Source organism: Aotus nancymaae, unplaced genomic scaffold (assembly GCF_030222135.1).
Source record: "Aotus nancymaae isolate 86718 unplaced genomic scaffold, 86718_ANA_hifiasm-v0.15.2.pri h1tg000057l, whole genome shotgun sequence".
NCBI classification, from domain to species: domain Eukaryota; kingdom Metazoa; phylum Chordata; class Mammalia; order Primates; family Aotidae; genus Aotus; species Aotus nancymaae.
This window is the reverse complement of record NW_026988471.1, coordinates 40,918,626-41,171,954: the sequence shown is the minus strand read 5'-3', so window position 1 is coordinate 41,171,954 and position 253,329 is coordinate 40,918,626. Positions and strand designations below refer to the sequence as shown.

The window sequence follows — 253,329 nt, the reverse complement described above, 5'->3', positions numbered from 1 at the left end:
CTGACCTGTATACCTAAAAATGGCTGAAATGGTTATATGTGTTTTCATATGCGCACGCGCGCGCGCGCGCGCGCGCGCACACACACACACACACACACACACTTTGTGAAGAAGTCAAGGGTGGATAAGCCAAGCATGGTGGCTCACGCCTGTAATCCCAGCACTTTGGTAGGCTAAGGCAGGTGTATTTCTTGAGGTCAGAAGTTCAAGACCATCTCTACTAAAAAAAATACAAAAATTAGCTGGACACGGTGGCATGCACCTGTAATCCCAGCTACTCAGGAGGCTGAGGCATGAGAATCACTTGAACACGGGAGGCGGAGGTTGTGGTGAGCTGAGATTGTGCCATGGCATTCCAGCCTGGGTGACAGAGCAAGACTCTGCCTCAAAACAAAACAAAACAAAAACAAACAAAAAACAGAAAAAGAAATCAAGGGTGGTGTTCTGTTCCACAAAGAAGTGCAACTCTTCTAGTAATAAAGTCTGTCATTTTTGAGTCTTCAATATGTGCCAGGTAAGCAATTTCTTATTTTATTTTATTTTTTCTCAATAACCCTGAGGTAGGTACTATCATCTGCATTGTATGCAGAAGGCAACTGAGACCCAAAAAGGTTAAATTCCTTGCTCAAAATCTCCAGCTGATAAGGTGCGGTCAGGAATGGAATCTCGCTGGATGGCTTCAGAGTCTAACCTTTAGCCTTCTTGCTGCATCTTGTTTCTAGTAAAAGACAGACACATTAGCTGAGTAGGCAGCAACTGTTGGTAAGGAGCTAAATGCAGGTTCTGGGAAATGTGAGCACCAGCAGTTGTGCATTTATGAGACTTGGATAAGTCAAAAGCATTTTGTTAAATTCTGGGTTTCTGCACCCTCCACAGGGATTTTTTAAAGCAGGGACGGTGGTTCCCTGCACTTTCCACAGCACACTATAACACACTGTCACTTCTCCCCTGTGGCCCCCCTCCCTCTTCTTAGAACCCACTGCCTTTTTGACATGAAAAATGTACTACAACGAGCCTACTGGCTAATTAATTAAAAGGGAAAAAAAATCCCAATCTTCAAATATGAAATGATTAATTACATAAGCATTAACGCCTCTGCACACTCAGAATGGCACGGCTTTAAACTTTTCCAGCACGTTATTTTCTGCTGATGTGTGTGTTTTATGCCCATACAAGGCCAATTTCTTATACATCTCAGTCCATTTCACAGCAAATGGCCCCAAATGGTGTTTATCCTGCTCATTAGGAGCCTATATCAAATCAGGCCTGGCTGAGCTGCCTGTCCAGGCCTGTAGAGCCTGGTCTGGTGCATCTGCTCTCTGCATCCTCCAGCTGCCTGGGACATACCAGCCCCCACCCCACTACTTAGGGGCTGGCTGCTGCAGGGTGAGTCCTTGCTGCTTTTCACAAGGCCAGGGCAGAACTCTGACATCAGAGAGTGCTGTTATGCAGTGCTTGCACTTTATGGATTTGTAAAAGCTGATTGGCCCAGACATGTGGCTCTCAGCTGCCTGCTTACTGGATCTTTCCCTTGTTTGTTCTTAACCTGGAAAGTCTCATCTCCCTCTTCCTCCCCTGCTTCCCAGAGCTTGATCTGCTGCTGCCCACCTGTACCCTACTTAAGAATCCTTTGCTTCCCCTTACCTGTGACCCCTCCTCGGCTTGACCTTTGCCCCTTGCAAGGAGTGAGGCTAGGGCTTCAGGGCCTGCTCCGAGGGGCTTGCTGGGAGTCTGGGCTGCGGGTGGGCAGCCAGAGAGACTTGTGTACTGCTCCTTCCCTGTTGCCCACTGTCTCAGGACAGAGGCCACTTTATCCTCAGGGGATTCACCCAGGCCCAGAGGCGGCGCTCAGATCTGCTGATGTGAACTGGTTGCTGAACAAGCAGCAGCAGCACAGGAAACAGTTCTCAGAGGAATAAGTCGCCACTGCACAAATCAGAAATGTTGAAATGCAGTGAACTCTTGGACAGAGTAGTTGCCTAAATTAGGGTTAGAAACCTGACCTGTCATTAGCAATAGAAGAACTTGCCCATGCCTCTGGCTGTAAAAACCGTAATACAATGTTAGAAGCCTACAGAGGCAAAAACCCTATGTGGCTAAAAGATGAAGCTATTAATGGTGCGCACATGCTGAGGATGGCACTTCCATTCTCCAAAAGCATATAATGGTATTTTCCCCACTGAAATTATAAAAAAGAGAAGCTATTATAGTTCAACATCTAGACAGAAAATAAAGCACTTTTCAAAACAAATTGAAATTATTATTTTACTCCTATGGTCTGAACTCATTAGCAAATGAGGTAGACTTCCTTCTTCTTCTTCCTCTCCCCCGCTTCTTCTTCTTCCTCTTCTTCTTTCTTCATCTTCCTTCTTCTTTCTTTCTTCTTCTTCTTCCTTTTTGGCTTTTGCTTTTTTTTTGAGACAGGGTCTTGCTGTGTCCCCAGGCTGGAGTGCAGTGGTGTGATCTTGGCTCACTGCAACCAAGTAATCCTCTCACCTCAGCCTCCCAAGTAGCTAAGACTATAGGCATGTGCCACCACACTCAACTAATTTTTTAAGGTTTTTGCAGAGACGGGGTCTCGCTATGTTGCCCAGGCTGGTCTCAAACTCTTGGGCTCAAGCAGTCCTCCTGCCTCAGCCTCCCAAAGTGCTGGGATTACAGGCATGAGCCACTGTGCCCAGCCTGGATCTCCTTCTTTCGGGACTTGGACAAACAGGGAGGTTGCCCTTAAGTTGACTTTCTCCTTCAACCCTTAATCCCCTTACACCTATCTTATCCAGTGTAGCCACTTGCTGTATGTGGCTATGTTAAAATTAAATTAAAAATTCAGTTCTTCAATTGCACTAGCCATATTCCAAAGGCTCAGTAGCCACATGTGGACAGTGGCCACCATACCAGCCAGCAGAGACACAGAACATGGCCATCATCAGAGAACATTCTCTTGGATACACTGCTCATCCACTTTTATTGTTGAATTTAACTGCATTTTTGGTAAAATTTATTGCACAGCACTTTGCATCCTGTAAGGAATTTAAATAACACCAGTGCTCCTTCTACAGGGTTAAATGATGTTTCTTTCTTGTGTGGCCTTTCTTAGAAAGGAAAAGTTCCCCATGATTTTCTAAATCAGAGGTCTGCAAGGCCAGGAGACAGTATAAATGTCCAATGGCAGCGGACCAGCCTCTGGCCTCCTTCCGTCAACTGCTTCACTGTTCCAGGGCCACTGCTGCCATCCCCTCCTAACTGCCTCAGTTCCATCGATACCCCAGAACCTTTTCAGCTGACTCTACCCATTTTCCCTGGGGGCCATCCCCTTATGGGCAAGACAGTGTCAAACAGAGCAGCCTGCAGAGGCCCAGCCCCATAAGTGCCCATGATGGGTGCTGAACAACTGCAGGCCTCCAATGCCTGTCAACTCAGGTGACATGTAATGTCATCAAGGGAATTTAATGGAAATAGATTGGAAAGAAATTCCTTCCTACATTATTTGCAATCAATAGAAAAATAGGTTTGACTTTTTTTGCTTTGTTTTTATTTCTGAGGCACAAAATCCTCACCAAGAGTTATTCTTCTTGCATCATTTAACTTAGAATCCTACTGGGCTACTCATCCCGAAGCTTGCAGGATGCATGGCACTTTCACAACCCACTGGAAATTAAGCGTTAGTTGACTGCAGCATTACAGCACCCCTCCCCCAACTCTCTAATTTGATCAATTCCTGGAATGTGCTTAGCTGGAGATGGACAGCCCCTGGCAATCCCAGAGCCTGAAGAAAGTAGGCCTGGTAACCTAGTTTGCATTGCTGTGGTTAAGGTCTTGTCCTGAACACTAAGTGTTGGCTGGGCAGGCTTTCAGAACAAAAGGCAAAGTGCCTCTTGTGAGGACTTGTAAGACCCTCTTGGGGAAAGCATGATTTGAAGGCCCATGGCACCCACCGGATCTCCTAGGTCTTCTCCAGCACCAGCCCTAGTTTGCTGGGGAAGTTTCCTTGGGTGCCTGTTTGTGCTGTGGGTAAAGCCTGAAAAGCACTATGTACAGGCAGTCTCGTTAGCCTATTGAAAAGCAATAATATTCCACTATTTGTGGAAGAATCCTTTGCAATTATAGCAAGCAGAAAAATTATTAGGGAACTAAGTTATTAGATTCATTCCATGGAACATTTTTTTAAAAACCAAGTTCATTTTCCTGAGAAAATTTAATGCAATCTACCCCTCTTTTAAAGCTGCCTGATGCCACCATGCTCTGCCTGTAGCAGCAAGCTGATGCCCAAAACTGGAGGACATCATGGTGATACACCACAGAGAACATGGCTGGGGCATGTGCCAGGCAGGACAATGCAGGGAAGCCAAAAACAATGGGAGAAAACACAATAAAGTGAGACCCACCCGAATGGTAAACACAGCAGCAGAGCCACACACGTACTTCCTTTCTGGGAGCGGTGGGGAAAGCAGCCTGGCAGGTCAGGAGATGGATGGAAACTGCTGGGGATGCGGGAAGCCTGGGGCACTGACTGGAGTTGTTATGGCCTTGGTAAGTCTAAGAGCTACCATTTACTGGGTGCTTGCTATACGCCAAGGTTGGGGTCTACTGGAGAAGAGTATCGATAGGATTTGGCAAAATCCTACTCCATCCAGTCCGCCCAGTTACTACAACTATTAGTAATAACAGTAACTGCTGCCGTTTAACGAGTGCTTACAATGTCCTAGGCATTCACATGAATAAACTTAATCCTCACAAAGTAGATATTATTCCCATTTTATAGATAAAGAAACTAAGGCTCAGTGAAGAATCTTGTGGCAGGTACATAAGCCACTAATTGAATTCTGCTGATAATTAGCATCACAAGAACTTTCAAATCACTGGGTTAACAAGGTCCTCACTGCACAATGATGGAAAAAGGAAAGTGATTTTTATGATTAAGGAGCAGTCGTTAGGAGCTTTTTAAACAACACACATTGTTTATACTCAATTGTTATCTATGTTATTCATATTACTAAATCATTTATTTTGACTGAATAAATGGAATTGCTTTAGAGAGATACTTAATGTAACCCATTCTTTAAATTTACAGAGATTTTTGTAATGCTCTCAATGTTTCTTTTTAGTGGGTGTGGGAGAGCTGGGGACAGGAAGGAAGGTGGGGTGTTAAAAGGCAAACATAGAAAAGATTCTTCATAAAAAAGAAAACACATCTAGAAATGATTGCTCCATAAACAAAACATGAGTGCACACAGCAATTTCATGTTCTTGTTCCACCCACTCGGTTGTTCTTAATGATTCAAGAACAGAACTGCCTGGGCAGATTTACAGGCTGTGCGTTCCTGACATCTGTGCCGAAACCAGGCTCTGTGTGTTACAGAGTGCTTGCTTCTTCCCAGAGGGAGAAAACACAAACACCTTGATTTTTTACCTTTGCCATGTTTTAAATAAAAATAGATATGGTTATTCTCCAATATGCATCTGTGGGGTGTTAGGGCATAGGAGTGGTGCCAAGGAAGAGGACAGGGTAGCTTTGCAGTTTGGGCGTGGAAGAGATGTGAGGATCACACATTGAAACACCAGCAATCCTGTCTGCATTGGGCTCTTTCCGCTGTCAGAAAGCTGAGCTTCAGCATAAGCCTTTTGCTGGAAACCTTTGGGTTTGTATGGAATGTCTTTTCAGCAAAATTCCCTCTGGCTCAGAGTGCCAATGGGTGGTCAATGGAAGGCACAGCCATGCTAAGGGCAGGTGTGTGGCTGGAAGTTCCAGGCCCAGGGGCAGTGCCCCTTGACATAGGCTTTTCAAGTTTCTCAGCTGTGCTTTTGGGAATGTCATACCCTCTCCAGTTCCCTTTCTTTTAAGGAGGAGATTTGCCTTCCACTGGACACTTTCCACTGATTGATAACTTCCTCCTAGCTTTTTTTCTTTTTCTTTACAGGTTTTGTTTCCTAGACTACAGAACTGTTCATTTCTCAGAAGAAGACCCAGGCTGACTTCCCCAGCCCTCCTCCCCAAGTTAGCCATTTTGAAATCACTTGGCAGGCTGTGCCCTGCACTAGTGGACACATGCTGGTACCTTTGCTACCTGGTAATATGTGGATAATCTTCTGATTTAGAACATCATTTCACCTCTGAGACTCAGAGTGGGGAAGTAATTTGTTCAAGGTAACTGAGCTTGTCAGTAGGAAGATTTGAGATCCAGACCCAGGTTAGTCAGGTACAGCCTATGTACTTGTCGCCCTCTTCAGAAGGTCATGACTTTCACTTTCTATGGAGCAGAAAACTAAAGAAATGCCAAATCTCCACCATTTAAGAATCTGAGGAGGAAGAGGAGACAGGTAAAATTACAGATTTAGCATTTGGAAGTGATCTGATTTTTAAGTTTAATGCCAATGCTAAAAGGTTGGCTGGTATTTTAGTGGGATACCCAACTCCTCTCTTTGGTCTTCAAGCCTTACACAGATTTCTTATCTTTGGTGGCTGTTTTCATACCAGAATCCACCTGACAGCTCTAGTCTGGCTGTCCCACAGCCTTAACTAATACTTACTATTTCTGGGGAAAGAAGATTGAAGAGGGAAGAGCAAGAGAGAGAGAAAAGGAAGGGAGCTGGGAAAATGGAAAGATTTGTAGGTTACAATTTTTATTATAACCAGCTAACTTCATATAAACATAAACTAGACTCAAAACTCTAATGCTTTATATCATGCTAAATTAATTTTTGGGCTATATCAGTGACTGTAGATCCAGTTTTACTACTTTTACAACATGTATTTCCTAAATAGACTTCCAGGTATTTACATATTTTCTTTAAGCTTTTTCAGTACATAGCATCTTATTTAATCCTTGCAATCACCCTGTTAAACTGAAAATTTTAACTTGTGGCCAAGAGAGGTTAAAGAACTAGCGAAAGGTCACAATTCTAGTGCAGGGTGAAATCTGGACATCCTGACCTTCAGTGGCTAGTAGAGCACCCTATTTTTTTTTTAGACAGGGTCTCATTCTGTCACCCAGGTTGCAGTGCAATGGCACGATCTTGGCTCACTGCAGCCTCAACTTCCTGGGTTCAGGTGATACTCCCACCTCAGCCTCCCAAGTTGATGGGACTACAGGTGTATGACCAAGCCTGACTAATTTTTGATTTTTTTCTTAGAGATGGGGTTTCACCATGTTGCCCAGACTGGTATCAAACTGCTGGGCTCAAGTGATCCACTGGTCTCGGCCTCCCAAAGTGCTGGGATTATAGGTATGAGCCACCACACCCGGCCCACCCCATGTTTTGATGCTGAATAGATTCAGGTAGCTTTTTCTTTTCTTTTCTTTGAGGCGGAGTTTCACTCTTATCACCCAGGCTGGAGTGCGGTGGCGCCATCTTTGCTCACTGCAACCTCCACCTCCCAGGTTCAAGCAATTCTCTTGCCTCAGCCTCCCGAGTAGCTGGAGTTACAGGCGCCCACTGCCATGCCCGGCTAATTTTTTTTTTTTTTTTGTATTCTTAGTAGAGACAGGATTTCACCATGTTGGACAGGCTGGTCTCGAACTCATAACCTTAGGTGATCTGCCTGTCTCGGCCTCCCAAAGTGCTGGGATTATAGGCGTGAGCCACTGCACCTGGCCTCAGGTAGCTTTTTCTACAGACAAAAAATTCTGCTACCTCAAAAGAAAATGATCTATTGACATTAGCCTCCTTAAGACCCAGGTGTATGGTTCTTCATCTTCTTTTCCACTTGATCACCAATTTCCACAGCTGTCTGGGCACTGATGTCATTAACTACCCAGAGTGGTCGCTCATTTCTCACAGCAATGTGTGGAGGTGATGTGTGTTTGTTCGTATTCATTTGTTCATTCATTCATTCTTTTCTCCAAAAGCCCTAGGAAGAAGAACCACTGTAGTGTTAACTGTGATGGGCAGAATGGCCCTTGAGTCACCCTGCCTGTGGCCTAACACTTGGACACTGTCACGTAAGAGGCTCCTCACATTTACTCCGGGGATGTAAAGAACATTCTAAATTACTTGGTAGTTTGGGGGTGTGAGTACATGGAAGCATTTTAAAAATTCTAATTTGTATGTTTTTGGGGGACTTTGTGTTCTTTTCTTGTTTCTTATTTTTTTGAGATGGAGTTTCATTCTTGTTGCCCAGGCTGGAGTGCAGTGGCACGATCTGAGCTCACTGCAACCTCTGCCTCCTGGGTTCAAGCAGTTCTCCTGCCTCAGCCTCCCCAGTAGCTGGGATTACAGACACATGCCACGATGCCCGGCTAATTTTTGTATTTGTAGTAGAGACAGGGTTTCACCATGTTTATCAGGCTGGTCTTGAACTCCTGATATGAGGTGATCCACCCACCTTGGCCTCCCAAAGTGCTGGGATTACAGCTGTGAACTGCTGCGCCCAGCCGACTTTGTATTATTTCTTTGCGTGTATGTGGGCTTACAGAACTCATGGATGCTCATTGTGAAATATTTCAACACTGCAGATGTATGTGAGGTAGAGAGTGGGAATCCTCAGTGATGAGAAACCACCACCCATCCTCAAAACTGGAGGCCACTGTGAATCCTTTCATTCTATGTAGAAGACAACACTGTGTGTACTGTAATTTTATAGATGATGTCAATGTAAAATAGCATGAATCTTGTTCTGGATCTCAACTTTTTCTATGCATAATTAAGTGTATTTAAAATGATTTAAAATAAATTGTGAGTCATACCTCAGCCTTTCTTAACCAGTGAGATGAAATGTGATGTGTCAAAATTGAGTTAAATCCATATTCTTTGTGGATGTGCTTTTGACTTGCACATAAGGAAAAGCAGGCAGGCAAAAGTGAGGCAGTTTCACACACTGTATTGACATTCAACAACGAGAAGGTCAGAGTAGGGAGTTGATGTCAATATGTTCATCCCATACTGCAATAAAGCTGTCCCGGCAACTGCAATCCCAGCTGCCGTTTCCCCTCCTTTGGGTGAGAAATGAGCCATTCAGACCCTCAGCTCTTTAGCTACAAAAACACCCTGCTTTAAGAAAGGTTTGGTTTTCAATATCAATATGATCTAGGTTTCAGGTTTGGAAGTTAAAATTTCCACACCAGATAGGGCTTTATTTGACAAAAACAGTAAGAGATGACAGCTGAAATTTCTGCCACATGAAAATTGCCGAATAATTGCATGGCAGGTGTCGTCATTCTGAATATCATAAAGTGAGTTTAGCTCTCCATTTTGCTTTCCAGTATTTTACTGGGGATGCTTTTCTTGGGGTTATTACTAGCAGTTTTAAATGTTGGGAAAATGTAAAAAGAGAGAGTAGACATAAACGACAATAGAAAAGGTAACACTCACTATAGCACTGCACTATGTATGTTTCATTTTCCCTCAGGAAACTACCCTAGAATAGGCAAAATCCTTCAGAAACAGGAGCCCACAATGACCTCAACTCCTATAGACCTACATGTTTTAACTCTGCCAGACCCACTAAGTGCCAATTTTTAAAAAGTCAGTTTGGAAAAAAAAATGAGAGAATTTAAAAAAATTAACGATTTCACAGGTGGTTTCTATCTCTACTCAGTATTACCCAATTTAAATTTTATATTGGTTTCAGATCCATCCCCCAAGCACTTTCACAGAGTGGCCTGCCAGAGGCCATTAGCACACACCCCTCACAAATGGAGAAGCAGCGGCATTCAGATTCACCAGGAGCCGGAGTGGCATCTGCACTCACTCAATTCACTTGGTGGTTGGCAAGCTTCTCTGCACTCTGAGTCGTGGTCACTTCCCTTCAGAATAGAATCTGGGGAACAACCTGAAGGGATCGTGATAAAAAAAGACTGTCTTTGATGTTGGGTGGGATATGCAAATACGAATGAGAATAGGGTGCCTTAGTACTGTCAGAGTGTGCTGTGTTTTACTTGGGAAATGAGACAAAATCTTTCCATGATCAGCCATTCCATGTGACATCCCAACCCACACTCTGCTACTGACATTTTATCTCCCACTGAACAGCCCGGCTGTTGTAACATTTTCAGGATTCTTAATTTATGTCTTGCAGGATCTAAAATCAGATGGCAGGAACTTTAAGAAAATAACCAGTGTTGACAGGCACCTTATACAAGAAGCGGGTACACCTTAGTGCTGCTAAAAGTTAGAGAATATTCTTTACTTTCTTCTTCCAAAATATGTCCAGAAGTCAGTGGGATGGAGACAGTAGCTGTCCTAAATAATTTAATTTATCTTTTCAATCTAAACTCTACAAAAGGCTTTTTATTTCACTCAGTATTTGCTAGCACCTGGGACTCAAGAAGGTTTATGTCAATGAATCATTTCTTTTGAGGCAGTCAAACTTTTGTCTGTAGAAAAATCTTCCTGAATCTATTCAGTATAAAAACATGGGGTGGGCCTGACACAGTGGCTCACGCCTGTAGTCCCAGCACTTTGGGAGTCTGAATTTGGCAGATCACTTGATTCCAGGAGTTTGAGACCAACCTGGGCAACATGGTGAAATCCCGTCTCTACTAAAAATACAAAAAATTAGCCAGGCCTCGTGATGTGCATCTGTGGTTCCAGCTACCTGAGAGACTGAGGTAGGAGAATCACCTGAGCCTGGGAAGTCAAGGATGCAGTGAGCTGAGATCGTACAACTGCATTCCAGCCTGGGTGACAGAATGAGACCCTGTTTCAAAAGTTTAAAAAAAAAAAAAAAAAGGAAATCACTAGTCTCAAACCACTTATCCTTGGAGAAATATGGACATAAACCCAAATCACATGTTCTTTCCATTATATCACAATGCTGCTTTGTAAAGTGGCAACTTTGGGCTGGCTTCTATGAATCTGCTGAAACCTTTGCATCATACTGGCAGTGCTGAATACTTGGGGCTCTTGAACTTAGGCCTGCAACCAGGATGCTGGTGTACAGCCTTGCCCTGGAGTGCTCGGCCTTGATCCTCCTCATTTTCGAATGTCTTCATATCTATTTATCTATAACATAGTGCTTAACAGTAGGAAATCTTGAGCCAGATGCCTAGCTCTGCCACTTATCCCTGACCTGAGCAAGTTACTTAGCTTCTCCGGGCATCATCTTCCTGCATTATAAAATGGAGATTACCTATAGGATTGTTGTGAAGATTAAATGAGTTTAGGAAAGCGCTATATAAAGGTTAGTTATCCATCAATTTGCAACATGTTTTCATAAATGCGTCTAGAATATGTTTGTGTAAACCTATGGTTAGATGATGAAGCTAAGAAAAGCCTTGGTCCATCCCTGGAGAGTAAGAAACTAGTATACTCCTTTTACTACAGGGTACCTTGCACACGGCACAGGCTTAACAGACATCTTTAAATTGAACTGAAGCGAATACTAGCAGAACTGAAAGTGGTAGTTCCAGATCTTTCAGGCTCAAGGTCCAGATTTTACAAGTGTTTCTGATCACTCTCCCCCTACCTCACTCTCCCCCTACCTCATTTTATCGCAAAGAGCAGTGGCCAGGAAAAGGATAAACAACCAATGACCTTAAAACTCAGGTCAGAGTAAAAACCAGTTCTGAGAAACTGTATGACATTTACAACCTGGTACCTAAAGGTCACTCTGCATGTGTATTTCCTCTGCACAAAGCCCAGGAGGCTATTTTTATATTACTGGGGCAAAACTCCTAACAGCCCTTGGTACTAAACAGCCCTCAGCTGGTGAGTCCCAATTTTTGTATTTGCTTCAACTCCCAGGTTGCCAGGGGAAGCGTGGCCAACAGGTCTATACTCCTGGGCAGACTGAGTAATAGCAGGATACTTCAAGAGGTGCTCTGGGTCAGAAGGAAGTAAGTGAGACTACGACCAAGTAAAGTTTGGTAAAGGAAGAGACGCCTTCACCCCAATGACCAGGCGGTGGCTCCGCAGCACACACTCTCTCCGCAGGTGGAGGTCCCACCCGGCCTTGACGTAGCCCCGCCTCCACCCAGGCCACACCCACAAATCCCGCCCTCTCCCTCCCAGGCCCCGCCTAGAGCCGCCCCTCTTAGAGTCGGCCCCTCCTAGAGCCGGCCCCTCCTAGAGCCGGCCCCTTCCAGAGCCTGCCTCACCTGACTCCGACGCGGCGGAGCTTAGTCCGCCGGGTTTAGTCCGCGAAGCGCTTGCGCATTTCTTGAGTTGTCGTGGCACTGCCCAAATCTAATTGGGGAGAAAGAAGGAACTTCATATTTCCTACAGACTCTGCCACAGCGCCTTTTCGTGCTCTCTTAGAGCTGGTTTTGCCTTTCGTGGTCTTGAGAACGCTGGCTTTTGGTTCCCCAATGTTGGTTAAGTGGGCAGGTTTTAAGTTAGGCGATTTTCGGGCAGCCCTAGTCCCGGCGCTGGGTCTTTGCGCTGAGTCTTAGGACCACAGCCGGGGAGGTGGGGTCCTTCTCTGGGGCGGTCGCGCAGGCAGCGGATGCGGGAAGCCGGGTCCTGGGCGTCATGTACTACAAATTTAGTGGCTTTACGCAGAAGTTGGCGGGAGCATGGGCTTCGGAGGCCTATAGCCCACAGGTACGAGTGGCTCCGCGGCAGCTCGGACAGGAGAAATGGCGGTGCAAGCCTCGGCGACAGGCAGTCGCGGCGTTGGAGCCGGGGGAGGTTTTTGCCCACGGTTGAGTTTGTCTCATTTCTCCTTGCACCTCCCGGGGTCTCTCCACACCAGCGTACGGTGGTCACTGAAGCTCCTCTTTGTGTACCTGCTCACCTGGCGGGGCTGGCCTGGCGTGGAAGTTCGGTCTGGCCCACGGCAGGGGTCAAGGTGACCCCCGGGGTCTTGCCGCTTCTAAAAGGGATGGGTTGGTGGAGTCCCCAGTGTGTGACCCGAGGTTAGGTCTTCTCCCTCTCTTTGAAGACATCTGGCCTTCGGCCTCCCAGTGGCCCCTTTGTCAGCCTGGGGCAACATAGTGAGACTCCGTTTCTAAAAACACTAACAATAATTCTAGGATAAGAAGGACAATTTTTTTTTCGGGGGGCGGGGTGAGAACTGGAAGGAAGAGTTGAGGGTTTATAAATGTTGAGCTTGTGATATGTCATAGTAGCAGATGGAGTTTAACAAACTTGGGTGCTTTTATCCCATAGGCAGTAGTAGAATCCGTTGGGTAGACTACCCAGGAAGTTTATAGGGAAGAAAAGCTGGATCATAGTTACAGTATAGAAACATGAAGGGAGAGTGGAGAAGGAAAATGTGTTTGAAGAATATACAAGTGAGAAGGGAAACCAGTGTGTGTCACTGAAACCAAATTGGTAATGACTTGTAAGGAAGGAATAGTCAGCAGTGTTACACTTATTTCTTTTACAGATTATGTGGGAAAATGGCCACTTCTATCATCTGCTTCTATGAAGTGTATTCTTCAGTGTATGGATCTTAAATATTACCGTTTGATGCGTTTCGACAAACCTATGCACTGTATAACCACACCTCCCTCAATATACAGAATGTTATATCATCCTAGGAAGTTGCCTTGTACACGCTTGTCAATCCCAGCCCCCTTCCTATTCTGACTTTTATCATCATAAATAGTTTTGCCCCTTTTTGAACTTCATATAAATGGAACCAGCTCTCGCCCAGGCTGTAGTGCAATGGCAGAATCATAGAGTTTACTGTAGTCTTCCACTCCTGGGCTCAAGCAATTGTTCCGCTTTGACCTCTGAAAATGATGGGATTACAGATGTGAGCCACTGTGTCTGGCTGCTAGCCTATTAAGAACGTATTTTTGAGGTTCATCCGTGTTGTACGTCGCAGTAGTTAATTCCTTTTGTCCTCTTATTCTTCTGTAGGATTTCATTTTATAAATATATCACAGTTTATTTTGTTGGTGCTAGTAGATGTTATTTTTTTAAGTATTTTTTGAGACAGGCTCTTGCTGTGTTGCACAGTCTGGTCTCGAACTCCTGGGCTCAAGCAGTCCTCCCACCTCAGCCTCCTGAGTGGCTGGGATTACAGATGTGTACCATCACACCTGGTTTATGTTCTTTTAATATATCTTTAGCATAATCTAGGTTTTGTTACTTAGAAAAAAGTAAATTTTTCTACCAAAAATGCATATTGGAATAAAACTGGCACTCAGAGCAGAGATTGCCTTGAGGTGAGTTTTATATAGATAGGGCTTTCAGATTTCTGGTACCGCTCCTTTTGAATTGCGTTTCTCTTGAGAATTTGAACTTCTTAGTTACTTAAAGATTTCTTAAACTATGTTGAAAAGAAGTAATATTGTGTAGGCTTTATGTGAATTGTAAATTTCAGAGTGATTGTGACAGGTGCCCTCCCAGCTAGGTGCTCTGTCTTTGGTAATTAAGAGTACTTCAGCTTTTTCCTTTCCTGGAAATATAATGAAGATGTTTGTAACTTTTAGTACTAAGTAAAGTGAATAACATGCATTAAATAACATAATATGGAAAAGGTAGTTCTATAACAATAGCACAGGTAGAGATTTATGAGTCACCTTGACAGCAAGTAGTTGCTGGGATGGTATTTTCCAGTGGTTGATTGAAAAGCGTCTTATTTATAATTCTCTGAACTTCGTCAAAAATAGAAGCCAGTAAGCACACAAACATGTTTAACATCTTTAGTTACTAGGGAAAAGCAAATCACAACCACAATGAGATACCATTTAATATCCACCAGAATGCCTAGAATAAAAAAGAGAGACGATAAGAGTATTGGTGAGGATGTAGAGAAACAAAACTTATCGTCTGTCAGAAAGACTCAACTACTAAACATGGTTAAGGTTGAATGGCTGTTAATAAATCTTGGAGGTGGGGCTTATTAAGCAGCTAAGAGATTCAGTATTAAAAAGTAAAGTATATGATTTTTCTTGATCTGTGATCCACTTATTTTTTATTTTATTTTGAGACAGGGTCTCTGTCGCTCAGGCTGGAGTGCAGTGGCATGATCACAGCCCCGTCGACCACCTGGGCTCAAGTCATCCTCCCACCTCAGCTTCCTAAGTAGCTGGGACCACAGGTGTGCACCACTGCACCTGGCTAATTTTTTGATATTTTGTAGAAACAAGGTCTCACTCTATTGCTCAGGCTGATCTCGAACTCCTAAGTCAAGTGATCCTCCCACTTCAGCATCTCAAAGTGTTAGAACCACAGGTGGGAGCCATCATGCCCCGCCTCTCCACTTAAGTTAAGGACAGCTTTCAGTTGTTTTCTTAGTGCTTTGGGAATTGTGGAGGTTCTGCTGTCAAGGGCCAATTTATCAGACTTTGTTTCTGAGATTTTCAAACCTACATTGTGGTAAAGCTGTAGCCTTCTTTAGTTTATGTGAACGTTCTGCGTTTATTTATTGAATGCGCTTTCTCTGCCAGTTGCTTTTCTAAGTCTTGGAATATAGGAGCAGTGAACAAGACATGCCAAAATCCTATGCTCATGAAACTTCCATTGTAGTAGTGGGAGACACAATAAACAAAGTAAAACGTAGTATGTTAGGTGGTGATAAGTACTGCGGAGAAAAATTAAGAGGGTAAGTTGTTAGTAGGGTAAGGGGGAGGACATGCAGTTTTTAAAAGTGTGGTCAGAAAGATCTCACTGAGAAGGTGACTTATGGAGATGGGTAAAGATCTGAAGAAGGTGAGGGTATAAGCCATGTGGATGCCTGAAGAAGAGCATTCTAGGCAGAAGGAACATGGCTGTTCCTGGGAGGTTTTAGGAGCTAGTTCAGTGAGCTGAGGAGGAGGAGGAGGAGGGGAATGAGAAGTGGAGCTAGGCTGGGGCACAGTGGCTCATGCCTATAATCACAGCTCTTTGGGAAACTAAGGCTGGAGGATCTGTTTGAGCTAAGGAGTTTGAGACCAACCAATGCACGCCATCTCTACGAAAAGTTTTTTAAAACAATTAGCTGGATGTGGTGCACACCTCTCAGCTACTCAGGAGGCTGAGGTGGGAGAATTCCTTGAGCCCGGGAAGTCAAGGCTACAGTGAACAGTGATTGTACCACTGAACTCCAGCCTGGGTGACAGAGCAAGACTCTGTCTCAAAAAATAAAATGAAAAAATAAGAGGGGCTAGGAAGGGGATGCATTTTGTAGAACTCTGAAAGTCATTGTAAGATCTTCGGGTGTCGCTCAATGAGATAGGCCTTTCAGAGGGTTTGAGCTGTCTAGTGACATCCTGTGTTTTAATGAGATCATTGGTTGCTGTATTAAGAGTAGATTTCATGGCAACCAATGAGACCAGTTAGAAGGCTGTTGTAGAAATCCAGGGGCTTAGACTTGAGTGTGAATTGGTGGAGGTAGGTGAGAAGTAGTCAGATTCTGAATATATTTTGAAGGTAGAGCCAAAAGGATTTGCAGTGTATGAGGGAGAGGTGTCAAGAATATTTTCAAGGTTTTGGCTGGGTGTGGTGGTTCATGCCTATAATCCCAGCACTTTGGGAGGCCAAGGTAGGTGGATCACCGGAGGTCAGGAGTTCAAGACCAGCCTGGCCAACATGGTGAAACCCTGTCTCTACTAAAAATATAAAAATTAGCACTTCCCTCTAAATTAGTGACTCGGGAGGCTGAGGCAGGAGAATCGTAGGAGAATCGCTTGAACCTGGTAGGTGAAGGTTTCAGTGAGCCGAGATTGCGCCACTGCACTCCAGCCTGGGTAATAGAGTGAGACTCAGTCTCAAAAGAAAAAAAAAATATTTTCAAGGTTTTGGCCTGAGTGCCTGAAAAGATGGCACTGTTGTGATGAGGAGGGACATGTTTGAGGCTCACAGTCCTTGCAGTCTTGGAGTAGGCAGAGGTGGAAGAGATTTACACAGCATCCTCTCCTGTAGATAAAGCTTCCTGGTCATTTCCACACTTGAGAAGCCTACTGCTAGTGATCCAGCTGCCTTGAAATGTTAGGAATGTTGATTACCTTTTCCTATGGGACCAAAACTGCAGAGTTGTTGATAGTATGGTGTAATAAAAATGTTAAGGTTGAATCCCATCTTTCTTAAGGGATCTCTGAGCATTGTTTTAATCACCTGTAACATGGACTGATAATACCTCGTTTACAGGGTTGTTCCGAAGATTAAATTCAACAGAGTGAGACCCTGCCTCAAAAAAAAGAAGAGTAAATTTGATAGTTACAAAGACTGTGGAAGCCTGAAAAACTTATAAACAAAAACAGGATGAGGTTGGGCCTGGTGGCTCACATCTGTAATCCCAGCACTTTGAAGGCTGAGGTGGGAGGATTGCTGGAGCCCAAGAGTTCAAGACCAGCCTGGGCCACATATCCAGACCTGCTACAAAAAATTAAAAATTTAGCCAGGTGTGGTGACATTTTCCTATAGTCCCAGTTACTCAAGGGGCTGAGGTGGGAGGTGGAGATACTCGGGGGGCTTGAGCCTGGGAGGTGGAGGCTGCAGTAAACCAGGATCACCCTACTGCACTCCACCTTGGGCGACAAAGCAAGAGCCTGGCTCAAGGGAAAAAAAAAAAAAGCATAATGGGCCAGGTGTGGTGGCTCACATCTGTTATTCCAGCACTTTGGGAGGCCAAGGTGGGTGGATCACCTTAGGGTAGGAGTTCGAGACCACGCTGGCCAGTATGGCAAATTCCCGTCTCTATGAAAAATTCAAAAATTAGCTGGATGTGGTGGTGCGCACCTATAGTCCCAGCTACTCAGGAGACTGAGACAGGAGAATGACTTGAACCCGGGAGGCAGAGGTTGCAGTGAGCTGAGAGTGTGCCGCTCTACTCCAGCCAGGGCAACAGAGCAAGACTCTGTCTCCAAAAAAAAAAAGTAGGATTTTACACTGTGACTATAAAGTTATTAAACCTGAATAAACATTGGAGGAAAATGTACAATTTATAACAATTGATGGTATAAGATAATGATATTATAGGTAACTTCAATTCTATAAACTTTTGCAATATAAAGGGAAATATGGAATTAATTTAAAAGTTAAGATGGTTCATTTGCCTGTTTTCAGATGATATTGTTCAAAAACTTTGCTGTAGTTTTGAATCACTGAATGGTTGGACAAAACAAATAGAATCCCTTCAAAAAATGCTCTCGTATTAGTCCTGTCAAAACATAAGATTACTTTCAAACCATTTTTGGAGATCCTTGGTAGAAAGGATTTTACATTTTTGCATTCAAGAAGAAATGATCATTTCAAGGAGAAAATGTGGTGTGCTCACAGAATGATATAAAGGAGTATCTGACATTCTTCATCCAGTTCAAACCACGATCCTTGTTAGCCTTTTTTATCTAGGTAGAACCTCTGTTTCCCTCGCTGACGCCTCTGAGTCTCTGTTTTGAGTGTGTTATATTTCTTTTTTTTTTTTTTTTTTTTTTTTTTTTTTGAGACAGAGTTTCGCTCTTGTTACCCAGGCTGGAGTGCAATGGCGCGATCTCGGCTCACCGCAACCTCCGCCTCCTGGGTTCAGGCAATTCTCCTGCCTCAGCCTCCTGAGTAGCTGGGATTACAGGCACGCGCCACCGTGCCCAGCTAATTTTTTGTATTTTTAGTAGAGACGGGGTTTCACCGTGTTGACCAGGATGGTCTCAATCTCTTGACCTCGTGATCCACCCGCCTCGGCCTCCCAAAGTGCTGGGATTACAGGCTTGAGCCACCGCGCCCGGCCGAGTGTGTTATATTTCTAAATATAGGCCAACATCTTACTCACCAAACTTTCTCTTTAAATGGGTTGTTGTTTTCAAGCAATAGTTGATGGGAGGGTGGGGCGTTAATTGTGGAATACTTAAAAGCCAGGGCTTTGGACTTGAGAGAGGCTTGAGTTTGAAAACTTGACTTGCTTTTTGCTATTTGATCTAAGTCAAGTTATTCTCTCTCCAGGGGTTTACTCTGCAAAATGGGAATAGTAATATCTTCATAGGGTTGCTGTCAGAATTAAGTGAGGTAATGCATGTGAAATGTTTTACATGATACTGACACTTTACAAGGGTTAAATAGATAATAGCTGCTGCTGATTCATAACATTAATATTCATGGTGGCCAAAATTGTGGCTATCTTATTCATTGTGTATTTCTAGTATAAAGTAAGTGATCAGTAATATTGAATGAATGAATACATGACAGAAAACAGACCATGGTTCATTCCCATTTACTGTACTGTGTCAGAAGAAATAGAAGCCAAGTTTACTTTAATGCTTTTTGTATTGACGTGTTCATCTAATGCTTGCCTGGTGGGAGTAGCATTGAGGTTTTCAATATCTAATCTTTATAATAGGCCCTGTCAATTACAGGTAAATTTAGATTTCTTGGAGACAGGAATCAGCGGACTGATGACTATATTTGGGCAAGAGGTTTCCTTCTTTGTCTGTAAAAGGAAAAGGCTGGTCTTGAATTCTGCTTTCTGACTTTAAATTTTTATTTTTCTTAGTTAAAATGTAATATAAAAGGATGATTTTTATTGGTTTATGACTATTAGCTCCTTATTTTAATTTGCAGGTTATTTTGGATAACTCAGTATATTTGTCACTGTAGGTTTACTCCTTTCAGATAAAAAAACCAGAGCTCCCCGCCACCTGATTTTTAAGCAACTGTATTGAGATATAATTTGCATAGCATGCAATTTGCCCATTTAAAGGGTACAATTCAGGGGTTTTTAGTGTATTCACAGATATATGCAACTCCCACCACAGTTAATTTTAGAGCGTTTTAATCACCTCAAAAAGAAACCTGTGTACCTTTTAACTATTACCTCCCTAGCCTCCAGGCCTCACCAGAAGCAACCATTAATCTATGCCCTGTATCTTCTGTCTCTATGGTTCCCACTTCTAGACTTTCCTATGAATGTAGTCATACAATATGGTCTTTGTGGCTGGTTTCTTTGACTCAGCATAATGTTTTAAAGGCTTATCCATGTTGTAGCATGTATCAGTACTCCCTCCTGCTCCACCTTGTTTAAATTTTTACTATATGTGTTCTCAATTTATGGTTTCTTTATGCTGAAAAGTTCATTTCAAAAAAATTTTTTGTTTTGATTTTGTTTCTGGTCCTGGAAGGCAAGTTTTGTTTGTTTTAAACCCCTAAGGCTGTTCTACATTGAATTTTTCTTTATTGTGTGTCTGGAAAAGGTTCTGAGGCCTGCTCTAGGGGCAGACAGATCCTTCATGAAAGCTAATGAAAGGTTCATAACAGATTATGAATGTTTTACTGGTTTGCTAAGAAGACAGACACACTAGGTATTTCTGGAAGCTCAGACTGGACCTTTGTTGTTGTGCCCCCGATCCCCACCCACCCCCTGTAATCATAATGATAGGGGATTCTTTACTGGGTTTGCTCTGGGAAAGTTGGAGAGAGACTGACTGTCTGTCTCGTGGTTTAGTGGCTGCCTTCACTATTTCACAGAGCCTGCTCAGACGTGCTTTCAACTTGCCATTTTCCTTTTTTTCCCTACAGGGATTGAAGTCTGTGGTTCCCACAGAAGCACCACCTATCATATTTGCCACACCAACTAAACTGACTTCCGATTCCACAGTGTATGATTATGCTGGGAAAAACAGAGTTCCAGAGCTGCAGAAGTTTTTCCAGGTGAGGGAAGATACTCTGGATAACAGAGAAGCCTGTGAAATAAATAGGCTTAAAAAATCCCTTATGAAACTAAATCTTAATCTAGTTTACTACCCACCCTCCTCCTTTTTCTTTAAGTAGTATTCTCTTGATTTTAGTTTGAGCCATAACTGAATAGAACTTTATATAGATAAATATTTTATATAGATAGATACTGATAAAAGAGGGGAGGGTGGTTACTTTCCTCATTAGTATTTAAGGGTATGAGGGTTTTGAAATGGCATGAATAGCACTTGATCATTTATTGCATAGAAGCAATAGCCTGTATAACTGAATAGCTCAATATATACATATTTGGCTTTGTGACACATGCAGTGACTTGGCAGTGAGTTTTTTCCTAATTGTTTTTTGTTTGCTTGATATTAACATTCACTAAGCTGTTGCTGAAAGTAGAGGAGGAGCTTATGGGTTTGCAGATCAACAGAGAAGCCAGAATCAGAATTTAAAATGTTATTAATCTACCTGCAAATTCTTAAGAAGTTAGTGACCTGACCCAATCTTAGGTGCCATGGGAGTGACAGTGCTTGCTACTGCTATTGCTGTAAGGTAGCTTCCCCCTCCTCAAAAGTATGTCCAGATTCAGACCCATCTTGAGGATAGAGCACTTTTGTTTTGATCAGTTTAATTTCTTTTTATCTGATAAGTAAGGTATCAATAAGTAATTGAGAGAACATTTGGGATCTCAGGGTGCAGTGGAGAGGGATTTTGGACACTGCAAAATTTGAGTTAAACAGGCCAGGTACAGTGGCTCACTTCTGCAGTTGCAACACTTTGGGAGGCCAGGGTAAGAGGATTGCTTGATCAGCCTGGGCAGCATAACGAGACCCTGTGTCTACAAAAAAATTAGCTAAGTGTGTTGTTACGTGTCTGTAATCCCAGCTACTCCAGAGGCAGAGGCAGGAGGATCACTTTAGCCCAGGATTTTGAGGCTGTAGTGAGCTATAATTGAGCCACTGCATTGCAGCCTGGGTAACAGAGTGAAACCCAGTCTCTAAAATGATGATGATGATGATTTAAGTATCTGGTGGAATTTGATTATTAAATGGGTTTAACCGTGTGATGGAAAGAAGGCAGTTCAAATACAAAATGGACTTAAATCTGTTAACTGACCTGATATACTCTGACCTTAACCACTCATGATCAGAAGCCAAACTAAATGGAGAATGTGTTTTATGCCTGCACCTCTTTTTTTCATTTTAAAGACAGAATGGAGACCATTTCTTGTGCCTGCACCTCTTTTTTTTTTTTTTTTTTAAGACAGAGTCTTACTCTGTCACCCAGGCTGGAGTCCATTGGCACACTCACGGCTCACTGAAGCCTTGAACTCTTGGGCTCAAGTGATCCTCCCACCTCAGCTTCCCTAATAGCTGGGACTACAGGCGCGTACTACTACAGCCGGCTAATTTTAGTTATTTTGTAGAGACAGAGTTTCACCATGTTGCCCAGGCTGACATTAAACTCCTGGGCTCAAGCCATCTGCCTGCCTCTGCCTCCCAAAGTGCTGGGATTATAGGTGTGAGCCACTGTGCCCAGCCTCTCCTGCACTTCTTTGTTAGCTGCTGATTACCTTTGCCTTTTAAAAAATTCACCCCCAGTCCTCCAGTTAAACAATATATGATAAATATCAGACATTTGGAATTTTTTGCATGCATTTCCCTGTGGCAGCATTTTGGAGAATTACTTTGGATTTACAAGCTTTAGCTACATTTATAGAAACATCTACTAGTGTTTCAGTTAGCATTCCATGTATTAGGGCTTTTCCCACTGTCACGTGTTGATGAATTAGTTACAGAGAAGACAAATTTGTTTTTTAAGAATAAAATTGTAAAATGCTTTTCTTCTCAACCATGCCCTTGTTAATTCTTTCTTTCAAGAAAGCTGATGGTGTGCCCATCTACCTGAAACGAGGCCTGCCTGACCAAATGCTTTACCGGACCACCATGGCGCTGACTGTGGGAGGGACCATCTACTGCCTGATTGCCCTCTACATGGCTGCGCAGCCCAAAAAATGAGTTAGGCTGCAGAGGACTGATTTGTTTTTTTTGGCATAAACCCTTTGAATTTCCTTTTTCATAGTTAATTTTTTTTTACTTGGATGGCTTAACATTTTTTAGAATGCAAGAAAAATAGGAAGATACGAAGACGATATTTTGGTTTGTTTATGAAATGCATATGGCTTGTCAGAGCTCATTCCACAGTTAAAGCCATTGTTTAAAGAAATGGTGCTGTGCTCTGTGTTTGTGATCCTGATTTCCCTGGAGGTTCTGGATGAGAGTTGCACACAGACTCATTAATGTCAGTCTGTGCCTCAGGGACTTGAGGTTGCATTTTTGAGCATGGGGTGCAGAAGCCTTTCTGGATTTGGTTGTGGCTGTGGAAAGAATACAGAAGCCAAGGCTGTATGCGTAAAATGAGGGGTTTGAGTTAGTAGTCACCTCGGGGATTTTTTCCATTTTGCAGTAAGATGTTAAAAGAAATTATTTGTAACCTGCCTCTATTCATTGGACAGTTCATTTCAAAGGGTTATTTGCCTCATCTCCTATCTTCAGTAAAATCTTATGTGTAATTGTGTGTGTTTATTCCACCATGGGAACAGAGAACACCTGCTTAGTGTTGCACTTTAGACTGGTGTCTGTTTTATTAATACAGCTTTGCCACAAATTCTCCTTTATCTTTTAAAAATGTTATAGCTTTAAATTATGACTTATTTTGACTGTGGAATAAATACATGAATGAAAAATTTTAAGTTTGAAGTTCTTTAAATGACCTTTCAGAGTAATTTCACAACACCAGCAGCATCTTAAACCTGAGTCTAATTTCTTTCTTGTTAATTAGGCACCAGATAATCTTTACAAAATGGTTCCTAGAAGTCTAGTAATAGGAGTTTAATGGCATATTGATGATTACCATATGGTTGCTTATAAAAACCTGCCTGCTGCTTAAATGTGCCTGTAACTCAGTTCATTTAGACACGAATTTCCTTTGCTGTCATGATTAGTAGACTTTACTTACCCTATATTAATTTTGAAAAAATGGTGGAATTTTATTTTATATAAAGAGAGGATCTGTATCTTACTATAGCACAGAACAGTGACCTCTTGCTCAAGATAAAATGTGGTGATTGAAAATACTCAGTAGTAGCCTTGCAAGAATATATATATATTTCTGTGCAAGTCTAAATTTTATTATTCTCTGGTATTTTCCCCAAGGTTTTATTTTGAAAAATTTCAGACTACAGGAAGACTAAGCATAGCACAATATACACCTGTATGTCCTTCACTTAGATCAGTAGTTATCAATATATTGGCACCTTTGCTTTTTCTTGTTCTCTCACAGAGGCACACACAATGTATATATGCACACACATTTGGTTTTTGTTGAGTCATTTAAGATTGTTATGGAATTATGATAAATCAGCCATAAATACTTTAGCAAGTATCTCCTGAGTAAGGACATGTGTTCCTTTATAACCGTAATCCAGTTGTCAGACTCAATAAAGTTAACAATACTACCATCTAATATATAGTTTATTTTCAAATTTCCCCAGGTGTTCCAATAATGAGTTCTTTATAGTTGTGTTTTTTAAAATAACATCTTTATTGTGATATAATTTACATACTGTACAGTTCACCTAAAGTATACAATTCATTGGTTTTTACTGTATTTGGAGTAGTACTGCCATAACTAGCATCAATTTTAGAACACTTACATCACCCTCATAAGAAACCTTGTGCCCATTAGCAATCACTTGCCTTCCCTCCCACCACCCCAACTCTCACCTCTGAGCCCAAAGCAAGCACTCATCTACTTTCAGTCTTAATTTGTCTTTCCTGGACATTTCATATAAATAGAATCATAATGTGTGATGTGTGTGACTGGCTTCTCTCAGTGTAATGTTTTCAAGGCTCATTCATGTTGTGGCATGGATTGATACTTTATTCTTTTTTATGGCTGAATAGTATTCAGTTGAATGGATATACCACATTTTGTTTTATCTACTCTTCTATGGATTGACATTTGGGTTCTTTCCACTTTGGGGCTGTTATGAATAATGCTGCTATGAGCAATAGTGAACAAGTTTTTACATGGACATATGTTTTCATTTCTCTTGGGTGTATACCTAGGAGTGGAGTTGCTGGGTCATATGATAACTCTTGTGTTTAACGTTTTGAGGAATTGCCAGAGTGTTTCCAACTCACTTGTACCATTTAGCCTTTTCACCAGCAGATGCAGTTCATTTTTGGTTTTGTTTTGGGTCCAGGATCCAGCCAAGGATCATACATTGCATTTAGTTGTTGTGACTCTTTTTATTCAGAGTAGTCAGTTCCCCGTGCCCTTCCTCATAGTGACCTATTTGAAGAGTCCAGGCAAGTTGTTTTGTAGGATATTCCTCAACTTCGATTTGTCTGATTGTCTCATTGGTGGTTTCAGGTTAAACATTTTTGTCAGGAATTCTTTATAGGTGATACAATGTCCTCATGATGTCACATGGCACTTGTTACCAGTTTGTTCCATTACTGGTGATTTGAAGTTGTGTCTGCCAGATTTCTCCCTTGTCAAGTTGATACCCTTTCCCCTTTGCAATTAACAAGTAGCCTGAGGGGTGATATTTGAGACTAGGAATATCCTGTCCTTAGCAGGTTTGCACTCTGTGTTCATTGGTCATTCCTGACTGAATTATTACTAAGGTAGTTGTAAAGTGATTTTCTGTTGTCATTCCTCCTACATTTTTGACATTTCTGTGAAGATGAGCCTTTAAAGAAATTTGTAATTTCCTCATTTGATGTGTAATAATCATCTCTGCCGTTACTCATTTCAGTGCTCAAATGTGGCTTCTGTGTTCTGTGAGCATCTCCTATCAGTCTTCAGCACTTCCCTACTTTGTGACAGACAAGATAGCTTCCATGCTGAACTTGTGTTTTCCCTACCTCAGTTTCCTCTGTTGTCAGATATATTCTATGAATATATACATAGATGCATTTTCTTTGCCTGTTTTATTTTTGCATAAATGGTAGGTGGTATACTTTCCAAATCTCACTTGAGCTTGTTCTGTCTCTTTTTTCTGCACTGGGTTTTATTTTATGAATGTACCATAGTTTAGTCTCTTTTTGAAGGGTATTAAGTTTAAACTTTTTTGCTTTTATAAATATGACTTTAATGCATAGTCTTTAGATGTCATTTAACATAATGTTGAATATATTTATAGGATCATTTCTAGCTGTGAGATTTAGCAGGTGAAGGGGATATGCATTTCCAATTTCAGTAGTGCTATTACTAAAAAAAATGATGCTGGTTTACATTCCTATCTAGCAGTTTTGAAAGTGCCCAGTTCTTTTCACCTTTGTCTACATAAAATATTACCCCTTTCTGGCGGTGACGACTTACCCACAAGAACATGCCTCTCGCAAAGGATCTCCTTCATCCGTCTCCAGAAGAGGAGAAAAGGGAACACAAGAAGAAACGCCTGGTGCAGAGCCCCAATCCCTACCTCATGGATGTGAAGTGCCCAGGATGCTTAAAATCACCATGGTCTTTAGCCATACACTAATGGTAGTTTTGCATGTTGGCTGCCCCACTGTCCTCTGCCAGCCTACAGGAGGAAAAGCAAGGCTTACAGAAGGATGTTCCTTCAGGAGGAAGCAGCACTAAAAGTACTCTGAATCAAGGTGAGTGGGAAAACATCTCTAAACACATTTTGGATAAAGGGAAAAAAAATTACCAGACTTTTTGATCTTTGCCAGTCCTCTAAGTGGTAACATTTCTTTGTGGTTTAAATTGCCTTAGTAGGCCCAGCGCCATGGCTCACACCTATATCCAGTACATTGGTAGGCTGAGGCGGGCAGAACACTTCAGCTCAGGAGTTCAAGACCAGCCTGGGCAACATGGTGAAACCCTGTCCCTATAAAAATACCAAAAGGGTTGAGGCAAGAGAATTGCTTGAGCCCGGGAGGTCAAGGCTGCAGTGAGCTGAGATTGCGCCACTGCATTTCAGCCTGGGCGACAGAGCAAGAGCCAGTCTCTAAAGAATTAAAAAAAAAAAAATACTCTGGAGATAAATAGGCAAAGTACATGAGTAGATAGCTCATTAAAAAAGGAAATAAAATTTACCTTTAAAACCAGTTTTTTAAAAAAAGATATTCAACATCAGTAATTATTATGAAAAGGTAATTTCATTTTTTTTTTTTTAGACGGTCTCATTCTGTCGCCCAGACTGGAGTGCAGTGACTCCATATTGGCTCACTGTAGTCTTGACCTCCTGGGCTCAAGTGATTCACCTCAGCCTCCTTAAGTAGTGGTACTATTGGTGCTGCTGCAACAGGCTTTTTTTTTTTTTTTTTTTTTTTTTTTTTAAAGTAGATACAAGGTCTTGCTGTGTTGCCCAGGCTGGTCTTGAACTCCTGGCCTCAAGCAATCCTCCTGCCCTAGCTTCCCAAAGTGTTGGGATCACAGATGTGAGCCACTTTCCTGGCCCAGAGTACTTGTTGATAATGCTAAATATATTGGTCTGTTAGGCTGACTTCCTCAGGAATAGTCTCTAGTGACTCCTGTCTGAGCCAGACCTCTTCTGTTTACAAGTTCCAGAAATCCATTAAAACTAGTTGATACAGAAAGGGGGATTTTTCAGAACCTAAGCAAAGCTGGGCCTCACAAGGACTGCCTTTGGGTCCAAGGCAGCTGTCCTTTCTGTCACTCTCTTGATTATGCAGCTGTTTAATTCTGTTTCTGCAGACCAGCTTTCTCTGCTTCTCCTTGCATTTTGAAGGAAATCGTTGTCCAGCTACTGGCAACCTGCTCTAAATTCCAGGAGAGAGAACGTTATTGGCCCATTTGGGTGAGGTATCCCCCACTGGGCCAGTCAGCTGTTTGGTGCCAGGCTGTCGGGGCAGATGCAGGGAAGAAGCCCAGGCTGTCCTATTCTTGGATCTTAACTGACCGTGCAGAACCTTTCACTTTATTTCAGAGTTAGGATTATGCCTTCTGAGCACATTACTTTGAACCCTTGCCAGGTTGGTTGGTTTACTCAGAGGAAGACCCACCTCCCTCTCACTGGTTCGCCTTTTCTTAGTGCTCTCTGGATGAGATGCTGTTAATACAAGAACATTCCCTCTACTCACCTCCTCCAGGTCATGCAGTTAGGCCAGGATGCTAAGTGCAGTCCTCCTCTTTACCACAGTGCTCCAGATTGACATGATCCCAGGGCTGTGAAGACTTTATGGGGTACCCAGACGAGGATAGTTTAAGGGACTTGTTTTAAGGCAGCCTCCATTACACCTCCTAAAATTAAGCTGCTGCAGAGTACACCTGGCTTAAGGGGGTTCTGCATGATGTTCTTTCACTCTGAAAGGAAGGCAGACCCTCAGCCATTCTTGTCCCACCAAGGGATGTTGCCCTGGAGAGTGAAAACCATCCCTGGGGCAATGTGGGAATAAGCGCAAATATTGGTAACATTGAGGAAGTTGTGACTCAAACTGACAATTTTTTTTGCAATTTAGAATTTTTTTTTTTTTTTTTTTTGAGACAGAGTCTCACTCTGTCGCCAGGCTGGAGTGCAGTGGTGCGATCTCGGCTCACTGCCATCTCTGACTCCCCGGTTCAAGCAATTCTCCTACCTCAGCCTCCTGAGTAGCTGAGACAGCAGATGCATGCCACCATGCCCAGCTAATTTTTGTATTTATAGTAGAGACTTCATTATCTGCCCGCCTTGGCCTCCCGGAGTGCTGGGATTATAGGCGTGAGCCACCGCTCTGGCCAATTTAGAGATTTTTAACAAAATTGAAGGAGGAACCAATTAAGTTGTCACTTGATCATTAAAGATAATTTGTTTTGTTTGTTTGTTTTTTGAGACAGAGTTTTGCTCTTGTCACCCAGGCTGGAGTGCAGTGGTGCGTTCTCTGCTCACTGCAACCTCTGCCTCCCGGGTTCAAGCGATTCTCCTGCCTCAGCCTTCCGAGTAGCTGGGATTACCAGTGTGAGCCACCGTGCCTGGCCTAAAAATAATTTTGATAATAGATCACCACACAACTTTTAGTTATAACTCAGGAGTTCAAAGAATTGTGATTTTGCTATCACAAAACTTCATTCTCTTCTATTTATCAAAACAAAGTTTTTCAGCGCTTATATCTGTAAAAATAAAAATGGGAATGGAATTGGTGCTGAAATGATCTTATTTTAACAGTAAGCAAGATTTGTCTATGAAAACCTGAACCATTCTAAGACAGATTTTCTCACTTTGTTTTGGTCAATTATGTACTAATAGTAATTATAATAATTCAGAATAAAAATATTTCTAACACTTAGAGTTTATGGTCACAGGAAGTTTAACCAAATTTCAATATTAGAGTGTTACAGAGAATTATGTATGAGCAATAGGAGACTTTCATTCCTAAAGTTGTATTACATTAGGGTAAATTTTGGGGGATAAAGTCCTATGTATGGGAGTAGAATGGAAATACACATATAAGCAGAAGTTTCTGACTGTTTTACAAATGTGTATTTTTAACCAGATGAAAGTGGGTGTCAAGCTGCAGTGGAATTGACATTCCATTGGATACATTTATAAGTGATTTGGCAGGGCAAGGTGGCTCATGCCTGTAATCCCAGTACTTTGGGAGGCCAAGCGGGGCGGATCACGAGGTCAGGAGATCAAGACCATCCTGGCTAACAAGGTGAAACCTCGTCTCTACTAAAAATATAAAAAATTATCCGGACATGGTGGCAGGCGCCTGTAGTCCCAACTACTCAGGAGGGTGAGGCAAGAGAATCGCTTGAACTTGAGAGACAGAGGTTGCAGTAAGCTGAGATCGCGCCACTACACTCCAACCCGGGCAACACAGCGAGACTCCATCTCAAAAAAAAAAAAAAGTGATTTAATAATTTAGCCAATATTTATAACAAACAGAAACTGTACTTTTTGCAACTATTTAAATTTAAAATGAAAAATTCTAGATATTAAGCTTAGATATGCATAGATGTAAATTTTTGTTTTAGAGTACACAAGAGTAAGAACAGTTGAAAATGGCTGCTTTACACTTGTCCTTGTAAAGCAGTGCCACTTATCCCTGACTTTGCTCTTTTTGTCAGCCAGATTCCCTTTCAGGGTCTGACTAGCTTCCCTCTCTTTCCTGCCCCCTTCATCCAGTGTGACTTTGCTGTGAAGCTGTCAGGTAAGGTGAAGGAAGGTTGGCGTGGCTTTGATAACACTGGTAGCTTTTGTTTATTTATCTGCTTTTTACTTCCCTTCATGTGCGTGGCCCTGGGCAGGCTCCCCTGGTTTGTCTGATGTTGAGGTCTGTTCACCCCCACGTCTTTTTTGTGATTTTCCTCCTGGTCGAAAGCTTTGCAAACCTCTCACTTTCTGTCCCATTAATCTTTAATAGCTAGAGGTTATACCTGGGGCTATAAACATTGGTTGCTGAGAAATTCTGATACTGCCTGGTCCCAGAGATTTAATACATACATTTGACATTTTAACTCCATACCTCCTAGGTTTGGTCACTATTTAGTGCCACAGAGTGCCCATGTCAGGTTGGCTGAGAGGAGCCCTGTCCCTAGTGCTCCTCTTGTTGGGTTCGTTGACCATCATCTTTGGCTCTCCAGGGACTCCCTAATCCACAGTCTTCAAGGAGTTCCATTAATTCTTTTATTCTAGACATTTAATTAGTATGCAAAACCACACACTATTAGGTGCTAGTGCCTCAGAGGTGAATCATGCTTAAGGTCATTTTCAGGGTGTCTCAGTCTCTTAGGGTTGATAGACCATATGGCTAGCAAATGGCCTCGTTTTTGAGGAATCCTGCAGTTATCCTTCACTTGTTCTGATCTAGGAGCTCCATGTGACTGGTGGGTTAGGTGGCTTTAGAGCAGGCTGCCCTGGGTGGGGGTGGGGGTGGAGGGAAGCCTGGCTGTAGCTGCTGTTCTGGGAACCCATATCACGCCTTGGTAGCAAGTCAGGTCCTGCAGCGTGGAGGGCAGCAGCAGTTGACTCTGGCTCTCATGATGTGAACAAGAGCCGTGGGGGTGACTCAGCACCTCCTCAGGTAGAAGGGGAGTGGGATGATCACTTGCAGTCCCCTCTGTCACCAGCTACTGTCACTTGCATAAGCTGGAATCAGGCCTCCTGACCTCTGTGTGGCTCCACGGTGCCCAGGTGTGGCACTGCTGCAGGATGTGTTGGGATGGGCAGGTGGAGCCCAGGTGCTGCTTGCTCAGGGTCCTGAGGCCGCTGGAGCTGACTTCCCCTGGGGCTGCTGCAAAACGTGAATCGGGCAGGGCCTGACGAGTAGCCAGAAAGAACATTCTTTAGGTCAGATTTTTTTCCTTGAGTTCCGACACAGCCCTCCTGGGACATCCTGCCTTCTCTTGTTCTGACCTTGACCATGACATAGATTTGTCATGGTCACATGGCTGTACCTCAGGGCCAAAGCACAGGTCTCCACACTGCCTAACGTGTACTAGCCAGATTGGAATCTTTGCTGACTCCAAATACCACATTCCAAGCTAACCCAGGCTGTGGGAAATGGTGTTGCCTCCCAGTCAGCAGAGAAGGTTGTAGGAAGAAGCAGAAGCCCATGGCCTACTGTAGGGCCTTGGAAGGGCTGTAAAGTAAAACAGACAGAATTAGGGACCTGGGTTTTTCAAGGCAGAGGAGGAGAGGCTGAGGCTGTGTGGATGTACCTGGTGCCTGTGTGAAGGGCCAAGGAAGTAATGGGTACGGAAATTGGGGTGGTTTCTGAGGGCATCTTGCCAGGTAGAGAGCTCAAGTCCCTCGTCTCAGCTCTCCTAGGAAGATGGAGAGAGCAGGGAAAGGGCAGCTAGGCTAGGGTGGAAGAGGCAGGCTCTGCTGGTCCAGGGCCCCTTTTAGGGTTCCAGCTATACCAGGCTTATGCTTCAGTTGTGAGAGCGGAGCCCTGAGCTCAAGTATGGAGGCAGTGTGGTTGCTCAGCTCAGCCTGGGTCCCTCTCCTTAAGAAGGCCTGGCACCGGTTCCGGAAGTGCCTCGCCTGGGGAAGGTCAGACACTCCAGAATCAGTTCATACCTGGCAGGCTCTAAGCCCATCTTCCCCTCCCACCTGCCCCCTGCTTAGGCCACAAACCCTCCAGGTTATACAGCAGATTAATTTGAAAATTGAGTTGCAGCTGAATGAGTTGATGTCAACTTCAAAGTTCAGTGGTGTTTGATTAGAGCTGTCTAGAGACTAGACTTGCTCCCAGGAAATGATTCTGACCGAATAATTAAAGTGCATAAAGGTTAGATTTGTGTTTCTGGCCAAATCTGTGTTGCATTCAGCATCTCCAAAACATGAATTCCATTAACCTTTCATGAACCAGCATTAAATTACTTTCAATTAGTTGTCATTCTAATTAAAGTTGAGTTACACAGAGAAGCCTTTGTTTATACTTGGTCGCTGTTCCCTTTCCTCCTCTGGAACTAAGTCCTCTTGAGCAAATGGTCATTTGGAAAGCTGTTTTATAACTTTGTGTCCTCCCACCCATCACTCTTGAGTCAGGACATGTTCCTGGAGCTGAAGGGAGTAGGCACCACTGCAGCAGGAAGCTGGGGAGCACTGCTGGCTAGATTGAAGCACGTGACTTGCAAAAAGCAATCCCATGGCTGTGGGAGAGCAAGGTAAGGAGTGATCGAGGTGGCCTGCCTGGGCCAGGCAAGCCCAGGCAGGCCTGCGGTGCTGAGTGAGGCATGGTCTGCCTAGGTGGGACTTGTGCAGGTGGAGAAGTGTGGTGCCCTCTGGGACACCGTGACCTAGCCTATTCCAAGCCTTTATGCCTTGGGTGTGGGTGGCCTTGCTCCTGCCAAGGGGTAGATCCGAGTCCTCATCGGGGCCTGTTTGCAGCCTCAGTCTCCTAAGAGCCAGCATTCCGAGTTCCTGTCTAGTGGCCACAGCAGGAGGGCTTGAGGGAGGACAGAGATAAACCACTGTGTCCCCCTGCAGGACTCACCCATAACTTGTCATCCAGCGTATTTTTTCTGTTTGTTTTCTCCACTGATTATGGATGTGACATGTTATAACCAAGACAGAATCTCTAAGCCAGTGCGGGATTCCGCAGGATGGGGCACTTCAGGCCCCTCAAACCCAGGATGCCAGAGGTGAGCTCACTTTCTTTGGCTCCAGGTCTGAACAGAGGTCAGAGGCACCGACCACTTGCCTCACGTTTGCCATCAGTAGCCCTTAAAGCACAAATCATTTCTTCTGCAGTGTGCTGCACAGTAGAGACATTGAGAAAGATGGCCCTGCTCACAGCCTCCTGTGTTCCCAGACTGATGAGCACTGCCAGAGTGCAGCAGAGTGGCCCAATGACAGGGCCAGGCCCCGGGAAGGCCGAAGGAGGAGTGGCAGGGAAGCTCCTACAAGCTGTTTAACTCGCACCTCACATGAATAGGTGGTTTCCACCAGAGGACATGGGGAAGGCATGCACCAAGGTGTGAGGGCATCTTGGGTGTGCCTGGGGGGCAGGGGAGAAGAGAGGAAAGGCAGGATCCAGGATGAGCGCAAGAGGCTCAGGCCTCACAGAGCACCTTCCTGGAGCTGGGCCTGAGGTGGACTCTGGCTGGTGAGCAGGGTATGTGTGTGTCGGGGATAACCACCCGATCCAGTGGGGACTTTTTTGTTTTGTTTTGGTTCTTTTGAACCCACAGTGGCAGTGTGGAGGACAGAATGGAGAGGAAAAAACTCACAACAATTATAAGCGTTGTTATGAGAGCTGATGGGAGCCTGGGAGTGATGGCCGAGGGCACAAGAGGAAGGAATGGATCCCAGGGGCACGAGGAGGGCAGAGTGAACCCAGTCTGACAACCGTCCATCCCAGGAGAGGGTAGGAGGCCTCAGGGGTGCCCCCAGGATGGCGCAACCTGGCTTCTGGGTGAGCGGGGAGTGGAGTACAGAGCCTGGGCTTAAACAAGGCAGGGCATTTCTTTGGAGAATGTGGGTTGCCTATGGGTCCTCTAGGTGAGGAATCCCCATAGGCATTGGGTCTGGGGAGAAGGTAAAGGATCTGGACTGTAGTCAAAACTCGAGACCGAATATACAGGTGTCTGCGGAAACCAAGGGTGTCTGCGACATTGTGCAGAGGGTTACGTGAGATGAGGAAATAGAATGGGAAATAACCAAGACTTAACAAGGTAAGCAAAGAGGAATAGAGTGGTGGTGTATGAACAGAGGAATGGGGACACGACAGAGAACACACTTCGGGCTCCATTCATGTAAAAGCCAAAACCAAACCAAAGTAATTGGTGGTGATAGGAGGTCAGAATAGAGGCCACCCTGTGGGAGTCTGTGACAAGAGCGGGTCACAGGCCGACTTCCAAACACTGGCAGCGTTTTGGGTCTTCCTCCGGGGCTGGTCTTGTCAGTGTATACATGTGCACAATGCATTGAGATTTGTGTACTTGATTGTAAGAATAAATTTTAAAAATGTTAAAAATAAGAAAGGAGGAAAGCAAGGAAGGAGGGAGGGATAAGGGGAGGGAGGAAGGGCAGGAGGGAAGAAAGTGCAAGGCTCTATTATCGGTTCGAACCCTGAGAGTGCGTCAGCAAACAACATGAGGTGGTGTGGAGCAACACGCTGTTTTTAATGAGTGCGTGGGTGCAGATGGGCTGAGGCCTAAAGTAGCCCCAAGTGAGGATGGGCAGGGGTTTTAGTTTCCTATAAACAAGAAGTGTCCCAGTCTGATGTAACTGCTACGTGGTACCCAGACTGCCTCTCTCTCTATCTTCAGGGGGTACGTGTCTTCTGGCCAGCTCTTTCGGCTTCTGCTATCTTGCTGATGCACGCTGGTGGCGCAAGCGGCCTTGCATCTTGGGATCCAGCCTGAGAAGGGAGGAGTTATTCATCCGCCTAAGCTTTGAGGCTCCGGGGAGAATCTTTCATTCCCGCCTATTTGGTTATAGAAAAAGGGAAAAGGTACAACTTTCTCAATAACTACTTCAGGCATGACATAGGGGGTGGCGTGGGCACCTTGGAAAAAAGAAAAAGAAAAACAATTTTTAGGCTATTCTTGAAAGATGGGTTGGTACCCATCATGTGGTTGTAGCAGGAGCATTGTCTGGATTGTCTGGCAATTAACTGTAGTTTCAACAAGAGTTTTAATGGCTTTTATTATCAGTGGGATAACACAGGGGAGAAGCAGGAGGAGCCCTGTGATGAAGATTACTGTCCCTGCCAGCGTTTGAAATCTCCTAAATTAGGGAACCGCCCTCCTAGGTTTGTCGGGTTCCATCCCTTCCAGGTTTGGACTGGTACATGGGCTACTTTTCTGATGGTTGAAGTGATTTCTAGAACTGCTTTTCTGTTGTCTGTCTAGGTTAAGACAACAATTGAAGATATTAAACTTACCACAGACCCCACCTTCTTCTGCTAATAAGTAGTCTAGCGCTAGCCTGTTTGATAAATTGCCACGCGCATTTGGCTTTGTTGTTGTGTGAGCATTTCCGGGGCTGAGGCAGTTTGGTTAGTGATTATCTCTAAAACAGCCTGTAGTCTAATTATTCTATTACCATGAGCCAGTCTCAGCCCAAGTGGCAGGACCAGAATATTCGATGATCGGTTGTGGAGGCCACTCCTCTTGCCATCTTTGGCTTCTTCCTATTTTTAAGGATCATTTTTCTCTGTTTAGGTTATCATACACAGGGACTCTGAGGGTGTTGCCTGCCTGCCTGCTTTGGAAGTAAAAAGAATCCAGGTTTAATCGTGCCTGGGAAGCAGGTACCTTGCCAGTGATGAGGTAGCCATGAGTAAACCTGGGTTCCATATACCCAAAAGAATCCATCAGGGGCAATCCATTGTAGGCTGGTGTCCATAAGACTGTCCCATAGTGCACTTAGGCATGGGTACGTGGCATAAGGGTTGTGGTGTTTGTATAGTACCAGGCCTCTTGATGAGACACAATTGAGGTAGCTTAAGTTAGAAGGGGACCAGGCTCCATAGGGTAACTTTGGCCATTCTGCGGTGGAGGCCTTGAGTGTTAGGGTTTGGTGACAGGGGCTTTCACCTACAGGGCGATGGGTTGTATTAGTCCACTTGCAGGATATGCATACTGTCCCCCCTTACTGGATTTGCAAGCGTCCAGGACTGCAGTCATTCCTGAGGAGTGAAAGTGAGGCTGGAGTTTTGGGATGCTAGTAAGTAAGAGGGAATGTCTGTCCCATACCTTGGCCACTGTTCACCCATACGAGCTCCCTTGCATACCCAGCAATTGGAAATGCTCATGGTAAGCACAATGCGTTCTTCTAGGTCTACAAACAGATTTTTTCCTGGCTTGGAAGGGATACGTTTGCTTGTAGTTTTGTATAAAGGAATGGAAATACTATGGGTGATTTTGGGGGGGAGTTGTTGGTTTTGGCTTTTGCTTTGGCTATATTCTGTTCTCTCTTTATGTCTTCTAGCACTTGAGTGTTTACTTATTGTCCAATTTTGGTGAAGCAAAGCCAGTGCTTACCTTTGGGCCCCATTACGACTGCCAGATACTCCTAGATTTTTTACTTTATAATAACTTTTCCCTGATTCAAGACATTCCTCGACTAAGGTTCCATAACAGGATTTTTCTGTATGAGGATGGTAAGTAAAGGATTGTTGCATTTTTCCTCCATAGTGGAAAGACTGATTAATACGGCAGCTCAGAGGGGCGGCTGTGGCCAACAGGGCAGCTACTGACAGTATTAGGATTGTGGTGAGGGATGTTCCTGTATTAAGAATTTTGGTTGGAAGTGAGGCACAGCAAGTGGTTGCGTAGATAGCAGGCCATTTCTGGAAGCAGGTGATTAGTCTTCCTTGTGTTTAGGTCTTTCTAGGGGGTTTTGGTCCTTTAGAAAATTTTTGGTTAAGCCGGGTACGGTGGCTCATGCTTGAAATCCCAGCACTTTGGGAGGCCGAGGCGGGCAGATCACAAGGTTAGAGATCAAGACCATCCTGGCCAACATGGTGAAACCCCATCTCTACTAAAAAAATACAAAAATTAGCTGGGTGTGGTGGCGCTTGCCTGTAGTCCCAGCTACTTGGGAGACTGAGGCAGGAGAATCACTTGAGCCCGGGAGGTGGAGGTTGCTGTGAGCTGAGATCGCATTACTGCACTCCAGCCCAGTGACAGAGTGAGAATCTGTCAAAAACAAAAACAAAAACTAAAACATTTTTGGTTAATTTACGCTTGGTAGGAGAAATTGGCCTGGATGAGCACTTAGCTATTGATGTTCTAGAGGAAGAAGTAGCCTTTGGGGTGAGCTTGACCCTGGTGTCAAGCTTGATCCAGTGGGGGAGTCTTTGGACTCTCACCGCAGTTGGCGTGCTGAGTATCACAGTGTAGGGGCCCGTCCACTTCGGTTATAGCTTTTTATGAGGGTTGGGTTGGCAGATAAACACGTCTGTGCCTGCAAGACAGTTATGGTGAGAGGACAAGGAGGTGTTGACGGGGAGAGGCATGGCCTTATTTGTTGCTTCATGGATGAAAGACCTTGTCTGGATTAGGGAGGGGAGGTAATTCCTGAGTTGCTCAGAGTCTGGTAAGGGTGGAGGCCCTAAGACAAAAGTTTGGCCATACACGATTTCCAAGGGACGATAAAAAGAGGGTGCTTTTGGTGTGGTGCGGAGTCTCATGGGGGCGAAGGGGAGATTTCTTGTTCATGACTGGCAGTTTTCTAGAGCCAGCTTGGTGAGTTGGGCATTAAGGACAGAGTTGACTTTTTCAACTTTGTCTGAAGATTGAGGCCTATAGGGTGTGTGGAGAACTCATTTTATTCCTAAAGATGTAGAGACGCCTTGGGTAATTTGTCTGATAAAGGTGGGCCCATTGTTGGGAGTTCGAAATGGGGAACTATATGCATGTTGAGAGTTTGCTTGACAATATTTGCACCTTCTGAAGTTGTTGGGAATGCTTCTACCCACCCGGAGAAAGTGCAGTCAAAGACTAGAAGATAGAGGAGCCATTTATTGGGCGGCATGTGAGTGAAGTCTGTTTGCCAGTCCTGCCCAGGTACCTGGCCTTGGGCTTGGTGGGTAGGAAGAGGCGGTGGCTGGAGGGAGCCCTGGGGTGACACAGAGTGGCAGATAGAGCAGGACTGGGTAATCTCTCAAACACGCCTGGAAGGGTGAGGACGAGTGAGAATAGGGCAGAGAAGTTGCAAGAGAGGTTTGTAACCCACATGGAAAGAGCTGTGGAGGCTTTGGAGGATAGGGATTGTTTGAGAGCAGGGAAGAATGAAGCGCCCTTCCTTGACCTACCATGGTCCCCGCTTTTGATGGTTTTGGGCTTGGAAGTCCTCCTTTTCTTCTGAGGAAAGAGGAGAGAATGAGGACAGGGACAGAAGCTGGCCTTGCACAGGTTGTAGGGCTACTTGTTTGGCAGCCTGATCTGCTCTAGCATTTCCGGCCATTATAGGATTGTCTGGGGTTTGGTGACTCCCACAATGAATGATGGCAACTTTCTGCAGGAGTCTGGCAGCTTGAGGGAGTTTGCTGATGAGAGAGCCATTTATGACACGAGTGTTTTTTGCAGTTAGGAAAGCCTGTTCTTTCCAGATGGACGAGTGTGAGTGCACGATTTGGAATGCATAATGAGAATCTGAATATATGATAATTTGTTGTCCGGCTGCTAGAGTGAGAGTGATGAGCTCATATTTTTGGGAGGTGGTGCCTAGGGGGAGCGGATTGGCTTCAGTAGTGTGGGGTGGGGGTGGCACTGTAGCATAGCCAGCATGTCAGCGTCCTTGATGTAGGTAGGAGCTGCCATCTACAAACCAAGTAAAGGAGGCATCTGGATGGGGTTGGTCTGTTAAGATTTGGAAAGGGTATAAGAAACGTTTAAACGGTGTCTACACAGAAGTGTGCAGCGTCTTGGGAGGTAGTAGCTTCAGGTAAGAGTGTGGCCAGATTTAGATGGGAGCTGGTTAGCATTGAGGAGTTTCTATGAATAAAGCATACAGTTGGAGGAACCTTGGGGCAGAGATGAGACTTAGTACACTGCGGGCAGCTAGCATATCTTTGATGTTATGGGTTGAATAAACTGTTAGGTTGGCATGAAGAGATAGTTTTAGGCTTTCAAGAGTGAGGACAGCAGCTGTCACCAATGGTCAGAGGCAGGCAGGTCATCTGAGAACTGTGGCTTCAAGCTATTTAGAGAGGCAACGACCTGGAGGGTGGGTCCCTTAGACTGGGTTAGAACACCTAGTGCAACTCCACCTTCGTCAGTCTAGGAGGAGAAAGGTTTGGTGAGGTCTGGGAGAGTGAGGACAGGGGCTGAGGTGAGAGCCTTTTGGAGCAGATGGAAAGGTTAGGTAATATGCTGTATAGGGTTTAAAGGCTCATCGAGAGGGCCTTTAGCAGCTTGGTATAACGGTTTGGCAAGTAGAGTGAAGGAGGGAGCCCAGAGCCTAAAGTATCCCACTAGTCCTAGAAAAGAGAGAATTTCTTGCTTAGTTTGCAGAGGTGGGAGGGACTGGAGCAGGGATATGTGGTCGGCTGTGAGCCCCCGGGTGTGTGGAATAAGGGCAAGGCTGAGGTAGGTGACTGAAGAGGTGCATATTTGTTCCTTTTTAGGAGAGACCCAATACCCCCATTCTGCCAGGAAGTTTAAAAGAGTGATAGTATGGGCATTGCAGTGTTTTTGAGAAGGGCTACACAGGAGTAGATAATATATTGAAGGAGAGTGGACGGTTTTAGGGATACGGTACAGAGGTCACGAGCAAGGGCCTGTCCAAAAAGGTGGGGGCTGTCTCTGAAATCTTGAGGTAGTACACACCAGGTGAGCTGGTATGAAAGGTGTGTGTTGGGGTCTTCCCATGTGAAGGCCAAGAGGTTTTGAGAATCAGGGTGCAAAGTAATTGTGAAAAAAGCATCCTTTACATCAAGGGCAGAAAAATGGGTGTTATTAGAGGGAATTGTGGAAAGTAGAGTGTATGGATTAGGAACTACTGGACATACTGGGAGTACAGCTTGGTTAATGAGCCTGAGGTCCTGGACTGATAAGTTCCATCTGACTTTTTAACAGGTAGAATTTATGTGTTAAAAGAGGAGTTTGTTGGGTGGAGTAGGTGACTGGTGAGAAAGTGAGAAATGATAAGTTTTAGGTCTACAAGAGCTGCTTGGGGGTTGGATACTGCTTCTGTGATAGGAACTGGGTGGAGTTTTTAAGGGTAATGCAGACAGGGGTGTGGTATTTTGTGACTGAGGGTGTGAAAGTATCCCAAACAGCGGGGTTAACTACAGATGAGGTATAAGGAAAGTTGCATGTTTTAGGGTGGGAGGTTGGAGGAGTAGAAGAAAGTTAGAAGCACCAGAGGGGCCTGGGTGGACGCATTGGTTACTGTGGGGATTGTGGAAGTGGAGAGTAGTGTGGGTTTTGAAAGGATGTCTCTGCCTAGGAACTGAGTTGGGCATGAGGGCAGGACCAAGAAAGAGTGAGTGAAGGAACAGGTGTGCAGGGAGCAGAAGAGTGGACGGGTGTCTTGGGGTTTGGAGACTTGTCCATCAATTCTCAAAACAGACTTGGGTGGACTAGGTGGGTACTGAAAAATTAGGTAAAGCAGAGTAGGTCGCCCCAGTGTCAGTTAAAAAACATCCTGGCCTACCTGCCACCATCACGGTTACCCTTGGCTTGGATGAAGAGATGGTAGTTGCTGGGGTGTCCATTACAGGGCACTGTCAGTCTTCAGCGGCGAGGCTGATGAGATCCGAGCAGGGGGTTTTGGCTGGTTCAGGAAGGGATGGGGGCAGTCCTTGCAGGGACTACTCACAATCCAACTTCCAGTGTGGTCCTCTGCACAGGGGGCATGGCCTGGTAGGCTTACCTGGGTTTGGGCATTATCTGGCCCAGGGGCCTTCATTGCCACACTTGAAACAGGCACCAGATGGAGGTGGATTACTAGGAGGCCTCTGTGTGGAGCTGCGGCCCTGTGGGCCTGCAGGGCTCCTGATGGCAGTGGCAAGCATTTGAAACTCTGCCTGTTTTTGCCCTTTACTTTCCTCATCACGACTGTTAAAGACTTTGAAGGATAAATTAAGAAGGTCTCGTGGGGTTTGAAGGCTATCATCAAGCTTCTGAAGCTTGTGCTGGATATTGGGGGTGGATTGGGAGATGAACTGAAGGTTTAATATAGTGGTTCCTTCTGGGCTGGCTGGGTCTAGGTTGGTATAGTTTCTCATGGCTTCAGTTAAACAAGAGAGAAAAAGGGCTGGGTTTTTGTCAGGACCTCGGGTGATTTCTGAGTTTTTCATAATTGAATGCTTTATGGGCACCTTTTTTGAGTCCTGTGAGGAGACACACAATCATGTGGTCTTGATGGTGGTGTCCAGGGACTCTGTCTTGATAATCCCAGTTGGGGTCCTGGTTAGGGACTGCCTCTATGTCAGTAGGCTGTGCAGGAGCCTGGTGGTGAATTGTATCAGCATGTGCCTAAACTAGTGTCCAGATATGACAGTTCCAGTCTTCTGGGGTGAGGATGGAAGAGAGTATAACGTAGAGGTCATGCCAAGTTAGTTCATAAGACTAGGTAAGGTACTGAAACTCTAAGAGATAGGGTCTTCTGGAAATGAACCTAGTGTTTTGTTAATTTGAGAGAGATCAGAGAGGGGGAAGGGAACATGAACTCTTACAACACCTTCAGTTCCTGCTACTTCCCAAAGAGGGCATTCTAGCACAGGCACTGAATTAGGGGTGGGGCACAGGCCAAAGATGGCACCTGAGTGAATATGGGTGGGAGAGAAGAACCTGGAAGTGGTTCCTGCTGAGGGTTCGAAGGGGGAAGGGGGGTTGAGTTAATAGGCAGTAGAGGATAAATAGGGGCATACGGTGGCAGGATGGATTTACAGGCCTTAGGAGAGGGCAGTGGGGGAGGAGAATGGGTGCAGGCAGTGCTGGAATTGTCCTGAGAAGAGGATGGTGTAGGAAAAGAAGTGGATACTTTTGGAGGTGGTGCTGTCTGGGAAGATGGCGGCTGGGAAGGTGGTGGCAGAGAAGACAAAGAGTAGCCTTGGGGGTTAGAAAAGGAAGTTGAGAGGGAGAGGTGGGGGCTGGGAGGGTGGACAGCAGTCTGTTGGATCCAACGAGGAAAAAGAGGTAGGTCGGGAGGAGAAAGGCAATCTGGGAGGTGAGAATGGAGGAGGAGGATTTGAACAGGCGAGCAAGAATTGCAGCGGTCAGGTTGTGATCTTAGCGCCAGAAAGGCCTGGACATAAGGAATTTCTCCCCATTTTCCAGTCACCAGCAATAATTGCTTAAGTCAGTTAAAATTATGAAGTTGAATGTTCCATTTGCAGGCCATTTGGACCCATTATCCAGTTCGTCCTGTGGCCAGACGGAATTGCAAAAAAAAAGAGAAGGCTCTTAGGGCGGATATCTTGCCTGAGGCCTGAGGTTTCCAGGTTGTTTATGAGCAGGCTAGAGTGCTGTCTTTTGGAATGGTAGACTGGGAATTTCCCATAACAGAGGGTAGGCTCAGGAGAACAGGGAAAGGACACTTCCCTGGATGGCGGCAGGGAGACAATAAAAGGAGCCGTCGTTGTAAGGGTCCGTGGGTTCTTGCCGAGTTTGAAATGAAGAAAACTGAGGCCAGCACAAGAAGATCCAATGCGAATTTATTCAGCTCCTGGGTGAGGTTCTGCGGTCCGACAGGAGGGGCCAGAGAAGTTGCACGGACTCCTCTCAGATGTGGGGTTTTATAGGGAGCAGGCAAGCTTGGTATTGGCAAGTAGGCAGGGTTTGAATGCTATTGTGTAGACTTACAAGACTCAACTGCTATTGGGTAGCTAAGACTCGAATGCTATTGGGTAGATTTACAAGACTTCTTTTGCATTTTGGTGGGGTTCTTTAAGGGAGGGCTAGGCTGTGTGAGGGGGGGTGGGCGTGTCAGAGCTCCCGGCGAGGGAGTGGGGTGTGGGTGTGTCGGAGCTCCCGGCGAGGGACGGGGGTGTCCGAGCTCCCGGCGAGGTGATCGGCCTTACATTCCGACCTTTTGATGATATAGGATGCCGCTTTTTCTGGCTACTTCCTGCTGAATAGGGGCGGAGTGAGGGGGACAGGTCAGTTGGCTGGTGCCTCGACTGGGAATCTGACGTAGGGATGAAGCAGCATTTGGTTAACAGCCACTTGTCCAATTTCTCGCATACGAGCTTGTAGGAACCTGAGAAGGAAAGGGGCCATTAATAATAGTAAACAGATTATGATGATAGGAGTGATGATAGGGGTTAGCCAGGTAAGCATGGGAGAATGCCACCAGCTTAAAGGCGAGACTGCTGTATTTCACTTTTTACGGAGGTCTTCCTGGAGGCGGTGGAGAGTGTTAATGTTTTCCTCTACTAGGCCTGACTCATTGATGTAATAGCAGCACTGTTCCTGGAGAAATAGACAGGTACCCCCCTTTTTCTGCTGTTAATAGGTCAAGGGCCCAGTGGTTTTGGAGAGTTACCTGGGACAGTGACATGATTTGTCGCTGGAGGGAGGCCAGGGAGGCGGCTGACGCTTCAATGGCCACACAGAGCTTGTCTTCCAGTTGAGCGGCTGAAGCGATACTGTAGCCTATTGCTCCGCTTCCTATTCCAGCAGCTGCTAAAGAGGATGCTAAAGAGAGGCCGACTACTATTGGGAGGAAGACAGCTCGTTTGTTTCGGCGAACAGAGGGAGGCGTAAGGAGGGATAGGAGCTCGGCTTGCCCATATACCTTCAACTGTGGGACTAGAGTAACAGGCACACAGCGGGAGGGAAGGGAGGCATTTATAACCTTGGTTAGGGTCCCATTACACCAAAAGTATCCTCCCGGAGGTACATAGCTGGTGGATTTTACTTTTACAGTCGTGTTGCGGCTGGAGCTGTTGGCTGTTCCGTAGCAAAGAAAGAGATCTTGGGAGTGTACCTTGAACAGCGGGATACCCGTTAGGGTGGTGTCAGGCCCGGTAGGTGATCGTGACAGGTTGAACCCGGTCCGGAAGGGAACTGCGGCTAAGGGGGATTCGTTAAGGGAGGCACATAAAAAGCAACTAGTGAAGTTTATGGCTTTGGTTAAGCTTAACATGTTAACACCTTGCTGTACTAGCATTAACCAAGAGAAAGTTTGGGGGTTGTTGCTTGAGGGCCCGAGTTGGCTAGTTAAAGTGGCCTCATTCTGTAGGATGCTGTTGCCTCATGAGTTGAGTTAGTCTATTTCCACTGGCACAGTGCGGGTATAGGACTGAAATATTAGCCATGTACCACTGGGGCGGCTATCTGTAAAACTGGTTTATATTTTACCTGCAGTTCCCTTTTCCCATCGAGCGTCCCAGGGGTCGTGGATAATAAGGGACACTTTACCTTGATTGTCAATGGAGAGCATTTCACTTTTCGGGGTAGTGTCTGTTCTGAAGGTCTTGTGCATGACACAAGATGTGTACGGGCATCCACCATAGGTAGTGTTCCACAAATAACAAGCATCCTTAGTTTGGTCATATAGAAAGCAGAGGCCAAAGTTATTCCAGGAGTTCTTAATAGTATTGGCCTTGGATTTTGGGAATTCAAATTTTATGGCAGATTGGCAGCCTGCAGGCTGGCAATCTGCTTGAGCAATGTATTGGGTTTTAGTGGTGGGGCCTTCTTTCCAGGATTCCTGCAGGTAGAACCGCCAGACATAGTAGGGGTTGGCCTTAAGGGGAAACACTAGAAGGGTTGTTAGGAGGAGAATTTGAAGGGTTAGGAGTTGACAGGCAGGGGCCGCAGGTGAGGCGGAAGCGAGTGGGGCCCAGGGATTCAGATTTCCACTGATCATTTTGAGGTGCCACCTTGAGGCGGGACACATGATACCATGGAGTGTGACCCAGGAGCTTGGCAGCCACGGGGGTGGTTAGGATAATGACGTGGGGTCCCGACCACCTGGGCTGCAGAGATCCTGGTTGGAGCTCCCGGAGGAGAACACTGTCACCTGGCTGAAGAGGTGCTGCCAGGTGCAAGTCTCCAAGTCCTGGAACAACAGGGAGAGTGCGATCCGCGTGCTCCCTGAGTAAGTGGCGGAGGAGAGAGAGATAGGGGAGGTAGGAGGCTAGGGGAGGTGGTTGCACCGGGAAATTATGAGAGACCAGGAAGGGCTGGCCGTACAGCAATTCAAAGGGGCTGAGGCCCGTTGGCCCCTGTGGGGTGGCTCGGACCCGGGCTAGAGAAAGAGGCAGGAGTGTGGGCCAAGAGAGTTTTACCTCAATGGTAAGTTTGGCCAAATGGTCTTTGAGGATGCCATGGGCCCATTCGACTTTACCTGATGACTGAAGGTGGTAGGGGATGTGTAGTTTCCAGGAGATGTTGAGAGACTTGACCACCAGCTGGACCACTTGAGCTGTAAATGCTGGACTGTTGTCTGACTGGATGGTGGCAGGTAGGCCAAAGTGAGGGATGATTTCTTGAGTAAGAAGGGAGGCCACCGTATCTGCTGTTTCCTGGGAAGTAAGGAAGGCTTCAATCCAACCTGAAAAGGTATCTACAAAAGTTAGGAGGTAGCGAAGCTTTTTGTGAGTGGGCATGTGAGTAAAATCAGTTTGCCAATCCTGGGCCAGCAGGTTGCCACGCATTTGGTGGGTGGGAAACTGTGGCCTTAAGCTTCCCTGAGACGAGACCTTAGAGCAAGTAACACATGTTTTGTGTACCTGCTCAATTGTCTGTTGTAGACCTGGTGAATAAAAGAGGGGTTGCACAAAGCGGTGCAGCGCCTTGGGTCCTATATGTAAGGATTGGTGGATTTCAGCAATAATTTTAGGAGCCTGTTCCTATGGAAGGGTGATCCCTGATCAGACTCGGTTCCACCTCTTAATATGAGGTCCTGTTTATCTGACGGCGAGTAAACGAGTGGCGTGGCCATGGTAAGGAACAGGACAGGAGTGGGAGCCAACCTGGTACTGGTTAAGGATTTTGCTGCTGCATCTGCCCTTGCATTGCCCCAAGAAATGGTGTCCTGCTGGGCTCGGTGCCCCCGGCAGTGGATGACAGCAACTTCTTTGGGCAGTAATAGGGCCTACAGGAGGTTTGAGATTTGGGTAGCGTTGACTATGGGGGTCCCCTTTATGGTAAGGAATCCTCGCTCTTTCCAAAGGGCAGAGTGACAGTGGGTAATAAGAAAAGCATACTTTGAGGCAGTATAGATATTTGCTCACTTCCCCTTCGCTAGCGTGAGAGCTTGGGTCAAGGCAATGAGCTCTGCTTTTTGTGATGTGGTTCCATCAGGGAGGTGGTGTGCCTTGAGGGTGGCTGAACCTGTGACTACTGCATAGGCCGCTTTTCGTCGCCCCTCGGCCGTCACTACTGAACTCCCATCTACATAAAAGGTAAGGTCTGGGCTAGAGAGAGGAAGGCTAGACAGGCCCTCCCGAGGTTTAGCAAATGCATCTATTAGTTCAGGACAGGAATGAGTTGGGGAGGGGGAATGAGATGGAAGGGGAAGTAAAGTAGCCGGGTTGAGTGGAGAAGTGGGATGAAGGCTGACTGAAGAATTTTCAATAAAGAGTAGATGAAACTCCTGTAACTGAGAAGGTGCTAGGTGTGTGAGAGATTTGTGAGAGAGAAGGTCGGTGAGCCAATGGGGAGAAAACACCAAGATGGGCTGGCCCAAGGTAAGTTTTAGGGATTCCTTGGCGAGTTCTGTTACCGCTCCCAAGGCCCGCAGGCAAGGCTACCATCCCCTAACCGTGGGGTCAAGTTGTTTTGATAAGTAGGCTACTGGATGGTACACAGGGCCTTGGGGCTGGGTTAAGACCCCAACTGCAATTCCCTGTTTTTCATCAGTGAACAAGTGGTCCTGTGGGGCGATTGAGATCTGGTGGTTGGAGCGGGGGTGCCGTGGACAAGGCAGTTTGTAGGGTTTTAAAAGCCTGTTTTACTATCCCAGGGTGGGAGAGGGGTCCCGTGGGTGTGTCTTTAGCAGCTACATACGGAGGTTTAGCTAGAGAGGCAAAATTAGGTATCCAATGGCGGAAGAATCCTAGAAACCCTAAAAAGGAGAGAATTTGGTCTGCTGTCTCTGGAGGCTGTAACGAAAAGAGTGCCTTTTTGCGGTCTGTTGTCAGGCTTTTAGTTGTAGGGGTGAGGCGAATGCCCAAGTAAACTATTGAGGTGACTGACAACTGCGCCTTGGAAGGAGATACCCAGTACCCTTTAGATCCCAGAAAGTTAAGGAGAGTGGCAGTATGCTGTTGAGACAGGGAGAGGGAGGGGCTACAAAGTAAGAGGTCATCCACATACTGAAGGAGGAGACTGGGTTGGAGGGGGCAGGAGCTGAGGTCAGCTGCTAAGGCTTGTCCGAAAACATGAGGGCTGTCTCTGAATCCTTGGGGCAGGACCGTCCAGGTGAGATGTTGTGACAGATTGGTGTCCGGATCAGTCCAGGTGAAGGCAAAGACTCAGGGCGTAGAGGAATGGTAAAGAAGGCATCCTTGAGGTCAAGAACTGTAAAATGGGAGGTATTGGAGGGGATGTTGGATAGCAGGGTGTATGGGTTGGGGACTACAGGGTGGAGGGGTACTACTGCCTCATTGATAAGGCATAGGTCCTGAACTAAGCGGTAGTCACTGGACGGCTTTTGGACCAGCAAAATAGGAGTGTTACAAGGGGATCTGGTGGGGATAAGGAGTCCCTGGGCTAGGAGTTGGGTGATGATAGGCTTCAGGCCCTGATGGTAGGCTTTTGAAATAGGAAACTGAGGATGTGAGGGAAAGCGAGTAGGAATTTTGAGAACTATTTTAGCTGGCGTGTGATGTCTAGCCACTACAGGCTTAGAAGTATCCCATACCAAGGGATTAACTACATCAGGAGGGATGGGGGTTGAGGCGAAGGGTTAAGACAGGGCGTAGTATCGGTTAGGAGGGGCAGTAGGAGGTGAGCAGGTCATGGGTTTGAGTATGGGGGGCTAGTGAGTTGGAGAGTGGCCCCCACAGTCTGGAGAATATCTCGTCCTAACGGGAACTGGGCATGAGGGTATGATTAGAAAAGAGTGAGAAAAGGGGTGTCCCTCTAGGACACAAGCTAAAGGATGGGTTTGATTAGGACAGGAAGGCCTTCCATCGATTCCCATGACTGAGACCTGGGAAGGTATGCTAGGCCCCAAGTAGGAAGGCAATACAGAATAGGTAGCCCCATGTCCACTAAGAAGGAAATGGACTTACCCGCTACCTGCAGCATTACCCTGGGCTCGGCAAGGGTGATGGGGGTCCTTGAGTCTGGGCTGTGTCAGTCATCCAGAAGGCTGAGAAGTTCAAGCGAAGGGATTGCTTCCTGCGGACTGGCCTGCTCCTCACATAGAGGTGCGGGGAGTGGGCCTGTAGTCCGGGATGGGCAATCAACCTTCCAGTGTCCAGTCTGTTTGCAGTTTGGGCAGGGTCCGGGAGGTGGACTAGGACAGGGGCACTGCCGGGCCCAATGTCCCTCTTGACCACATCTGAAATGGCCTGGGCGGGGCCCTTAAAGCATTTCGGAAGGGTTTCGATGGACCTCCCCCACCAGATGTTCAGGGGGCTGCCGGCCTCAGGGCTGCTACAAGAGCTCGGGTTTGGAGACCTACCTTCTATCATAAGTGGGCCTATCGGGTGGCCTCAGCCTTGTCCTCTCGGCCAATAAAAACTTTAAATGCGATGTTTACCAGGTCCTGTATGGGAGTTTGGGGGCCCTCCTCAGCTTTTTTAAGTTTCCTCCTTATATCAGCCGCTGACTGGGAAATGAAGTGGGTGGCTAGGACTGGGAAATGAAGTGGGTAGCCCCTGCTAAAGAGGCTGGGTCCAGCCGTGTATGGAGGATTATAGCATTAGTCAATCGGTCAAGGAAGGCGACTGGGTTTTCATCAGGTTCCTGAGTTATTTCCCTCAACTTGTCATAATTGACTACCTTTTGGGCTGCGTTTTGCATGCCCACTAGGAGGCACTGTAGCATTTGGTCTTGGCGGCAGTGGCCATCTTGACTGGCCTGATAGTCCCAATTAGGGTTGGCCTCAGGGACCACTGCCGCGCCTACCGGCATCTGGTTGTTAGTTAGGTGTACCTGATCAGCATGTGCCTGGGCTGCTGTAAAGATCTGGTCCCGCTTGTCTGGGGTGAGAGTGGAGGATAGGATTACATACGTGTCATGCCAGGTTAGGTCATATGCCTGGGTAAGATAGTGGAACTCTTTGGTGTAAGCAGTAGGATTGGTGGAGAAAGACCCTAGGTGTTTTTCAATGGCTGATAGATTGGAGAGGGAGAAGGGAACGTGCACTCGGACAATGCCCTCTGCTCCAGCCACCTCGCGGAGGGGGCAAAGGTGGGAGGCTTTGTCGTTGGGAGCACAGCACGAGCGGGTGTGAGCACTAACAGGAGAGGCCTGGTTGGGATTAGGAGGTGGAGGAGCTGAGGGAGGTTGAGGTCTGTCATAGGGTAGAGGATTATTGGGTCGGGCAAGCGGAAAGGAGAGTTCCTCGGGTGCGTCGGGGTCGGAAAAGGAAGAGGAGGAGGGTGGAGGGGCTGAGGGCCAAGAGGAGGTTTCTTTGGCTAGGAGCACCTGGGCAGTGGTGCAAGAGGAGCAGAGGGTGGAGCGGGAACGAAGATACCAGAAAGCGTGCATGTAGGGAATTTCTGACCATTTACTGTTCTTTTTGCAAAAGTTATCTAAGTCTGTCAGGACATTAATGTCAAATGTGCCCTCCGGAGGCCACTTAGACTGATTGTCTAGAGGATACTGTGGCCAGGCTACAGTGGAAAGGAAGAGCAGCTTTTTCTTTTTTATGGAAAGACCTACTTTGGGTAGGTTTTGGACTAGACATCCTAATGGCGACTTGGGGTCTAAGCGGGACTTCTGATTTCCCATAGTTGGCTTTTGTGGGGCAGTCGGAGGCGAGGAAGGGATAGGAACAGATATTACCCCCAACACAGGCAGAAGTGTTCCTTTCCCGGAGGAGGTGTCTGAGAGAACTTACAGGCTGCAATGATTATAATAAGGAAGAAAATAAAAAGAGACAGGGCTAGGGCTATCTGCCACATAGGAGAGTTTGAGGAAGGGAGACCTCAGTGGCAGAAGAGGAGTAGGAGAACAAAGGAGAACAGTTATTTCTAGGGACGTGAATTCAGCAAAGGTTCCCTGCAACCAGTGGTCTGTTACCCACTGTAGAATATCTTCTACTTCAGGGGAAGCAGGCCTAAGCCACTGTATATCAGTCAGCAGGAGTCCAATAAAACTGGCGAATCTACAGTAAAGACAGAACCACATGTAAGACTGATGGACAAAGGGTGGGTGCCCTCCAAATGGGAGACCAGTCTGATGCCTTCCCGGCCACGTCCCCGAAGGGATATTTCAGGGGCGTCTTGGCTAAGGTGTACCCTTATAACCCCCGGGCCTGGTCACTCAGAACTTTCGGTCCAGAGGTGAATCACCATTATGCCTTATGACGTCCCCGTGGAACTGCGGGTTGAGGCTCACACAAGCCCCGTAGCTGTTAGGCCGTGGGACTACACATAAACTCACTCACACACTCGCATTGGGGTCAGGAAGAGAAACTGATGGTACAGCTACTCCATAAAGCGGGAAATGGCCATTATCTAGAGAGAGAGAGAGAGAGTTAAGAGCGGGAAGCGGCCGCCATTTTAGGAGCGGGGAACGGCTGCCATCTTAGGAGCAAGAGAGAGAGAGAGAGAGAAACTGAACATAAAGTTACTTAATTAACGGGAGCTTTTATGCCAGTGGGCTGGTTTGAAATAAAGGTTTTGGTGGCGTAAGCCAGGGGGTTTGCTCTGCCGTGAGGCAGGGCTTGGGTTTAACGGGGCTTCTGATTACCCACACCTCAGTCGCTGGTGCGGAGGTGGTTGGAAGAGTGGCTCAGTGTCCCAGGCCACACTACCGAGTACCGGAGAATACGAAAGGGTTCAGGAAAGTGGGGACGTCTCCCTCAAAATCCTGACCCTGAGAAACCCTTCACAGGGAGAAGACAAGAGTGTAGGGACGTCTCCTCTACACTCAGGTCCTCGAGAAGCCGGAGTCCCGGACTCACAGCAGTAAGCCGGGGTGCCGGACCCGCGACGAGAATCCCTGATGCTGCAGCGATTACAAGCAGGGACTCTACGAGGCAGACAGCGGGTGGGGTAGTGGGCAACAGAAGTCCTATCTTGTGGTGGAACGGTGGCTCCCCCGTCTGGCTTTGAGTGGAGGAGTCAGTTTCCCCCAGGAGGGGTCTTACAACTCCTCCTGGGTTTCAGCACCACTTATAAGGGTCCTTGGGTTCTTGCCGAGTTTAAAATAAAGAAACTGAGGCCAGCACAAGAAGATCCAATGTGAATTTATTCAGCTCCCGGGTGAGGTTCTGCGGTCTGACAGGAGGGGCCAGAGAAGTCGCACGGACTCCTCTCAGACATAGGGTTTTATAGGGAGCAGGCAAGCTTGCTCTTGGCAGGTAGGCAGGGTTTGAATGCTATTGTGTAGATTTACAAGACTCGACTGCTGTTGGGTAGCTAAGACTCGAATGCTGTTGGGTAGATTTACAAGACTTCTTTTGCATTTTGGTGGGGTTCTTTAAGGGAGGGCTAGGCTGTGTGAGGGGGTGGGCGTGTCTGAGCTCCCAGCGAGGTGACTGGCCTTACAGTCGTCACCACTGCCTTTTTTGTTTCTGGAACAGGATTAAATGGCTTAGAGGTGTCCCCCTAAGACCAGATGATCAGTAAGTGATCGGCACCCGCTGGAACCTTCTTGGACCAGTGTTGGATTTTTGGACCAGAGAAACCAAGAGAAGCCGTAGGTGAGATCAGTGGCTGATGTGCATGCACAGAGAGGCAACTGAGGCTGAGGAGCTTCCTTTGTCCAGCTGTGGCCTGCTTTCTGCAGTGGAGGGGTAGGTCTGTGGGGACTCAGACTGGAGTCCCTCCTGGGTTTTGGCACCAGATGCAAGGCTCTATTATCGGTTCGAACCCTGAGAGTGCGCCAACGACACAAGGCGGTGTGGAGCGACACCCTGTTTTAATGAGCGCCTGGGTGAGGTGGGCTGAGGCCTAAAATGGCATCAGCCCCAAGTGAGGACAGGCAGTGATCTAATAGTCTCCTGTAAACAGAAAGTGTCCTGATGTAACTGCTGCATGGTACCTGGATGGCCTCTCTCTCCATCTTGAGTGGGTACATGTCTTCCGGTGTCTGCTGTCTTGCTGATGCACACTGCTGGTGCAAGTGGCCTTGTGCCTTGGGACAGGGCCTGAGAAGGGAGGCGTTACTCATCCCCCCAGGCTTTGAGGCCCTGGAATCTTTCAGAAAGAAACCTGGAGGAGAGGTGACAGGAGAGGAGGGGGTTTTCAAGGAGGAGGATGACAGCCAGTGTCACTCACACACCTGGAGCTCAAGCCACTGTGTGGGCTCTATAGAGGCAGGAGTAATGCTTGCGGCCTTGGAGGCTGCTCTCCAGGGGGTTCACCACTAGTGTGTGTCCCTCACACTTCAAGTGAGTGGCATGGAACAGACCCTAGCATTGAATGAGGACATGGAGGCCCAAGAGCCCCTGGGGGGATCCTGTGCCTGAGAAACCCCCCAGCTCCTGGTGGTGCCAGCGGCCACGTCTGCAGTTTCCTGAGTGCCCTCCCTGGCACATCCTTGTGTTTAAACTTGATAATGTTTAATTAAAAAAATGTAATTAATGACTGTAATTTGATTAAAAAAAAAAACCTTCCATTTTAATGTGAGAGTTTCCCATAGAAACCACTTCAACTTTGGCGTGGTGAACGGCAGCTTTATTAACGGAGCCATCTGCAGCCTTTCCTCACAATCTGTCGTGTTGCCTGTGGCCTCCAGTACAAACACCGGTGATTGTGATATAGGATCCAGCCAGTGACAGAGGGGACAGCCTTCCTGGAACTCTGATGCAGGGACAGCTAATCTCTCTTTCTCTTAAGTGCTGAGCTTGCCGGGATGTCTCTCCCCTTTGGACTGGGTGCTGTTGGTGGGCAGGGCCTTTATCTTTTTTTCCTTTCTAGACCTGGGAGATGGTACCTCTGTTGCACAGATAGCACCTAAACTCACCTCCACTCCCTGGAAAATGCTTTCATGGGAATCAAGTAATTCTTCCCCGAGAGTGAAAATTGTTCTCTCGGGCCTTCTCTACCAGTGGTGAGAGCCCTGCTTTCAGATTGCTCACTGGCCCCAGGACAGGCTGACCGCTGGGTGGGGATGGAGTTAGATTACACCAGGCTCCAGGGTCTTGGTGAGGGCTGAGTCCTACCCAGGGGCTTCTTGGCTCCATTCAGATTAATCATCTCTGTGGAAATGTCAAAGCCTGGCAAACATTTCCACTAATGATTCCGGTGAGGAGCTGTTCATGGCAGCACACTGTAGGCCAGATGACCACCAATCTTGCCGACAAAGCTGGGGGCTGTCGCTCTTGGAGGAAGCCTGGTCACCTCATCTCAGTTTGGCAGCAGGCTCCGGGGGGCTCCGCTAAAGAACGTGAAATTCTACCCTTCCTTTACATTTGATTAATTCTGAATAAGGGAAGCTGATTTAGCCCAGACACCTGAGGAAAGGCAGAGGCTGGATGGCTTCAGGAGAGGGCATCCGAGGAGGAATGAGGATTGAAGACACATCAACCAGAAGCAAAATGAGGAGGGAGAAGGGGCGCCCTTGCCCCCTGCAGCCAGGGGAGAAACACTGAAAGGTTGTCTCCGCCTTGCATGTGTGCCAGGAGCATGGGGAGTGTTAGGGTTACAGATCAACTAACCTAACGCACGGGAGGGGCAGGCCAGAAGGTGAATTGTCAGTGCTTCCCAGTTGTCTCTTGTCTTTGGTCCCTGATGCTGAACTTTACAGTCAGACCCCAGACTGATACCCTCCCTCACCTGGGCATCCCTCATGGCCACGCCATGCTAGCTCTCCCACAGGGGCCCGTGATAGCAAAGTGGGAGCTTGAAAGGCAGCGGGCACCATGCGTCCCACGGTCGGTAGCGCCTCCTCTGACCTGTTGGTGGAGCACTGCAGGTGCACAGGAGCAGAGAGAGTTTGAAAAGGCTTCGTGGTAGTGATGCTCATTTTCTTCTCCATATTCCCTTCGAAAGCATAAAAAGAAGGTAACTTTCTCTGTCGTTACGTAAATTTTTTTTTTTTTTTGAGACAAAGTCTCGCTCTGTTGCCAGGCTGGAGTGCAGTGGCGCAATTTCGGCTCACTGCAGCCTCTGCCTCCTGGGTTCAAGTGATTCTTCTGCCTCAGCCTCTTGAGTAGCTGGAACCACAGGTGCATGCCACTACTATGCTCAGCTAATTTTTTTTTTTTTTTTTGAGACGGAGTTTCGCTCGTTACCCAGGCTGGAGTGCAATGGCGCAATCTCGGCTCACCGCAACCTCCGCCTCCTGGGTTCAGGCAATTCTCCTGCCTCAGCCTCCTGAGTAGCTGGGATTACAGGCACGTGCCACTATGCCCAGCTAATTTTTGTGTTTTTAGTAGAGGCGGGGTTTCACCATGTTGGCCGGGATTGTCTTGATTTCTTGACTTTGTGATTTACCCACCTCAGCCTCCCAAAGTGCTGGGATTACAGGTGTGAGCCACCACACCCAGCCTATTATGTAAACTTTTTATTTTGAGACTCACAGGAAGTAGCAAAAATAATAGAGTCCCATGAACCCTTCCCTCCACTTTCCCCGGTGGTGACATCTTACATAACTATAATAAGACTGGGAAGGTGACATTGGAACGACACAGTAATCCAGACCACAGGCTTCCTCGGTTTTCAGCAGTTCTGTGTGCACTCTATGGAATTCAACCCCACATGTAGATTCATGCAGCCGCCATGCTAATCAGCGCATAGACCGTCGTCACCACAGAGGAATCCTCTGGTGCCACCCCTTTGTAGTCGTATCCCCTCCCAGCCCTGTCCCCTGAAGTCACTTGTCTATTCTCTGTCTCTATGGTTTTGTCATTTGAAAAATGGTGTATCAGTGGGAGTGCGGTTTGTCAATGTTTGAGATAGGCTGTTTTTCACTATTGCTAATGCCCATGAGCACCATCACGTGTGCCTGTGTCCACAGCCCTTTTTATTGCTCAGTAGTATTCCACTGTGTGGCTTCCACATCACTTTTGTTTCTCTGCGAAGATTCCAGAAGCAGCAACATGACTTTTTAAATACTGAGATTGAGCCTTTTGGAGTGTTGATTCTAGAATTTAAGCAATGGGTGGATGGTTTCAGTAGATGACCAATCCAAGGTTCCTTAGGAATGGTTTACTTTGTACGTTTTCCATTATACATTATAGCAACTAGTTAGAATATTCTAATTTTGAGGGAACCTGACTTTGCTCTACACCAATTCTAGAATATACAAGGTTGGTTTTTACAACAGTTCTAGAGTGTATGGTCCATGAGGCCAGGGGATAATCTTTCGCATTTTGAGATTCCTTGCTGAGCCCCACACAATTCCTTGCACTAGGCAGGTTCTTAATATATATGTGATGGATGGGTGTTTCATTTGGATCCTCAGTCCCACACAAACTCGCCAGGATTCACACTGGCTGCTACTTTGAAGGTGGTGGCACGTTTCTTGCAGAGACACTGAAGTCTGGAGAGGAGGAGCTGCTGTGAGACACCTGACATTTGTCGATTGAAACAGAGCTCTACGGTGACAGCACCAGCTTCTGATTTCCCGGCTTGTAACCAGGTTATCAAGTCATTCCAACCCAGCGTCAGCCAAACGGGCATCACTGTTGACAGTGGCAGGCTCCGGAGTATCTTGTGACCTTTCCTAGGAGGCACAAGGGCTTGGTTACTGTGTTCAGTCATGCATGAAATGGGATGACCAAGCTGGGGGCTTTGCATATTAGAAAATTCTGTTTCCTCCCTGAGGCCCTTTCTTGGGCACTCACTCTCTTCTCAGTGCCTTCAGTGAGATCTGGTGAAATGACACCCTGTCAGGATTCGAAGTCGGCCTCTGGAATCGATTTTGTTGAATCCCACTGAGATACTTAGTCATCAGCTGTGGTCCGTATTCATCTGTCTATGGATGGCTCCCCAGGAAAATCTCTTTTCAGGACTACAGGATTATGTTGCTGAAAGGAAGAGACGGAAGATCAGAGTTCTATGGCTGAGCACGGAGTTGGCCCAACCGCCCCACACTTGCCACAGGAAGTAAGGGATGGGGAGTGAGGACGAAGTGGAAAAAGCACTTGGCCAATGATGGAGTGAAGCTGCACGCTAAGCTCAGTGAAATGGAAGTTGCCCAAAGCCTGGAAAATAAGGAAGCGGTGTCTTCATACTGGTAGGTTTAAACTGAACATTAGAGACTGAGGACTCTTGTGCCCATGGTCAGAGAAGGCAGGAAGAACAGGCATTTGCTGGCAGCAGGTGCCACAGTGAACCAGCCTGGCGGCTCCTCTGCCCCATGCTCTGGTTGTAGGGTTAGCAAGAGAGGATTTGTGCATAAGCTCCCCTTCAACTCTGTGACACAATTCAGAGTCCAAAGGCTCATCACCTTCTCTTCCGTCAGTCTTAAATTCTTCTACTGGAAGTTTAATCCTTTTCATTCTTATTAACAACAATTATTTTACAGTGCACATAACTGACAGCAGGCAAGCATGGCGGGCAGCTGGCTGCGCGGACTCCAGAGCCGGGAGCACCTGGCTTCACTCACAGCTCAGCCACTCGCTGAGCTGTAAAGTTACGTGGCTTTTCTGTATCTCAAGTTTGTTCATCTGTGAAATGGAGATAATGGAATTTAGTATTGTTGAAAAGATGGACTGAGTTAATACATGTTAAACATGTGAAGTGTTAACTATTTTCATTGAGTAGCATCTAGTCACGAGGCTGTGCTGTATTTTAATCATTGAGCACCTTGGTTTCATTTAAGCCTATTTCTTCATGTTTTTGTCCTTTGAGAAATAGAAGTCGTGCCCTTTCTGTTTTCTACCAGATTCCTGAATTAGTAAGTTATTTATTTTCAAGTTAAGGATGCTTTTTTAAAAATTGCCATTCTATGATCACACTTATTTTTTCACTTTTTTTTTTTTTTTGAGACAGTCTCCCTGTGTGGCCCAGGCTGAAGTGCAGTGGCACAATCTTGGCTCACTGCAACCTCCGCCTCCCAGGTTAAAGTGATTCTCGTACCTCAGCCTCTTGAGTAGCTGGGATTACAGGTGTGCACCACCACGCCCGGCTAATTTATTTATTTTTAGTAGAGACGAGGTTCTACCATGTTGGCCAGGCTGATGTTGAACTCCTGACATCAAGTGATCCACCTGCCTTGGCCTCCCAAAGTGCTAGGATTACAGGCTTGAGCCACCACACCTGGCTATTATCATGCTTTTAAAAATTAAAATAATTGCCTATCAAATATCCAGTGTTCACAATTCTCCAATTGTCTCAATTTTTTCCTACCATTTGAATCAGAATCCAAATGTGATATACAGGGGAGAGGATTTGGGAACAATTATTTGGCCTTTTAAGAGCATACATGGGGCTGGGTGCTGTGGCTAATGCCTGTAATCCTAGCACTTTGAGAGGCCGGGGCAGGCAGATCACCTGAGGTTGGGAGTTCAAGACCAGCCTGGCCAATAAAGTGAAATCCCATCTATACTAAAAATATACAGAAAATAGCTGGGCATGGTGGCACACGCCTGTAATCCAAGCTAACTACTTGGGAGGCTGAGGCAGGAGAATTGGTTGAACCCAGGAGGTGGAGGTTGCAGTGAGCTGAGATCATGCCACTGCACTCCAGCCTGGGCGACAGAGCGAGACTCAGTCTCAAATAAAAAAGAAAAGCATATTATCAGCATCTAGTAATGAATGTCCTGTTTGGATTGGCAGATTCTTTAAAAGTGGTCAGTTCAGTAAGCCGTGGTCTCCTGAGGCCATCATCCATCAACAGACAGTTGATAAATGAACAGGCTGACATTCCCAGGAGATAAACTTTTCTATTTGTTCTTCCTTTTCCTTTGTCTAGGAAATGGCTTATTTTTGATATAGGATCTCCTCTGCTGCCCAGGCTGGAGTGCAGTGGCACCATCTTGGCTCACTGCAACCTCATCTCCTGGGTTCAAATGATTCTCCCACCTCAGCCACCCTAGTAGCCGGGACTACAGATGCGCACCACTACACCTGATTTTTTTTTTTTTTTTTTTTTTGTATTTTTGGTAGAGACGGGGTTTCACCAGGTTGGCCAGGCTGGTCTCGAATTCCTGGGCTCCAGTGATCTGCCTGCCTCAGCCTCCCAAAGTGCTGAGATTACAGGTGTCAGCTCTTCCGCCCAGCTGGAAATGTTTTGTTTCTGTCAGAGCTTTTAAGGCTATTATCCGGATCTGTTAATGAAGGGAAAGTAGAGCTGAAATTCAAGTTTCTTTTGGAAAAGGTGAACCAATCAGCACAAAATGACTAACATTATGTGAGCCCCTGTGAGGAGCGGCCTCTTCTCAAAGAGATGGTCTGTTTTTTGGGAAACATACCTACAGACCGTTGTTTCTGTGGCTGCTGGAGTCTCCAGTTGTGGGCATCTTGGACAAAGGGACTTTTCCAGTGAGGCTGGGTTTCAGTGATGGTGATGCAGATGTGCAGCACTGCTGTGCGGTGGACTTAACCCATGCCCAGACTGAGGACTGAGGCTACCACAGACCCTCTTCTGTTTCCCAGATCTCCTTTCCAAAGTCTGTGAATCTCTACCCTGGTCCTTTCCTTCTTTCTCCCTATGTCTAACAAATGTCTTTTCCTAGTGTAGTGGCAGAAGTACAAATTCTAACATTCTAGAATATGAAGTCTCAGCATGGCCATGATCGAAATGAACATGGGCTGGTTACTACATCATCTCCCAGACTCATTTCCTCATTTGCAGCCACCTCCCTGTGTCTGAGCACCTGGGTGTTGGGGGCATGTTGGGCCCACAGTAGGCGCTCCTCTAGGGGCAGCTCTTGGTCCATATCCTGCACATCTGCTCTTCAGCCTTCTTGGTCCTAAAAACATGTTTTTGTTCTTTATTTATAGCTTTAAGCTGGAAAACTGGTTCCTTCTAGAAGTTACAATAACAACAACACATCAGTGTGCCCCAAATCTAATTCATCATTTCTCCATAGGTAAGTTTTGGACTTTTAAAGAAAAATCACATTGTTTAGTGGGTTTGTTTTGGTGCCCACTAGCCATTGTCTCAGAATCAGTGAAAATGGAACTCCTGCCTCAGGATAGTCTCTCATGGTTAGTATATGTAAGTGGCTGTGAATATTCAGTCACCAGGGACGAGTAAAGCAATAATGAAAACCTCATTTCTGAGGATTATAAAACTGGGGAATGTTTGGAATACTATCATCATCAACCTATTCTTCATAAAGAAAAATTTATAGTAGCCAATTTGTGACTGTGGTTTACAGAAGATCTGTGTTACTAAGCAACATGGGAGAGGTAGGAGAAAGAGAGTGACATGGCCTACTGAGTTCAAGTGCTTCAGCTAGCACTGCGAGGCAGCCCAGTCTGACAGGTAACCAAGATCATTGTGATTATCCAATAGTAAACAAACATTAGAGAAAGTGCTGACATGAAACAAATGAAAACGAAGCCATCCCCATATTCAGTGGGAATATAAATCAGAAGTAATTTCCTCTAACAAACATTATGAGATGGAGTTTGTTACTACTAGAATGATTTTATCCACAGCAGCAGTAGCTCACTGATAAATGATAAATGTCGTCTTCTGAATTGTCATGCCTTCTGGATAGTCATGGATACTAGCAGTATAAATGAACAAACAAACAGTTAAGAGGCACTTAGAGGAAACATTTTGATTTTATTTTTTAAATCTTCAAAATTTTCTGCCATGAGACAGGAATGCATGATAGCAATGGCTCAACATCTTCACATGAAACACTTGGATTCATTTTCATTCACAAGTTTTTCTAAAAACATCTACAATTTCATAACCCCGCCCACTTCCAACCATTATCACAGATTTAACTGACCATTAAACAGTAGTTGCCAGCATTAAATAGCTGGAACGCTTTCTGCGTATTATTAGTAGTGTCTTTTGAAACTACCACCCAAGAGTATCATAATTACAAATCTCATTGTACATGGCAACCCCAAAAGTGACTGATGTCCTCAAACTCCCTGCTGATCACTGAGAGCTGTATTCCCCAGGTACTTAAAGAAATGCTCTTTCTTCTCCAAGAATTGCTTGTTCATCTCAGTATATTATTTCTTGCAGGGAGTGGCAGATGGTGATTTGATAATTTAGTCATCACTGCTAATAGGCAGATATATATGCCTGATATTGGCGTGCTCTGATAACTATGTATGGAACATACTGAAAAAAGATGGGTTGCTTGGAATCTCTCTTCTTTTGAAGAGAACCATTTTGAGGTTTTTTAACAGTTGTAAACAAAAGGAAAGATATACACAGACACCTATACACATAGAGATCTACACTGAGTATTTTCAACGTGGTGCGTATCTTCTTATCTAGAGATACACACAGTGTCTCCACTCACCCCTTCACACACACCCACACCCTTCCATACAGCGTGTGAATATAAATGTTGTAAATGTCCTTGGGAGTTCACTGGAGTTTTAATATTACCAAATGATGATGAAATACCTGATCTGTATTACTCCTGAGAAGGTATTAGAAGGGAATGACAGTTCTGATGCACTTTGGAATGGCACAATCATGTAAACGCCTGCATACTTAAGACTTCTTAACTCATCCGAAGTTTCTAAACATGATTTGACCAAAAAAATAAAAAGTATCAAAACAATGCAGCAAGTTTAAAAATCAAAACAAAACATTTTTATAATCAAAGTATAAACAAATATATAGGAAATATGTATTTGTCAGTAATTACTCTCAAAGTAGGAAACAACATGTACTTAAAACCATAGCTAGCCAACAGAATTTTAAAAAAAACCTTTCCAATGCATAATACTACATGCATTGCCCAAAATAGCAGGATAGCCACATTAGACTTACAAGACTTACAGCAATTCCACCAGAAGAATAATTGCTACATAGCAAGTCTGTTAAGTATGCTGTTGATTTAAAAAAAAAAAAAAAAAAAAAATGCTGTGACTGTTATCCACACTTCAGTAAAAAAGAATTTGCAATTTGCTTAATCTTATCCCTCATATAATTTATATAAAAATTACAATAAACCAATAAATTTCAAGCACCAATTCAATCATCTAAACTTACTTACTATACTTATATTTCAACTATTATTGAGGGAATAAATTACGATGAAGGCTTAGGCTGAAATTAGCCAGGTGATTGTTACAGTTTAGTTTTAAAGGCATGTGTTTTTTTTCCTTCCATTCACTTCAATCTTTTAAACATTTGAGAATGTTTAGGCTAGTAAAGGACTCCTTGGAGGAATCCATTTCTGAGTATTGATGGTTTTAGTATACATTGACAGCTCTTTAACAAACCAATGCTCTCTTAGTTCTAGGATAAAACAGATTTGCGGCCGGGCGCGGTGGCTCAAGCCTGTAATCCCAGCACTTTGGGAGGCCGAGGCGGGTGGATCACGAGGTCAAGAGATCAAGACCATCCTGGTCAACATGGTGAAACCCCGTCTCTACTAAAAATACAAAAATTAGCTGGGCACGGTGGCGCGTGCCTGTAATCCCAGCTACTCAAGAGGCTGAGGCAGGAGAATTGCCTGAACCCAGGAGGCGGAGGTTGCGGTGAGCCGAGATCGCGCCATTGCACTCCAGCCTGGGTAACAAGAGCGAAACTCCGTCTAAAAAAAAAAAAAAAAAAGATTTGCACACAAGAAATTAAGGGACTGTTGCTCATCATGACTTAGAAAGGCAGCACCTCTATAGTAGACTAAGAGCACATCTGGGCATCCACTGGGAGTGTAAGAAGATGGCATCATTTTTAAAGAAGGCAACACCATTGCACTTGGCAAAACTGAAGTTTTTCTTAATTAAAAAGTGTCCATTACACATTTGGGGTGAGAGGATATCTCAATAGGAGTACTTTTTTTTTTTTTCTGGTTTCTTTTGCTGGGAAAAAAAAATAGTAGTACAGTCTGAGCCAGTAGATGATAACAGTGTTGTTTGTGATGCCTCTGGCTGTTCCCGAAGAAAACACATTCAGGTAACAAGGGGGTTGATTCTCCAGATCAATGCCACTGCTGTTTTCTTGTTTCCAGTACTTACATCACACCACTTACACATAGTAACTCGTGAGACATCATTAATGTTTCAGTCTTCTAATATTCAGTTTGGTTAATTTTCAATAAACACCAAACTAAACCTTTAAATTGGCTGTATTTGAGAGACTGAAGATAAGACTACTGAAGAAAACAAATCACATGGAAACCAAAATCTCAATCAACAGTGATTCTCCATCACTGCCCATCCTGTTATCTGAACTTTATCACAAAATCACGTGCAGCTGAAGAAAAAGAGTCGCACTGAAGCCAGGGAGTTAGGACAAAGGTGAAGCATCTTGCTGGTCCTCTGGAAGGGTGGCTTCGTCCTGCTCCTTGCTTATGTCGTTGGATGGCTCTTCATAAAGAGGCTCACCAAGGTCTCCGCTGCCCCCTTCACTCTCCTCCTCGCTGTGGTCTTCACTTGGCTCCACAGTTTGTTCCAGGCTGTTCTCCAGAAGTGTGGGAGAACTGCTTATTCTACTTTCCTCTTCAGCTGTCTCATTTAAGGGCTGAGAAGGAGGTGGTGTGGGAGTATTAGATTGGATGACACTTTCAGTGGAAGAGACGGGGGCTTTGGTTAGAGTAGTATCCGCTACAGTCTCATTCTGAGGCAAAGGTAACTTTTCCACAAGTTTCCACTGAATGATGCTCATGTCTTTTCCACCAGTTGATACCAGGTGACTGTCATTGTGAGTAAAACTGACATTGGTGACATGGCTGCTATGGGCACTGTACTTGTGACTGGGAGCCTATATGAAATAAATCAGACAGGAAAATTAAACTCGTTCTTTACATGCCTGCTTCAGAAGTGGAGGTGACGACATAAGGGGTAACTCAGCTTGTGAAATGGGAAATCCAATGTAAAGTTATCAAATCTCAGGAATAAGGCTAGCAGTATTTCCTTTTATTATCACTTTACATAGGAGAAACAAAACAATAACTGCACATCTCTGTATTTTCATACTATGTTTAAAAAAATAGGTAAAAGTCTGTCTCTTCTAGATGTTGGTAGTACACTTGCCAGAGCTTAGTAACTATTCTTCTGAAATGGTTAGGGGAACACTTACTATGTTGGCAGGATTACAGGAGATTCAGGAAACAGTTCCATTAGTTTTATAACATTGATTATGTGTCCAACATATAAAATATTTTAAAACAGAAGAGATTTTAAATTGCCAACACATCAAAATAAAAAGCAACTGGACAATAAATAAAAAGGAATAACACATCATCAGTTGCCATTTCCATAGCTCACTTCTCCTTAGCCTTAGGAAGCGGGAGAAGACAAGCACTGCCTGGCTGGCTGCTCAAGGATGGCCCTAATCTCCTCTGTACATTGGAATATCATGGGGAGGGATCAGTAACCTACAAATGTTTTCTTGCCACTAATGCAAAGTCATCCCTGGACAGAAGGCCCTACAACATTAGTTTCTATTAAAGTGAGTTTACCTTTGCTTTGGAGCAAGGATACTGAAACAGATGGACTTTACAAAAGTCATCGGCAACAGCTATCACTTTTCTATTGTGGGATCGCACCAGTGCATTGATATCTGTCCCATCAGATCCTTCTGGCCAGACACCTTTGATATGGAAACACAGGGATACAGAAAAATTAGCCTAAGAAGTATAACTGTGATGCTATGTTTATTTTATTTTAGAATCCGATTAGCTTTTATCTGTGTTCAGACTCTTAGCTGCTAACATTTCCTTTACAAATTTTTCAGTGGCTCACATTGTTCTTCAAATGAAGTCCTGTCCAAAATCTAATAAAAAACCAAGATAGCCCCAAAATGGAAAGCTTAAAGACTCAATGGTACTCAACAGTAACCAGCAGGTGGTGCTAATAATTTATTTTACATTCAGCTTCACTGACACCTCAGCAATAAGCCCTTCCTTTTTAAAGTTTCTGGATGGAGTGAATCAGTTACTTGTATAGACAAGGTTCAAAAACAAAGCCATAACACCAAGTCTTCAAGCTGGACTCTATGTTTCCTTTCAGGCAGGCACCTCCAGGAAAACGTCACAGAGATTCTTTCTTATAGAAAGCATAGGCCATCCACTAGTTCAGCATGCTATCCCATAGAATCTTCCTGGAAAGATTACATCCAAAGATAAGACAGGCCAAATTTAATTATTCTGAATCATTATGCGGCACAGAAGAGTTGCCACATATGATCATGCTCAACATAATTTTCACAAACCTCTATTAGGCTAGATTAAAACTATGGAACATTTAAGGGTTGAGATGTTGGCCACTTGTGGTTGAATGTTACTCTAGAGAACAAACATGTTTTTGGTAAATTTCCTAAAAACAGGTTAAAACACTTTAAAATTCGTATCTCTTAATAATTTAATAAATATTGTCTCATTAAAATAGCCACAGAAGCTACCAGCTATGGGTCACTGCTTCATTTTCACCTGGAAGAATGAAATTGTTTATGGGCAGAATTATTTTGTTTTTAATTTCTTCCTGGCCTATTAGGCTACTTGTGTTTAGAACAATCACCTATAATGGATTATTTTCTAATGCACATAGCAATAAAGAATGTTCAGATCTATAATCAGGCTGGGGAACAAAATTTTCAGAAGGCAGAGATGAAAATATTAATTTTTGTGTATTGCTTTAGGTATTGGTGCCACATCCATATCCAGTATTTTAATTACCTGAGCATAACACTTCTTTTTAATTCTTTGCAAATAACGCTTTGTTATTTTAACTCTTCTATCTTCTTAACTCTTCTATTTTCTAACCCTTTCAGAAGGATCCTCCAAATACTGAGGAAGGCTTAGAAAACAGTCATAGAGGTCAGGACATTTCTAGAAATGTCCAAAATGTCAGATTAGGAAGAAGCCCCACATTGTCATCTTGATATAATTCTACTAAAAATGCCTTTGTATTTCAACAAGTGGTGTAGGGACAACTAGATATCCACATGCAAAAGAAGAAGAAGAATACACACTGGCAAGGACATGGAGAAACCGGAACCTTTGTACACTGCTGGTGGGAATGTAAATGGAGTCACTGTGGAAAAGTCTGGCAGTTGCTCAAAAGAATAAACATACAGTTAGCATTTGACCCAGCAATTCTACTCCTAGGTAAATACCCAAGAGAAATGAAAATAAGTCTACACAAAAACCTGCACATGACTGTTCACGGCAGTATTCATAATAGCTGAAAAGTAGAAACAACTCAAGTGTCCATCAACTGACGAATGAATTAACAAAATGTGGTCTATCAATACAATGGGATATTACTCAGCCATACAAAGAGTGAGGTACTGATGCATACCACAACATGGATAAACCTGGAAAACGTTAGCTAAATCAAAAGCTACTCTCAATGGATCACATACTGTATGACTCCCCTTATACAAACTATACAGAACAGGCAAATCAATAAAATAGATTAGTGTCACTGGGGGGCAGGGTAGATAAGAGAGATGGGGTAACTGTTAATGGGTATGGGTTTCTTTGTGGGGTAATGAAAATGTTCTAAAATTAGACCTCAATGGTCACATGACTAAGCATACAAAAATCACTGGATTTTATACTTTATGAGATGGAGTCTTGCTCGGCTGGCCCGGATGGAGTGCAGCGGTGCAGTCTCAGCTCACTGCAACTTTCCCTTCCCAGGTTCAAGTGATTCTCCTGCCTCAGCTTCCCAACTAGCTGGGATTACAGGCGCCTGCCACCACACCCGGCTAATTTTTGTATTTTTAGTAGAGTCAGGATTTCACCATGTTGGCCAGGCTGGTCTCAAACTCCTGACCTCAGGTGATCTGCCCGTCCATTGTCCCAAAGTGCTGGGACTACAGGTGTAAGCGACAGCACCTGGCCTGAATTTTATACTTTAAATAGGTGAATTGTATGGTATGTATCTCAAACTATTTAAAAATGCCTTTACAAATTTAGTGACTTAATTTTCACTTAAAGAAAAATGGGAAGGTAATCTGTACTACTATGTATATTCCTCATCTTTCATATTGAGGACCAAAAGTGCTAGATTCTGCAGAATACAAATCCCATGTTGGTTCAATCCTAACACATTTAATTTCTCTGAGGCCGACAGTAATAATGATAAAACTAAAGAAGACACAGACTATTTTTCATTTATAAATTTAAGCAAGTAAATATTATATATGAAAACCCCCACAAACTACCTCTTTACATCAGGTGTCATGTCCTTACCAAAGACTTGAAATCCTAGCACACAGGTATATGTCGTCCAATCAATGTCCTTACAATCCGATCGATTCCTGATTAATTTGCAGCCATTTGGAATGTCCCCTTTAAATTTAGAAACAGCAAGTATAATCATAGTGCTTGTGTACAAATGTATTTGAAAGTGCATCTTGATTCAAACTAGCCACGTTTACTTGTATTTATAATCCATACACTGAAAAACATTAAGACACATTTAAAAAGGAAAAGAAAGTGTTTACTTTAACAGGGTTTATAAAACTACAAACCATGGAAGTTTTTTTTTCTCTAAAAAGCATAAATGCCCATTCATTATATTCCTCCCTGCCTCCAGTAGTAGTTAAATGAAAAACCAGAGAAGCATCAATCTGAGAGAGTAATTTCTTATTACTACATGTGCCTTCAGTTCTCCACTATTAAATTCATTCATTACTCTTGGAGAAGTGAACCACATTTGAGATTCTCATTACTTTACTTTAGCTCAGTGTAGCATATGCTTTGTCAGGTTAAATGGGTTGACAAGTATTCTCTGCACAATTCAAATTCCATGCAGCCTGTTCATTAGTGCCCTGACAGACACATCTCAGTCCATATACATATATGATCAATCATACTTACAGTACAGTATTTCATAGTCTCCCGAGTTAGACATTATATACTTGTTGTCTGGGGACCAGTCAAGGTGTGTGATGTAGCTGGAATGTCCCTAGAAAATAACAGATAAATTGTTAGAAAGCATTTAGAGTTCTGAATGATAAACAGTTTAACAGCTAGCCAATACTGTTTTCTGAATATACATTTGTTGGAATTCCTAAAGGAAAGGGAGCTGTGTTACACCCTCTAGAACTGAGCAGGCTCACAGCAAGTCCTTAGTTGTTTTTTTAACTCTGTCTTGTTTGGAGCCAAACATGGAGGTATGTGATGATACCAGTGATACATGAAGAATTCTGGCAGGAATTTGAAACTTGTGGGATCTCACCGCAATGGAGACATGAAGCACTTGAAACTTGGGAGAATATTCTGGCTTCTCTATCTAGATACCAGAAACTAGTAGCTACTACCTGTGTTAGACACTTGCAAGAAAGACAGTCTTTTAAACTTGAATCTTAGACACTGAGAAACATATCACACTCTCTGGCCTTATTTTATGTCACTGGTGTACCCATTAGAGTGATTCCATTTTTGAGAATGTAGTGTTGGTCACAAGTTCTGTATAAGGAATAAAGTATTCCTGGGCTACTTCTTAACTATCCATGGTACAACTCAGAAGCTGAGAAATACGGCACCCATATATGGTCTATGGAGGTATCCTAGAAAAACTATCTCCAAAGAATATTCTAGGGGGAAAGTCACCCAGTACTCCGTAAGAACAGTAGTACTCAATATAAGCCAGGCATGGCAACCCACACCTGTAGTCCCAGCTACTCAGGAGACTGAAGCAGAAGAATTGCTTGAACCTGGGAGGCGGAGGTTGCAGTGAGCCAAGTTCACGCCACTGCACTCCAGCCTGGGCAACAGAGCGAGACCCCGTCTCAAAAAAACAAAACAAAAACACGTTTGTTAAGCAGGAAACAATGATCTTTTTCTGCTTAGGTTTTAACAACACTGTGGAATTAAAACAAAAAAAACAACTAAACACTGATTTTTGTTGGCTTCATGTATAAGCATTTAATTATTTCCCATAAACTATTTCAGATAAATTACACAGATCTTAAGGGTCACCAAGGCTGATGAAGACTTGAATTCACTTTTACCTCCTACAGTCTGTGGTGAGACACATTTAATTTCTATTGTGCTTTTTCAATTACTTTTTTTTTTTTTCGGATACAGGGTCTCACTCAGTTGCCCAGGCTGGAGTGCAGTGGTGCTATCACAATTCACTGCAGCCTTGACCTCCCCGGGCTCAGGTCATCTTCCCACTTCTCAGCTTCCTGGATAACTGGGACTACAGGGACATGCCATCACTTCCAGCTAATTTTTGTATTTTCTGCAGAGGCAGGGTTTTACCACATTGCCCAGGCTGGTCTCCAACTCCTGGGCTCAAGTGATCCTCCAGCCTCAGCCTCCCAAAGTGCTGGGACTATGGCATGAGCCACTGTATCTAGCTAATTACTAGCTTTTTGGTCACACGGTTTCATTATTTTTGAGACAGAGTCTCTGTGTGTGGTGGCAAAATCTCAGCTCACTACAACCTCCGCCTCCTGGGTTCAAACAACTCTTACGCCTCAGCCTCCTGAGTAGCTGGGATTATAGGTGTGCACCACCATCCCAGCTATTTTTTTCTCTATTTTTAGTAGAGACAGGGTTTCACTGTGTTGGTCAGGCTGGTCTCGAACTCTTGGCCTCAAGTGATCTGCCCACCTTGGCCTCCCAAAGTGCTGGGATTACTGGTGTAAGCCACCACACCCGGCCTTATTTTATTACATATTCTTTTCTTCCTCTAAGATTTTATTTTATTTTCATTTTTGAGACAGGGTCTCACTCTGTCACCCAGGCTGGTGTGCAGTAGCATGATCTTGGCTCACTGCAACCTCCACCTCCTGGGTTCAAGTGATCCTCCCACGCAGCTGGGACTACTGGCATGTGCCACCGTGCCCCGATAATTTTTCTATTTTTTTTTTGGTAGAGACAGAGTTTCACCACATTAGCCAGGCTGGTCTCGAATTCCGACCTCAAGTGATCCACCAGCCACAGCCTCCCAAAGTGCTGGGATTACACTGTGCCCAGCCAAGATTTTATGTTAATGCAATTTAAGTCAAGAAATTCAAATTCATATGTACCTTAGGGATAGTTTTAAATGACTTACATAAGAACAACGGCTCTATTTTAGTACCCTTTTGAAGTCTACCAATGTGTCCCAAAACCTTTCTGGAGTCATAATCTCCACCATAATGCTGCATGGGAAATACATATCTATCTATCTATCTCTCTCTATATGTATTTTTTTGAGACGGAGTTTCGCTCTTGTTACCCAGGCTGGAGTGCAATGGCGCAATCTCGGCTCACCGCAACCTCCGCCTCCCAGGTTCAAGCAATTCTCCTGCCTCAGCCTCCTGAGTAGCTGGGATTACAGGCACGTGCCACCATGCCCAGCTAATTTTTGTATTTTTAGTAGAGAGTGGGTTTCACCATGTTGACCAGGATGGTCTCAATCTCTTGAGCTCGTGATCTGCCCACCTCAGCCTCTCAAAGTGCTGGGATTACAGGCGTGAGCCACCGCGCCTGGCTGGAAATACATATATTTAAACAAATTTAAATTATATGAATCTGTGAAGTGAAATCACTTTCTGAAATCACTGAAGATTAAGCAGTATATTGGAAAACAGGTTGGGAATCACTTGCTAGGCACACAGGAGACCTACTAACTTAAGAAATCAATTTTCAGAGGCAGTAAGATGCCTCTTGGATATTTTCTGAGTAAGGCAGACTTCATACATCCTTTTCATAGTGCACATAAGCCTGGTGCCTGGCTCTGGTGTCTGGGGAAGCCATGCTTCTGAAATAAAACTTGCTACGTGGATGCAGATTTAACCAGATTGGCCATGGCAAAGTACAGGCCTCTGAAAAATTCACCCTAATGTAATAGTACTTAAAAATAGTATCTGCATTTTTGCGCAAAGCTTTCAATAGCATTAGAAGAACATCAAAAGATGCTTTTCTGTTCTATTAGTCTATCTGCATATTACATATATATACATAATATTCATGTAAATCACATCTGTGTTGGACACAGAATGTTTTCAGAAGGTAAGTCAACATAAAGTATTCTCAAAAAGGACTCCTGAGTAGCGTTAAGTTTCCCAAATTTAGAAAAGATCTTAGGAAAGTTATTAACTCATATTTAGAAAAGAAAGTGAGTATTTTCCGCCTGGCATTGATTCCAATAAACAAGCAAAGGAAAGATGAAATGCAGCTGTTGGGGTCTACATTACCCTCCCTACACACCACCTGAGTGTCCTTGCTCTACCCAACTCACAGGCTAATGCAAAGTATATTCACAGCTTAGAAAAATAGCTTCAAACTTGACTCCATGGGCACAAACACAGAAGCAAATTCTAGTACGTCTCCTCGAAAACAAAGTATTCTAAGCTGGCCCTTTCATTATTGTCATTAAGTAGCCATATGGCGTTACCACAAAAATAATCCCAAGTGACAGAGTGGAAGAATATGGCTATGAAGAAAAAATTCAGAAATAGCTGAGTTAAATCTTTGTCAACTGCATGATGATTATCACCTGAATTAGTGGTTTGCAACTGATTTAAAATTACCTGGGGAGTCAAAAAAACCAAGGTCTTGATTTAGGATCTAACTTTTGTCCATCTAGAGCTATGCTGTTCAGTAGAACTTTCTGCAGTGATAAAAAATATTCTGTATCTGTGCAGTCCAAAGCAGTAGCAACTAGTCCCCTGTGGTTTCTAAGTACCTAAAATGTTGCTGCACTCTCAGGGAACTGAGTTGCATTTAATGTTATGAACAGAAAGTTGTGGTAGAGAAGTCTATTCTTTCTCTACTGATTTGAAATACCCCTTTTATTACTTAGTAAACTTCCACAAAAACATAAATCTGTTTCTGGATGCTTTTCTGTTCCATTAGTCTATCTGCACATTCCCAACCATGATAGTTCTGTGATATGTGGAAAATTTCAGATGAATTAGAACTATTTTATCAATCCCATAAATATGTTGAAAATCTAAATAAGATTGTATAGAATTTAGACACTAGTTTGTAGAAAACATATCTTTATTAGGTTTTTTTTTTTAAAATCTAGAAACATGCTGTGTTTCTAGATATAGGCACGTCTGTAATCCCAGTACTTTGGGAGGCCAAGGCAGGCGGATCACGAGGTCAGGAGATTGAGACCATCCTGGCCAATATGGTGAAACCCTGTCTCTACTAAAAATACAAAAATTAGCTGGGCGTGGTGGCACGTGCCTGTAATCCCAGCTACTCGGACAGCTGAGGCAGGAGAATCGCTTGAACCACAAAGTCGGAAGTTGCAGTGACCCGAGACCACACCACTGCACTCCAGCCTGATGACAGAGTGAGACTGTCTCAAAAAAAAAAAAAACATGCTATGTCTAAATCTTTCAGATTTTAGTTATGTCTTTCAGCAGTGTTTTGCACAGCTTCCTGTGCCTTTGTTGCTATTTTTATTCTCAAAGCATCCAGTTTTTGTTGCTGTTGTGAATGCATTTTTTCCCCATGACATTTTTGATATGCTTTTGTTGGTTTGAGGAGTGGTCTTTACCTAGTGACTAGCGTATAGTCTGCTAGTTGCCTCTCCAATGCACATTATCCCTTTTCTGTTCAGTGCCCAGCTAAAACACTGTATTTCCCAGCACTTTTGAAGCTAGGGGTAGAAGTCATTGTGTGGGTCTTCTAGGAAAACTCTGAGAACTGACTTAGTGGAAGGAGTGCCCTTTTGTCCCTTGCTCTATTGGAATTAGGATGTGATGGCTGGAGTTCCAGTAGCATGTTTTGATGTTGAGAATGGAAGAAACATATTAGTAAGATGGCTTAGAAAGAAAGGATCCCAAGTTCATGATGGCCTCTTTTAAATGAGACCATATTCCTAATGTGTTCAAGTGAATAGGTACTACACATAATTCTTAACTGTTACAGCAATACTGAATTCTATTACCTTACTGAAATTCTGCATTAATTTCAGGATTTCTTTTCTTGGTGATTTCTAGGTAGATAGTTATAACTAAGTGTTTATTCTTTTTTTTCTCTTTTTGATGTGTATTTCCAATTAACGAAATCCTGGCAAAAAGCAAATTATTTTTACCAGCACTTCTTGCCTACTCGAACAGATTTTGTCATGCTTTTCAGAGTGTCACTGCAACTTCAATATACTATGTCTCCTGGGCTAAGATCTTTGAGTAAACCAGTGTTAAAAGGTACACAGGAATTTGAGTCAAGCAAAAAGCCATTATGTTGACACTCAGGTACATAATAAAATAACCATAATTCCACTGAAAATTGAATAGAAACTTTTTTTTTTTTTTGAGGTGAGTCTCATTCTGTCACTCAGGCTGTAGTGCAATGGCACAATCTCGGCTCAATGCAACCTCCACCTCCTGGGTTCAAGCGATTCTTCTGCCTCAACCTCATGAGTAGCTGGGATTACAGCTACCATGTCTGGCTTTTTTTTTTTGTATTTTTAGTAGAGACAGAGTTTCATCATGTTGGTCAGGCTGGTCTCAAACTCCTGACCTTGAGATCTGCCTGCTTTGGGCTCCTAAAGTGCTGAGATTACAGGTGTGAGCCACTGAGCCCAGCTGAATAGATACTTTAGGTCAATTAGGACACTTAAAATCTTTCAAGGAAAATACACAACGCTTATAATTGTAAAATTATTTTTGAACTTTAATAGATTACTGTTAAATGCTGAAAAATAGCTGTAGGTACAACGCAGGCTCATTTGGTCATGGAAAATAATGCTGCCAATAATACCTAATATTTACAGAGTAACTTGCATATATCATCACAGCTAAATCTCATAGCAACCTTAATGAGGATGTCCACTTAGTAGGTGAGAAGGTTAGGATGCATAGACAAAGGAACTTTTCTGAAGCTACGTAACAAATAATTGTTGTAGCCAGGGTTCAAAACTAGGTCAGATGATTCTGGAGCAAATTAAGCACAGCATTTAAAAAAAAAAAAAAATGCAGACAGGGTCTTTGTTAGTTGCCCAGGCTGGTCTCGAACTCCTGGCATCTCAAAGTGCTGAGATTACATGTGTTGAGTCACCTCACCTGGCTTAAGCATAGCATTTAAGTCATGCTTGTTTTTTACTCATTAAGAGTTAGAATGTTTACTTGTACTGCACCTATTTTTGTGCTGTTTCTGGTGACAGAGACTATGCAACATTAAAAGTAAATGCAAGCATTAGAAATGGGAGAGAAAAAGGAAGTGACAGGGTATGTGAAAAAAGATGAAGCCAAAGTGCTCTTGTCTGGGCTCTTCTTGCACATGTTGAGGTTTTTCAGGTTTCTAAGGTTTGATCAGACATCAAATTTTCACCTCAGTCTTCATCATCCTTGGAGACTAGTTTACTCATATGTTTATACTGTGAGGTAACTGAATTCATCAAGATTAGCTTGATCACAGAGGTTAGAACACAAAACAAAGGATAAGTGACAAAGGAGCTTTTGGTACGGTTGCCTTACTTTCCTATTCATCAAATAAAGGTGGCAACTAGATACTGGTCTCTTCTATCCTTTATAAATAAGAAAAATGATTCTAAATATAAATTGTATAGTCCTTTTGTGATCAGACTTAATATTTTAAAAGAACACACAGAAGAGGGAATACAGGATAAATCTCCAAATTTTCAGTTTATCTGAAGTTTTTTGAAATGCCAAAATTTTAAGCACATCAACTTCAGAAAGATTGTAAAAGGTATTTGGTGACAGTAGAAAATGGAAATAAGTTTTAATGACTGCAAGAGTAAAGAGGCAGGAGAATTGCTTCAGCTCAGGAGGTCGAGGCACTGCACTCCAGCCTAGGTGACAGAGTAAGACCCTGTCTCAATAAATGAAAATGAAACAAACCAAAAAAAAAAAACAAAAGGAAAGAAAGAAAACAAAATTTAAAAAAAAAAGGAAAAATTTGGGGCCTGGTAGGGTAAACTTCAGTGATCTGAAAATTTCTTTGGTGGAATATCTAATTTAATCATGTATACTATTCCATATGACAAACATTAAGTTGACAAATTAAAAGACAGATTTAAATAAATAATAATGATTCATTATCGGCAAGGCAAACAAAAATATTTTGGACAAATCCTAACTCTAAGTTGCTTGTAGACTAGTTTACAAATGGACTGGTTTTAATATATGCTATAAAATATGCAAAAAGGCAAATAAGTCTGCTTCTTCAAATAATACATGGCCTAGTTGTTGCTTATATATGGTAAGCAAAATAAATTTCAGACCCATACTGAAGTTTATTTTGCTTATTATAATATGTATATGCTTCTAAAAATTCTTTTATTTCACTAAAATGAATTGATTTATGATAAAGACTGCTAAATAATCTGTGCCACTAATTCATCACGATTTGCTAATCCTAATTTCTAAACATATATACAAAGAAACGCATCTTCTATAAAAATAGTCGTTAACATTTACTGAATACTTATTATGTGCCAAGCACTAGCATAAGTACTTTATATACTTTATATACATTAACTTGTTTTAGTCCTATGAAGTAGAAACTACTTTTACAGGTATCTTCATTTTATAGATATGAAAACCAAAGAAGAGTTTACATAACTCACCCAAGGTCACATTAGCTTCTAAGTGGTGGAGCAAGAATTCGAATCAAAGGTAGTCTGGCCAAGAGTCTGTGCTCTTAGCTACCATACTACACTGCCTACCTTTCTCTTCTTGACCTCAGCTGGACTGTACTTCTTGAGGTCAAAGGAATACATGTTGTACATATTATTGGTGCCTGGGCCATTTCTTTCGCTACGGGGATAGCTGCCATACAGTCAGTATTTGGCATGCTTACAGAAATTTAATCCAATTTACATCCTATAATTATAACCCAATCAAGGCAGAAGTGGGCAACAGATTACAGGAAACACCCTTCTGTTAACTCTCTTAAACGCAGAAAAACATCCATATACATTATTTTATTTTTAGTGGCAGAGGTGATACAGGATGTTATAGGGTGTTGAGGTGGGTAGAATCATAAGATTAAACATGAGATTTTTTTTATTTCTGACTCGTTCAATTTTCAAAAAGTGTTATTCTAAGGGTTTCCTATGGAAACAGCTTTAAGAAACTTTCTTAAAACTAGTCAGAGAGTGACAAATATTAAACCTCCATCAAAAGGAGATGTCTTTTTAGAGCACACAGGGAATTCTAATGTTCTGCTGTCAGGTATTACCAGTTCCAGTTTTCAAAGACAAGCGGCTAATGACAGGAAACAACGCATACATTGATGTAAACATTTGTTTTTAACAGAAGTAAGGTTTCCCAATAATTTTACTTGTTTTACTTCATTACTTACAGTGCACCTTCCATATCTGCTATATTTTCTTCCATTTTCTGAGACCACATAGAGGTAAATAAAGTTGTCATGAGATCCTACAGCCAGGAAGGTACCATCTAGAATGAAACAGGTCAGTGTTGAGTAGAGAACTATTTTGATAAATTTATTTACTGTTAATTTTACTAGATCGACCCTAAATGACTTATTTTACAAATGCTGTTAAATCTCATCAATTTAACTGTTATTTGGCAATTGAAGAACGAATGCTATCCACTAAGTATACTTGAAAAATAAATGGTCATTCAGTCTAATGTTACACAGTCCCTTCTTGGAGATGCTTACAAGCCTTGGACTCTAGGCTCATTTTCTAGTTAACTAAAAACTGGCTCCAGAGAGGTTATCTTGCCTTCTTGGGTAGAAGGACACAGTGTTTACATGGTAGGCTGAGCGAACAGCTGCTTAGTTTAGCTAGCATATATATATGTCCAATCACAGAGCAGGTACTTTTGGGAAGAGACCACATTCCTTTCTTTTGTGGTGTCCTTGCCAGTACCCACCACAGTGCTAAGCATGTAACAAATGGTCAATAAAGTCCACGTGATCTCTGGAGTTTCACAGCTATATTTGCAGTGGTTAGTTGCTACTACAAGACTAAAAAACAATAAAATAAAACAAACCCCAGAAAAATGTTAAAATTTTTGTTCAAGAGGACTCTTTTCAGGCTTACAGCTTCAAGTACATACTTTACCTTCCTTTTTCAATTCAAAGAACACTACTCTGTATTTCCTTTGAAACAACTGAGAAGCAATCAGAAAGATGCTTCGGATCCTGTGCTAATCCAACATCTACTGGCATATATTTTCAAATAAAGAAAATGTCAGACTATAGGGAAGAATGGTGTGAATCAAAGCTACATTAATAACAAAAAAAGGTAACTGGGGTATTATATCAACTTAATATTGTGAATAAAGTACAAATAATTATTCTCAAGCAGGCTAAAGGAGTATAACGAATTCTTATAGAGAATTGCTAAGTATTTTATATTTTATCTAATTAACAAACCAATCATTACTATGTTATTACCAAAACAATGCACTAGATGCTAAGGGACTTGAAGGGCCTATAAAATTTGTGTATTTTGAATTTCTCTAATTTCTTTTATATTCTCTTATATATAAAGAAAAGGTTGCTAACTAGATGTGACATTTAGCCTAATACCTATTCAAAATTCTAAGTATGAGTAGTTCTGGAAAAAGGGGATTTGATTGCACTTTATTCTTCTTTCAAATGCAAATGCAGTTGTAGTAGTCCATTCTAAATTTGATGATTCAGAATGTTGTTTAGCAGATCTTTTGCAGTTTCTGGCAACAGCATTTAATCTGATGTTGGGGGAAACATATTTAATACTTAACAACTCTAAAGAAAGAGGAAAAAAAAGTCAGCCTTATCAGAAGTATAAGTATGCAATTATAGTGAAGTGCTGTGAATGCCAGTCTTGGGAAGTGGGAGTAAATTTGCCTACCTATTGAGTAGCGCATTACAGAGAGCTGTTCATTCCCGTCTGTGTGTATAGAAACTAGATCTCTGGTTTCTGCATCCAGAACAAACCACCTGTTAAGAAGTAAAAATCAAAATTTTCTTCTGATATTAGCATTTACAGAAGCAAAAGTTGTTTTCTTTTTTCTTTTTTTTGAGATGGAGTCTTGCTTTGTCATAAGGCTGGTTGTGCATGGCATGATCCTAGGTCACCATAGCCTTGAACTCCTGGGCTCACACCACCATTCCACACCTCAGCTTCCTGAGTAGCTGGGACTATAGCTGTATCTCCATGCCTGGCTAATTTTTAATTTCTTTCTTTCTTTCTTTTTTTTTTTTTAAGAGATGGGGTCTTACTATGTTACCAAGGCTGGTCTTGAACTCCTGGGCTCAAGCAGTCCTCCTACCTTGGCTTCCCAAAGTAATGAGATTACAGGCATGTGCCACTGTGCCCAGACAGATCTATTTTTTTTTAAGTTTAAGAATTTTTAATAGTCCTTAAGTATGACGTATTTTCTTCTAATGAAGGATAAATTCATTTAGCACAATGATGCTAGATACAATATACGTAAATATACATAGGTCTAGGCATATTCTCATTTCTATTTGTGTATTCACTGAATGCCATTCCTGTCTCTTTGCTAGGCACTATTTAAATAGAAATACAGGATTAGTGTTCTTCAACAGGATGGAATGGATGGGATGGAAAGAACAAGACACTAAGTTGGGAGAAAGGAAATGAGTCAACTGAAAGAAAGAATGAATAAATTCAACCTCAGTAATGGTGGCTCAATATAATATTGGAACTCATAGGAGGAAAATGAATGATAGCAAACAGAAAAACATCCTTAGGGAAGATGTAAGATGTGGGTTGAGCTGAACACTGAGGGAATGTTCAGACATTTTAGGCAGGAGGAAAGCAGCTGTATAGGTAGGGAGGTGGGAAGGACCACGGACAACCACAGCAAGCCATGCATTTGGTGTGATTTCAAAAGAACCAGCAGGGAGCACTCTCCACCCAAGACCTCCAACACTTACACAGGGAAGCTCTAAATTCTTTGAAAGATACATTTTTTTTCATTCACATTTCTAGGAAAAGTCAAAATGCAAATGCCTCTTGAGAGCTAAAACAACTTAAATCCAACTACATCCTAAATCACTATTATCAGACCTTTTTTCTAAAAGTATTTGAAGGAAAGGATGGGTACTTCAGAAGAGTGGTGAGACCCGGGATATGAAGCAGATGGGCACCATGGACAGACAAACTGAAGGCTGCATAAGTGAGAGGATGGCAGCATGCACAGCTGGTTGGAAGAATTCAGAGTTGACCACTGCCACATCAGAGTAGGCACTAAATATGTGCAGAATGAATAAATGAACCAATAAATTAAAAATAAGTCTTGAACATGGCAAAAGCCAAATTTTAGCAAGAGGTATTTAATAGTAGTACAGTATACAGGAAGAAAATGGATGGGATGGAAAGAACAGGAGAAGACTAGAAAAACAAAATCACTACTTATTGGCCTTTAAACTCAAGTATTCACATATAAATGCTATTTCTCTTACCTGAGTAGATGACAGAATTTACAAATTAGGCTAACTGCCTAAAAGTTTCAGCCCATAGCTTACAAGTTACTAAAAATTCATTCATAAACTGGACAGGGCAAAAAAAGCAGCAATTTTTTTTTTGAGATGGAGACTCGCTTTTGTCCCCCAGGCTTGAGTGCAGTGGCGTGATCTTGGCTCACTACAACCTCCGCCTTCTGGGTTCAAGCAATTCTAATGCCTCAGTCTCCCGAGTAGCTAGGATTACAGGTGCGCACCACCACACCCAGCTAATTTTTACACTTTTAGTAGAGACAGGGTTTCACCGTGTTGGCCTGGCTGGTCTTGAACTCCTGATGTCAGGTGATCCTCCCGCCTCAGCCCTCCAAAGTGCTGGGATTATAGGCATGAGCCATCGTGCATGGCAATTTTTTTTTTTAATCTTTATTTTTTACCTGCTCCTACCTTCTGAGTCAAGTTTCATTTTTAATTATTCAGATGGAAAAAATTCCACCACTAATAAAAACCAATAAAGAGAATCATAATGATTTGTTTTTGAGAGGGAGTGTCACTCTGTCACCCAGATTGGAGTGCAGTGGGGGCAGTGTTGGCTCACTGCCATCTCTGCCTCCCAGGTTCAAGCAATTCTTGTGTCTCAGCCTCCCAAGTAGCTGGGACTACAGGCACGCTACAGGCACCATGCCTGGCTAATTTTTTGTATTTTTAGTAGAGATGGGGTTTTGCCATGTTGACCAGGCTGGTCTCAAACTCCTGACCTCAACTGATCCAACCACCTTGGCCTCCCAAAGTGTTGGGATTATGGGCGTGAGCATTACAACTCATATCTGGAAAGGGACAATTTCCCCCTTAAAAGAAATATTTAGGAGAGAGAAAAGGGCTTGAAGGAATTTTTTTTTAAAGCTTAGTGATATGGTTTAATTAGTGTATTCAAGGTAGAACTGAAGACTTAAAGATCCCAATTTTTTACCTTGTCAACAAAGAGTTAAACTCTGTAAAATATTTGAAGAGATTTATTCCGAGCCAAATATGAGTGACCATGGCGCATGGTGAGACAGCCCTCAGAGAACATGTGCCCAAAGTGGTTGAGGCACAGCCTTTGTTTTATACATTTTAAGGTGACATAAGACATTAATCAGATACATGTTAAAATATACATTGGTTTGGTCAGGAAAGGCAGGACAACTTGAAGGTAGGTGGGGGCTTCCAGGTTATAGTCAGATTTAAAATTTTTCTGATTGGCAATTGGTTTAAAGAGTTATTATTAGTAGAAAATAACTGTCTGGGTTATGAGATGAGGTTGTGGAGACCAAAGTTTTATCATGGAGATGAAGTCTTCAGGTAGCAGGCTTCAGAGACAGTAGACTGTAAATGTTTTTTTATGAGACTTAAGGTCCATATTGATATTAAATGTTGGTTGCCTTTTCCTTAATTCTAAGAGATAACAAGGCACGACCTTCCTATCAAGGCCTGAACCAGTTTTTCAGGTTAATTTTGGAATGCCCTTGTCAGATGGTAAGGGGGCCTTAAAACCTATCAGAGAAATCTCTAACTAAACACATTGATAAATTTGAGTAATTTGTGAGCTATGGCTGAAACTTCTATGCAACTAACCGAATTCTGTCATCTAATCAGGTAAGATAAATAGCTTTCATATGTGAATACTTGAGTTTAAAGGCAAATAAGCAGGAAAACTGGCACTTTGAAGCCATATGCTGCATGTTTAGCAATTATTTTCGTTTTAAAAAGTGCAAGGGTACAAGCCATATATAATCAGCCAGATTTAAAAAAAAAAAAAAAAAGTGCACATGAAGGCCTGGCATGGTGCCTCATACCTGTAATCCTAGCACTTTGGGAGGCTAAGGCAGGAGGTTCGCTTGAACACAGGAGTTCAAAACCAGACTGAGCGACGTAGTGACACCTCATCTCTATTTTATTTTAAAATAATATTAAAAGTAAAATATAAAATAAAAAAAGCATAAGAAATATACTTTATTGCAACACAGATTATAAGTTTCTTCTGAGAATGTAATTCATTAACCAATTTTTATGACTATCCCTCTGAAATTCCTCTGGGCCTAGAAATGCCAAAGTTGATGCCAAGTTCCTTTTTAGAGTAAAAGAACAAAATAATATCCCAATTCAGACTGAACTGACACACCATAAGGACAAGATACAGAGCTGCTGTGTATCAGGTGAGTTTTTAATGAGTTATGGAAACTTTATGACACCCTCAAGCATTTAAAAGTTATTACTTTTTTTTTTTTTTTGAGACAGGGTCTAACTCTGTTGCCCAGGCTGGAGTGCAGTGGTGTGATCACAGTTTACTGCAGCCTCAACCTCTCAGGCTCTCAGGTGATCCTCCCACCTCAGCCTCCTGAGTAGCTGGGAACAAAAGTGTGTGCTACCACGCCTGGCTAATTTTTTGCACCAACAGGGTTTTGCCATGTTGCCCATGTTGCCAGTCTTGAACTCAGATGATTTCCTATGTGCTTAACAACAATTCTCTTTGGTTCAAGAAAATAATTTCCTCCAAATCCTACAGTGACCTGTCAAGTGTCTTTCTCAAAGAGAATGGACCAAACTTGGTCCAGATGGACAAATGTCCAAGTCTAAGGGCTTTTAAACCTCATAGCAATCTATTACTAACGTGTTTTGGGGAAAAGCTGAGCTAGCCTTCTGTATCTAAAAAGTATCACCAATTGCTCTCTCAAGCAGCTTAATTCTAAAAATCAGTTATTTCAGTCAGTAGAATCTCTATTGGATATTCATAATTCAATTACCTTTACAGACCTGTGTATCCATTATTCTGAAAGATTCTGCAGCATTATAAGAATAAATTGGAATGTTTTCACATTCCAGGTTAATTTGTATTTAACCACCAGAAGGAAAAATTGCTACAAAAAACCCTCTAAATGACTAAATTTAGTTAGAATTAAATGAATTAGTTGATTTAAAATATTTAAGTCTTATATAAACAAAAAATATTTATGGAAGTATGTTCACAATAGTCTTACCCCATTAAAAATCAGCATTCCACATTTTTTAATGAGTTTAATTTTGGGAAAAGTGACTTCATGTTTTTCTTTGCCTCCTTAAAAAAATTATTTGTGAGGAGGACTACCTACTAGCAGAGGCAATAAAGATGAGTCCATTAAAGATATATAAGTTATAAACATGTTAACCTTAGAAAGGTACTATGCAAGGTCTGCAAGTCAGGTCTTAATTTTAGAAAATATATCTTTTATTACATGTCTGGAGCATTTAATAAAAGACAGGATGGCAAAAGGTATAGCACAAACAATTTATAAATGCTCAATTGTGTTATATCAGCTTCAAATCCTACCCTTGCATAAAAAAATGAGGCGGTAAATTTTCTGACATTTGTAATTTCACAATGGCAAGTCAAATCTGCCAACTCCTCTTCAATGAAGCCTATAATGACCACTGTGATTTTGCAACTGAACTCCCTTTTAATCCCCCATCTTTTTCCCTGTTCTCCTTCTCCTCACATAGTTCTTAACATTTTGTAATAGAATTCATTATAATGGTTATTATTTTTATTTTTTGTAGAGATGGGGTCTCGCTATGTTGCCCAGGCTGGTCTCAAACTCCTGGCTTCAAGTGATCCTCCTGCCTCAGCCTCCCAAAGCACTGGAATTACTGTTGTGGGCTACTGCATCTGGCCTTATTTTTATTATTATTATTTTTTGAAATAAGGTCTTGCTCTGTTGCCCAGGCTGGAGTACAGTGGCACAATCTCGGCTCACTGCAACCTCTGTCTCTCAGGTTCAAGCGATTCTCCTGCCTCAGCCTCCCGAGTAGCTGGGATTACAGGCGTGCACCACCACACCTGACTAAGTTTTGTATTTTTACTAGAGACAGGGTTTCACCATGTTGGCCAGGCTGGTCTTGAACTCCTGACCTCAGGTGATCTGCCCACCTTGGCCTCCCAAAGTGCTGAGATTACAAGCATGAGCTACAGCACCTGGCTGCATCAGGCCTTATTTTTTATTCTGCCCCATACACACTAAAACGTGGGCTTCACAGGGCAGGTATTTTTGTTTTGCTTTCTGATGTATCCTGAATACACATAATAGCATGTAGCAAATGGCAGGTGCTCAATAGTTACTGAATAATTGTATGAATATACAGAACAACAAGCATATTAGTGTGCCACTTAAGAGATTAATTCTCCAAATCATATTGAGAACATTCCTAAATAAGCATTTAAACATCCCACCACTTCAGATTACTTAGCTCACTTAAAGACCCTACCTGCCTGAGTGTGTTCCTATGGCCACCACTGTGCCACTTGGATGAAAATCTGCACAGTGTCCTGGTTCCTAGAAAAGAGACAGACAGCTGTTAGGGAATACATGAGAAAGTCTCCCTAGATCTATGGGGATAGTGGCAAAAACATTTGAAAATAACTTGTTTCATATAAACATAAAACTTTGATCAACTTTATTGTAGCTAATGAGAAATACCACATGGACATGAGAGGGAAAAGAATTTCAGAGCATGAAGGGGATATGCTGGCAGAGTGGTGAGGTAAAGGGACAACCAGCTTGTGGCTATGGAGTGAAATAATAATAATAATAAAAACAAACATTGGTGCAGTTCTTTAGCGTCCACAAAGAACTTGGAGACATCTTTTGGGCTAGACAAGGTGGATATTGGGGCAGCGGCGGGGTGGGGTTGACAGAAAGTACAGTAAGAGACCACTCAAAAAGAAGACAGTAGAGCCTGTTAGTGAGCAGCACTTACTGAACACAATGACAACGCCACTCAAGGCCCAAATATTTCCATAATAATTAATGCTATATAGATACATGAAATCTTTATGATTTAACCACTGAAGCTGATAGACAAATTGAGCTTTTACACTACTAACTTGCTTCTTTAAAATGGGTTCATGTTCACACTTGGAGACTAAACACTTCCCTCTTACCTCCAACCCCCCTGGTTTAGTAAAGGGGGGTTGGAGGTAAGAGGGAAGTAAGACTAAGTGGTTTGAATCAACACTTAGTCCTTTTTACTTTGCTGCTCAATTGCCAGCATGAGAAGTTTCTGTAGGGGAACTAATAATCACATTTTGCTTCACTCACATCTACCAGCCTGGTCCATTCCAGCCTGTGTTCCACTGAGTTCCACAGGCAGACCTGCCTGTCCTGAGCACATGTCAAGAGCAAATCTTTGAAGGGATGTGTGGCAAGACCCCAAAGCTCATCTGTATGACCCTGAAAATGAAAGACACTCATTGTTATAAGAACCAAAGAATATCATAGAAAATATTCAGTTAATGGTTAATGTCATACAGCTTACTTGTACTTCTATTTGGAAGCCATCATTAAATGTTCCCCGTAAAATAAAGTTTCGTGATGTGCCTACTAAAAATTGATCTGCCTTTCCTTCTGCTACAGCTCTGATTGTGCCATACTGATCAGGAACCTAGAAAAAAAAAAGTGTAAAGTCACCATATACATACTAACATGCATTAATTACTACTTGAAGCCTGCATTTAGAGCTGTAAGCAATTATAGAGTAATTATGATGAAATCCCAAATTTGAATATGGTAATCTCATACTAATTTATTTGTCCAGACGATTACATTTTATTATACAGAAGTTATAATCATCAACATTCTTTGCTTCAGTTAATTTTAAATGTGTATTTTATATGATTTTAAGAGTTAAGGGTTAAGAATAGGGAAAAAAGAAGTAAGTTCTATTAGATCACATGAAGAATGTAGTTGGGTTTTGTTACTTATTAGTTATGTTACTGTGGGTAAGTTACTTAGCCTAAGAAACATATTCTGTAATATGAGATAATACATGCCCTACCTACTCTTAATTGTTTAAGGATCAAAATATAAAAATATTGTCACTACAAAAAAATGATAAATGCATTAGGTGACAGATATACTAACTATCCTGACTGGATTATTATACAGCATATCTGTATCAAAACATCAGATTGTATCCCATAAATATGTTCAATTACAATGTGTCAATTAAAATTAATGTGAAATTTCTTTGTAAATTAAAATAATATTTGTAAAGTATTATAACCAATAGGACTCCTTGGGAGAGCAATTTCATTTCATGCAATATATGGAACAATCTCAGTGAATGCTATGTTAATATATTTAATAATAATCTCAAAGAATGATTCTGAAATAATGAAATTATAAATCCGACTTTATAAAGTGGGATCTAAAATTACTACTGAATTCTATAAGAGTAATACAAATTTACGTTAGAAATGGCAAAGGAAGGAGTGAACTAGATTGTATAGCTTTTTTTTTTTTTTTTTTTTTTTTTTTTTTTGAGACAGTCTCACTCTGTCGCCCAGGCTGGAGTGCAGTGGTATGATCTCGGCTCATCACCATGGCTGGCTAATTTCTGTATTTTTAGTAGAGATGGGGTTTCACCATATTGGCCAGGCTGGTCTCAAACTCCTGACCTCGTGATCCACCCACCTAGGCCTTGCAGAGTGCTAGGATTACAGGTGTCCACACCCGGCCGATTGTGTAGCTTTTAATAACAAAGGATATGAGTTATCTGTGAAGAAAACAGTAATGGAAGCTGCATTTTCTGTATGAACTTAAGGTTGTGATTAAGCAACTCTTTATTATCTATCTTCCTGGAAATAAAATCCAAGAGCAATACTATCAGGATCTTCTTTTTCAGGGGATTTTCCAGAAGATTTTCTCTGGAAAGAATGTTCCATGTGGGAAAAAACCACTAAGCATAAATCCAAAATATAAATCACCAAAAAAGAGAAGAAAAATTAACTTTGTGACATTTGCTCTGAGTCTTTTTTTGAGATGGAATCTCGCTTAGTTGCATAGGCTGGAGTGCAGTGGTACAATCTCGGCTCATTGCAACCTCCACCTCCCAGGTTCAGGCAATTCTCCTACCTCAGCCTCCCAGTAGCTGGGATTACAGGCGCCCACCACCATGACCAGCTAATTTTTTTGAATTTTTAGTAGAGATGGGGTTTCACCATGTTGGCCAGGCTGGTCTGAACCCCTGACCTCAAATGATTTGCCCACCTTGGCCTCCCAAAGTGCTGGGATGCTCTGGTTTTAATGGGCAAACTGTTCTGCCTAATCTTTAAAACTACTCTTTTAAATTCTTTTGTTTAATGAATGGTCTTTTTGTTGAAAAAAGTTATCTTAAAGGCAATAACAAACTCCTTTCTTCAGGGGAGGAAATGAAAGTATAAGAATTTAGTAAGTCTGCCAGGAAAGTTTAAGTTACCTTAATGTAGGACAAAATACCTGAGTTTATTTAGTATTTTTATATTCCACTTTCATCCTTACCTCTATTTCTCTTTCAGGATTCAGATCATGATCCCACAGAATTATTTTTCTGTCTTTTCCTCCTCCAGTTAATAACATCCCGTTTCTCATCTGACAAAGTGTGAACACACTGCCATCGTGTGCTTTGATTTGTTTGCTGATTTGATATACACCTAATATGATGAGGGAAAAATAAAAACACTAGTGACAATACTTTTCATCAGATTTTATTGTCTATTTGGAAGAAAACTTCAGTAGAACTACAGAGTTAATAATCAGAAAGTTCATATGACTCAATCAAAAACCTATTTTCTTTTTTTTTTGAGACAAAGTCTCGCTCTGTCACCCAGGCTGGAGTGCGGCGGCATGATCTTTGCTCACTGCAACTTCCGCCTCCTGGGTCGAAGCAATTCTCCTGCCTCAGCCTGCCAAGTAGCTGGGATTACAGGCACCTGCCACCATGCCCAGCTAATTTTTGTATTTTTAGTAAAGACGGGGTTTTACCGTCTTGGCCAGGATGGTCTTGTACACCTGACCTCATGATCCACCTGCCTTGGCCTCCCAAAGTGCTGGGATTATAGGTGTGAGCCACCGCGCCTGGCCCAAAAACCTATTTTCAGCAAGTCTTCTGTGCAAGGCAGGTAGTAAAGCTTTAGGCATAATACAATCTTTTGCATTTATGTAAATATTTATTTACTCTGAAAATATTTCAAAATATTTTCCTACAAAAAATCAAAGCAAAAGTAGTGATAATTCCATGGACGAAAGGGGATATAGTATAGATTTCAGAACTTTACTCTCTCTCATCATCATCTTGTATGGTAGCTAGGGTAGGTATTACTCTTCTGATTTTAGAGCTCAAGACACAAGGGGTACAGGAGTGGCTTAGCAGACACCACAGTTAGCTAATAAGAAAGTTGTGACTAGACTCAAGTCTCCTACCTTGATGTTCCTTTAACTTTGCAAAAACATATTTGTTTCCTTTTGAGTTAACAGTCACAATGTTTAACATTTTACAAGCATTGTTAACCCATAGGCCTTCTGATGTGCCAAGGATTACTCCCCCTTTATTTGCTAAGATATGGGGGCCGCTATGAAGGTTACTGAGACAAAGGTAGGCAGTGGATACGTTTAGCAGGGGCTTTTGACCTACTAGCAGAGAAGAATTTCAGTATTTTAAAAACTGATTCAGCTGTACCAATGTGATAGCTAAATGACACCCCAGTTTTCTTGTATACCTGTATCACACGTTGTTAAGTACCCAGGGAGGGACCAAGTGGGTAAAGAAAAGATATTTTAGGCAACATCTATGTGGTTTTTTATTATACTTTGACCCCTTTTAAAGATGAGAACAAGATAATAGTATTCATACCTTTTTATTTTTTTGGTATTCATAAATGTTTTACTCAGAGAAGCTCTTTAGCTAGATAGGCTAGCAGAGCCAAGAGTAAAGCTTTTTTGAAGATGATGTCTTACAGAATTAACTACCAGGTTCAAAATGGGAAGGTAGAGCCTCATTGAAATATAGTGAAAGTAAGTCAATAAATAGCCCTTAGACTCCTTGAAAAAATGAAAAAAATTCAGGTTTAACAACTATTCATTTTCTAAAACTGTTCCTCAACTGATGAATGGATTTTAAAAACATAGTATGCCTATACAATGAGATATTACTCAACCATAAAAAGGAATGAGGTATTGACACATGCTACCACCACATGGATGAACCTTAAAAACATAATGCTAAGTGCGGGGCGCGGTGGCTCACGCCTGTCAGCACTTTGGGAGGCCGAGGCGGGTGGATCACGAGGTCAAGAGATCGAGACCATCCTGGTCAACATGGTGAAACCCTGTCTCTACTAAAAATACAAAAAATTAGCTGGGCATGGTGGCGTGTGCTTGTAATCCCAGCTACTCAGGAGGCTGAGGCAGGAGAATTGCCTGAACCCAGGAGGCGGAGCCTGTGGTGAGCCAAGATCGCGCCATTGCACTCCAGCCTGGGTAACAAGAGCGAAACTCCGTCTCAAAAAAAAAAAAAAAAAATGCTAAGTAAAAGAAGTCACAAAAGACCACATATTGCATGACTCCACTTATGTGAAATGTCCCAAACAGGTAAATCTATAGAGACCAAAAGGAGATTAGTGGTTACCTAGGGGCTGAGGGGAGAAATGGAAAGTGACTAGTAATAGGTACAGGTTTTCTTTCCGGGGTGATGAAAATGTCCTTAGGTTAGATAGTGGTGATGGCTGTACAACCTTGTAAATATACTAAAAACCACTGAACTTTACAGGCATACTTTAACAGGGTAGATTTCATGGTATGAGAATTACATCTCAAAGCCGTTATTGAGATTGTTCTTTTTTACACATCTATTTGAACTGCCATTATACTTAACAAATTAACTAAAATTTGTAAGGTTTTGGTATCCTAAAAAAATTTCAGCGACAACTAATTATTCGGTTTCAGTATGAGTATGCTAGTGGTACAAATACTTAATAGATAGGTGTATGTGGTAGGGAGACAAGGGGCTTGATTTGAAGGAGGGCCTGCCCAATTCAGCAGAGCTGGAAGTAGAACTCCAACAAACTTGCTATTCAGATCAACTGTCTCCACTTACGTCAACATTTATCATCTAAAAAATGCCTTAAAAATTGAACAACACAACTGTGTTCGGTGGGATAGGCAGACAAGTATCTATCGCTATTCTGATGTGACCAAGCGAGGGAGGACATCTGAGAGATGTGAATTTTCTGAGAGTACTACTGGCTTTATTTGGATATTAAAAATTGAGAAGCAAGTTATAGGCTTATTTTCCCATGCATGGTCAAACTAACAATAGCAGCCTGAAGGTACCATGTAAGAAAACACAAAAAGCAGAGGTGTGGGAGTTTCATCGTTCTCCATCAGAATGTAAAAAAATAAAGTTTTTCTATTAAGTCAGCCTTCCATATTTCTAAACATGACAAAAACCTTGTTACACTTAAAATCCTCCCAAAATGAAATATTAGAAAATAAAAAATAAAAATGAAGAAAAAATGCTTCATTAGAAATAAAAAATACTCTATATATAGTGGTCAACTCAGTGAAATACAAATTCCCACCCTTATCACTCCAGGAAAGTTATTTCCTAAGGTGAACCTACTATCAATTTAGCTTAAAAAATTCAGTGATTCCAATTTAAACAAATCATCAAAGTTTCCTTTATACAGTATCTACCTATAAAACAAATTTATAGCCAAAGATATCTTTCTTATGGGCTTGTATTTCTGACATTCCAGTTGCCAAATAATGTTTGAAATACCTGCCAAGCAAAATAATTATCCTTGAATTAAAAAAACCTACTCTGCCTTCAGGCTTACTCATATGGTCAAGTCTATCCAAACGTAATCACAATCTTGCCATTTCTTCTCATCTCTAACAGAAACAAAGCTTCTATAAAAAGCAAGTTTAGATGGCCTGCCAAATAAAGATGTTTGGAAGGCATTCTGTGCCTGTTTAAAGAATCAAATATTAGGGAGACTTTGAAATTTATGTTGTATTCTTAGCAACTGGCCCCATTTGATTATTTGGAGAATACATAAAATGGCAGTGTTTCTTAGCTCTTTTGCAAGACTTAAGAATGGTGAACATTTTAATGGTGCTGTAGATACTCTCAACTTCCACTTACCCATTTAAAGATTACAAATTATTTTGCATAAGAACAATTTCAATCTATTTCATATGTGCAGGAAATAAATAACAAATACCTCATACTTAAGAAATAGAAAATACTAATTACTTTGAAGATTCCCATTAATTTATGTTTAAGGAAAAAATGGTTTGGAAACAAGAAAAAATATATAAGAGCACTTATAAGACGTAAAATACAGTTTTGGTTTGTCTCCTATTTACAAAAGTAAAAGGATTAGTTGTGAAATTATACTTCTGCCATCCAAAAATGTCCTTTTATCAGGCATGATGTCAAAATTGAGTACACTCAAATTTTGGTTGATAAGACTGCCACAGGTGCAGAAATGTCATAGTTGGGAATACGTAAATTGGATCTAGTGAAATATGGGGGTAAGAATTAAAAAATGGAAACTTTGGGCACTTATTCTGGTCTGGGCTTCCATTTATTTCACTGCACTCACCAAATCCTTCCCAGCCAATTGAAAACCTCAAATTCTTAGCAACTTTGCCCATAATAGAGTTAGTCATGTGGCAAAGAACAACACAGGCCATTTCATGTGTGCAGCAATTTACAAGATTGGATTTCCTGTTTCCTGTTTATGCATATGTGGAGAAGCTAAGCCATAAATTTTTCAAAGACCAAAATAAAGTCTTCTGAACCTCTTCTTCCTGCCCCCAATCTGAACAGACATTAAAGCTAACAAAAGGGTATATTCATATGCAAATTCTGCTCAGTGTTAGAGAGTTGTGAACAATTTAAAAGTCACTATTTTTTTTTTTTTTTTGAGACTCACACTGTTGCCCACTCTGGAGTGCAATGGCACAATCTTGCTTCACTGCAACCTCCGCCTCCCAGGTTTAAGTGATTCTGCTGTCTCAGCCTCCTGAGTAGCTGGGGTTACAGGCATGCACCAGCCACCACACCCGACTAATTTTTTTTTGCATCTTTAGTAGAGACAGGGTTTCACTTTGTTGGCCAGGCTTGTCTCGAACACCTGACCTTGTGATCTGCCTGCCTCGGCCTCCCAAAGTGCTGGGATTGCAGGCATGAGCCACGGTGCCCAGCCCAAAAGTCACTGTTTTAATATACTATGTTGTTCCTGGCATTTCTGATACTAAGTAAATGTACCCAGGAAAGAAAAATGAGAGAAAAAGACAAGAGTAGTTGATAACACTATTGTTGTAACTCTCTGTTTTCTTAAGAACCCTCAACCCACTGCCATTCTTCTTGTATGTAAATTGTGAACCTAAACGGAATGAAAGAGGCTAAGAATATATGGCCAATGATTGAGATCAGGGTCAATGGCAATACAATTTAAGGCTTATTGTTTTAAACTTCTTAATATGTCTAATTCAATTCAAACGCCAAGCTTAGAAATTCTGGTGAATGGATTTGAAAAACATCTAATTAAATCATTAATGTAGTACAGATGGTACCTGACTTCTGTTGTTTCAATTTATTATTTTTGATGTTATGATAGATTTATCAGGATATAACACCATCTAGAAGTTGAGGAGCACCTGAATATCTCCTAAAAAATACAGTATAAAAATCTGTGCATTCATAAGAAAATAATAATGCTAAATTTAAATTCCACGTTTAGGTGAAAATAGTGTCTTAATCAATACCACTCAACTTTTACTCCTACACCGACACCCAAAGTTAAGATGAAAGTTATTTCCTTAATGTTTGACAAATAGCTTTCAATCAGCTAGTAGCAAATGCCAGACACTCTGCTAGACCAGGGAAAGTTTATTGGGGAACACAGATATGTAAATTGGGTCTTTCTGAGCAGATGAACAGGGATTCCCTTACTCATAAATCACTTAGGGTGATTTCATGGTCTGATGCAAGGACTCCAGAGAGAGAGAGAAGTAAGGAGTTGTTTCAGTGTGTTTAGGGTGAGGCAAATAAACAAGAGAAAGGACATGTTGCTCTGCCATTCCCCAGGGGAAATGTCTCAGAAACCTCAGGGTGATTTCCCCATTACCTCCTTTCTTTCTTTTTTTTTTGGTGTATTCTCAAGGACTTGCTGACCTAGCTAGTTCAATTTCCACTGTTACCACCTGTTGCTGCTAAGAATCCCTCTGTTCTCCTGGCCCACTTGTTTTAGAACGAGGTCTCCAATTTTTCTCTCAGAACCTCCTACTCTGAAGGAAGTACATGGTAGTCTGGACATTTTTTTCAAAGTTTGATTGTTCTTAAATAGTAAGGAAAAAACAGGGTTTCAAAAAGGTTATTTTCCATGTCCTTTCTCTAATTTTTTTCATTTACCATAGAAAAGGGCAAAGAGAACCTGTATATTTGGGTGCAAATAAAACTTAACAAAATAAATCTGTATTTTTAAGGAAAACTGATTGGAGGTAAAGCTGAATGGATGCCAAGGACCACTACACTAAGGACGGGAAGAAGGGCTGCAGTGAGGAAAAGAAAAAGAAGAGGTGGACTGAACTATGAGTTTATTCCTTTTTTTTCCCCTCTCCCATTTTATCACATGGCCATGCATTCTGCCCTAACAGATATCCCAGAACCAGCTCAGGGGAGAGTGAGCCTTTATTCTTTTTAAACTAAGATATATCAATATCATTTCTTTCTAATTATTAACCTCCTAAAGGGAATGGTTCAATACAGTCAAATGTGGGTTATATATGCTTAATAAATAACTGGATAAATAATTTCATTAAAAAAAGATTATGAAGAATGCTGAAAACTGTCGATGACTTGCTCATATTGTTACACGTAACCTGCAGCTCTTTCTCTCCTGGTCTAAGAGATGGGACTGCAAGAGCACTATGTGAAAATTATAAGAAATGAGTTTAATATAAGAATACTGTACCTTTAGGACCCTTCCCAGGTGTGGGCTCTACAGCAGTTTTGCTCCATATAAGCATGACTCCACCTGAGTCTCCAGTAAGGACATCTCCATTTCCCAAGAATGCTAAACACTGAACAAATTTTGGCTTTTCATATTTCTACAATGAAACAATGAAAATTTTCAATTTTCTTTTTGCCATGATGACTTGATGCTTATTCAACAATTTAAAAAATTAAAGTTTTATACACCTAATGACATTAAAACAATCTGATCCTTACCCCAAAAATTCCCTGTTTTCTTGTTAGTGAATTGCCACTCCAGGTCCAGAAGAAAATATGAGATTTACCGCATGTTATTATAGTATTTGCATCTGTTGGGTGAAACTCCACAGCCAAAACAACTTCATTTGTTGTCTATGAAAAGGGAAATAAAGTTTCAGATCAATGTATATCCTTATCTCCTTCAGGTATCAATTCAATTGCTACTGACAATTAACGATAGTGAAAAATTTGAGAAAATGCCTCTTCTTTCAGGCTAATTTTCCTGATAAATGTTGATACTATATTTTTGGGATGATTTAAATCTGATGTCCTTGTATTATTATATCACCTTTTATGCTATTATAAAAACTCTGCATTAGAAAGACATTTATATGAGTACCTTTAGTTTCCTGCATATGCCATAAAAGTACACTTAAAACTATCAAATGTAAGAGCAATGTACATTCTTTCTTAAAGATACTATTTTTATTAAAAGAAAAAAAAGTAAACAGTCTTATCTTTCTTTGTACTATTATGATGGATCATTCATTCATTCAACAAAATATACAGATTCATTCATTCATTCATTGAGATGTAGTCTCGTTCTGTCACCTAGGCTAGAGTGCAATGGTGTGATCTCAGCTCATGGCACTCCCCCTCCGGGGTTCAAGCAATTCTCCTGCCTTAGCCTTCTGAGTAGCTCAGACTACAAATGCCCATCATTACGCCCAGCTAATTTTTGTATTTTCAGTAGAGATGGGGTTTCACCATGTTGGCCTGGCTGGGCTCGAACCCCTGACCTCAAGTCATCTGCCCACCTCGGCCTCCCAAAGTGCTGGGATTAAAGGTGTGAGGCACTGTGCCTGGCTTCAACAAAATATTTAGAGATTAGAACTAATTTAGAGATATGCCCTTCAGGCTGAACTCTTAAAAAGTAGATTTAGAATGATCACTACTGATTTCTACAGAAACTACAACAAAAACATTCCCAGGGAGTTTTTATGCTCTTTTCCCTCAAAAAATCTAGCAAAGATTTTTTAGGTTTAAAAGATTTGTGGTGGACTAGAAAGAATATGCATTAGGTTTAAAAGATTTGTGGTGAACTAGAAAGAATACAAGCATGAGAATCACAAAGAAATTACAAGTATAGTTTTTTCATTAAAATGATTTCAATTGAGGATATTTTTCTAAAACAGTATATTTCTATAATTTCAGTAAAAAATAATTCTTACTGAATTGATATTTTATAGTAACATCCACTCAAACTTAACAGTGAGTGAAACCTACCTACTTTTGCCTGTAAAGCTATTTATTATTAGCTAGTGTTTATTTACAGGGTGATCATTAATGTCCACTTTTTAACTTAGCAAAGAACTTTATGTGTATTTCCATGCATTACCTTTTTGCAAAACAACATGATAAAGATGACAGTCTTATGAACTAAATGAGTTAAAAATAAAATTTTTTTTCTTTTTTTTTACATCCCACTCTACTGGTAATAAACTTTATGTTATTATACTGATAAAATGACACTTGAAATGGTTGTTTTAAATTTTCTTCTTTTCCCATAGTTCGAGTATTTCCATAAGTTTTACATTTCTGTTACTTTACATTTGGGCTCAAGGGCCTTTGCATAAGCACATAAATAAAATTCAACTAATAAAATCTAATCTAGGCTGGGTGTTGTGGCTTATGCCTGTAATCCCAATGTTTGGGTGGCCAAGGTGGGAGGATTGCTAAGGCCAGGGGTTAGAGATCAGCCTGTACAACATGGTGAGGCCTGTCTCTACAAAAAGTAAATTAGCCAGTGTGGTGGTACACACTGTAGTCTTAGCTACTTGGGAGGCTGAGGCTGGAGGATCATTTGAGCCCAGGAGTTTCAGATTGCAGTGAGCTATGATCAAGCCACTGCACTCCAGCCTGGGTGATAGTGTGAGACCCTGACCAAAAAAATAAAAATAAAAAAATATGAAGATAAAGTACAGCATATTTTGCTGTTATAAAATTTTCCATAGTGAATGAGTAGTATGGAACTATATATATATACATTCAGCAAGTTTAAGTTTAAAGACTGACTGAACAGTCTTTAGTTTTCACTTGGACAAATCGAAACAACTTAACAGTTAAATCTTAGGCCAAACTAAGATAATCAAAGGGCTGTAAAATTAACTACAAATATTCCCAGTATACCCATCATACTAGTGATAAGATGGTCAAGATATAAACTCAAGAAATTTATGAATTTAAATCACTTTGCATATGAATATGCCTTACAGGATATTTTAACTTTTTATTGATGTATTATATATTGAAAAGCACACAGATTTTAAGTACATAGCTCAATCAAATTTTAGAAATTGAACACATCCCTATTCGGCATTCAGAACAAGAAACAAAACATTACTAACATTCCATAAATATCCTAGATCCCCTTTCCAGTCATTATCACCCTCCCCGTATTTAATCATTATCTCATAGCAGCAAAGATCAGTATTTTCTGTTTCATTCAAATGTAATTATACACAATGTATTCCTTCATATCTTGCTTATTTTCTCAACATTTCATTTGTCTGATCCATTTGTGTTGGTGCATATAGTTGTAACCTGTTCATGCTGTTTGCTCTACTGTATTCTTTTGTACGAAAATATCACATTATTGATTTATCCATTCTCCTGATGGGGAAGGTAGTTTCCATGTTTTTGGCTACCATAAACAGCACTGCTATTTGCTTTCTAGAAAATACCAGTATATATTTATGCTGAGATGAACAATTTGGGCTAGAAGGCATGCATATGTTCGACTTTAGTAGGTTATATCAAATAGTTTTCCAAAATGGCTATATTAATTTATATGTCCAGCAGCACTGTGTGAGAGTTTCAGTTATTTTGTATCCTCACCAACCTGAGTATTTTTGTCTTTTTCATGTAAGATATTTTGGTAGGTGGATAGTGGTATTGCACTTGGGTTTTAATGTGAATTTCTCTGGTAACTAATGAGGCTGAGTGCCTTTACATATGTTTATTAATCACCTGGACACCCTGTTTCATGTAGTACCTTAAGTCTTTTGCTGTTTAAAAAACTGTCTTTTTCTTACTGAACTATAGATGTTTATATATTCAGAACATGAGGGTTTTCTTGGAAGTATGTATTGCAAATATTTTCTCATATTCTTAAAGGTGTCTTGATAGGCTGGGAGTGGTGGCTCACACCTGTAATCCCAGCACTTTGGGAGGCTGAGGTGGGAGGATCACTTGAGGTCAGGAGTTTGAGACCAGCCTGGTCAATATGGTGAAACTCTGACTCTATTAAAAAAAAATACAGCTCCTCCACTGCCCAAGATGCTGAAAGGAAAGAAGGCCAAGGGGAAGAAGGTGGCTCTGGTCCCTGCTGTCATGAAGCAGGAGACCAAGAGAGTGGTGAATCCCCTATTTGAGAAAAGGCCTAAGAATTTAGGACATCCAGCCCAAGAGACACCTCACTCACCTTCTGAAATGGCCCCCCTGTATCAGGTTGCAGCGGCAGAGAGCCATCCTCTATAAAGGGCTGAAAGTGCTTCCTACAATTAACCAGTTCACCCAGGCCCTGGACTGCCAGCTACTCAGCTGCTTAAGCTGGCCGACAAGTACAGTACAAAGACAAAGTAAGAGAAGAAGCGGAGGCTGTTGGCCTGGGCCAAGAAGAAAGCTGGTGGCAAAGGGGACATCCCCACTAAGAGACCACCTGTCCTTCGAGCAGGAGTTAACACTGTCACCACCTTGGTGGAGAACAAGAAAGCTCAGTTGGTGGTGATTGCACACCACGTGGATCCCATAGATCTGGTTGTCTTCTTGCCTGCCCTGTGTCATAAAATGGGAGTCCCTTACTGCATTATTAAGGGGAAGGCAAGGCTGGGATGTCTAGTCCACAGGAAGACCTGCATGACTGTCGTCTTCACACAGGTCAACTCGGAAGACAAAGGCGTTTTGGCTAAGCTGGTGGAAGCTATCAGGACCACTTGCAATGACCCATATGATGAGATCCGCCGTCACTGGGGAGGCAATGTCCTGGGTCCCAAGTCTGTGGCTTGCATTGCCAACCCTGAAAAGGCAAAGACTAAATAACTTGCCACTAAACTGGGTTAAATGTACATTGTTGAATTTTCCATACATAAAAAGAATTAAAATAATACAATTTTTCCTTAAAAAAAATACAAAAACTAGCTGGACAAGGTGGCGCACACCTGTAATTTCAGCTACTCAGGAAGCTGAGGCAAGAAAATCGCTTGAACCCAGGAGGCGGAGGCTGCAGTGAGCTGAGATCACACCACTGCATTCCAGCCTTGGTGACTGTCTCAAAATAAAAATAAAAATAAAAGTGTCTTGATAAAGAGAAGTTCTTAATATGATTTATCTTTGTCTCCCATTATAGTTAGTACTTTATATGCCTTGTTTAAAAAATCTACTTACAAAAAGGTGTTCTGTATTTTCTTCTAAAAGCTTTATTGTTTTTCACCTTTCATGTTCAGATGCATAATTCATCTAAAACTGATTTTTCTGAATGTTGTGAGGTAGGGGTCAAGGCTAATTTTTTTTTTTCCCCATGAATATCCAATTAATCCAGCACTATTCCTTGAAAACATTATTCTTTATGCACTGCACTGCCACTTCTGCCATAAGTCAAGCAACTAATTTGTGTAGTCTGTTTCTACATTCTCTTCCATTGATCTATCTTTGTACCACAATGTCTTAATTACGTAAGTCTTGATATTTCATATTTTATGTGCTTTGAGCTTATTCTTTTTCTTCATAATTATCTTAACTATTCCTCCCCCTTATTTCCACATATATTGTTTGTCAACTCCTATGAAAACTCAGATTTTTAACTATGCTGAATGTATAGCTCAATATGCAAAAGTGACATCTTTATTGTCTCCTATCCTTGATTATGTAGTATCACTCCTCTTTAATTTCTGTAAGGTTTTTAAGTTGCCTTACTGAATTTTATTTTTTATTTTAAAAATTAAAAAAAAATTTTTGAGACAGGGTCTCACTCTATGCCCCAGCTGGAGTACAGTGGCATGATCTCAGCTCACTGCAGCCTCAACCTCCTAAGCTCAATTGATCCTCCCACCTTAGCCTCCCAAATAGCTGGAACTATAGGTGTGCACCACCATGCCCTATTTTTTTTTTTTTTTTTTTTTTGTAAAGACAAGGTCTCATTATGTTTGCCCAGGCTGGTCTCAAGCAATCCTCCAGTCTTGGCCTCCCAAAGTGCTGGGATTATAGGCATGAGCCATGGCACCCAGGCCCTTACTGAATTTTAATGTTAATTTTTAATTTTTTTTCATGAGAGTGCCCACAAGCTTGGGTTACCTGGGCCACCCCTACCTTACTGAATTTTAAACTTACATAAACTAAAAAGTTATATATAAACTTCCCAAATCCTGTGACTTTAGCAAGGATGGAGTTCATCTGCAGTAGAAAAGAATAAGGTCAACACAGGGAGAAGCTAAGAGGAGAGACAGTCAACCCTATAATCCAGTCCCTGAATCAAGTCATTCCTGAGTCAGACTCTCCCTCTGACCTTTACTAAAGGTTTTCTCTTCCTCCCTAAACAGGAGTCAATACAGTCTCTGTTTTGCTTATGTTAGCTTTATTGTTTTCATTATTATTTTTCTGAGATGGAGTCTTGCTCTGTTACCCAGGTTGGACTGCAATGGCGCCATCCTGGCTCACTGCAACCTCTACCTCCTGGGTTCAAGTAATTCTCCTATCTCAGCCTCCAGAGTAGCTGGGGTTACAAACACCCACCACCACACCCGGCTTTTTTTTTTCTTTCTGTATTTTTGGTTGAGACGGGGTTTCCATGTTAGCGAGGCTGGACTTGAACTCCTGATCTCAAATGATCTACCCACTTTGGTCTCCCAAAGTGCTGGCATTACAGGCATGAGTGACCATCCACTGGCCAGATTAACTTCAGTTGTTTTGCAGTTGCTTGTATTAGAAAGAGTTAAAATGCAGACATTTCAATGCACTTTTAGAGAACTTCCTGACTACCTGGATATGAGAAGTGAGGTAAAAGGAGCCATGAATGATGTCCAAGTTTCTAGCTTAGGTAGTTAGGTGAAACATGGTATCAATCACCAAGGGGTGAAACTGGTGGTTGGGGGCTAGGAAAGATGATTATGTACAGATTTGAACATGCTGATTTTCATTTGTGGTAGAGGACATTCAAATAAAGATGCCTAAGAGGCAACTAGAAATATGAGTTAAACCTGTTGAGATATGGGCTGGAGATAACTGATATGGGGCTCAGCAGATTGAAAATGAGGCCGTGGGAGCAGCACATAATATCAGTGGAGGATCTGGAATAAAATTCTGAAGAACACCAACATTTAAGGTCCTGGAAAGGAGATAGAGAAATGGCCAGCAGGAGGAAAACCATAAGACTTCATCGAGTAAACCTTACTACAAAGAATCAAAATTCATATATTTCATTTTGATGCAGCTTCCCTATGTTTCAATGTTAAATTACTCTGAATAACTGATAGTCAATCTGTATCTTCATTCATGTTTTTTAAAGTTTGAGGGTTTTCTGACAGCTTATATTCCTTTAAAGTACAATCAAATGTACTTCTTTCAAAATGTTAAGTTAAACATCTATAATCTTTTTGCCCAACAAGCTAAAAGCTTGAAGCTTACTCAAAACAAAACTGTTAAGAGAGGACTTGGAGAGAAATGTGATGTTATTTAAGAGTATGACAAATATTACACAGACTTTTTAAAGCCATTCTGTCACTCTGAATCTTTTTTTAAAAGTCTGTCAGAGGGAGAAGTCCATTTCTGGCTCATATAAACACAGTTTCAATGCATTTTACATTCTTTTCTTGCAACTTACAGCTTGATTTACACAGAGATCAACCCTTGTACTGGAAAGAGTTATAATGCAATTATAGCAATTATAAATGCTGTAGAATTTTCTAAAATAATCCTACAAACACAATTAAGACAAAAAAAACTTATCATAAGCCCTTCAGTTACATCAGCCATATTCCTACTGAATTTTTTCTCTAGATTTCTAAAGCTTTAAAGATGGAATGAAATTACATATTTTATTAAATAAGAAAACCAAGGAGAGGGTTCAGTCTTAATTTTGAGATCAGACATCCATCTACTCTGGCATTTCAGTACTATAATGCCATCTGAGATATTGAAATTGCTTCAAGTTGCTTGACTATTTTATCTTGTATAACTATATTGTTAATACCTTAAGAATTATGACAAATCAGTAAATCTGCTGAATTTGGCCAGCAGATCTTCTCTCACAACTAAAGAATATATAGTTCCAATACCAATATAGTTCCAAATACCTGCAAAACAAATAACATACTCTAAAAGATAATACTCAGTTCAGTTTTTTAAAAATTTACCTTTATTTCTGCTCCTTTTGCTTTTTTCTGCCAGTCCCATACAGTAAGCATATGCTCATTGGAGTCATCAATAACACATAAATGAACACCTGAATCCTAAAGAAAAGTCAATTAAAGGCATTTTAAAATTCACTGATAGGGCTGACTTCCTAAGAAATACCATATTATTAAAACTGCTAACAGTAAGATAAACCAAAATCCTTGAAGCTGATTGCTCTTTGAAACATAATGAATATACTATTAAATTGTATTTTCCTCAAAAATATAAAGATTGTTTTAAAAAATATACTATTTAAATCCCGTCATCCCTCCAGGTTGATTTTCACTTGCCATTTGTCACTCCTACTATTCAGAGATCATGACTCATTTTGAGGCTATCCTAGTCCCTTCTGCATCTTATGCTTCCTTCTTGCTGCCTGTATTAAGGTATTTTTCCTTGCAAGAAGAAATGTACATAATTTCATAACTTTGTTCCTCACTAAATTTTGAGTTTGACAGAATAAGCTAAAAGTCATGGCTATTTTAAAGTTTGCTGATTTCAGTTTTCTGTGAGATAAGTGACTTACATTAACATGAATAAACAACATAAGTAAAATTATAATAAAATTCCTTTTAATGTATTTTTCTGGAACCATTTTCATTCACGTATTTTAAGTCTCCTAGCTTAATAAAAATAACTATAGATGATATTAAATGATTTTTAAAAATAGTAACATTTGTGAAATATGCTTTACAATGTCATGGAACAGGGAAACATTGTAGTGAAGAGTGAGAGGCACCGAGGAAGGGCAGAGCTTACTCTCTTCTCCTCTTTATCTTTCTCTTAGCCTGAATTGGAATATTATCTGAATTGGAAAAGATAGAGTTATGAGACAATTCAAGATGGTCTTAACACTGTAACAATGATTATCAACAACCTGACAACAGTTCCTACTATAGAGATTAATGGGAGAAGAAAAAGTAGCAAAATTATTTCATTTATGTCCTTTTATCTCCTTTTCTAAATCTCTTTCTCCCAATTCCTAACTTGTTGGACCCTTGACATTTAGTGTCTTCAAGCTAGCAAAGTTCCTAAATTCACTACAATTTATCTTTCTGCTCTAAAAGTGTCCTTTCCTCCATGTACCACAAAACTCCCATAATCCAGAATACAGTTGCCAATGGCTAAAAAGTGAAGAGATAATATAAATACATAACTGAGGTCCCGTAAAATCTAAAGGGGTATTTATCTTTTAAATTTAAAAAGTTCATCTCCTAAAATATAGAAGGTTGCCTGTATACTTTACAATCATAATTTCGTATCATTCAAGAAAAAATCAGAATGTTTGAATGAGTAAGATCTTATTTTCCCCTCGGAAGAAAGCCTCAATACTTCGATAAGACTGCTAGGGAAAATTTTAAACCCATGTTGTCATTAACTCAAAACCAAGATAATTCATGACTTTAGGCAATACCAAGGTCTGACTATTTCCACTGCTCCAATGTGACATCAAAAAAAGCCAATATTTGTACAGAATTGGCCAAGTTTCCTATGAATTTTTCAAACAAAATAGCTCTTTTCTATGATTCAAGCTGAGGCAAAAATACATTCTATTGCTTATTTGAAATTGTACTATGCTTTGTATATATTCCTCTAACCACTTACTGCTACTACACGGGAGCTCTACCTCAAGGCAGCACAATTATAAGAATAATTAAGTAAAATATCTTGGATCCTAACTCAACCAAAGGACTTTAGCACTTCGGGTGAAATGCTAGCCACTTAGCAACAGTTAATGTTAGCAATAGTTAGCATCTCATCTCATTTTTCAATTCAGGATTATCACTTTATGGACATGTAAACACAAAACTGAGCTTAACTTCTTTTCTGCTTTGTTCAGCTTGCTTACTTCTCTAAAAATTGTTACTTACTGCTTTTGAAAAATCCAGGCATCCTACTCCACGCTCAAAAGTGCCAAGTCCAATAATCTGCAGTGTGGATAGAGTAACAGAATCCCACACTCTGACGTGGGGTTGTAGAGGCTGCAAAGACACAATACAGCAGGGCTAACTGGACAGACAGGTGGATGCAAATAAATACCAATAGCAGACAAAACTAAGTGCCATTTTAAAAAGTAATAGGAATGGATCAGCTTCAAATAAAAAATTGCTAGATTTAGACATGCCCCCAAATGAATCCTCTATTGGTATTTTCTTATGCTGTAAAAATAAGAAAACAATAGCAGCAAATAAATTGTGTATTTACTATGTCACACATACTATTTGATGTATGACACATAATTCATTTAATCATATAAGCTATACGTGCACTATTCTAATTATTATTTAACAGATGAGGACACTGGAATACAGAGATTTAAATAACTTGACCAAAGTTATATTGCTATTAAAAGGTGGAGTCAGAATTGTCATTCAGACAAATTTGCTCTGCATACTTTGCTTTTAGTGTTACTAATCTTCATTCCTGGGAAAATAAGACTTTTTATCAATGTCCAATAAATTGCTAAACAGCCCTTAAACAGCATTTGAAACTGGAAGGGATCTTGGAAGTTATCCAGTAGAAACCTTCCACTCCTTTTCTTTAAAGAAATTGAAGCCTGAGAATGTTGTGAGTATAGTCATACATATGTTATTCAGTCACCATTATATTCACTGTTGATCTTAAAAATAAGGTATTTGTTATACAAACCAACTGCATGATAGCAAATAATAACTGAAACTAAGTGGTATCAGTTCTAGTCATACATAAAATCACAAGTTAGCCAGGCATGGTGGCACACACCTGTAGTCCAGCTACTCACTCAAGAGGCTGAGGCTGGAAGATCACTTGAGCCCAGGAGCTTGAGTCCAGCCTGGGCAATAAAGTGAGATTCCACCCCTCTAACTAACTTAACTACTAACTAACTAACTAACTAACTAACTAACTAACTAACTAACTAAGAATCAACATCAATAGGCCCATCAACTAGGGGAAACTGCAGTACCTTCTGGCAAACACTGGTAAGTTATTTTATATAAAGAAAAATGTAATGCGTGTATCAGTCTTCCCATTTTTACAGTGAAGTTTCCTTATTTTAGAATAGAACACTTATTTTTCAGCAAAAATTTTTATTAGTATGACTCTCTTTTGTCTTTTGAAGTGTTCTTACATCCTAATGTTTTTTTCTATGCTTATACTAGAAACTCCTCAGTACTTAAATTTTAGAATAATAAAACATGAGTTGTGGTTAAAATTACAATAGATTCCACTCTAATAGCAATGTCCCTAGGTACAGAATGCATAACACTATGCCACTCACCCTTCCATCTTTATCCACGCCAGCTATCTGTCCAGTTGCAATCCTAATTTTGTCAGGATGTATAGCAAGGCTAAAAAGCAGTATTAACAATAATTTTAAATACAGGAAACGTGAAACAGAATATCTTTGTATTGACATTTTTCAAATAAGCAGTTTTTAATCATCAAAAAACACACTTTTATCTGTTTTCTTTAGCAAATCAAACAAACATCAAATATCTGAAGATTTCTGAATTTTCAGATGTACTTTTTCTTTGTTAAGCTGCACAGATTAATGGAACACTAAATTCAAAGAAAATATTCATTTACAACTGTGGCATGCTAACAAACTGTCTTCATTGGTTCAAGTTCCTTTCTAGTCCATGCATATAGGTATACAAATTACATAACTTTATTATAGTGAACATGCAATGCTTATACTTTAATAGATTAAAACACGCAGTGAGGTGCTGTGTAATTTTAATCTATTAAAGTATAAGCATTTTTTCCTTTTGCTATGTAATCCTTATACATGCTGACTTGAGAGCTCCTCCATCTTTTAGGCCATTTCTCTTTTCAACAAAAGAAAACAGCAGTGAGTGTCTTCACACATAGTGGCTTCAGCCTTTTAATTAGTTCTTAATGCTAAATTATTGTGAGTCAAACTGGGGCAAGGAATTTTTAAATAGAAATGGGAAGTGGCATAACGTATGTGCCTAAATTACTCACAGTATGTATACGGACTAGCAAAATGTTTAAAAAGGCATCTTTATGTCCATATCTAGACTCTTTCAACTTCTTAAACTCAAATATAAAAGTTTTTGTTTCTTGGTATGTATTGCCCATTATTTCCCTAAAGTACAGTATCAATTTAAATTATCATAAAAATAAAATGTTCTAAAAGTTTTATTACTACTTCCCCATATTCAGAGTATCTTTTAAAATGTTTCAATAATTTAATTGGTATAAAAAGTACCTTAATTTCTCAGATTACTAAGAAGGCTAGATTATATCAATGTGTTCCTCTAATTCCACTTCTTATTTAAATACATTACATTTTGTATGAAGGTCAACTACATCAAAGGTAATTAAAAATCTAATATATTAACATTTTGCCATATTCAGATCTCTCTTTGTAAACAAATTCTTTAAAATTTCTGAATTAGGCCAGTACATGGTTTGATATTTGCATGGTTCAAACATCAAAGCTATAAAAGACATACTAAGAAAAGTCTCTTTCCCACCTGCCCCATCTGCTAAGATCTCACCAACATCACCCCATCCCCACCTCCTGCATCCCCTCTCTGGTTATCACTATAGTTTCTTAAGAATTCTAGGAAATTCTTATGTGAAAGCCAGGATAAAGAGTTACTTTCCACCTCTTTTTTATTAAAATGAACACTGTGAACATTCTCTTGCTCTTACATATTTGTACTTAAGAATATATCAGAGGGATATTTACATATTAATACATAAAGTGCTTCCTCATTCTTTACAGCGACACACACAGTGACCTACAGGTACATTACAATCTCACTAGCAGTCCCCAACTGAAAAATATTTAGGGTGTTTCTAATCTTTATTATCACAAACGATGCTGCAGTAAATGATTTTGTAAATACACTGTTCTGTGAGTGTAAAAGGCAGTATTTCAATCATCTCCAAAAGTTCAATATCTATATGGTATTCTAATAGTCATATATTAATTTTTTTCTAAAGATATAGGTGCCAGAATAGTATAGACATAAAGAAAAGCTTTTAAATGTTGGAAAACATCCAGTCTCAGTCCTTGGATCTATGGGGGGGAAAGGGTTATAAATTAAAAATTTGGAAAATATTAATAAAGTTAAATAAATAATTGTGTTTAACTAAAAAGTATCAAACTACTTTAAAAGTATGCCTAAGCATTTAAAAGTTCTCACATCTGTAGTCTGATATCCTATGGCATACTTATGATCCTTATTCAGCCATGATTTCTTTCTTCCCAAGAATAAAGTTTGAAGTTTAAAATTTATCTATATAGGACAAATCCTCAATAAATATCAAGTAAACAACAACTTACAGAAACCCAGAATGTCCAATCTGTCCCATATATATTTCATACTACAGCCCAGAGAAGAGAAAGACTGTAAGCCATCTGAGAAAGCAGAAGAGGTTCCAATCATGACTTATGGAGGATCTGTTTTGTTGCTGCTGATCCCACACCATGATTTTGGAGGTCTGTAAGTTCTTTTTTCTTTTCAAAATATATTCTATAGATGACCCATAATATCTTTACATTCTGAGCTTTCCACAAGAAATCATTTTCAATAAAAGTCAAATTTAAAATACAAAATGAGGGCCTGAAAGAACGAAATGAACCAATGTTAAATGATACCAACCATTTCACACAGTCTGTATGACCCAGGTAGTGTCGTTGAGTTCTCTCCTCATAGTTAAATAGTACTACTACTGATGCAATAAAATAAACTATTTCCCCGGTCGGAAGAAGGTAAACATTAGCTCTACAGTCCTTTCCTCGATAACCATATCTTAAAAGAAAAGTCAAGGTTTTAAATAAATACAATTTTCAAGGTGTTAAATTTTTCATGGATACTTAAGAAATTAGGAAGGTGCAATGAAGAGGACTGAACTAGAAATAGAAAACTCATGTCCTGGATGGGCAGAGTGGCTCACACCTATAATTCTAGCCCTTCAGGAGGTCAAGATGGGAGGATAACTTCAGCCCAGGAGTTCAAGACTAGTGTGGGCTATAGTGAGACCCCATCTAGACAGAAAATTTTAAAAATTAGCCGGGCATGGTGGCCCATGCCTGTAGTCCCAGCTACTTGGGAGGCTGAGGTAGGAGAATCACTTGAGCCCAGGAGGCCAAGGCTGCAGTGAGCAATGATAGTGCCACTGCACTCCAGCCTAGGCCACCTACCTCCCAAAAAAGGAAAACTCATATCCTGCCATTATCCCTAGTGCAACCTGAGTCTTTCAGTATGTTTAAGACTTAGTTTCCTTATTTACCAGACAAATATATATTGAGATCCTAATGTGTATCAGGAACAATGATGAACATTCAGTTCTGAACAAAAAAAAAAATGCAGGGCCTATGTCTCTGGAGCTTTCTGGCAAAGAAAACAAATAATCACCAAATATAAAATTACAAATCGTGGAAAGAAAACTAACAGGCTGCTAGGAAAAAGCATAAATGGAGGACCTAATTTAGACGGAGAGAGAAAGAAAGAGAGAAGGGAGGGAGCAAAAGAAGGCCTATCTGGGAAAGGGATATTTATGCCAGAACTAAATGATGAATAAGGAATAGCCACGAACAGTTTGGTAGGCAGAATGTTTGTTAAAAATATGTTGTACAGAATTAAACGATTGGTGAGTATTTCTAAGTTGTTATCTGCCTAAGGAGGGAATAATTCAAGGAACGTGGGAGGAAGTGCAGGAGAATGAAGGCAGACAATGAAGGTCAAACTACTAGCTCTTTTTGTTTCACTGAGTTTCTTGGAGGTTCTAAGACAAGAGAAAATTTCTAGGTGAAATTAGGAAAGCTCTCCTTTAACAATCATTATAAAAAGTCTGGCTGAAAAGTTAATTTTGGAATTAGAATCAGCCTTGTTAATTTGAGGTTACAAAATGCTTAACTGATGTTTTCTTATTGAATTCCTACAACGGCCCCTGTGAGGTATGGCTTATTAACCCCTTTTATAAGGAAAGAAAGTTAGATCAGGTAAACTAATTTGTCAAACTAGAAACAAAGCAAACGAATTTGCTGTTATGGTAGAGAAGGATACGCCCACTCCAGTTTGAGCTTCTCAGGAGGCAGTTCTGTTCTGATGTCATCATAGTTGTCAACATCAGAAGGAATGAACATGGTAATTGGTCGACCTCGCATAAACATTTTAATATATTCTCCCTCTGTTGAAACACAAGACAAAAGTTAAGTCATATGTATTTTCTGTACAGTTATACAAAAGCGGATTATTAATGTGATACAATAAAAACAAGACAAAAATGACTACTTCAAAGGTTTGGTCTCATTATATACAATTGTTTTTGTTATACAGTTGTCCTGATATCCTGATTTCAGGAACACCTTCCTCAGGTACCAAAATCCAAGGATGCTCAATTTCCTGACACAAAATGGCACAGTATTTGCAAATAACCTGTATATTTTCAGTCATCTCTAGATTACTCATAATATGATGTGAATGCTATGTAAATAATTGTTATACTATATTGTCTAGAAAATAATTACAAAAGTCTGTATATATTTAGTACAGTAGAAAACTGTTTCCCCAAATATTTTCAATCCATGGTTGGCTGAATCTGTGGATGGAGAACCCAAGGATACAAAGGGCCAACTACATTATACAGCATACAGAAAACAAAGTGATACTATAAAGTCCTAGTCCAATACATTGTAGGGGAAAAAAAGCAATGTCCATTTCCTTAACAGAGAATAATTTTTTTGTAATTAAAATATAATTTATCTAAGTTGACACATTTCTACAAGAAGGTCAGGAAGCCTGGGTAGAAAAACACAAAACAAAATTTTGTGACAGCAGTTTTTCTAACTAACACTTGAAGAGTGAAGATTATCTGGATAGACAACAACCATGTCTACCACACTACTGGATGAAACTACTGATGTTAAATGGCGTTAAGTTTTTCTTATGCCAAGGAAATAATCAATAATAAAAAGGCCATCTACAGAACGGGAGAAAATATTTGCAAGCCAACAGGTATATTAAAAACTGTTCAATATCACTAATCATCAGAGAAGTGCAAATCACAATCACAGTGAGATATTACCTTATACCTGCCAGGATGGATATTAAAAAGATAATAAGTGTTGATGAGGATGTGGAGAAATTAGAACCCTTGTACACTAGTGGTAGGAATGCAAAATGGTATAGTCGCCATGGAAAACAGGATGAAGGTTCCTCAGAAAGTTAAAAATACAACTACCATATGATGCTGCAATCTTACTACAGGGTATTTTCCAGAATTGAAATCAGGATCTTAAAGAGATGTCAGTATTCAGGTTCACAGCAGCACTATTCACAATAGCCAAGATGTGGAAACAACCTAAACTCAACTCAATAATGAAAATGTGTGTGTGTGTGTGTGTGTGTGTGTGTGTGTATTATATATACACATTATGTATATAATATACACACACATTCATATATATTATATGAATATATTATATATGTATAGAATTATATATAATAATTATAATATATATAATTATGCATGATTCCATTTATACAATATGTCTAAAACTGTCAAATTTATGGAATCAGAGAGAATGGTGGTTATCAGGGGCTGGAGGAGGGGGAAATGAGGAGTTACTAATTAACAGACATAAAGTTTCAGTCAAGCAAGATGAATAAAAAGAGATATGCTGCACAATATTGTGCCTAAAGTCAATAATGTGTTGTACACCTAAAAATTTTGTTAAGAGGGTATCCTGTATTAAGTGTTCTTGCAATAATAAAAAATAAAAACATGACCTCAAGATTTCACATGTAATACTCTGAGATTTTCAAGACAGTGCTAAGAAACAGTTTTCTTATTAGCAGCATAGGTATCTTGTATTTACATTAACCAATAGGTGTTTGTAAGATCTGCAACAGTCTAAAACTGTTAAGAAACACAAGCCTAGAATCAAATCAATATTATACATCTTTTACAAAAGGAAGTACTTCACTTAACAGATGGAATTTTTTTTTTTTTTTCAGATGGAGTCTCGCTTTGCCACCCAGGCTGGAGTGCAGTCTCCCGAGCTCAGCTCACTGCAACCTCTGCCTCCCAAGTTCAAGCGATTCTCCCCACTCAGCCTCCCGAGTGGCTGGGATTACAGGCGCGCACCACCACACCTGGCTCATTTGTATATTTTTAGTAGACACAGGGTTTCACCATATTGGCCAGGTTGGAATCAAACTCCTGACCTCAAGTGATCTGCTCCCCTTGGCCTCCCAAAACGCTGAGATTACTGTGAGCCACTGTGCCTGGCCGCAATTGTTTCTTAGTCCTTTGAAAACAAACAAAACACAAAAAAAACCCCACTTACTCCTGCCTCTAGCATCCCAGTGACCTACATATAGACGGGTTTAATAAATATTGATGGTGATTGTGAAATGGTTACAAAAGGACCTAAAGGAAAGACAAAGACTTAATATAAATACATAGGAAATGTGTAGCACTTGTGAACTTGTCTGGCATGATAGGAAAATAGCATCAGAACCAGACTGAAAATGTGATCATCAACCAGAGGCTGATACAACCTTAGAATCTCTAATAATGACTTAAACTACCTAAGGAGAAGAGTATGTAACAATGCAGTAGTTTATATAACGCAAACTATGAAGAGAAAGGAAAGATAAATTACTTCTTGAATGTCTGCAAGTATTTCTTCAGTCAGATTAAAAGTCTGTTCTTGGGACGGGCATGGTGGTTCATGCCTGTAATCTTTGGGAGGCCAAGGTGGGCAGATCACAAGGTCAGCAGATTGAGACAAGTCTGGCCAACATGGTGAAAACCTGTCTGTACTAAATATACAAAAGTTAGCCAGGTGTGGCGGTACATGCCTATAATCCCAACTACTCGGGTAGGCAGAGGTTGCAGTGAGCCGAGTTCATGCCACTGCACTCCAGCCTTTCCAGCCTGACAGAGCAAGACCCTGCCTCAAAAAAAAAAAAAAAAAGAAAGAAAGAAAGAAAAAAAAAAGGGTTGCTCTTGTTATGGGTGAGAAGTTCAAGTTATTTTTATTATTATTACTCACAGTGTGGTTGGCCTCAGAGTTTGATCTAAGAACAGGCTAAGGCCTCCCACACTACGGTTTTAACACCACATGATGTATGTTTTCATTAGTTCTGAATCTAAGAGTGGGCTCTCCTTCCTGATGATTTTTAGCATAGCTGAAATTTGATAACAAAATGATTACCAGCTGTAAATATCCCCTATTTCTGCAGTCATCGTGAGCTGTATTTCCTTGTCCTTATTTGTATAATTTACTCTGATAAGTGTCAACTTGTTATATAATTTTCCCTCTAGTTTTTAGGATTACAAACTTTATGAAGGCATATATCTCATCCTTTGCAATTTATTCCAGGATCTTTGGTCAGAGGTGTACATCATGAATGCTTTCTGAATGAAAAAGCATTTAATAAATGCTTCTATCACCACTAAGAAAGGAATGTAGGCACAGCAAAGGGGGAAGGTTAGTGATAGTATCTAGAAAGAAAAAAAACGCTCTCCTTTTTGAACAGGCAAGCTCAGAACACCATATTAGTTATCAATTGTCAAGCAGCATAAGAAACCAAGCAGATCTAGTGCTTCTAACTTTTCTTTCTTTTTTTTTTTTGAGACAGAGTTTCACTCTTGTTGTCCAGGCTGGAGTGCAATGGCGCGATCTCAGCTCACCACAATTTTGTATTTTTAGTAGAGACAGCATTTCTCCATGTTGGTCAGGCTGGTCTTGAACTCCTGACCTCAGGTGAGCAGCCTGCCTCAGTCTCCCAAAGTGCTGGGATTACAGGCATAAGCCACTACACCTGGCCAACTTTTCTAATGTGATATAAAAATGGGAATGCATACTAGGATGGCAATGCTTTCACTACCTGTAAATTGGTCACATGTTAGAGATCAAGCGTATAACCTAAGTACTTCAAACAATTTCTGGCAATACATTATAGTGAAAAGGCCATGAACTTTGGAAAAGACTATGACTTGAATCTCAGCTTCACACTTTTTTTAGCTGCAAGACTAGCTTCGTTTTCTCAATACATAAAGTGATAATACTACTTACTGTTTGGAATGATAAGTGATTAAATATCACACTGTAAAGCATAATGTGAGGTTCTTGACAAATATTTATCCTTTTGCCTTTGAAAGGGATTTATGATCACTCTAAACACTGTTTAGCAATTGCTTATAATTTAGTACACTATAGTATCTTTTCATAAGCTTTAAAGTGACTATCCGCAGAACAGCAAGTTTAAGCAAATAAATCAGAATTCTTCTGATTCTATTATGCACATTTTAAAACAACACAAATTAATTTGCAGGAAATAGAAATGAGAGAAGTGGGAGAGTACACAATGACTGGGGCTGGGGACACCAGAATACCCCATACTCTGTATCTCAGGGAGGGAGCAGCAAGTCCACTTCATGAAGACTATGGGCCCAGTGTTACTATTCTTCTTATTTTTCAAGAGAATAGGAAATCTATAATTTATTGTGAAACCTCTCAATTTTAAAATGTTTACTCCTCTACCAAAAAAAGGGGAAAACACCGTATAAAAACATACCTTTGGCCTGCATACAACACCAGTTTTCAACCTCTTTTAGGAAGACCCTCATTACCTTGGGTATTAGGTAAAATATATAGATAAAGAAGAGCCTCTTTTCTCCCCAGTGTCAAATTCTCGCTGCAAACTTTTTCTTGAGATTCTCAGGCTTCTTGATCTTACAATCATAAAACTTATAGTCAGTATGTATTATCCCAATGCTACTTTCTGCCTGTCTTCACTATAAACTACCAGGAAACTCAAGGGTAAGAGATGGGTGATGAGACTGATCAAAGCAGAATACGAGATCAGTAACAACACAAAGTCTGGTGGTCTCAAAAAATAAAGTGAGGAAAACTACTTGCCTCACGATAGTAAACAAAGTATGGGGTATTTAATAATGAAGCTGATGGTAACTTAAATATAACCAACCTCAACATTTTATCTCCAACCTTGGTGTGGTGAAAATTTCTGGGACTGAGAGGGAGTGAAGAGAACATAAGCTTTGTGATACACACCTTGGTTTGAACCTCAGCTTTAGCACTTACTAGGTTATGTTCAAACGAAATAAATATTCTTAAGTCAATCTGATCAGTGATAGAGTCATTTAATTATTAAAGAAATTCTGTAGGATATCGTTGATAAAGGCTGTTGTTCATTTCCCCAGATATATATAATATTGGGACTGGATGAAATCTTACAGCTCTCCTAGTCTAACCTCCTTTTACAGAAGGGGAAACCAAGGCTCAGAGAGGTTAAATTTTTAGACTTTGTTCCAAAATTCTATTACTCAGAACTTTAGAAAGATTTTCACTCTAACACCATGATCTAGACCTGCTCTGTCTAAAATGACAGACGCTGATTACTGAACACTTACCATATGGCTAGTCTAAATTGAGATATGCTGGAAGTATAAAATACATACCAGATTTTGAAGACTTGGTATAAAAAAAATTCACTAATAATTTTTTATACTGATCACAAATCAAAATGACAGTACTTTGGCTACACTGAGTTAAATATATTATTAAAACTTAATATCACTTGTGTCTTTTTACTTTTAAAAATGTGACTAAAAAAATTTAAAGTACCTATATGTTACATTGTATTTCCATTAGACAGTGCTTTTCAGATACTGGTAAGGGCCTCAGGTTAGTCCAATTACAAGATGACAATACAGCTTCCATTTAATCCAAATAGCACTAGCTTGAGCTCTGAATCCCAACAGCTGGAAATCAGGTACAGTAGAGGAGGAAGATGTTTCTGCTTTACTATATTTGGAGAGTGATTGTTACACAAAAATTTGAAATACTTGATGTCACACTTTTCCTTCTGTGTCCTTCCCTCATTCCTCCTAATGCTTCCCCTTCAGTTTCCTCAGGTTTTGCTCTTCTACTTTTGCATCTCCCTTAGGCCATCTGATACTCCAAGGTGTCTCAAATTGCAAAATGGTCATCATATTCCCTAATTGAAACTCCCATTCTTTTTTGGGACAGTTATCTCAGGTGTTCTGACCAAAGCCATATTTCCGAAATGGTTCATACTCACTTATAAATAATAGGTTTTTAAAGTAATTTATACATTTATAAGATCCTTATAAAAACTTATAATTGTTCACAAATTGTAACAAACGAAAAGGAAAAATTCAGGCAGAGTGCAGAAGGGAAATGGCACTGGGAATACTCCATTCCAAGATCAGTTCCTCCAGTGTTTTTTTTTTTTTTAGCTTGATTTCTGGACTTAGAGATTTTTTAAAAAGAAAAAAAATGCCTTTAAAGGCAACAGCAGAACTTCAGGGATTTGGACTGTGACTGTAACTATTTGTGTAATGGGTACTATCTGTAGAAAGTCTTCCGAACATCTAGATTGCTTACAACTTAAAAGCATCTTTCTCCCAGAAGTTTCCATTTTAGGAATCCATTTTTTTAAATCTGTATTTTACAATTTTTAGAACTAAATAGACCCCCAAAACTGGAATTTGAGTTTTATATTTAACTGAAAGGTAGGAGAGTGTGATGCTACCTAATTTCTGCAAACAGAAAATTAAAGACTATTTATTTAATTTGAGCCTTTTCTCCAATACTACCAGGCTCAACTTCCCCAAACCAGAGTTAAAGAACAGAAGGACAACCAAAATGCTAGAAATATTAACTATAATTTAATAGTATAAAGTGACAAGAATCATTTTTGGAAGGCTAAAATCTTTTCTTAAGGTTCTTTATCCAAACAAAAGATTTCAAGTCTCAGTTAATGATCCAGTTATTTTGTAGTTATAAGCGAATATTTTAAAATTCCAATGAAACAACAAAATCTGTAAGGATGTTTGGATTTTGGCCCCTTTCAATGATCCAACTGTAAAAATAAATCCTAAAATGTAAATACCCAAATAAAAAAAATTAAAAGAGAATTTAGAAGGATATAATGTAACTCTCTTATTTCACAGATTAAAAAGATTCCTAGTTCCAGTACTTGCTAAACATTAGTAGTTTTACTAACCAGCATAAAACTTGGGTCTGAAAAATCTGACCAAGTACTATTATAAAATGCTACCTTAACTTTTTTCTTCTATAGGCAGAGTTCTATTGACTGATAAAATTTCCTGAATTTTTAATTACATAGTGGGGTGGGTGTAAGGGGTGCACAGTGTAAAAGCTATGAACCTAACCTCTTAGGAGCTTAGATTGGAGACATAACCATGTCTTGTGCACCTGTTAATCAACTCTTATGCTAATTACAGTAGTAAGCCAACTTACAGTTATCCTCCTTTTTGAATCTAAACCTCCTTTAATCAGATTTCTCTTGCTGTTTTGTTTACAACTCTGATTGTCATAAAATTACTTGAAAATACCTGATAGAAGAGTTTGCTTAAGCATTTTAGATAATTTTTACTGCATGAAAAAGGCTTTCTTTGGGATAAGATGGAAAAGAAATCTATTTCAACAATATGAGATACATAAATCTGCTAAAAGACTCACTATACTGCTTAAAACTTTTCTGTAGGCAAAATATGGTTTTATTTAAAAAATTTCAACTCACTGGCCAGGCGTGGTAGCTCACGCCTGTAATCCCAGGCTGAGGCGGGCTGATCACCTGAGGTTGGGAGTTTGAGACCAGCCTGGCCAACATGGTGAAACCCCATCTCTATGAAAAATACAAAATTAGCTAGGCGTGGTGGCGCATGCCTATAATCCCAGCTACTCGGGAGGCTGAGGCAGGAGAATCACTTGAACCTGGAAGTTGTGGTCAGCCGAGATCCCACCATTGATCTCCAGCCTGGGCAACAAGATCAAAACTCCATCTCAAAAAAAAAAAAAAAAAAATTCCAACTCACTTATATCCTCAGGAAAATTATTTTAAGCACTAAATGAAAAAGCTTTCAATTTTATATGAATATACCAAGTTGTACTTAATTTTTTCAAAATAAGAACTTTGAAAAGGAAACTTCAGATATCAAAATATTTATCCCCCTGGCTCTGCTTTCTCAATTAACTATAGTAGGGAGGGAATCAGGAGGCCTCGGCAGAACATTAAAATCCTGTATATAAAAATTCTGATTAAATAGGATTAATGAGAAGCTTCAACTATAATGTGTTATTTCTTAAAGCAAAAAAACAAAAACCCTGAATCAAAGCAAACCGTGAAGATCTGATAAATCTGGATGGTCAGTATATGGGTGCTTACTATATTATTTGAATATATTTTTAGAAAGATTAAAATAGTTTACAAACTTTAAAAAGTTTAAAAAGCATTATTGAAGGAAAACAACAGAATATTTTTGGTGAAACTGTTCTTTAGAAAACCAACTGTGAGTACAGTTCAGGGATGTGGCACGTGATTTACTATGCCTTTTCCCTGCAATCTTGGTATATGTCACTGATCAACTGCAACTCTTTCTGGCTATACCTAATCACAAATTTTAGAATTCTTTTCAAAGTGCTTCTGGAAAACAATAACAATTAATGGAGTTAGAAATACAATATAGAATATAACTGCCATTTCTGGACAGATTTTTTGAGATGGAGTCTTGGTCTACTGCCCAGGCTGGAGTGCAGTGGCACGATCTCAGATCACTGCAACCTCTGCCTCCCAGGTTCAAGTGATTCTCCTGCCTCAGCGTCCCAGGTAGCTGAGGAGAACAGGTAGGTGCCACTATGCCTGGCTAATTTTTGTATTTTTGTAGAGACAGGGTTTTGCCATGTTGGCCAGGCTGGTCTCGAACTCCTTACCTCAGGTGATCTGCCCACCTTGGCTTCCTAAACTGCTGGGATTACAAATGTGAGCCACTATGCCCAGCCTGGACAGAACAGATTTCTAACTGTGACAATATTTCACTCAGTTAACTGGTGTGCTTGAAGACTGAAAAATTTCTGGTTAATTACATTTTCTAGTTTAGATTTTAAAAAAGTTATGTGTATGGCAAAAATACAAATAATTTGAATGAAAAGACTTTAACCACAATAAATATGTATAAGTTTAGGACATTCTCTAATGAAGTCATATACTCGATGTCCAGAGAAGGCAACTGGGGCTTTTTTCTTAGCTGAAAATAAAGGGGATGTCAAGAACATGTTCTTAGAAGCTGGGATAGTTACTATTTAAAAAAATTGGACAGCCTTTGAACATATTTTAATCTAAAGACTGCTACTAACCAAAACATTATGAAATTAGAGGTTTGCTTTACAAGGCTTTAAAAAAAATCTCCAACAGAGAAAAGGTCCTTTTTTTGGTCTCCTTTTAAAATACAGATGGCAAGATCAGCAGCCTGGCAGGCCTGCTGTCCTTAGCAGCACCTTCTCTCCCTGCTTAAAAAAAAATAAATAAATATATAGAGAGTACTTGGACAAAGCCCAGATGTGGGCATCCAAGTTATGTTTATACAGGTTATTAAAAGGGGCAGTATGTAAATTTTAGAACTAGCCAGGTGCAGTGGCTCATGCCTGTAATTCCAGCACTTTGGGAGGCTGAAGTGGGCAGATCACTTGAGCCCAGAAGTTGAAGAACAGCCTGGGCAACATGGCGAAACCTTGTCTCCACAAAAAATACAAAACTAGCTGGGCATGGTGGCACATTCCTGTAGTCCCAGCTACTCTGGGGGCTGAAGTGGGAGGATCAATTGAAACTGGGAGGTCGAGGCTACAGTGAGCTGTGATCACTCCGCAGCACTCCAGCCTGGGCAACAGAGTGAGACCCTATCTCAAAAATAAAAAAGAAAATAAATAAGTTTTAGAATTAAGTATGTATCTCCACTGGAAATGCATTGGTTTCCTGCCCTTTCTGCTTATCCATACTCAACAAAAAGACCTAAGTGATATCTAATCTAAGCCTAACTATATGTAAGGAAACTGAGGCCCAAGGCCTCAGGGTCATAGGGAACATTTTATCAGACAATAATGTTTTGTTTTCTAAAATCATTTCCTTTAGCAAATAGAATTTTCAGCTTCTCCCAAAGTTATGAGTTATCTAACTTATAACTTTAGTATAGAACTGTGATTCTTTAATTTTCTGTGATATAGGTCATTTCACCCCTAACTGGGTCTCATGTTTACTACTCATTTGCCATTTCTGCTATACCACTTTGCTTCCCTTTCCCACATAAGGTACCTTGCGAAGCTTCTCTTGCTTGGAATTAATCTGTATTTTATAAATGTAATCGATAACATATACAAAATTGTATGTACTCTATGATGAATGACCTCCTTGTTATTTCTTAATACAGCAAGAAAGTTCTTGCTTCAAGGCTTATGTACTTTCGGCTTTCTCTGTTCATGAAATCCTTTTTACAGTTATCTACATATTTCATATTTCATTCATTTTACCATATCAGAAATGTCTTCACTAACCACTTTATATAAAATAGCAATTCTCTACTCTCCTTATTCTTTCCTCAAATGTATCACCCTCCTGACATATGAAGTTTTTATGTCTTGTCTATGGAGCATGAATGTAAGTTCCGCACAGCTCAAAAGTGTAACTGCTGTAACTCTGAGTGCCTAGAATAGTCTGACAAAATAAGCTTTCAGTAAATATTTGTTAAATGAATGAATGAATGTATAAAATGTCTATCTGATAAAGAACAATAAAGAAACACATCAGAACTGTAATCTGTTAGAATGACAAGATTATTCAGGTTTTTTTCCTTTCCTCAATTTTATAAATGAGTTTTGTATTATTTATTTTAAAACTATTTGATAAACCATTTGGCTACAAGAAATTACTGAGGGATTTTAGACAGTATATAATTTAAAATGACTTTTAAAGTATTTTTAATCTGAAGCCATTTTTAGACAGCTAACTAATAAACAGTCAATTACTTCTCAATTTTCTAAGATATTATAACTGTCCTTCCATCTTGATATACCTGGTACAGTTAGGATATTACTGTACTGAAGTGGTAAATAACAATAAATCTGATCTTAGAGCAGGGAGGCAGCACAGTAAGAGGAAGTAAGAGTGAGATTTAGTGATTGATGGCTTCCTTTTTCCTCAAAATAAGCAGATTTCTTTCCAGTAGAGATCTGAGTCAGTTTCTCAGCATGACCAGGTAATTATGTGTTAACTCTAAACAGCCCTAGTTTGAGGTTCTATAAGAGAAAAATAATTTAAGATTATTCAAGTCTGAAAAATCATTTTGAGGACATTCAGATTCTGCTCCAAAAATAATGAGGCCATGTTATTTTCCATATCTAAAAAATGTAGGACAGGTGCAGTGGCTCACACCTGTAATTCTAACACTTTGGGAGGCAGAGGTGGGAGGACTGCTTGAGGCCAAGTTTGAGACCAGCCCAGGAAACACAGTGAGACCCCACCTCTATAAAGTAATATAAAAATTAGCTGGGTGTTGTGATGTGTGCCTAGTCTCAGCTACTAGGAAGGCTGAGGCAGGAGGATCACTTGAGCCTGGAGTTCAAGGCTGCAGTGAGCTATGATCGTGCCACTGAACTCCAGTCTGGGTGGCAGAGTGAGACCCTGTCTCTAAATAAATATATTATAAATTTAAAATGTGATGCATAGTTGGTTTCTTGGTTTCCAACTATACATTAGGGGACACTGGTTCTAGGATCTCCTGAAGATAGCAAAATCTGTGGAGGCTCAAGTCCTTGATATAAAAGTTGTAGCATTTGCATGTAACCTATGAATATCTTCCTGTATACTTTAAATCATCTTTAGATTACTTATTAGTTGTTATATTGTATTGTTTAGGGAATCATGACAAGAAAAAAATTTATACGCATTCACTACAGATGCAACTTTGTTTTCCTTGAATATTTCAAAAGCAGGTTGGTCGAATCCAGGAATGTGAAATCCACAGATATGGAAGGCCAGCTATACTTGATAACTATTTTAAGGATTAACTTAATGGCAGTCTCCTTTTATTACAAAATTTGTCTAATTGTTGTCTATTTTCCATAATATGCAATTTTATAAATGGTGCTTGAAGTCCCCCAACTTAGCTCGAAAAACTTTTTAAAATCAGTAACTCACCAAAGTGAATACTACTATACTAGAACCTAACTGCTACATCTAACAATAGATAGTCCTACAGGGAATCTTATTCAAATTTTAAGTTGATATGCTAGGACTTTACCTCTGCTGTATCTGGAGCAGAACTAGGGAAGAGAGTAATGAAAAGGAATTTAGGTATCAGGGTATAAACATATAGGTCAGTAAGAGTCTCTTTTTAGGGCATAACCTGCTCTTCCTCTCACACTTGACTTCAGATTGCCCTGTGTACATCCCATTTCACTTTCTACTGCTTTCAACACAACCAGTTTCCAGCTTTCTGCCTAAGTAGTGACTGGAATATGCAGTTTTCTAGCTTCTTTCCTATTCTGCTCTGTCTGAAGGACACAGGCCTTTTAGGTAAAGTATTGTCTGCTACCACTCACCTAAATGTACCATATGTAAATAGGCTTCTTCTCAAATCAAAGCAGATGGCTTGGAACAAGTCACGGCCATCATTGCCAATAAAGGGCTAAATTAATGTCATTATTTTAAAAAAAAAGTCCAAAACCGACAAATAATAGCATTGATAGCTAAAATACAAGAAAATGTGTTGTGAATATGCCGTGCAAAATGCATGCCAGACTTTTAAAATAGCTTTACAACTTAATAATTAATATCATCTATTTAACAATTATCTTTTCATCTTACTACACAATTCTGAGGGCAAGATTTTACTGCCAAATTCATATATTAATAACTAAAACTTATTTGGTATTATATGCCAGGTACTGGGTACACTTTATTACTATCTTTAATTTTTATAGCATCCCTTTAAGAGCTTATTACGATCTCAATTACAGATGAGAAAACAAAGAGACTTAGGGAGGTGAAGTAACCTGCTCAAGGTCACTATATCCAAGTCAACGGTGAAACCAGTCTCTGGACTCCAAAAATCCACGTGTTTAAACATCTGCATTACATTGTTTGCTATACATCTCTACACATAGGTTAAGACTTACAGACAACTCAAATTCAATTGTCTGAAATCAAACTCCTTTTCCACACATCTTCTCCCTCAAATGCTCCCTGTTTCAGTAGATGTCACTTACCTAGTTGCTCAAGCTAGTCTTCGTAGATTTCTTCTGTTCCTTACCTCTCACACCCTACTCATTTCCTGAACCACTTAGAACCCATCTACTTCTTTCCATACACTCTGCTTCAATCTCAGCTGGGCCTGAACTACGTAACAGACTGAAGGAAAGTGTTCTCCTTGTAAATACACTCTAATATCACAGTCTATTCTCCAGATAGAATTTAGCTGATTGAAGTGGCAAAGAAATATACTCAAATTCTAAAAATAAGGCTCAACACAAGCAACATTTGATGTTACTTAATTCTAACATCTGAGATAATCTTTTTGAGGTAAAATTCTTATAACAGAATATAACTTGTTTTTTAAAATATTCTTTTCCAGCTTTTCATTCATCCTTCTCTCTAGACACTGGCTAAAATCCTGTTTAGGGATGCTTCTGAAGCTACCCTCCCCTTTTAAAATACATTTACCTACTTATTTACCTAAATGGCTTTGAAAATTGTGTCACCAACACACACCACTCTTATATAACAATCAAGTTCTTTTTTCCTTCCAAAGAACATATAACAAAAGGGAAAGCAACTGTTTCTCATTTACCCTATAAGGATTGTATAAAATTTGATCTCTTTAACAAAACATCTAACAGCACCTTTTTGCAGTTATAGTGTTTTCTATTTTGAAAGTATTTTCATATATATTATTTCATCCTTCAGTAAGCTTTATAATTACTATATTTAGAGTAGAAAACCACTCAGAGACATTGTCATTTAGACTAGGTCATAAGCCTATTATGCATAAGAGCCAGGACCAAACATTAAACACAGCTAGTCCCCATTCCTGGCTCTTCCTATCATATACCACTGCCTTTATTTAAAAAAAAAAAAAAAGTTTTCAGACCAGACTTGGTGGCTCATGCCTGTAATCCCAACACTTAGGGAGGCTGAGGCAGGAGGACTGCTTGACCCCAGGAGTTTGTTGCCTAGGCAACAAAGTGAGAACCCATCTCTACAATAAATACAAAAATCAGCCAGATATGTGGCACACGTCCATAGTCCCAGCTACTTGGGAGGCTGAGGTGGGAGGACTGCTTGAGCCCAGGAGGTCAAGGCTGCAGTGAGCCAAGGTAGTGCCACTGCACTCCAGCCTGGGCAACAGAGCAAGATCCTCTCCCTTAAAAGTTTTCATATATAATGTATTAAGAATTATCTCCAGGCTGGGTGCAGTGGCTCATGCCTATAATCTCGGCACTTTGGGAGGCTGAGGCGGGCAGATTACACGAGGTCAGGTGTTCGAGACAAGCCTGACCAACACGGAGAAAACTCGTCTCTACTAAAAATACAAAATTAGCCAGGCATGGTGGCACATACCTGTAATCCCAGCTACTCGGGAGGCTGAGGCAGGAGAATTGCTTGAAACCGGAGGTGGAGGTTAATGTAAACCGAGATGGCACCACTGTACTCCAGCCTGGGCATCAAGAGCAAAACTCCATCTCAAAAAAAAAAAATTATCTTCATAAAGAAAATTTCATTTTTTCCTCTAAAGTACCTCAATATTACTTAATCTATGTTGTATTATTGAAGGGAGAAAGTAAAACCTACTTAAGAAGAATGCCAGCAAAATTCAACTTCATTTAGAATGTCTACGTAAAAACAAGACTCAAAGATGACTACAAATATTTCTTTCTTTCCTTTTGGAACCAAAAAAGTAAAAATCCACAGAAATCAAGTTAAATATCTAAAAAAAATTTTAACCATGTTGTAGTTGTTACTATAATAGACCAGAAAATAAGACTAACTATGACACATAGAAATGAGCTGTGAAAACCATGCACAGAAAGGTCATGCTTTCATTAAGAACAGCATGCTTCAATTAAATTTGCAGGCAATCTAAAGAGAATGTAAAACTGAGGTATGAAACTTACCTACACTGCAATTAAATTAAATACACACTTGCAAAAAGTCCAATTTCTTTTTTTTTTGTCAGAAAAAGCCAACAACAGTAAGTAGCCAGAAGTTACAATCAATATAAAAGAAAAACTTAAGAGGAAATGGATTTGCTAGACTCATTATATTTTCAGCCTTAGCATCAAGAAATGAGTGATTATTTGCAATGAAGTTGGCAAGACAGGAAACTGAGTTAAAATTTATCAATCTTTTAAATGGCTTTTCTAAGTATAACCTTTTTTTTAAGGAAGAAAACTTCTCTAGTATTTTATCTCTCTTTGTAATACTGTATTTTTACTGTGCACCTTGAATTTTCAGAGCTCTCAGAAGAAAGATGGATTTTTAAAAATGTAGCAGGGCCGAGTGTTGTGGTTCACGCCTGTAATCCCAGCACTTTGGGAGGCTGATGGGAGGACTGCTTGAGGCCAGGAGTTTGAGACCAGCCTGGCCAACATGGTGAAACCCCCATCTCTACTAAAAATACAAAAATTAGCCAGGTGTGGTGGTACATGCCTGCAGTCCCCAGCTACTTGGGAGGCACGAGAACCTCTTGACTCAGGGAGCGGAGGTTGCAGTAAGCTAACATTGCGCCACTGCACTCCATCCGGGGCAGCAGAGTGAGACTCGGTCTCAAAAACAAAACAAAACAAAATAAAAAGTAAAATGTAGCTGGATTCACCTAGTTCAAATCACCATATTTCCTTTGTCAGGAGGCAAGTCAGGCAGCATAAATAATGAAAAGCCAAATAAGAGATCCAAGAAGAAATTAACTTAGAAGGCAACCAACTGCGTAGCTTATTCTTACCTTGGCTGTTTTTTTCACGAGTTGACATTTTTGCTGGTTGAGACAAAAATGACATTATCTTACAATAAAAATTGGGCATTTTCCTAAATGACTATAGTAACGCATTTCTCTTTGCTTACTATGAGCTAATAAAGTGCACTGAATGAAAATAAGTCAATATTCTTTTCAATTAGCAAAAAATAAACTAAAAAAGGCAAAATAAAAAATTTTAAAGGCGTTTTAAATTTACCTTGGTTGATGATGACATCTTTATGCCTAGAAAAGGAATTTAAGGAACACATTTATTTTATAATTTTATATGGTTGACCATTAGAATCACCTCAAGAAACTGTAAAAGCTTCAATGCTTAGGCTATACCTAGATAAATCTCTACAAGTGAAAGTAAGAAATCAGTATTTTTTTTAAAGTTTCTCACTGATCAACTACTAATATACGCTATTTTATAAAACAATGAATATCCCACAAGAGCATCTAAACAGTGAAAGCATAAAAATAACTTACAAAAAGTACTCAAATCTTATATGATTATAATGATTTATTATTTGGCTGGGCATAGTGGCTCATGCCTGTAATCCTAGCACTTTGGGAGGCTAAAGCAGGTGAATTGCTTGAGTCCAGGAGTTCAAGACCAGACTGGGCAACATGGCAAAACCCTGTCTCTACAAAAAAACACAAAAATATTAGCTGGGCATGGTGGCATGCGCTTATAGTCCCAGCTACCCAGGAAGCTGAGGTAGGAGAATCACCTGAGCCCAGGAAGGTGAAGGCTACAGCAAGCCGTGATCACGATGGTACCACGGCATACCGGTCTGAGTGACTGAGTGAGACCCTGCCTCAAAAAAAAAAAAGACATATTTTTTGAGTTGGGGAGCATTAATAGGTACAACTTTTTGTAGAAGATTTGAAAGAAAACATACACTGAGTAAGGTAAGTATAAATTATAACACATAGTTTTTAAAAAGATTTAAACCAAGGACAGGTGTGGTGGTTCATGCCTTGGGAGGTCAAGGTGGGCAGATCATGAGGTCAAGAGATCAAGACCATCCTAGCCAACATGGTGAAAGCCTGTCTCTACTAAAAATACAAAAATTAGCTGGGCATGGTGGCGTGTGCCTGTAGTCCCAGCTACTACGGAGGCTGAGGTAGGAGAATTGCTTGAACCTGGGAGGTGGAGGTTGCAGTGAGCCAAGATTGTGCCAGTGCACTCCAGCCTGGTGACAGAGTAAGACTCTGTCTCAAAATGTTCAAACCAGACATACATAACTGTACACGCAAACATAAGAGCCAAAGAATTATTACTTTTCAGATATAATGAAGAAATAGCAATACTTACTTGTCTGCATTTTTGGTAACTTTTGGTATTAATTTGGGTGTTGAAGGTATTTTCGACAATTTATTACGGCTATCATCTGAATTTTCCCATGAATTATGTGACTTTTCAGCTGGTGATGGTCGTTTTATGCTAGAGAGAACATTAATTTCTTAGAGAAAAATTCTGAGTGGCAAAGACAAGTAAGTGACAGTTTAAACAGAACACAAAAGCAGCAATTAACATTTCCTTAAAGCTAATCCAGAAAAGAGAAGGATTAGTTGAAAGTTTGCCTGGATGAGTGAAGGAGTTAAACAAGGCAACTACCAAATCTATATTATAATTTTCTGTATCACTCAGAAGATTCACCAGATCAAATATTATCTAATTAAAAAAAAAAACTTTTAACAGAAAAAAACCTATTTCCTTACATCTGAGTAATATTTCTTATAATTTGTTGTTACAAAAATCCTGTACTTTTTCATGACCATTGAATTTTATAAGGCTGCCATTTTCATTTTTTGTGCAATTATGCCCTCAAGTAATTACATTACATATGGTACAAATGACAATTTCTAAATATAACAAGGTATAAACTCTTGTTTATATCTTTAGGGATAATTTTACCAATGATCAGAAATAAACAAGACTTTATATTAAGAATGTGGTTATTAGCAATTCTGATTCCCTACACTTGTAACTGAAATTTGTTTCTTTACAAATTAGTTTTTCATTGCATTGCTAACTATCCTCAAACTCATCCAGTCTCCGATACTTCTTGCAACAGTATATCCACAGAGCAATTTAGAAGGGCAAGCACACTTCCAGGAGACCTCAAGAAGCTGAAAAAAAGATGCTGGGACAAAGGAGATACCAAGTGAAATCAGAACCTTGACGAGACCAATTATAAAAAGCCACCTTAAACCACACACAATCCAAAGTTATGCAACATTAATAAGCTATATCCAAGAAAAACTCCACAGGAAACCAGGCAGAAAAATTACAAACCATTCAGATAGGGTAAGAATCTGCATGAGACACACAAAGGATTTTGTAAGTGGTAAACATGCATCAATCAAGTGAAGGGATTTTGGTTTCCCCAATTTCCACTAGCAATTTGAGGCAAAATATTAAATTGATCAAATAAAAATATACATCTTTTAGGAATGGTTGTCATTTATTTTATTAAAATTCTAGCCAGTTCTGGAAATGGTTTAATAGTTTCCTAAGATTTCCAAGCAGAAGTATGATGATAAAATATGTCTATACCTAATCATAAGGCTTGAATAAGCATTTCTAAACAGCCAAATTTAATTAGGTTGGTCTCAGTATTTGATTAGGAGGCAGCTGTAGCACTGAACTCCCAGCATGCAGGTTTAGATTCTCAATTTAGGCTCACACACATTGTTAGAATGTTTCTCCCTTTTTCCCTTCTCATAACTTTAAAATATTAATTATTACGGACACAGAGAGAAGCCCTCAAGCAAGCCTTTAGCATAGAAAAGACCAGGTGAAATGGATTCGTTTCTCTACTCAAGCAAGAACTTATCCTCCCAAGACCCAAAACTGAAAATGAGATGCAACCACAATCAGGAGCCACTTGAGATGGGCCCTTGCAGGTTGAAGGTTGTAATGATGCCAAAATATAGTGAGGACAATTACATATAGCCATTTTCTAACCATGGCTATAAATTTATGCATAGTGATACACAAATTTAAAAAGTATTCAAAAATTTGGTCAGGAAAATATTTTTTGGATATTTAGACTACGTTATTCCTGCCTTCATCAGATCGTTTATAACTTAGTTTTCTTTTCAGTTTTAACTGAGAAGTTGTGACCTTAATTCTTTATTCCCCAATGTGCTATAAAGCATAAATTATAAGCAATGTAGAAGGGAAAAATAAAGCCACCAGTCTTTTCTCTAGGAATCCTTGGATAGCTAACTTTTCCCCAAGTCACAGAATTTAGGTATCATTACAACCATGGCCTAGCTCTGTACTTGGGGACAGTTAAAACCTTTTGGTGGGAGTAGCATTCTTGCTTTCTGAAGTTTGTCTGTGTATTTGGAGAGGTTGTGAAGAGGGCTGGGGAGAAGGTGATGCTCGAATTTGTGGACTTTGATCATTAGAATGAGATTCCTCTTTTTTTTCTCTCTGTCCTTGTGGTTTTTCTTTCTTTTTTTCTGTACCACTGTAAAATAAAGTATAACATGGAACAATACACATTTAAACAAAAAAAATCAAACGACAGAAAAGTGATTATTATATAATTCAAAACCCTAAGCCATACAGCTAATACAATTTGCAATGTTTTCATTCAACAAGGGAAATATTTCTTTGAAAATTTCAGAAGCTATTAACATCTTCAGTGAAGAATTTATGAAAATTCTAAGGCAATACATCCTATGAAGATTGCCCCTTTAGAAAGAAATGATCTCTAATAAATTTTGCCATCTTAACAGATTTTGGGGGACAAATGAAGGTCTCTTAACTGACCTCAACTTACCCAAATCAGAGGATTACCTGTTTAAAGCATACTGACTGATGCCAAAGGAACATTAAATATTCATATTTAATAGGTTATTCTCCAATTCCTGTTTTTTTCTGTATACTTCTACTCCTGTCAACTGAGTTTTAAACTTACCAAGAGTTTAAGTTTTTCCCCAAATCTGTTTATGCCAGTTATTTTAATTATGTAGGTTAATTAAATACAAAGAGCATTGCAATTTCTATGAAAACGAAGTTTAATGCTCTGAAAAGACTATAAAAAAATAAGTTACTAAACAAAATTGCTTAGTGTGAGTGACACAATTTTTAAAAATCACAGAGGCAACTGGGCATGGTGGCTCATACTTGTAATCCCAACACTTTGGGAGGGCAATGCAGGTGGATTACCTGAGGTTATGAGTTCAAGACCAGTTTGGGAAACATGGTGAAACTCTGTCTTTACTAAAAATACAAAAACTAGCTGGGTGTGGTGGCATATGCCTGTAATCCCAATTACTCAGGAGGCTGAGGCAGGAGAATTGCTTGAACCTGGGAGGTGAAGGTTGCAATGAGCCAAGATTATGCCACTGCACTCCAGCCTGGGTGACAGAGTGAGATTCCTTCTGTAAAACAACAACAACAAAACAAAACAAAACAAACCACAGAGGCCGGGTGTGGTGGCTGGTAAAGGATACTCACACCTGTAATCCCAGCACTTTGGGAGGCCAAGGCAGGAGGATCACTTGAGCCTGCCTCTTAAAAAAAAAAAAAATCAAAGAGAGATGGGTTCTAACATACTCTTTTGCCAGAGTTTTAATTTCTTACTCATTTAATTTCTAAGAAATCAAACTAAAAATTTAAAAAAGTTATTTATGGGTATATTTTATGAAAGATAGTCAACAAGGAATTTGATCAGGGATACATATATAGAGGGTAGGAGGGTTGGTCTTTCATTTAAAAATTGATGAATATAGGTGAATATATTTTATGTTAAAATATATTTATGTACAAATTCTTTTGATTCTGTACTTTGGCTCTTGGTCAATAAAACACCTGCTATTCCCAACCACACTGGATAAATGTACTTATACTGAAAACACTCTCGACAATATTACAAAGCTGGTGGAATCAAGACTTGAATTCCAGTGATGAAAAGGTAGAAAATTACTAAATGTTTCGTTCTTTTCCTTTTTTTTTTTGAAATGGAAGTCCTGCTCTGTCATCCAGGCTGGAGTGCAGTAGTGTGATCTCGGCTCACTGCAACCTCTGCCTCCCAGGTTCAAAGCGATTCTCCCACTTCAGCTTCCCCAGAAACTGGAATTACAGGCACCCACCACCACACCCAGCTAATTTTTGCATTTTTAGGAGAGATGGGGTTTCACCATTTTGGCCAGACTGGTCTCAAACTCCTGACCTCAGCTGATCTGCCTGTCTTAGCCTCCCAAAGTGCTGGGATTATAGGTGTAAGCCACTGCACCTAATCCTAAATGTCTATTTCTTAATCAAAGGACATTGTGTAATTTGTTAAGGTACATAATCAACAAGAAAGTCTGTTCAAGAACATTTTAAATAGATGTACATAGTATATACAATTTATCACATTATAATAGTTTAAAATGTTATAGTATCATTTTGATGTCAAGTGACATTTCTTAATCTGATGCACTTCTGATAACTTCTGACTTTCAGACTGGCCCTTGATAACTACTTTGCGTTCAGTTTTTTTTAAAGCAGGTGCTAAGAAACACAATTCTACTTCAAGAGTACCAGATTAACTCTGAAGTTAAAAAACTAAGAGAGTTCCAATATGTCCAACTCTCTCAAAACAAAAATCAAAAACAAAAAACAGAAGTTACTTCTTTCTTGCTGTTCTTCAACAAGAACAGAGGCCACTAGTTATATGTGGGCCCAGTACAACCTAACAGCCATTTTCCTTCTGGGTTATTTAAAAGCAAAATACAGGGACCCTGGATCATAAACTAATAAACTCAGCTAGCCTTGGATTGCTGAATCACTAATGTGCATAATATTGATCACTACACAGCAACAGCACAATAACTATGTAAGAAAATGGGCTGAATCTGAACCATTACTGGATACAACATGGAAGTTTATTTAAAATTGTATTAAAATTTTCTACCATTTTCTTATAGTTTATCTTTTTCTACTGAAAGTGGAGTACACGTAATATGTTTTCGCATCCTTTGTAGGGGAAAGTCTAGATTCCGTAATAACGATGTCAAAGACTGAGTTCTAGAAGGAATTTTTGTCTTTGTTTTTGTTTTTCTTGAGACGGAATTTCGCTCTTGTTGCCCAGGTTAGAGTGCAAATGGCACGATCTCAGCTCACTGCAACCTCCACCTCCCAGGTTCAAGCAATTCTCCTGCCTCAGCCTCCCAAATAGCTGGGATTACAGGCAAGTGCCACCACGTCTGGCTAATTTTGTATTTTTAGTAGAGACAGGGTTTCTCCATGTTGGTCATTCTAGTCTCGAACTCCCGACCTCAGGTGATCCACCCGCCTCAGCCTCCCAAAGGGCTGAGATTACAGGTGTTAGCCACTGCACCTGGCCTCTAGAAGGAATTTTTAAAAGAGCTGAAGATCTTGGTATTTTTTCAACATTCCTGTAGTCAACCACTTGATTAAGTATCTATGAATCCACACTGATGAATACGGTCACTGGCATTAGTTTACTGAGGTAGCATTTTCCATTAGTACATTGTTACACATGATCTTATTACTTAAGGTTTTTCCTCACTCATTCTTTGAAGAAAACAGTTGTAAGATTTTGTAGCTGATCTCCTATGGACTCTCCAAACTCTACATTGAATAATTTGCTAGAAATTACAAAACGGGGAAAATTCTGTCAGCACTTTTATTGGAGTAAATTAATTAACTGATGAAAAGAACATTAAGAATGCAAATCTGTAATCCACTGAAACTTATACTGCTGTAATTCCACAGCCCTCCTGCCCACCATTCCCTAAAACACACACACACCCCAGATAGTACTATATTTTTGAATTAAGCCTTAATTTTATAGTTATGGTTAAAGAATAAAAGTTATAATAGCATTTTACCTCCCACTAGCAAAGATATATCAAAGATTCCATTTTCCCTTTAATAATGCTATATCAGACCGGGTGCAGTGGCTCAAGCCTGTAATCTCAGCACTTTGGGAGGCCAAGGTGGATGGATCATGAGGTCAGGAGTTTGAGACCAGCCTGGCCAATATGGTGAAACCCTATCTTTACTAAAAATGCAAAAATTAGCTGAGCGTGCAGGCACCTGCCTATAGTCCTGGCTGCTTGGGAGGTTGAGGCAGGACAATCACTTGAACCCGGGAGGTGGAGGTTGCAGTGAGCTGAGATCACACCACTGCACTCTGGCCTGGGTGACAGAGCGAGACTTTGTCTCAAAAAATAAAAAAAATAAAAATAAAAATGCTGTATCAAATGTAACACTTGCTATGGAAAATTCACTTATATAATTTCTTTAAATATAGTAATGTTTATCAATAAATACTTGTTAAAAAGAAACAAAACAAAACCAGGAAATGAAACTGCTTTCTTTCTTTAGTGAGAACGGAAAGCTTCCTCACACAACTTGACAGGTATGATGAGTACAAACTGAGTGAGCATAGGCTAGATGTCTCTACATTCACAGTTTAAGAATTCAAAGGACATGCTCACTTGAATTCAAACAGCTCTATTTCATATTCATTCTAAAAGTAGACCTCTACCATAATCAGACAATTTTGCAGTGTTAGTCTTTTCCTCCTTTACAAACGGATACCTTTTAGCAGCAGATGAAAGAGTTTCTTTTCCTGCAATTGAGACAGCGCTGGTTTGACTTGGTTTTCTGTTTGCACCACTTCCATTGGTTATACAGGACATGGGAATAGCTGCTCGAGGGCTTGGTTGGCCTAAAGATAATTAAGAAAAAAAAATTTATATCAAATTTGAATATACTCTTAAAAGATCTGAGTTTTAAAATTAAGTCCATTTGGAAGGAGGGGGTGGTAGAAAAAAAATAAGTATATTATTGTTTATAACTCTTGAGCAGAATTCCTCCTGGTATGCAGCACATGACACTGTCTCAAGACTTAATCCCATCAAAACAGACCTATAGGAAAGCCATACTTATTTACTAAAACACAGTTGGGCTAGTTCTCTTAGCTAAATGGTTTGCTTCACCACACAGAGCAGCCTTAAAACACATGATTCAAATCTGTGCCTCAAGTAAACCATAAATCTCATGCCATCAAACTTCAAAAATATCTTGCTTGTTAAAACCATAAATTTTAAATCCTAGAAATCATAAATATTAAATTCTAGACTGTTACTCCATATAAATAAAGCATAAGTATATAAAGTTAACTTCTGCTTTAACTTACCGGTACAAGGAGTGGAATAAGTATGTGATGGGTATATTGGTGTGGTCAGAAGACTCAGCATCACAAGATAAAACAGTCCTATCTATACTAAGAGTCAAGTAAAGATTTGGGAATCAAGAACATTTTTAAAATTTTGGACTCAGTTTTCTCAAATGCACACAAGTAATATCTAGTACCTTAGGAAGTTCCATGCATGGTAGTATAACATTGCATTTTTGTCAAGAAATCTTATTCTTGACAAAGGTAGAGGTCGTTTGTAACATGATCACCTAAGGTACTTAATATAGATTCGTAGGTCCTACATTATATTGAATGAATTAGAAGACAGGAAGGAGGAGACCTACTGCATTTATTTTTTGAAATTCTTAAGAAATTTTTTTTTACAAATAAGTTACATATAAGTTTACATATAAGTTACATTAACCCCCAAACATAATTTGGGGGCAAATATCACTGGTCATCAGACTTAGTTCTAGTATGTCAAACAAGTTACTTATTGTTATATCAGTAGCTTTTTAAAAATTGTGGTAAAATAGTTCTAACATTTTAACCATTTAAAAATGACAATTAGTATATTCCAGTGACAACTAGTATATTCAAAATGTTGTGCAACTATCACTACTACCAAGTTCCAGAACATTTTAATCGCCCCAAATAGAAACCATATATCCTTAAGCAGTTGCTCTCCACACTCCACCCCTCCCAAGAAGCCAGACCTTGCTTGGCTTCTTTCACATAGTACAATGTTTTCAAGGTTCACCATGTTGATTTCATTCTTTTTTATGACTGAAAAATATTACATTGTATAGATATACTATATTTTGTTTTTTCATTCATCTGGTGATGACCCATCTGGATTGTTTCCATGTTTTGGCTAATGGGAATACTGCTACCATAAACATTTGTGTAAAAATTTTCCTTTGAACACCTGTTTTCAATTATTTTAAGTATATATGTAGGAGTAGAACTACTGAGTCACAGTTGTTGTATGTTCGACTTGTTGAGAAACTGCCAAACACAGTGGCAGCACCATTTTACAATTTCACCAGCAATGTATGAGGGTTCCAATGTCACCATATTCTTTCCAACACTTGTTATTTTCAGGTTAAAAAAAAAACTCAAGAGGGTATTAAGTGTTATAAGTTTTGGTTTCATTGATTCTGTTTTTCTATTCTCTACTTCATTTACTCTGCTCTAATCTTTATTTTCTTCCCTCTGCTAAGTTTTGGATTTATTATTTTCTTCTTTTCTAGTCTTTCCCTTTTTTTTTTTGGAGACAGGGTCTCACTGTTTTCCAGGCTGCAGTGACATGGCATAATCATGGCTCACTGCTGCCATGACCTCCCAGGGCTCAATCCATAGGTCTACCTCAGGCTCCTGAATAGTTGGGACTACAGGTGCACACCACCATGCCTGGCTAATTTTTTTTTTTTTTTTTTTTTTTGTAGAGACAGGATTTTGTCACATTGCCCAGGCTGGTCTCTAACTCCTGGGTTCAAGCAATTCACCTGCAACAGGCTCCCAAAGTGCCAGGATTATAGGCATGAGGCACTGTGCCCGGCCACAAATTATAGGCATTTTTACCATTACTTTACCAATGCCTCAAATGGCATATCAACTTCAACTGCTCAAACATTTTGGCTGCTTTACGAATGGGCTTTCTTCTTAATAAGGGAGGCATACAAGTTCTTCAAATATTCTAGATAAAAGTCCTTCGACAAATACATGTCTGGCAAATATTTTCTCTTATTCTGTAGCTTGCCCTTTTATTTTCAAAAGTCTTTGAAACAATAAGATTTTTACATTTTGATGAAATTCAATTAATTGATTTTTTCTCTTATAGTTTATGCTTGTTTGTATGCTACTTACAAAATCTCTGTCAAACTCAAGGTCACTAAGATTTTCTCCTATATTTTCTTATATAAGTTTTAGCCCTTCCATTGAGGTCTATGATCCATTTTGACTTAATTTTTGTTTATGGTGTGAGATAAGAGTCAAGGCATTTTTGTTTTTTGTCCTTTTTTTCCCCCTGACATACGACCTTAATAACTCTTGAATTAGAGTTGAAATAACTCTTGAGCACGGTGCCTAGTACATAAAGTACTTAATATCAAAATGACTAATTGGCTGCATCTTCACTACCAAATTCCTCTTGTGGATTATGCTGAGTTTATCTCAAGTCTCTCTTCTTGCAGTTTTACCTTACACTATGGCATCTCTCACTGTGCCAGAATGACCTAACACATGCTATGTATCTTTGACTTTAATGCCACTAACTGTAATATGCCCTACTATTTTAAGTATCATTAGAAAGAAGTATTTCTTATTAGAACTATAAGATGCCATCAATTGTAACATGCATCGTAATTTCAAAGACGTTAAAATGTCAAAAACAGGCATCTTGGACCAATGACTGCAAATCTGCCTGTCAGTTCTCAGCTTAAGATACTTTAATGGCTCTTCACTACCTTCAGGATGAAAACTAAATTCCTTAACAAGTTCTAAGAAAATGTTCTACTATGGGCCCTACCAGTCTAGGTTCATTTCTTGAAAAATTTCACACCCTGTGCTTCGGTTTATTCTGAATTCCTAAATTAAGTACTTTTTACTCTTCTGAACTTTTACACCTGGATGATCCTTCTCTCCAGCATATGCTAGTCACCTCTGCTTGCCTAAACTGAAACGTATTCATCATCCATGTACCAATCAAATATTTACTCAGGATCAATTATAATCCTAGTCTTATGTTTATAAAGGTGTATAAGGCAGTCACGGACATCAAGTAATTCAACATCTTCAAGGAGAATCACATTGGCAATGGCAGCATGTGGTAAGTACAGTAACAGAGAGATATCAATGGAGTATCATGGAAGTACAAAGAAAGGACACATAATTCTGTAAGGATTAGGGACATAGAACTCAAGGAAGGCTTCCTTGAAGAAATACAGAATAAGGCCTTAAAGAATAAGAAAAAAGGTCAGGCATGGTGGCTCATGCCTACAATCCCAGCACTTTGGGAGGCCGAGGTGGGCAGATCGTGAGGTCAGGAGTTCGAGACCAGCCTGCCCCATATGGTGAAATCCTTGTCTCTACTAAAAATACAAAAATTAACTGGGCATGGTGGTACACGCCTGTAGTCCCAGCTACTTGGGAGGCTGAGGCAGGAGAACTGCTTGATCCTGGGAGACAGAGGTTGCAGTGAGTCGAGTTTGCGCCACTGCACTCCAGCCTGGGTGACACAGCAAGACTCCGTCTCAACAAAAAAAAAGAAAAAAAGAAAAGAAAAGAAAAGAAAAAAAATAGCTAGCTGAAAGAGAGGTGATAAGACAGCGGGATCCTATTGCAGTATGTTTAAAGGAACAGAAACACTCTAACAGCAAAGTGAGTGTAGGTATTTGTGGCATTGAGTGGGTGGTGGTAGGGAGACAAAAAGCTCCTTGATGTCACCAGGATGTAGAACAAAAGAGGGGAGAGTTCAGATAGAAGAGTTCAGAGGTCTGGCACGGTGGCTCACGCCTGTAACCCGGCACTTTGGGAGGCCAAGGTGGGGAGATCATAAGGTCAGGAGTTCGAGACAATCTGGCCAACATAGTGAAACACGTCTCTACTAAAAATACAAAAAATTAGCCAGGTGTGGTGGTGTGCACCTGTAATCCCAGCTACTCAGGAGGCTGAGGCAGGAGAACTGTGTGAACCCAGGAGGCAGAGGCTGCAGTGAGCCAAGATCACACCACTGCACTCCAGCCCAGGGAACAGTGCAAGACTCCCTTAAAAAAAAAAAAAAAAAAAAAGAGGCAAGTAGCATTAAGATGATGCAGATTTTTTCTATAGAAAATAAAGAATCACTAAAGGGTTTTATGCTGAAAAAAAAAAGTTCAATTTACATTTTAGAGAACACCTTCTAAGTAGCTATGTGAAGAACAGATTTCAGGCTAGTGGTCTGAGAATAAGATGGTGGGGACCTGAAACAAGAGCTAGGTAGCGTGAATGAAAAAGTGAAGAAAGTTTTAAGAATCACAGTGGAAACCATCATAATGCCAGGTTAAGGTCAATGAAAACTTTTATACTTTATCATGACACGAGAATGCTAATCACTATAGTTTAGACCCCTTGATGAGAGAGACTCAAGTAGATGACCTTACTGACATCTTAGCCTGACAGTTCCTAATTATGAATAAATTTCGGTGTACTGTAGACAAACAGAGTAAAGTTATCACTAGGAACTGCTGCATATTCCAAAGCTCAAAATCTGAAATCTTTCTGGCTACTCCGGTACGTATTAACTTCTTATTCTTGCATCTATCCCAACCAGTCTCTCTAAAACTGTAATTTTCTTTTATCACAACTTCTTGTTTCTATAACTAACTTCTTCTGGTGTTCAATTTACAAACAATTAATTGTTTTGTAAACTGAAATTGTTTCTCAGCTAGCCTTGGGATGACTATGATAGTGACTGTCCCTGCTTTCAAATAGTTTATGATCTATTGGGAGCAACAAATATATATGCCAAAAGATATGTACAAAAAAAATTCAAAACAATTCCAAAAAGAGGCAAAAAATAGATAATTTTCAAGAAATATTTCTGAGGCCCTTAATATGGCTAAAATTTTGATCAGAAGAAGGGTAGAGATAGTTTAGTTGATATTCTAAATCTTTTGTTTATCTCTAATTCTCTATCACATGCCTCATAGCTCCAACTGTATACTTCTACTCTTCATTTTCAAACTCTTTGTCACTTTTCTCAATCGGCTGATTACTCTTGCTTCATTCTTTGAGAAGATTGAGGACTACATGTACTCCACCAAATTCTGTCTTCTCCATCTGGAATTTTATCTGTATACTCTGCCTTCCTCTTATTTAACAGGAAGATGTACCCTTAGGCCTTTCAACTTGTGGCCACTACTTAAAAGCGTATTTTCATTGGAAATGACAAAGAAGCATTTGACTGTCATACAGAAACAGCACTCTGTAAATGGCAATTCCTACCTGGTCTAAGGCAATACCTGCCAATATACAGTCACGCACTGAATAATGACATCTTGGTCCATGATGGACTGCATATACAACAGTGGTCCCAGAAGATTCTAATACCATCTTTTTACTGTATCTTTTCTATGTTTAGATTTGTTAGATACACAGATACTTGTCATTGTGTTACAACTGCCTGTGTAACCTAGGAGCAACAGACTATACCAGGGGTCCCTAACCCTGGGACCACAGACTGGTACCTTCATGGCCTGTTAGAAACCAGGCTGCACAGCAGGAGGTGAGAAACCAGCAAGTGAGTGAAGCTTCATCTGTACTTACAGCTGCTCCCCATCCCTTGCATTACCGCTTGAGCTTGACCTCCTGTCAGATCAGCAGCGGTATTAGATTCTCATAGGAGCACAAACCCTACTGTGAAGTGTGCATGTGAGGGATCTAGGTTTCATGCTCCTTATGAGAACCGAATGCCTGATGATCGACTGCTGTCTCCCATCACCCCAAGATGGGACCATCTAGTTGCAGGAAAACAAACTCAGGGTTCCCACCGATTCTATATTATGGTGAGTTGTATAATTGTTTCATTATATATTACTATGTAATAAGACTAGAACAACAAATGTAATATGCTTGAATTATCCCAATACCTCCCCCAACCCACCCCAGTCCGCAGAAAAACTGTCTTCCATGAAACCAGTCGCTAGTGCCAAAAAAGTTGGGGACTGCTGGGCTATGCCATACAGCTTAGATGCATACTAGGCTATACCATCTAGGTTTATGTAAGTATACTCTATAATTATCAAACAAGGACAAAACTGCCCAATGATGCATTTCTCAGAACATATCCCTGTTGTTAAGCGATGCATGACTATACTTGTATACACAAAATAATGAGACACTCCTTTATCCCCTTCCATAATTACCAGTCATTTTAGTGTAAAGGTCCCACCATGGAAATTCATATCTTCCTAAGCTGATGAATGTAATGTGCTTATCAACAACATTTACAGCAAACCTATGATAATCCCTTCTCCTCCCAAATGTTGTTTGGGGCAGGAGTTAAATGATATACATCTGCGCCTTTAGAGTATCCCAGATTTTACATAATTAGCAATGTTTCTTTTGGAGAACTGACTCCTACATTTCAATTTTGCCTTTGGGTTGTTTCATTTTTCAAGTGGCAATTACAATGCTTCAGACTTTGGCTTAACCAGTAGTTTCCTGATTTAAATGACTGTCACCTTCAGATAAATTTAATTTTTTAACTTCTATATCATTATGTACCAACAGCTTGTCTTCACACAATGCCACTGGGCTGTGTTCTCAACTTACATTCATTTAGTCACCCCAAGAGGTCCTAATGAGTTTCCCAGGCACCAGCTGTGACATAATTCATCTTCCTGGCAGCTAAAACTGCCAGTGTTCTCTGGGCCTTCCCTTTTGCTCTGAAGTACAGGTAATTTTTTTTTTCTTTTGGCAAGGATTCAGCTGCAACTGGTGCATATATTATGAACATATGCCGTCAAAAGGAAAGAATTCTCTGACAGAGGAGAAGGTATATAAAAAATTTAAGTGACTGGCCACCTTAAAAACTAATGGGAAAATTTTCTCAGTCAAGTGTCCTGCACAATTTACTGAAGAAAAAATGGGGCTTAGCTTTAAATACCGCTGGCACACTGGAGAAGATAAACTAAGACAACTAAATATATCGAAAGGTTAGGTGTGTTTCTGATTTTGGCATTTACTGAGTGGCAATACTACTATAAAGCAACAGAGCAGAATTTCATTAAGCCCTTAGCACATACATCCTTAACATTTAGTTTTGGTCATATCTGATGACAACTCATGTACCCCCTGTATCACCACCATCTAGCAAAATCATGATAGCTGTCTTCAGCCACAGTGAAGCTGACCTGTCCTTTGACCCACAGTTTCATAAAAGCGATCTACCCTATTTATCCATAAAAATTTGACCTCTAAAGAAAAATCCTCTAGAAAATGTAAACACCTTAAGATGATAATGATCATTTTCCTGCCAATAATTTATGTGATACTGAATACTGTAAATACTAATTTCACAAGGGGCTAAAAAAAAAAATCACACATAAAGCTGTCTACAATATAAAAAATAACTTTTTAATTGAAGAAAAAATACAAATCCCTACAAGATAAGTCAATTTTTAATGTTATAAAAAACTTGATTTATTTGAAAATAATTTGCTTAAAATGTTTGTTCCAAATTTTCTTACCATTAATTTATTATTCCTGTTTAATATCAAAACTGAGATGATCTATTTTAGGCTGTACACAAATGTCAATAGTGAAGTCATTTAAATTCCAATTGCTTTCCACAATATACTATATATAAACTCCAAGATAAAGCTGTTCAGAGTTGCCAATAACATGAAACTTTACATACGTATTTCTCTCAATATCTTAATATCAATATTGGAAACATAATTAGGCATATTTTTCCATTAAAGGGAAATACAGTAATTAACTATTCACATGAATTATGCTCATCTATGAAGTAATTATTTTCTCAAATTATTATAAAAAGCAATACCCTCATCAATCCATAGACTGCCTGTGTCCCAGGTAACACAGTAACTCAAAGAATGAACCACCTTAGCATATTATAAAATAGCAAAGTTAATTTGAAGTAGAATTTTATAATCAATTGGGAAAAAAAGTATCTCTCTAATTAATTAGGTTATTAAAAAGAATTAAGAGTTAGTGTTATGTGAAAAGAAAAAGTTCCAAAGAGATGGCTCTGTGGCTCCAGAAGTGGGTAATCCTTCACTAAAGAGCCATGAACAAAACTGATCCTAGACTCACTTTAGAGACACAGAAATTATGACTAAGGATAATTAGAAAAGGACCAGAAAGGACAATCTACAAAAACATAGGTTCCTGGGGAATAGGAATTATAGCTAGTTAATTATAGCTAGTATTTATATTTTATGACATTGAGAAGTAGGTGCTAAATAACTCATGTGTCATATAAAATACTGTGTATGTGCTGGAAAAAAGCAATCTTTAAATTTCTTTAAAATATTTCAGAATTTGCTTTACTGAAATACCTTAGTAGATAAAATATGAGAGAAAAAAATCTTTAAAATTTTTCTCAATTTAAATAAAATTACAATATACTGTTGTTTCAGCATATTAAAAAGATTTTGGAGACCAAAGCAGATCACTTGAGCCTAGGAGTTTGAGACCAGCCTGGGCAACATAGCAAGATTCTGCCTGTACAAAAAAAGAAAAGGTTTTAGCAGGGCATAATGGTGTATACCTGTAGTCCTAGCTACTCTGGAGGCTGAGGAAGGAGGACCACTTGAGCCCAGGAGTTTGAGATTACAGTGAACCTCAGTGACAGTCTCTTAAAAGGTCAACAACAAAAAAAAAACCTACTAATATAAGCTATTTAAAATAAGCTTTTAAAAATGTGAATAGCAATCAAACATTGTATCATTTTTCCATTAAAGGTTTTAAAATACTTACATGTACCCTCACGTTCTAAGTCTCTATCCTATAGATAAGAAACTTGTTCTTCTCCCTCTACACAAAGCTTATATTCCCTATAAAGTCCATATACATTAACTGATCTAGCTCCTTGTTGTACTCTAAAATTCCAAAATCCTCCTATAAAAATCAATTTATAACCAAATAAAAACTTTTTCTGGCTTGATCTTGGCAGTCCTCAAAGTTGATTCTCAAAATAAATAAATAAATAATGCATAATGTAACATCACTAATCAAGGTGGTTTCTATCAAGTCTTTTGCAAAACCCTCAGGTCCCTTATCCTTTGTCATGGACATATTTATCTTACTATCACTAATGAAAAAGATCAATCCTGCCTTTCATCTAACTCTCCACTGTAAATACACAGACCTAGAGTATGTGAGGCTGGGAGGGAAAAGAGTGGGAATCACAAAACGGGCAGAATGATACCCACCTTTCCTCCACAATAAGTTTCCTGTCTCCATACCCTCAGGGTCTCTCAGCATCTTTCAAACGTCTTACAGTCTTCCATTTTCCACTTTAACCATTCCAAACATGTATTCCCTTTTTTCTACCACTGAGGACCTATCTTTGCTCCTAAAGGTTATCAATGTCTCAATATATATTCACAGTTGTCAGGGCTAGAAGTTGTAGTCCTCACAAGACAGTGATAAGGACTAAAACTTCCAACCCTGACAACTGTGAATATATATCAAACTCCACTCAGTTGCATCTTTCCATCATATTTTAGAAGTATTACTCTTCTTTCTGTTGAAGACTAACAGTTTCTCACTTGCTCTAAGATCCCTTCTTAAATTCTCAGGATACTTGCCTCATCAATTACCACCCCATTTCCCCATATCGGTCTTCTTTTCTGCTGCCTTTTTGTCCTCAACCTATCTTTGTGCTCAAGTCCATCACATATTTTTAAAAAATTTTAAAAACTAATTAAAACTGGCCTTCAACATAGCATCCTCTCCTAGCTATTACCACCTTCCTCCACTCGGGTGAAGTTTTTGAGAGTGGCCCTATTTGTTGCTCTCAATTCTACAATTCTCCTTAATTGTTGTTTCTCAAAATACTGGTATTTGATTTGCAATTCTATTACTCAACTAAAATTGCTTTTGGAGAGGTTTCTAACATTGCCGTAAATGCCAAATTCAATGGTCATCTCTCAGTCTTTGTTTTATTTGACATCTCTGTAGCAGCTGGCAATGTGAACCACTTTTTGTGCTATGCTGAAATGTTGGAGCTCCCAATGGAACTATCCCAGACTGCCTTCTCATTTTACATCCTCTATGGCCTCAACTATCATCCATAAGTGGAACATTCCCAAATTTTTGTTGCTAGCCAAGACTAACATACAAGCACTAGATCCACATGTAATTCAGCTACCAATATGTATCTCTACATACCATATACACCCCAAACAACATTCAGAAACTGAATTTACAATCTTTCTTCTAAATCTGCTTCTCATTTGCTGGTTGGCTGACTGTACTACTTCCTATTCAGTTGGAATTTGGGAGTTGTATAAAATTCCTCCCTAGGTTAATAATTTACATTGACTTACTGCAGTAGGAAGGCGACCCAATAAATATCCTCACTTTTCCCATTGCCAAAATGGGCATAAGCATGCCTATCCCCATCTACTCTACCAATAAATCAGTAAGAGACATCAAATGATATGTTCAAATACTTGATTAATCTGAGGTAATTATAAATTCTTTCTCAGTGGTTGAAGAAAGAGAAAAGGCACACTGTATCTGCTCCAAACTCAGAGCAAGAGGGTCTTGATGACTGTTTCGCTCAACTTTGAAAACTCCCAATACTGGAAAGCTAAAAAGTCTCATTGTACTGGGCTAGTAAGCTTCAGAGCTTAAATTAATTTTTTCAGAATTCTGCTAATGACCACAGAGGGCTGAGAATAAAGCTATTTAACCTACAATAATTTTAAGTATGTTTCTGTGTTGACAACATAATTAATTTTAAAAACACACGAATGCCTATCAACTATGTTCAATATGAAATGAGAGAAACAAAAAGATGATTCAGTTCCTGCCCTTGGTAAACTTATCATCTAGTTGGAAGATACTAACTTCACACAAATACCATAGCATAAAAAGCCTGTAAGTATAATCAGTAGATTATACAAAAATTCTTAATTTTAAATAATAAACTGTCAGGCCCAGGCAGGTGGATCACGAGGTCAAGAGATCGAAACCACCCTGGCCAACATGGTGAAACCCCGTCTCTACTAAAAAATACAAAAATTAGCTGGGCGTGGTGGCACGTGCCTGTAGTCTCCGCTACTCGGGAGGCTGAGGCAGGAGAATTGCTTGAACCTGGGAGGTGGAGATTGCAATGAGCTGAGATCATGCCCCTGCACTCCAGCCTGGTGCCTGGCGACAGAGCAAGACTCCGTCTCAAAAAAAAAAAAGAATAAACTGTCAGAACTTTTTGGAAATTAAAAAAAAAAGGAGGCCGGGCACGGTGGCTCACGCCTGTAATCCCAGCACTTTGGGAGGCCAAGGCGGGTGGATCACGAGGTCAAGAGATCGAGACCATCCTGGTCAACATGGTGAAACCCCGTCTCTACTAAAAATACAAAAAATTAGCTGGGCATGGTGGCGCATGCCTGTAATCCCAGCTACTCAGGAGGCTGAGGCAGGAGAATTGCCTGAACCCAGGAGGTGGAGGTTGCGGTGAGCCGAGATTGCGCCATTGCACTCCAGCCTGGGTAACAAGAGCGAAACTCCGTCTCAAAAAAAAAAAAAAAAAAGGAAATGGAAAACAAACTATAATCACAAGTAATCCACAAGAGAAACTAGTTTTATATTTCCAACTTCAACTTTCAAAGAAAATGCTGCAGAAAGCAAGACTCTTCTTACTTTACAACACAATTACCTTTACTTGAGACTGATTTTTTCACTGAGGCCACATGATCTTCCGAGATTGCAAGACGCCTCAAAACATCAGCTAATGCTGCCTTTAGCACAGTGATTTCATCTTCTTGTTGCTGAACTCGTGACTCAAGAGCTGACAGACGATCTTGAACATCAGAAGTACTTGCAGCAGAAATACTATCATCTATAAAATAAAATATGGAATATTTTTAAGTAAACTGCTTGAGAAATAATTTCTGGTAACAAAAACTACCCCAGCTAAGACTTTCAAAAGATGAGAAAAATTCTGGCCAGGTGTAATGGCTAATGCCTGTAATTCTAGCACTTTGAGGGGCCAAGGCAGGCAGATATCTTGAGGTCAGGAGTTGGGAGACCAGCCTGGCCAATACGGTGAAACCCCATCTCTACTAAAAATACAAAAACTAGCCAGGTGTGGTGGTGCACACCTGTAATTCCAGCTATTTGGGAGGCTGAGGCACAAGAATCATGTGAACCCCAGAGGCGGAGGTAATAGTGAGCCTAGACTGTGCCACTGCACTCCAGCCTGGTGACAGAGCAAGACTCCATTTCAAAAAAAAAAGAGAGAGAAAATTTCAAAAAAAAAAAAACAAACAAACAAAACTCCCACAACATCCCATCATGTTGACACATATTAACTTCTATAAAGATTTTCATAGCTATCTTAATTTAAAATAACAAAATGTAATAAATTTGACAAATAATTAAAATGATCAAAATTTTTCCCATAGTCAAATTTCCTCTATTATTATAACATCATCTTAATTTGTTTCCTTACAAAAATGTTCCCTAAATATATCATTTTGTAGACATCTGGAAACTTACAAGACAGCAAACTATTCAACCTTTCTTAATTACAACATTATTATCATAGTTCCCTATGAAAACAGAAAAGGAATATAAGTCACTTCTGTTTTGCTTTATGTATCAAATAGGGAGTCCATCCCCCTAACCAACAATGATGAGAAAGCACTCTTTACTTCTACGTTTACTATTATACTCTCCCACACCTCACAGAAGTCAGTATTGCTATGTAATTAATGAAAGAATTTTTGCTGCTCTTTCTCTCCTAACACCACAACCTCTCTTAAAAAAGGTTTTCATGAAGTACATACTTAATATTTGCCTTATGTATGTAACAGCAACAACAGAAAGACTATTCAAGTAAGGCTTAGCTATAACACAGCAGTTACAAGGACTTCCAAAGTTAAATAACTTTAGACTACATTACTGATTTGTTGGATCAATCGGAATCTGAACATATGGAAACATCCATTGCTATTGGTTCATTCAGTATAAGCAGGAAAATTCAGGGAAATAACTGTTAAAAACACCCGTGGCTTACAAAGAAGGGAAGTTTTAGATTCTAACATAAGAGTTGTTTGGACCACACTGGGATCATTTAGATGATTGTTTCAGTCATTCAGACAATAAGGCAGAATGTACTATTTTTTTTTCTCATACTGAGATAATATGCCATGGAACTTCTTAACTAATTCAAAGTTTGAGTTAAAAAACCATCACAGCATTTAAAAACCAAAGCTGGCTGGGCAGATCACTTGAGGTCAGGAGTCTGAGACCAGCCTGGCCAACACTGCAAAACCCCATCTCTACTAAAAATACAAAAATTAGCTGGGCATGGTAGTGGGCACCTGTAATCCCAGCTACTCATGAGGCTGAGGCAGGAGAATTGCTTGAACCCAGGAGGCGGAGGTTGCAGTGAGCTGAGATCGTGCTACTGCACTCCAGCCTGGGCGAAAACAGCGAAACTAAAACAAAACAAAACACCAAAGCTATCATCATTATATTATGGGACAGTAGACAATATTCATATTTCATATTTAAATCATATACACCAACAGACCTCCCATGCATACATATGTACTCTCTTCTGCCTTTACTAGTATTTCACTGAGCATCTTATCTTTGAGAAGTACTGGTACTGAAGGAAAAGCTGGGTTTCATCTTTAATTTAGACCTCAAATTCTGGTTCCATATTAACTAGTTACATAATCTTAGGTAAGTTATTTTAGTTATTTGAGCATTAATTTCTTCATCTTTATTTTATTTCGAGACGGAGTCTTGCTCTTCTGTTGCCCAGGCTGGAGTGCAGTGGCGCAATCTTGGCTCACTGCAGCCTCTGTCCCCTGAGTTGAAGTGATTCTCCTGCCTCAGCCTCCTGGGTAGTTGGGATTACAGGCGTATACCACCACGCCCAGCTAATTTTTGTATTTTTAGTAGAGATGGGTTTCACCATATTGGCCAGGCTGATCTCGAACTCCTGACCTCAGGTGATCCACCTACCTCGGCCTCCCAAAGTGCTGGGATTACAGGCGTGAGCCACTGTGCTCAGCCTTCTTCATCTTTAAATAGGACTGTTATAAGGAGGGTGCCTAGGATATGTACAATGTATAAAGGTAGAATCTGAAAGCTTTGAGCACATTTGTTACTTAAAGGCAGATGTGTCCAACTCCGAGATGCTTAAAAAATGATAAGAACAATTCAGTATCTTGCCTTAGAAATTTTTATATTTTAAGTCTTTTTCACTTCCAAGGTGGTCTAGCTGAATTCTAGCTGATCTATATTCTTTGTAAGTATGTTAGACTATGGTCATTATTCTTTCTACCCAGAATGCTTTCTTATTGTCCTTCTTCTGACAGGAAGAATAGCAGCTCCTGTCTTCTGTGAAACTCCACCATATTTCTTGGTCCTAATAGGGCTGTCAATCTATGATGTCTCACTTTCCCTTCTGCCCCCCATACTATGAGACTGAACCATATAAAATGGCCTTTTCAGTTGCAAAAATATTACTATTAGAAATTTCAGCTGGACATGGCAGCTCACAACTGTAATCCTAGCACTCAAGGAGGCCAAGGTAGGCAGATTGCTTGAGCCAGGAGTTCAAGACCAGACTGGGCAAGATAGTGAGAACCCATCTTTACAAAAATAGAAAAAATTATCTGGGCATGGTGGCACACGTTTGCAGTCTCAGCTACTCGGGAAACTGAAGTGGGAGGATCACTTAAGCCCAGGAAATCAAGGATGCAGTGAGCTTTAATCATGCCACTGAACTCAAACCTAGGCAACAGAGGAAGACCCTGTCTCAAATAAAAAAAAAAAAAAAAAAAAAAAAAGGAAGGAAGGAATTTCATATGGCTCAATCTAATACTACCACAGGAGTAGTAGTCATAAGATATAGTCTAGGCCAAATGAAGCCCTCTCAAATTTCCCAGAGATAGAGTTATAGCCCATCCTCCTTGGTTCTCCAGCTACAAGGATGTCACCCTAGGACTGTCAAAAATAAAGGTGGTTCTAACTACCTTGACTTCCAGTTCTAGTTTCTGAAGCCTTGGCCCATCAATTCTAAGAGCTACTCCAATATTCCTCCCAGCTAATTATGTTACCTAATAAATTCACTATTTGCAAGCCATTATTTGTAAACCAACGACCATGATTAAGTCAGTAAACTATACGGATATGTTTCTAAATTGTTCTCAATTCATGAAAGATGAGCTATACCTTTATATTATAATCAAAGATAAAATACTTATATGAGTTTTATAAACATATAACCTGCTTAATTATTTTGGGAGGACAGCTGAGCTACTAGATCATCAGACTATAATGTCAAGCTTAGAGTGCTGGGTTTTAGTACCAACTTGGTAACTTTTATCTTCAGCAAACTTTTATATTTAAAAAAAAATGACTAAGGTGTTTAAATTGTGTGAAACCTGGATAGTGACAAGAAAGGTGGTTTAGCTTGTAAAAATCCTACCACAACCTGATAGACACTGTGAGAGGACATAAGAACAATTTTTCAAAGGGCATAACAAGTACAAAGTTAACCATTAACAATGCTCTACATTTATATTGTGCTTTTCATATTTATTACCTCAGCCCCTGTTCCCACACTAGATAGATATATTTTATATTGGAGGAAATAGCTCAAGAAACTAAATAGCTTGCTCAAGGTCACCAAACTAATCTAGATATCTGAGACTCAAACATAGGTCTTTTGACTCTCAACTTAAGTGCCCTTTATTCTATTCCATGCTGCATTCTAACAATAATCACATGAGGACCAAACAAATACATCCTTTCACAAAGCCACAGAGGGGGTTTAAACTACTGAGCGAGTTAATCAGTTTTTTTGTTTCAAAACGATCATTTTGGTTGCTGCGTGAGAACAGACTGGAACAGGATAAGAGTAAACCCAAGAACAGACAGGAGGCTACTACAGTAATCCATGTGAAAGGTGATGATGGCCTATGTTAGAGTTAAGATGTTCAAGTATCTCAATTTCTCCAGAACAAATATGTCTCCTATCTCAGTATAAATATTATCATAATGTCCCTTTCACTCCCAAGTTCCCTGGCTTGAATGATCAATTACAGGGTCACAATGGCCAAGGCAACAAGCAATGGCAATGTAACAGAGCATAGTAGTTATCACCAGAGTTCCTCATAGCTTTAATTTTTTCCTGTCTAAAATCTTGGCTTTTAATCCTTTTAGAGGCATGAATTTCTTTGAGAATCCAATGAGAGCTGTAGTAGAATAGTGCATGAACTCTGGTATTATGCTAACTAAATGTTTGCTTTTTTTTTTTTTTTTTCCCAAGACTCACTCTGTTGACCAGGCTGGAGTGCAGTGGTGCCATCTTACTGCAACCTCCACCTCCTGGGTTCAAGGTATTCTCCTGCCTCAGCCTCGGTTAGCTGAGGATGGGAGTAGCTGGGAGAACAGAGGCATATGCCATGTCTGACTAATTTTTTTTTTTTTTTTGTACATACGGAGTTTTGCCAGGTTGGTCAGGCTGGTCTCAAACTCGTGACCTTAAGGGATCTGCCTGCCTCAGCTTCCCAAAGTGCTGGGATTACAGGTGTTAGCCTCTGTGCCCAGCCATCTGTTTGCTATTTGCCAACTCTGTGACTGCTTTCCTCATGTGTAATTTACTCATGTGAACTGGCACTTACTTCAGGCTTGGGATGATTAAATAGTTCACAGCATGATCATATAGGGTGGTTTCAATAAGTTACTATCTTACAGTGATGTTCTTTACTGCACTGTTTATTTTTGCCACAAAATTAGAAATGATCTAAAGTCTAAGGATGAGGTTAAATAAGCTATATGTCCATACTATAGAATATCACTCAATAATTTAAAATTACATAGTAGGAGTATAAGCTAAAAATTTGAAAAATCTATAAGATGACTTAAGTGGAATAAGCAAAATGCAAAACAATATGTACTGACTAATTTATTTACAGACACACACACCAAAACATACTTTTAAAAATTAACACAAAAAACATACACACACATGTATATATAATGTACACAGAAAGTTGTGAAGTATACACATCAAACTGGTAACTGGGTTACTTCTGACAAGGAAGGTGAGATTAGAAAAGTGGGAATAGAGAAATTTTTGCTTTTCAGTATACATATTCCAGTATATTATTTGAATTTCACAAAAATGTGTATTAATTTATGCCTTTTAAGCTAAAATGTATTGCTTCTGAAACTTAACTTCTTAAAACAAGTTTCCTCCAGTTACAGTGTTTCAATGTTATAAGGAACATACCAAAGTAGAATACAAATAACTTAAATTTCTGTCATAATTACTAAAACAAGAAGAGACATTATCTTAAAGTCCAACAACCCCCTCATCATTTTATAAATAAATGAAAACTCTGAGAAATCAGGTGAGTTACCCATGGCCACACAACAAACTGGAGTCAGAGGCAAACTGGAGTCAGAGTTCCTTCCTCTGATGACTCTATATAATCCACTGCTCTTGTTCTTTCCATTTTGAAAACTTTGCTCTTACTTTTTTTTCCTCCCAATCTCTAAGATACCACCATTCTCATTCACAATAAACTAAGAATATAATAGTTTAGTAAATCAATATATCTATTTTCTGAGGGCTATTAACATTCCCTTTTCTTAATCCAAGTAGATTAGATCATGGTCCTTATATGCCCCCCACTTTTTTATAGAGTAGGAGTATAAGCTAAAATTAGTAATCCTCCCACTTTTTAAAAATTTTTGTGCCTTCTCAAAAGTTTCCAGCTTTGAAGGTTAAAATATGAAATACAAATGAATTCTCTAGCGTTCCAGAATTCGTTAAAGAAAAAAAGAAAACAATGAAGAGAAAACAGAGATCCACAAACCTCTTACTATCAGTCTAATCTATTTACTGGCATAAGTCAGTATCTTTTTAGAAGTACAAGGAGGCCGGGCGCGGTGGCTCACGCCTGTAATCCCAGCACTTAGGGAGGCTGAGGCGGGTGGATCACGAGGTCAAGAGATCGAGACCATCCTGGTCAACATGGTGAAACCCCGTCTCTACTAAAAATACAAAAAATTAGCTGGGCATGGTGGCGCGTGCCTGTAATCCCAGCTACTCAGGAGGCTGAGGCAGGAGGCGGAGGTTGCGATGAGCCGAGATCGCGCCATTGCACTCCAGCCTGGGCAACAAGAGCGAAACTCCATCTCAAAAAAAAAAAAAAAAAAAAAAAAAAAAGAAGTACAAGGAAATTTATATGTGACTAGTAAACTTTATATTTTAAAATTTAAAATGTTACAGTTTAGGCCAGGTACAATGGTTCATGCCTGTAATCCCAGCACTTTGGGAGGCTGAGGTGGGCGGATCACGAGGTCAGGAGTTCGAGACCAGCTTGGCCAACATAGTGAAGCCCCATCTCTACTGAAAATACAAAAGATAAGCCAGGTATGGTAGTGGGCACCTGTAATCCCAGCTACTCAGGAGCCTGAGGCAGGAGATTCGCTTGAACCTGGGAGTCGGAGGTTATGTTGAGCAGAGACTGCACCATTGCATTCCAGCCCAGGTGACAGTGTGAGACTCCATCTCAAGGGAAAAAAAAAAATTACTGTTTAAAGAATACAATGATAGCTATTCATTATGCTTTTATTACACTGAATCATAGTTAATTTCTTTTCTGAACTGTCGAGAAATATGTGTCACCTTTGCAGAGATAAGTGTATTTTATTTTATCATAAATATCCAAAAGTTGGCAATCTAGTATCATATCAGAATGAGACATGCTCACACATTCTAGTATCTTTGGGTTTTACTGATTTCATATCTTTCTAAAACAGAATACTTACTGTCTTGTTTTCTTACTGGGGGCATACAATCATAATGTAACCACTTCTTGGTGACTCAGTCTTCATTTAGAATATTAATTACTATGCTGCAAGCACTGTGGTGAAATGATGCCCTAGGGGCTTTTATTATATTTCTAATTAAATAACTGAACATCATGGCTCAGGCCTGTAATTCAGCACTTTGAGAGGTTGAAGCAAGAGGATTGCGTGAGCCAGGAGTTCAAGACCAGCCTGGGCAACGTAGGGTGACCCTATCTCTACAAAAAAAAAAAAAAAAAAAAAAAAAATTAGCTGGGGGTGGCAGCACACACCTATAGTCCCAGCTACTCAAGAGGCTGAGGCAGGAGCATTACTTGAGCCTAAGGGGTCATGGCTGCAGTAAGCCATGATTGTGCCACTGCATTCCAATCTGTGTGACAGAGGAAGACCCTGTCTTTAAAATAAATAATAATTTTTTAAAAGTTAGCCAGGTGTGATGGCACATGCTTGTAGTCAAGGGGCTGAGGCAGTAGGATTGTCTGAGACCAGTTCAAGGCTGCAGTGAGCTACAACTACATCACTACACTCCAGCGTGGGCAAAAGAATAAGGCCCTGTTGCCAAAAATAATAATTAGTATTACATTTTCAATTTTCCTTTTTGTAGAGATGAGCTCTCACTATGTTGCCCAAGCTGGTCTCGAATACCTAGCCTCAAGCAATCCTCCCTGCTCAGCCTCCCAAAGTGCTGGGATTATAGGCATGAGCCACGGCACCAGACCACATTTTTGGTGTTCTAATCCTTTTACTTTTCTCCTTACCTCTTTGCAGTTAGGATTAACTATGCCTAGCTACAGCAATGCTCCCTTTCCAATCTAATTTCCTACATTATGAGATATTAAATAACAAAGCGTTCTGAACTCTTGATGTGAAAATTCTCTAAAATGAAGACCTCTTCTATTTTAAAAATGTATTACAGGGTGAGTATCCCTTATCTGAATTGCTTAGGACCAAAAGTGTTTCAGTTCTCAAATTTTTAAGATTCTGGAATATCTGCATATACATAATAAGATATCTTGGGGAGTGGATCCAAGTCTAACAACAAAATTCATTTATGTTTCACGTGTATCTTATATACCTGTCCTGAAGGTAATTTTATACAATATTTAAAAAATGATTTTGTGCATGAAATAAAGTGTACACTGAACTATCAGAAATCAAAAGCGTCACTATCTTAGACACCCACATGGACAACTGATTGTTGTTTGGCATAACCATCATTCCGAACTCTGAACTCATATGCTACCAATAAGTAATCACTTTTTAAATACTTAAGTACTTAACAGGAAAATGCAAGACCAACTTCTCCTCTTCCTCTTCCTCCTCAACCTACTCAACTCATGTTGAGTAGTTGAGATGATGAGGAGGAAGACTTTATGATGATCCACTTCCATTTAATGAATAAATGAATTTTCCTATGATTTTAATAATATTTTCTTTTCTCTAGATTATAAGAATACAGCATATAACATATATAACACATAAAATATGTGTTAATCAACTTGTTACCAGTAAGGCTTCCGGTCAACATTAGGCCATCAGTAGTCAGGTTTTTGGGGAACCAAAAGTATATGTGGATTTTCGACTGAGTGGGAGAGGGAGTTGGCACTCCAAACTCCCATGTTATTCAAGCGTGAACCATGTATTAAAGCCTGTATCAGCCAGGCGCAGTGGCTCATGCCTGTTAATCCCAGCACTTTGGGAGGCCAGGTGGGCGGATCACGAGGTCAAGAGATTGAGATCATCCTGGCCAACATGGTGAAACCCTGTCTCTCCAAAAAAAAAAAAAAAAAAAAATACAAAAATTAGCTAAGCGTGGTGGCGCTTGCCTGTAGCCCCAGCTACTCGAGAGGCTAAGGCAGGAGAATTGCTTGAACCAGGAAGCCAGCGGTTGCAGTGAGCCGAGATCATGCCACTGCACTCCAGCATGGTGACAGAATGAGACTCCGTCTCAAAAAAAAACAAAAAAAAAGCCCGTATCTTCACCACACACAAAAATAAAATCCAAGAAGATTAAGAATTAAAGGCAAAATTATAAAATCTTTAGAAAATAACTATGCCTTCATATCCTACAAACGGCAAAGTCCTTAAAAAGATACAAAAAGAGGCCGGGCGCGGTGGCTCAAGCCTGTAATCCTAGCACTTTGGGAGGCCGAGGCGGGTGGATCACGAGGTCAAGAGATCGAGACCATCCTGGTCAACATGGTGAAACCCCGTCTCTACTAAAAATACAAAAATTAGCTGGGCATGGTGGCGCGTGCCTGTAATCCCAGCTACTTAGGAGGCTGAGGCAGGAGAATTGCCTGAATCCGGGAGACGGAGGTTGCGGTGAGCCGAGATCGCGCCATTGCACTCCAGCCTAGGTAACGAGCGAAACTCCATCTCAAAAAAAAAAAAAAAAAAAAAAAAAAAGATACAAAAAGAACCATAAAATACTGACACTTAACTGCAATAGAATTCAGATGTTTGCTCTCCAAAAGACATAATAGAGAAAGCAATCCATAAATATGGAAAAGATAGCTGTAACACATAAATGATAAAAATTAGTATCCAGACTGAGCATGGTAGCTCATGCCTGTAATCCCAGCACTTCAGCAGGCCAAGGCAGGAGGACTGCTTGAGTTCAGGAGTTTGAAATAAGCCTGGGCAACATGGCACCCCTGTCTCTACAAAAAATACAAAAACTAGCCAGCATGGTGGCACACACCTGTAGTCCCAGCTACTCAGGAGGCTGAGGTGGGAGGATGACCTGAGACCAGGGAAGTCGAGACTACAAACAATTCTATAGTTAGTCAAGGCTTTTGTCAGTCTTTCGAAACACCTCACAGAAAAGGAAACATAAATTGCCAACAAACATAAAATGAGGCTCAAGCACCTCATTAATAATCTTGGAAAGGAAAATTAAAATCATCTGAAATACTATTTTATGCATATCAGACTGACCAAAAATTTCAAGCATGATAACATCACGTGTTCCCAAAGATATGGAGGGATACAAACTCTCAAACATTACTGGTAGAAAGTAACCTGTTTCAATGACTTTAGCAGGGGAAAAAACCTTGGCAGTATCTAGTAAAACTGAAGACACACAGTTTCTCTGTTGTAGAGAAACTTCTGCAGACATACATACGCCAAAAGACATGTCCAAGAATATTTACAGCAGCACAGTTCATCATAAAAACAAACTGGAAACAACCTAAATATCCATCAATTGTAAAATGGTAAATAAACTGATATTAACAATCAACAGAATACCAGGATAGTAAAAATAAACTATGGCGATATGCAACATCATTTTGAATCTTGGAATATGATGAATGTAAAGAGCAAGTCAGGTGAAATTTATATAAAGTTCAAAAAACATATAAAAAGTAAATAATACAATGTTTAAAATAAAACTACTGAAAAACCAAGGGAAGGATATACACAAAACTTATGACAATAGTTACTTCTGATGGTTGTATGACAGAAGATAGGATATCAGGACACTCACACATAATGGAACATTTATGTGATTAAAACACGTATGATACTTTTTAGGGAGGGGGAGGGAAGTTCAGTGATTTTTCTGTTCTGTAAAAGTGGATGGGTGATATGATAACTGGTCTACATTACAGACTTACTTTATTCTTTGGAGAATAATGAATCCATTTTGTGAATTAAATTCCAAAACAAAAATGAAGTTGTATTTCCAAAGAACCCTGGGGTTTTATGGCATAAAAACAACTAGACTAGATGGTGTTGATGACAGTTTTGAGGCCTAATGGTATGACCCTAAGATTAGTCATCTACAAACCTATGGAAAAAAACAGTCCTTCATTTCAAAAAGTTATATGATATGTGATAAAATATTATCCCAAGAACAAATGAGTTGTTAAAAAATTTGAAATAGTCTCTGATCTCCCCTTCCTAAAGCACTTATGCCGAGACACTGCGCAGCCCTTATTGGTTAGAATGGTAATGGCAGAAGATTAGGTTAGATTAGAGAAGCTTATGTGAGTGAAGACTATGAGAGACCAATAACAATACCACATAATGTGTATATTTATATATATATTTTTGAGACAGAGTCTGGCTCTGCCACCCAGGCTGAAGTACAGTGGCATGATCTCAGCTCACTATAACTTCTGCCTCCCAGGCTCAAGCAATTCTCATGCCTCAGCCTCTCGAGTAGCTGGGATTACAGGTGGGCATGCTCTGCAATTTTTTTTTTTTTTTGGAGACAGAGTTTTGCTCGTCACCCTGGCTGGAGTGCAATGGCACAATCTTGGCTCACTCCAACCTCTGCCTCCAGGGTTCAAGCAATTCTCCTGCCTCAGCCTCCTGAGTAACTGAAATTACAGGTGCCCACCATGTAATTTCACCATGTTAGGCAGGCTGGTCTCAAACCCCTGACCTCAGGTGATCCACCCGCCTTGGCCTCCCAAAGTGCTGGGATTATAGGCATGATCCACAGCACCCGGCCTAGACAATTCTGTTTTTTTGTTTTTTTAAATTATACTTTAAAAGTTCTGGGGTACATGTGCAGAACGTGTAGGTTTGTTACATAGGTATACACATGCCATGGTGGTTTGCTGAATCCATCACCCGGTCATCTACATTAGGTTTTTCTCCTAATGCTATCCCTCTCCTAGTCCCCCATCCCTCAACAGGCCCTGGTATGTGATGTTCCCATCCCTAGTCCATGTGTTCTTATTGTTCAACACCCACTTGAGTGAGAACATGTGCTATTTGGTTTTCTGTTCTTGTGTTAGTTTGCTGAGAATGATGGTTTCCAGCTTCATCCATGTCCCTGCAAAGAACATGAATTCATCCTTTTTATGGCTGTATAGTATTCAATGGTGTATTATGTGCCACATTTTCTTTCTCTAGTCTATCACCGATGGGCATTTGGGTTGGTTCCAAGTCTTTACTATTGTGAACACTGCCTCAATACACATTATGAATGCATGTGTCTTTATAATAGAATGATTTATAGTCCTTTGGGTATATACCCAGTAATTGGATTGCTGGGTCAAATGGTATGTCTAGTTCTAGATACTTGAGGAATTGCCACACTGTTTTCCACAATGGTGAACCAATTTACACTCCCACCAACAGTGTAAAAGGGTGTTTCTTCTCCACATCCTTTCCAACAACTGTTGTCTTCTGGTTTTTTAATGATCACCATTCTAACTGGCATGAGATGGTATCTCAATGTAGTTTTGATTTGCATTTCTGTAATGACCAGTGATCATGAACTTTTTTCATGTTTGTTGGCTGCATAAATGTCTTCTTTTGAGAAGTGTCTGTTAATATCCTTCACCTACCTTTTGATAGGTTTTTTTCCTTGTAAATTTAAGTTCTTCGTAAATTCTGGATATTAGTCCTTTGTCAGATGAGTAGATTGCAAAAATTTTCTCCCATTCTGTTGGTTACCTGTTGATAATTCTGTTTTTGATGAAGTTTTACTCAGACATCACAAAAGCAAAAGTTAAGCTTAATTATGTAATTTTTGATGTAGTATTAAGAGAGGAACTTTCAAATTATTTTCCATTAAAAGGTGCTGTTTTATATACATGACCATCATTTTTCAGGGGAGAACAAGTTGAGCAAAACCTACTGTGTCCTCTCAACTGGAATATATTTGTTTATAAAGTCAGTAGTTTTTTTTTTTTTTTTTTAAATTTTGAGACAGTCTCACTCTGTTGCCAGACTGGAGTGCAGTGGAGTGATCTTGGCTCACTGCCACCTTCCCTCCCGGATTCAAGCAATTCTCTGCCTCAGCCTCCTGAGTAGCTGGGATTACAGATGCCCGTCACCATGCCCAGCTAATTTTTTTGTATTTTTGTAGAGACGGGGTTTCACCATCTTGGCCAGGCTGGTCTTGAACTCCTGACCTCATGATCTACCGGCCTTGGCCTCCCGAAGTGCTGGGATTACAGGCATGAGCCACTGCGCCCAGCCCAACATAAGTAGTTTTAAGTGCTTTATACAAGAGTGTAAGCAAATGTTTACAACATTACCAACACATATATTTAAAGGGAAATGGAGGCTAATGGGGGAAGCAAGGGATCTAGATTCATTCCTAAGTCCTCAGACTTCTGTCACAAGTTTGTGAGACAAGTTTGAACTCACAGGAACAGAGAGATACGTTACCTGGTCAGAAATTCTTAAGTGTAGAGGAACGACACACTGAAGCAAGACAAGGCAAGCTGTCTTCCATTCTCACCACCTATGTTGTAAGCAATATAAACCAGTTCTGTCTACATTTCCTATCACCTTCCCAGATAGTTCCAAAGGAAATCCCAGCTCTCTAAATCTCACAGCATACTTTACATTCTGAAGAAATCTTCCCAGTCCAGACGGCCTACCACACAAACTACTACTACGTTGGCACAAATAAAACTTAAGATAGTTCTCCTGCCCTTTTGCTCTCTGAATTAAAGAAAGTGTTCTATATCATAAAAAGAGACAAACTGAAGGAGAGGGAGCACAGAGCACACAGGCAAAATTGGGCAGGATACAGACAAAAAACCTAGGCTGCTTGGAGGAGTGGCTAAAACCCAGGCGGCAGAAAAGCATGAATTAATGCACTACAAGAATATTCACTACAATAATTTGGTTGTTCTTGGGAACTACTTTTCTGATCTTCTTCAAACTGGTTAGCAGTGAGGCACTATTGCTTCAAAAACAAAACCCAGTTTTTGCCTTTTGAAACTGAAGCACAAAACCTATTAGTTTCCATCGAAGAGCTTAAAGTCCCTGAAGTATTTTTTCTAGTAGGAAATAAAATAAACAATGTGTATACAAAGCAGCAAGTCATATTTCCTTTTTACTTTTATTTAAAATAAAATGAAATCCACATGAACTGTAACTAAACTAAAGGAATTATCACTTTTCACTGATTTTTAAAACCAAAATATTAAGATCATGGGTGATTTATTACAAACATTTTGCTAAGTTAATGAATATAATTAACAATGACAGTCATTTTTCTTAATTTTCCAAGTTGTTTGAGAATATTAACTGCAGTGCTAATATTAAGTAACCTACAATAACACACAATTTAGAGCTGGTCAGATAGTCCAGTTTTATACCACCAACGCTTACAAATAATGTCAACTTTTAAGGAAATTCGTATTATAAATATCTTTAGTAAAACCAGATGATAATGAATGGAACATGTATTTATTCTCCCATAACTATTTCTAAAGTTAACTGAAGAATAAATTTGTGAGGATAAGTGTCAAAACAGAGCTATCTTCAGTGGTTTATCTCTTTGTTGCTTTTAAGCTTTACATTTGCACTTACTAAATTTAAACCAATTCAAAGTAAAATATAAACAACATGACTGCTATAAATATACATGCACTAAAAACTATTGTGAAAGGATGAAACCTAAACCAAACTGAACATGAAGAGCTGTGAGCATGAAGAGACTGAGATAAGGATCAACAGCAAAAGCTGGTAAGACATCGGAATGAGGGAAAATGATTCAGATTAATACTTACAAAAGGCCTTTACAGAAAAGTAGAAGCCATCAAAAGAGTGTTTCTACATTAAGACTCAGGAAAGAACTTCTCTTTTGATTAATACCTGGTACAGATTTATCAAAGTATAGGAGTTACCTGAAAGATTAACAGGAATGAGGTGGGTTGGGGAGTATGTACTATGTTTGAAACATTACAGGCTAGGAAGGAATTCAAATTCCTGCTATTGACTGGTTAGAGGCTTGAAAGCAGATTGTATGTTATTATACTTCTCTTCAATCACCAGACAAATGTAAGGCTGTAGTTTTATAATTTAGCTGTCAACATATATGTACTCTTCTTTACAATAAATAGACCCAAATTAAATGACTGCTTAGAGGCTCCTAATGTTAGAAGGTCTGTCAAGAAGTTCTGCAACAAAGTGCTTTCTAATTAGTATACAACAAAAAAGGTCCTCTTGTACATCAAAGTATATTAGGCTTTTTTCCCACTCCCCTCTTATGTGTATAATGCATTACTAATTTGTGTATTATGTACCTTGGGCATTTCTTTCTTCTCAAATCAAAACCTAATTTCAGGTAAAAAGTTTGTGGGACCCAGTCTCAGCTGTTTCTATGATTAAGAATCATCTTCCCTCTTTTCTATTACAGTCAAATCTCCTTTCCAAAAGGCCTACTTATTGAAGTATTTGAATACTACTATATATAAAAAATGTTCAAGGTGCTTAAAATTAAAAAAATTACTGCCAGAAATTTATCTACCAGAAATGAGAAATAAAGGGATAATTTTAATAGATGATGCTCAAGACAAAATTGATGGAATATGGTCATTGATTAAATGAGGGGATAAAAAATAGAGGAAGATCCCCATGTTTCTATTTGGATGATTGAATAAACGTTCAAACATTCCTGATAGAGAACAAAGTTTTAAAAAAAAAACAACAGGGTGGGGAATGAAGGAGTAGAATGATGTGCCGTTTTGGATCTGCCAAGTTTGAGGTAATTATAACAAAAGTATACCTAGGTCTTGGGCTTAAGATAGAGGCCTGAACTAGACATTACATTTGGGAACTTTATTAGGACACATTTGGTAACTGGAGTCATGAGAAATGATGATGTGGAATGAGAAAGGAATAGGACCAAAGTTATCCAGCAGAGAAGACACAATAAAAACTATCAGAAAGCTAGTCACATGTTCAGGAAAGGAGACATAACGTTACAGACTGCAAAGATACCAAAAGACAATGACTAAAAATGGTCCATCTGATTTGACCAGTATTAGGAAATCTTTACCAGAGAAGTTTCAATGGAGTCACGGGAACAGAAGCATGACTGCAATGCATTGAGGTGAGGCTGGGAGGTAAAGCAGTCCAAATTGTTTCCTAACCCTAGCAAGCATTGTCGGGGAGAGAAAAACATAAATAAAGTATAATACAATAGTTGTCCTGACAGATATATACAGAAACTTGTGGAACTCAAAGAAAGTCGGTTAATTTTTACCAGGAGAGAAAAAAATGAAAGCCTGGTCTGTGGAGCAAGTTTTTTCCTATTAAAAGAAAAATAGGGATGGGAATTTTTTTAAAGCAATGCCATTTTAAGAGCTCACTATGTAGGCCCATAAAATATTAAGCAAAGCTGTAACTTCCAAATTATAAGACTACAGTTGTATTCCAAATGATGTAAGTATTGAACACGAAATTTTAAATGACAAGCTCTAAGAACATGATGTTTTAGCCTATTTCAAATAAAAAAGAAGGGCTGGGCACAGTGGCTCATGCCTGTAATCCCAGTACTGTGGGAGGCCGAGGCAGGTAGATCACAAGGTCAAGAGATTGAGACCAGCCTGGCCAACATGGTGAAACCTCATCTCCACTAAAAATACAAAAATTAGCTGGGCATGGTAGCGGGTGCCTGTAATCCCAGCTACTTAGGAGGCTGAGGCAGGAGAATTGCTTAAATCCAGGATGCAGAGGTTGCATTTAGCTCAGATCGCACCACTGCACTCCAGCCTGGGCAAGAGAGTGAGACTCTGTCTCAAGAAAAACAAAAACAAAACAAAACAAACAGAAGGCAGAGAAAGACCCAGAGGAAATATATCTATCGACCACAAGCTATATCAGCAAAACTCATCAATTTTATTCCTAAAACTATGTCACTCCTTGGGCAATGTAGGGGTTAGGAGTACTGACCACCCACATAGTATAACTTTTTTTTTTTTTTCCCAGACGGAGTCAAGAGGCTGTCGCCCAGGCTGGAGTGCAGTGGCATGATCTTGGCTTACTGCAACCTCAGCCTCCCAGGCTCAAACAATTCTCATGCCTCAGCCTTCCAAGTAGCTGGGTTTATAGGCAAATGCCACTGTGTCCAGCTAATTTTTTGTATTTTTTTAGAGACAGGGTTTCACCATGTTGGCCAGGCTGGTTTTGAACTCCTGACCTCAAGGAATCCACCCGCCTCGGCCTCCAAAGTGTTGGGATTACAGGGGTGAGCCACCGTGCCTGGCCTCTGTTTAACTTTTGACTCCCCATAAACTTAACTCTTAATAGCCTATGTTTGACCAGAAGCCTTAATGATAACAGATGATTAACATATATTTTATATGTTATATATATTACATACTATAGTTTTATAATGAAATGTTAAAAAAGAAAAAATATCATAAGAGAAAATATATTCATTATTCATTAAATGGAAATGGATGATCATAAAACTCTTCAGTCTTGCTGTTTTCACACTGCATAGACAGAGGAGGAGGAAGAGGAGGGGTTGGTCTTGCTGCCTTAGGGGTGGCAGCGGGAGAAGACAATCCTTGTATAAGTGGACCCACAGAGTTCAAACCTGTGTTGCTCAAGGGTCAACTGTATCTGAAGGGCATATATATTGTAATATGTCACACAAAATTGAGTTGTTGGACAAGGAGCAAATTTAAAGTTTTTCTTTGTGGAAGAGGAGCTTTTTGTTTGTTTTTAAGCTGTAACAGGCTCTTATTAATTTTGAAAGCAGGTAGGATAAAATTCTTTAAAAAATAAGAATGGAGGCTGGGCACAGTGATTCACACCAGTAATCTCAGCACTTTGAGAGGCTGAGGAGGGAAAACTGCTTGAGCCCAGGAGTCGATACCAGACTGAGCAAAATTGTGAGGCATCATCTTTACAAAATTACACATTAAAAAATCAGCCAGGTGTGTGCCAGTAGTTCCAGTTACTTGGGGCAGGCTGTGGGGTCTGAGGTGGAAGGAATGCTTGAATCTGGGAGGTAAAGGCTGCAGTGAGCTATGACTGTGCCACTGCACTTCAGCTGGGCAACAGAGAGAGATCTTCCCTCAAGGGGAAAGAAAAGAAAAAGAATGAACATCATTTCATATGTACATAAAACAAAATGGGAAAAAGTCTGGATTAAACAAGTTCAGTATAAGGCTCAACAAAATCTTGCTTTCCTTTTCAGGAGATTCCCTTTGTTGAACTTGATGGAAATTTTGTGGGATACTGCTAGTAGAATTAAAATATATATATATATTTTTCTAGAAGGAAGCAGTTCTTTTATTCTTTTTTATATCCCTATTTAATATTTTTAAGTTTACTTTTTAAATGACAAGTAAAAGTTGTATGTATTGATGGTGCAGACTTTGATACATGTAAATACTGTGGAATGGCTAAGACAGACTACTTAACATATGCATTACCTAACATAACATTTTTCTATGAAGAGAAAGAACACTTAAAATCTACTCTTTTAGTAATTTTCAAGTATGTAAGTTATTTTTTATTAACTGTAAAAACCATGATCTATCAAAGATCTCTTCAACTTATTCCTCCCATCTAACTGAAATTTTGTGTCTTTTGGCCAACATCTCCCCAATCCTTGTCCCTCCAGTATTATGGCTAAGAATTATGTCCCTTTAGTATTATGGCTAAGAATTATGTGAGTATGTGTATTTTTATCTCAGAATTTAAGTGTATCTGGAAGATCTAATAGATTCAATCTACTTTAAATAACTACCATACCAAGAAAAGACTGGTAAGAACTACTTTTCTAATCTACTTACAAATGTGCCTAGGGCATGAACAATGGGAGATCCAACACATTATTTTACCATAAAGGTATGATTAACACATTTTTGTACAATTAGAGCTCATTTGTTATTTAATTTGGGTAGCATTATTTCTTTAAAAATAAAACAAATTTGTAGATGTTTGTAAAACATGTGTACATTTTATATTTATTGAGTGATTTGTCAGCAACTATGTTAAATACCAAGGACACAAATTCAAATTGCTTGCTTCTCACTTCAAAAAAGATTTAAAATTTCTGAAAAATTGAGAAAATCTACTAACATATGTAAGAAATATGTCAATATTGCCTATAAAGCAATAAAAAAAGACACCCATTCAATAGAAAAATGCAAAGAAGACACGACTAGGCAAACTTCTATCCATAAAGAGGTAAGGAGGGTGGATCAAACTCACTAGTAATTAGGGACACGACAATTAAAATCACAAAATACTATTTTACACATCCTTTGAATAAACAAAAAATGTAAATAAAGTCTGGCAACGTTGCTCAGATTTAGAGCATCAGAACTTTCGTACATTCTGAAGTGAAGTATATATCGACAAACTCTTCTGGAGAATAAATTCAGCAAGATTTACTAAATGTGGTCTACAATCCAGCAATCCAAAAGTAGGCAAAAAATTTAAATAGACATTTCTCTAAAGAAGACATACAAATTAACAATAAGCACATAAAAATATGTGGAGAAATCAGAACTCGTGTGCATTGATCGCTGGGAATGTAAAACTGTGGAGCCATCATAGAAAACAGTGGGCAGTTCCTCAAAAAATTAAACAGGATTACCATATGACAAGCAAGTCCACTTACACGTATAAACCAACAGAACTGAAAGCATGGACTCAGATACTTTTATATACCAATGTTCATAGCGGTATTATTCACAACCGCCAAGGGGTAGAAAGCACCCAAATGTCCATAAACATATGAATGGATAAACAAAATGTGTTATATACATAAAATGAAATATTATTCAGCCTTAAAAAGGAATGATACTCTGACACATACTAAAACATGGGTGACCTCTGAAAACATTATTTCAGTTTCCCCATATCCTCACCAACACTTGAAGTCACTTTGATTACAGCCATCCTAATGGTGTCAAGTGGCATCTCTTTATGATTTTTTTGTTATAAAATACACATAAAATTTACCATTTTAATCATTTTTAACTTTACAATTCAGTGTTATTAAGCACATTCACGGTGTTGTGCAACCATCACCAGTATATTTTCAAAACTTTGTCATCATATCAGCAACTCCTCAGTCACCTCTCCTTTCAGTCCCTGGTAACCTCTATTCTTTTTTGTTTCTATGAATTTCCTTATTCTAGGTACCTGGTGTAAGTGGAAATATACAATATTTGTGCTCGTGTATCTGGTTTATTTTATTTAGTACCCTCATACACTGCTAGTGGGAATGTAAACAGTAGAGTCACTTTGGAAAACAATCTGGCAGTTCTTCAAAAAGTTTAACAGAGTCACCATATAACCCAACATTGCTACTCCTAAACTATATACCTAAAGCTTTTATGTAGGCATCTGTCTTCATTTCTTTTAGCTATATACTTTAGGAATATATGAAGACAGATGCCTATATTAAAACTTGTGCATGACTGTTTTTTAGCAGCATTATTCATAAGAGTCAAAAAGTAGAACTAACCCAAATGTCCATCAAATGCTGAATGGTTATTCATATGGTTATACCCACATAATGGAATATTACTCCAATAAAAAAATGAAACAGTGATACATGCTGTAACATGGATGAAATCTTGAAAACATACTTAGTCAAAGAAGCCAGTCACAAAAGACTACATACTGTATGATTCAATTTATATAAAAATGTCCTGAAAAGGCAAACCTATAAGAGAAAGTAGATTAGCAGCTGCCTAAAAATTACAGGGATTGGGACAAATAGGAAGTGACTGCTAAAGGATATAGGATTTCTTCTTAGGGTGGTAAAAATATTCTAAAATTGATAGTGCACAATTCTGTGAATATATTAAAAACCACTAAATTTTATGTTTTAAATGGGTGATTTATATGGCATGTGAATTGTATCTCAAAACAGCTGTTACAAAAACAACAAAAAATACTCATTCAATATGCAACAAAAATTTTCATAATTTAAACTGTAAATTCCCTTGGAAGGTATAAATAAAATTTAAATTTTCCCAAGGGTATACATGACAGGAAGAGGTACTGCTAGGTGTCTGAAAAGGGCAGAATAATCACCTACATGAGGACACAAATGAGGGAGGATAAAGAGTCTGGAGTAGTAAGAGCAATTTCAACTTTTTCATAATATAGCCTAGAGTCAGCATTACTTAAGAGACTGTTATACATATTTATTCAAATTGTCAAAAGATTAGTGAAAATCTAATGGTCTTTGTAAACAAAGATGTTACAGTATCTAGATATGTTTTCATGGGGATGTTTTTCATATACATAAGAGATCTGGGTTAATTGGGGCAAAATTTCTCACATTGCACTCTTGTCATAGAGAAAGACTAAAAAACAGTTACTTCCTGTAAGCAAGGAGAAGAAAGATGACTGGTTACAGTACAGTTTGTTATTTGTAGCTACTAACATTTAAGATCTCTTAAAAAACAGAAACCAAACAAAACACTGAGATACAAACTTCAGCTACTCCAAAGCATGTCTTTATAGGTGCAAATGATTTAGCCTCATTACTCGGCAGGGGCTTGCAAATAAAAATTATTTTTACTGTGAGCAAACTTAAAAAAAAATGATAGCAAATACTAGCTAGGAAGTTAGGACATTTTTACTGGTGCCTTTGTGAACTGCTACAAATCTCAGTTCTGAAGTAATCTGTAATCACTACTAAAATGAAAAATATACATACTTTGACACAACAATGCATATAGCAGGGAGAAAGGGAACTACAAACCTATCAAACCTATCAAAATGGGATCAACTGAATGAAATATGGTATCTAAATATGGACTCTGTATGGAATCTGTGCAGCTATTAAAAATATGTTATATCTCTATATATCAATGTGGAAGGCTAACCATGATCACTGGATATATATTTTAAAAGTCAGTTTCTAGTAAGCAAAAGATAATGCACATTCATTGTTTACACAGTATAGTTTATGTCCTGCTTTTGAAAAAGTAAACAAGGAAACAGATAAACGTGAAGAACAGGGGTTGGTAAACTTTTTCTGTGAAGGACCAGAGAGTAACCATTTCAGGCTTTGTAGGGCAAAAGGTCTTTGTCCCAATTACTGGACTCTGGTGTGGCAGCACAAAAGCAGCCATAGACAATAACTGTACAAACATGTATGGCTATGATCCAGTAAAGCTTTATTTATGAACACTGAAATTAGAATTTCATATAACTTTAATGTGTCATGAAATATTCTTTTGATTTTTTCCAACCATTTAAAAACATAAAAACCATTTTTGGCTCACAGGATTCAAAACAGTGAATTTTGCCACAAAGTGCTAAAGTTTGTGAACCCCTGGTGTGGAAGGACACTAATACTGTTAACAGGGGCTATCTTGCAGAAAACTTGTTAAAACAAGCAAATATACCATTTGATTTTGAAATACATCAAATAATTTTAAAACTCTCTCTTCTCAAATGACAATGTAATTTTTACTAATTGGGCTGAGAAATTATCTTCTCCATAATCAGAATCAGTGGTGTGTTAATTAATATGACTCAATGTCTCCATGGCTACAGGGAAAGGAGAGTAAGGAGAGAATTAAGACGACAACTTTAGGGCAGGTGCAGAGACTCACATCTGTAATCCCAGCACTTTGGGCCCAGACAGGCAAATCGCTTGAGCCCAGGAATCCAAGACTAGCCTGGGCAACATGATGAAACACTGTCTCTACAAAAAATACAAAAATTAGGCTGGGGGCGGTGGCGCACGTCTGTAATCCCAGCACTTTGGGAGGCCGAGACAGGCGGATCACCTGAGGTCAGGATTTCGAGACCAGCCTGGCCAAAATGGTGAAACCCCATCTTTACCAAAAATACCAAAATTAGCTGGGCGTGGTGGTGGGCACCTGTAATCCCAGCTACTTGGGAGGCTGAGGCAGGAGAACTGCTTGAACCCAGGTGGCGGAGGTTGCAGTGAGCCGAGACTGAACCACTGCACTCCAGTCTGCGTGACAAGAGCGAAACTCCATCTCAAAAAATAAAAATAAAAATAAAAAAAAATTAGCCAGGCATGGTTGTGTGTGCTTGTAGTCCCAGCTACTCAGGAGGCTCGGGTGGGAGGACTGCTTGGGCCCATGACACTGAGGACAGTGAGCCATGATAGCACCACCGCGCTCCAGCCTGGGTGACAGAGCAAGATCCTGCCTCAAAAAAAAAAAAAAAAAAAGTAAACCGTGTTGTAAACAGATGTGCTGTAATCTAGGCTTTGTTGTTCCATTTCTAGAGCATACATTTGTGTGGGGTAGATTCAGCATAATCCTAGGGCCCTTTTCAGAATGGTAAATGAGCACTGGCTTCAACTTAAAGTCATCAGCTACAATAGCCCCTAAACAAGAGAGTCAGCTTGTCCTTTGAAGATAGGCATTGGCTTCTCCCCGCTAGCTATGAAAGTCCTAGATGACATCTTTTTCTAATATAAGACAATGTTGTCTACACTGTTAACCTGTTGTTTAGTGCAGCCATCTTCATGAATGATCTTAGCTAAATATTCTAGATAACTTGCTGCAGTTTCCACATCAGAACTTGCTGCTTCACCTTGCACTTTATGTGTGGAGATGGCTTCTTTTCTTTCTTTTTTTTTTTTTTTCAATTTTACTTATATTTTTTATTCAGATGCCTTTTATTTATTGTTCTTATCTAATTGTTCTGGCTAAGACTTTTAGTGCCATGTTAAATAGAAATGTCTCATTCTTGATCTTGGAAGAAAATCTTTCAGCATTTTACTCTTGAGTATGCTGGGGTTTTTTTTATTGCATTTTAGGTTTTGGGGTACATGTGAAGAACATGCAAGGTTGTTGCATAGGTACGCACGTGGCAGTGTGATCTGCTGCCTTCCTCCCCTTTCACCTATATCTGGCATTTCTCCCCATGCTATCTCTCCCCAACTCCCCACCCATCTTTTAAGAAAAGATACCTTCTTTTCTTAAACCTCATGAACCAATCTCAGCTAGCTTCATCTCTGTAGCTTCCTCACCTTTCTCTTGGCTTTCATATAAATGAAGAGTTAGAGCCTGGCTCTGGATTAAGGGAATGTTGTGTCTCGTTTGTCTATTCAGAACACTCAAACATTCTCCGTATCAGCAATAAGGCTGTTTAACTTTCGTATCATTCATGTGTTGACTGGAGTAACACTCTTCCAAGAAGTTTTTCTCTATATTCACAACTGGCTGTGTGTTACAAGAAGCCTAGCTTTCAGCCTATCTCAGCTTTTGACATGCCTTCTTCACCTAAGCTTCATCACTTCTAGCTTTCAATTTAAAGTGAGAGAGGCTGCACCCTGCCTTTCACTTGAACACTTAAAAGGCCATTGCAGGATTATTCACTGGCCTCATTTCAACATTGTTACCTCAGGGAATAGGGAGGCCCGAGGAGAGGGAAAGAGAGGAACAGACAGTCTGTGGAGCAGTCAGAACACTCACAACATTTATTAAGTAGGCTGTCTTATATGGATGTTGCTCATGGCACTCCAGAACAATTACAACAGTAACATCAAAAACCACAGATCACAGGTCACCGTTACAGACATAATAATAACAAAAAAGTTTGAAATACTGTGAGAATTACCAAAATATGTCAGAGATGAAGTGAGTACACATGCTTTTGGAAAACTGGGGCCAATATACTTGCTCAATGCAAGGTTGCCAAAAACCTTCAATTTCTAAAAAATACAGTATCTGCAAAGTGCAACAGAGTGAAGCACAATAAAACAAAGTATGCCTGAATTTGATGTGGACAATTATTTTTTCAATTATGTGTTATATATGTATTAGAGATAAAACAATTTTTTGAGAACTTTGCTGTTTTGAATGATCTATGACATACATTACGAGTGAAAATAACGTGCAGCATCAAAATAAGTCTTCAAGACATACTCCCCCACCCAAACTGCCACCTCTTAAGCCCTTCCTATATAGAAATTTCAGAGCTGCTATTCCTGGCAGAAAACTGTTTTCTTTTTTTTTTTTTTTGAGATGAAAGTCTCACTCTGTCACCCAGGCTAAAGTGCAGTGGCACAATCTTGGCTCACTGCAAACCCCACCTCCCAGGTTCAAGTGATTCGCCTGCCTCAGCCTACGGAGTAGCTGGGATTACAGGAGTGTGCCACTTAAACCTGGCTAATGTTTTGTAGTTTTAGAAGAGATGGGGTTTCACCATATTGGCCAGGCTGCTCTCAAACTCCTGAGCTCAAGTGATCTGCCACCTCAGCCTCCCAACACACTGGGATTACAGGTGTGAGTCACTGTGCCGGCCAGAAAGGGGTTTTCAACGGTCCTGCACCAAAACCAAAGCAAAACCACATACATAAACCTTCTGATTTTTAAAAACTTTATGTTAAATGCATAATGTCATTTCCTAATCTATGAAAATCAAAAAGAAAAATCAAATGTAGAACTGAAGCAAGCAGAAGATTTACAGAACTTCAGAACTTTAAGGCAGACCTTTTCAAAGACATCTGCAGTCATCCCTCAGTGTATGTGGGAGGATGGTTACTCGATTCCTACATATACCAAGTCTGGACATACTCAAGTCCCACAGTTAGCCCTGCAGAATCCACATATAGAAAAAGTCAGTCCTCTGTATACACAGGTTTGGCATCCCTGGAATACGGTATTTTTCAATCCAGATTTGGCTGAAAAAAATCCACGTATCAGTGGACCCGCACAGTTCAAACTTGTGTTGTTCAAGGGTCAACTGTATTTCCTTATGAAGGGGCTCTTCCTCATTTGATGCTGTGTCTACTACAATTAATTAAAGGTCTACAACTAAACTCCTCTTGACTTCAGAATTCACCTATACCTATGTTCTCTGTGGGTTCTTCATGGCAAGAATCATTGGTGTGTAAATGATGCCACTGATGAAAGAAGCAAATGTACTTCAGTTAAATTTTGGAGTAAATGCGTAACAATCATTAGTTAACTGCATTATACCCTGTATTAACAGTTTTCACTGAGTCAAATGCTGCAGTGCATGTTTGTAGTCCTAGCTGCTTGTGAGACTGAGATGGGAAGATTGCTTGAGCCCTGGAGTTAAAGTTTAGGCAGGACAACACAGCAAGATCCCCTCTTTTTAAAATTACTGACTTTGAAAAGAAGCCACTACCATACTACTAGTTAAAATCCAAAATTCAAATATTCTTGTGGTCAAAGTAAAGCATCTTCAACACATAAAGGAAGACTCTTGTACTCCAGTATGGAACTGTATTGTGCTGTTGGACATAAACCAAGTACAAAAGGCTGACACTGAACTAAATATGATAAAACAAACTTAATTCTTCTTTCCACCACTACTGTATTCTCTTCAGATGGGCTCAGGGAGATCCATATACATGAGAGATCCAAGCAGTAATTCTCAAGTACAGAATATCTGAAATACTCCAGAGCAGCAGTCTCTAGGTTTTCGATTCGAGGGACTGGTTCTTGGAAGGCAACGTTTCCACAGACTAGAGGCAGCAGGAGAGGGTTGGGATGATTCAAACACATTACACTTATTGTACACTTTGCATTATTATTACATTGTAATACATAATAATTATATGACTCACTATAATATAGAATCATTGGGAGCCCTGAGCTTGTTTTCCTGCAACTAGATGGTCCTATCTGGGAGTGATAGGAGACAGTAACAGATCAGGCATTAGATTCTCATGAGGAGCGGGCAACTGAGATCCCTTGCATGCGCGGTTCACAATAAGGTTTGCTCTCCTATGAAAATGTAGTGCCAATGATCTGACAGGAAGCAAAACGCAGGTGGTAATGACGGCGAGGAGGAGCAGCTGCAAATACAGATGCAGCTTTGCTCACTCACCCACTGCTCAATTCCTGCTGTGTGGCCCGGGAGGTGGGGACCCCTGTTCTAGAGACCACTTCACTGCAGACTATACAATCCTCTAGGACCACCCCAGATCTGACTGAGACCCATTAATTAATCACAAGATCAATCTAATACCCTAGGGATTTTCTAAAAGTGAGATGATCAGCACCCAGATCAAATTCCCCAAAGTAAATCTACATATTTAAAAGCAGATCAAATCCAGACTATTTTTGCTCGTGAGTTTGGTTATAATATTGGTTGACAGATCTGGTATTTGGAAATATCCTCCAAAAACGAAAGACAGTTCCGGCAATGAAGCAATATAGTTCAAATTACCTAACTACTCATTAAGACAGTGAATATGTGCACACACAAACAGGGCCAAATGTAGTCCAGAAGCGTATTTTAAGAATCCTCAGAGAGTATCTTTTTCATGGGTACAGTATTCCACAGGGAAAACTCTATATTTAAGTCTGCATTATGTAAATAAGATAATTCAAGCATAGCAAACCCTAAAAGACAAATATTAGGTTTCAAGTATCTAAAGTTACTAAATGAATAACAGTAACCATCTGTTTCCACAGAGGGCCAAACAAGAAACACACTGAATCTATAACATGAAGAATGTAGGTTATATAAGAATTTTTTTTTTTTTTTTACAGTGAAGGTTAATTCTGGGAAGAACAAATCTTGACAATCAAGAATTGCTTTCTCTGAAAAAAAAAAACTTTTAATAAAATAAGAGACTCAACTGCCTTGATGGGTTAAGTATAATCCTGTGTTCAGTACAGGAGGACTCGATTAAATTATCTTCTACAAGACTGTATCCCTAAGATTACAATTTGTTTGTCTAGAGTTCAAAAAGAAGTTCCAGTACAAAAACAAGTAAAATTCATAGGGAATATACATATCTCATAGCTCTTGAGCTTGACGCCAAAGGTTTCTAAGATGCTTAAATCTACAGGTAAACTTTAAATAGAAAATTTACTTAGTCCAACTATAAGAATATTAACTGTCAGAATACTGGTTAAAAAATGAAAATTTACTTAACAAACATGTTTTATTATAGTTGAAAAGTACCTTTTTTCCCCTAACTTCCTTGTTTGTTGCTTATGCAGTTTCAAAGTCAACCAGGTATGAAGTAGATCTTTATTCCAACTACTTTATTTCTCTGCCATTTCATCACTTTCAGCTCTTAAGGGTGTGAGTCAGAGGGGTGGGATAAACTTTGCACATAACAAATTTTAGACAATAAGCAATATTTCATTTTGTTCAACGGCTTTCCTCAATTGGAAAGCAACTTAATTGTAGAGGCATGGTTAAAAATAGCATTCAATGAAATTATCAAGCACTTATTGTTTGGCTATAATAATCTTTAAAATTTCACACATTCAAAATATGTTTTATATGTAATTAAAACATATTTATATGTAATTAAAACATATTTTGAATGTGTGAAATTTTAAAGATTGGATCTTTATAGTTATTGTAATAATGAAAGATTATTAACTAGCAATAATTGTAAAGATATATGAAATGGAAAAAGGACAGGTAGCATATTAATGAAAGCTGTATTCACACTAGGATTGTGGACAATTGTTTTTATAACTAAAAAAGAAATGGGCCAGGCTCGGTGGCTCATGCCTGTAATCCCAGCACTTTCGGAGGCCAGTGGGTGGATCACCTGATGTCAGGAGTTCAAGACCAGCCTGACCAACTGGTGAAACCCCATCTCTACTAAAAATGCAAATATTAGCCAGGTGTGGTGGTGGGCGCCTATAGTCCCAGCTACTTGGGAGGCTGAGACAGGAGAATTGCTTGAACCCGGGAGGCAGAGGTTGCAGTGAGCCACGATCGTGCCACTGCATTGCACTTCAGTCTGGGCGACAGAGCAAGTCTCTGTCTCAAAAAAAACAAAAACAAAAAACAAAAAAAAAGTTTCTCCTTTTCCTCCAAAGATCTTAGTGTGGTGACACTATCAGGAGTACAAGTTGTGGAAAACTAAACCGAAGTTTGGCTGGGTATGTGATGAATAAGGCAGATTTAAAAGTTCCAAGCAAATAGGTTCTCAAAGGGAGAAGGTATAGCAATAAAGATTCTTTATATTTTCTGACTATCCTCTAAGGTTTGGATTCTAAGAAAAAAGTAATTTAAATCTGTAACTGAGCACCTGCAACTTAATTTTAAATTCACCAGAAAATAAAACAGGTTGATAACAAATAGATATATGGTAACCCAAGTATAGCAAAATGTTAATTACAGAATCTAAGTGATAGATACTTAGGTATTCACTGTAAAATTCTTTTTTTTTTTTTGCTTATTAAATATTTTTTAATAATAAAACAGAAAAAAAATCTGGTCTGAGGCAGACATACTTCAAGAGAAAACAAAATAAATTTGCAGACTACCCTGGAAGCTTTTATAGGTACATAAAAATATTAAGCTGGTTGGATTTTATGAAAATCAGCTTGGATTATAAGATTTGAATACTATTCCATTAAAAAATGGTTTTATGGGCTAGGCGCAGTGGCTCACGCCTGTAATCCCAGTACTTTGGGAAGCCAAGGTGGGTAGATAGCCTGAAGTCAGGAGTTTGAGACCACCCTGGCCAACATAGTGAAACCTTATCTCTACTAAATACACAAAAAGTTAGCTGGGCGCGGTGGCAAGTGCCTGTAATCCCAGCTACTGGGGAGGCTGAGGCAGGAGAATTGTTTGAACCTGGGAGGCGGAGGTTTCAGTAAGCTGAGATCGCGCCATTGTACTCCAGCCTGGGCAACAAGATTGAAACTCCATCTTAAAAAAAAAAAAGATTTTCTCACTGGGCATGGTGGCTCACGTCTGTAATCTCAGCACTTTGGGAGGCTGAGGCAGGCAGATCACTTGAGCCTAGGAGTTGAAGACCAGTCTAGGCAATATGGCAAGACCTCGTCTCTATAAAAAAAAAAGCCATGTGTGGTGGTGTGCATCTGTAGTCCCAGCTATTTAGGGGAGGATCACTTGATCCCAAGAGGTTGAAGCCACAGTGAGCCATGATCGCCCCACTGCACTCCAACCTGGGTGACACAGTGAGGCCCTTTCTCAAAAAAAGTTTCATACCTCCTTTGCAGAGTTACAGATCCTGCAGTAGAGTTAGTCTCCAAAGATGAACCCCCAATGGACCACGCCTACCAGTTGTCATGCTCTTGTGCAGTTCTCTCCTTTGAATCTAGGCTGGCCTTGTTTCTTGCTTTTTCATCAACAGAAGTTGTGTAACTTCCAAGACTAGATATCAGTAAGTCTTGCAGAATCTAAGACTCTGTTTTCCTGGAATACTTTCTCCAGGAGTATGGAGCTGCCCTTTAAGAAGTCCAACTACTCTGAGTCACCATACCAGAGGCCACAAATACGTACTCAGTTTGACAGTCCCAGCTAAGCCTAGGCCACAAATATGTACTCAGTTTGACAGTTCCAGCTAAGCCTACCCTTCCAGCCATCCTGCCCAACGCACCAGACATGCAAAAGGTATGACCCTCTAGCTGCATATCACCATGTGACCTCAGTGGAAAAGAAGAATTGCTCAGCCGAACCCTGCCCAAATTCTTGACCCACAATAATGTTAGATATAACAACAAAATTGTTGTTTTAAGGCACTAAGTTTTAGGTGTTTTGTTTTAACTAGAATAGATCAATAAGGGTATATATTTAGTCCCGTAAATTTTAGCTCAAATCCTTCATTTTTATCAATTTGTTTATTTTCAATGAATTTAAAAAATGGGAAAAAAACCTGCTATAAATGCTAGGCTAAGTAGGTGAGAAAAAAACAGAGGAAAAAGCTACATAGTTGGGAATAACTGCCTAGCCTATTCAAACATACAAACTCCTTACAATAAAAACTCAGGTAAGTATCAAGTAACAGTCCATTTTTTAAACCATTAAATTTTTATATTTTGGATATTTATACACGAGTAAATGTATTAGATATAAATTTTTTCTACTTCAGTTCATACTGAATCCACTACCTGACATTTTATCAGTGATCTGTGACTCTCACCCAAGTTGTTGTCTTAATAAAAAGTTAACAGAGAAAGGACTGAATTTCAAACAGTAAAATGTTTTAAGCTTCTAAATTTTGGTTTTCATTGACTTGTCAGGAAAAACTGGGAGATCACAAACCATATGTGTTACCCACCATTTACTATATTTCATATACACAGTAAGACAAAGTTTTCTGATTACACATAATAGGTACTCAGTAACTACTGATGAAATGAATTTTAAAATTGTACACATTCAGCTTACAAATTATAATTGCATAAAAGAAACTGATGTATCTAAACAACAGTCATCAATATCCTTAATTTTATACAAGTTTTAAGAAAACACAAAAGTACTTTGTAGCCAGTTGTAAAATATAAACTGTTCTTGTATCTTTCTTAGACCTAAAAATTTTAAATATTAAATTACTACCCTTATTTTTTCCATGCTATTAAAACTATTAGAAAATTATTCCTGTTTTCTAGTCAAGGAAGCAAGGCAAGATTCATATGGCTGCTGGGGAAAAGAAAAAAAAAAGGGAGACGATAGGCTAACAAAGTTGAAGCATACATTGCAATCTGAAAGCTCCTTTAAACAGTATATAAAAGTATGCAACAGAAAGATTCAATCCCTAAAGATTTTTAAACTACCAGAATGTCTTAACCCTAATGAAGTTCATTTTATCTTATTTTTTTTTTCTTTATAGTTAGTCCAACAGGAGACTGGGTAAATGGACTATGATATATTCATAAAACTCCACATAGCTATGGAAATGAACTAGAACTACACAAATTGTGCAGAAATAATACTGAGCAAAAGAAGCCAGACACAAGAAGCCATACTGTGTGATTCCAAAACCAGCCAAAACTAATGTATGGTGTTAGAAGTCAAGAGAGTGGTCACCTTTAGATGTGGGAGGGGGAATAGTGACCAGAAGGCATCACAAAGGAGCTTCTGGGATTCTGTAATGTTTTGTGATCTACGTTTTATGTTATCATTAGTGTAGTTTTTCTGCATGTATGCTAGACTTCAATTAAAAGCTTACATTTTTAAAAAGTAGGGGCAAAGCTATAAGATTATAACATTTTTACAACTGAAGCAGAGGTATTCCAGTATTTCAGTCATTCTTGATACTATGTTACACTAATATGCTTATTTTTTTGCAGAACCATGGCGCAAAATGATGTAATTTTGGAAAGTGGCTTAGAGATCACATAAGCCAAATGAGAACGCAAAAACTGACTTCCAAGATTACATAACACAGGGCAGAGCCAGGACTGGAATACAGGCTTTCAGACTCCTAGTTAAGTGCTTTATCACTACACAATACTGCCAATTTCTTTTTCTCTAGTAGTTGCTTTTAAGATATTCACAGGTATACTTTTCTATTCTCATGCCCTATGCAATAAATGGTACTATGGTGCCCTGGGAGAAACACTGGAAAATGTGATAAAGATATGGAAATGCATGAAGGGGACTATCTGCCTTACTGTAGTACTGAATAATGTGGACACACAGTATTTGTGGGTGTCATGCCATTATATCTGTTAACTGGATAGAAAAGATATCTAAATTAAAAGAAATTGAGGGTCGGGCACGGTGGCTCAGGCCTGTAATCCCAGCACTTTGGGAGGCCGAGGCGGGTGGATGACGAGATCAAGAGATCGAGACCATGCTGGTCAACATGGTGAAACCCCGTCTCTACTAAAAATACAAAAAATTAGCTGGGCATGGTGGCGCGTGCCTGTAATCCCAGCTACTCAAGAGGCTGAGGCAGGAGAATTGCCTGAACCCACGAGGCGGAGGTTGCGGTGAGCCGAGATTGCGCCATTGCACTCCAGCCTGGGTAACAAGAGCGAAATTCCGTCTCAAAAAAAAAAAAAAAAAAAAAAAAAAGAAATTGAGAAAGAATTTTAGCAGTGACTAGCTGAGGAAGGGAAAGTTTTTTAAATGGTCTCAAAATATTTTATTTCATGCAATGAAACATGTATTGCTAAAAAAAAAAATCTACTGCATAGTCTACTTTTAATGTATTTCCCTTTCTTCTCTTTAAAACGCTGAAGGAATTAAGTAAAAAAAAAAAAAATTTTTTTCTTGTTTTGTTTTGAGACAGTCTCAATCTGTCACCCAGGCTGGAGTGCAATGGTGCAATCTAAGCTCACTCCAACGACCACCTTGTGAGTTCAAGTGCTTCTCCTGCCTCAGCTTCCTGAGTAGCTGGGATTACAGGTGCGGGCCACCACGCCCAGCTAATTTTTGTATTTTTAGTAGAGACGGGGTTTCATCATGTTGGTCAGGCTGGTCTCAAACTCCTGACCTTGTGATCTGACCGCCTGGGCCTCCCAAGTGCTGAGATTACAGGCGTGAGCCACCACACCCAGCCAAGTAAAAAATTTTAAATGGTTATTAAAATATGGAAGTATAATATTTAATTCATTAAAGGTTACATTAAATATACACTAGTTCAAATGTCAAACAGCATGCATTACTTTGAAAGTAAAATATAAATTAGAAATTTTTCATTAAAAAATTAAAAACCAACAACAAAAACATTTTTATCTTAACAGATGATCAAAAAAATCTCCTAAATAGTTGAGTTCCACAAGGCTTAAAGAAAGTCATTATATGCATTTACATACAATTTGAAAGTGGGGGCCAGGCACAGTAGCTCATACCTGTAATCCCAGCACTTTAGGGGGCTGAGACAGGCGGATCACCTGAGGTCAGGAGTTCGAGACTAGCCTGGCCAACATGGCAAAACCCCGTCTCTACTAAAAATGTAAAAATTAGCCGGGCACGGTGGCGCACACCTGTAGTCCCAGCTACTCAGAAGGCTGAGGCACAAGAATCACTTGAACCTGGGAGGGAGAGGTTGCGGTCAGCCAAAATAGCGCCACCGCACTCCAGCCTGGGTGACAAAGTGAAACTCTGTCTCAAAAAAAAAAAAAAGATAAGAAAAGAAAAAAAAAGAAATAAGTGGGTTATTTTGTGTCTGGGAAGAAAATACTACGTTTGCTGACAGACTAAGTTTGTATTACCCACCAAGACAAGGGATAAATCTTATCCTACTTAGAACATTGGCAACACAACTATGCAGTACAGGAACAAAGTTACACAACTTAAATGTCACTGTTTCAATAACAAAGTATGTAACCTTCCTGGAAGGATAAAGGTTTCAACCTCTCTAATCACATTTTATTTGCAGGTTTAAAACATCCAAATCCTTTCATAATTAGAACTGACCACTTTAAGAATATCACTTAAAGTGATATTCTTTAAAGTGCTTTAAAGTAAGTGACTTGAAAGCACTTTAAATCAGTGACTTGAAACCTTATTACAAAAACAAACTACAGAGGGGACCAGTCCATGTTCAGACACTTTCCAATTACTCCAGTTTATAGCAACACAAGATTCCACCCAAGCCAATTTCTTCACTGTTCTGTAGGTAATGCTCATTCAGTCTCTGAAGAGAAATGACTTCACTCCCTACCCAATATCCTACCTTCAGGGTCTACTATGGCTTTAACTTACCAAAAGTTCTTCCTTTTATTCTATTCAACACAGAATCCTTCCTTTCCTAAACTCATATAAGCCTCACACCCATACCACTTTGTACTTAACACACAGGAGTATATGACTGATATTTTTTTCAACCATGCTTACAGACATAACAAAATTCAACTGTATGCCCCCTCATGACAGAAGACCGTACTTCATACTTCTATATGTTCCACACTATCTACTGTGGTAGGTAGGCCAAGTACATTATATGTGTTTCAACCAATGTTAAAGCAAATACTTAAGAGTGTTATAGATGCAAAGGAAACAAGATGCTCCCGTGAAGTGTATAAGAGACAGAAGATTACATGGACCTTCTGAGTACTTTGAGAAGAAAGTCTCAGTTTCTAATACCTCTCTAACATTTTACTAATGTTTAAACATAACCAGTTTTTAAGATAAACACAAGTATTTTCCATAAACTGATTTTCTATTACTGAGTGGTATAAAATTTAATCTTAAAATAAATGTCTAAAGACTAGATCAGTCTGTAGTGCCAGAAGGTAAGGAAGTTCTCAAAAAGTTTTTTTCTTATTTTTAAAAAGGTAGGAGTATGTCAAAGGAACAAAGGAGCCAACCTATGGCCAAAGCTGGAACAATCTAAACAACAAAATAATAAAAGAGTATTGGATCTTAACCCAAAGTACAAAATATCCATAAGACTATACTGAAATAAATAAATGACTGAAAAAATTATCTAAGGGAGCAGAAGAATTCTAAATAAACGTAAATACACTGTCTTCAAGGAAGTGGAGCATAACTACCTATCCACTTCTTAAGTGTGGGCTGTGCATAGTGACTTCCTTCCAAAGAGTACAGTTCAGAAAGGAGTTGGGGAAAGTAACTTTATAAAGGAGAAACCTGACAAACAGTACCCTCAGTGAGGTGAAGTGATCAAGGTCAGCATCATCAATGATAAGTCATGTTGCTCGCATGCACTTCTTGTTATGATGTGATAAGGATGCTGCTTTCCCTCTGTGGTCTTCCTCCCCAAAACATCAGACAAATTCCAGCAGACGGAAATATATCTGATACACCAATGCTGCTACAATATACCAATACTGCTCTGAAAACTGTTAAGGTATCAAAAACAAGAAAAACCTGAAAAAATGGTCATAGCCAAGAGTCTAAGGAGACGTGACAACTGAATGGGACCCTGGAACAGAAAAGGGGCACTAGGTAAAAACTAAGAAAATCTTAATAAACTATGGATTTTAGTTAATACAATGTACCAGTATTGGGTTTTAAATTATAACATACCATACTAAGATATTAATAAGAGAACTTGGGTGTGTGTGGAAACTCCGTATGAGCTATTCAATATTTCTGCAAATGTAAAACTGTTCTAAGTGAACTCTATTAGTCTATTTGTTTGAGATGGAGTTTAGCTCTTGTTGTCCAGGCTGGAGTGCAATGGCACCATCTTGGCTCACCATAACCTCCACCTCCTGCGTTCAAGTGATTCTCCTGCCTCAGCCCCCTGAGTAGCTGGGATTACAGGTGCCTGCCATTACGTCCAGCTAATTTTGTATTTTTAGTAGAGACAAGGTTTCTCCACACTGGTCAATCTGGTCTCAAACTCCCCATCTCCGGTGATCTGCTGGCCTCGGCCTCCCAAAGTGCTGGGATTACAAGCATGAGCCACTGTGTCTGGCCAGTCAATTGGTTTTTTAAAAGTCATTTAAAATAAAATTATTAAGTAAAATTATTAAATAAAATTATTAAGTAACAGTTGTAAGAGACTGGGAAAATCATAAAGGTAGTACTCAGATGACTAAAGTTTGAAAAACATTTATGAGGAAATCCTTTTTAATAAAAAGATCCAGTCAAGGCTTCACCAACTAGTTACATTATCATTTCCTCATCTATAAAATGGAAAGAATATGCCTACATTACAAGACTGCTGTGAGGATTAAATCAGATCACAAATATCTGCTTTAGAAACTGAAAAGTCCTGCACAAATAACAATCAGCACAAGAAGAAACACAACATGGTATCTTGGAAAAAAGATGGGTATTGAAGGAAAGTTAAATTACCCTTCTGCTTTGTGGTATTTATATAAAAGGAAAGAAAACAGAAAAGTGAACATAAGTGTCTAAAAATTACTTCATGTTTTGAAACCATGTTTGTAGCTATGTAGGGCTTTGAGTAACTCCAAATAACTGCTTTTAGTATCATATTAGTGATATTTTTATCTATTGTAATTTGTCATTCCTTTACAATTAGATCATAATAAAGATGCATTTTAAGTACTTTATTTTAAAAAGGGAAGTCTAAACTGTAGTGTCTAGCGATGAACTCTTAGGGGATAAAACCATAAGGAAATAGGAAGTGATTACCACAAAAGTTAGGAGTAGCAGACTATTTGGGAAGACAGAGACTGTAATTGGGATGGACACCTATAGGGGTTTCTGAAGTGACTCAAAGTTCTATTTCTTGTTCTAGACTGTGGTTACAAGGATGTCCATTTCATAATAATTTATCAAGCTTTACATTTGTTCTATGTGGCTTTCTGTGTCTGTTAAAAAAAAAAAAAAAAAAAGCCAGGCACAGTGGTCCTCACTTGTAATCCCAACACTGGGATGCTGAGGAGGGAGGAATGATTAAAGCAAAGAGTTCAAAAACCAGCATGGTCAAATACAGGACATAAGTTTACAATTTAAAAATTAGCAGGGCATGGTAGCACACATCTGTATTCCCAGCTACTAGGGAGGCTGAGGTGGGAGGATCACTTGAGCCTGGGAGGTTCAGGCTGCATGGAGCCGTGATGGAGCCACTGCACTCCAGCCTCGGTGAAAGAGCGAGACCCTGTCTCAAACAAACAAACAAACAAACAAACAAACAAACAAATAAATAAATGGAGTAGGCTTCCAAAATAAATCTACTGTAAAGAAAACATTTAACATAAAAAAATTTAAATATAAATTTTAGTTGATTATATATACAAAATCAGAACTTTAAAAAAATCTGGTTCTAAATGACGTAAGGCAAAATTACTCAGATTCAAAGTATGTTTGAGAATGAAAATTTTTCTCAAAATTTGAATACTCACTCTGCATCTACTCACCTTATGTTCTTAAACTACTGTCCTCTATTCAGAAGACGTAAGACCTCCCTCTCCCAGAGTGGCCAGGAAGAATAAATGAATAAATATGCAAACATGCATTGAAAAAGTAGTAAACAAAAGTAATTTGAACCTGTCCACCAACGAAGAGATGCAATACAAAATGTGAGTTGCTATCACAAAGTAGGCTCTCGCATATTGACGTCTGACTTTCAGAAGTGTCAATACTGTGGCTGGCATACTCATATCCAAATACTGCCATTTTCAGGACTCTTGATTACCAATCTTCACTGCAACATTTATGGAAAAACTTCCTATAAGATAATGTAACTATAGATCAAATATGACTGTCTAAAACACAGAATAATTAGGAAATCAATTACTCATTAGTAAAGCAAAGGTGAATCTGTATTCAGTATTATGAATTCACATTTTATATTATGCCAAAGTCAGAGACAAAAGTCACTTGTTTTTCCAACTTTAACCAATCAGAACTGAGCCAAGGCCAGAAAGTGACCAGAAAAAGACCCTATAACAAGCCAAACTAAAACTGTATGTATAAAGACCAATTATTTTCCAGAAGGTTCCTTTGGCCCTCATAAGCTGCCTGTTAAGTAAGTTTATGAGAACTAGGTAGGAACCAAAATAATTTGGTTTTCCAATTCACAGCAAATAAAATACAACAAATTAAAAAGTGGTTCACGTGGAGTTGCTAAGGTAAGCAAGAAACTGACAACTCATCCATCAATAAGAAAATCGTATTTTTAAAAGGTAACAATAAGCTGGGCGTGGCAGCTCACCCCTGTAATCCCACCACTTTGGGAGGCCGAGGTGGGTGGATCATGAGGTCAGGAGCTCCAGACCAGCCTGATCAACATGGTAAAACCCCACTTCTACTAAAAATACAAAAACTAGCCAGGCTTGGTAGCATGCCTGTAATCCCAGCTACTCAGGAGCCTGAGGCAGGAGAATCGCTTGAACCCGGGAAGCAGAAGTTGCAGTAAGCTGAGATCACGCCACTGCACTATAGCCTGGGGGACAGAGCAAGACTCTATCTCAAAAAAAAAAGATACCAGTAAGTGAAAAAGCATAAAGTCCTAGGTCATTGAGGGCAGAGGCAAACAACCCTAAGACACTTCAATTACTCTTAACGTAGTAGTTACATTCTTTAAATTACTTTTTTCAAAATTAGTTTTATCTGATGTTAATATATAGTTGGAGGCTGCATGTGTATACATAGATATATTTTAGTGTTAAAGATATATATACAAGTTTTAGTTGCCTTTGAAAATTACTTTTATAAAACTACAAATGATAACTGATAATATCAAACAGGAGGTGTTATACATGCAACTTAATTTTATTTTAGTATGTAAATAATAATGCTGACATAGTTTTACAGAACTATATTAAAAAATAATATATTGCTACAGTGTACTGAACATGTATTCAGTGCCAGATGCAGTCTCATTTCATCTTACAAATCTATAAATATTAAACAAATCCCCATAAAACTGCCAATATGCAACTATTTTTGACCTACCAAAAGGTATTTAAATTGTTTGCAATTACAGATGTAAAAATTAGCTAAAGAGAGGTTAAGCCCAAGATTATATGACCAATGAATGATAGGGTCAAAATTTGAACTCAGGACTTGATTTCTGTGTTATTCAAACTCACCAGCAATTATAATTCGCTGTGATAATTTAAATTTTGCTATTTACCAAAAATAATATACATGATGCACTGAGAACACATCACTTACGTAGTACACATGCCAAAAATGCATATCCTAAACCTGATCATAATGAAATACCAGACAAAACCAAATTAAGAGGCATCCTACAAAATAAATGGCTAGTAATCTTCAAAACTGTCAACATCATAAATGGAACAAAGGCTCAGGAACAGTTCAGTTCCAGACTAAAATAGGCAAAACGACTATGCATAAAAGTTGGCATAAAAACTAAATGCAGGTTAGGCACAGTGGCTCATGCCTATAATCCGAACACTTTGGGAGGCCAAGGCAGGAGGACTCTTGAGGTCAGGAGTTTGGGACCAGTCTGGGCCAAAACTCATTTGTCCCCCAAAAATTCAAAAATTAGCTGGATGCAGTGAAGTGCACTTATAGTCCCAGCTGAGGTGGGAGGATTGCTTGAGCCCCAGAATTTGAGGCTATAGTGAGCTACAATTACGCCACTGTACTCCATCCTGGGTAACAGAGGGGAGACCCAGTCTCTAAAAAAATATATTAATTAAAATTAAAAACTAAATGCAATGCCTGATTCTGGATTGGACCCGGCTGGGGGGACGGGTGGGAGGTAGTGCTATATGGAACAAATTTGTGAAACTTAAATAAGGTCTACAGATTTTAAAATATCATACAAATGTTTACTTACTAAGAAATATCACAAAGCAGAACAAGAGTAATTGTCAAATGAGTGACAGATACAGTAGCGCTAGAAATTTAGAGGCAAAAATGATCAAGCAAGAGTGGTCTTGGTAAAAGAAAAAAAATTTGACTTGGGTCTTGAAATCTAAGCAGAAACTGGGTAGGTAGAAAAGAGAAAAAAGAAAATTCCAAACTGGTAGAATATTTGTGGATAAATGACTGAGTAATGGAAACTGACTATATAGTCTATTAACACAGGAGAGTAAAAATAAGACTAGAAGGAAGGTTGGGGCCAAATTACGGAATTCTAACCCAAAGAAAGTAGGATTTTGTACTATAGGCTACAGCCAACCATGAAATAATTCTGACATAGTATTAGGATAACAAATAACTTACCCATTTCTGTCTAAAATCTAAGTTGACACTTCCTTTAAAAAACAAAACAAAAAAACCTTTCCTTTTGCACTAACAGATCTTCTGATTCCCTCATTTAAGTACTGATTCAGGCCACACCGCACAGCATCTAAGAGCAAACATTCACTGAGTGCTTACTGTGGGTTAGGTAAGCCAGGGAAGCTGACTTAGGGCAGGGGCATTTAATTCAACACTATCTGCATCTATTATTATTATTATTGGTCAAGCTGAAATTAGTTTGCTTTTAGAGCATATCTCTTTTCCCTACCAAATATAAAAATGTAAACTTTTGCTGATAAACGTCACTAAGTGTAAGGACAGATTTTTTTAATTAGTGTTGATTTGTTAACACTAGTTTTCATTAAGAATTTTTAATTCAGAATCATATCATCACATCTGGAAGTGTTTTTAGTTGCACATAAGCCAACTTACACTAAAATTCTACAAGGTCAAGTTTATAAATGTCAAATTATAATCTAAGAGGCAAACTCTGTAAAGTCTGCATGAATCATCTTTGTTGAGAACTCTTCATTTTATTTCCAACAAAACAATCAAATTACCTCAACACCTAATATACAAAAAGATCTTGAATCAAAGCTCTTTGGATGATTATAGAACAAAATGGCAACGTACTACAAATGACTAAGAGTTGAATACGTATAATTTCTAAAACCATATGGTATAGTAATAGGAAGAACTGTAATATTAAAAGGACCCCATAATCTTAGCATTTCATGAGTATCTGATGCAAAGAACATTTATATAGATTCATTACTAACTTGTAACTCTACCTAATACTACTTTATTCTGAAAAACTGTTAGAAGAATTCTCCATTTCTGTTTATCCTAGCGGGGAGAAAGAACAAATACAGCCAGCCATTCAGTAGTTGTTGGCAAACTACTGCCCACAAGCCAAATCTGATCCCATCACCATCCCTTAGTTGTGTGGTAAGAGAACTAACAATGATTTTTCTTTTTTGAGACAGTCTTGCTTTGTCGCCCAGACTGTAATGCAATGGCACGATCTCAGCTCACTGCAACCTCCATCTCCCAGCTTCAAGCAATTCTCCTGCCTCAGCCTTCCGAGTGGCTTGGATTACAGGCGTGAGCCACTATGCCCAGCTAATTTTTGTTTGTTTGTTTGTTTTAGTAGAGATGGAGTTTTGCCACGATGGCCAGGCTGGTCTCAAACTCCCAACTTCAGATGATCCACCTGCCTCAGCCTCCCAAAGTGCTGGGATTACAGGCATCAGCCACTGTGCCGGGCCTACATTTTTAAATAGCTGAAAAATAAACTCAAGAAACAACAGCTACTCGGGACCCATAAACACTGTAAGAAATTCAGTGTTCATAAATATAATTTTGTTAGAACATAGCCCTGGCCCATTCTTTTGGGTACTGCTGATGGCTATTTTACAAAAACAGCAGAGTGGAACAGTTCCACCGGAGCTGTGTGGTCCACAAAGCCTAAAACATTTATCATCTGTCCCTTTCCAGAAAAGGTTTGCCAGCCCCTGCCATATACCTCAGCAGAAACAGATTAAGCTGTAGGTACTAAAATCAGTCCAACCTGGGTTCAAAACCTGTCTTTGCCACTGACTGCTTATATAGCTTGTTGAAAGTCATCTAATAGTTCTAAAACTAAAACTTCTAATTTTTTTTTAAAGAAAGATAGGCCAGGTTTGGTGGCTTACACCTGCAATTCCAGCACTTTGGGAGGCCAAGGCAGGAGGACTGCTTGAGCCCAGGAGTTTGAGACCAGCCTGGGCAACATAGCAAGACCCATCTCTATTAAAAAATTAGCCAGGTGTATTGGCTTGTGCCTGCAGTCCTAGCTATTTGAGGGCTGAGGTGGGAGGATCCCCCGAACCCAGGAGTTTAAGGTGCAATGGGCTATGATTGTGCCACTATACCCCAGCCTGTGTAAAAGAGTGAGACTACATCACTTTGGGGGAAAAAAAAGATAACAGTTATCTTATAAAGGAATATATATGTAGAGTACTTAGCACTATACCTTATAGTAAGCACTAAATAATTAGGTGACGGTGTTGTATTTTTATTATTATTACCACTATAGTTACTATAGTTACAGGGGATTCTTTGCCTATCCAACTGTTGAAGTCCAGGCCTTTTTATGCCTATACATGTGGCATTAAAATATAATCTCAATTAATCCCTTCTGGTTTTCCCCCCTCTTTATGTTCAGGCAACTGCAATTCACATCAAAACATGCAGGGAAAAAAACTTCTATAAAAAAGAGGGTGGCTATACAGTCTGAAAAAATAAATAAGTATATTAAAGGCTCTTAATCTGTGATTCCAGACTAGCCACCTTGTGTAAGTGCTTCCATAATGATGCCATCCACTGTACTACAAATAAAATCTATATAAAGTTCATGTGAACTTCGTTATATTAATAACTTTAGTTACAGCTATGTCAATATACTTTGCTTAAAAATGGCAAACCAAATTTATTTAAGTTCAGAAAAACTCTATCACAGTGTATTCAACATGAATTCAAAATGTTTTTATTTCAGATCCTCTGATAAACAAAAAAAGGACTACCACAGATGGAAAGATAAACTATGTCTACTGGACCATGAGGGGAAAAAAACAAACTTACCTTCATATATTTATGGAAAATGTTAAATTTTATTTTAACTGGTAAATAATAATTACATATTTACGGGATACAATGTGATGTTTCATACACGTATATACTATAGAATGGCCAAATCAGGCCAATTGATATATCCATCAAACCTCAAATACTTCTTTATGATGAGAACATTTAACATCCACTATTTTATTCTATTTTGAAATATGTAATACATTATTATTATCATAATTATTATTATCATCATTGTTAGGGTCCCCCCCATCTCCCAGGCTGGAGTACAATCATGGCTCAACGTAGCCTCAAACTCCTGGGCTCAAGCAAGCCTCAGGCCTCAGCCTCCTAAGCAGCCAGGACTACAGGCATGCACTGCCACACCAGGCTATTTTTTAAATTTTTTGTAGAGATGAGGTCTTGCTACATTCCCCAGGTGTAATAGCTAATACTGAGTGTCAACTTGATTGGATTGAAGGATGTAAAGTATTGTTCCTGGGTGTGTCTGTGAAGGTAGTGCCAAAGGAGATTAACATTTGAGTGGATGGACTGGGAAAGGCAGACCCACCCTCAATCAGAGTGGGCACAATCTAATCAGCTACCAGTGTGGCTAGAATAAAAGCAGGCAGAAGAACATGGGAAGACTAGACTGGTATAGTCTTCTGGCCTCTATCTTTCTCCTGTGCTAGATGTTTCCTGCCCTCAAACATCAGACTCCAAGTTCTTCAGCTTTGGGACTTGGACTGGCTTCCTTGCTCCTTAGCTTGCAGATGGTCTATTGTGGGACTTCACCTCGTGATGGTGTGAGTCAATACTCCTTAATAAACTCCCCTTTATATATACATGTATCCTATTAGTTCTGTCCCTCTAGAGAACACTGACTAATACACCAGGCTAGTTCAATCTTTCCACCTTGGCCACAAGCAATCCTTCCACCTTGGCCTCCCAAATCACTGAGAATACAGGCATGAGTCACTGCACCTGGACTATAATACCTTATTATTAACTATAGATGCTATGCTGTGCAATAGATCACCAGAACTTTGTACAGTTTGACCAATGCCTCCCCTTTCCCTGACTACATGTCCCTTTGAGCATCCCCAGCAACTGTCATTCTACTTTTTTTTTTTTTGAGACAGAGTCTTGCTCTGTTGCCCAGGCTGGAGTGCAGCGGTGCCATCTCGGCTCACTGCAACCTCTGCCTCCTGAGTTCAAGCGAGTCTCCTGCCTCAGCCTCCGGAGTAGTTAGGATTACAGGCGTGCACCACCACACCTAATTTTTTGTATTTTTAGTAGAGACGGTGTTCACCATGTTAGCCAGGCTGGTCTTGAACTCCTAGCCTCAAGTAATCTGCCTACCTAGGCCTCCCAAACTGCTGGGATTACATAAGCCACCACGCCCAGTCTATTTTCTACTTCTGAGTTCAACTTTTTTTCAGATTCCACATATAAGTGAAATCTTGTGGTATTTGTCTCTATGTGCCTGGCTTATTTCACTTAACAGAATGTCTTCTAGGTTCATCCATGTTGTTGCAAATTACAGGATTTCTCCCTTTTCAAGGCTGAATACATTTTTCTTATCTATTCATCTATTGATGGGCACTTCTGTGGTTTCCATAACCTGGCTATTGTAAATGCTCCAATGAACATGAGAGTGCAGGCATCTCTTTGACATAATGATTTCAATTCCTTTGGATATATGCTCAGAAGTGGGATTGCTTCATCACAGAAAGCGTTACCATACTTTTAACTTTGTAAAGTTCTAAAAGTCTTATGTTCAACTTCCTAAATCAAGTTAAAAATTTACATACACTAAGCCTAGCTCTGTGAACTTGGGCAAGTTAATTAACCCATGCCTTAGTTTCCACTTCTATAAAATGGGGATAATAATGCTAACTCCTTCATAGCTTACTATGAAGATTAAATGAGCCATAAAGAACATCAAACAGAATCTGATACAGAGTGATGCTTCATAAATTAGTTATCATTATATATTTATATAATAGCTAGATTTTGATAGTAATGTTTTCAGAGTTATAATTCCTAGCTAGCATGTAGCCAAAAAAAATTTTTGAAAATTAGCACAGTTCACACAATCTTCAGAAATTCGACCTGATTGATGGAAATCAGAATACAGGTTTCCTCCACTTAAAAGAACTTAAAAGTCCTATACTTCTGTCACATTACTGTTGTAGACAACAATTAGAAGATGCAATTCACTTAATTTCTCAGGGTCATTCTTACAAGAATACAGCAGGTAGCCCATGGAGAGAACAGGGGAAGTGGAAAACACTTGGAATCAACTGTGCTCTAGGTGGGCTCTGATTTCCTGCCTATTCCCCATACCGTCCCCTGCAAAGCGTTGGAAATTTCAGTCCTTTGCTTTACGTTCTTTCTCCCACGAAAGATTCAACAGAGGGCATGCCAAGACTATGAGTATCTGCAAAAACTCTTTAAAAATGCCAAAAAAGATTTAAAACATTCCTTCAGATATGAATTTAGAATTGTTATGTTATTTAGTGTAAAAGTGCTGAACTTGAGGATTACTGTCTCTATAAAGAAAGTTTGTAAGTCTGAATTAGTGCCAGAATTTCCAAAACTATCTTTTCAACTGGAGAAATTGAGTTCAAGCCAAAAGAGAGCTTTTGATCTCAATGACCAGCAAATAAGAAATCGGCATTCATCGAATTCAACATGCCTGACAACCACAATACATGACAACCTCAAATTAACATTTATCCATACAAGCGTTTATACCAAATTAAAAAGACTGCTATCTACAGGTTATAGGTCATATGTAGAGCAAGGCTATAATTTTTGTTGAAATTCTTTTTCCCATGTCGACACAATACTGATATTTCCATTCTAAATCTCAGCAACCTTATTTACCCAGCCATTGTTCATCTCATTAAGGAATGATCCAATGTCAAAATTGTTTTTCAAGACTGGCATAAATTATACCCCATACACTTACCACTTTAAAGTAAATGGTCTCTTTCCATGCTTCCACAATAGCCCACAGATCACTTTCATTTCCCTGGTACATTTAGCATCTCACCAGTAAATTACAACCTCGGCTTTGTGTAAGGCTTGGGTTCCTTCTCTTGCTTACCCATTCACTCTCCCAAAAGGTTACCCTCTTTTCCAACCTTTTTCACTATTGCCATTTGTAATGCTTATTTTCAAATAAACTTCTCTAGACCCTTCACAGAACCTCAGTCTACCTTTTTGCTCTAATTGAAACCAGCTTTCCCACAGGACACCACTTCCATTCCAGCTGGGTCAAAATCGCAACTATTCTTTCTCGTATGCCTCTCATACAGAAAACAGGGAGCTAACAGCATTTTCCTGTGTTCTTTCTACTGCTGCATACATATGACTACTCCAAATGTCTCCTAAGAAACCTTCCTTCTTTACTTATAACTAGCATCTAACAACTAATCTAATTATTAATCGTTATCATCAATCAACTTCTCAGTCACTCTCCAACTTACATATAAAGTTTTGATCTTACTATCTAACTTACCTTCCAGCCACCATTAGCATGGGCAAATTCCAGATCCATGTGAATATCCTAGCTGCTCTCCTCCTTAAGGAGTGAAGAGACAGCCACTACTCAGTTGAATAATCCACCCCTATAACCACTCACTTTATCATCCACAACAATTACTCAGCTGAAATCCTAAAAGTCATTATCTTGGCCCATAACCAGAAGCTCTTATCCTTTGTCTCTTTCACTCCTATTTCCCATCCCAATTCACTCTTTAGCTTCATGGAAACTTTTGGTGTTAACATTCTTCCTCTTTCTCCCCACCTATTAGCCTTGTCTTGGCTTCAATTTGTTCCCTCTCCAGCCTAAACCCCCAAGACATAACACTTCAACCACTCTCACTGCAATACTTTCAACTTTTGGCCCCTGGGTCTTCCCACACCACTTTTCTTTGTCAAGTCCTGTCTCCACCAATACCAGAACGTTTTGACTGCTCAGCTTTTCTGTTTCTATACAGGGGCTGCTGAGTACTGGAGAGACAGACAGAAGGAAGGAATGAGAACATATACACATAATAGAGACCACCACAAAAACCCATGGTCATCAAACTCATTTTGGTCTCTCTGTATTTTCCAAGTGAACTCCAACTCCCATTGCCCCAGTAACTATTCCAAATCCCCATAACACTCTTCCAGCTTTCAATTTTCCAGTTTTCTACCTCAGACTTCTCAGAATGTGTCCTCACTTCCTCTTTCAAAGAGAAAATAGCAGACTTCAGGAAGAAATATTCCTCCCCAAATTAGCATCCTTACCACCTTTTCCTTTTTTAAAAATTTTCCTTCTTTTTTTTAGGTCTCACTATCTTGCCCAGGCTGGTCTTGAACTCCTGGCCTCAAGCAATCCTCCCACCTTGGTCTTCCAAAGTGCTGGGATTACAGGTGGGAGCCACCACACCCAGCCCCTCCCCACTCATTAAAACAGGTGCCTCCTGAGTTAAACACCAAGCGTTCCGCCGGTGCTCTAGAGTGTCTCCCCTATTCCTGTCTTACTTTTTCATTAAAAATTTTTGAGCATTTGTTTAAGCAGATATTTGAAATATTTCTTTGCAAACAGAACTCTTATCACCTCCTGCCAATAAATGACTTGTGATTTTTATTGCCTATATCTATCTTTTTGGGGGGTTCTTTTTCTTTACGAACATCAATTTTTCTATTAAAAATAAAAGATGGCTGGAAGCATGGTGGCTCATGCCTGTAAACCCAGTATTTTGGGAAGCTGAGGCAAGCAGATCGCTTGAGCCCACATAGCTGGAGACCAGCCTGGGCATATGGCTAAACCTCATCTCTACAAAAAAATACAAAAATTAGCCAGGAGTGGTGGTGCATGCCTGTGATCCCAACCACTCAGGAATCAGAGGTGAGAGGATCACCTGATCCTCGGAGGTCAAAGCCGCAGAGAGCAGTGATCTCACCACTATACTTCCAACCTGGGTGACAGAAATCCTGTCTCAAAAAATAAAGACACGATTTACTTCCGTAAGCCAACATTTACTTTGATTCCTTGCATGGCTTTTCATTTTTGCAGGGGTCTTCTACTGTATTTATTCTATGGGCCTATAAAAACACTGAACAGAAGTGAAATTTACTTTTTCAAAGTAGGGGGCGCTCTCATACTAATCTCCTTTATAAAGAATGAGACTTCCCTTCTCTTTCCCGCAGTAGAGGACAGGGTGGAGACAGGGTAGTTACTGTATTAGGTATTACAGAAAACTCTCCCAGTCTCCTTTCCACAAACTCAAGCCACAAACTCCTGCAGGGGTAGAGGGGGAAGGGATGTTACTAATTTGGTGGGTTAGTTTTCCTTGGACCTTATTTTTAACAAGAAGGAAATTAGGTTACTGCATAGAAAACGGGGCCATCTTTCCCTTTCTCACTCCTGCTCTTGTTAGGCTGATAACTAGGTACATACAGTAAGCCTCTAATCTTCTCACTAGCTGCCAGATTAAGTGTATTCAGAATAGGCATGGCAGAATGAATTCCCCTACAGACTCACAGTCTAGCATTGCTGGTGACTGCAGCAGACTCTCAACTTATCCTTAGACCCATGTTATGGTCTCAAATTCTGCTGTTATCAGAGAGTCTAAATTTTAGAAACAGATCAGAGTACTGGCCTTATGCTGTGTCCATTATTTATCTCTTAGAACCTGGAGAGAGAAGGGCTAAATGACTGGCACCCCTAATTTCAATACTTACTATAAGCAAGTGTCAACAGATAATTATCATCATTAAGCACATATTAAGTGCTAATACTTTTATATGTCCTTTTAATCTAATCTTGTAAGGCAATTATTCTTATCCAAATTCATTAATAAATGAGTTAATTCACTCATTAAAGGCTGAATGAATGCTAAGGCTCAGAGAGGTATCTGACCAAGCTTCCAAAGCAAGTAAATTTTACAAACAAGGGTAAATCTCCAATCTTTCTGATTTCAAAATTCTCAGTTAATGACCATATTCAATTCGATAAGAATAAAATACTCCACCTAAGTTTGGTCAATGTATAGTATGGAAGTATGACCAATATTTAAACAATCATCAAAGATATATATTTGTCTGCCATGAAAAAGGAATAACTGTTCCTATAACATTTGGTTAATGAAGTACTAGGTTCTACAGGGAATTCAGTTACTGAAAAATAATTAACTTTAATAAAACTTGGTACAATAAAGATTGGAGAAAAAATCTCCAATAACCTGATGCCCCATTTCCGTCCAGGCTTCCTGTAGTAAATATGTAATGTTGCAATAAAGCTCCTTGAAAAATGAGTCATCCTGAACGAAACATAATCAACAAGATAATGATTAACCAAAAGCTGGCAAAAATCCTAACAGAGTAATATAATTCAAATTCAGCCTCTTAAAAGATAACTCATGTTTAACACTGGTATCTCAGAAATGTAAGGCAATAATTGGGTTCATGGAATGGTCTATACATTGGCACAAGTATATGCAAATGTACATTTTGAATTTTCCTATGTCTTGAATTTTTATACTCACCATCATTTACCCACAAAACCTAACAAATGGACTTTACAGTGTCAGATCTATATTTCCCACTCTATACAAAACTCCGAAAAATTATTTCCTAATGTTTACTAAAATCAATGTATTTTTGCTTATTTTAGTATGGTATAAAAACAGTATGCTACATTAGACATTATAATACTATGAATACTGTATCCTTAAAAATGTAATAACGTACTCTCTTTCACACAAAATTACTTAATAGTCATGTAAGGCATATGCTCTAATGTTTTATCTCATAGCATGATGAAGTTATCATATATTCTCTTACTCAGGATGAAAGAAATCTACCAAATGACTAAAGCAAGTTAGGAAAAATACATTCCATGGCCACCAAACAAGGCCAAGTTAACTGGATCCTAAAGATATAAACCCATAATTCTGACCTAAAAGAATAGCTTCTGTAACCAATGAGCTAGCTAATCATGCAACTACCTTGAAAGAACTAATAATTTTATAATGTAATACTGATTACTCAATTTGGATGTAAAGCAAAATCTCTGCCAAACAATGTTGTTACTGTTTACAAGGATATTTATAAGAAAAAAATTAACTTTTAACTCTTATCTTACACCATAAACAGAAATTAATCTGAGGTAGATCATAGACCTAAATGCCAAAGCCCTAAGGAACAAATGATAAATCAGAACATAAAGGTTAAAAATCCCTGCTCACTCCTGTAATCCCAGCATTTTGGGAGCTCAGACTAGTGGATCGCTTGAGCCCAGGAGTTCAAGACCAGAATGGGCAACATAGTGAAAATCCCATCTCTACAAAAAATACAAAGATTAGCTGGGCATGGTAGTGCACATCTGTAGTCCTACCTACTTGGTAGGCTGAGGCGAGAGGATCTACTGAGCCCAGCTGAGATCACATGAGCTACTGCACTCCAGCCTGGGCAACAGAGCAAAACTTTGTCTTAAAAAAATAAAGAAATAAAAAGATAAATTTAAAAGTCCTATTCAACCAAAAGATATCATTAACAAAATAACGAGGCAAGCCACAATGCAGGGGAAAATATTCACAGAATATTTTCTGACAAAAAATTTGTATCCACAGTACAAGTCAACAATAATATAAGTTATTTGTGCAAAAAATAAAAAAGAGAGAGAAATGAAAAATAAAGATCTGGATTCAGGACTAGATTAAAAAAAAGAAATATAAAGAAAATAATTGAAAAATATACAAATATACTTTGCCTAATCTTATTTAAAAGGACTTGATTTCCTTAACCAAACATCACAGGATATCCCCCTTTCAAACAAACCATTAACATTACACATTAAAAGTTTATGATAACTAATCTTTTTGAGTATATTTATATAGGCTGTAAAAACAATGATTAATAAAATTTAAAATGAACAAACATGAATTACTCTAAGATGGTAAAAGGGAAATTCTACAACTATTTCACAATAAAGTAATGTTAACACATTTTAAAATAAGACTGCAGGTCAGGCACATTGTCTCAGGCCTGTAATCCCAGCACTTTAGGAGGCCAACGGGAGAGGGATCACTTGAGCCCAGGAATTCGAGACAGTACGGGCAACATAGTGAGATCCCATCTCTACAAAAAATAAAAATACTAGCTGGGTATGGTGATGCATGCCTATACTCCCAGCTATGCAGGAGTCTGAAGCAGGAAGACTGCTTGAGCCCAGGAAGTCAAGGCTGCAGTAAGACATGTTTGTGCTGCTGTACTCCATGCAATCCAGCCTAGGTGACATATCAAGATCCCACTTCATTAAAAAAAGGAAAAAGTGGGGGGGGTGGGGGAGGAGAACAGCTATAATGACAAAAGTGAAACCTTTAAAGCAAAATACATCAACAATGTCCCTTTAAGAAATCTCAGAAATGAAAAAGATCAAAACTTAAAGGAATTTAAATCATTTTAGTTCTCATTATAGCAGATTGGGTTTGGCCCTAAGAAATAAAATTGCAACAGGAACTTCTTTGCTAAGAAATTTTCCACTGTCAGCCTAAACAATTACACAGCAGACACAGCAGACTAAATGCTTTTCCTTTTTATTCTTCATCTCAAAACCACCTGTGTAAAATCACAGAATGTACTTACACAAATGGGACAGCCTACTGCACACCTAGGTTATACGGTATAACCTATTGCTCCTAGGCTACCAACCTGTACAGCATATTACTGTACTGAATACTGTAGGCAATGGTTGGTAACACAGTGGTATATCTATCTCAACACAGGAAAGGTACAGTAAAATATGATATTAAAATTTTATGGAAGTACTCTCATATGTGGTATATGACTGTTATTTACCATGAAGCATATTGTACTGCAGCTAAAGACTAAGATTTGGCTAAATGGAGCCAACCAACCAAACATATTAATTCCCACTGCCTCCCTGACATGCCCTATACTACCTCAGAGACTGCAAACCAGTTTCACAACGGCTGAGTTTCACCAATCACTCCTCCAGATTAGCAAAACCCTAAATGCTTTTTACAGATGCACCAAGAATCTCAGGGTCTCTACATAAAGACCACAGAAAAGTTAAAATCATGATAGTGGAATCAATTGTTCTGAAAACTGAGAGAAGAGCAACTGCTTCATTTCTCACAGTCTTTCTGGGTTTTTGAATCCTAGTGGGAGCCAGTTATTCTAGCAAAATACTTTCATATTTTAATGTCTGGGGTTTTCAAATGATGCTCACCTATTTCTCATCTAGCTCTTCATATTGCAATCAAAGAAGCAGATGACCAAGATTTTTATCATAAAAGCACTCTAGTATTTAAGGGACTGGAATGGTCAGAATATGGTCTTTTAAAAAGAAAACAGTCGGCTAGACACAGTGGCTCATGCCTGTAATCCTAATACTTTGGGAGGCTGAGGTAGGCAGATCACTTGAGGTCAGGAGTTCAAGACCAGCCTGGCCAACATGGTGAAACCCTGTCTCTACTAAAAATACAATCATTAGTCAGGCATGCTAGTGGATGCCTGTAATCCCAGCTACTTGGGAGGCTGAGGTAGGAGAATCGCTTGAACCTGGGAGGCAAAGGTTGTAGCTGAGTGCCAAGGTTGTGCCACTGTACTCCAGCATGGGCAACAGAGCAAGACTACACCAAGAAAGAAAGAAAAGAAAAAGAAGAGAGAGAAAAAGAGAGAAAGGGAGGGAGATAGGTAAGACCCAGACTCTTGGTGAAATGACATTCAAAACTAGGGATTTTTTTTTTTTTTTTTTAAGATGGAGTCTCATTCTGTCGCCCAGGCTGGAGTGCAATGGTGCAATCTCGGCTCAACACAAGCTCTGACTCCCAGGTTCAAATGATTCTCCTGCCTCAGCCACCCCGAGCAGCCAGGATTACAGGTGCCCGATACCATGCCTGGCTAATTTTTGTATTTTTAGTAGAGACAGGGTTTCACCATGTTGGCCAGGCTGGTCTTGAACTCCTCACCTCGTGATCTGCCTGCCTCGGCCTCCCAAAGTGAGTTTTTGGGTTTTGTTTTTTTTTTTTTTGAGAAGAAGTTTCTCTCTTGTTGCCTAGGCTGGAGTGCAAGGTGTGATCTCAGCTTACTGCAACCTCCACCTCCCAGATTCAAGCGATTCTCCTGCCTCAGCCTCCAGCGTAGCTGGGATTACAGGCATGCGCCACCATGCCTGGCTAATTTGTATGATTACAGGCATGAGCCACCACACCAGGCAAATCTAGAGATTTTTAAAATTCAATGTGAGATAGTGATAAAACATAAACAAGTGGCAATGGCAAAGAGAACTGAGTATAATACAAGTAGGTAAATAAAAAGAGCATAAAATTAAATCAATATTAAACAATGTAAACAGACACAATTTGGGGTGGCTATCTAAATCATAATTCCCCAAGGTGGCCGTGTCTGTGCTACCCTATCCTTCATTTGAGAAACTATCCACTCTCCCTCTTATTTTTCTAAACACTGGTTCTAAATGAGAACTCTTATCTTCTACATGACCTGCCCTTTCAACACATAATGATTAACAGTGGGATGAAATTTTGATGTAACAGGACCAAAGTCCTGCCTCAGAATTTCTCAAACTAGTGTTTAGAGAAGCAAACTTTGAGGACGTTGTTCCAGAGCTACTGGCAGCCATGACCACTGCTGCTGGGGAAAGATCATTTCAGAGAATAAAGACAACATGTAGGAAGAAATGGAAGAGACAGAGTTCTAAAGATAATGTATATCTTACCCTGAATTATGTACATTATATATATTTTACTTTACATTAAGCATGACACACACTTGCCATGGTTATTTTAAGAAGTTAAAAACATAACGACTATAAAGGCACTTTGTAAACTAACTTTATCAGGGCCTACTCTTCAACAAATGTAATCACTTTGTTTTTCAATTTAAAAAGTATGTACAGTAATCCCAGCACTTTGGGAGGCCGAGGCGGGTGGATCACGAGGTCAAGAGATCGAGACCATCCTGGTCAACATGGTGAAACCCCGTCTCTACTCAAAATACAGAAAATTAGCTGGGCATTGTGGTGCGTGCCTGTAATCCCAGCTACTCAGGAGGCTGGGGCAGGAGAATTGCCTGAACCCAGGAGGCGGAGGTTGCGGTGAGCTGAGATCGCGCCATTGCACTCCAGCCTGGGTAACAAGAGCGAAACTCTGTCTCAAAAAAAAAAAAAAAGTAAAGTAGAAAAGGTAGATAATAAAATTCAATGTAAGATATAACTGGTAACCATAAAACAAATGCACAAGACCAGGGGCCAGCAAACTGGCTAGACAGCCAAATCTGGCCTGCCAACTGTTTTTGTGCAGCCTGCACACAAAGAACAGTTTTTGCATTTTTTAATATTTGGGGGAAAATGAGTAAAAAAATATTTTGCAATATGTGAAAATTACATGAAGTTCAAGTTCAGCATCCATAAATAAAGCTTTATGAAAACACAAGCATACTCATTTGTTTACATATTGTTTATGGATGCTTTCATGCTACAACAGAGCTAAGTAGCTGCCTTTACAGAAAGGTTGCCAACCCCTACACAAGACTATAAAGATATACACCAAAACAATTAAAATTGATTGTGTCAGGAAGTCAGGATCATAAGTAATTTTATCTAGTATCTACCTTTCCAATGTCTGAGATGTGATATTACTTTTTATGAAAACAAAACTTAAAAAAAAAGCTTGATTTCCCTTCTTTCACTGTACAGCTGATCCAATTCATCTAAGTCTTCTCCACAACAGTAAATAGTACTACCAAGTTGATCAAGCTGAAAAACTACGAATGAATCCATAATTCATTCCTTTTCTTCATCCCTTATGTCCATTCATCAAGCACATCCATAGGCCCCTCAAAATAAATTCCAAACTGTACCAATTTCTTTTGCCACCACTACTCAAACTCTAGTCACAGTCATCTTTCACCACTACTCCTGCAAGAAGCCCCTAACTATGACCTGACATTGTGGGAGGACTCATGCAGAGGAAGAAATGGGAGGGAAGGAACTTAAGGTCACAAAGAACAGAAGGTCTGGCAACAGAAGAGAATATAGATAAAACGCACACTCAAAATAGTCTAAAGCTTAAGTTCTATCATTCTGACAACATCCTTAATTCTTAAAATAATTTTTTCAAGGAATAGGTCTGCTTTAACAAGTCTTGCCTCTTTCCTGCATTTCTAAATTTAAAATCAAACTATAAGTACCTATTCTGGTCATAAAACACCACCACCTAAATAAAAGCCCAATTATGATGACTGTTTCTCTTTGCATTTTAGATTGGGAATTTTGACTTCTTAGTATGTCTCATGATGTTAGTAACCAAGGAAATGGATTAGTTGTCTTCATATAGCTATATAATTAAAATAAAATTTTGTGACTGAATTATTCATAAAACATGCATTCTTAAATATTCAATATGAGAAAATAGCAAATGAAAGAAGTATGGTATAGTGTAAAGCACCACATTTTAAAAGGCATGATTTGGGCTTCAGTGCTTTATCACACTAACTATATGATAGTTAAACTCTTAAACTTTATAGTTTCCTCATTTATAAAATATGGATATTAATGTCTATCTAATTCCTAAGATTGCTAGTGAATTAAGGAGATCATGTTTTTTAAAGTAATTTTATTATTTATTTATTTGAGACAGGTTCTTGCTCTGTCACAGAGGCTGGAGTGCAGTACAAGATCACAGCTCACTGCCATCTTGAACTCCTGGACTCAAGCAATCCTCTTGTCTTGGCCTCCCAAGTAACAGGGACTGAGGTATGCACTACCATGCCTGGCTCATATATTTTCTTTCTAATAGAGACAAGGTCTTGCTATGTAGCCCAGGCTGGTCTTGAACTCCATCTAGGAGAGACATGATATGGACCTGAAACAGGTCTCTTCCTCCCTTCCCTTGGCAGTGGGATAGGAGATACGGACAGATTTAAAATTATAGAGGAAAAATCAATGAGACTCTCTTACGAATCAGGTACTTCATGTATATAATTTCAGGTGCTCACAGTAACTCTGAAATATTATCACTGTTTTACAAATAAGGCTCATGGCTGGTCATGGTGGCTCATGCCTGTAATCCCTGCACTTTGGGAGGCTGAGTAGGGAGGACTGCTTAAGCTCAAGAGTTTGAGACCAGCCTAGGCAACAAAGTGAGATCCCATCTCTTGAAAAATTAAAAACAAACAAAAGGCTCAGAAAAGCTCTAAGTGGGATAACTGGAAGTCTATGCTCTTTTTACTGAACTTTACTATGTCTATTTTTACCTGGGAACAATGCTGCCTACCTGGGCTCAAGTGATCCTCCTGCCTTGGACTCCCAAAGCACTGGGATTATAGGCGTGAACCACCATGCTCAGCCCTTGAAAGTAATTTTAAAAGTAGGCCGGGCACAGTGGTTTATGCCTGTAGTCCCAGCACATTGGGAAGCCGAGGTGGGCAGATTACCTCAGGTCAAGAGTTCCGAGACCAGCCTGGCCAACATGGTGAAACTCGGTCTCTACTAAAAATACAAAAATTAGCAAGGCATGGTGGTGTGTGCCTGTAGTCCCAGCTACTCCGGGAGGTGAGTGGGAGGATCACTTGAGCCCAGGAGGTCCTCTACATAAGTTTTCATTTCTTCTACATTATTTTCAACTCTAAAAAAATTTTAATTGAAATCTTTACTATGCAGCTATAGTAATTAAGACAATGTGGTATTTGCTTAGTGACGAACAAACTGACAGAACAGAATGCTGAGTGCAAAACTGCATCTACACATATGTGGTCTACTGATTTTCAGCAAAAGTACTAAGGTAATTCAATGGAAAAAGGCCAATCTTTTCAATAAATTGTGCTGGAACAAAGGAATTATCAGTGTACAAATAAATGAACCTTCACCTTTACCCCATACCCTATACAAAAATTAACTCTAAAGAGATCACTGACCTAAAAATAAGAGCAAAAACTAAGAAATAATAAGAATCTTTGTGACCTTGATTAGGCAAAAATTCCACAAAAAGTATCAACTACAAAAGAAAAAAATAAGTTGAACATCAAAATAAACTGATAAAATGGATTTCATCAAAACAAAAAACTTTCACTCTTAAGAACTGTTAATTTATGAAAAGGCAAGCCACACACTGGGAGAAAATATTTGCGAACCACATGTATCCAAAGCACATAAAATACTCTCAAAACTTAAGACAACCGATTTTTTTAAAAAAATGAGCACCAAATAGGCAAATCCATAAAGAAAACATATTACGGATGTTAGGGCCTGAAAGGAGATATATACTCGAATGTTCACTGCAGCTTTATTCATAACAGCCGAAACTAGTAACAACTGCAATGTCCATTATCTAGGAATAAACTAAGTGTAGTATATTCATACAAAGAAATATTACTCAGCAATAAAAAGGAATGAACTAGTGAAACAAACAACATGGATGAATCTCTAAAGCAATATGCTAAGTAAAAAGCACAAAAAAGATCACAGATTATAAGATTCCAGTCATGTGAAATTCTAGACGACAAAATTCCTTGGACATGGTGGCTCACCCTTGTAATCCCAAAACTTTGGGAAGCTGAAGCAGATGGATCGCTTGAGCCCAGAGTTCAAGGCCAGCCTGGGCAACATAGTAAAACCCAATTTCTACAAAAAACACACACACAAAATTAGCTGGGCATGGTGGTGTGTGCCTATAGTCCCAGCTACTTGGGAGGCTGAAGTGAGAGGATTGCTTGAGATCGGGAAGTGGAGGTTGCAGTGAACAGAGATGGTGCCACTGCACTCCAACCTGGCGACAGAGCAAGGAAGGAAGGAAGGGAGGGAAGAAGAAGGGAAGGAAGGAAAGGGAGGGACAAAATATAGTAGAAAAAAAGCAGATCAGCAGTTACCAAGAATTGGAGGTAGAGAGAAGGGACTACAAAGAGGCATGAGAGAATTTTTTGGGTAACGAAAATATTCTGTATCTTGATTGTTGTAGTGGATACACAACTATACAAATTTTTTCAAGGCCCATTGTACTCCTAAAATTGTCATATTTTATTACAGGTAACAGCTCAATCAAGCTGATTTAAAAATTTTGAAATCTGAAAACTACTCTGTAGTTCTATTCTCTAAAACCAAGATATGAAATGCTCTAATGTTGTTTTAAAACAAAGGACTGTGAGAATTTGCTATTGAGAATGCATTTGATAACGAAAATGCCAGACAAATCCCCAACGGAGCAGAGTATACCCAGTTTTAAATAAGTCCATGAAGTCTGACAAAAATAGCTGACTGCCTTATCCTAGGTTAAAACAAAATGTCAGTGATGTGAGTTAGGAAGAGATTAATAAGCAAGGAAAAGAAAATGATTCTCAAAACCTTGCTCTAAAAACACTTTCTCATACATCTCTTAGGAATGTGTCTTTATCTTATCTGCTGTTTTTCAAATTCCATAGATCTACCCTAGGGTATGCAGCAAGTTTGTCAAGTTAAGGCATTAAAAATATTTACCTTACACTTAAAGAGTTTTTTTTCAAATGTAAATGAAGGACTTTCAAAAAGTCAAAACTCAAATTCATTCTGGGTCCAAAGTGAACAAACCTGTACTTAATACAAGGAAATAAAAGCACATAGTAACATAGTTCAGAATCTCCTCAGCTATTTGGCTATGTATTTTTCTGTGGCAATTATAAGCTATTTGGAAAACAGAAAAAGTGATTCAATCCAAAGTAATCAGGTAGCACTATTCCCAGGTAAAAATAGATGTAGCAAAAGTTCAGTAAAACAAGCAAAGATTTTTAAAGATCAAACTCCAATTATCCCACTTATGACTTTTTTGAGCCTTTTTAATTTGTATTATAAAATAATATTTCAGAGTTAGGAACCCTTAAAATTATATGTATAAAGTGGCTGATTCACAAGAGAGTCTTGTAGATTTTTCCTTTAATTTTAAATCTGTCCGTATCTCCCATCCTGCTACTGAAGGAAGGAGACCTGTTTCAGGCCCCTCATATGTCTCTCCCAGATTACTGCAAAAACTCCACACTGATACTCCTATTTTCAGTATTGTCTGTTCCAATTCATACTCCCCAGTATCAGCAGACTAAACTTTCTAAAATCCAACCTTGATTAAAAGTCCTTTAGTGGCGCTCCCATCACCTTGAGGGACAAAGTCAAACTCTTCAGCATGACATTGAAGATCCTCAGTGATATGCTCCTCTCCTGCCTTCATCTCTCCTCTCTATACTCAATTATTAATATTTGCTTAGCAGTTCCCCAAAGATCCCATGCTATGTTCAGGAGAGTATGGCTAAAGAAGGCTAACTGCCTAGAATTAAACCATGGCTCTACCCTAAGTTTATTGTAAGCAAGGGTTGAAAACTTTTTTCTATAAAAAGCCAGATAGTACAGACTTTTAGGCTCTGCAGGCCCTCTGGTCTCCGTTACAACTACTCTATTCTGCCACTGTCAGGTGACAGCACTTATGGACAATCCCTAAGTAAATGAATATGGCTATGTTCCAATACAATTTTATTATGAATATTGAAATTTGAATGTTATATAATTTTCACGTATCACAATATTCTTCTGATTTTTCAACTACTTAAAAATGTACAAACCATTTTCTCAGACAGAACAAAAAAGAGACCAGGCTGGCCAGAAGGTGGTAGTTATCCTAAGCAAGTTATTTTCTCTTTCTTCAACTCAGTTTCTTCATAAAATAAAATTTAAAAAATTAATATGTGCTCAGGTATTACATTACCCCAGGACTAATGATTTTGCCAATATGTCACAGATGTATCATTGCACAAAGGAGAGAAAACTAGATTACATAAAAATAAAAAGTTTACAGAGAATTATATCAATCCACTGATCCTATGGTTTTTCCCATTGGCCAAAGCAGTCAGGCACTGGATATGAGAGCAGTTACCACTCAAAAGGCAATATATTCAACCAAGTATAAGACACATTCCTGACCTTAAGAAATATATTGCCTAACTGAAGAGACAAGATAAACATGAAATACTTAAACGGCAATATATGACTTAACAACATAAGGCAAATATATGATTGGTCTCTGTAAGTAAAACCAAACGTGCTAGATTTCAGAAAATAGGAGAGAAAATCCCTGTGGATTAATTAAAGTGGTTAAAAGAAGAGGTGGACCTTAAACTAGTTTGGATAAACAGGAATTAGTAAGAGAAAGGGAAGATATTAAATAATGGTATAAGAAGAAACCAGTTAACAAAAAAATGAGGCAAGAAAAGGGATACTGAGGGAATCCATGTAGGGGCAGTAGTAAGGAGTGAAGCTGGAAAGGTAGACGAGAGCCAGGTGGAAGGACAACTTGGACACCATGTTAGAATTTATCTCACAGAAACTTCAAAGTTCTTAAACCAGGGAGTGACAATGAAATGGTGTGTTAGAATAATCTGGTGACCACATGTAGGTTAAATAAGTATAGAATGAGGTAAAAATCGTATCAATGGTTTTCAAACTACTGAAAACAACTCTTTGTTGCTGTGACATAGACTTATTCAAAAAACACCTATAAGATAATCATCTTACAGGTGCTACTACTAAACAACTCTTCAGAGCACAAAAAATAGCCCAAATTGCTTTAAATACCAAAGTAGGTGTTAAAGTCCGGAAAGAAAGAGGGCCAGAAGGTGGAAGAGGTGACCTCATCCTGGTCACACAACCCACTGTTTGCCTCTACCAACACCACCACCCACAAACAGCTGTCTGAAGACCTCCTCAGCATCCCAAGAATTCTCTAGTAACTGGATAGAGGTCCTGAATCCAGATTGATAAACAGTAACCTATAATAATTAACCTGAAAAAAGAAAAGATTTTACTGAAATACAGCCAAATTCTTTAATAAGAAACAAATACTAAAAATAAAAAGAAATATATGTCCAACCATAATAGTATAGTAAATAATAAGACCTTAAATATAAATGATAAAAAAAAAGGAACTGAGAAGGGAAGGCTGCAAAACAGGCATGTGTATTTTGTACATGCATATATATATACCAAAAACCTATCAAAATCAGATACTGAGACTAAGATGTATGATAACAAAGTAGCCCTAGGAGAGCTATCAATGTTTTAACTACCTGTTTTTGTATCCAGAAGATTACTTTTCTGTATAATCTGACACAACCAAATCTGACACAGGTTATATCACCAACACCTATTCTAAGAAAAAAGGATAATGTGCGGCCAGGCACAGTGGTTCACACCTGTAATACCAGCACTTTGGGAGGTTGAGGCGGGTGGATCATGAGGTCAGGAGATTGAGACCACCCTGGCTAACACAATGAAACCCCGACTCTACTAAAAATACAAAAAATTAGCCAGGTATAGTGGCACATGCCTGTAATCCCAGCTGCTAGGTAGGCTGAGACAGGAGAATTGCTAGAACCATGAGGAGGAGGTTGCAATAAGCCGAGATCACGCCACTGCACTCCGGCCTGGGCGACAAAGCAAGACTCTCTCTCAAAAAAAAAAAAAAAAAAAGCAAAGAAAAAACGGATGTGCTTATAACTGAAAATGTAGACATCATTTATACAGAAGCCACTGACCTCTGAAGAGTGAATAATTTAGTAAAAACTTTTTATTGTCTATCTCCCCTCACAATAATACAAGCTTTATGAGAGCTGGGATTTTTGTTTTGTTCACTGACATTCCCAGCATGAAAACAATGCCTGGCATATAGTATTTACTTCACAAATATTTGTTAAATCATTAGATTTTCATTCTAGGATCTATAATTAGTTTCAGTCACCGCTCTGTCACCCAGGTTGGAGTGCAGTGGTGCAATCTCAGCTCACTGCAAGGCTTGAGCCACCTCCCAGGCTCAAGCAATCTCCTCACCTCAACCTCCTGAGTACCTGGGATCACAGGCGTGTACCACCAAGCCTGAGTTTTTTGTACTTTTGGTAGAGATGGTGGGGGCGCCTCATTGAATACAACTGGTATCCTTATAGGAGGAAATTTGGACACACAGGACACCAGTGATATGTGCAGACAAAAGGCCACATGAGGACACAGAAGATGGCAACTTGTAAGCAAGGGAGTAAGGTGTCAGAAGAAATCAAACCTGCTGAAACACTGACCTCTGACCTCTAGCTTCCAGAACTGTGAGAAAATATGTTTCTGTTGTTTAAGCCACCCAGTCTGTAGTAATTCAGTATGGTAGCTCTAGCAGACTAATGCACATGTAAACAACATTTGGAAAGTGATATAAAATGAAGAAATACTTGTGATCTTTGGTGGAAAAGCTATAGTTTTCCATTTTTTCATTAAAGCTATTGTTTTCTCTAAAAATGATTAGGCTTCTCCCCTTCCCCCATAGTCCAGTCCAAAAGCTATCCAGGCAGGCAGTGCGAGGCAAGTGTGTAAAGAGGTTATTCTGGCAAAGCAGCAGTACAGCATAGGGTGTCAGAACTTAGTGCAAGGTATCAACAACCAGGTGGATGAGAAAGGCAGCCTGGCATAGGATGGTGGAGACCTGGTGGGATGAGAATGTGTATAAGATGAGGGGGCAGCCAGCACAGGTTCAATCAGAACCTGAACAGGCAAGGAAGTAGAAACCACTGGAGACAGGAGATTGATTACGTAGGGGAGGACTCATCAAATAAACAAATATGTTAAGCATAATGGAAGCCAGGTTTCTGCTGGGGAAGTAATTATAAATATCTAAAAGGAAGAAACTAAAATTAACCCTATGCTGTTGTAAAAATATACCTATGACTATATCTACACATTGCCACACACATATGTACATAAATATATTCCTTTATTTTACCTACTGTGAAGAGGACTCCAGCAGTAATGAACACAACTAGTGCATAGAGCTTGGTTTCTAAATACCTTTCTCCATAAGAGAACTAGGGCTCCTAGGCAAAATGACTAATTCTAGGGCTGGAGCAAAAAAAGTACAAGATGAACCTGGATCATCTTATTGTGTCCCAAAGCAAGAAAGTCATCAAAGGATAAGGAGAACATGGCAAAAGAACAAAGCAGATAGTTTATATGGGCATCTACTTGCCAAAACAGGGCCAATTTGAGCATCAAAATAAACAGTAATGGATCATAACCCACCAAAAAAGTAAGAAACCTGGCTGGGCACGGTAGCTCACACCTGCAATCCCAGCACTTTGGGAGGCTGAGGCGGGTGGATCATTTGAGGTCAGGAGTGTGAGACCAGCCTGGCCAACATGGTGAAACCCCATCCCTATTAAAAATACAAAAATTAGCCAAGCAGTAGTGGCAAACACCTGTAATCCCAGCTACTCGGGAGGCTGAGGCAGGAGAATCACTTGAGCCTGGGAGGCGGAGGTTGTGGTGAGACGCAATCGCGCCGCTACACTCCAGTCTGGGCAATAAGTGAGACCCTGTCTCTAATACAAAAAGTTAAAAAATTAAAAAATAAAAACTTGAGTCCATATAGATACAAATAAACCAATAAATTGAAGGTCTAATGAAGAACTGAAAATGTATAGTTTCAAAGCACATCTTACAAAATAGCTTTTAACTACTAAGTAAAACAAGAAAAATAATTTTACAATTATTAAAACTGTAAAATTTTTAAAACTGTAAAATTGTGGCCAAGTCTAGCAGAAACCAAGTGATCAAAATGGACATCATCAGTGATGTGATCACCTAACAGGGATCCAATGAGACAAACACAGCTTCACTTCTGTAGCTTTTCTCCCAAAACTGCATAAATTTGAATCTAATCAAGATGAAACATTAAATTTAGGGACATCCTACAAAACAACTGGACTGCAACTTTCCAAAGTGTCAAGGTCACAAAACCCAAGGAAGATTAAGGAACTGTTCCATATCAGAGACTAAAGAGAAATGAAAACAAAATTCAACATGTAATTCTGAACTAGATCTTTTTGCTATAAAAGACATTATTGAGACAATTAGTGAAACTAGAATGGGTCTGAGAATTAGTAACGTATCAACATTTCCTGATTTTGTTGGTTGTAGTATGGTTGTGTAGAATAATGCCTTATTTATACGAAATAAACACTAAAATGTTAAAGGGTGACAGGGCATCCATTTAGCAATTTAATTTTCAAAAAGAAGACAGACACTTTCATCACCTCTTGGGCTAGGTAAAGGTTGCAACCATAGGCCTACAGAGGCCAGGAAAGAAATGACTGAAACAAGCTGCATGTAAGGTAGGGACTGAGGGCACTAACCTGGGATACCACTTAGTGAATATACAGACCATCTGGAATGGAATGCAAGCCCAGAGTGGCAAGATCATTCTATTTTTCAATAGAAACCAAAGATCCACACTGTTACGTGAAATTTCTCAATTTTTTAAACACTCAAAAGGGCCAAACAAAACGTGTCTGTCAGCTAAATCTGAACCACAGCTACCTTTGGCCCAGAGACATGTTTCTCAAACTCAGGCTTAGGGATGAAAGGAAGCTACATGATATATACAAGGAACATATTCTTGGAGCCATAATTTTATTTCAAGGGTTTGCCTGGAATTTTCTGGAAGACAGAACAGTTTCAAATTTTTTAAATGCTATACTATGAAGTATAATGCAAAGTTCATATATTTTTAAAAACTTTTCATTTGAAAATGATTCCAAACTCACAGAAAAGCTGCAAGAACAAAAATAGTACAAAGAATATCCACATAGCTTTCACCAAATTAACCTATTGTTAACATTTTACCCATTTGCTTCCTGTGGGTGTATATATATATACGTGTGTGTCTGTGTGTATACACATATGTGTGTGTGTGTTTGTGTGTGTGTGTATGTATATATATACATATATATATGTGTGTGTGTGTGTATGTATATGTATACATGGCCAGGCACAGTATGCCTGTAATCCCAGCACTTTGGAAGGGCAGGTGGATCACTTGAGGTCAGGAGTTCCAGACCAGCCTGACAAACATGTTGAAATCCCGTCTCTACTAAAAATACAAAATTAGCTGGGCATGGTGGCATGCGCCTGTAATCCCAGTTACTTGAGAGGCTGAGGCAGGAGAATCTCTTGAACCCAGGAGGCAGAGGGTGCAGTGAGCCAAGACTGCACCACTGTACTCCAGCCTGGGCAGCAGAGCGAGACTCCATCTCAAAACAAAACAAAAAAAACCCCACAGATGTATTACATTTGTTTCCTGAACCATTTAAACATTAAGTTATAAACCTCACGGCCCTTTCTCCCTAAAAACTTTGGTATGTATTTCCTAAGAATAAAAATATTCTCTTACATAACCTTAAGACAGTTATCAACTTCAATAAACATTAATGCAATACTTACTACCATCCATATTCCAATTTTGCCAAGTGATCCGACAATATCCTTTATTATATTTTCCCCTCTATAAAAGATACAGTCTAAAATCAGGCAGTCCATTTAGTTATCATATCTCTTAAGTCTCCTTTAATCTGGAATGTTTCCACAGATTCTATTTTTATAACATTTTTTTTAAAAAAAGAAAAACTAGCACCCCAACGTTTTAAAAAACAGGATGTTCTCCATCTGGAGTTTAAAATTTCTTCATGATTAGATTCAGGCTATGAAGTCATGACTGGAAAACACCGTAAGTGATGTGTCCTTTTCAGGGTATCACATGCATAGACACACCACATCCACTGGTATATTTATTTTGATCATGCACACAAGGTGTTGTCTGATTTTACCACCATATTGAATTACTATTTCCCCCCTTACAAGTAATAAGCATTATATGGGGAGAAATTTAAGAACATGCAGACATTCTGCTCCTCATCAAAATATCCCCTTAGATTTAGCATCTATTGATGATTCCTGTCTGAACAAATCTTTATTATAATGGTTGCAAAACAATCATATGAATTTTAAAGTTAAATAGATTTCAACTTTTGGCTACACTCCCAGATCCCTTAGGTGTTAAGGGCTCAGTACCCTCCACTTTAGAACCACTATAGTGCAATGATTTGAGTATACAAGACTAATCTGGGACAGCTTCCTGGGGGAAAAAGTACTTGAGCAACTAAGTGGGGAACCAGTCAAAACACAGATAATTCCATCAGACGAGCTTAAAAATAAAGCAACATGGTAAATCCTCTTTTTTGCAGTTGTTGTTTTTGGTTCTCAGGGATCTCTCACGTGACAGGCATCACATAGGGGATACTTACCACACTACAAACAAGGAAAATCCTCTTTCTTATTTATCTGAGACAGGGTCTCACTGCTCGCTTTGCCACCCAGGCTGGAGTGCAGTAGCATGATCATAGCTCACTGCAGCCTCTACCTCTCAGGCTCCAGCAATCCTCTCACCTCAGCCTCCCAAGGAGCTGGGCATGCACCACCACGTTCAACTAATTTTTGTTTTTGTTTTGGTAGAGATAGGGTTTCACTATGTTGCCCAGACTGGTCTTGAACTCCAGGCATCAAGTGATATTCCTACCTTGGCCTCCCAAAGTGCTAGGATTATAGCTGTGAGCTACCCCGCCTGGCCTCAACATTCTCTTTCAAAGCAAAGAATTGATTTGCAAGGTAAATATACCCTAGCCCATCAATTTTATAAAATCACTTCTTTACATACTGAGTTTGCCTGAATTACACTGATTCTAGAACTAATATCTTTTTGCGGCTACTGATATTAAACATACTCTAATCATTATATTCAGACTCTTAAAAACTTGTCAAAGACACAGCACACAACTCGTGACTACTTCTAATTGTTCATCCACCTTTTCACGTATGACAACCTTTTCACCTATTCTCTCAAAGATAACAATTAGCCACTAAAAATGTATCTTGCATCTGATTGTGACCAACAGAAATTCTACGCTGAAATCTAAGGTAAATATATTTAACTGAAATTAAATGTTTCCTGAAGTAATATCATAAAAAGTACTGATATTTTATATTATCTCTTCCTTTTCTCATTTTTCTAATGTTGGTCCTGACCACTACTAAACTGATTTCAAAAACCATTAATAGCTCATACACATGACTTGTACTTGAAAATAATACCCTAGAATCTGGCACAGAATTCCTTACCAGATTCCCAACAAAGTCTAGAACATTTCACTCATTTCAGGTGAAATAAGAAAAAAGAACACAATGAGTTTTTGTTTGTTTGCTTGTTTGAGATGGGGTCTCACTCTGTCACCCAGGGTGAAGCACAGCAGTGCAATCTCAGCTCACTGCAACCTCTACCTCCCAGGCTCAAGCAATCCTCCCACCTCAGCCGCCTGAGTACCTGGGACCACAGGCATGTACCACCATGCCTGGCTAATTTTTTTGTACTTTTGATAGAGACAGAGTGTCATCATGTTGTCCAGGCTGGTCTCAAACTCCTGAGCTCAAGGGATCCACCCACCTTAGACTCCCAAACTGCTGGGATTACAGGCATGAGCCATATTTAATTTTAAAGTAATTTTACAACTTTTTATTCTGAGACTATATATTACAATCTTTTGGTCTTCAAATGTCATTTCTTTTAAAAAATGAGTTATGAAAGTGAAGGTTAAGTCATCAACTATATACTAGTCCCTAATTTTTTTCCTCCACATTTTACTGGATCATGAAATCTCCACTGCAAGGGACACATTGAGACATGAGAGTTTCAAAGACACATGAGAGTTCCAGCCTTCAATAAAACCTTCGATACAGGCTTCAAGAGGTTTATAATTTGGCTTCAGTGGGCGCGGTGGCTCACACCTGTAATCCCCCAGCACTCTGGGAGGCCTCAGCGGGCAGATCACTTGAGGTCAGGAGTTCGAGATCAGCCTGGCCAAAATGGTGAAACCCGTCTCTACTAAAAATACAAAAATCAGCTGGGTGTGGTGGCACATGCCTGTAATACCACCTAGTTGGGAGGCTGAGGCAGGAGAATGTCTTGAACTCAAGAGGCAGAGGTTGCAGTGAGCTGAGATCACACCACTGCACTCCAGCTTGGGTGACAAAGCAAAACTCTGTCAAAAAAAATAGTACTAATATAAAAACAAAAACTTAATTTGGCTTAAGGAAATAAGACATAATAATTTTAAGATTGGTAATAATTACTTTTACCTTATAACTATAAGAAAAAACATTCTGCAATAAGTACCCCAAGAGTGGTCCTATCAAGTGTTCAAGGAAGAATGCTTTGGGCTAGGAATGAAAAGAAACGTTTCTAGAAAGGAAATAATATTTGAGTTGAGCCTTTAAAGGTATTGAGAATAGTCATCAGGGTGAAAAGATGAAAATTTGAGGAACAAGAAATCAGTCATTTTGGCCAGAATACGGTGAGACAATAGAAAGAGATGACAGAGGACTTGAGAAGAGGCTACGGTATTTGAATGTAGTCATTAAGGCAATGAAGCAATCTGAGACTGTGAACAGCACAAGCAAAGCATGGCTTTAGGAAGATGTATCTGAGGGCTTTGTACAAAATAAACTGGACAAGTGGAGATTTTCAGGCCATGCAATTATCCATGCATCAAATATTAAGTACCTGAACTATAGTGGTGGAAAAGAAAGGGGATGAGAATAGGTGACAAGAATTGACAAGTCTTAGAAGAGATTCTAATGCCCTAGGCAAAAATGGCAAAGAATCAAACATGATTCCGAAATTTCAAGGCTGGGTGATATAGTCAGTAGGAAATAAGGAAAAGAAGCTGATTTAGAAGAGAAGTTCAGATTCAGGTATGTACCTGAGGGTTCTAAAGAGTCAGTAACGAAGTAGAGAAAAGAACACTGGATTCCAACAGAAAAATCTGAGTTCAAGTTTAAAAAAAAAAAAAAAAAGGTTAGGATCCAATAAAAAAACAGAATGCAAAATTATGATTTTAATTATTAAAAACTTAAGCATAGGAAAAGACTAAGAACAAGTATGTCAACATGTTAACATCAGCTGTGTACAAATGAGCTAAAGATAATTTATTTTTCTATTCTTTTTTCCTATTGTGTTTTATTTAAAAATAATATGAGGCTGGATATGGTGGCTCACAACTGTAATCCCAGCACTTTGGGAGGCTGAGGTGGACAGATCACTTGAGACCAGCAATTTGAGATCATCCTAGCCAATATGGCAAAACCTCATCTCTATTAAAAATACAAAAATTAGCTAGGTGTGGTGGTGCAATCCTGTCACCTCAGCTACTTGGGAGGCTGAGGCACAAGAATCACTTGAATCTGGGAGGCAGAAGTTGCAGTGAGCCAAGATGGTGCCATTGCACTCTAGCCTGGGCAACAGAGTGAAACTGTCTCAAAAAAAAATAAAATTAATATAGTTACAAACACCCCCAAACATACAAAAAAAGAAAAAACCTGGACTCAAAGTTTTAAAAATATAACATAATCTCTATACCTTTTTCATCTATAAAAGGGTAATAATTTATCTTCCAAGGTTAGTATGCAGATTAAATGAGGTAAAAGCTCTTTGTAAACTGTAAAAGCTCTTCGTAAACTGTAAATAAGAAATGCTTTAGATTAATATTTTAAAATCATATACAGCATGCAAAATTAAGGCATTATAAATAGCCTAAGACAGCTAAAGAACAAGAGATCATATACACACACAGAAATATACTACAGGGTCAGGTGCGGTGGCTCACGCCTGTAATACTAGAACTTTGGGAAGCCAAGGTGGGTTGATCACCTGAGGTCAGGAGTTCGAGACTAGCCTGGTCAACATGGTGAAACCCCATCTCTACTAAAAATACAAAAATTAGCCAGGCATAGTGGTACATGCCTGTAATCCCAGCTACTCAGGAGGCTAAAGCAGAATTGCTTGAACCTCGGAGGCAGAGGTTGCAGTGAACTGAGATCATGCCACTGCACTCTAGCCTGGGAGACAGAGCAAGACTCTGTCACGAAAAATATATATATATACACACACACACTATAGATTTGGGAATCTTCCACAACTGAGGCAATACTAAACGAAATTGATTCTTTCCCTAAACTTTTTTACAGGATTAGATTTGAAAATGAAAATGTTTTTCTAAAATTTCTTATGAATATTGAAGTTTTACATGTTATAAAAACAAACTCCCACATATAAAATACCATATTTTTCTACACAGTATTCCAACTTAAACATAAGATGGAAAGATTCCCTAGAATTTGAACTGCTAAATTATTTCATTGTTTTAAAAGGCCAGGTTCTACAGCGATAAATCTAGCAATCAACAAATGTTCCCTCAGAAGTTACTTGTTTGAACATAGCAGAGCATTCTAAAAGGTGCTTCCTCCCTCCATCCCCATTTCTGGTACTTAGGCTTAATAAACATCTCAACACACAGTATGTACTTTATTTACTTTTTTTTAGAAGCAGAGGTTTGCTCTGTGGCCCAGTGGAGTGCAGTGGTACAATCCTAGCTCACTGTAACCCTGATGTGCTCAAGTGATCCTCCTGCCTCAGCCTCCCAAGTAGCTAGGGTTACAGGTGTATGCCACTATGCCTATTTTTGGTGTTTTTTAGAGACAAGGTCTTGCTATGTTGCCATGGGTCTCAAACTACTGGGCTCAATCGATCCTTCCACCTCAGCCTCCCAAAGTGCTGGGACTACAGGCGTGAGCCACTGCAGCCGGTCATAGACTTATTTTAAAAACCAGGCAGTAAGCTCCTAAAGGACAAAAACCATGTCTTTTATTTGTCCTTCCCATAAGAACCACCAAACATAGTGCTAGTCCATGTTCAATGTTAATCCATATACATGTTGAGAAATACTTTAGCTAACTCATGTTGAGGATGCTCTACTAACCATTTAAGAGTTACTATTCATGTGCCGTTACATAACTTAAGTCTATCTTCAATCCTTCGAGAGGCAACCAATAAAAATTGAAAGTTTAAAAAAAAAAAACTCCCCAAATATTACATGAAAAATGTTTTCATGTAAATAAGGAATGCTTTAATGTTTAAAAATCATATACAGCATTGTTCCTTTAAGAAAGTAAGACTATTATCTGTGATGAGAAATCACAGTTGTAACAATGTGATTGTTAAAAAGACTAATTTCAGCCGGGTGCAGTGGCTCACACTTGTAATCCCAGCACTTTGGGAGGCCGAGGTGGGCAGATCATGAGGTCAGGAGTTCAAGATCAGCCTGACCAACACGGTGAAACCCTGTCTCTACTAAAAATACAAAAATTAGTCGGGTGTGGTGCAGAAAGCCTGTAATCCCAGCTACCCAGGAGGCTGAGGCAGGAGAATCACTTGAACCTGGGAGGCGGAGGTTGTGGTGAGCCGAGATTGTGCAACTGAACTCCAGCCTGGGTGACAGAGCAAGACTCTGTCTCAAAAAAAAAAAAAAAAAAAAAGGACCAATTTCTGAAAATAGTCCATAAGTGGAAGCATACTTCTATACTTGTTCATATTTACACCCTGTACCCAGAATGTTGTTTCTCATAGATACTAATCCAACAATTTCATTCACTACGATTTTTCTTAAGGAGAAAAAGAGTTTAAGTTTTGTTGTTTAACTTTTGCGGCAGAAAAATTTAAAGCTGACATGGTTAAGTATAAGGTTTCTTTCAAGTGCAAACAGACTAATCTCTAGGTTAATTCCAAGATAAAAGTCTTAAAATTAAACCTCTATTATGAAAAAGATTCTAAAAAGATTAAGCATGAAATGCCCCCAATTCCTGCCTTATAAAAGAAATCAGTAAGAAAAGCTTTATCAATAGTTTCCCACTTGTGCACAGAGACCTGATATTTAAAATATATGCTGTATATACATTTTGCAAATGTGTATCTATATGTAGGGATCTGGAGGCAAGACATCAAGGTAATTGAGTACTTTTCTCTCCTAAGTTAAAAAAAAAAAAAAGGTTTCCAAAATGCTGCCTTAAGTTACCGTAATTCATGAATTAAGAGATGCATTAATAATACCTAAGGGAAATTCCAGAGTACAAGCACCTGCCAGCCAAGTTGCCTGAAATTCACCAGCTGCGGAGATTAAAAGAATTCTTTAGTTGTTTTTATATAAAACAAAGATAATATAACAAGTACCATGTAACTTCAATGTGGCATTCATAAAATGGCCAACCCCTATCATTCTTCTCTGTGATTTCAAAAACCACTACCTAGTCTTTATTGCCATTAGACATCTTATAAAATGCACGTAATAAAGTGGTTTTCTTATCTAAACACGCATCAAAGGTACAATTTGAATTTTATGTTTTTCACTTCACAAAATGAGCCACCATAGGATTTTCTTAAATCTCTTCTCTAAAATTATTCTGTTTATAAAGTACTCAATTTTTCTGCTTATAAAAAGTTTTTTCATCATTTTTCAAAAACCTATCTAATATGTAAAAGGAGATACACAAATACTTCCTTCAGAATAAATAAATGCTTTCAATACTTGTAACCCCAGAAGAACTTCACATGTTTTGAATTCTTGTTTGGTCTTTTTTAAAAAAAGTTTTTCAACATCTAACTAGAGTAGAAGTGCTTGCCTTTATAGTCATGGCTCCCCTGATGATAAAATAAAGATCAATGTAACTCTAAGCTCCAGGCTAATTAACTGCAGAGAACAGAAACAAGCAATTTGGCAAGAGCTGAGCAAAGCTCTGCTTAAAGACACCAGTAAAATATACCAGCACTACTCCTCCCCCACCCCTTTAAGGTTTCAATTAAGATGGGGCCTAGTTTTACTCTTACAAGGGGGACAGAAAGAGAAAGCACAGAGCTCCTACTGAGAAGTATCTTCTTCAAGAGCAGCTCCAGAAATATTGCCAGGAACCACTTCCTTCCCTATCTGCAGACACAGGTTCCTCTGATAGGCATATCTCCTCTGTTCCTGATTAACACCATATCTAAAGAAACGTCTCATCATATACCACCAAAAGCATGGCATCAAATAAATTTTTTAAATCCAACATTAGGGTCAACAATGACGCTCTTTATGAAAAGTGCAAGCCCCAACTGCAATTCTTCATCTCTCGGTCTCTTATATTACTTGCCTCATGAACTGGTTAAGAAGAAAGCTATTACAAAGCATAGCCAATGTTTGAAAATAAACTTAAGTGCCCAACTGGTGATAAAGACTCCTTCTAAACACTTACAGAAGATAAAGCTTTAACAAGCCCTCCAGAAGTCCTTAGAATCAACAGGAAAGAAGTTAAAGTGAATAGAGATCTCACCATTCCTACAGGATGAGGACCCAATACAGTACAAAGATACCACAGCTCTCCACAACCTCCCCTAAAAAGACGCTCAATTTTTACTTTAGTATATGATCAGCCCTTTAATGGACATATACGACAAGTTTTTCAGTCCAACGTTTACTGTGAATAAACCAATGCATGAGGCTAAAAAAGCACCAGGGAAAAATGGATGTCTCTCTGAAAGGAGCCCAACCTAAGTAAGGAATTATAAGACATCAAAGGTTAGATAATGGACAACAGGTGCCTTTGAGGAGGAAAGAGTAACACAACACTCAGTTGCCTCCTATTTTGGGATTTCCACTCTGAAAGCACTATGATAACAATTTTTCTGCCCAAGAAAAAGTGAAGACCAAAATTATGAATTTTACTATTTAATAAGTGTAATGCTCTTTGACTTACTTTTTTACTTTAGATTTTTAAAATTCATCTAATCTCTATATTGTCTGGATATAATACGGCCATAGGCCGGACTGCTCACTGATTAGTGAACATTAACCAAGTAGAGATTATCAAGAAATGTAAAAGAAAGGCGTTTGAATACAAGCTACCTGCATACAAAATACTCAAAATACAATTCCAGCAGTAGGTATCACATACCTGTGGTATCAGCCAAAGCTGAAACTGTTTCACCATTCTAACAGTTGAGCTCAATCTTTTACTAGATTCCAATGGCCTCAAAGAATAGTAGTAATTACAGACTCAGCTTCTAGGGCAGCGTGGAGTTTGGATTTTCCTAGTCAGAAGATTACCTTCATCTGAGTGAAAGGGAACACTGAAAAGACACTTCAGCCTATTTAATAACCTCTTCCCTTTCTCCATTCCACAAAGACAACATCTTCCAAAAATGGAGAATCCTTTCCTTCCCTGATAGAGGCCCCCTTTCCTATTGATTCATTGGGCAGAATCACTTCTCCCCAGCATGCATGCCGAGCCAGAAAACACTTCTGCTTTCACTCTTAAAGAGGGTCCCCCAACACAGATGCACCTCTTCCTTTCCTGTATTAAGCAAATGATGCTCCGGTGCTTCTAGGTCTCTCCACCACTGCAAAATGCTCCGAGAAGTGGAGGGCGTGAAGGGGAAGTTGCCTACTACTCTGAAAGATACTGAAATGTCGTCTCCAAATTTAAAGTGAAGACTGGTGGGGGGCGGGGGATGCCCCCTTCCTCTAGGGGGAATGAGGGTCCCTACCCTAAAAAAGAGCCTCCATGCGGGTAAAGGCTGTCCCCACCCTGAAAAAGAGTTCTGTATGTGGAACTGGGGTGGAATGTTGTACCCTGAAGAGGAGCCTGGATTTGAAGAAGTGTCCCAACCCTGAAGGGGGGTCCGTGGGGGAAGCCGTGAGTGTTAAGGGGAGGGGTGTGCCAGCTATTGGGGGCCTGAGAAGGACGGGGTTCCCAGGGTTCCCACTGTGGGGGAAGGAGGGCCCCGCACTGAAAGGGGCTCCGGGAGAAAAGGAGGGTCTGGCACGGAGGAGGGCTGGGCATGGGGGAGGGGCCCTCAGTCCACCGGAGTCTGTGGAGGGGCGGCAGCCTCGAAGAGAACATGTGCAGTGGAGCCGCTGCCACGCCGAGGGGCAGAGGGGAGGGCAGGCCCTGGACTGTGTACGGAGGGAACAAAGTTCCCACTGTGCGCAAAAGAGGCAGACTCCCCAGCCGTACTCACCGAGGCTGCCGGCGAAACCGTCCATCTTGCAGGGAAAGCGCCGGGCTCTGGGCTCAGCGGGGCGGGCACTTCATTCAGCGGACCGACAGAGTGGCCGACGCTGAGCCTGACCCGCTCGCTAAGTCGCCCGGTTCGGGTCCCGGCTCCTGCCTCCGTCGTCCGTCTCTTCGCCCTCGGGTAGTCAGCCGCGGCCGCCCGAGCCACTTCCCCGTCAGGTTGAGAACCGCGCCGCTCAGCCGCCTGCCCACCCTCCCTCCCAGGCAGCAGCCGCGAGCGCCGCGCCCCGCCCCCGCGCCCGCGCGCAGCAGTAGCCCCGCCCCGCGCACGTCGTCACACTTCCGACTCCGCCTCTCACGTGACGCTGCGAAGGCGGGGTCTTGCCAGGCCCGCCCTCTCACCTTGCTTCGGCCTCGGCGTTCGTCCGCCTCGCGCCAGGCTGGTGTTTGTGCCTGCATGGTGGGCCTGCTGAAGGCTGGGGAACCACGGTTTGCAGCTTGTTCGGAACAGGTGGGGATAAGGCGTAGCGATACTCTGATTCATGAAGGATCCTCTTCCCTTATAGCTCCTAGGAAGCCTTCAGAGTCAAGTCTGGATCCCCGCCAAGGGGAGATGGCCACCACGTGGGTCCTAGAAGGACACTAAACAAGCAACCAAGAAGGAGACATTCTCCCTCTCCCACGATATGGTGAGGGACAAATGGGGGCGAAGCTTCTTCACTAGCTCGATGCCACCACTGCCACAGCCACAGAGCCCAGGACAGATGAGAAGCAAGGAATATTAGTGCTGGACATGACCCAAAAGTTCATCTTGCCCAGCTCTTATGAAGAAAAACAGAGCCTTAGAGAGGACAACAGCTGCCCAAAGTCATTGAACCTAGTAGAAGGAAAAACTCAGGCTTCCTTACTCTCCCTAGCGTTCTGTCAACTAGGGGTGCAAAATGACTTATATATGGCAGGCTATAGGATGGCCTGCTAGGGAACCATAATAAGGGTTATTTCAAATGAAGTAATACTGATTTCTAGGCCCAATTCCATATGACACAAGAAATGAGTGTCAAATCACCTAATTTATTTGGGACTCACTTTATTCATTTGCAAATGGGTTGGCTGGACTTGTAACCAAAACACGTAAATATACATAGCCTTCATCTTCCTCCTCCTTCCCCAACACTATTTCTGTACTTTTAAAGACTTTCTCATGGTTTGTCAAGTCCCTCCTGGGGCTCAGTTGTGCAGATTAGAGTAAGAGTTAAAGAGAAGAGCTGTAAGGAACTGAAGAACTAAATTGATCTATATATAATAAGTTGATAAATACATAATAAAGAGCTGAGTTAGGGGAAAACAGTCCTACTACACACAGTTGCAGGAGAGAGGGACAAACAAGAAGGGAGACAAGAAATATGTCATGATAAGAGGGACTTAGAGGAATTAAATGATTGAAAGGACTGTTAAACCTTTTTGTGATATACGTCTCCCTTTGGTGTCTCTTTAAAAATCTTCCCTAAAAATGTAAATTACTTTGCATTTCTTGTTTGGATATCAGACCTGTATTTCTTCCGAATACCACACTATAGGGAGACTGGCCGTAAGGCAGCCAAGATTAATTCAGGTTACAGACTAAACGGTGTCTAAAATTTCCTGCTCTTCAAACTTAAATGATTTACCCAATGTTCCCTCTGCTATGGGCATTTTCATATACATAAGTTTCTACTAAGCCAAAGTAAATCTTTGAGAAGTTTTCAATTCTGACAGCTGCTCTTTTGTGTCTGCATACTATACTCTCTGTCTTAGGTTGATTAAAAGAATACGAACTTGGCATATTGGTATACCTATGTTTTATGGTCCAGACCTGGAAGTGTGTACCTCACTTTTATCCACATTCCACTGGCCAAAACTTGGTCACATGACCACAAGGGAGGCTAGGAATGTAGTCTGTGTAACCAGAAGGAAAAGAGACATATTTCGGTAACGGCTCCCTGGTTTCTGCCACAATCCTCTTCATGGCATTCATCAGAGGTAAAATTTTTCATTTGCTTGAATGATTTATTCAGTAAGCATCTCATTCATTATACTGTATACTACAAGGAAAGCTGTTAGAATATAAGAGAGTTAATACATCCCAGGAGTTAAGAGTGCAGACTCTGGAATCGTACTGCCCAGATTCACATCCCAACTCCACTTACTAGCTATGAAACATTGGACAAATTACCTAACTTCTCTGTGCCTCAGCATTTTCAACTGCAAACTGGGGATGATAACACTTCTTAGAGTTTTTGAGAGGCTGCAATGAGATAATATATGTAAACCACTTAGAACAGGGCACAAAATGTTATAAGTACTACATGAGTATTAGCTGCTCTTACTATTGTTTTTGCTCTCTAGTATATACTTAGTGCATATTACAGAACAACTTTTTGATAAATATTTATCGAATAATGAACAAACATAGAACTCTGAAAATTAGACAATCTGAATACATTGTTTCAACAACCAGTGCCTGAGTGTTTTAAAACAGCCAGAATTCTTCTGTTTTATATTTATCAAAGTAGATCTTACAATCTAAGCCTCTAATACTACCATGATAAAGTAAAATTTAACATAAATCTTTCAAAAGTGAAACCGTAGCTGAACATTATCATCAAACACACACAAATCCAAAGGTACTAAACAGTTACCAATTACTGGATGGTTATTTTGGTTATTCACCTTAACAAAGGATTCATCTTTAGATTATTTTCAATGTGGAGTCCCCTTGCCCCTTTGAGCCCTTTAAGTATAACTTAATTCAGGCAAATGCAAAATATTTTTTGTGTCATTTTTCAGGAGCTCAGTTATTGGAAAAGGCTAAATATAGCTATATCAAGTAATAAAAACTTAGAACATTCTCTTTATGGTTCTGGTTTTGATTTTTGAGACAGGGTCTCACTCTGTTGTCCAGGCTGGAGTGCAATGGCATGATCTCAGCTGACAGCAACCTCCACTTCCCAGGTTCAAGCAAGTCTCATGCCTCAGTCTCCCAAGTAGCTGGGATTACAGGTGCATGGACCATTCCTGGCTAATTTTGTATTTTTAGTAAAGACAGGGTTTGACCATGTTGCCCAGGCTAGTCTCAAACTCCTCACCTCAAGTGATTTACCTGCCTTGGCCTCCAAAAGTGCTGGGATTACAGGCATAGCCACCGTGCCCAGCCAAAACATTTTCTTTATACATAGAATCTTGACTCTGCATAGTCAAGATTGAATCTTCCCCTCTATGTCAAAATGAGTATATTGTGGGAGGAGTTTCAGAATACTAATGAAGATACACAACACCTATTGTCAAAGTCTTGATCTAACATTTGAAGAGAAATAATATTCCTATTCAGTTTCTTTGTTTTACTCTCACAAGCTAGACTACCTTAAAAAGTGACTATCAACTGTTCTTGTCTGCTTGCTTTCTTCTCCTGAAGACATTTTAAAATAAATGTCAAGGTAAATTAAGGGGGTTTTTAATACTTAAAAACCCCCTTAATTGCTGGGTCTTCAGCTCCTTTTTATTTCACCATTTGAATGTTATTTTTAAAAATGAAACCCTATAGTCACGGGACTATGTAGATTGTATAAACCTGTAGTCCATGTAAGCGTAAATATGATAGAAAAAAAATCAGAAGTGAATATCTGGGTGGGGAAAAAAGGGATTCTTTATTTTTATAATATGTTTAATGTAAGCAGCATATAGAAGAGTTCCAAAACCTATGAGAAGCTAAATGGCAATGATTTTCTAGCTTCTAACCATAAAGAATTCCTAGGGAGAACTCCAAAATTACTGCAAGAGAAATAAAAGGAGTTTGAGAGGAGAGACCCCAAAGGGTCAAAAGTAGCTGCCTCTGAGAAATGAAATTAAGTGGAGGAAGAAAAGGGTAGAGGAGAGATACAGGGGATTTCTCTTTATATTATTTTAATCATATAAGCCTGTGTTCATTTTTTGAAAACATTAAAAATGCAAAAACAAAGAATATATTGCAGTGCATATTAATTCAGACACTCACAAATTGTATCTATAGAGACTGGTTTAAAATATCATACTTATTAAATAACTCTTTTAGCAACCTTGGCATGATTGTTATCTCTCTCATAAGACTTTCCAGACTTTCTGACTTCAGAAAGGAATCAAGCAATTAGTAGTGCTGTAAATTCTTGGCAAGAGCTTAAGAGACTGAAATCTATCCTGTGGGGATCACCAGCCACGCCTCACTTGGGGGACCTGCTGCATTGATACATGATTGAGTGAATGATTGCCTATTGAGGTTAATTTTGGCAGTTCCGATGGTGCCGTCCATGACTAGCAGAAAGAAGACGACTAGCCTCACCTGCAGAGCTAAGTTTTCCCAATGCCGATTCAGAACTTATGACATGAAATGAGATTTGAACTTGTTGAGACTGTGGAACCAACTTTAAAGTTTCTTTTTATGTGTTACAGCTTCATTACCTTTAACTGGATGTTGGGCAAGCCTTAGAGATAATAGCTGATAATTTTCATGTGTCCATCATAAATATAAGCTTTTTCTCCATGAAGAGTTCATAGCAACCTCTTACAAAATTGATATTCTGCAGGGAAATAATTTTAAATAGAAATATTAGAGTGGAAAGCAGCCAATCAAGGAAATTCAATTCTCAAAATTAATAACACAGGAAGTTCTCTACTTGCAAATAAAATATTTCCAAAAGGTCATTTGTAAGTCAGCAGTTTGAAATTAGGAACAATGCCATAATTGGTAGTTAGATTGCCACTAAGCGCCCCCCCAAAACATGTAGCATGCCGATCCTAACTTGCCTGTATTAAACCACACTGATGACGACCTTACTTAAGGTTTTGAACCAGGCAGGTCTGAAATTGAATACTGCCTATTGTAAGCATCTGTGGGTTGATGTTGCAACCTAAATACAACTTATAACACCATTTCAGCTTTCAAAGTTCTGACTTATGAATGCCCTAAGTGGCAGGTTTCATTATCCCCATTTTTCAGAAAGGAAAATGAGTCTCAAGAGTATACAACCATGAAATGGGAAAATCAAGTTTTGAACCCATATCCATCTACAACTGAAAATCAAACCCTTTGCTGTACCAGTTTGCCTTTTGGTCTCAATGGGATTCTGTTGTGGGGATCCTTGAACACCAGACTGAGACACCTACCAACAATGCAGTTTTAGCAACAGAGTGATGTGATCAAAGCATTGCTTTAGGAAGATTAAACTGGGTGGACACATTGGAAGAGGCACTGGAAGTGGGGAATCCAATTAGGAGACTTGCAGTGGAGCAGTAGCTGCAGAAAGGTCCGAGAAAAAAAAAGTTGTGTGAAGGAAAACAAATGAATTAACAACAAACAAAACCCTTGCAGAGCTGGGTAGTCTGATTGCCTCAGATGCTAAGGAAGACGAGGGAGTAAAACAGGTTATCCAGGCTCAGCTCCCAGTGATGGAGAGAATAATAGCATCATTATATTAAAATGGGAACTTAAAGAATGATGTGACTAGAGAAAAGAAAATAGAGTGATTAATTAACCTTTTTGGGAAGCTGAAGGGAATCAGAGGTCATCTTTGACAGCTGGGGCCCAGGCACATGCCCTACGCCAAGTGAATGCCTCAACCCAGGTCTTTTAATGGCAAGGTTGAGTTGTGGGGCAGTGATACAAAAACTAGCAGTCAGAGTCCATGCTTGAAGATGGTTGAGAAATTGAAGAGCAACAGTGATGGTGTGCAGGGGTAGGAAGTAGGGCAGCCCGCTCCAGGGCAGTGTCCTCATCAGACTCCTCCTAAGGAATAAACTTGCCCATGCTCTCTATGCCCTACACTGCCTGGGTTTCTGCCCATTTTCTGTGCCTAGCCCTCAGATCTTCCTACCAACTGAATGAGCTACCTGACATCCTCCCAGTGAATTTGTTTTCTGCTTGAGTCAGCCAGAGTGGCTTTCTGTTGTTTGCAATAGAGAACTCTGAGTGGTACACGTGCTGCATTCAGTTTTAAACAGATTGTGCTTGGTGTCATAACCAGACGTCCAGATGGAAGTCTCCAGCACATAGTTTGAAATGTGGACTGTGGTTTAGGAGAGGGTTGGGTCTGGGAATATACGCACAGGAGACTTCTCAATAGAGCTGGTGGTTTAAGCTGTGAGAAATCTTGGAGGAAAAAGATTTAAGAGGGAAAAAATGGAAGTGAGCACAATGTAGAACTTGAGGGACCTCCAGTATTTAGGAGGAGAAGGTGTCAGGGAAGAAACAATACTAGTAATAGAAGGCAAATCCCTCTAGTGCCCTGTCACAGAACCAAAAGGAGTCACAAGGTTTTTTTTTATGATGGAAGTTGGAAGCTATTAAATGCTACAGAGTCCAAGGAAGATGAGAAGTGAGAAAGGGGTACTAGATTTAGTGATTATGAGACCACTGGTCTTTAGAGAGTTGTTTATCTTGATGGTGGGGAAAAAATCAGGTTGCAAAAGATTAAAGACTGAATGGGAGGTGAACGTGGAGAGAAAAAAAGTTCAGGCTACAGTTTAAAGGAATTTGGCAGGATTTTGTCTGTTTTGTTCACTGCTGAATTCCCAGCTCCTAGAAAAGTACCTGGCACATGGTAGGTGTTCAATAAATATTTGTTAAATGAATGAATAAAGAAGATCAGAAACAGAAAATTAACTTGAGCTGAAGTATGATGAAGACGTAAATTTTATTTTATTTTAGACAGGGTCTCACTCTGTCACCCAGAATGGAGTGTAGCATTGTGATCTCAGCTCATTGCAGCCTCAATCTCCTGGGCTCAAGCGATCCTCCCACCTCAGCTTTCTGAGTAGCTGGGACTACAGGTGCACACCAACACGCATGGCTAATTTTTGTGTTTTTTGTAGAGATGGGGTTTTGCCGTGTTGCCCAGGCTGGTCTTGAACTCAAGCGATCCTCCTGCCTCAGCCTCCCAAAGTGCTGGGATTACAGGCATGAGTCACCGTGCCCGGCCTAAAGAGGCAAATTTTTAGAATTGAGGGCACCTGAGTATGCTTGCAAACACGGGTTACCAAGTTCTGTCTCCCATCTCCACAGGCCAAAGAACCTGATTTTCTAGTCCTTTCTTTATAGTTACCTACTGGATGCTCTTTGCTCACCCGTGTACTATCCTCATTACTCCATTATTCAGTTTATCTGTACTGTAAGCTAATATAATACCATTTCCTGGATAACAGTTTTTTACTCATCATATCTTATTCTTTGGAAAGTCTACTTCTTATACTACTTCATGTTCCACACAAAGATAAGTCAAATATTCCTCATCTATGTATATTGCATCCCAAACCACAGTTGAACCTCAGTAAGCTTTTGAGGACTTGATAAAACATTCTGATTAACCAGAAACAGGTGTATCATTAGATGATATTTCAATTGCACATTTTTAAAAAATTCATTCGTTTATGGTCCTTTACAACATCAAACTTTATATCCTATAACCAAATGATCAAATGCAGCATCAAAACATTGTAAAGAAGCTATATAAGGACATAAAGTTAAAATTGCCTCTGATTTAAGTAATAACAAAAAAACCTAAGACTTATTTTGTTTTACTTTAAACCCTTCTCTTTCTAAGTCTGTGGACTTTTACTTAGAAGGCTATGAGTAGAAAAAAAAAACAGGCATTTAAAAAATAAATTTTAACTAGAAATGTAAGAAGTCATAAGTGGTTTTCAAGTGCAATGAAACACTTGGACTACAACAATTAAGATTAAAGACATGGGGCCGGGCGCGGTGGCTCAAGCCTGTAATCCCAGCACTTTGGGAGGCCGAGGCGGGTGGATCACGAGGTCGAGAGCTCGAGACCATCCTGGTCAACATGGTGAAACCCCGTCTCTACTAATACAAAAACTTAGCTGGGCATGGTGGCGCGTGCCTGTAATCCCAGCTACTCAGGAGGCTGAGGCAGGAGAATTGCCTGAACCCAGGAGGCGGAGGTTGCGGTGAGCCGAGATTGCACCATTGCACTCCAGCCTGGGTAACGAGCGAAACTCCGTCCCAAAAAAAAAAAAAAAAAAAATATTAAAGACATGGAAGGTTCCCACCCTGAGTTTATGGTCCTTGGTGGATGTAATTAAAGCACAAAAAGCCTTTACAATGGGTGTAAGAAAGTTTCTTTATTTTACCTGCAGACTTTAGGAGGTAATCTTCTAGTGCCTGTCATAGGTTCATCAGAGCAATCAGCTGTGACTTTAGGGTTCTTTTGGTGTTACTGTATTAATTTGCCTCTAAGCAGTCTGCAATTTTGGGAGGAAAAAAGAAACAGGAAAAAATACAAAAACAATAATTTGCTTTTGTGTATGTTATTCCCTTTAGTTTCTTTTTAGAATAATTGTATGTGCCTGTTTGTGCAAATGGAAGGCACGTGTGTGCACATACATGAGTGTGTCTCCAGATACATGGTCAAAAAGCTTTTCATGTCATTCCTCACTCTCTTCTTAGCCTAAAACTTTGCTTAGCCACACTGAGTGTTTGATCAAGATGTGAATGACCTGTAATAACAGAGCATGTCCAGTTGCATAAGCCAGTGATGCTCATCATCAAAGTCCTAGTCAGAAGGGACTTTTTCTTCTTGAGTACCTGAGAGACTTGCACTTAGCTGAATGGCATTTTCAGATAAGACTTCCCTTCCATTTGAACCGTGATGGTTGAATTTTCTGGAGGATCTGTTATAAAACTAAAATGAGTACAAGATTACCTCAGAACTGAAACCTGAATTCAATTCCAAGAGGTGACTTTGTTGTTGTTGTTGTCGAGATGGAGTCTCCCTGTGTTGCCAGGGCTGGTCTCAAACCCTGGCCTCAAGCAATCTTTCCACCTCAGCATCCCAAAGTTCTGGTATTACAGGTGTGAGCCACCATGCATAGTCATGGTGGCATTTTTACCTCAGCCCATGAGGTGAACCATGACCCAGGTCCAGAGAGTCCTTCATGTGAAAGTGCTGTCCTCACCCAAAAGTGAGAAGACATTCCCATGGAAGAGCCCAAGTTCCTCCCAGGGGCAGAATGATGAGGAAAGCATCTTCCTGTAGCTGCCAGCAGTTGCTGGTCTCATTATCCAGTATCCTGCACAGGTTCATCAAGTTGGCCAGACCTCAGGTAAAGAAATGTAGGCAAGGCCAGGCGCAGTGGCTCATGCCCATATTCCCAGGACTTCGGGAGGCCGAGGCAGGCGGATCATGAGGTCAGAAGATCAAGACAGACCATCCTGGCTAACACGGTGAAATCTCGTCTCTACTAAAAATACAAAAAATTAGCCAGGCGAGGTGGCATGTGCCTGTAGTCCCAGCTCCTCAGGAGGCTAAGGCAAGAGAATCTCTTGAACTGGGGAGGCAGATGTTGAAGTGAGCTGAGACTGAACCACTGCACTCCAGCCTGGGTGACAGAGCGAACTCCATAAAAAAAAATTGGCATCACAAAGGATGTGAGCAGGCATTTCACAAAAGAAGAAATACAAATCACTAATAAGTGTATACAAGAACAAGAATATTTAAAAATCACTACATCCCCACAAAAATCTGTACATAGATACTTATAACAGCTTTGTTCATAACTGATAAAACTTGGAAGCAACTGAGATGTCCTTCAGTAGGTGAATGAGTAAATAAACTGTGGTACTTCCAAACAATGAAATATTCAGTGCTAAAAAGAAATGTGCTGTCAAGCCATGAAGAGACTCAAAGGAAACATAAATGCATATTACTAAGTGAAAGAAGCCTATCATAAAAGGCTACACCCTGTATAATTCCACTATATGACACTCTGGAAAAGGCAAAGCTATAAAGACAGTAAAAAGGTCAGTGGTTGCCAGAGGTAAGTCAGTGGGAGGGAGAGGAATGAATAGGCACAGAGGCTTTTTAGGCCAGTGAAAATACTCTGTATGATGATAAAATGGTGGATACATGTCATCACATTTTTATCCAAACCCACAGAATGCACAACACTATGATTGAACCCTTATGTAAACTATAGACTTTGGATGATAATGATGTGTCAGTGTAGGTTCATTGATTGTAACAAATGTACCTCTCTGGTGCAGGATGTTGATAATGGGGGCCTATGGATGTGTAGGACAGAGGGCATATGGGATATCTCTGTACTTTCCTCTCAATATTGCTGTAAACCTAAAACTGCTCTAAAAAAGTCTAAATTTGGCCGGGTACGATAGCTTATGCCTGTAAACCCAGCACTTTGGGAGGCTGAGGTGGGCAGATCACGTGAGGTCAGGAGTTGACCAGCCTGGCCAACATGGTGAAACCCCATCTCTACTGAAAAAAAAATTGGCATGACAAAGATTATACAAAAATACAAAATTAAAATACAAAAATTAGCCAGGCGTGATGGCACGTGCTTGTAGTCCCAGCTACTCAGGAGGCTTGAGGCAAGAGAATCGCCTGAGCCCAGGAGGCAGAGGTTGCAGTGAGCCAAGACTGCACCACTGCACTCCAGCCTGGATGACAGAACAAGACTCCATTTCAAAAGAAAAAAAAAGTCTAAATTAGCCAGGCATGGTGGCACATGTCTGTAGTCCCTGTTACTCAGGCAGTGAGGGGCTGAGGTGGGAGGATCACTTGAGCCTGGGAGGTTGAGGTTTCAGTGAGCCCTGACTGTGCCACTGCACTCCAGCCTGGGCAACAGAGTGAGACCCTGACTCTAAATGAATAAAATCTCAAGAAAAAAAAAAAAAGGGAAAGAAAGCAGTACAAATTAAAATGAGATAACATCTGATGGAAATCAAGTTGGAAAAGTTGGGCTTTTTTAACTTTTAATTTTAATTTTTGTGGCTACATAGTTTTTTTTTTTAAATGAATTCAATTATTCAAATAAAATTAAATTTCTTCATCAAGACTTACATATTTTGATATTATTTATTTATTTATTTTTGAAAGAAAGAAAGAAAAAGAAAAAGAATAAAGAAGCGGAAGAAAAAGGAAGAGAAAGAGAGAGAGAGAATGGGAGTATTGCTTTCTTGCCCAGGCTAGAATGCAGTTTAGTAATGGGTATTGAAAACCTCTTTTATACCAATAATTATACTTGATGTAAACAGGAAGGAATAAGGGAAGAAAATAACAAACGAGCAGCCAACCAATATTTCATTTAAACCTATGAAATGCTATGCGATTACTGAGGAGTGATTTACTTCCAATTATGTAGTCACTTATGGAATAGGTGTGAGGTGGTAATGTATGTTTTATGTATTTGAAGTGGAGAGTTCTATAAATGTTTATTAAGTTTACTTGTTCCGGGTCTGAGTTCAAGTCCTGGATGTCCTTGTTAATTTTCTGTCTCGTTGATCTATAGAATCGTTAGCTCTTCTTGTTACACTGATCCTTTTGCCATTATGTAATGTCCTTCTTTGCCTCTTTTGCTCTTTGTTGCTTTAAAGTCTACTTTATCAGAGGCGAGAATTGCATCTCCTGCTTTTTATTTATTTGTTTATTTTTACTCTCTGATTGGTTGATAAATCTTCCTCCTTCTCTTTGTTTTGAGTCTTTGTGTATCGTTGCATGTGAGATGGGTCTGGATGCAGCATACCAATGGGTTTTGGCTTTTTATCCAATTAGAATATATATAACTTTAATACTGGTATTTGATGCTAGCTGGCTGTTTTGCCCATTAGTTAGTGTAAATTTTTCGTTGTGTTAATGTTCTTTTCTTTTTAATATATTTTTGGAAAGACTGATATTGGTTGTTCCTTTATATGTATAGTGCTTCTTTCAGAAGCTCTTGTAAAGCAGGCCTGGTGGTGGTGAACTCTCTAAGTACTTGTTTGTTCACAAAAGATTTAATTTTTCCTTCTATTATAAAGCTTAGTTTGGCTGGATAGGAAATTCTGGGTTGAAAGTTCTTTTCTTTAAGGATGTTAAATATTGGTCCCCACTCTTTTCTGGCTTGTAGGGTTTCTGCTGAGAGATCTGCTGTAAGTCTGATAGGTTTCCCTTTGTGGGTAACCTGACCTTTCTCTCTGGCTGCCCTTAGTATTTTCTCCTTCATTTCAACCCTAATAAATCTGGCAATTATGTGCCTTGGGGTTGGTCTTCTTGAAGAATATCTTTGTGGTGTTCTCTGTATTACCTGGAGTTGAATATTACCCTGCCTTGCCAGGTTGGGAAAGTTTTCCTGAATGATATCCTGAAGAGTATTTTCCAACTTGGATTCATTCTCTTCATCACATTCAGGTACACCTATCAAACGTAAATTAGGTCTTTTCACATAGTCCCATATTTCCTGGAGACTTTGCTCATTCCTTTTCATCCTTTTTTCTGCATTCTTGTCTTCTCATTTCATTTCACTGAGCTGGTCCTCGACTTCTGATATCCTTTCTTCTACTTGATCAATTCGACTGTTTAAACTTGTGCATGCTTCGCGAAGTTCTCGTGTTGTGTTTTTCAGCTCCATCAATTCACTTATATTCCTCTCTAAATTGTCCATTCTCGTTAACATTTCGTCAAACCTTTTTTCAAGGTTCTTAGTTTCTTTGCATTGGGTTAGAACAAGTTCTTTTAATTCACAGAAGTTTCTTATCACCCACATTTTGAAACCTGCTTCTGTTATTGGAACACACTCGTAATCTATTAAGCCTTGTTCCGTTACTGATGAGGAATTGCAATCCCCTGTAGAGGGAGAGGCATTCTGATTTTGAGTAATCTCTGCCTTTTTATGCTGATTTCTTCCCTTCATCTATTTATCCGTCTGTTGTCTTTGTAATTACCGACTTTCTAACTAGGTCTCTGAGCAGACGTCCAACTTGTTGATTCCCAGTGCCGAAATCTGAGCAATCCACTGCGCCGGCCAAAATAGCGGTGTTAAGATTGATGGTGCTTTTCTGCCTGGGAATCTCCGGACTCTGCACCAAAAACTGGCGCACTAAGGCACCAGCAAAACCGCCGCGCCGGCCACAAGAGTCGCCCTGGTGACACATGGGGCTCCTCTGCTGGGAATTTCCTGGTCCGTGAGCAACAAATATTCGTCTGAAAGTGTGGCATCCTCTCGTTCTCTGCGCTTTCACTGGGAACTACAAGCCCGAGCTGCTAGTGATCAGCCATCTTGGATCTCTCTCTTTTTTTTTTTTTTGAATCGGAGTCTCACTCTGTCACCCAGGCTGGAATGCAATGGCACGATCTCAGCTCACTTCAATCTCTGCCTCCCAGGTTCAAGCAATTCTCTTGCTTCAGCCTCCTGAGTAGCTGGGATTACAGGCACCTGCCACCATGCCCAGCTATTTTTTGTATTTTTAGTAGACACAGAGTTTTGCCATGTTGGCCAGGCTGGTTTCTAGTAGGTGTATATATTTATGGGGTACACGAGATGTTTTGATACAGGCATGCAATGCATAATAACCACATCATATAAAATGAGATATCCATCCCCTTAAGCATTTATCCTTAGTGTTAATTATCCTCAATAATCCAATTATTGTATTTTAGTTACATAAAAATGTATAATTAAGTTATTAGTCACTATAGGCACCTTGTGGTGTCAAATGCTAGGTTTCATTCTTTTGGGGCTTTTTTATACCCATTAATCATCCCTACCTCACCCCCACCTTTCCCACTGTCCATCTAGAGTCTGGTAACCATCCTTCTACTCTCTATCTCCATGAGTTCAATTGTTTTTATTTTTAGATTCCGCAAAGAATTGAGAACATGCAGTTTGTCTTTCTGTGCCTGGTGAAAGGTGTTTCTTAAAAAAATTCTTTAGCATAGATGAGGAGGCATTTAAACAGGTACTCTCATATATAGGTGTGTGAAATATTCAACATTTCTGGAGAGCAAATTAGTACTGTTTATCAAAAGCACCCAAATGTGACTACCTTTACCTAAGCAATTTCACACTGAGAATTAACCCAAAGGAAATAATCAGAGCTATATACAAGTATTTATCTAATAGCAAGTCTCCTCACAATATTATTTTTAATGGTGCAAAACCATAAACAACTTACAAGTGCAACCAGATGGTCATGATTAAATAATGCTGCATCCATAGGTTAGTATATACTATACAGCTATAAAAATCATAGTGTAGGCTGGGCATGGTGACTCACGCTTATAATCCTAGCACTTTGGGAGGCTGAGGTGCATGGATCACTTGAGCTCAAGTGTTTGAGACCAGCCTGGTCAATCCTATATCTACTAAAAATACAAAAAAATTAGCCAAGCACCTGTAATCCCAGCTACTTGGGAGGCTGAGGCAGAAGAATCACTTGAACCTGGGAGGTAGAGGTTGCAGTGAGCCGAGAAAAAAAATCATATTGTAAAAATGTTTAATGATGTGGGAAAGTGTTGACATTTTATTAAATGAAGAGAGGAGATCATAAAATAGTACTACTGTATGATCTCAGAATTACAAAAGAGATGACCCTGTGTCTATAGATGTATGGATAAGAGGATAAAACATTTACTAAAATGTTATTCGTGGTTGTCTCTGGGTTCTGGGATTGTGGATGATGATTATTCTTTGTTCTATTTCTACACTGTATATGGATTACTTTGGTAGTCAGGAACAGTGTTCTTTAAAACAAGTGAAAGAGCTCTAATGTACTTTTAGATAATTACTTCCCATGAATTAATGAATTCAGAGAAAAACTGCTGCCCAGAAAACATGCTAATTGAACAGCTTACATAGATGCTTTCCCTGACCCACACTTTCCCCATGTGGGAGCAGGGTCAGCAACAGGGTAGAGGTTTCAAAATGGCCTGTGCCCTACACATTCCTGCCCACCTGGGGTGCTGAGGGCTCTGAGCTGTTCATGGTTATCCTTGAACTGAGATACGCACGTAAGGGAGAGCCAGGACAGCTGGTGTGAGTACGAACATATCACTTGCAACATTCATCTCGTGGCTGTGACATCCACTCAGCCTTGAAACCCTTCATGTTCTAACGACATCATTCCATGTCAGCCCAGTCCTATAAATGGTCTCCCTGCCCCCATCACATTTTCCCTTTGATATTTCCTTGATGACATTTACTCTATATAAGGTAGAAACTATTAGTGAGAATACTGGTTCTGGGTTTCTATTCCATTGCATTTAACATAAGGTTCATGGTCACTGTAAATATGTTATGTAAGCCTAGTAGGCATTTAGCTTGAGCCAAGATATCTACTTGTAGGGGTAAACTTGAGAGAGCTGGAGAGAAGGTTTTCCCTCAATCATGCCACCAAAGAATGGATTATTTCACCTTGCCTCAAAGGTAGAAAAGGTAGACTAAGAATTAGCTCCCTGTGAGGAAAGCTAGCGAGCTCGCTTTGTAGGAAATATTGATGTTTCTCCACTGCCAAAACTGATAGAGAGACTGTGCAAGTAAATAAAAGCAGTTCTTCTGACATGGAAATTGAGATATATTTTGTTAGTGAAACCCCTTGGTAACTAAGCAGATGCCTTCCTGTGTCTATCATGTTTAGCCTTTATCTCTCACTCCCTCTCTCTTTGGATACAGTGTCTCCCTTCTGTCACCCAAGCTCAAGTGCAGTGGTGTGATCACGGCTTACTGCAGCCTCGAATTCCTGGGCTCAAGCGATCCTCCCGCCTCAGCCTCTTGAGTAGCTGGAGCTACAAATGGGCACCAGCTTGCCAGACTATGTTCAGCTTCTTTAATTGAGTACACCTCATCCCCCAAATATGCAAGTAACCCCATGATGTGATGAAATGTATGCCTATATAATTCCAGGTGGGAGGCTGGGGGTGCTTATGGAGCCCTTCTGGGTATGATCTTTTCTTTCTTTCTTTCTTTCTTTCTTTCTTTCTTTCTTTCTTTCTTTCTTTCTTTCTTTCTTTCTTTCTTTCTTTCTTTTTTCTCTTCTTTCTCTTTCTTTCTTCTTTCTCTTTCTTTCTCTTTCTTTCTTTCTTTCTCTTGCTTTTCTCTCTTTTTCTTTCTTTTGAGATGGAGTCTCACACTGTCATCCAGGTTGGAATGCAGAGGCATGATCCCGGCTTACTGCAACCTCTGCCTCCCACACTCAAGTGATTCTTCCACCTCAGCCTCCAAAGCAGCTGGGACCACAGGTACATACCACCAGCCCAGGCTGGTCTTGAACCTCTGAGATTAGGTGGTCCACTGGCCTCAGCCTCCCAATGTGCTAGGATTACAGGCATGTACCCAGCCCTGGGTATGATTTTTCTAGTCAGCAATTTGTTAATCTATCAAAAGCCTTAAAATTGTTCATACCATTTGCCATAGAAAATATACTTCTGAGAACTCAAGAAATAAGTTCTTTAATATGCAAAAATAGGTAAGAATGTTCACTGCAAGTATTATTTATAAAAGTGAAAAACTGAAAAAATCTAGGTGTCTCATAATTGATATCAGCTAAGCAAATTATGGCGTAATCATACAATAGGTTATTAAGAGGCCATTATTCATTATATACTTGAACAATATTAAAGAATATTAAGAAAGGCTCATGGTATAAAGTGAAAAACAGGGTTAAAACTATCTATATATACTATAAACCCAATGTCGATACATATTCTACACATACAAACACACAATTCGTGTATGGAGCGAGAGAGAGAGAGAGAGAAAGAGAGAGATCCTCCAGGTTTCCCAGCCTCACTGGATTTATGTCCCTTCATATGACGTAACTCTACTCCTCATTTTGTATGGTCACAGCAATCCAGTCCCCTCTCCAGGTATTTCTGAGACCCTCCAACAAGTGTCTGCATATTCCCCCAACCCATCATGTTACCTGGTCCCCATGCACTCCACAGCACTGCCCCAGCCTCCTTCCCCAATCACTTTTGGCCATCTCAGAGTGGCTTTTCCAGCTGACTGCCATTCTCTATTATCTGGCTACAATTTTAACAACCTTACAAAGGCTCCAGGATTACACAGAGAATTACAGCACAGAAAAAAAACTAACACTGAATATTAGACATTATTTGTTCCTAAAGTTCACTATAAGTCTCCTTCTGGGGACTCTCCACCATAGGCCCACTCCTTTGCTCTCAGCCTGCCACAGTTGTGCAAAGGCTTGCCTCACCCTCGCGGAGGTGGCCTCCTCCTATTGACTCAAGTTCTAGAACCCCAAGTCCTTGTTTCTGACCATCAGCAGAGGAAAGTCAATAATCTGGACAGGTATACCTGCTGCCAATAAAAATGGCTTTTTGTGTTGTTAAACAGAAACCTCAGTTTCTTCATCTAAAACAGTTGCATTTGGATTGCTCCACTGGTTCAGGGCTTTCCAAGCACAGCTGTTTATCACTTCCTTTGGATCCTCAAGAATTTAAAGAGTTGACCCTGGCCGGCCTCAGTGGCTCACGCCTGTAATCCCAGCACTTTGGAAGGCCAAGTCAGGTGGATCATTTGAGGTCAGGAGTTCAAGACCAGCTGGGCCAACATGGTGAAACCCCATCTCTACTAAAAGTATAAAAATTAGCCGGGCATGGTAGCACATGCCTGTAATCCCAGCTAATTGGGAGGCTGAAGCAGGAGAGTCACCTAAGCCCAGGAGACAGAGGTTGCAGTGAGCAAAGATCATACCGCTGCACTCCAGCCTGAGTAACAGAGTGAGACTCTGTCTCCAAAATAAATAAATAATAAAATAAAATAGTCCAGGTGTGGTGGCTCATGCCTGTAATCACAGCATTTTGGAGGTGGGTGGATCATGAGCTCAGGAGTTTGAGACCAGCCTGACCAACATGGCGAAACCCTGACTCTACTAAAAATACAAAAATTAGCTAGCCATGGTGGTGTGTGCTTATAATCCCAGCTACTCAGGAGGCTGAGGCAGGAGAATTGCTTGAACCCAGGAAGCAGAGGTTGCAGTGAGCTGAGATTGCGCACTGCACTCCAGCCTAGGCAACAGAGCAAGACGCTGTCTCAAAAAAATTAACATAAATAAATAAATAAAATAAAAAGAGTTGTCTCTAAAGGCAAAGTCATCTTCCATCCTTAGAACATTCAAGAAAGAATTTGGGAACACTGGAATGCAGTTTCAGATACATAATAACAGCTAACAGTAAATGAGTACTTAGTATGAACCAGGCGCTATACTAAGCATTGGACATGTATGAACTCACTTAATATTCATGAGAGTCCTCTGTGGTAAGTGCTATCATTAACTATGTGGATGGGAAAATTAAGACAGAGAGCAGTTAAGTAATTTCCTCCAAAGCCACAGATCCAGAAAAGTCGTAAAGGTAGGCTATGTCCAGGTGATACGGTTTGGCAGTGTCTCCACCCAAATCTCATTTTGAAATGTAACCCCCATTATCCCCATGTGTGGAGGGAGGGAGCCAGTAGGAGGTTATTGGATCATGGGAGCAGTTTCCCCATGCTGTTCTCATGATAGTGAGTGAGTTCTCATGAGGTCTGATGGTTTTATGAGGAGCTCTTCCCACTTCACTGTTCACACTTCTCTCTCCTGACGCCATGTGTAGAAGTTCCTTGCTTCTCCTTCTCCTTTCGCCATGTTTCACCATGATTGTAAGTTTTCTGAGGCCTCCCCAGCCATGCGGAACTATGAGTCAATTAAACCTCTTTCCTTTATAAATTACTCAGTCTCAGGTATTTCTTTATATCAGTGTGAAAACAAACTAATTTACCAGGTCATATCATTCTAGGGATTTAGCCCCTCTTATCTACTACACTTTACTGTCTCGAAAGATGGGAGGAAAGAAAAAAATGGAAATTAAGGAGGAAAGGAAGTGCTAAAAAATGGTGACTTTTTTTTTGTATTTTTCAAATTGCCTACAAAGAACTTTAGAATTAGTAACTAGAATGTGTATGTGTGTGTGTGTGTGTGTGTGTGTGTGTGTGTGTATACTAGGCATTGTACCTTCATCTCCCTAATTCTCAATGACCCCTAATATTTAATCACTGTAGTAGACATCTTTCCTCTAAGAAATGCTACTCATTTACATGAATAGGCCCCCAGGAGACTCTGTTTATACCCTGTGACCTCATTCCCTGATGTCAGTTGACTGAACTAGGAAACCATCTGACACAGTTTGTGTTGATAGGATTTTCTCACTTGAGGATTTCAAATTGGAATTGAGATTAACCCAGTCAATCTGAGTTAGTCTTCTATACAGAGGATATATATGTATTGGTCAGAGAAGGTTAACTGCTGTAACAAACAATCCCCAAATCTCAACAACTTCAGTTTATTTCTCAACCATGTCATACTTCAATGTAGGCCAATGGAAGATGGAGACGAGGGAAATGCTATGCTCCACAAATTCTATTAAGTGCCCAGGTTCCTTCCATCTAGTGACTTCACTATTTTCTAAGGTCTTAGTCAAGGGAAGAGGGAGAGACTGAAGAGATGGACAGGAGTTTTTTTTAAAATAGGTTAGGCCTGGAAATAGTATGCATCATGCCCCATTCTACTGGCCACAGCTCATTACATGGCCCTACCTGACAGCAAGGGATGCTGGGAAACACCATCCAGTTGTGTGCCCAGAAAGAAGAGAAAATGGGTAGGTTACCATCTAGTCAGTGTCTATTACAACATGTAAATTTTGAATGGTGGGGTAGCCATCATCTGTCTACCATGTGGATGTAAAGCTAAGATTTGTGGAGTGACAAGAATGAAACAGGGGTCCACAGGGACGCAGAGAGGAGACACAGTGTGAGAAAGTCTTGCGTGATTTCTTCCTGGCTTTCCACTTTGAGGCATTAATTTTTTTGTTAGTTGTGTGTGTGTGTGTATATATATATATATAATTATAAAAATTATATGTATAAAATGTTTTAATAGCAGCTTTATTGAAATGTAATTCACATGACATAAAATTCAAGCTTTCAAAGTGTACAATTCCTTGGGTTTTAGTATAGAGTTATGCATCACCATGATCTAATTCTAGAACATTTTCATCCCCCTACAAGAAACTCAGCTCACTAGCAGTCACTGCCCATCATTCCCCATTCTACCCAGCCCCTGGCAACCATTGATCTACTTTCTGTCTATATGGATTTGTTTATTCTGGGCATTTCCTATAAATGGAATCAGTCATACAATATGTGACCCTCTATGTCTGGGTTCTTTCACTTAGCATTAAGTTTTTCAAGGTTAATCCACTTTGTAGTAGGTATCAGAACTTCATTTTTTAAATAACCAAGTAATATTCTGTTGTATGGACATACCACGTTTTGTTTATCTGGTTATCACTTTACGGAAAGTTGAGTTGTTTCTACCTTTTGCCTATCATGAGTAATGCTCCCATGAATATTGGTGTACATTTTGTGTGCACATATGTTTTCATAGGAGTGGAATTGCTGGGTCATATGGTAATAACTTTATGATGAACAGTTTGAGGAACTGTCTGGCACCAATGTTTAAGAGTCCTGGCTGTCCTTGAGCTACTTCACTATCCTCCACATGAATATATGAATTCCTTTTTTCCTTCTTCCATTGACCTGAGTTGGTTTCAGTAACATTTCTTGCAACCTCACGAAGCTTAACAAAGTCACCCATTTGTATTACTTCTGGTTTAGACTTTCCTGATTCCTCAGTCCCCTTCATTTTGGCTCCATTTTTGCCTGCCTATTTGATAATGCTTAACTTTGGCTTTATTTTGGCTGCAAGTATCAGGTACTCATTCCGGTTAGCTCAAGTATAAGAACATTCAGAAAAATACATGACAAGATAATGGAAGCTTTTGGAAACCCAAGAACAGAAGCCATAAAGGGCTAGCTTCAGAGAATCTAGTGCTAAAAGCTAGTTCTCAATTTGAGGTGGCTGTACACTTTACTAACCACAAATTTGTAAGTCTTCATTGTATTTCATCAGTATAGATATAGTTCAGCCATACTCCTTTCTGTCCTGCAATGAACTGGTAATTTCTCTACTTTCATGCCATCCCTCTGAGAGAGAATCTCTGGTGGGTCCAATGTATCTTATCATATCTGATTATAGGTCATGGGAATCTAGCCTATCTATGGTTTGGCTGCCCTTAAATCAGATGCCCACTCCTGATCCAGTCATTCATGAGATCACAGAGCTAGATCACATAGTACAAAACATGGCTGCTGAGTTTGCTTCTTTAACAGGGGCCAGGAGGGCATGGTGATTGATTTTTTTTTTTTGATGATTGATTTTTTAATTAAAAAAATGGATCACCTCTTTTGTCATCAATCACTATCTTTGTTCTTTGGTCTTTTTTATTTTTTGAGATAGAGTCTCATGCTGTTGCCCAGGCTGGAGTGCAATGGCATGATCTTGGCTGTCTGCAACCTTTGCCTCCTGGGTTCAAATGATTCTCCTGCCTCAGCCTCCTGAGTAGCTGGGACTACAGGTACACACCAGTGTGTCTGGCTAATTTTTGATTTTTTGTAGAGACTAGGTTTCACCATGTTGTCCAGGCTGGTCCTGAACTCCTGACCTCAGGTGATCTGCCTTCCTCAGGCTTCCAAAGTGCTGGGATTACAGGTGTAAGCCAGCATGCCTGGCCTGTCTTTGATCTTAATAATCTACTGGGATATAGTTTCCTGTATTCAAAATCCAGCTTTATGTGCTGTGATCAAGGGTAAGACAAGCCTATTGTGCCATATGAAACCAGTCTACTCCTTGCTCAGCTACCTCTCAGTGAGAGGAGTTGGATTAAACATATGTTGTAAATGCAGTTTGTCCCTTTGGATGATGTGAATAGTAAAAGTAGAAAGGAGTCCCTGAACAGGACCCATTCCCTGTTCCTATCAGAGCCTCTCCCTGTGATTCCCTCCTGATATGGTTTTGGATATTTGTCCCCACTCAAATATTATATTGAATTGCAATCCCCAATGCTGGAGGTGGTACCTGGTGGGAGGTGTTTGGATCATGAGGGCGGATCCCTCATAGTTTGATGCTATCTTCCTGATAGTGAGTTCTTAGGAGATCTGGTTATGTAAAAGTGTGTGGCACCTCCCTCCTACTCTCTCTCTCTTCCTCCTGCTTTTGCCACGTGAAAAACCTGCTTTCACTTTGTCTTCTACCATGATTGAAATCTCCCTGAGGCTTTACCAGAAGCCCAGCAGATGCCAGCACAATGCTTCCTTTAAAGCCTGCAGAACCATGAGCTAATTAAACCTGTTTTCTTTATAAGTTACCCAGTCTCAGGTATTTCTTTATAGCAGTGCAGGAATCGCCTGATACAACTCCCTGTCTTCTGCCTTATTTCCTAAAATGCAAAGGGGTAGAGCCACAGCAAAGATTCATAGAGTATAGCAAATTGTCCACAATTTCCAGGTCTACTTTCAACATGTCACAGCTGGAACAGGATAGGAAGCTTCTTGAGCCAAAAGTTAAGCTTTGGGATGAGTGAAAGACTGGCTTTTGGTTCTTTCTTTTCATAAGGACATAACCCAGAGATGGAAATATATTTATAAAAGGAAAAATGCAGGTTTTAATATGTTAGAATGAGCAATAATATTTGAAATTAAAATGTAAACTCTTATCATTAATATCAGAACTTTCCAGAATATTAAATTACATGTGTATGTAAACGTATTTTTTCCGTTAACAAAGCAAAATTTAAAAAATTAAACCCATTGAGTTTCATTAATTTTTCCATTTGGAAAGATATCCTGATTTGTAGGAAGGGTAGGCCCAGAGTTTGCCCTAATTTTATTTGTTGCTCCTCTGATTTTTTTTTAATGTGCTTCCCTGTGGCTAATGCCAAGTGTGCATTTGCCAGATCGTCTGGACATACTCCAAAAGAAATAGCTCACCCATATCTTTAAAGAAAAAAGCATTTCATACATGTCTAAAAGCTAAAGAAGCTTGAGGGTAGGGGTGGGGGATAGAGGACAGAGAAGAGAGAGTTTCATATTTTACTAGCAAACTTTTGACCAGACTTTCTGAACCTTAGCATTTTAGGAATTTGTGTTGGCCAAGTCAATTGTGAAAGACTCCCACATAGCAGGAATTGAAAAAAAGGACAGATTATTTACATGAGTTTTCTGCTACCTAATTGGATAGACACTGTTCCCTAACCAGGCACAACAAAAACATGTTTGTTTATTTTAAGCCTGTCTGCTGCCCTGCATTGTGAGTTTACTCAGCGAGCCAGTGTGGTACAGAGACAGAGTAGAGAGACCAGACCCGGGGCCTCTGGAAGAAAGTGCTGGTATCATCGCTGAAGGGCTTTCTCTATGCTGGCTGGCTGTTGTCAGGCGCAGTCCTTAGACTGCTGGCTCTTGGTAGTTCAAAGAGTCAGGTCGGTTTAGCAATCGTGTTGTCCCTTAGATAACTTGTATATTCAGATAACTTGTATATTCCTAAGTGTATTCTAAAGACAATGAATTATCATCCACAGTATAGGTGTAAACTGTGATGAAATGAGGCTCAGGGTTCTAATGAACTGCAGGCCATAGATCTTAGAACAGAGAAGACAGGTTCTGAGTGTGGTGGTGAAGCGCGTGGACTTAGGAGCCAGATGCCTGGGTTGGAATCCCAGTCCCTCGCTTCCTTTTCATGCTATCCTGGGCAGGTTACTTAACTGCCTAGTGCCTCAATTTCCCCATCTGTTATATGGGGATTAAATAGCCCCTACTTTAATAGTATTAATATAAGTATTAAATGAGTAAGATGATTAGGACATTGACTTGCAGTAAATGATATATATATTTGTTAAATAAATAAAGGGGAATATACTGATGACTGGTATTCACTCTAGAATTCTACATTCTCACATGAGAAAGAATACAAATGCTAAAAACCTAAATTGGGGCAAATCTAAATAAACTATAATGTACTATGAAACACTATGTAGCCACTTTTTTTTTTTTTTTTTTGAGACAAGATCTTACCAGGTGGCTCAGGCTGGAGTACAGCGGCACCATCTTAGCTCACTGAAACCTCCACCTCCAGGGTTTAAGTGATTCTCCAGGCTCAGGCTCCCAAGAAGCTGGGATTACAGTGTGTGCCACCATGCCCAGCTAATTTTTTTTTATTTTTTTGAGAAACAGGGTTTCACCATGTTGCCCAGGCTGGTCTCATGCTCCTGAGCTCAAAGAAATCTACTCACCTCAGCCTCCTAAAGTTCTGGGATTATAGGCATGAGCCACCATGCCTGTCCTATAGCCACTTTTAAATGAGGCATTTTTATATATGCTGTTGTGCGATAACCCATAAGATACATTGTTGGGCCGGGCGCGGTGGCTCAGGCCTGTAATCCCAGCACTTTGGGAGGCCGAGGCGGGTGGATCACGAGGTCAAGAGATCGAGACCATCCTGGTCAACATGGTGAAACCCTGTCTCTACTAAAAATACAAAAAATTAGCTGGACATGGTGGCGCGTGCCTGTAATCCCAGCTACTCAGGAGGCTGAGGCAGGAGAATTGCCTGAACCCAGGAGGCGGAGGTTGTGGTGAGCCGAGATCGTGCCATTGCACTCCAGCCTGGGTAACAAGAGTGAAACTCTGTCTCAAAAAAAAAAAAAAAGATATATTGCTAAGAGACAGAGCAAGTCCCAGTACAGCAGATGTAGGAGTAATTACAAGAACTAACATTGGCCAGGCATGGTGGCTCACACCTGTAGTCCTAGCACTTTGGAAGGCCAAGGCGGGTGGATCACGAAGTCAGGAGATCTAGACCGTCTTGGCTAACATGGTGAAACCCTGTCTCTACCAAAAAAAAAAAAAAAAAAATTAGCTGGGTGTGGTGGCACATGTCTATAATCCCAGCTACTTGAGAGGCTGAGAGAGGAGAATCACTTGAACCCAGGAGGTGGAGATTGCAGTGAGCCAAGATCGCGCTGCTGCATTCCAGCCTGAGTGACAGAGTGAGACTCTGTCTCAAAAAAAAAAACCAAAAAACAAAACCTAACATTTACTGAATATTTTTTGTGTCAGGCACTGTTTTAAGAGCTTTACATATATTAACTTGTCTAATCTCCATAATAAGCCACATACTTGACTTTTTCATTATGGAAATTAATGAGAAAATTGAGCCTCAGAGAGGTTAGGGAACTTGTCTAAGGTCACACAGTTGGTAAGCAGATGAGCTGGGACTTGAATTTAGACGTGTTGCTCTAGTGTCCATTTATTAATCACTATGCCAAGCTACTCTCCCAGTAGTAAAATCTCAGTTGTGTACAAAAATAACCTACACACGTATAAAGCAAAATGCACATTAAAAACAACAAGGTCTGAAGGCATAGACACTAACCATTAATCTACAAAGGGAAAAATGGGAATCAGTGGTGTCAGGTGGTGGCAAATGCTTAAGGTGAGGGGGACTTTCATTTATTATTATATATACCTGAATATCGTTTGAATTATTATTATACAAATATGAATTTGTATATTGCTTTTAGAATTAAAAATAATTGTAAAATAAATGAATAACAGACACTTATAAAAGATTTACTTGATGCCAGGCAGTGTTCCTTAGTGTTTTACAAATATCAAATAACTTAATCATCTTAAAAGTCTCCATTTTGCCAATGAGGAAACTGAGGTAGTCAATCCACAGTTGGTAAGAGACAAAGGTGGGATTTGAACTCATATAGTCTGGCTGCAGATTCTGTGTTCTTAATCATGATTACACACACACACACACACACACACACACACACACACACGTGGGAGCTGAGCTCTGAGCCAATGGTCTTCACACATTTTCAAATTCTAGAGCAGACCACCAACCACCTATGCCATGGGAAACACCCTTTTTAGGCTTGTGCTTAGAGGTATAAGTTCCCAAATCACACAAATATGGTCTTGAAGTCCATCTCTGCTAGTTACTACCTGTGTGATCTTGGGCTAGTTACATGACAGTTTTGAGCTCTGCATCCTCAACTGTAAAAAACTGAAATAATAATAGTCACTCTTATAAGGCTGTTGTGAGGATTAAAAATATTAGTATACATAAAGTGCTTAGCACAGAACCTGGCATACAGTAAGAAATAAATCAATGTTAATTATTGTCATTATAATTATTAGTGTATTATCTAGGCACCCCCTTTTCAACTTTTATTAAGGTTGAGGGTAATCTTTTTCTCCCATCTTTATTTGGGACACTAAGACACAGCTTTGGTCAGGTCAGGCACGGTGGCTCACACCTATAATTCCAGCGCTTTGGGAGGCCGAGGCGGGTGGATCACGAGGTCAAGAGATGGAGACCATCCTGGTCAACATGGTGAAACCTCATCTCTACTAAAAATACAAAAATTAGCTGGGCATGGTGGTGCATGCCTGTAGTCCCAGCTACTCGGGAGGCTGAGGCAGGAGAATTGCTTGAACCCGGGAGGCAGAGGTTGTAGTGAGCCGAGATCGTGCCATTGCACTTTAGCCCGGGCGACAGAGTGAGACTCCATCTCAAAAAAAAAAAAAAAAAAAAAGTGGAGAGTACATCTGAAGCTCATGTGTGAAAGATCTCTGAGATGACTTTTAAGGTGAAAATAATGAGATGCAGAATGATTAATACAGTAAGATCTCCCTCATGGAAAATTCTGTTAGAGGACATGCATAAATATGTCATAATAAGGATGCACAAAAAATAGTAACAATGGTTATATTTTGGGGGAGGAATTCAGGGCAGAAGAGGGAGCTTTTCTTTTTCCCTTTGTACCTTTTTTACTGTTTTCCTTCCCATGTGTATGTATTGCTTTTATTTTTAAAAATACTGTTAGGAGGTTATCTGGACTGTGAGATTAATGACAATTATTGTTTTCTTTTTCACACTGCTCTGTAAAAGTAAGTTATAATAAATGTTATCTTAAAAAACAAAAACAAGGAAACTTTTTTTTTAATGTCCTCTCTAGCCTTGGGAGTCCTAATGAGCTATAATCACAGAGACGCCAGACTAGTCAAAATTGGAAGAAAGAGCTATAATCACAGGAAAAGAACTCTCTCCACAATTTGAGGTATCCCAGAAAAAGCAGCAGCAATGAGGGCAGACTGCAAGAAAAGCAGGCGGGAGGCCTGCAGTGGCTGGAGGGGGCCTTTGATAACGTGAAATGACATCTGAAAAGGACCTGAGTAGCCCAAGAAAGGGAAGATGGAAGGGTCAAGGGGAAAGTAAACAGGATTTGAATTTGGGAGTAAATGCTAAAGTGATTATGACTCACAGTCTCATGGTCCTCAAGGCTTGAGTGGCCTTGGAGAAACCAGGTCATAGTTGTGTAACCAAGGTAGGACGTGGAGCTGCCTCCTGTAGCCACAGGTAATCAAAATGAGGTCTGGCCAAATGCAGTGGCTTACACCTGTAATCCCAGCACTTTGGGAGGCCGAGGTGGGTGGATCGCGAGGTCAGGAGTTGGAGACCAGCCTGGCCAGCACAGTGAAACCCCATCTCTACTAACAAAAATATTAAAAAATTTGCCTGGCGTGGTGGTGCGCACCTGTGACCCCAGCTAATTGGGAGGCTGAGGTAGGAGAACTGCTTGAACCCGGGAGGTGGAGGTTGCAGTGAGCTGAGATCTTGCCATTGCACTCCAGCTTGGGAGACTCCGTTTCAAATAATAATAATAATAATAAAATAAGGTCTGTGTGATGGAGCCTACAGCAAGGCAAGATAGCTGCCCCAAACAAGTCCATATTTCATGTCTCCTCCTAACCTCCTGTCTGCCAAAGCTCTGGCAGGGAAGTCATTACGACAAAGCATGTATGCGCCCTAATTACCTGTCATATTCCTCTGTCACTAGACCAGACCCTATAAGAAAATTCCAAAGAATTTATTTTTATGGGAACAAAATACTGTAATCAATGTTGCAATCCTGCCCAAATCACTGAGCAGATCCTTTAGCATCTTAATTCCCTAAAGCAGCTTTGGCTTACTATACACCTCCCATGCCAGCTAGTGTTTAAAGTGAGTGTAGCGGCCCCCGTGAAGCCCCTTCTTACTGTTCCCTTACAGTGAAGTGCTCAAGAACAACTTCCTTTGATTCTCATAAAATAAAAATAGCCATTACATAAGAAAGCACAAAGCTCCATAGGTTAAGAAGTCCCTGATCTTTTTCCTGCTTTCAGTCATTTTCTTTGTTTAAAGCATTTAGACACAGTGAATGTTCATGAAGGGGGAAAAAAAAACCATCTCAAACAGGAAAATGAGTGTGAGAGTTAGTCAGCAGCTAGACTCACTCATACGTCCATGAGGTTGTAACTTAATCTGAAAACATAGTCTTTCCTGGAAGAGACTTGAGCAGCGATTTATCATTTTATAATTTGTGGTTTAAATCTGAGCCATAAACCAAGCAGCTGTATTGGTTTGAGGCACTTTTGAATCTTCTTAAAACCCCAGGAGGCAAGAAGACGGCTTTAAACTTGAGGCTCCAAACTCTTGGGGTTTAACTGAGAGAACGCGAAGGACAAGGTTTCTGTATGCCCTCTCTTTTCTTAGGAAATGTATGGAATGCAAGCGTTTGTTTGTTTTAGACTTGGGAAGAAAAGCAGACTTTGATAGCTGGAGCCATGAGTCGGCCCCTTGTATCTTATGACAGCGGGTTTTCATATATTACAGGGTCCCCTGGGAAATGAGAAGCTGGAAGCCTAGAGGGGGAAATGGGTGGAGAAAGGGGAAGCAAGGGGAAGGGAGGAGTGCCGGAGATAACTCTGCTGACTTCACAATTTTCCACCGGGGCCTGCCCTGCCTACCTTTGTTGACATCAAAGCTCATTGAGAAGCCTCTGTGTGCTGGCTCAGTCAGCCCTGCCTGCTGCCAGTGGGAAAAGGAATTGGCAACTAGCCCTACGACAAAACTGAGAACATAATTCCTGAAATTAACTTTTCCTTAAAAGAATTGTTTTTCCCATTGCTGTATGGCAGCTCTGGGTCCCCTCCGCCACCACTTGCAGGGGTTCAAGCATCTACCAGGGAGAAAAGCAGCTTTTACAGAGATATCTCCAGAAACTTGGGCAGCCTCCCAAGGTGTCTCACTGGTTCTGCAGCAGTGTTGGCTTTCTGTGGGCTGATGGGTGTGGCTTTTGCAATCATGTTGGGGCGCCTGGATTTGGGAAGCCTGGGCTCCATTATTCAGAGCAATGCAGGGCATCAGATTTTGGCTGGCAGCTGAGCTCTCGAGTCTGCTGCCATTTCTTCTCTCCTCCCTGCTTCCCTGCTGGGATTCATTTGTTTCCATTTCCATCTTTCTTTTTTCAGGAGTCCTCTGGCCTCTCTCCAGGGAGAAAGCAGAGGAAATAAGATGACCAGCCTGTCCGCTGTCACTTATGACCTTCAAATCTGCTTATCACTTGAATCCCAGGACCAAAAGAGTCACAGCACCCTTACTGAGCAAAAGCAACTTGCCATAGATTCTACATGTTAAAACTCAGTTGGAAAGCACAATTAAAACATATCTCTGTGTGGCCTGGTGTGGTGGGTCATGCCAGTAATCCCAGCACTTTAGGAGGCCCAGGTGGGCGGATCACGAGGTCAGGAAATTGAGACCATCTTGGCCAACATGGTGAAACAGCATCTCTACTAAAAATACAAAAATTAGCTGGGTGTGGTGGTGTACGCCTGTAATCCCAGCTACATGAGAGGCTGAGGTAAGAGAATCACTTGAACCCGGAAGGCGGAGATTGCAGTTAGCCAAGATTGCACCACTGCACTCCAGCCTGGCAACAGAGTGAGACTACATCTCAATAATAATAATAATATGTATATATATATGTGTATATATAATACTTGTGTATACATACACATATATATACATTTGTATATATATACACATATATATGTGTGTGTGTGTGCTATCTCACAGCTCTCTGCTCCAACAGCCCCAGGACGTATGAGGAATATTACCCTTAACCATCTTCTCCTGTTTAATGTGAATTTAAAGATAAGCCTGGGCTAGAAGTAGGTTCCTTGGCAATCCAGCTCCAGCAACAAAGAAAGTTGAGCACAAAAAGCAATTTACAGTTTCTGCAACTGGTTATAGATGTGTTTATTCGTTTATTTAATTTAATTTTTTTTTTTTTTAGATGGAGTCTTGCTCTGTTTCCCAGGCTGGAGTACAGTGGCATGATCTCGGCTCACTGCAACTTCCACTTCCCGGGTTCAAGCGATTCTCATGTCTCAGCCTCCCAAGTAGCTGGGACTACAGGCACATGCCACCACGCCTGGCTAGTTTTTGTATTTTTAGTAGAGACGGGGTTTCACCATGTTTGCCAGTTTGGTCTCGAAATCCTAACCTCATGTGATCTGCCTGCTTTGGCCTCCCAAAGTGCTGGGATTACAGGTGTGAGCCACTGTGCCGGTCAATTTGTATTTATAAGTCACAGGATATCAGCAACCTTCCCTCATCTTTTTTTTTTTTTTTTAGACAGGATCTTACTTTGTCACCTAGGCTAGAGTGCAGTGGCGTGATCTCGGCTCATGGCAGCCTCAGCCTCCTGGGCTCAAGTGATCTGCCCACCTTGGCCTCCCAAAATGCTAGGATTTCAGGAACGAGCCACTGCATTCGACCCATTCTCTCTTTTTTAAATTTACCACTGCTAACCCTGAGTCCTGCCTTGAGAAGCTTCCTAGGGAAATCTAACATAGGCTTTTCTGGAACATGGCCATACTGCAGGCTGTCTGTCCAGTACTTAGGCTGAAGGGCATATTGAAGAGCATGTGACTCTTGTCCTTAGGGGAGATAGTAAGAAATGTCACATTTTAGATAAGAAATTGGTGAGCAAGATAGTCCAAACCCTATATTTTGAAACCAGGGATTTTAAAATTGGGAAATGAGAACTTAAACAAGTTAATTAAGAGGCCTGCCTAAGGTAAGGGTTCACTGGTTAATCCCATAAACAAGAATTAGCACCTGAGTCAGTTTGGAACTATGCATCCTCAAGGACCCAAATCTAGATGAGACAGATGAGAGTGTTACTCAAAACTAAGCTTACTACAAGAGATGCAATTAGCCGGGCGTGGTGATGGGTGCCTGTAGTCCCAGCTACTTGGGAGGCTGAGGCAGGAGAATTGCTTGAACCTAGGAGCCAGAGATTGTAGTGAGCCGAGATCGTGCCCTGCACTCCAGTCTGGGAGACAGAGTGAGACTCCGTCTCAAATAAAAAAAAAAAAAAAAAAAAAAAAGAGATGCATTGAAGTTCTTTTCTGCTTAAGACAGCTGAAACCCTGCCCTTGGTTCTCTAGACTCACGTTAACTCCCCCAGACTGCCAATGCATTTGAAACTGATTCAAAATGCTTTTTGGAGATCCATCTCAATTCAGCTTGCAGGCTTTTTTGGGGCCCCCTTCCAGGAAGATTTGGACCAGCATTCTGCCTGGGCTAGACCCAACTCAGGCTCTGTCTGCCTGGGAGAATGTCATCTCTGCTTGTGAATGTCTGATGGCTAAAGCTCCAGGCTCTTGCTCCTCAATCAACACCACCACATATTTGCAGTGTTGGCTCAATTCGCAGACCTTAATCTTTAGCTCCCACATAGATGAGACAATTCTTTTTTTAAAGACATTAAGGATATATTAAGCTTCTCTTCCCTGAATTCTCTTCCTCAAACTTCCAACATCATCCCATTACTACTACTTACTGAGTACCCAGTATGACTGAGATATGGGGGCAAACAAGGGAGACTTGGTCCATGCCTTCACGGGTCTTTAACTACCATAGGTAATAACTGTATCATTATATAACCAAGTTAGAGCTAAAAAAAAATAAGATGACAGACAGCTCACAGCCTTCTGTCCCATTAATATTGCATTCACCCCACCTAACAAAGTAGATCTAATATTCAAATTCTTCAGTGTTCTCTTGGCTCGTTTCCCAGCTGTGGTCAAATTCTCTGCATGCTCTTTCCTCCTTTTCTGGATTACTTGAGGAATTGCCAGGAGAGCAGAAGCATGAAGAATGCAGGCAGTGAAAGAGAAAAAGCATCTGCAAATGACTGACTGAAGCCAGTTGTGGTTAGACAGAATCAGGGTTCTCAGTTGCAAGCAACAGAAACCAACTGTGATTTATTTAAACAGAAAAATAATTTGTTGAAATGCTATTGGGCAACTCATAGAATCACTGGGAGGGCTAGAGAAACAGGCTCAAAAAACACAGGAACCAGACATTCAGGATCACAGCCAAGGGTACAGGTAGAATCACAACAGCACAGGGGCTAAGATGAGAATACCACTGTTGCCACTGCCCAGTGCTGGACCACAACTTACATTGTTACCATCTTCAGCTCCAGACACTGGATGTCACCATGAGCACCACTGCTCTGGGAGCTTGTATATTTTTGTAAGGGGTCCTTTTCTGTTGGTGCCAGTAATTTCTGATTCCATCTGAAGCAGCTGCACCTGTTGGTTAAGTCTTGGTTATGTGCCCATGTCCTACCTTTAAAAGAGACCAGAAGAGAGAGTATCTGGGCCGAGCGTGGTGGCTCACACTTGTAATTCCAGCACTTTGGGAGGCCAAGGCTGGTGGATTACCTAAGGTCAGGAGTTTGAGACCAGTCTGACCAATATGATGACACCCCATCTCTACTAAAAATATAAAAATTAGCCGGGTGTGGTGGTGGGCACCTGTAGTCCCAGCTACTCAGGAGGCTGAGACAGGAGAATTACTTGAACCTGGGAGGTGGAGGTTGCAGAGAGGCGAGATCTCACCACTGCACTCCAGTTTGGTCGACAGAGTGAGACTCCATCTCGAAAAAATAATAATAATAAAGAAAAGAAAGTAAAGAAGAGTATCTGTTCCTTGGGGCTCTTTCTTAGGACACCAAGATTCATAAAGTGGTAAATGTCCTAAACATGTGAAGGGAGTTCAGATGCTGAGTAGCCACAAATGACTCTACCTAAACCTCCTTTCTCTAATCCCATATGATGGGGAGGGCCTGGGTCAACATTGCTGAAAAGCCAAAAAATTGGAAATGAGTCCACTATACACATTCCAGCACTATGCCCAGTGTCTGTCAACCTGAGAAGCAACCGCCGTAGGGAAGCAAGGGCAGCACAATCAGGCTGACCTCTCCTTGGGAGCAAAGGAAAGATGGCCCCCCTCTGCCATAGGAGACACCCTCAGCCCCAGTGAGGAGAGGAGAGGAAGCAGTGGGAAGGCTGTCTGATCCTCCCCACCTGCACCTGGATAGGCCTGCCTGCTCCAGTTATCCTTTTCACACCAGCAGGAAGGAAACTGAAGCTACTGACGTTGAAAAAACAAAAGACAAAAGCCCGTGCCAGAGGTTTATACCTTTGGCCTTGACCTTGCATCCCAGAACTGCTGCTTAAACTTTTGATAACCTATAGACTCATCATGATTTTGCCACAGCTAGCCACCAAGCCCCAGGGGTGTTACCTGAGATGGGTATGGGTGGGCATGGAGAGGGACACATGTGTTAATCAACAACCCACAATTCCTGGGCCTCAAATAAAACAAACATAAAAAAAGGAAACTCTGTTTTGAGTCATCTAATTATTTGTTCCCTGCCATTGGAAGAGAGGCAAACTAACCCCAAAGTGTAGCACTCGTTAGAAGATGATCCATACCATCAGGCAGTCTCTCAAGTCACTCTCACGATCCTATCCTGGGGTGGGCGCTTGGTGACATCCTGTTTCCCTTTATTCCTTTACTGGGAATGTGGCTGGGAAGCGCCTTCTTGGCAGGGTGCATAATTCCCACTGACTGATTCTAGCTTGGGGAGAGGAGGGTAGGGTGACAAGTAGAGTGTGTCTGTTCCCATTCTTTCCTCCACCCCTAACCGCAAACTTAGCTTCCCACCCCATACCACTTTTTCCTTAAGGCTGTCAGAAACTCCTGGGGGAGCCACACATGAAGCCTTCATAAAAGCTCTGGGCTGTTGAAAACTTCTGAGTGCCCCTTATTAACAAAAATCACCAGAAACCAATATATTTAGAATATATTAGCTTAGTTCCTTATAAACATTTTGCACTGAGTCAAGGTTCAGTATCAGAGTTCTGACTTCCCTTTTTTTTTTTTTTTTTTTTTGGAGACAGGCTTTCACTCTGTCACCGAGGCTGGGGTGCAGTAGTGCCACCTTGGTTCACTGTAACCTCCACCTCTGCCTCCTGGGCACAAGCGATCCTTCTACCTCAGCTTCCTGCAAGTGATCCTCCTACCTCAGCTTCCTGAGTACCTGGGATGACCACCACGTGGGCTAATTCTTTTTTTTCTCTTTCTTTTTTTTTTTTGTATTTTTAGTAGAGATGGGGTTTCACCATGTTGCCCAGGCTGGTCCCGAACTCCTGAGCTTAAGCGATCCATCCTCCTCGGCCTCTCGAAGTGCTGGGTTTATAGGCATGAGCCATCGCACCCCTACCAGTTCTGACTTTCTTAAAAGGTAATCACAGAAAAAACAAAACTAAACAAAAAACCACTTTTTTGTATTTTCTGAAAACTCAAGTGAAGATATTGTCCATTCTGTTTCTCAGAGTCCTGTCTGTTAGGATCTGTGTGATAAATTTCACTTACAATTTAGCATGAGGGAAAAGATTACATTTCCTCTTGAGCTGATATTGCTTCCTTTTTTTCAGACAGTAAGAGTGATGTAACCAATTGTGTTTCACTTTTTGATTGAGCTGTCAGGAAGCCCAGATTTCTATTTAGTATCCATTTACAAAATTATCTTATCTCTGGTTCCTGATCTTCTCCCTCCTCTATGGCTTCCCATCTCCCCTTTCATCTGTACTTCAACTGTCTCGCCTATTTGCACATGTCAGCTACACCCAAGGTCACCCAGAAGTTGATCTCACTTTTCTGAGTAACCAGGCTAGTTGGAGAGAAAAACTCACAGGCTACCATACATGGAACTATTAGCAGAATATGTTCAAGTGTTAAATTAGAAGAAAAAGGGTTTTGGGGATTGAGCAGACAGATCAGTGAAAATTGGAGCAGTCAAAAGAAAGCTTCCTGAAGGAGATGGTACTTAGAGTAAGCTACGAAGGCTTGGAGTTCGTTTCAGGGGTTCATGTCAGTGGATCAGCTGTATGGCTTGGTTTGGACCAGAGGAGGCTTTGGGGCAAATACCTGGGACATTGGTTGTCTCTTCCTGAGAGCAGGTTCTGAAGCTCTCTGAGTCACTGGTGCACTGCTTTCTGGGAATCTACTATGTGAGGATGATAGAGTCAGTTCTCAGTAAAATGGGACGGCGGGTGGGACTGGTCTGGGTGCTATTGGTGTTTTAGATGGGACGATTCTTCATTGGAACTATCTACCTAATGACTATATTTAGAATCCTGATCCTCATCCACCAAATGTCACTAGCGATCCCTAGTCACTGGGACAACCCCAAATGACTGTGTGCTTTCCCTGCAGACCCTGGGGGAGAGTTCTACACAGGTGAGATCCACCACTCCCTCAAATGCCTGAGGTTCTCCTCTCTAGCCTGCCAGCCAAACTAGAATTTCCAGATTTAGCAAAAAACAGAAAAAAAAAAAAAAAACAAAAAAAAACAGATCATCCCGTCAAATTTGAATTTCAGATAAATAATGAATAATTTTTAAATATAATTATGTCCCAAATATTGTATTATTTTTCTATAGCTGAAATTAAAATCTAAGTAGAGGTCTTTGTTTTATTCATTGCCCTACCCACAGTCCTTCATCATCACAGACAAACCTACTTTCCAGAAATTTTTGTTCAGTTGATTATGCTCTGTGTATGGAATCATTCATTCCCTACTTCTCTGTCAAGACTCATCTATTCTGTATGTCAGTCACTCATATTCATTGCCTGTGCTAAGTCTCAGTGGGATGGTAAATACTTTTTTTTTTTGAGACAGAGTCTCATTCTGTGGCTCAGGCTGGAGCGCAGTGGTGTGATCTTGGCTTACTGCAACCTCTGCCTCCTGGGGTCAAGTGATCCTCCTACCTCAGCCTCCTGAGTAGCTGGGACCACAGGCACATGTCACCATGCCTAGGGTAGTTTTTTATTTTATTTTTTGTAGAGATGAGGGTCTCACTATATTGCCCAGTCTGGTCCTGAACATCTAGCCTCAAGTGATCCTCCTGCCTTGGCCTCCCAAATTTCTGGGATTATAGGCATGAGCTACTTCACCTAGCCAGTAAATGCTTTTAATCAGAAGAGTAAATTCTTCTTAATATGTAGGCTAGGCCAGGCGCGGTGGCTCGTGCCTGTAATATCAGCACTTTGGGAGGCTGAGGTGGGTGGATCACGAGGTCAAGAGATTGAGATCATCCTGGTCAACATGGTGAAACTCCGTCTCTACTAAATATACAAAAAATTAGCTGGGCAATGTGGTGCGTGTCTGTAATCCCAGCTACTCAGGAGGCTGAGGCAGGAGAATTGCCTGAACCCAGGAGGCGGAGGTTGCAGTGAGCCGAGATCGCGCCCTTGCACTCCAGCCTGCGTAACAAGAGCGAAACTCCGTCTCAAAAAACAGGAAAAAAAATATGTAGACTAGTTATCCCATCCAGATATTTGACCTTAACTGGTTAAAGTACACACCACTTCTTAGACCCTGCTGAATGGTGGTGGGAGGACAGATAACCATTGTTAAGGCTTTTGACTAATGATGGCCTACGACCCCAAGATCCCAATGACTTCTAACTTTGGCTGCACAATGGGAGCTCTGTTTTTTTTTTTTTTTGAGACAGAATCTTGCTCTGTCACCCAAGCTGAAGTGCAGTGGTGTGATCTCGGCTCACTGCAACTTCCGCCTCCTGGGTTCAAGCGATTGCCCTCAGCCTCCCGAGTAGCTGGGACTACAGGCGCACACTGCCACGCCTGGCTGATTTTTTTGTATTTTAGTAGAGATGGGGTTTCACTGTATTGCCCAGGCTGGTCACAAACTCCTGAACTCAGGCAGTCCGCCTGCCTCGGCCTCCCAAAGTGCTGGGATTACAGGCGTGAGCCACTGCACCGGCCACAATGGGAGCTTTAAGCAGTACCGATGCCTGGTCCTACCCTCAGGACTCTGATTGAATTAATCTGGGGCAGAGCCTGGGCCTGGGGAATTTTTTTTTAACCACACCCCCCTCCCAGGGTGGTGCTAACATGCAGCCAAGATTAGAATCACTGCTAACCTTCCTGAGACAAGAGAGAGAAAGGAGAGACGTGGAAGAGAGGAAACAAGAAAGCATGAGACCAGATTTCAGGTGCTCTGCTTGGTAGTGGTAATCAAGGGGATTTGGAAGAATCA

General features: G+C 40.0%; 2 protein-coding genes, 1 long non-coding RNA gene and 1 pseudogene across 8 annotated transcripts; 2 read left to right on the top strand and 2 right to left on the bottom strand.

The window, feature by feature from the left end:
- The first annotated feature begins 12,325 nt into the window (after window positions 1-12,325).
- On the top strand, window positions 12,326-23,233 carry LOC105716079 (cytochrome c oxidase subunit 7A-related protein, mitochondrial). Its single transcript, XM_064364029.1, has 3 exons — window positions 12,326-12,480; window positions 20,317-20,448; window positions 22,362-23,233. The coding sequence occupies exons 1-3, from the start codon at window positions 12,409-12,411 to the stop codon at window positions 22,497-22,499; spliced, it is 342 nt and encodes a 113-aa protein (XP_064220099.1). The 5' UTR covers window positions 12,326-12,408; the 3' UTR covers window positions 22,500-23,233.
- Window positions 23,234-32,724: 9,491 nt separating this feature from the next.
- Window positions 32,725-92,955, top strand: LOC105716082 (uncharacterized). 2 transcript variants are annotated; one of them, XR_010337925.1, is made up of 4 exons: window positions 32,725-34,403; window positions 55,436-55,662; window positions 58,374-58,462; window positions 91,162-92,955. It is a non-coding gene; the product is annotated as an uncharacterized LOC105716082 (long non-coding RNA). The 2 variants fall into 2 exon arrangements; XR_001107184.2 differs by lacking the exon at window positions 32,725-34,403 and having other exon boundaries at window positions 54,318-55,662.
- On the bottom strand, window positions 40,073-53,460 carry LOC135269705 (transcription factor NF-E4-like; annotated as a pseudogene).
- On the bottom strand, window positions 59,147-216,528 carry EML4 (EMAP like 4). 5 transcript variants are annotated; one of them, XM_064364024.1, is made up of 24 exons: window positions 216,327-216,528; window positions 141,737-141,919; window positions 129,741-129,870; window positions 125,476-125,649; window positions 123,483-123,611; window positions 122,379-122,404; window positions 122,150-122,182; window positions 106,363-106,486; window positions 104,956-105,105; window positions 102,597-102,666; window positions 101,209-101,319; window positions 99,298-99,393; window positions 91,907-92,041; window positions 91,650-91,785; window positions 85,168-85,319; window positions 83,165-83,290; window positions 82,948-83,079; window positions 82,115-82,182; window positions 76,260-76,348; window positions 74,756-74,853; window positions 66,353-66,440; window positions 65,723-65,821; window positions 62,984-63,114; window positions 59,147-62,283 (listed from the first exon to the last, which is right to left on the bottom strand). In XM_064364024.1, exons 1-24 carry the CDS (start codon window positions 216,349-216,351, stop codon window positions 61,810-61,812), a joined length of 2,979 nt encoding a protein of 992 aa, XP_064220094.1. In that variant the 5' UTR covers window positions 216,352-216,528; the 3' UTR covers window positions 59,147-61,809. The 5 variants fall into 5 exon arrangements, with proteins under 5 accessions (XP_064220094.1, XP_064220096.1, XP_064220095.1 ...); XM_064364026.1 differs by lacking the exon at window positions 125,476-125,649; XM_064364025.1 differs by lacking the exon at window positions 122,150-122,182 and having other exon boundaries at window positions 216,327-216,527.
- Window positions 216,529-253,329: the final 36,801 nt, after the last annotated feature.

Excerpts from the sequence above, each read along its gene's own strand:
- LOC105716079 (XM_064364029.1), top strand. The coding sequence starts at position 12,409 with ATGTACTACAAATTTAGTGGCTTTACGCAGAAGTTGGCGGGAGCATGG. Across the intron at positions 12,481-20,316 it reads CGGAGGCCTATAGCCCACAG|GGATTGAAGTCTGTGGTTCC; the intron begins GTACGAGTGGCT and ends TTTTCCCTACAG. Across the intron at positions 20,449-22,361 it reads AGCTGCAGAAGTTTTTCCAG|AAAGCTGATGGTGTGCCCAT; the intron begins GTGAGGGAAGAT and ends CTTTCTTTCAAG.
- EML4 (XM_064364024.1), bottom strand. The coding sequence starts at position 216,351 with ATGGACGGTTTCGCCGGCAGCCTCG. Across the intron at positions 85,320-91,649 it reads ACCTGGGAAGGGTCCTAAAG|GTGTATATCAAATCAGCAAA; the intron begins GTACAGTATTCT and ends TCATCATATTAG. Across the intron at positions 76,349-82,114 it reads ATAGGAACACACTCAGGCAG|GTGGTTTGTTCTGGATGCAG; the intron begins GTAGGGTCTTTA and ends ACTTCTTAACAG.